At 46.1% G+C, this 284,952-nt stretch overlaps 6 protein-coding genes, 3 long non-coding RNA genes and 1 pseudogene across 24 annotated transcripts; 3 read left to right on the forward strand and 7 right to left on the reverse strand.

The window, feature by feature from the left end:
- Window positions 1–3,685: 3,685 nt before the first annotated feature.
- DAZAP2 (DAZ associated protein 2) lies at window positions 3,686–7,725 on the forward strand. 2 transcript variants are annotated; one of them, XM_042946568.1, is made up of 4 exons: window positions 3,686–3,800; window positions 4,835–4,953; window positions 5,346–5,514; window positions 6,269–7,725. In XM_042946568.1, exons 1-4 carry the CDS (start codon window positions 3,788–3,790, stop codon window positions 6,589–6,591), a joined length of 624 nt encoding a protein of 207 aa, XP_042802502.1. In that variant the 5' UTR covers window positions 3,686–3,787; the 3' UTR covers window positions 6,592–7,725. The 2 variants fall into 2 exon arrangements, with proteins under 2 accessions (XP_042802502.1, XP_042802501.1); XM_042946567.1 differs by having other exon boundaries at window positions 3,693–3,800; window positions 5,346–5,591; window positions 6,269–6,496.
- A 1,402-nt stretch (window positions 7,726–9,127) lies between these two features.
- LOC122225388 (small cell adhesion glycoprotein) lies at window positions 9,128–26,197 on the reverse strand (the record flags this gene model as incomplete). Its single annotated transcript, XM_042948302.1, has 4 exons — window positions 9,128–9,889; window positions 10,612–10,692; window positions 24,931–24,989; window positions 25,899–26,197. Coding segments are annotated over 4 exons (618 nt in total), but the record flags the coding sequence as incomplete, so codon positions are not given.
- A 4,112-nt stretch (window positions 26,198–30,309) lies between these two features.
- BIN2 (bridging integrator 2) lies at window positions 30,310–64,396 on the reverse strand. 3 transcript variants are annotated; one of them, XM_042946570.1, is made up of 13 exons: window positions 64,246–64,396; window positions 56,115–56,195; window positions 46,149–46,203; window positions 45,755–45,849; window positions 44,940–45,035; window positions 43,383–43,490; window positions 42,988–43,073; window positions 41,294–41,369; window positions 39,756–39,838; window positions 35,337–36,054; window positions 33,063–33,143; window positions 31,617–31,688; window positions 30,310–30,809 (listed from the first exon to the last, which is right to left on the reverse strand). In XM_042946570.1, the coding sequence occupies exons 1-13, from the start codon at window positions 64,324–64,326 to the stop codon at window positions 30,786–30,788; spliced, it is 1,656 nt and encodes a 551-aa protein (XP_042802504.1). In that variant the 5' UTR covers window positions 64,327–64,396; the 3' UTR covers window positions 30,310–30,785. The 3 variants fall into 3 exon arrangements, 2 of the variants coding, with proteins under 2 accessions (XP_042802504.1, XP_042802503.1); XM_042946569.1 differs by having other exon boundaries at window positions 35,337–36,057; XR_006204843.1 differs by lacking the exon at window positions 30,310–30,809 and having other exon boundaries at window positions 33,063–33,142; window positions 35,335–36,057.
- A 177-nt stretch (window positions 64,397–64,573) lies between these two features.
- LOC122224559 lies at window positions 64,574–78,676 on the forward strand. 3 transcript variants are annotated; one of them, XR_006204847.1, is made up of 5 exons: window positions 64,574–65,040; window positions 70,814–70,934; window positions 74,912–74,998; window positions 77,820–77,936; window positions 78,365–78,676. It is a non-coding gene; the product is annotated as an uncharacterized LOC122224559 (long non-coding RNA). The 3 variants fall into 3 exon arrangements; XR_006204845.1 differs by having other exon boundaries at window positions 77,820–78,676; XR_006204846.1 differs by having other exon boundaries at window positions 64,574–64,800; window positions 77,820–78,676.
- On the reverse strand, window positions 67,445–86,248 carry CELA1 (chymotrypsin like elastase 1). 3 transcript variants are annotated; one of them, XM_042946571.1, is made up of 9 exons: window positions 86,169–86,248; window positions 84,830–84,972; window positions 84,069–84,151; window positions 82,790–82,890; window positions 81,563–81,688; window positions 80,640–80,776; window positions 79,226–79,371; window positions 68,398–68,547; window positions 67,445–67,602 (listed from the first exon to the last, which is right to left on the reverse strand). In XM_042946571.1, exons 2-9 carry the CDS (start codon window positions 84,867–84,869, stop codon window positions 67,585–67,587), a joined length of 801 nt encoding a protein of 266 aa, XP_042802505.1. In that variant the 5' UTR covers window positions 84,870–84,972; window positions 86,169–86,248; the 3' UTR covers window positions 67,445–67,584. The 3 variants fall into 3 exon arrangements, 2 of the variants coding, with proteins under 2 accessions (XP_042802505.1, XP_042802507.1); XR_006204844.1 differs by lacking the exon at window positions 67,445–67,602 and adding an exon at window positions 68,913–69,030 and having other exon boundaries at window positions 68,470–68,547; XM_042946573.1 differs by lacking the exon at window positions 67,445–67,602 and having other exon boundaries at window positions 68,494–69,030.
- Window positions 86,249–86,262: 14 nt separating this feature from the next.
- Window positions 86,263–88,844, reverse strand: LOC122224560. The gene is made up of 2 exons (XR_006204848.1): window positions 88,285–88,844; window positions 86,263–86,412 (listed from the first exon to the last, which is right to left on the reverse strand). It is a non-coding gene; the product is annotated as an uncharacterized LOC122224560 (long non-coding RNA).
- Window positions 88,845–92,505: 3,661 nt separating this feature from the next.
- On the reverse strand, window positions 92,506–128,507 carry GALNT6 (polypeptide N-acetylgalactosaminyltransferase 6). 7 transcript variants are annotated; one of them, XM_042946574.1, is made up of 12 exons: window positions 128,341–128,491; window positions 120,190–120,312; window positions 114,857–115,450; window positions 113,109–113,281; window positions 102,030–102,179; window positions 100,728–100,962; window positions 98,422–98,539; window positions 96,818–97,018; window positions 96,180–96,311; window positions 95,000–95,101; window positions 93,836–93,988; window positions 92,506–92,812 (listed from the first exon to the last, which is right to left on the reverse strand). In XM_042946574.1, exons 3-12 carry the CDS (start codon window positions 115,345–115,347, stop codon window positions 92,699–92,701), a joined length of 1,869 nt encoding a protein of 622 aa, XP_042802508.1. In that variant the 5' UTR covers window positions 115,348–115,450; window positions 120,190–120,312; window positions 128,341–128,491; the 3' UTR covers window positions 92,506–92,698. The 7 variants fall into 7 exon arrangements, with proteins under 7 accessions (XP_042802508.1, XP_042802511.1, XP_042802510.1 ...); XM_042946577.1 differs by lacking the exon at window positions 128,341–128,491 and adding an exon at window positions 123,881–124,389; XM_042946576.1 differs by lacking the exon at window positions 128,341–128,491 and adding an exon at window positions 123,810–123,890.
- A 4,304-nt stretch (window positions 128,508–132,811) lies between these two features.
- LOC122225389 lies at window positions 132,812–133,587 on the reverse strand (annotated as a pseudogene).
- A 16,500-nt stretch (window positions 133,588–150,087) lies between these two features.
- LOC122223566 lies at window positions 150,088–156,028 on the reverse strand. Its single transcript, XR_006204360.1, has 3 exons — window positions 155,854–156,028; window positions 150,921–151,237; window positions 150,088–150,334 (listed from the first exon to the last, which is right to left on the reverse strand). It is a non-coding gene; the product is annotated as an uncharacterized LOC122223566 (long non-coding RNA).
- Window positions 156,029–156,187: 159 nt separating this feature from the next.
- On the forward strand, window positions 156,188–235,790 carry SLC4A8 (solute carrier family 4 member 8). 3 transcript variants are annotated; one of them, XM_042946582.1, is made up of 25 exons: window positions 156,188–156,359; window positions 170,633–170,714; window positions 181,381–181,527; window positions 182,047–182,182; window positions 183,925–184,085; window positions 187,407–187,595; window positions 188,474–188,565; window positions 189,526–189,683; window positions 190,615–190,702; window positions 191,870–192,016; window positions 192,855–192,955; window positions 199,083–199,257; window positions 199,856–199,989; window positions 201,024–201,269; window positions 205,024–205,129; window positions 205,750–205,911; window positions 208,801–208,914; window positions 211,289–211,450; window positions 212,343–212,594; window positions 216,212–216,280; window positions 217,564–217,737; window positions 220,765–220,902; window positions 226,897–226,988; window positions 229,128–229,235; window positions 230,403–235,790. In XM_042946582.1, the coding sequence occupies exons 1-25, from the start codon at window positions 156,315–156,317 to the stop codon at window positions 230,413–230,415; spliced, it is 3,291 nt and encodes a 1,096-aa protein (XP_042802516.1). In that variant the 5' UTR covers window positions 156,188–156,314; the 3' UTR covers window positions 230,416–235,790. The 3 variants fall into 3 exon arrangements, with proteins under 3 accessions (XP_042802516.1, XP_042802517.1, XP_042802518.1); XM_042946583.1 differs by having other exon boundaries at window positions 229,140–229,235; XM_042946584.1 differs by lacking the exon at window positions 156,188–156,359 and adding an exon at window positions 156,570–156,637.
- The last annotated feature ends 49,162 nt before the right edge of the window (window positions 235,791–284,952 follow it).

A 284,952-nucleotide genomic window follows, 5' to 3' on the forward strand; every position in this document is an offset into this window, starting at 1 on the left:
GGCCTTTGCATAAGCTGTTCCTTTGAGGAATTCCCTTCACTTGCTTAACTTCCACTCACCCTTCAGATTTCATCTCAAACATCACTGCCAGCAGGAAGCCCTACTTGACCCCAGTAGAGGAGATTAGGTACCTAGTCTATGTGCTCTCCTAACACCCCATACTGTCCTTACGTCAGCGCTAGTCACACTGCATTATGATTATCTGTTTACTTCTCTGTCACTCCCATTAGTTAGACTAAGTTCTGGGAAGGTAGGGACGAAGCCTGCTTCTCCACTATTGTGTCCCTAGTGCCTATCACAGGGCCTGGCGCATAATAGGTGCTCCATAAATAGTTGTTAAATTAATTCAAGAAAGGATGTTTGATAAATGACAAAATGAACATTTCATCTTGGTTGGGGGACCCTGGAGAATGAAGAAGACAGAAAGCCTCTTGACTCTTGTACAAGAAAGTAGCCACTTTCTCCTTAAGCCCACCTGCCAGAGAAGCTGTGCTTGTACCCTTCCATTTCTCTTGGTAATCTCATTTGGCTCTGCCCTAGCTTGCTCTATGCCCAGGTCCCAGAGTGGTAAGCAAAATACCTAACATCTTGTAGAAGCAGCACTGACCAATCTGAGGGCAGCTTGCCTTCACTGGAGGTAGGGCCTGGAGGCTTCCTGGGTGTCATAGTTTACCTTTTCATCACTGGACCATGGAGAGATCCTGGGCAGGAGATGGATTCCAGTGGGGGTCAGAGCAGACAGGTGTGCTTGCAGAGACAACTTAGGACAATGGCTGTTTACCATCCAGTAGAAGTATCTGTGTGTGTGTGTTTTAATGTTTATTCATTTTTGAGAGACAGAGTACCAGAGGGGGAGGATCACAGAGAGAGGGAGACACAGAACCCGAAGCAGGCTCTAGGCTCTTAGCTGTCAGCACAGAGTCTGATGCAGGGCTTGAACCCATGATCCATGAAATCATTGTTTGTTTTTGTTTTTTAAAGTAGGCTTCATGCCCAGCACAGAGCCCAAGATGGGGCTTGAACTCATGACCCTGAGACTGAGCTGAGATCAAGAGTCGGACACTTACCTGACTGAGCCACCCAGGCGCCCCAGTGTTTGAGTTTTTAACACTGGTAGGGCCTGACCAAAATGTACAACCTGATTATCAGTTCTTCCCCTCTGTCTTCTCAGGCTTCCCTTTGTTCACGTCCTTCCGTAAAACAGTCTAGAGCTGGAGGTGACACAAGGATTGTGTGACCTTTTTGGCAGATGATAAAACTGAGACTCTTGGGAGGCGATGGAATTTTTTTTTTTTTTTTAATTTTTATTTTTTTTAAATTTTTTTTAACATTTATTTATTTTTGAGACAGAGGGAGACAGAGCATGAACGGGGGAGGGTCAGAGAGAGAGGGAGACACAGAATCTGAAACAGGCTCCGGGCTCTGAGCAGTCAGCACAGAGCCCCACGCGGGGCTCGAACTCACATACCGCGAGATCGTGACCTGAGCCGAAGTCGGATGCTTAACTGACTGAGCCACCCAGGCGCCCCGGGAGGCGATGGAATTTAAAACAATGTAAACAGATTAAACAGTGTAAATAAATTAAAAACGACGTTGGACGGTCACACAAACCTGAGTAGGACTACTGGTTTTGCAGCTGGGTGACTTAGTTCAACTACTTAACCTCTCTGAAATACTGTTTCCTGACCTGCAGCTTTCTTCAGTCTGCTAAAGGCCTTCAATGGATTACACCTGTAAGGTCACCGGTGCAGGATCTGATTAAGAAATAGTAGGGAAGGGCGCCTGGATGGCTCAGTTGGTTAAGTGTCCATCTCTTGGTCTTGGCTCAGGTCATGATCTCTGGTTTCAAGAGTTCGAGGCCCGCGTCAGACTCCAGGCTGGCAGCGTGGAGCCTGCTTGGGATTCTGTCTCTCTTCCTCTTTTTCTGCCCCTCCCCCCACTCATGCCATCTCTTTCTCAAAATAAATGAACTTTTAAAAAATTAAAAATAAGTAAGTCGTGGAGAATAAGTGGGAGCTGAGTAGAAGAGGACTAAAGTCAGCGGGTGACAGTGAGAACAGAACTCGTGTCTTGATTTAGGGACCACCTCTTATACTCTCATTGACATAGACTGCTACAGTCAACACACTTTTAGGGTTTCTGAGAGCCCACAGAGAGAAATAAGGGAAGTTCCCTTTCCTAGGTTCAGTTCTGTATTTTCTGACACCTTGAGCATGAGTAGGGGTTGGGATAGATTAGTGACTTCTCCAGTTTCAGGCTCTGGGGTGGAATCAAGTTAGGATCGGATTTGGAAAAGTTAGGGCACAGAGAAGGTGTGATCTGACCTTCAAGGATTTATTCACTCCTTGACTTCCCAATTACTGATCGCAAACTTCAGCCTAAAAAAAGGTGCAAGGCTCTGGAGATAAAAGTCTACTAAAAAAGGTGTTTTTCAAACTGTGGGTCCTGACTTGTTAATGGGATGGGAAATTGCAACCAGATTTGAAAAAAATAAATAGAATATAAAATACTACAGTGCAGTTGTACATACAAGGATAAGTACGAGGTCAAAAAATTTTGTTGTAAACATGTGTGTGTGCTGAGTCATGATTTAAAGCATGTTATTGTGGATTTGTGGCCAAAAATTTTGCAAGCCCCTGCATAGGAAGGTGAGCTTCAAGAGTGCAAGGGCCTTGTTTTGTTTTAGAACAGTGCCTGGCATTTGTTAAGCGTTTCACAAAGAGGCTGAAGGAGTGAATGTCTAACACTACGCTGCCTTCAAGATTAGAGTCAGACATACAGGAAAAGGTGAATATAGGCTTTTCGATACCAGTCTTAATGTGAGCATTAAAAATGTCTTGCTCAGTTCCATCTCTGTACTTGCACATTGTTGGCATATTTTAAAATGAAAGATGGAAGGAACACCTTAATTGCTGTCCTGAAGGATGGCATCTTTGCTCACCAGGAAAATGAGGTTAGAGGCGAAACACCGATATAGAGAAAATATAGACAAAGCACCATACAGGTCACCTGTAATAAGTGCTGAAGTTAAGGGCAGGGCCACAAGCACTCCTTGGGGACCGCGGGCGTGCCAGTTTTAGTGCTAGCTGCTGTGGGGGACGCGCGGCAGAGCCTGCATGCCCTGCCTTTTAGTAACAAAGAAAGGACACAGAAAGTAAATACTGACAGCCTGTCGGTGGAACAGACAAGGCAGCGAAGACTGGACTGAGAGTCTACCACAGAAAAAGCTAGATGACAGCTGGACTGGCAAAATACATCTTGACCCAGCTGAAGCTTAAGCTGGGTTTCCTAAGAGGGAAACTGCGCGATAAGCCAAGGTTTGGGGAGCACATTTCAGGCTGGTAGAGAAGTAAGTAGCAATCTATGCCCTTTGTGGAAAGGCTGTTAAGGTGACGTGACCTTGAGTTGCGGCGCGTAGGTGGAAAAAAGTTCCGGGGAACAGTTTCATGGTCCTGCCTCCGAGCGCCCAAAAGAGGAAAAAAAAAAAAATCCTGTTTTGAGACAATACCTGTATTTGGTTTTCTTCGCGTCTTGGGACGCGGGTGGGGGTTGGAAGACAAGACACAAGGGGCGGAGCCAACGCGCGCGACGGGCGGGACCACGCGAGCCCTCCCTCTAGCTACTGGAGGCCGGGCAAAGGGGCGGAGTTTCCGGTAGCAGCGGCACTCAGGCGTCGGGTGACGCTAGGCGGACGAGTCGTCACGTGACACGGAAGTGACTACGAACAGGAAGAGGACGAAAAAAATAACCGTCCGCGACGCCGAGCCGAACCGGACCAGCAGCCACCATGAACAGCAAAGGCAAGGACAGGGGGCGGCTGGGGCCGTCGCGGGGAACAGCGCTAGCCTGGAGCGAGCGGGCCCGGACCCCAGGGTCGCCAAACGCCAAGCTTGGGGCGAGCTGAGCCTCGCTCCTGGGCCGGCTGCAGTTCCGGGGGATGCGCCAGAAGCCTTCGTCATCCCCGAACTACGGCTGCTCGCTCCTCCCGGCCCTTTCCCCCTTAAACTCTGTGGCGCAGTTTGGAGCTGCGGGCTCGGGTGGAGGGGTGGGGGGTGGGGGGAAAGGCTTGTCGTGATAGGCATGTGCAGGAGCAAATGGGGAGCTAGAGCAGGGATTTGGGCAGGCCAATGGAGAGCCAGCGGAGGCGGGGCGCCGCGCTCCGGAACCAGAGGCTGGCGCCCGGGCTTAACTAGTGAGGTGCCGGCGCTGGTGGGCGGGCCAGGGGGCCAGAAAGGTCTCTTTCGCCTTTCCCTCCGATGGAGGCCTGGACTTCTCCCGGCTCCTGTGATTGCCCTAGTGTTTATCAGAATACGATCCTTTGTTGTTCCTCAGGACATTTGCCTTCTCTCGGGTCTGAAGGTTCACTTCCACCACTCACTTTATTTGGAAGTCGACCTTGAGTAGGAAATCGATGGGGTAAATAATCGTAGCCACTGTGACTCAACGAGGTCTTGGCCAGTTACAACCAGGCCTATGAAGACCACCTAGAGCAGAGGCAGGATAGACCGTTGGTACATTGGCAGGCACGGGTGCCCAGACCTGCCCTGCATTGTGAAAGAAACTTGGGCCCAGCTAGACTTTCCCTTACACCAGTATGCTAACGGGAAGAGCGCCTTCCTGTCGATTGAGAATCCAGCATCTTCGGGTATAGGCCGGGGAGAGGGTGCAAAGAGAATGCTTATTTTCCTGGTTCCGGAAATCAGGCCCTCCAGAGCAGTCTGTTCCCACATCTCCTGCTTGTTGCCGCTAGGTTAGCTACCCAGTATGCTCTGCCCCATTTTGGTGGTTCTGTGTGATAGGCAACATGCATTTTCCCCCACCCCTTGTCTTCCAGGTCAATATCCGACACAGCCAACCTACCCTGTGCAGCCTCCTGGGAATCCAGTGTACCCTCAGACCTTGCATCTTCCTCAGGCTCCACCCTATACTGATGCCCCGCCTGCCTACTCAGAGGTGCTCCCAGTTTACTCGACTTGAACTGAATACTCTTCGGATCACATTTTCAGCCCTGAGCTAAGCCTGACTTCACATATTTATTTACTCTCCACAAACAGGAGAGAGTGCTGCCATGAATAATCTGAAACCCTGTATACTTCAGCAGTTTCTTTTGGGGTTGAGAATGCATTATCTGATTATATCTTTTGGCACAGGCTGAGGTTAAGAAGATGAGTGTGTGTTCCTTGAGTCTAACATTAGCTATAGCAGGAAGCGATCCAGGAGAATATTGAGTGGCAATGGAAAGGCAGCCTGTGTAACTTAGAGTGTAATCTACCTAAGGAGAATTAAGAGCTCTAAAATTGGAATGTCATGAAGTAACATGTGGCCTTCTCTTCTGCCTCTTGTAGCTCTATCGTCCGAGCTTTGTGCACCCAGGGGCTGCCACAGTCCCCACCATGTCGGCTGCGTTTCCTGGAGCCTCCCTGTATCTTCCCATGGCCCAATCTGTGGCTGTTGGACCTTTAGGTTCCACAATCCCTATGGCTTATTATCCAGTTGGTCCCATCTATCCACCTGGTTCAGCAGTGCTGGTGGAAGGAGGGTACGATGCAGGTGCCAGATTTGGAGCTGGGGCTGCTGCTGGCAACATTCCTGTGAGTATGACCTTATCAGAAAAACTCAGCTCTTGTGTCTTTTAACTTTCTGAAAAGATTACACATTCATCCTTTCGCCACGCCTGGGCAGTAGCTGTGGTATTGGTGTGAGTACTGATATCCAGGAGTCAGGTGTGAGGGGGCAGGAGAACTGTGGCAAGTCAGTAGCATCGGGCACATTCCCTGGGGTCTCAGTTAACCAGATTCCTTTGTTTTCCTGTCTTAGGAGTGCTGTCTGCTGCTCTTTCTGCTTCATTCTGGTACCGGGCTAGTAATACTCCTTATTCATTCCATAAGCATTTACTTTGAATTTGCCATAATCCCTATTAAGTAGCATTTGGAAAGATACTAGAGATTTTAGTTATGTTTCCTGCTTCGCTCCCCCTTGCATAAGAATTAGAGCCCAAATGGCTCTTGCTAGGGCCAGCCACTCAAAACCATATACTAGAAATGAGGTGGGAATGCCTTTGGATGAGTGGTAGGCTCTTTCCTGTTTGCATCTTTGGGTTCACAGAAAATCCAGACCTGCTTTACAATCCAAATTGGTGGCAGAACTAGCTCTAAGATGTGATTGGTCAGCATACTGCCGTCTTCTTAACGGATCCCGTTTTCACCTGTGCCCACTTCCCTCGTCTCAGCTGCCCTATGCCCAGTCAACCTTTGTGTTTTCCTTTCAGCCTCCACCCCCTGGATGCCCTCCCAATGCTGCTCAGCTTGCAGTCATGCAGGGAGCCAATGTCCTCGTAACTCAGCGGAAGGGAAACTTCTTCATGGGTGGCTCAGATGGTGGCTACACCATCTGGTGAAGAACCAAGGCCACCTCTGTGCCGAGAAAGACATCACATACCTTCAGCACTTCTCACAATGTAACTGCTTTAGTCATATTAACCTGAAGTTGCAGTTTAGACACATGTTGTTGGGGTGTCTTTCTGGTGCCCAAACTTTCAGGCACTTTTCAAACTTAATAAGGAACCATGTAATGGTAGCAGTACCTCCTTAAAGCATTTTGAGGTAGGGGAGGCATCCATTCATAAAATGAATGTGGGTGAAGCAGCCCTAAGGATCTTCCTTGAATTCCTCTGGAGTAATACTGTACCATACTGGTCTTTGCTCTTAGTAATAAAACATCAAATTAGGTTTGGAGGGAACTTTGATCTTCCTAAGAATTAAAGTTGCCAAATTATTCTGATTGGTCTTTAATCTCCTTTAAGTCTTTGATTTCTATTACTTGTTATAAATGAAACGCATTAGTTGTCTGCCTTTCCCTTTCCATCCTTTGCCCCACATCCCACCCTCAACCCTAGTTTTCCAGTTCCTTCCCGCCAATCTCCATTGAATCAATGGTGCAGGACAGAAAGCCAGTCAGACTAACTTCCTTCTCTCCTTGCACTTCTCCCCACTTGCCATCTTTTAACTAGTCTTTCACAAGGATCCTCTGAAACCCCTTCTGTGCCCCAAGCACGGACCCCATCACTTCTGTTTTTTTGCGTCTCCTCAGGCAAAAGTGGAGGGTGCCTCTCGGACCCTCCTTGTAGGCTGTCTCTTCATCCGTGAACTAAACCCAAATTTGCTTCGGTGCCAGAAAACCTGAGAGCTGTATTTGAACAAAGGGTATCAATGCAAACTGTACTGTAAACAAGTTTGTTTAAAATGTCGGGGCAGGGAGGGGGCTGCATTTCAAAAGCCTGATGACGTTAGAGCCAAATTAGGGGACGTTTTCCCATCCAAAAATTGGTCACCATTTATCGTCAGAGTATCTGATGTAGGCACTCACGGCTCCCAAGAACTCCTAAGCTGGGTTAATGGGGTCATATTAGGAATCCCTCACTACAAAATGACTTGAGTCCAGTGAAATCTCATTAGGGTTAAGAATATTTCAGGGATCCTTAATATTTTGATTTTTGTTTTCTGAAATTGGATTTTATTTTATTTTATCTTATAATTTCAGTTCATCTAAATTTTGTGTTCTGTACATGTGATGTTTGACTGTACCATTGACTGTTATGGAAGTTCAGCGTTGTATGTCTCTCTCTACACTGTGGTGCACTTAACTTGTGGATTTTTTATACTAAAAATGTAGAATAAAGACTATTTTGAAGATTTGAATAAAGTGATGAAGTTGCATTACACCTCACTTCAAGGATTCTTTACTCAGCTTGTTTTTAGGTTTCTTCTCTATATATCTTATATTCCACCTAAAATTCAAATAGGTACTGTTGTCATTCTGTTGGGTTTTGTTTTGTTTTTTAACGAAGCCTTTGAAATAAATGCAGGAGTGTAAGGCCAAGATTTGACCATTTTCATGAGTCCCGTTCTAGATGTTTTCCTTTTCTTTATTTCCTAAGCTCTTTCAGATTTTTAGAAGCCTGTTATGCCAGAGGTATTCAGAACATAAACTTAAGGGGGCGCCTGGGTGGCTTAGTTAAGCATCCCACTCTTGGTTTTGGCTCAGGTCATGATCTCATGGTTCTGGAGACTGAGCCCCAAGTCAGGAGCCTCGCTGACAGTGAGAAGCCCGCTTGGGATTCTCTCTCCTCACTCCCTCTCTCTCTGTTCCTCCCCTTCTTGCTCGCTTTCAAAACGGGCTTGAGCTCACCTGATGTAGAACTCGAACTCATGAACTATGAGATCATGACCTGAGCCAAAGGCAGATGCTTAATGCCTGAGCCACCCAGGCGCCCCTGAGAAAAATGTTTTAGTATAACAGTTTTTGTTAAGTTCGGGGTAACCTTTCAATTTCACCAAAGTTCTGTGTGGAGAAATACTGAAAGCAGATTATCAAGACGGATTCCTCAACTCCTGGGTCTTAACTGTGGGAGGAACAGAGTTTGGATGATGGAAGCAATACAATTTATAGACTTCAAAGGAGATTTAGCTTAATTCCAACTAAACAGTACCTGGGGAGCCAGGATTCCTACTGAAACACTGTATCTTTTAAACACCTCTAATTTTGGGGACTAAGATCCAAGAAGCTTCTCTGGGCTTGATTCAAAGGACATTGGTGGGTAAAATGGTAGGGAGGTAGTTCCTGGTGCCCTCTCTGTATACATAGAATGGGTCTGGGAAATTCTGGCCCTTTCCAGGATGGAAGGTAAACCAACTCATCACCCCAGGGATGTTTCTAATGACACTCCTCTGGGACAAGCTTCCCACCACCATTTTTGTTTCAATCTTGTGAGATGGTTCTGGAACTTCTGAAACTTCCCTGGGGTTCTTACTGCTTGGGAGAGAACATATGTAAAAGAGTTAAATAAGCAAAAAAAAAAAAAAAAAAGCCTGGGGGTACCTGGGTGGCTGGGTTAAGCGTCAGACTTCGGCTCAGGTCACAATCTCGCAGTTCATGGGTTTAATTAAGTAAGCCCTGCATGGGGCTCTCTGCTGTCAGCACAGAGCCCACTTCGGATCCCCTGTCTCCCTTTGTCTCTGCCCATCCCCACTCTCTCTCTCTCTCTCTCTCTCAAAAATAAATAAACATTAAAAAAAATTAAGTCTGGATAAGTCAAAATATAAAGGTAGTTATTTCTTGCACACGAGAATCGGATTTCTATTATCAATAAACATTTTTAATTGTGAAAAAAATAGTAGCATCAGTGTAAGGTTGTTGGGGAATATGGAAAGGAAGAAGGCTCAGGAGATGGAGCACATTCATCAGGAGGTGAGGTCTCCATAGTCTTTCCCTCCTGGTCTGGCCTTTTACTGTGGTATCCAGCACCTGGCAAGAACTAGTATGGACACTATCTCTGCACAGGCTGTCAACTAGTTGACCAGGTAAGGGATAGGGGAGCAGCCAGCGACTCTTAACTGTCCTTCCCTTCGACCTTGAAAACACTGAAGATGATTGGGCACATACTCATGTTGTCGGGTACAGCTCCAGCTTCTTGGGCAGCCACAGAAACCCGCTATATTAGAAAGGCCTGGCTAACGACATCATGAGCAGTTTCCTCTGTGTCCCTGGTGTCAGTGACGCTGGCATTCATTTGGGCCTGTGTCCTAGAAAGAGCTCAGGTTTGCCTATATCGATCAGTGCTGCTCACTGGTTTCAGATAAAACTTGCGCCTAATAAATTAAATAGCGTGTTAACACCGGAGCCTGGATAAGCTCCTTGGGGCCCGGGAGTCATTAGATGAAATATTCCTCCTTCTCCCTGCCCTTGGCTGAGTCACTCTCCATTTGGAGGATGGCGCTGGGCTCGCCTTCTGCAGGTTCGTAGGTGACGTAGCTGCCTTTGTTCTTGTACAGGTAAAAGAAGATCAAGATCACGACCGAGAGCAGGGTGAGGAAGACCACGGTGATAACAACTTGGAAAGGAGAGGGAAAATGCAGACATGTTTCAGGACTGAGGATGTCTCAGCAATTCATGGGGCCCCCTGAATTCAGCGATTCCCTCACTATTTATAAGCACCCTCACTATTTCTAAGAACCAGCGTTCTAATTAACCGGTGGCCACTTGCAAATCCATATTCCCCAAGTCCAACTTCCATGGTGCATGACCCCCGGAGTACCTTGGTACTTAAGCTAAGGACACAAGGCTTTTGATTTCTGACAAAACAACTCCCTCTCAACCGGTTCCTGATGATTAGGATAGAAACAGGAAGGAGGGAAACAGGAAATACCTTATCCCAAGAGGAAGGCATTTTAAAACCCACAGCCTCCTGCAGGGATTTCTCTGATCCCTCCCATCCTCTTCCTCACCCACTTGACAAACCACACACATCCTCATCTCTCCCCGCATAGTGGAGTGTAGCGCCCGTACGCGCTTACATCTGTTTGTGGCCGCTTCCCACGTTTACCGGCAGTGTCTCTGGCACAGAGCCTCTAAGAGTCTTTTACAGCCTTGCGTGTGTGCGTGTGTAAGATAACCTATGTGCCCAAACGAGCCCATTACTGGATTTGGTCTCCAATCTGTGGTGCTTTCCTGAATAGGGAAAATCCTAGTTCGGCCACTGGGTTCCCCATCTGTGGAGTGAGATAGCCGTGGAATTCAAGAGGTCTCTCGGATTTGGCTCAGGGCGTTTGTTACCTGCTATGAGTGCTGTGCTGGCCTCGGCTTTGGGGGACAGGGCTTCAGTGGCCTGCAGGATTGGGGTGGTCATCGGCTCTTCTGGAAAATTTAGAAAAGTGAAAAGGGAAATGGGGTGAATTCTTCTGTCCTAAAACATTCATCCGTCCTTCAAATTTTACCACCCCACCTCTTCCCTAATAAAGAAGTTATTCAACTCCTGTAGTAAATCCGTATAGAAAAACCTGGAGAATAGAAGAGAAAATAAACTACCATCCAAAGACCATGAACAAGTTGATGGGTTTCTCTCTGCCTAATATAGTGGTTAAGAGTATGGGCTCTAGAGCCTAAATGATGAGGTTCGAATCTGAGCTCTGTCCTTTACTGGCTGTTACCTTCAGAAAATTACCTACCCCCCCCCCCACCCGCCCCCCTGCATGTGTCAGCTTCCTCACCTGCAAAATGGAGATAAAAGTATCTACTTTATAGGCTTGTTGTGACAGGTAGTAAGTAACTCAATAAAGGTAAGCTATTATGGGGCACGTGGGTGGCTTAGTTAAGGGTTCACCTTTGGCTCAGGTCATGATCTCACAGTTCATGAGTTCGAGCCCCGCATTGGGCTCTGTGCTGACAGCTCGGAGCCTGGAGCCTGCTTCGGATTCTGTGTCTCTCTCACTCTCTGCCCCTCCCACACTTGTGCTCTGTCTGTCTGTCTCTCTCAAAAATAAATGAGTGTTAATACATGGTCTTACAAACTCTTTGTAAACGTTATTTTAAAATAATGAAACGAATGCTCCTCTCTTATTAAAACCCTTTCCTACACTTCCAGAGTAGGCCCTGTAATTTAAAAGGTTCCAAAACAAGGCCTCTCCTACCCTAAAATACATCTCCTACCTCCTCCTGCTATTGTTCTATCCGTCCTTTAGAGCCTGAAAGTCCCGCCACTAAGGTCATTACCTAGGGTGGGAACACTCAGAACTACAGGTCTCCAGAAGTCCCTTTTAAGTGTTTATGCGGGCAGTCAGGGAGACGGAGCCCGTTTAGTTCTCGCCCCAGTTAGCATTTTCATGTAGGGATTTGAAGAGGCACCAGGTTCAGTTAACTGCAGGACAGAGGTATCCTGGGGAAAACAGGGGGCATTATTCAATATTCATTCAATAAATAATAGCAGCACTCATTAACTGCCTACCCTTTGCCAGGTACTGTGCCAGGCACACTGGAGATGCAATGGTGAGCAAAATGGTGTCCCTTCCCGGAGCCTACCCTCCACCATGCCACGGTTCACAGTTAATGACTGCGATACATGAAACAAAGGAAATCGCCGGGCACTCGGGAAAGCATGTGACTTGGGCTTGATCTAGTCTTCCAGCAGGCGCAGCCTCCACAGGAAGTAAGATTTGAGGTGGGAGCCGAAGCAGGGGTAGGTGTTTACAGGGGAAGAGGGACAAGAGGTGGGGCACATTCTAGGCAGAGAAAAGAGCCCGGGTCAAAGCTCTGAGACAAGAGCCGGTGCGGCTGGACCACAGGGCAAGAGCGTGACTCCTGTCTAATGCCTGACACCTGCAGGTTTCCATTTAGGGCAAGTGTAATGAAGTCACCAGTGGTGGGCCTGGGAGCCTGGGAGCAGTGTTGAAAGGGGCCAATGGTGGTGAGGGGTCTTGTTTTTACACAGGCCAAGAAGAGGTCTGATGAACCTGGTCTTGCAACAAAGCAGAGGTGAGCCGCCTACAGCACCCCGCCCTCCCCACGCCAGGCCAAACCCTTCTCCACTATTCTCCACTCTTTCTTTAGGAATGGATAGCTCAGCCACTCCATGGCCTTGGGCAAATGGTTACATCCCTCCCATTCACTCAAGTGCTCTAGTGTTGCTGATGGGGGGTGACATTAACCAACTTTGCAGGGTGAGGGTGAAGCCTGAAAGAGCTCGGAAGCGTCACAGAGTGCTTACTACTCAATATATTATTTAAGGTGACTTTGTTTATGTGCTCAGTGATTAAAAGCTGCTCTCGGTTGGAACCCTGCACCGACAAATTACTAGGTGACCCCTTAAGGAAGTTACTAAATCTCTCTGAGCTTCAGTTTCTTGATTTCCAAAATGGGAGCATGGTGGGCAGCTGGTGAGATGGCTCCAGACGATCCTTGCCACCTGGTATTTATACCTTTGTGTAAGCCCCTCTCCCTGTGCGTGGGCTGGACCCAGAGACTTCTAACAAACAGAATACAGCAAAAGCGATGGGATGTCATTTCTGATAGATGCCCTGAACTTACCCTCCTGGTCAGACTCTGACTGCTGCCTCTTAACACGTACACTTTCCTCCCCCAAACGTCCCAGGGCTGGCTGCACTCCTTTGCACTCCACCTTCTAGAATTCTGTACAGATGCTCTTAGTTTTGACTTTCTTTTTCTTTCTTTCTTTCTTTCTTTCTTTTTTCTTTCTCCTTCCTTCCTTCCTTCCTTCCTTCTTCTTCTCTCTCTCTTTCTCTCTTTCTTTTAAGTAGGCTTCACGCCCAGCGTGGAGCCCAATGTGGGGCTTGAACCCATGACCCTGAGATCAAGGCCTGAGCTGAGATCGAGTTGGACCCTTAACTGACTGAGCCACCCAAGCATCCCAGTTTTGCCTTTCCTAAACATGAGAAAACATAAGACATACAAAAATCCCTGAGAAGAACAGTTTATGTACAGAATCTTAAGTATAAAAATTAAGAGGATTCCGTTCAATCCACCAACAGCAATTTACTTTGCACCTCCTGGGTACCTGAGGCAGAGTCATAGATGCTGGGAAAGGTGACAGTGATGAGGTCAACCAGGGACCGGACCATGGAGCTCAATCTCAGTGAGGGTTCAGAGGACAGATACATAGGACTCCCTGGAAAGAGAGTCTGGGGCGGAAGATGATTCCTATTTGGGAAATTCTGCAAATGATCCCGATTATGACAGCTGCTATTTCCTAAGTCCCTGCTTTGTGCTGGGTGCTTTATATACATGCTTATTAATCCTTACAACATCAATCACTTCCAAGTAGGTGTTTTTATTTGCTAATGTGGACCTGGAGGCCCTGGGGGAGTTAAGTGACATGAGTCACGTCACACATGAAGGAACAGTGCATGGAGCCAAGCTCTGAATCCAGGACTACCCGCTCCAAAGCCCGAGCAAGGTATTTACACTAACACTTCCTACTACCCTCCTTTCCTCTTTTTTCGAATAGTGAAGGAGAGGAGGAGATCATAAAAGGTAACCATGAGGCAGCACAAGAAACTTTCCAGAAAGTTCAAGGGTTTAAAAGATACGGATAAAGGCGGAAGAAGAACCAGCTGGCCACAATCAACGACACACTGTGGTGTCACAAAGAGTGCATCCTTAAGGGCAACTGGTAAGCGGGGAGTGAAGTCAGCATGATGTGGGAGCCACATTGCTTCATATGCAACCTCCCTGACTTTAATGTTGGATGTGATCAGAGGCAAGCTGGCTACAACTAAAGGGTACATTTCAGCAACAGACCTTCACAGACAGAAGATTCAACAGAAGTGCCTTCCTTGGATGCCGTTCTTGGTCGGTTTCCATTTACGCAAAGCCATCTGGTGAGGCAGGAAGTACGAATGAAGGAGGTACAAAGAAATTTACCTCTCTATGAAGACAATGGATTAATGAAGAAGGCAGACCCAACATCAGATTTTTACTTCTGATGAAAATGGTCTCTTTTGGAAGTGAAGGCTCTTGGGAATCTACTTCTAAAAGGAGGAAGCACACCTCTCAGGAACAAAGGCTCATCCATTTTGTTGCATGTGTTGGAATTTCCTTCGTTTTAGGGCTGAATAATGGGACACAGGAAATTCTGACACGTGTTACAAAATGGATTCCACTTATAGGAGGTACCTAGAACAGTCAAGTTCATAGGGACGGGAAGTAGAATGGTGGTTGTCAGCAGCTGGGCAGAGGAGGGATGGGGAGTTGTTGTTTAATGGGTACGAGAGTGTCAGTCTGGGAAGACGAGAAATTTCTGGAGATGGATGGTGGTGATGGTTGCACAACAATGTGAATATACTTAATAGACATAATATTGTAAATGTTATGTATAATTTTACGATAGTTTAAAAAACCCTTTTCTTTATACAGTTTACATTCTGAGAAGGGGAAGATGGACAATAAACTAAGTAAGTTAAAGATATACTGTATTAGATGATGATTGGTGCTATGTAGAAAAAAAGAGCAGGAAGGGGGTTGGGGCTTGGCCTGTGGATAGGGGTAGACGGAGAGTCTTCCTGATAAAGTGACTGGAGTAAAGACCTATGGAAGGCGAGGAAGGCAGCCGGGCAGAGATCTGGGCAGAGGGAACAGCAAGTGTGAGGTGGGGGTATCCACAATATTGGAAAGCACTGAGGCTGTAGAACGCTTGGCATGCGTTAAGGCATGGCATGGAGGTCATGGTGGAGGGGGGGGATGCCAGCAAGAGGAGATGGAATTAAAGGGGCTGTATATTTTGGCTTTTTCAGTGACTGAAATGAGAACCTTTAGAGGTTTTTGAGCAGGGACTGGATTTATATCTCAAAGCACTGCTTTTCAGCCTCTGTGGTGCATAAGAATCTCCTGAGGATCTTGTTAAAATGCAGATTCTGATTTGGTGGGTCTGGGGATGGCAGGGGGGTGGGGTGGGGCTGAAATTCCAAAGACCATACTTCTTCTTCTTCTTTTTTAATGTTTATTCCTTTTTGAGAGAAAGTGTTCAAGGGGAGGGGTAGAGAGAGAGAGGGAGACAGTGGATCTGAAGCAGGTTCTGCACTGACAACAGAGAGCCTGACTCCTGGAGGCTCGAATTCATGACATGAACTGAGCTCATGAACACGATTACATGACCTGAGCCAAAGTCTGTCGCTTAACCAACCGAGCCAGCCAGGCGTCCCCAAAGACCACACTTTTGAAACGATGAGACCACCATGTTGTGAAGAAGCCCGATGTAGCCCACAGGAGGATGAGAGGCTCCACGTGGGGAAACTGAGGCGCCCCACGCTCGGCTGACAGCTAGAAGCAGCTGCTAGATGTGTGAGGGAGCCTGTTTTGGACCTTCCAGCCAACTGAAGCTGCGGGAATGGGCACAGACAAAACCAGCAGAAGTGTGCCAGCAGTCCCACAAAATTGTAAGAAATAATAAAATTGTTCTTATTGTAAGCCACTGGTTGTTGAGGTTTGTGATGCAGCAATGGGTAACTGAAACAGAAGCTGATTTTTTTCTTTTTTTTAGAGCCCCAACGTGGGGCTTGAACCCACAACCCTGAGATCAAGGCCTGAGCTGAGATCAAGAGCCGGACCCTTAACCAACTGAATCCCAACCCTGCAGGTGCCCCCAAACAGAAACTGATTTTAAAGGATCCCTTTGCCGTGTGGACAAGGGGCTGTGGGAAGATAGGACAGGGGTAGAAGCAGGATGTTGTACCCTCCCCAAGGCCACAGCTGCATCCACCCAAAAGGGGTGACTTTTTCTACTGGCTTGAAAGCACTGACTGGGTCTAGTGGCAGCCCAGTGAGAAAGTGGTGGGATTCTGGCAAGGGTGACGGCAAGGTTTTGGGACTGAGTAACTGGAGGGCATGGTGTCACCCGAGATGGGAAGCCTGTAGGAGGAACAGATGTGGAAGGGAAGATCAGAATTCAATTCTGGACACGACTGCTTATTAGACATCCAAGTGCAGATGTTAAGACTGGAATTTTGGGAAGAGGTCTGGACTGGAGGTTTAAAAAGTCAGCATATTAAAGCCCATGAGAGTGTGTGAGATCACCAAGGGAACAAGTACCAATATGCAGGCCCAAGGGCTGAGCCCACAAAGGAAAGAGCAAAGGAGACTGAGGAGTAACAGCCAAACAGATCAGGTACTAGCATTACTGGGTTTGACCACGCAGGGCTCACATGTTGTCATGACCCGGACAACACAAGCTGTAGTGAAATCTGGCGTCAAAGGCCCTGGTTTACAGTGGATTCAAGGAAAGAAAAAAGAAAAAAAAAAAAAAAATGGAAGAGGAGGAACTGGGAGCAGAATATAGATAAACTTTTTCCTGTAAATATGAGCAGAGCAATGGGGCTGTAGTGGGAGGGGGATGGGAGTTCAGGGTTTTTGTTTATTTTTTTAAGGATGGGAGAAATGACAGCATGTTTATTTATGGATAGGAATAACTCAGAGAGGGAACAGCTGGTGATACGTGAGGGAGGAGAGTGGCTCCAACCACGTCCTTGACGGGGACGGGACCCAGTGCACAGAGAGACTGGCTGGCTGCAGGAGGAGCAGAGATCTGGCGTCACTGACACGCACGGGGGCAGGCGGCAGGTGCGCGGGGGCGGTGGGAGCCTCTGGCAGTTCTTTCTGAGAAGTTTAATTTGCTCAAGAAAATAGAACGCAAGGTCATCAACTGAGAGTGAGGATGGGGACTGGAGTTTAAGGAGAGTTGAAAGGTGCGGTAGGAGTAAATAGCCTCTTATCACAGAGCATGGGTAAGACTGTTTCTAACATCCTGCGGAGTAGTACAGGCTGGCTCTAAGGTCTAAGTGGAGAAGTGATTGACCATCAAGAAACGAAGTGATGCACATGTAACCACAGGGTCTTCCGCTAGGATCTGACCTCGGTTCTTTCTGAATTGATACTATTATGTCAAACCACGCCGGTTCTAAATTTAAGGTCCCTCTGTAATTCAAAATAAGTCGTAAGATAGGTATAAGAAAGTTCATGTAATTCAAAATATGTCGTAAGATAGGTATAAGAAAGTTCAGAGGCGCCTGGGTGGCGCAGTCGGTTAAGCGTCCGACTTCAGCCAGGTCATGATCTCGCGGTCCGTGAGTTCGAGCCCCGCGTCGGGCTCTGAGCTGATGGCTCGGAGCCTGGAGCCTGTTTCCGATTCTGTGTCTCCCTCTCTCTCTGCCCCTCCCCCGTTCATGCTCTGTCTCTCTCTGTCCCAAAAATAAATAAAAAACGTTGAAAAAAAAATTAAAAAAAAAAGAAAGTTCAATATCATTTTTCCCTTCTGATAGTAACTCTGCCTTTTTTGCTTGCCTTGTAAGACACTGCACGGTAAATCCTTTGCAAGATCTTTAGGATCTTTTTTTGGTGATCTGCTTTACTGGTGCCTTCTACACGAGCTTAGTGTGGAAGGGCTCAGTGCCCTTTGGGTAAAGGCAGACTCCTGCAGGCCCAGGGAAGGTTCCACAAATTTGTGCAAGTCTCCAAGCAAGAAGGGCAACCAGTAAACTGATGAACAGAGAGATTTCAACTGACTGCAGAAATGGGCCAAATTGAACAAGATGAGAATTCGACAAGAGTCCTTGGTCTTAGGTTCAGCAAACCAACTACTCACGAAGAAAGAAGGGGGGCGCCATGGGTTAGCGGTAGCATATATAAAGACTTACAGTGAGATCAGTGGAAAGCAACTGGTACTAGAAGGATATACCCCAAAATGGCAACAAGAGTGATAGCTAGGTGGTGGAATTTTCGATGATTTGTAATTTCTTCTACATGCTTTCCTTTATCTTCTCAATCTCTTACGGTGATAACTACAGTTGATCCTTGAAGAACACAGGTTCCAACTGCATGGATCTACTTCTCAGGAGGATTCCCCCCCCCCCCCCCAAATACAATATAGTACTGTAAATGTATTTTCTCTTCCTCATGATTTTCCTAATAACATTTTCTTTTCTCTAGCTTACTTTACTGTAAGAATACAGTGTATAGTATGCGTAACATACAGAATATATGTTCTGTGTATGTGGGTGTGTATGTGTATATATATATATATATATATATATATATATATACACGTTATATGTATATACAATCGACTGTTATTGGTAAGGCTTTTGGTCAACAGTAGGCTATTAGTAATTAAGTTTGGGGGGGAGTCAAAAGTTATACATGGATTTTTGACTGTGTGGAGGTTGGTGTCCCTAATCCCCATGTTGTTCAAGGGTCACCTGTTCTTTTACAATCTTAAAAAAAGTTAGGGGCGCCTGGGTGGCTCAGTTGGTTAAGCATCCGGCTTCAGCCCAGGTCATGATCTCACAGTTCATGAGTTCGAGCCCCGCACTGGGCTCTCTCTCTGCTGTCAGCAAGAGCCTACTTTGGATCCTCTGTCCCCCTCTGTCTCTCTTCCCCTTCCCTGTTCATGTATTTTTTTTCTCTCTCTCTCAAAAATAAAAAAAATAAATAAAATAAATTTTTTTAACTTGCTGTCATCTTAGGCCCCCGTTAATATAAATACGGTCTCTAATAATGGAGGTAACAACGTGGACCTACTTTGTGCCACTCTTAGACTGCAGAGCTGCATCAGGGTGTGACAATTATGTGGTGAACAGCCAAAATAATGAAAGGCTTGGAAACTATCAGATAAGGAAAGCTTCTAAGACAAAGTCCAGACAGAACACTTAGGGAGAGCCCAGAATTTGGATGCTATCTTCAAATATGCCGACGGATGGCCTGTGCAAGAGGACCACTGGCGGAAACTAATGGGAGAGAGAGGTCTCCCCCACCCCCCCGCTGCCACCGGGCAGGAAGACCAAAACGGGTCACATGCTTCAATGGGGTACTGGAGAGAGAATTTTAGCACAGAATGGGTGGGTGAACTAGCTGACCCTCAGGAACTTTCTCAGCCTTAATTTTGGAATTTAAAAAAAAAATTTTTTTTAATGTTTATTTATTTTTGAAAGAGACAGAGCACAAGCAGGGGAGGGGCAGAGAGAGAGGGAGACACAGAATCCGAAGCAGGCTCCAGGCTCTGAGCTGTCAGCACAGAGCCTGACGCGGGGCTGGAACTCACAAACCTTGAGATCATGACCTGAGCCGAAGTTGGGACACTTAACTGAGCCACCCAGGCGCCCCAATTTTGGAATTTTTATAAAGTGAAAGTGTTCCTTTAGAATTTTCTTCGAAATCAAATTTCTGAACTGGTGAAATCTCAGTGAAGTCTCTAGTTTAGTTATCAGGATTATACCGATGTTAATGTGTTGGTTTTCGCAACGTGCCATGGTCATGTAAGATACTGACATTAGGAAAACCGGCTGAAGAGTACATGGGAACTCTCTGCATTATTTTTGCACCTTTTCTACAAATCTAAATTCCTCCAAAATAAAATGTTTACTTTTTTTTTTTTTTTAAATCGAATTTTGAACTCCACTCCACTAAAGGTCATGGGGTATCCTAGGTGCTAATGAGCTAGGGTCTTCAGGCTTCAAGTGTCACAACTGTAACCTATGGGGGTGCCTGGCTGGCTCAATTGGTAGAGCCTGTGACTCTTAATCTCAGGGTTTTGAGAGACATAGGGAGCAAGCGGGGGAGGAGCAGAGAGAGAGGGAGAGAGAATTCCAAGCAGGCTCTGGCCTATCACTGCAGAGCCCAAAGACGATGTGGGGCTCAAACTCACAAACCTCGCGATCATGACCTGAGCCCAAGTCAAAGAGTCAGAAGCTTAACCGGCTGAGCCACCCAGGTGCCCCTTAACCTCAGGGTTGTGAGTTTAAGCCCCATGTGGGGCATGGAGCCTACATAAAATTAAAAAAACAAAACTGTAGTCTATATTTGCACTTTATACATTATAACATACATTATTTTCTCTCCACCCCACGGTGGTGATGTAAACAGGGTTGGTGTTATCATCATGTACGAGCTCAGCAAACTGCATCAAGCAGCCCAGAGTTACTCGGCAGTTGGCTGAGTTGGGCTTCAAATCTATCTCCTTATTTCAAGGTTCTTTCCACCGCACAGTACCAGCTCTCCAGGTTCTGGAAACATCTCTGCTCTACTCCCAGCTAGCCATTTTGTTTACATGTCCACTGGGTTTGGTTCCCGGAGTTTTACTGCAGAACGGAAAGGGTGTTCACTATAGCACTGTTCGCAAGAGTTGACACATATCTGAATATCTATCGGCAGGGGATGATTAAATAAATTACAGGCCATTCATTCTGGAAACACTATACAGTTGTTAAAAGGAACGTGGTTAGATCTGCTATTACTGACACAGGATATACGGTTAGATGAAAGAAGCAAATTGCTAGGGCAGTAATGTGTAATATGATTACGTGTTTGAAAAAAAGTAAATTAAAATGAAACTATAAACGTACACACACACACACACACACATACACATATGTCTGCGTATACACCGAAAAGGTCTAGAAGTCTACTCCTTAAGTGGCATGTCACAGCTTTTTTTAAAAAAATAATTTTTAAAATTGTTTATTTATTTATTTGGAGAGAGAGAGAGACAGACAGACAGACAGACAGAGCGAGCACCAGCAGGGGAGGGGCAGAGAGGGAGAGGGAGAGAGAGAATCCCAAGCCGACTCTGTGCTGTTGCCGGGATGCGGGGCTCCATCCCACGAACCGTGAGATCACGACCTGAGCTGAAACCAAGAGGTGGACGCTTAACCGACTGAGCCACCCAGGCGTCTTGCATGTAACAGCTTTTTAATGAAAAAATAAACAACAGGGGCACCTGGGTGGCTCAGGCGGTTAAGCGTCTGACTTTGGCTCAGGTCATGATCTCAAGGTTTGTGGGTTCGAGCCCCGCATCGGGCTTTGTGCTGACAGCTCGGAGCCTGGAGCCTGCTTCGGATTCTGTGTCTTCCTCTCTCTCTGCCCCACCCCTGCTTGCACTCTGTCTCTCTGTCTCAAAAATGAATAAACATTAAAAAAAAAAAAATTAAAACAAAAGAAAAAGGAAACAACAACCAAGTAAACTTAAGTTCAGGAAGCCTGGCAAAAAAAGGGGGTAAATGGCTTATAGCTTTCCTACCATCATCTCCTGTTCCTACCCTGCTTCTCTCCTGTCTCCCTGTCCAAATAAAGGAATAATGATGTTACTCTCTTCCTTCCCTTCTCAGACATGGAAGGACTGTAACACCATCTTTCGTTCAGGCGGGAGGCTTAGGGTACAGGACCACAGTAAGATTTGAGGCTCCACCCAAATCCTAACCAACAGCAAATGAACTTCAAGATCTATTTTGCCTATTTACCCTTTTTTGGTTCTTGTTAACCCAGATACCTGTCGGTTTCCTTGTGACCCCTGTTTCCAGGCTAAATCTCTTATCACTGAGGCATCAGATCCTTTGCCACTTCAGTTTGCCAACCTACTTATTTGCTCTAAGCTTGCCCAACAAAGGGCGGCTCCCCCAGTTCTCCTTTCTATGGGAACCCGCCCTGGAAGTCTGCTCCCTTTCTCCTTCCTTCTCTTTCATGTGCCTGGGCCAACGGGGTGGAGTGAGACTCTGAGAGCGATGTACGATGGCAGAAAAACCACAGGCTTTGGAGTAAACCAGACCTGGCACAAAATCCTGCCTCGGCCTTTATTAGGCACATGACCTTGGGAGAATTTAATCTCTGTACATTTCTTCATTGCCCCGAACGTCAGTTTTTGCTTCTCCAAAATGAGAATAAAACCTGTTCACAGGGCTGTGAGTAGGAATAAGCAAGATGAAAAAGGTGGGGGGTCTAATTCAGAGTGAAGACAACCTAGGATGTGGCTGTGTAATTAGGTGGCACAAGAGATGGGCTTAACCTGGCGCAGGGCAGGGGGAGACACAGCCCACAATGCCAGTTTCCACTCCACCCTGCTTTCAATAGGGCGGCTTGTGTGCTGGGCACAGCAGGCACAATGCCTAGGGTCTACAGTACTTTAGGGGCCCATCAAAGTGTTTTCTGAGGATTTTAATTGTAGCGATTTAAATTTCTTTTAAAATCAGAAGAAAAAAATGGAATGTTAGGTCAAGGAAACTGTCATATTGTTATATCAATCAATTATTAATTATAAATATAAAATAATGGTTTCATTATATCAATATTGTGTTCTTCTTTATACCAACACGGTTGTAAAACAATTTTTCAATTAGCAATAATCACACCTTCAATATCATAGTGTTGGCTGTGATACAGCCACTATGCAAGCTTAAAAACTACAATTTTATATAAATGTAAATATATTTTTTAATGGAAGAATGGGCTCACAAAGGCAAAAGTACCAAGGGCCTCTGAAAGCCATAACGTGTCCTCACTTTCAACACTCCCAAAGGATCTCCTTTAGGACATCTTTATAGATTAGGGAAAAGGGATGTGAGGCGGCATAGGTGGGGAGGCGGGGAAGCCACAAGCAAAACTCTCAATTATCCCATCCTTCAAAGTACAAGCCCTCCCCCTGTCTGTGATTTCCCTGTCCCTGTCAAGGAACTTTTGTTTGCTTGAACCCCATGAATGGGGGGCTGTATGATACATCCCAGAATACCACTTCATTCATGTCGCTCATTGGGTCAAGAATACAAATATAAAACTCAACGACAACCACAAAACCAGCCAATTAAAAAACGGCCAAGGACTTGAATCGACATATCTGCAAAGGAGATATGCAAAAAAAAAAAAAAAAGAAGGAAAGAAAAGAAGAGTGCTGTTAAGGATGCAGAGAAATTGGAACCTTTGTGCGTCGATGGTAAACAGTATGGCCGCTCCTCAAAAAATTAAACAGAAACACCACATGATCCAGCAATTTCACTACTGGGAATGTACCCAAAAGAACTGAAAGCAGGTACTCGAGAAGTCATTCATATTCACAGCAGCCTTATTCACAGTAGCCAAAAGGTGAAAGCAATCTATTGATGGGTGAATGGATACACAAAATGATGTATCATATATATATGTATAATGATGTATGCGTGCTATTATTCAGCCTTAAAAGGAGAGAAATTCTGACACATGGTGCAGCATGGATGAACCCTAGACATGTTAAGAGAGTCAGACAGAAAAGGACAAATATTGTATGATTCCACTTACATGAGGTACCTCGTCAAATTTCTACAGATAGAAAGTATATTGCTGGTCATTAGGCGCTGGAGGGCAGGGCAGTGGGGGGTTATTGCCTAATCAATACACAGTTTCAGTGTGGGAAGATGACAAAGTTCTGGAGATGGGCCGTCACGATGATTGCACAACAGTGTGAATGTTAATCAGTATTTAATACCACTGGGCTACCAAAACGTGGTTAAAATTGTAACATGTATAGTATCTGTATTTTACCACAAATTGAAAAAAGGAAAGAAGAGAATTTACCCAGGTCTTAATTCCTCAGTTAGCTGCCCAAGCATCACTTCTTTTCCCTCGGGGAGGTTTATTCTCACGGTCCTCTGCCCTCTCCTCCAGAACACCGTCCAGGACAAATGCAGTCTTGGTGGTTTCGCACAAGGCACGAACCTGATCCGGAACACTCACTGTGCCCTTCTTGCTGTGTACAAACCTCATCAATTCTTTAAGCGTAAGTACTCCATTCCATTCCCCACTCACAAAGCCTTTGCTGACCAATCTGGACTCCTAGCCACTTCTCCCTTTCCTCATCTCTCACTGGACAACGAACATTGTGAATAGTGCGCATCACCAGTTACAGAGGACACTGTCTTAGACTTCCCTGGGGTTGTCACATGTCACATCAGTATAGTAGATAATGTCGGTCCTAATGACGAATGAGGCTGTGTATATGAAAACAAAGGTGTATAGACCAACCAAGGTTTTGTTCCCCACCCCCCCACCCTAAATGAGTACACAACGAAAACACAATCAGTGACTATCTGATGGTTTGTCTGGCTCAGCTTGGTTACGGAACAAAAGGCGGGGAATCGGTTCTCAGAGTGAGGAGAGGTGGATCCCTGCCTGCAAGAAACAATGGGTTTTGATCCTGGACCGTAGCATCAGAGGAATGGAATTAAAAAGCAGGCAGGGGCACCTGGGTGGCTCAGCTGGTTAAGTGTCCGACTTCGGCTCAGGTCATGATCTCACGATCTGTGAGTTTAAGCCCCACATTGGGCTCTGGACTCTGGGCTGACAGCGCAGAGCCTGCTTGTCTCCCTCTCTCTGCTCCTCCCCCTCGCTCTCTCTCAAAAATAAACAAACATTTAAAAAAACAAAACAAAAACAGACAGAATTCCTTTCCAGGAAAATGTGGGTCTCTAACAAGCACTTGTTTGTTACCAACGTTACTGAATGCTTACTAGATATGAGACACTGTTGCTAGGTGTTTTATATGTGGTATCTCATAATAACCTCGCAAGATAGGCACTATTTCCCCCATTTTACAGATGAGAAAACTGGAGCTTTGAGGGTAGATCACTCACTCAAGGTCACAAAGTTTTAAGTGGCAGTGTCGGGGACCAGCCCAGGTCCCCGCGATTTCAGATTCAAACCGCACCAAAGTAACCACTCTGGTTGCCCTCTGGGCCTTCCAGGCCCTTTGGAGGTGAGCACGGAGATCTGGGCTGAGGCCTCAGGGAATTCCAGGCCTGGGCTGGGGGTAGACGAATGTCTCTACCATTAGTATTAGGAAAGGCCTTCACCTACCTCCTGGAGAAGGCGTGGTTAGCAGGCTAGTCATCGCAGCAAGTGGAGAGAGAGCAGATCTGTGGGAAGAGGGACAAAGACGGCATGAGGTGGATGGGCCCCTACCTGGCGCTGGAGAGCCTTTGGAGCCAGGTTTTCGTGGGTCCCTTCCCTCATGGGGCTAGTTCTAAACCCTTCTCTTTGGGTTTCCCTGAGCACATCTTCGGGCTGGAGCTACCAAGAGCAGAGCCGAGATCTCTGGTACTTGGCGGACGCTGCCTTTGAACGTGCCACCCCGAGATCCTTTCACTCGGCCACCAACCACATTTACCTAAGGGATCTCTCCCGGCCTGAGAAAGTTAGGCGAAGGTATGCAAATTAGCAGCGCACCCAGTTTCGCCCGGCCACAGGCACGGGTGCTCTGCGCTTCGCGAGCCTGGCGGCTGCGCCCAGCCGTCCACTAGGGGTCAGGAGAGGGCCGGGAGGGCAGGACGCACCGGCCCCCCCGCGTGGGGGCAGGGTCGGGGCCTGGGGGCGGGGAGCCAGGCACCAGAACGTGGAGGTGAGGGGCCTCAGTCGCCTTCGGGCCCGTCCCCGACCAGCCGCCGTCGGGCCCTGGCCCGCTCTCCTCAGTCGTCCTTTCCCCGTCACGCTGCGCCGTCCGCGCACCCCCTGCCGTACCCCGCCCGCCGGCCACTAACGCCGAGCCCTGCTTGGCCCCGCGCGGACGTCGGGGCTGGCGCGGCGCGGACCCGGCGACTCGGCCTCGGCCCCGCCCCTCCAGCGTTACCGGCACAAGGCTCCCGGGGCAGCCCGCGGCGCGTGAGACCGGCCGTCCGGGGCGGGCGTTTCTGAGCGGCCGCGACGGGAGGCTCCGGCCGCTCTGGGCTGGCGTCGCGCCCGCGGCCGAGGCGACTGCCGTGTGCTCGCGGCCCCCGGGTTCGGCCGGGCCTCCCGCCCTCCCCAGGTGCCCTCCTCCGCGTGCTCACCTTCCCAGTCGGACGGGCTGCCGCGGAAAGGGCCCGGCGCCGCTCCGCGCGTCCTTTTGAACTCTCCGGGGGGCGGGAACGGCGGAGATTCGCCGAGGGCCGCCGAGGGACACCGAGCGGGAGGAAGCCGCGGACCGGGGCGCGGAGCTAGCTGCGGAGGCCGGCCGGGAGTGGGGGTGGGGGGGCCGGCCGACTGGGTGGGACAGGAAAAGAGGAGAGAAACCGCCCTCTGCAGGTTCCCTCTGCCCGCCCGGCCGCCGCTGCTCCCCCGGGAGGAAAGGCTGCTTTTCCTCGTCCGATTGTCACTTTCCTCTCCATCCGGAGCCGCTTCCTCCCTCGTCCCGAGGCTCCAGACGGCGTGGGATCGGAACTGGGATAACTGAGATCTGTCCGCTTTCCCCCGATCGATGGAATTTGAACTCCCAGCAAACGCGGAAAATCACGTTTACTTGCGTTTGCGTATCGTTTACGTAAACAGGTCCGCGTCCAGAAAGCTTGGAGCTTCCCGCGGCCGGGAAGACGGGAGGCTCGGAGGGGGAGGGAAGCGGGGCCCCATCCGGATCTTCCTCCTCTGACATTCTTCCGAGGCTGTGTAGTATAGAGGGTAAGAGCGTCACGGACTTTGGATTCAAACGGTCCCAGCGCCGCGGCTTGTTAGCTGTATGACTTTTGGGCGAGTTACTTAACATCTCTAAAATCTGTTCTCTCATCCCTGAAATGAAGCCATTTCACGGCCACACTTCTAGCACCTGGTAAGAATCTCAACCTGTTAATCAGTGCCACACTTAAGCCATCTTGACTCACTTCTCTGTGGCAGGAAATGTTCTCATATTAATGAAGTCAATGACTAAGGATGTAATAGTATAAACACAGGCTCTGCCATCCGCCCTGCTGTGTGATCTTGGACAAGCGACCTTGGTTTCATTTCTCCATCTAGGGCAGTACCTCTTTCTTGGAGTTACTGGGGGTGGTGGAGGATCGAATGTTAATACACCTAAAGCATTAGAACATTACCTGGCACATAGTAAGTGCTCAATAAATGGTAGCCATTTTTATATTGACTTCCTACTTAGAACTCAAGTGGTTTATTGTGCCTTCCATTCCAGTGATACAGACTTCCTTGCTTCCTTATTCCAGTGAGGAGTTCTCTGGTTTGGAAATCAGTATTTATATACACTGATGGACCGATCTTGTGCATGTTCATTTGGGGAACAAAGACTGACGGAGAAAGTCTCAGAGAATAGAGGCATAGTGTGAGAAAAAAAGCAAAGACACAAATAAGCAAGGGTAGTTGCTTTCATTCCTAAAGATATTATTTGGTTGGTAAAAAACAGAGGGAAAAGAGTAAATTGATGAAATTCATTTTATTTAAATATATCTTTAAAGGCACAGTAGGTATCAGTGAGGCAAAAGAAAGCCCATGTATAGGAAAACTACCAATCCAGCCAAGAAAGACAAAGAAAGTAACATGGAGGCAAGATGTATATAAGTTAGCCAGTGCCTGGATGGCTCAGTCGGTTAAGAACATGACTTCGGCTCAGGTCAGGATCTTATGGCTTGTGAGTTCAAGCCCCATGTCCAGCTCTGTGCTGACAGCTCAGAGCCTGGAGCCTGCCTTGGATTCTGTGTCCCCCTCTCTGCCCCTCCCCCACTAGCGGTCTGTAACCTCAAAAGGTTTGCAGGTACGTGATTTTATCCATGTTGGCACATACCTACCATTCATTTTAAAAGCATAAACATGCAGAAGAAGGAGATCCAATATGCATATGCTCAGCACCTAATTGAGCATAAAACAGCAATACCGTAAGCATCAGGTGTATTCTGTTCTTCGGTATAGCCTATATATCCTGGATGTGTCATGTTTCCAGTGTTCTCTAGGTATCTCACCTAGTCTGTCAATGCTGTCCTTCACATTACTGGAAGGCAGGGACTGTCGGGTGATGTTCTTGCAATTCATTTTATATGGAGATGCATACAGACAGATGACGAATGGAGCCTCATTGGTGGTGAGTGTTCTCTAAGGATTAAATGCTAAACTTCAGAAACTGGAGCAGCCATTCTTTGGTCAATAGACCTCAGGGGCCTCAGGGCAGGGAATAAGAGATACTCATCTCTGCCCAAGGTATTGGCTTCTAGCCCCTTCTTGTGCTGCTGCCAGGACGGCAGTCTTCTCAATCCTAGCCTTTCCCCTGGACAACTTTACCGTTTTGTAAATCAGGGTAAACGATTTGGTTCCTCATCGGGACTATCTTCCCTAAATAAGCAAAATTCTTCGTTAATGCCCAGCATACTGGCCCTTTCCCCTGTCTTCCTGGGACCATATGCAGATGAAGTGTCCATCTCACAATCTAGTAAATATCTGCACGTCAGTAGTGCCTCTGTGGTACCAGTTACTTTGGGTGCTTCCCCCCACCTCCCCCCCCTTAAGACTATAAGTCCCTAGAAGTCCTCTCTGGCACACCCCTTTCCTAGGCAGGAAAGCCTTGCGGAGAAAAGGCATGAATTGGATTTTGCCAGATGAATGTGGGAGGGGCAATTCCAAGCAGGTCATGGAAGGCCTTGGACAGCTAAGGGCCTGTATTCCCAGCGTCACCCCTGCCAGTAGCCCTGGAGTATCGCTCCCGGTTGTGATTCTGAGTGCCGCAGGGATGGGATGCCTTATAGGAGAGGTGTTAACATACAGGCAGTAGGGCTTGTACAGGGCAGCATGCAACCTCTTGTCTGTTTTGGCAGGAGCGACCTTTTGAAGGCTTTCAAATAAGATCAGCAGGATTAGCTCTTAGAAAACTCCTAAATACAAACACTGATTTCCAGCTCCCCAACAGACGTATTTGCTGGAAGGTCCTGCAAGTTCTCGAGCTCCTTGTAGCCCGTGGTTGTAGGCAGAAAGCGTACACTTTGATCAGTTCTGACGCGTGTGGGTACTCATTAAACGATCACAATACCATGGATGTTTCCATCGCTCTAAAAGTGTCCTTGTGCTTCTTTGTCATCCATCTTCATTACCACCGCCCCGTCGTCCCACCACCCCCACTGGTCTCCCTGTCATCGTAGACGCTAACCTGCCTCTCCATCAACTGGGCCAGATTCTTTCTCCAGGCACTCTGAGTCTGGAAAGGACACAGTGACGGAAGGTGGTGGAGGCTGAGTCCTCCCTAAAGGACAGTCCACACATTCCTGCCACAGACACCCATGGGCTGGCTCTTGTCCTTTCCTGTTCTTTCGGTTCTGTGAGCTGCCTGATATCCCTCCAATGTTGTGGTTTTGTTTTTGTTTTTGTTTTGTTTTTGATGTGGAGCTTGAACTCACAAACCATGCGATCATGACCTGAGCCGAAGTCGGATGCTTAGCTGACTGAGCCACCCAGGTGCCGCCCCCTCCAACATGTTCTTTATTGCTCAATTGTGGCCGTTTGTTGTTTGCAACCAGAGAACCCACAGGCGGCAACGGCCTTCCTCCAGGGTCACCATTTCAGAGAATGGCACCCCCAAATCCTTGTCTCTCAAGCCTAACCCAGAGTAATTCCTGAAAAACTTCAGTCATGTGTCCTCCTCTAACCCATTGCTAAATCCTGCCCATTCTGCTCCCTGATCAATATTCTGTCTCTATAAAGTTTTAGCTTCTTCCTCATCATTATTTGTCTAGTACCTAGTACAGTACTTGGTGCAGAGTAGGTACTCAGTAAATGCTTGCTGAATGACTGAATTGTGCCGTTGTCCATAACCCCAGACACAAAAGCAAAGATGTAGGAGTGTGTGTTTTTAGGCTGGCAGGAAGTCGAAGTGAGTTTTTAATGTTTTCACAGAAGTAAACGATAGGACGTGAATCCTGGATTTTGGATTCTAAATTCAATGCCGTTTCCATTATATTATCATATTTTGTCGGGAGTTCCATTTCTTCTTCCATCCTGCTGAGATGCTTTTTTTTTTTTTTTAAGTTTATTTATTTATTTTTGAGAGAGAAAAAGAGCATGCAAGCCAGTGGGGGAGAGGCAGAGACGGGGACAGAGAGAATCCTAAGCAGGCCCCACTGAGCCCAACGTGGGGCTCAAATTCATGAACTATGAGATCACGACCTGAGCCGAAGTCGGATGCTCGACCAACCGAGCCACCCAGGCGCCCTTCAGATGCTTATTTACGCCAAGGACCACATTCTAAACATTAGACACAGCTCTAAAATGCAACCTCTTTCCAAGGGCATTTGCTTATTAACTGAAAGTGAGGGAGGGCATGCAGTAAAGCGTCTGGATTGAGGAAAGGAACCTGTGGCCCCCCTGCAGCATTCTGACTGAGCTGGGGGTCAAGGATGGGACTGACGCTTTCTGAACAAGGGGTACATGCAATACGACCTAAGCGGAGAACAGTGAGCTGGGCTGGAACAACTTTGTGTTAAAATAAGGATCCACACACGGTTCGAATAATACTTTTATTTATTGTCTGCAAATCTGTTCTTCTGGCTCAAGGTCTTGCCAATGAGTGGTGAGTCAAAGATTTGTCCGCTGTCTGAGTACGTGTGGTTATGGGTCTCTGTGCGGACGTGTCTGTGTCTATAGATGCTTTTGCTAATTTATGGTCATTTTCCGCCTACTTTAATTAACATATAAAGTCTTCTTATTCTGACAATGCTAAAGCCTGAGTTAAATACTCCCCGAGTCTAATGGTTTCTTCTCCCAAGCCTGCCTCCCTCCCTCCCCTAAGTCTGCTCCTCAGCCCCCATTAATGCTAGATCTTTAGAGACCATCAGCATTCACACGGGTGAAGAACCTAAAAATGAATGCTAGATCTTAAGTCCCTCTGACCTGTACCCTTGAGCTGAGGAGCTTCTTGGGGAGGTGTGTGCTGCGGGGGGGGGTGGGGGGGGGTGGGGCTCGGCAGTCCCTCTTCAGAGTTAGTCATTTTGCACTGTAGTTACCTGGAGAACAAACAAAGGTGATTGGGTTAGATGCCGACCTGCCCTCTCACCAACCACTCCCGGGGAGGGGGGGGTGGAGGAGCTCAGTTTGCTTCTAGCAAATTGTATTTCTTGTAAGGTACTGAGCTGTACCCAGGGAGGCGATGTAAAACTGGTTGCTGGGATTACTGTAAAGACTGGGTGCAGATACTGTTCGTCGCATCATTTGCCATCTCTTTACGAGGACTCACCGGGGAAACTTCTTTTCATCTTAGTAACAAGAGCTGTTGCTCTCTTGAGGAGTGGGCAGCACGAACTAAATGAGCTGATCATGTTTTCCTCTTCTCCTTGGATGTTAGAAAGTGTTGCAACCACTTTTGTGGTCCACCCTCGGTACTTTTATTTTATAGAATGCTTTTTTGTCTTTCCCTAGTTCATGGCTCCATTTTATGTCATGGTTACTAATATACTTCTGAGTATACTGTGCGTGTGTACGTATTTACCTTTTTGTGTGCCTTTTATATATATCTCAACTCCTTTTTGAAATAAGTTCCCATACAACTAAACACATATTTAGGAGATAAGGCTACGGCGAGAGGTCCAGAGGTTCAAGGTCAAGGGCTAGGAAATGGGCACAGAAACCACAAAGGCCCAGGTTATTCTTGGTTCCTCTGGCTCCCACCTGCCTGACTTTGCCCGGAGGATACTGTTCACTGCTGGCTTCCCCCTGTAGCCCACGGTGAGGTTTCCAGACTGTAACCAAACCTCTGTCCACCCCTACTGCCCAATCTTCCCACTCATCCCATTCTGTGGATCTGGCCTTCTCACCTCTTCTTGAGGCTCGGGTGCCACGATGTCGCTCTCTTCTGGAACTGCGGAGACGTGAAGCTGATCTTGGCTCTACAAAAAGAAGAGTTCTGCTGGTAAAAGGTGGATCCACCTCCCCAGCCTCTCCCCAGCTTAGAAGGGTCTTCTGTGCCCTACACTTTACAAGGGGCAAAGACAACACAAAGGGCAAACGTACAGTGTTGTTTCACTATGGCCTGAGAGCATCGGGGAAGGCTTTACTGTCATGCTCTGCTACAGATCAAGAGACCCAGATTCAAAGGTGAAATGACAGGAAACCGGGTCTTGGGACTCCCGTTGTCTCCCTGATCAGACACTGTGTGATCCGTGTGACATGCATCTGTATATAAATCTATGTGGGAGTCTAGGAGGGTATAAATGTAGGTCTTAAAAACACTACCCACCACTTTTAGACTAACCCTCCTTGAGAACGCACTGCGGCTCTCACGCTGAGATGATCGTCGGCTGTGCCGGTTTGGAAAGGCCAAGTGGTATGATGGTTTCTTTGGGGAAGAGTTCTGGGTTCTGAGATGGGAACCCGAGGCACGGAAAGCCCTGTCCAGGAACTGCTAAGCCAGGGGGAGACCCTGGCATTCTAAGGTTTGGAGTGAATGTATTTTTTTAATTGAAATTTAACCTACACACTATAAAATTCACCCGCTCGAAAAGCAGGACCAACTTCTAACAGTCTGGGACAGCCACTTGGAAGTCTGTGGTTTCTCCTTTCAGGGATCTTTCTTCTTCTTCTTCTTCCCTCCTCCAGTTCCAGGCTGTGAATTACCCCAAAGGTAATACTGCCTCCCAGAAAAGTACTATTCTTTCAGAGAACCTTCATTCTCTCTCAGGCGATTAAGCAAAAATATGCCTCCTTAGCTGAGGACTGAGGAATCCCCCAGGAGAGGCTGGGAGTAAGGAAATACTATAAATCTCAAACATAAGGAGGGGAGGAGCGGGGAGCAGGTTGCGTCCTATATCTCTTTCCCAAGGAGGACAGTGTTACTAGCGCATTCCTCAAAAATAGACAGCATCTCGGCCCCTATAATCGCCCCTCCAATAAGATTACTCCAAAGAGGCAAACCTGTTTTATCCTCCAGAGCCAAAGAGGCATTCTATTGCTGACCCCATACCAAAATCATGTAATATGTTACAGTCACACTTAAATTGATCTTGGACCTTCCGTGCCATTGAATTGCTCTTTGTGGTGCAGACAAGTGAAAAGTGGCTACACTTTACCCGTTCAAAATCCCACGGTTAGCCTGCACTTATTCACTGTCCACAAGTCCTGCCTATTTCTCCCAGTCAGCATAGCTTCCTCACACGAGAAGCCAACAAGGGGCAAGTTCTAGATCTTGCCCCGTTAGGACCTTCAGTGCCTCACGTGGATCAAGACCGAGGGCATAAGGGCGTTGACGACTTAGATGTTAGTACCTCAGGGGAGTCGGCGAAGCCCAGCTTCTTGTTCTCTTCCTTGTCTTCTATCTTCTTTGCCTTGTCAGACTCTGAAAAAACCTGTGGATCAAAGCGGACAATGTATGAGGAAGTCCCACGCCTTCACACCCTGGATGCCACCCTGGATGCTTTGTCTGTTAGCTGGTGCCCACAGTACTGGCATGGTGCCTATGTCCAGATACCAGGAGGCTCTCAAGGTAGCCTGGTCAGCCCTCAGTGAGGCACAGGCAGTCACGGGGTGGTGTGAACCGAGGGGTACCAGGAATCTCAGACTCCCAGATATCCACGTGGCTCATGCCCCGGCCTCCTTCATTGCCCAAATGTTTCCTTTGGCCACTCCGTTTAAAACTGCAATTTAGCCGGGGCGCCTGGGTGGCTCAGTCAGTTGAGCGCCTGACTTCGGCTCACAGCATGATCTCACGGCTCCTGGGTTTGAGCCCCGTGTCGGGTTCTGTTGCTGACAGCCCGGAGCCTGGAGCCTGCTTTGGATTCTGTGTGTCCCTCTCTCTGCTCCTCCCCCACTCATGCTCTGTCTCTCAAAAATAAGTAAACATTAAAAAAAATTTTTTTAAAAAAACCTCCAATTTAGCCTTCGCTCCCTGTGCCTTCCCCTACTTAATTTCTCTCTAGATCTCTTATCAACACTAAATTGTAATTTTACTTATTTATCGTTTCTTGCCTATCTCCCTTATTCTCCCCACCCCCTAGCCACTAGAATGTGAGATGCAGGAAGGCAGAGAATTTTGTGTTTTGCTCACTGTAATATCCCACCTCCTAGAAGAGTGCCTGGCACATAGCAGGGACTCAGTAAGTAATTATGGAATGAATGAATGAATGAATCTCGGTGCCATCTAGTGAGGTGTCTCACCATAATCTTCTCTATAATGCACCTGACTGGTGATCATATATTCTTAGCTTTCAACAGCAAGGGACGGGGGCTATTTCTCAAGGTGGCCTATCCTATTTTGGTTTTTGGAAGTCCCTGTGCTTCCTTCTCCCTATATTTGAAATGGGTTTTCCATATCATTTAAAAAAATTTTTTTTTAACGTTTATTTATTTTTGAGACAGAGAGAGACAGAGCATGAACAGGGGAGGGGCAGAGATAGAGGGAGACACAGAATCTGAAACAGGCTCCAGGCTCCGAGCTGTCAGCACAGAGCCCGATGCGGGGCTCGAACTCACGGACCATGAGATCATGACCTGAGCTGAAGTCGGACGCTTAACCGCCCAAGCCACCCAGGTGCCCCTCCATATCATTTTTTAGCAGAGCTAATCACTGAATGTTTACCTTATATTGATCCAAAATGCACTTGAAAAAAAAATTACACACAGTTCTGCCCTCAGAAATCTCATAGAACAAGTCAAATCTCTCTTTGATATGATGTAGCCTTTCCGTGTAATTTGAATAGAATACAACTTGATTTCCAGATCCTTTGCAGAACTGGTCGCTCTCCACAGGTCTCTGTCTCTATTTTAACACAATCCTTTTCTCATCCATATCCTCACCTTTCAAAAGACAATCCCTTTTGCCTGACCTTCCCCTGTGAGTTCCTTCTTCTACGCCTCTCTCATCACAGAAGATGCACCTTGGAAATTTGCAGATGCCATTTTTCTTACTGTAGTCACAAGTATGATGAACTGGAATGAGACCCTCCTCCCTGTCCCTACTAAAAAATGTAAAGCTCAGGGTGCCAGTTGTAGATTCTTTTTCTTTAAAAAAAATTTTTTTTTAATCTTTATTTATTTTTGAGAGAGAGAGACAGAGTGTGAGAAGGGGAGGAACAGAGAGAGAAGGAGACACAGAATCGGAAGCAGGCTCCAGGCTCTGAGCTGTCAGCACAGAGCCTGACACGGGGCTCGAACCCACAAACTTTGAGATCATGACCTGAGCCGAAGACGGACCCTTAACCGACTGAGCCACCCAGGAGCCCCGTTGTAGATTCTTTACCTTGGGAACTCCCAGAACTTGGGAGCAAAAGAAAGAAATGAATAAGAATCTGTTCATAACAATAATAATAATATGAGAGATAAGCCCTTTGCAGAAGTCAACCACCCTGAGAGTACAGGTCACTAGATTAGTTGCTATGAATCTGTGAAACGATGCCCAGGACCAAAAAGGTGTCCGAGAATATCCTCGAAACTGTAACCCTAATGACAGAAGATCTTATCACCTGGGGCAAGCTGACTGTAGTAAAGGTAATCTACATGGAGGATGTAAAAGGGAATAAAGACTCAACCAGACCCAATCTCACCTCAGAGGACATCAAGGTAGGGGAAGTACAAAGTTCTTCTGGGTTCAGATTGCTGATGTTCTCCTTTTCTCTGGCCTCAGGAGTTCTTACTGGCTTCTCTGGTGGCTGGGGGTCAGGAGAAGCCTCCAAGAGGGCCCTAGGACTGGTGGGCGAGCCCTGTTCAGAGGCTGGAAGGCTGGAGGGGAGGTTCCCCAAGGAGTGCCTGGGGCTGGGAGTGGCTCTGGGCGGAGGCGGCCTATTAGGAGGTGCGGAGGTCCTCTGGACAGGGGCTCTCTTCTTCGGTTGTTCGGACTCTTCACTTGAGGTGCGCGTTCGGAGGACCACTTCTGGGGGAGATGAGGGCTGTTCTGAAGGGAGAAGGGGTCCGCCTGGTGATGGAGATGGGGAGCCAGGGAGCGCTTCCTCTTGGGACTTGCCGTCCTCAATGGTGGGAGAGGGCTGGGCCTGGGTGGGGCCGTTGCAAGCTGGCAGAGGCTCTTCCTCCTCGGAGGAACTAGCTTCAGACTCTTCCACTTCTTCTTCCTGGTCTTTTAAGGGCTCTTTAATCTCAGCATCATCTTCTCGCGGGGCCAGATCAGATGCCAGCTCTTCTTCGCTTGCTGAGATGGAGTCCCCTTCATTCTTCAAAGAAAGCGCGGAGGGACTGGTAGGTGAGGTGAGAGGGCTGGAGACTGCGGATGTTCGAACTGGGGAAGAGATGACTAAAGAGCGTCTGCTGCTGCTAAAAAAGTAAGAGCGTTCAGATTCAGAAGAGCTGAGACCTGGAAGCAACCTAAATACCCCCATGTAAATAATGATGCATGCACATCATAAGAAAATAGAACAAAGCCATCGAAGATATGGGAAAGCTTGGGGACGCCAGGGTGGCTCAGTCGGTTGAGCGTCCGACATCGGCTCAGGTCATGATCTCACGGTTTGTGAGTTCGAGCCCCGCGTCCGGCTCTGTGCTGACAGCTCAGAGCCTGGAGCCTGCTTCGGATTCTGTGTCTCCCTCTCTCTCTGCTCCTCCCCCCGCTCATGCTCTGTCTGTCTGTCTCTCTCTCCTTCAAAAACATTAAAAAAATTTAAGACATGAGAAAGCTTGTATACTTTGCGATAATGCTTCTGTTATATAGTGCAAAAGAGGCTATAACATGTTATATATATCTCACGATCTCAATTACGTAAAAAAATATATAAAGAAAGCAAGACTGGAAAGAAACATAGCAAAATGCTGACAGGATGTTTTCTCTGGGGAAAAGATTCACAGGTGATACACAGTCAATTCTTGTGGACTCTCTATTTGCAAATTCACCTGGTCCCCAAAATTGATTTGTAACTCCAAAATGAACACTCACGATGCTTTCTTTTGCAGCCAGCCACGGACACGACGCGAGCTTTGAAAAGTGGGTGCCTGAAGGGCACTTTCCCAGCCAAGGTCTAACCAGGCAACCCTCTGCCTGGTTTCAGCTCTTACAACCGCAAACATGTCCTTTTTGCCATGTCTCTCACAGTGTGCTTTTTGTTGGTGATTTTGCTGTTAGAATGGCCTCCCAAGTATAGCAGTAAAGTGCTTCGAGCGAGACGACTGTGATGTGCCTCACAGAGGAAAAAATGCCTGTCAGATAAGCTTCCCTCAGGGAGGAGTTTTGGTGTTGTGGGCTAGGAGTCAACAACAAGGTGTCTTTCAACAGAAACACACACAAGAAGACAAGGTTACGTACTGATTGGCTGATGAAAATGCTAGGAGTGGGGTCTTATGGGAACCTAACTCCGTGTCTCCCTTAGGAGTAATGGTTGAGTATTCGCTAATCCAGTGGTCACGGTGACTTTATGGAACACAATGACCATGAATAATGAAAACTGACTCTACGTATTCAGTAGGCCGGACACGGTGCCGAGTGCTTGTATGGCCAACGTCAGCTTGAGTCCTTCTCACCTCAGGGGCCTCCTATGTACTGTCTACAAACTGATTAAGCAACCCACAGATATTTACTCGACAGATACCAATTATGTTGGCACAAGGATGGGAGATGGGAATAGGCAGAGAAAGAGAAAAACTTCGTTCTGGCCTTGTGGGAGTTTCTGATGTGAGATAATAAGCTGAGCGACAGAGGTTATTTCTAACACTGACATTCTAGGGTCAGTAGCTTTAGAGGCCCAGGACATAGCCAGAAAAAAACCACATTTCCCTACGAGGTTCTGGGACATCTTGGTGTCCGTGATAGTAAGTTTCAGACAAATGGACCACTACAGAGAATTCTGTCTCTAAATGCTGAGAAATGGAGAAACAGAATTTTTGGAGCAAAAAGGGAATTCGTCTAGGAAATCTACATTGACCCTTTAGTGATGATTTGTAATCACTAAACAAATTGCTGTAACAGACTGCTAAATGGATAATACAAATAACAAATGTGAGCCTGATGCTTCCTTTAAGTCCCAAGATCAGTTTCACCACCTCCTTTAAAAGTCTACCCTGACCATCCCTGCAATGGCAGATACCTACTTCTCTGGAATTCCTACTGGTCTCATTGAGTACTTATATGTGCAAGCTTATATTGTTCCTTGTCTCCATGGGTACATTTTCTGTCCTTTCAACTTTTGGTAAATCACTTCGGGGAAAGGACAAGTCTCCTATGTCTTTGGGTCTCTAACTCTCAGCAGAAAACCTTGTACGTAGAAGGAATCAAAGGCTTCAGAATGAGAAAGTGATCATATTCTGAGGGACCACTGAACTGCTTATGTTTACCAGCATAAAGAATGTATGAAGGCAATAGACAACACACACACACACACACACACACACACACACACACGAGAAGAAAGTCATAGAATTGAGAAGATATTTGCAATGCATAGCATTAAAGTGTTAATATCCAGAACAAACACAAAAAATACCTCCTATAAATCAATTTGAAAAAAGGGTAAACAGGGGCGCCTGGGTGGCTCAGTTGGTTAAGCATCCGGCTTTCGCTCAGGTCATGATCTCACAGTTTGTGAGTCTGAGTCCCACATTGGGCTTACTGCTATCAGGGCAGAGGCGGCTTCAGGTCCTGTGTCCTGGTCTCTCCGCCCCCTCCCCAGCTCACGCGCTCACTCTCTCTTTCTCAAAAATAAATACACATTAAAAAAATTTTAAGAAAAAGGTAAACAATCCAAGTGAAAAATGTGAAAACAAGGTTAAACTGGAAAGTCACAGAAAGGAACCTTAAACGGCCAGTAACACGAAAAGATGCTCAGGGTAACCAGCGATTGTGGAGTGTGAATTAAATTGCAAAAATTCCACTTCATACCCATTAGTTTAGAAAACTAAATAGGTCTGACAGCGTCATATGTAGCAAGAACATGGAGCACTGGGGGGCTTTTACTACTCCTGGTGAGTTGTAAATTCCAGCAGTCACTTGGGAGAGCCATTTGACAATGACAATCCCTAGCAAGGCTGAAGAAGCCCATGCGCAGACTATGACTCAGCAATCCCCCTCCAAATGTACACCCTAAAGAAACTCTTGGTGATACACACAAAGAGAAATGCAAGCTGTGTCCGCCGTAACATTATTTGTGATAGCAAGAAACTGGAAAACAACCCAGATGTCTATCAGCAGGAGGACAGAAAAATAAATTGTGGACAGCCACACAACAGCATCCATCACAGTCAGGGGAAAGGAAAGACAAGAGCTGGTAACACGTAGCAACAGGATAAACGAATGTCACAAACGGTATGAAGAGAACAGAAAGAAGTTGCAAAAGAACACGTCAAGTATGATTCCAGTTTACAAAGTTTGAAAACATGCAAAATGGTTTGCGTGCGTGTATGTGTATAAGAATAGTAAAAAGACATACATGGGGAAAAGAAATACGAAATTTAAGACAGTGGTCACCTTTGGAGAGGGGGCAGGAAGAGAAAGTGAGTGGGGAAGGGACACCGTGTGCTTCAATGATACATATAATAGCTGATTTCTTAAATCTGGTGGTAACTGTATGGCTATTTATTGTATTATTCTTTTTTTATTGTATTTTTTTATACCTTTAGTGATAGCTGAAATATTTCATACAAAAAAAAAGAATTTATAGGAGGCATAATACAAACAACAAAGTGGGGCGCCTGGGTGGCTCAGTTGGTAAGGGTCTGACTTTCGCTCAGGTCATGATCTCGTGGTTTGTGAGTTTGGGATTCTCTCTCCCTCTCTCTCTGCCCTTCCCTCCCCTCTTCCCCCCGCTCTTTTTCTTGCCTGTGTGTGCACGCGTGCTCTCTTTCTCAAAATAAAACCAAAAAACAAAAAAAAACAAAAAACCAAACCCAAACTCTTTACAAAAAAACAAGTAACAACCAACATCATGCACATGACCGTGAAGGGAAGGCCAGGATCGGGGATGGAAATGGGAGTGCTGCGAGTGTTCACAGGACAAGGGAAGCAGCCAAGAGTCTCAGAAGTTGCTCACCTTGATACTCCCTTCACCACAAAGACCTTGTTGGAATGTTGCTTCTCCAGTTTGCTCATCACCTCGTAGAGACTGTGGTTCAGCTAGAGCCAGCAAGAGAGACGGGTTGCTAGCCAGAGGGAACCTGAGACTGGCATATCCCTTCTCTTCTCCCTTTCAGACAGTTCCCCAGATAAAACCTCCCCACCCTTAACTATAAGACTCCTCCTCATCTCTTTTGCACTAGTGTCTAGGGTCCTGTCCTGCCACCCCTTCTTCCTTGACTTGTCTGTGGCCTAAGTTCTGTCTCTTCCATCAGACTGGCAGCTCCCTCCCTCAAGGCTGGGTCCTTGATGTCTGACGTTTGATTTGAGGTTCTAGCTTCTCTCAGGTAATCCAGGCAATAAAAACCCATTGTAATATTAACGAGGCAAACCATAATTTAGCTCAAGAAACTGCGGACAGGAACATGTGGATGTGTGCACGAATTCAGTTAATGTTGTAATAGCAAAGAGTCTTGGAATCCCAGGACTAGAAAAGACCCCATGGGGTCATGTTGTGTGGCTGCCTGTCACTGCATAGGACTGGCCTTCTCCATTCACGCCCAACTACCTGAGAAACCGACCTGTGTTTAAACACCGCCCTCCTTGCGGCGCCTGGGTGGCTCAGTCGGTTGAGCGTCCGACTTCGGCTCAGTTCATGATCTCACGGTCTGTGGGTTCGAGCCCCACGTCAGGCTCTGTGCTGATGGCTTAGAGCCTGGAGCCTGCTTCCGATCCTGTGTCTCCCTCTCTCTCTGCCCCTCCCCCCGCTCTCACTTTGTCTCACTCTCTCAAAAATAAATAAATGTAAAAAAAATAAAAAAATTAAAAAAAAAACCAAAACACCGCCCTCCTTGCTCCCTAGCAACAGAAGATAAAGATTTCCACAGCCTGGGACTCCTGGCTGGCTCAGTCGGTACAGTATGTGACTCTTGGTCTTGCAGTCGTGAGTTTGAGTTCTGCATGTGGCACAGTGTTTACTTAAAATAAAAAATAAAGGGGCGCCTGGGTGGCTCAGTCCGTTAAGGGGTTCGTGAGTTCGAGCCCCACATTGGGCTCTCTGCTGACAGCCCAGAGCCTGGAGCCTGCTTCCGATTCTATGTCTCCCCCTCTCTCTGCCCTTCCCCTGCTTGTGTGCGCGTGCTCTCTCTCTCTCTCTCTCAAAAATAAATAAACGTTAAAAAAAATAATAAAATAAATGAAAATAAAAGATTTCACAGCTTGGTTCCCCATGTCAGCTATTCCTTCCAAAGGCCTACCTCCTTTATTCATCTGAAGCTCAAGTTTGGCTGCCATTATTCAGTTGTTAATGGAGACGGGGAGGGCCCTCTGAGGCAGGTACAGGTGCTTTAACCCAGTTCAACAATGTCAGTCAAGTGCTATTATCTCCTCATGAGAAAAAGGTAAAAACCCGTGCTGCCAATATCAATATTTAATGAGCTTATGTAAGTTAGGGCTACTTTCACATTTCCTAGGAAGACCCACCTAGCTGTCCACATTCGCCAAGATGTTTCTCACCTTGCTCATCTCCCTGTAGAAGACATCCCTCAGGTTGGAGATGTTCTGGAAGATGGTCACGTAACAGCCAATACGACTATCAGGGGCCAAAAAACAGAAACAAGACCACATGCAGGTGAGCGATGGTAAAGGAAATCTTTGAGATACAAGGGAGGAGCTTAAGCCAACACCAGAGGACACGAAGAGCCCTCAGAGAAAAGCACCCTGCACCCTAGACTCAGGATGTGATCTGGATTTGTCAGGGTGAGGCCAGTAGCACACTGGGCTCTCAGAAGAGTGGGAAGGTCAGGGGAGACACTTATCGGCCCAGCCTGATGCCAAAACATGAGACCTCTAGGTGCGTGAAGCTATCTTGATCCAGGCCCTTTAGGTACTAACGTAGATATGAAAGTACTCTAAAGACTTTTTATTTTTATTTTTATTTATTTATTTATTTATTTTTTTAACGTTTATTTATTTTTGAGACAGAGAGAGACAGAGCATGAACAGGGGAGGGTCAGAGAGAGGGAGACACAGAATCTGAAACAGGCTCCAGGCTCTGAGCTGTCAGCACAGAGCCCGAAGCGGGGCTCGAACTCAAGGACCGCGAGATCATGACCTGAGCTGAAGTCGGCCGCCCAACCGACTGAGCCACCTAGGCGCCCCTCTAAAGACTTTTTAAAGTGCTGTAAAAATATAAGGCCATACCAATATAATTATTATCATAAATAATTATTCTTTCTCATTGTGCAATACCTGGGCTTCGATGAAGCCGAAGGCACATTGGCAGAATTCTACTGTGAATGAATGGGGGAAATTTACATTTAAAGAAACTGTATGAAATTGCAATGCTATTTAAATTAGGAGTCACATTAACTGGTGTCTTAGAATACATGTAGTGATTAAAAAGGCTCCACCCGGGGCGCCTGGGTGGCTCAGTCGGTTAAGCGGCCCACTTCGGCTCAGGTCATGATCTCGCGGTCCGTGAGTTCGAGCCCCACGTCGGGCTCTGTGCTGACAGCTCAGAGCCTGGAGCCTGCTTCACATTCTGTGTCTCCCTCTCTCTCTGCCCCTTCCCTGCTCATGCTCTGTCTCTCTCTGTCTCAAAAATAAAGAAACATTAAAAAAAAAAGGCTCCATCATACAGAGACTGATATTAAGTGGCAATATAAAATACCGACTACAGCTGCCATTACAGCATATCTCATACAATGAAAAGTCGGACACAAAGACAATTTCTACTCAGACGCCTCCTCCCAATGTGGGAGATTTACGTCTACAACATGTTTACCTCCTGTGAAGCAAAGACATCATTAATAGAAATAATCATCCCGTGGCTTAGCGTCTCCATCAAGCCGGATGTTCGTGAGCCAAGCCGGCTTAAGACAGTGCACACCGAGGCACGGAACCATATACTCCTGGCTCGCGTGATGACGACCATCTACTTGCCAATATCGCTCCTGTCCAAGAAGCACCTTGCCTTTAAACTGGAAAAGCTGGCAGGGCAGGCGTGGTTAGCTCCGTACCGCCGGTGAAGTAAGCAGGGTCTGGGGCGATAAGGCAGCTTGCCTAATGTCACCCAGCAAGGTAGTGGCAGGGCTGAGGCTACACATCCCACTCTTGCACCAGAGCTCAGGTGACACGTTTGGGTTGCCAGGTAACCCGGGCCTCCAGCGGCCCGGGGGTCCAGGCCTTTTCTGAAGGTCAATCATTACCTGTGATACAGAGCGGGCAACTCCTCCAGCAGTTCCTGGTTCAGGTCTTCAAACACACTCTGGGCTTTGTTGAACTCTTCCTCTGCCTAGGGGGTGAAACAGACAGGGCCGTTGCCCTCAGTCCCGGGTCTAAGGCTGGAGAGGCTGTGCCTCCTTGATCCTCTGCGGCTTTTCAGGGACTTCCTGGGAACCGAGCCTCTCTTTCCCCAGACCCGTGCCCTCCCAAGCCATGAGTGTTTGACTATCCTGAGAGGATTGGTGTCAGGGAACACAGGATTTCCTTCAGGACACGCTGGATGCTGGATTTATCGTTTCCTAAACCCAGCCTGGCCCAGCGGGAGGGCAGGAAGGTTTTATCAGGGTTGTTTTTTTTTTTTTTTTTTTTTTTTTTTTACCTTGGCAGTCTTGGCCTCATCTTTCTTCTTGGCATTCTGCAACGCCTCCAGGTGGTGTCGGGCACTGTCATAGTCCACAAGTTTCCGACCCCGCTTGGCAATTCTTTCCTAGCCCAGAGGTAGGAGAGAGGCCTCGAGAGTCACTTTTCGGTGGCCAGGATGCAGGTGACAGAGTGTCCAACACAGAGGCACGATGACTGGGTCCTATTATCGCACTGCACTTTCTAACAGTTTTGTGCCCAAGGGATCTCCCCCGCTCTTTGGAAAGAATGGGAATTCTCGGGGGGGAGGGGGCAGAGTAAAGGGAAACCCTACAGAGCATGTGGAAGCCTGCACTAAACATCACTACTTCCTATAAACCCACTAAAATCTGGTTCAGCCTCCAGGTGACATGGCCTTGAGAATCTAACTAAATTCAAAGTCAGGGGTGCTGGGTCTTACTCCCAGTGCTGCCACTTATTAGCCCCGTGATGGAGGGCAAGGCACGTCTCTTTTGGAACATCAGCAGCCTCATCTGCCCCTACGGTGTTATTTGAAAGCTCAAACGCGGACTATAAAGTGCTTTGAAAATCCTGAAGCATAATAAAAATGGTAACTTGTTACGTGCACTGAGAGACCGTCTACTCAGTCTCATCCAAACTACATATTCAATCATGGATTTTATTTAAAAAAAAATTTTTTTTTTAACGTTTTTATTTCTCTTTGAGACAGAGAGAGACAGAGCATGAACAGGGGAGGGTCAGAGAGAGGGAGACACAGAATCTGAAACAGGCTCCAGGCTCTGAGCGGTCGGCACAGAGCCCGACACGGGGCTCGAACTCACAGACCGCGAGATCGTGACCTGAGCCGAAGTCGGCCGCTTAACCGACTGAGCCACCCAGGCGCCCCTCAAACATGGATTTTCAAAGGACTAGTGATGATCTGGCCCAGCTTCCTACTGAACACGTGGAGCTGCAATATCCAAATTAGTAGTTTACCAATTTCTGCTGGAACAGAGAATGGACAATTCCCAACTTCACAGCAGATTTCATTTTTTGAAAGCTTGATGACAGACTGAAGTCAGCACCCCTCTAATTTCTCCCTATTAATCTAAAAGCAGTGCAGCGCCTGAGAGAGTAGATGTTTAATAAATAGGAGTTGAATGAATAAATGAACTCTAACTCTGCTTTCTGGAACAGCTTAGAAGAGGTTGCATCCCTCTTTTACCTAGCAGACTTCCAAGTATCGGATGTAGTTATCATGACTCCTCCAAGTTTCTTCTTGTCTACGATATACAGATGGGCTGGGTTTTTTTTCCACAAGTAAAAGGGATGCCCTGACCTAGATCTAATTCAAAAACAGCTCCAATCTTCTTCACCCAAATCTAATTCTAAACATGCCCTTCACACACCTCTAACCTTCCACCTTAACCTCCCATCTGACCCCAGACTTTTACTCCTCTTTCCTGAGCTTCATTCCCGACTGTGGGCTCAAACTCTATGTAGGACGTTTACCCTGTATGTTCTCTAACTTCCAGGGGCCACCCGTGACCCATCCTTGACTCTGCAAACCGATTACCTTGATCTCGCTGAACTGGGCTACGTAGTTTTCCATGGTTCTCACTGCCTGGTCAGCTAATTTCTCTTCGTAGTCTTCCCAAAGGAGATCATTGTTCTGTGGGGGCAGAGGCAGAGGACAGTGGTGAGGGCCCCACTTCTCAGTAACAACCGCCTACCAGGGGAAAGCCCAAATTCTGCCTGCCACAGACTTCCTTTTTTGGAGCGCTGTATTTATTTATTTATTTTTTTTTTTCAAAAAAAATTTTTTTTAACGTTTATTTATTTTTGAGACAGAGAGAGACAGAGCATGAACGGGGGAGGGTCACAGAGAGAGGGAGACACAGAATCTGAAACAGGTGGAGCGCTGTATTTAGAATATCACGTTGGGTTCCGGTGAAGAAGTCAGGTGAAGGAACAACCCTTCCCCCAAGGGGCTGCCCTATAAGACACTGGACGTACACTCAGGGATTAAGAACAGGAAGAGATGGTCAGAGTTTTGGACTCTAGAGCTTGGAGGACAGGCAAATTTGGGAGCACAAAACTGCATGAAGTTAACTTTCAAAACCAACCACTTGGGTTTTATGGAACGGAAACTTCCGTAAGGTTTTAGGAGGGGGAGAAGGGCAACAACGGAGGAATCCGTAGACTAGGGAAAACTTGTTTTGACTTCCATAGTTACTGCTTTTTGCTACCGCCCGTGACCGAGGCTACATAAATGAACGATGCGGATTGGCTCCTTTGTTTATCCATTTGCTGGGATACAGAAGCAAAGATAAGGCTGAGATGAGGGCAGGAGTTAGTGCCAGAAGAGGTGTTTAGCCCAAACGCTCTTACCCCTACGATGGCCTTCAGCTCGTCGTGACCGTCCCACTCGTTGCTGTAGATCTCCTGCAGGGTTTCTGACACTCTTTTTGAGCTTTCATGCATCACTGAGAGGAGAGAAGTCACGTCTACCATAAAATTTCCCCCAAAGTAGGCTGGTATAATCATACGGGTGGACAGGCAAAATCAGTGGGTCTACTTCAGAAGGACGCAGACCAAGAAGGTTTGGGTTATCCGTGAGGAAAGCGGGACGGGGCTGGGACAGCACGAGTCGCTCTTGCTCTGCCCACAAGCCCCAGGACTCAGGGGCAGGCAAGTAAGTGATCAAATGCCTGAGAATGGTTGTTTTTCTTTCCACGCTCAGACTTCTCAGGAGCTCGAATCCCCTGTGCTACGCAATACCCACCTTTGACGGCGCTAAGGAAGTTCTTCAGGTCTTTGTAGAGCTTCTGGCCTTCTGCCTGAAAGGGAGAAGTGCTTTCAGTGACTGAAGAGATACGTTTGGAAAGACGCCTTAGAGGTCAAAGTTGAAAAGTAGGTTCAAAGCAGACGTCAATCCTGGAATCTGCAAATGTTATAAATGAGCCTCTGTTCTCTTTTCCAAGAAGTTGTAGGTTATCTTTTTGGGGGCTATCTTTAAGTTGGGAGATTGTTCCCATGGCACTGGAAGATTTTCTTTCCTCTGTTTGTTCTCCCATCCAGTGAACAAAAGCCTACGCCCCGGGTTCCTCTGCTGGAAATATGTGTCCTCCGTGACCCTGTGGGTTATACTTTCCTCTCTGGGTTAAGTACATTGCTACCATCTTCTTAAGACAGTAGGTCTTCTCCCTCCTGTGCACCCTGACCATTCCTCTCCTCTCCTGATGTCCTTCTCTGCCTTGCCTCACTTTACCCTTCCCTTCCATCAATCACATGCTTTACACTCTCCTTCAAACAGCCTCATCACTGATTCTCCTCCTGTTCCAACATCAATAGCTTCATCCATAGCTCTATCCATCTACCCAATTCTTTCTTTGTTCCCATGTCTGAATTCTCATTTTTTAAAAATGTTTATTTAAGGGGCACCTGGGTGGCTCAGTCGGTTAAGCGTCCGACTTCAGCTCAGGTCACGATCTCGCGGTCCGTGAGTTCAAGCCCCGCGTCGGGCTCTGGGCTGATGGCTCAGAGCCTGGAGCCTGCTTCGGATTCTGTGTCTCCCTCTCTCTCTGCCCCTCCCCCGTTCATGCTCTGTCTCTCTCTGTCTCAAAAATAAATAAACGTTAAAAAAAAATTTTAAAAAATGTTTATTTAATATTGAGAGAGAGACAGAGACAGAAAGTGTGTGAGTGAGTGGGGGAGGAGTAGAGAGAGAAAGGGGGACAGAGGATCCAAAGGGATCCAAAGTAGGCTCCATACTGACAGCAGAGAGCCTGATGTGGGGCTGGAATTCATGAGCCATGGGATCATGACCTGAGCCGAAGTCGGATGCTTAACTGACTGAGCCACCCAGGCGCCCCTGGATTCTCATTTTTTAAGGCTAGGACTCCCAAGCACAGATTAGGTCTCCTCCCTAGTAAAAAAAAAAAAAAAAAAAAAAAAAGGGAGAAAAGAGAGGAAGGTATCATTTAAGTTTGGAAGTTTTTATCTCAACCCCACAGGTGACCCACTTCTGTTTTAACTCTGACAAATGTTCATTGAGCCTCTGCTTCTTGAATCCAGCAACCAGAAACTCGTGACTTCTTGCTGAGACTGCTTCAATTTAAAATAGCCCTAGGGGCACTTGGGTGGCTCAGTCTGTTAAGCGTCTGACCCTCAATCTCAACTCTGGTCGTGATCTCTCAGTTCGTGAGCTCGAGCCCCGGGTGGAGCTCTACACTGTCGGTGTGGAACCTGCTTGGGAGTCTGTCTCTGCCCTTCCCCCTGCACTGTCTGTCTGTCTGTCTGTCTGTCTCTCTCAAAATAAATAAATAAATTTCAAAAAAAAAGGTTCTATTAGAACTTTTGCCCACTGGTCTTAGGTTGGCCTTCTGTACTCAGAGTAGATCTGCTTTCTCTTGCACATATGTTTGAAGATATCTGTCACATACCCCGCACCAAGTCTTCTCTTTCAAAGGCTTCCTCTGTTGTTCCTCATGGTGTTATTTAAAGCTCCTTCCGACTCTGGCCTCTTTCCTCTGTGTGAACTCCAGTTTCTGGGAGTTGAGCCTAGACCATTGACCTCTTGGAGCCTGACTTCAGGAACGTGGGCTTGGACTGAAAGGTGCAGTCCACTTAAGGGGGTTTCCTGGGGCCAGACCTGTGGGTCAGGACAGTGACCTTCATGCCAGCTCAGGTGAAGGAGTATTTAAGTTGAGATGCATTATTATGAAGTATACCCATAAGCTACTTGTGAACTTGCTCATTTATTTTATTTGTTTGTGGTCATCACTAGATAGGCTATTGAGCATACCAAAAGTATAAACAAATGTATGGGAGGAAAAACTGAATATTCAGAAAAGTCTAACAACTTAAACTTTTTTTTTTTTAATCTGCGGAAATCTTTGCAGGAAGGACGATTACTGTGTACACAGCAGAAAATCTAGGTCAACTCGGGGTCAAAGTAAACTGGACTAATTATTTCATCCATGTTTTTGCCTCCAGCGCTTACTTCTAAGCCAGTCCAAACTTAAAAATTTTTTTTTTTTTTAGCATTTATTCATTTTTTGAGGGACAGAGAGAGAGCATAAGCAGGGGAGGGGCAGAGAGAGGGGGAGACACAGAATCCAAAGCAGGCTCCAGGTTCTGAGCTGTCAGCACAGAGCCCGATGCGGGGCTTGAACTCATGAAACGCGAGATCACGACCGGAGCCCAAGTCGGACGCTTAACTGACTGAGCCACCCAGGCGCCCCAGCCAGTCCAAACCCTTAACCATACTTCAGGTTGAAAGTTCTGGGAGCTGGGATGCCTTTAAGCATCTGACTTCAGCTCAGGTCATGATCTTGCAGTTTGTGAGTTTCAGCCCCACATCGGGCTCTCTGCTGTCAGCACCGAGCCCACTTTGGATCCTATGTCCCCCTCTCTCTCTGCCCCTTCCCTGCTTGTACTCTCTCTCTCTTAAAAGTAAATAAACATTAAAGAAAAGAAAAGAAAAGAAAAGAAGAGAAGAGAAGAGAAGAGAAAGGAAGGGAAGGGAAGGGAAGGGAAAAGAAAAGAAAAGAAAAGAAAAGAAAAGAAAAGAAAAGAAAAGAAAAGAAAAGTCCTTGGAGCTGAATGCCAGGGCTCTAGGGACATGAACACACAGTCTCAAGGGCGTCTAAGACACTGTCAGGGAGGTGGGAAAAGAACCGGCATTGTGCGGTATTTCACAGCAAGTGAGGATCAGGAGAACATCAGAGAAATGACCGGGGCGGGGGGGGGGGGGGGGGGTTCAGATGTTATAGAGAGGTTAGAGTGCAGGAACAACTGGTCACAGTAACTGGACTTGGTAACTGGAGGTCACTGGTAATCTTGAGAAAGTGCTTTCAATAGCATGATGGAGACGGTCAGTCAGCCACCAAAATTCAGAAACACTCAGCATTCATCAGGAAGGATGTTTCACTTCCTTCTTGCTTTTTCATTCATGGGAAAAAAGTTGAAACAGCCTAAGATGTTAAACGTGCATAAAAGCTTTTAAAGATGGAAATGGTAGGTGGGTGTAAGTTTGAGAGTTTTAAAAATGTGACAGCCAAGGTTTGAAAGAGTTTTGAGGATTATACAGATTAACAAGGATTTCAAGTTCCTTTTTGAAAGAAAACAAAACGAACTCAACTTTTTACCTCACCATGAAGATTTGGTCTCCAAAGTACATATTGGAGTAACAAAACCTGTTAAACCATCTTGCGTAATTTATTTAACAAAAAAATTTTTTTAATGTTTATTCATTTTTGAAAGAGAGAGACAGAGCACAAGCAGGGATGGGGCAGAGAGAGAGGGGGGACACAAAATCCAAAGCAGGCTGCAGGCTCTGAGCTGTCAGCACAGAGGCCGACGCGGGGCTCGAACCCACGAACCGCGAGATCATGACCTGAGCCGAAGTCGGACGCTCAATGGACTGAGCCACCCAGGCGCCCCCATCTTGCATAATTTCTACAAATGAAATTCAAATTGTTTTTATCCCATTAGACATTATATGGCCCGACAAATCCGATCAGTAATCAAGGCTACCATGCATGACCATGCACTTGTATGTATGCTGTTCAAAACCAGGGGGTTCTACTGATACCAGAGTCCATAAAATGTGAACGCCTTCTGCCTTCCGTGGCACCTCACAAAAGCCTAACTCCCCTTCTGTGTTTTAGGATCAAGCTTCCAGGTCAAAGTTCTTCCTTTAGGAAGAGTTCTTGCTCTTTCCTTTGAGGAGATGAAGCGTGTGTGTGTGTGTGTGTGTGTGTGTGTGTGTGTGTGTATGGGGGGGAAGTGGGGTAGCGGGACGCCAGTGGGTATCATTTTTTTTTTTAATTTTTTTTTTTAACGTTTATTTATTTTTAAGACAGAGAGAGACAGAGCATGAACGGGGGAGGGTCAGAGAGAGGGAGACACAGAATCTGAAACAGGCCCCAGGCTCTGAGCTGTCAGCACAGAGCCCGACGCTGGGCTCGAACTCATGGACCCGGAGATCATGACCTGAGCCGAAGTCGGCCGCTTAACCGACTGAGCCACCCAGGCGCCCCCAGTGGGTATCATTTTATTTCACTGACCTGTCTGCCCTCCTACCCTGAAATGTCTCTAGGCTGAAGAATCCTAGCCTTCTTCTTCAGGTATGACTTTTACGGTCTTAGGTTCCTCCCCATCTGTGAGTCAAAGACTTGCAAGTTATTCCACTTTTCCGGTTCCAGTTTCCTCATCTATAAATGTCGGGTCAGACCATTTCTAGCCCTAAATCTTATCGTTTTAGCACTTCCGCTCTCTGAATACCTGGCCAAATTCTTGGCATCACCATAAAGAGTCTGACTTGGTCCTTCCAACCCCTATATAAACAGCCCCAGCCCTCAGGTAATGGACCATTCGCTGTGGAAGCTTGTGCTAAACCCTCAGGTAGACAGAGCTGTGTCCTAAGAGACTGCGGTACTGAGGATGGAGAAGAAAGTCCTTGTCCTGGGACTCTCCACTTGCTGGAGAGAAATGGACTCAGAGAAACCCAAACGCTCTGCACAATAGTAAGTAGCCTGAAGGTCCTGGAGTAAGCTCTAGAAATGCTCCATCTAATGGAGGCCCAGAGGGGAGACGAGAAGCTGGATTGTTGGGTTTGATTTTAAAGGCAATGAATTGGAAGCAGCTGTCACTACCAGAAATAAGAGATTAAAATGCTGCTTGGGGAAAACAATTCTTCCTCTATAATATGTTTTGAAGAGGGGGGGGGGGGGAAATGGGGAAGTAAACAAAGCCTTCAAAGAAAACTTACCTATGGAAATTTGATTAGGAACCTGGGCAAGCGGCCTGACCTTGAAATCAGGCTGGGAAGTTTGGGAGTGATATTTATTTATTTATAAACAATTTTTTTACAACATTTATTCACTTTTGAGAGACAGGGAGAGACACAGTGCAAGCGGGAGAGGGGCAGAGAGAGAAGGAGACACAGAATCCGAAGCAGGCTCCAGGCTCCGAGCTGTCAGCACAGAGCCCGATGTGGGGCTGGAACTCACGAACCGTGAGATCATGACCTGACCCGAAGTTGGATGCTCAATGGTCTGAGCCACCCAGGCGCCCCTGGGAATATTTATTTATTGATAAAAAATACACCTACAAGCTGATTGCGGTAAGGGACTGGGTACATGACCAGCTGGTCCAACTTCTGGAACACTTCACTTTCAATCTCCTTGACCTTGTCTTTCCCCCCTCTGTTCGTCTGAGCTATCCGAGGTCCCCGTCTCAGAGCTGACTGTGTTGTTACTGTCTTTTTCCTTAAACGGTGAATGCCTGAGGGCAGGCGTATTGTCTTATTTGTGTTGAAATACCAGGATCTAGCCTGGCATACAGCAGGCTCGCTTGTTAAGTGAACTTTTCAGGCAGGCTCAAATACCAGTCACTACGGGTAAATCATTCTCTCAGGAGAAAAGCTTCCCTTATTCCTAATCGCCCTCCATTTCCTTTCTCAAACAGATCTCCACCCCCTCTTCAAGTGACGTTCAGCTGGTGGGCTCACCCAGGAGATTCTGAGGGGACTGTCTCATCTGATCCTCGTATTCTTCTAGATGGCCCTTCCTTCATCGCTGACCCTTCCTTCCCACACACCTGCCATTGGTAGATCCAGCCTTTAAGGCCGAGAGGAGGAGAAAGGACCGAGCTACAGAAACCTTTCAACGTGGGTGTTGACTTACTGACTCCTGTTCTTTTCATACTGGGGTTAAAAGCTGAAGGGTAACCTTGATTGAGCAGAGGCCCAGGGAGGCCTCCTCGTGCGGTCCAGGGGGAAAAGCACAGGGTTCACGTTTGAATCCTCGCTCTGTAGCCCTTGTGCTTTACCTTGATTAAATCACTTCCCTCTCAGATCCTATTCCCCGCCCTCCGCCCCCCTCCCCCGCAATTCAGACTAAAATCAGTGGTTGCCAAATGCTGTTCTCAGACTGGCTACCACCTCATAATTACTAGAAGCTTAATATACAACATAGACTCTCCAGTTAATGATCAACTATGGCTGTTAGTGTCACATAAAAAAAAAAAGATAAGAACACGTTATGTGCCTCCAGATGAGAGAATATCCCACCTAGAAAAATATCAAGTATTCCTGCCACCCAAACAAACAAAATCTGAATCTCATCAAACCTCTAAATCTATTCATTTATGGAAAATACAAGAGACAGAGGATCATGTTAAACAGTACCATGGGGATTCAGTCAGCCTGCAGGAAACTTCAGGAAAACAACCCGGGGTCAGCAAGTAAACCGCAAAAAGGGAGGGATTAGAAACCTGCAGATGAAGAGATTTAACTTTAAGGGACTTAAACATGTCCACAAGTTGCTGATTTAAACAAATCAGGGGAGGGGCGCCTGGGTGGCTCGGTCGGTTAAGCGGCCGACTTCGGCTGAGGGCCTGATCTCGTGGTCCGTGAGTTCGAGCCCCGCATCAGGCTCTGTGCTGACTGCTCAGAGCCTGGAGCCTGTTTCAGATTCTGTGTCTCCCTCTCTCTCTGCCCCTCCCCTGTTCATGCTCTCTCTCTGTCTCAAAAATAAATAAACGTTAAAAAAAATTTTAAACAAATCAGGGGATTAAAAAAATAGGGGAGTGAACATTGGACATTTTGAATTATGAAATTATTGCTGTTTGTTTTTTAAAGGTATCACTTAATCTTATGTTTTAGTGGGGTGATTAACTTGAAATATCTGAAAAGATATTTGTATTACATTGTTAACTGAAAAGGGCAAGTTATGAAACCATTACAAACAGAATAATCTCACTAATGTGAACCTTATATTTATTTATTCTGGATTTACTTGGCTACCATACACATACATAGCACAGTGACCGTAAAGATATGAAACAACAGTGGTTGTAGCATGGGAGGGTGCAAAATCATGATTTTTTAATTCATGTTTTTCTTGTCCTTTCTGGTTTGTTGTAATGAGTAAACATCTTATAGAAAAATATTTTTAGGCGTGATAATGGCTTTGTGGTTATATTTTAAAAGAGTCCTTATCTTGGGGCACCTCAGTGGCTTAGTCAGTTAAGCCTCTGACTCTTGATTTCAACTTAGATCATGATCTCACTGTTCGTGGGTTTGAGCCCCATGTCGGGCTCTGTGTTAGCAGCATGGAGGCTGCTTGGGATTCTCTGTCTCCTTCTCTCTCCGCCCCTCCCCAGCTCTCTCTCTTTCTAAATAAGTAAATAAACTTAAAAAAAAATTAAAAAAACTGGGGTGCCTGGGTGGTTCAGTTGGCTAAGCATCCAACTCTTGGTTTCGGCTCAGGTCATGATCTCACAGTTTTGTGAGATTGAGCCCCACATCAGGCTCTGCACTGACAGTGAGGAGCTTGCTTGGGATTCTCTCTCTCTCCCTCCCTCTGCCCCTGCCCCTCCCCCTCCCCCACTCACGCTGTCTCTCTCAAAAAAATAAATGAACTTAAAAAAAATTAAATTAAAATAAAAAAATAAAGAGTCCTTATCTTTAGAGATTAATAATGAAATATTTATGGATAAAATGATATGATATGCAGACTGCCCTTCATAGTAATCAAGGATGGGGGAAAGTGGGTGGAGACATAAGTGAGTTGACTAATTATTAAAGCTGGGTGATGGGTACATGTGGATTAATCATACAGGTTTTCCTATCTTTGTGTATATTTGAAATCATCCATTAAAACAAGTTTACTAACTACGGAATCCCAAGCCCTATTACAGGTGACCTTGCATTTAAAAATATTTCCCAAATGATCCTGATATACCATTAACTGCTGAATTAGATTATAGCTAGGGGCACCCGAGTGGCTCAGTTGGTTAAGTGTCTAACTTCGGTTCAGGTCATGATCTCATGGTTCATGAGTTTGAGCCCCCCATCAGGCTCTCAGCCGTTGGGGCAGAGCCCGCTGCAGATCCTCTGTCCCCTTCTCTCTCTGCCTCTACCCCGCTCATGCTCTCTCTCTCAAAAATGAACATAAGACAAAAAATTTCTATAGGATATAGCTAGTGTCCCTTTAATAGCATCATAAAGAATTACTTTCCATATAATTCGATGCACTGATATTGTGCAAGAATGAATTTGGCTGGTCTTTGTCCCAGTCCTGGGAAGTTAACTTCTAAATCCTTGGGAATTCCTGAGTGATGGGAGTGTGTTCATTTTTCATGGTGGGCCTCTTCAATCACGTGTGAGTTTATAATAAACAAATGGCTCAGGATGGTGGCTGGTCAGGCTGGAAAGATGAACCATGTGATTAGAGGGCTGGGGCTTTGAGACAGGTGATATCAGCCTGACCTCCAGCAGAAGGGAGGGAAAAGGGAGCTACGGATTAAATTCAATCATGTGGCCCATGATTCACCATGTAACGAAATCACAACAAAAAACTCTAGACACCTGATGCTTGGGTGAGCCTCCCTACTGGGTAATCCTATATCAACGTGCTGGGAAGGTGACACATCTTGAGAACACAGAAGCTTCTCGTTTGGAATTCTCCTGGACCTCACCTCATGTCCCTCTTCACTTGCCTGGTCCTGATGGGTGTCATTTATAATAAAAGTGTAATTGTAAATAGAGCACTGTCCTGAGTTCTGTGGGTTGTTCTTGTGGATTACAGGAACTGAGTGGCTAGTAGGACCCCCCCAAAATTTGTAGCATTGGTCAGCAGTGTGGGTGTCCTGGGAGCTCTGGAGCCTGCAGCTGGTGTCCGAAGTGAAGCAGTCTTGTTGGGGACAGTGCCCTTAACCTGTGAAATGTGGCCGAACTCTGAGCAGTTAAGTGTTAGGACCACATTACAACTGGGTATTCACGTGAGTCAATAACCCCCTTCTATTACAAAGAGGGGACTGCGATCTCCAGGGCTCATGTAAGAATTAAGTGAGATCACGTGTGTAAAGCACCATGCACAATGCCTGGCACGTGGAGATGGAAAGTGAAATATCTTGAGGCACCTGGGTGGCGGTGGGGGGGTGGTGCTCAGTCGGTTGAGTGTCTGACTTTGGATCACCTCACGATCTCATGATTGGTGAGTTTGAGCCCTGCATCAGGCTCTGCACAGACAGGGCGGAGCCTGCTTGAGATTCCCCTCTCTCTCTCCCTCTCTTCTGCCCCCACCCCATTCGTGCTTACTTTCTCTCAAAATAAATAAATAAACTTAAAAAAAAAAAAAAGTGAAATATCCCATGGAAGCCTACACCTATTGCCCACTTCTCAATGTAAATTTTCTGTAAGAGAATTACCCATAGCAGCCAGTGAAGGTAGAAGGAACTGAGACAATAGGAGGTTTGCTGGTGAGAATGACAGGTGAAAAGATGGACGGATCATTTAGAATTCTGGGCTTCGGCGAGGTAGATGTAGTGGCCAAAGAGGCAACAAGGAAAATCGGGGGCTACTACGATGGGAGAGCCTAGGGTGGGAGAGAGGCACCCTGAGGAAGTGATCAGCCAAAGACTAAAGTGGCAGGGGCTCGTTCCAACTTTGTCCAAGGACCTAGGGATGCCCCTGTACCCCGGGGGAACCACTCAGAGGAAGGAACACTTGTCTGTCTCCCAAAACCCAGGGTCGGTGGGAACAAGAAAGGGAAGCGTCTCTGGTTCCCAGAGAAACAAGAAGCAGCAGGTTACTCTGTGGCCCTTGCCCCCCAACCCCGGGGGGAGGGTGGGGTAGGAGGGATGCCTGTTGGCTTGCCCAAATCTCCTGTTCTTCTGCTACCCGGCCCTCAGGTCTCCCTTCTTCCTCCAAGCTCCCCCTCCCCACCCTCCAGATTACCTGTTGCTGGTGGAAGTTGTTGGCACTTTGTTCAAACCGTTCATCTTTGGTTTCCACAGTCTTCCCCAACTTCTGCAGAACCTGGGAATATAAGTTGGAAAGGTCAGTGAGGTGGAGTCAAGTCCCTCTCATCTGTTGGCCTCCTATGACCCTAGCTTCTCAGAGTCTCAGATGCAATTAAAGGGCTGTACTCGTATCAGCCCAATGGAATTTAAAAAATATAGGGTGCACTGTTGGAAAAAAAATCGTATTTGGTGGTTCTTCTCAAATTGGGGTATGCCTGAGGGTATCTGGCAGTGTGCGAGAGTGTATATACAAAGCCCAGAATAAATATGGCATACATGCCTGGAATGACATTATTATTTACAGTGGGGTTCCGGGGGTGGGCTGGGGTAAAGTATTATATTAAAACAAGGATTAATAAGAATGTAAAATATGCAGCCCTAACGATAAAATATGAGCCTTGAAGGTACTTTTCACTTGAGAGATGGTCTTCCAGCCACAGCCCCAGATTCCTCTAGATAGATGAGGTTAGAGGCAGGCAGGAGACTGTTCTCTTAGGAGAGCCCTTGTGGAAAACGCTGAAGAAGACCGACACAATGCATTTAGAACCCAGCTCGAAATGAATGCTATCTCCTCTCTCCTGGGAGCCAACCACCATATTGGTCTCAGCACTAATATAAAGGACAGGAAAATGAAAAAGATACGGTGCCTCTTCTCACAGGGGACACTCACCTGTACACAAGCAAGAAAGCCCTGCATCTTCCACCTGTAGCCCTCATGTTGGGAGGAGGCACGCTGCCCCCGGGCCGAAGTTAGAATCTCAGAAGTTGCCCTCAACTACTTCTCCCTCACCTCCTTCATCAAATCCCTCAATATGTCCATCTCTGGAAACCGTCCCATGCTTTCTAGTCTCGCGGTCATAACTGTGTTCCGGGCCCTTGCTGTTGCTCTCCTGCATCTGCTTAAAACCTAATGATTCTCCACTTGCCTGCTCAACAAATTTGCATGAAGTGCCCATACGTGTCTCAGTTACTCTTGATCTTGGGGTTGTGAGTCTGTGCCCCACGTTGGCTATAAAAATTATTAAAAAAATTTTTTTTGAACATTTATTTATTTTGGGGAGACAGAGACAGAGCATGAGTGGGGGAGAGGTAGAAAGAGAGAGGGAGACACAGCATTGGAAGCAGGCTTCAGGCTCTGAGCTGTCAGCATGGAGCCCAATGAGGGGCTCAAACCCACGAACTGCGAGATCATGACCTGAGCTGAAGTCAGATGCTTAACTGACTGAGCTACCCAGGCGCCCCTAGAAATTATTTACATACATACATACATACACTTTAAAAAAATTAAAAAAAAAACAATTCATACTCTATATCCTTTATGACACTTAACCGCTTTATCCCATTAATCAAGTTAATCACTCCCTTCTAAGTGTTCGCAACTTCTACACCTTGTATACATTTCTATTACCGTTTTTTAAAAATTTTTTAAACGTTTTTATTTATTTTTGAGGCAGAGAGAGACAGAGCATGAGCAGGGGAGGGGCAGAGAGAGAGGGAGACACAAAATCCAAAGCAGGCTCCAGGCTCTGAGCTGTCAGCACAGAGCCTGACGTGGGGCTTGAACTCATAGTCTGTGAGATCATGACCTGAGCCGAAGTCGGACACTTAACCGACTGAGCCACCCAGGCGCCCCTCTCTTACCATTTTATGATTTAGGTTTATCTAGCTATGTCTCCTTCTAAACTGTAGGCTCCTTGAGAACTGGGTACTTGCCTTACTCATCTAGATTTCTCAGTACCCAGCAAAGAGATACTTAATACTTCTAACAGGAGGGAGAGTGGGACTGACAACGGGAGGGGACCGACCAATGGGCTGGGACTTGAATTAAGATTTTGCTAGACTGGAATAGAGTATAAGGGGGGAGGGTGGAAAGAGGACAAAGTCACAGAAATACCCACCCACATTCACACCGCTTTGTGAGGTGACTCAGCATGGCTGGTTTAGGGTGTGTTATGGGGAGTAGCGGGTAAGGGAGCCAGAAAGGGAAACTGGAGTCTCATCGTGAAGGGCTTTGAATCACGTGCAAGAGTGCCCGGGTCTTGGGGAGTGAGGAAGGCTCTACATAGAGACTTGGGCCCACGTGTCCCCATTCTTTCATTTTTTTTTAGAGTGAGAGAGCACACGCAAGCTGGGGAGAGGGGCAGAGGGCGACAGAGAGAGAATCTTAAAAAGGCTCTGCACTGAGTGCGGCTCCATCCCACCACCCTGGGATCATGACCTGAGCCAAAATCAAAAGTTGGAGGCTCAACTGACTGAGCCACCCAGGTGCCCTGACCTTATGTCCCCATTCTTTTATTTTTTTTTTTTTTAATGTTTATTTATTTTTGTGAGAGCGAGACAGACAGAGCATGAACAGGGGAGGGGCAGAGAGAGAAGGAAACACAGAATTGGAAGCAGGCTCCAGGCTCTGGGCTGTCAGCACAGAGCCCGACGCGGGGCTTGAACTCATGAGCCTTTGAGCCGTGAGATCATGAACTGAGCAGAAGTTGGCCGCTTAACCGACTGAGCCACCCAGGTGCCCCCACCCCGCCATGTGTCCCCATTCTTTTTTTACAATTTTTTATTTTTAAAAATTTACATCCAAATTAGTTAGCATACAGTGCAACAATGATTTCAGGAGTAGATTCCTTAGTGCCCCTTACCCGTTTAGCCCATCCCCCCGCCCACAACCCCTCCAGTAACCCTCAGTTTGTTCTCCATATTTATGAGTCTCTTCTGTTTTGTCCCCCTCCCTGTTTTTATATTATTTTTGTTTCCCTTCCCTTATGTTCATCTGTTTTGTCTCTTGAATTCCTCATATGAGTGAAGTCATATGATTTTTGTCTTTCTCTGACTAATTTCACTTAGCAGAATACCCTCCAGTTCCATCCACATTGTTGCAAATGGCCAGATTTCATTCTTTTTGATTGCCGAGTAATACTCCATTGTATATATATACCACATCTTTATCCATTCATCCATCGATGGGCATTTGGGCTCTTTCCTTCCATACTTTGGCTATTGTCGATAGTGCTGCTATAAACATTGGGGTGCACGTGCACCTTCGAAAGAGCACACCTGTATCCCTTGGATAAATGCCTAGTGGTGCAATTGCTGGGTCGTAGGGTAGTTCTGTTTTTAGTTTTTTGAGGAACCTCCATACTGTTTTCCAGAGTGGCTGCACCAGCTTGCATTCCCACATGTGTCCCCATTCTTAACCCAGTGGTTAGCATCTCTAACTTCTGGAGCTCTCTCTGTAGTGGTTACGATCAAGGGCTCTGGAGTCTGACAGATATACGCCCCATCTTGGCCTTTCGATTTATGGCTCTAAGCCTTTAGGCAAATAAGCCTATCTGTCTCTTGAGCCTCTGTTTACACAACAGCATCTCCTGGAGTTGTCCGGAGAATTAAATGACATACGTTCTCAGTGCTGCCCTTTGGTGAGTGCTCAATACAAATCCATTAGCATTATGTCCAATTGCACTCCCTTCCCTATGAGTGCCTATTTCCTTCTCAGTTCAGCCATATGTTTGTCTGTGTCTCTGACTCCAGCTCATTGAACACCTGACCCTGGGTACACCCGGTCTGCCATTTTCCCTGCACCGCCCCCCCCCCCCCCACCCCAGACAACAGAAAGTTGCAAAACCACCTTGTCTAAGTGGTAATTGCAGCTCTCACTTCCTTCCTGCTACTCCTCCCTTCCTTTGCCTGGAGGGGCTGGGGGGTGTTCTTAGGTGGAAGGGGCCGAAAGGGTAGTCAACCCCCGGCTAGCGTAAATGTGGCATGCCCAATATCCCCAACCCCCAAAAGGCTCAAGGCAAAAAGGCTTAGAAGGGGTGTGAGTATGTGAACTGAACACTCCCACCTTCAACTGTGAAACTGAAAGATGAGTGTGATCGCCCTGAGAGCATAACCAGTGCCCTGGGCCCAAAGTCCTTTGTTGCCATAAGCAACAGGGCTGCGTATCCAGGCACTTACGCCGTGTTGTAGATGTTCTCCCGCAACGAAAGTTCTCTGACGGCAGAGAATGTAGAGTGCTGAACAAACATCTGAAAGAATTAATACATTCTACCTTTGGTTCACTTCCTAATGACAGTGCACCCAATGCCAGTTCTCTAAAGTTCTACACTAAGAATTCTGCGTTTAGAGAGAAAGAAGAGGAACAAGAGAAAAAGCGATTACAAAAAAATTCACTGCAGATGTTTGGTGGCTATAGGTCCCTACTAGGACCCTTCCCCCTAATTATTTATGATATTTTAGTTAACCCTCTCAATTGGGGTCATTTGAATAGGGCCTGGCTATTAGAGATGACATATTTTTGTTAAAATTTTTTTTCTTAGGTGTGATAACAATATTGCAGTTTCTGTGAGAAATCCTCATTTTCGGGACATACGTTAAAGTAGGCTTTTCCTTAGCGTGGTCCTAAATTTACTCTCCCGTCTTTTCTGCCACCGATCCCTGTACTCCAGCTCACCTGCATTTCTCACTATTCTGCCTCAATGGTTTTCCACACTCCCTGCCTGGCTCATGCTGGCATTTCCTCAGCTAGAATGTTCCATTCCCCCCACTTGCCTGAGGAACTACTAATCGGCCATCATTCCTACCTCAAATTCCGCCTCTGCTATAAAACCTCGCTCAATTCTCCTCAGTCTTTCTCTCCTCTGAATTCCCACAGACTGCAGACCTCTCAGGTGACTCATTTCACCAATTTTTTTTTCTTTTTTTAACTACACTGTAAGCTTCTGGCAGGCGAGAGTGCCTCTTATTCATCTCTAAATTCCTTCCTGGGTCCAGCCCAGTATCCCGGGCAAAGGAATTTCTCGGTTAAGTATTGTTGACAGAACCCTCTGGGAGACCGGTTGAGTAAAAGTCAGTAGAGGAAAAGACCAGCAAAGGAGGGGTAACACAATGCCCCTTCCGAGCCATTTGCCACAGAGCAATCGTGGATGGTGAAAGCACTCATCTGAACTGTGAAGACGCATCTTCCTGTAAAGACACAACTCAGTCTCATGTTGCGTCTGGGTGGAGACTGGAAAATAAAACAAGAAGAACGCTTCATCTCCCTCGTGTGTGTCGGTCACTGGACCTTCACGCCTAGATTTTCAGAGGAGGGGGACTGAGCAAAAGGTGTCTCTACTCCCAGCTTTGCTCCTGAGAGAGAGGGTCAGCAGGAAGTGGGCAGGCACAGATGTCACAGTGGTTTATCAGGAGGCTTGTAGAGAGAGCGGGCCTGAGGTTGGGATCCAAAGGCGGGACACCTGGGTTTCAGTGACAGTTCTGCCATTTGCCGATCTCTTTTGAGCCTCGCTTCTTCATTTCTAAAATTGGGATATTAATAACATGCACAAAGGGCGGCAAAGGTGAAATGAGATCCTATCACAAGAGCGTTGGCTCCATAAAGAGAGAGAGATTGTGTCTTTCCTGAAGTCCTCTGCCTCGACCATAATCAGCACTCGATACCTGACACATCTATTTGACACGGTGGTTACTACGTATTACTTAGAAGATTACAGCCAACTGCTTATACAAAAACTACAAATTGTTCCAGGGAGTCCTTTCTTTTGACTGTAACTTTCTCCCTCTCTCTCTTTTTTTTTAAAAAAAAAATTTTTTTTTTAACGTTTATTTATTTTTGAAACAGAGGGAGACAGAGCATGAATGGGGGAAGGTCAGAGAGAGGGAGACACAGAATCTGAAACAGGCTCCAGGCTCTGAGCTGTCAGCACAGAGCCCGACGCGGGGCTTGAACTCACGGACCGTAAGATCATGACCTGAGCCGAAGTCGGCCGCTTAACCGACTGAGCCACCCAGGTGCCCCTCTCTCTCTCTCTCTTGCCTTCAATAACGTGTCAAGACTCAAGGACTCTGGCAGGCTGGGCTGAGCTCCTCCTCACATTCCAGGCCATTCCCAGTCTATCCAGGCAGCAGCCGCTGCCTCTACGGTGCCAACTGTACTGCTCCAAGTTCAATGTCTGCCCGCCCTTGTGTTTATGTCTAGGTTCAGAGCATCCTCCCGTTTTCTGCCTTAACCTGGAAAGGTCCCCAAGGCAGAGGTGAGGTAGCTCCTCTCTCTGCATTCTCAGGGTTCAGACCAGGAAGAACAGGTTACCTGGGTGGCTGGTTCTCCCTTTGGGGAATATTTGCTTCTGAGGTTCAAGGAACCCTCTCCTGTTCTCACTTTGGCATCCCTACCACGTTGAATTTCCAAGTCACTAAGCATCACCACTCTCATTTTTACACGTGCAGAATCTGAAGCCCAGAGCAGGGACGTTACTTATCTAAAGCTCTGGAGTCCATGCTTAGAAAAGGAGAGAAATCCCCAAGGGCATAGTGTTGATGATAGGCTGGATGAGGACAGAAGGTGAAACAGTGAGGTAAAGTCAACTGCTGTGTCTTTTAAAAATAACTATTATCGGGGCGCCTGGGTGGCTCGGTCGGTTGGGCGTCCGGCTTCGGCTCAGGTCATGATCTCACGGTCTGTGGGTTCGAGCCCCACATCGGGCTCTGTGCTGACAGCTCAGAGCCTGGAGCCTGCTTCAGATTCTGTGTCTCCCTCTCTCTCTGCCCCTCCCCCACTTGTGTTCTGTCTTTCTCTCTCTCTCTCAAAAATAAATAAACATTAAAAAAAAATTAAAAAAAAACAACCAAACTATTATCCATGAATTTTTTTGTCTCCTGGATTTTCTTGTTTTTTCCAACCCGTCACGTAGCTGGTAGCTCCTTCTCTTCCACACCACTTCTAACCAGACCTTCCCACAGGCTCTGATCTCTATCAGATTTGTAATGAGACAGCCTTCGAAGAGGCTAAAATCGTGATCAAGGTGAAATCAGAGCAAGGTGAAGTAATGAAGTCGAGCCACACAAAATCTTGCCTTTTCCTCCACTCTTTCATATGACCCCGGCTTCCTCAAAGGCAGAAAAAGGAGATCCATCTATCAGAGTGTTGCTACGTGGAGAGCAGAGGTTCAGGTTAAAAGGGAAGGACATACCCTGGACAGGTGGAAACAAGAATGTCATGGGGCGCCTGGGTGGCTCAGTCAGTTAAGCGTCCAACTTGGGCTCAGGTCATGATCTCGCAGTTTGTGGGTTCAAATCCCCACCTCGGGCTCTGCGTTGTCAGTGCGGAGCCTGCTTTGGATTCTCTGTTTCCTATCTCTGTCCCTTCCCCACTTGCACTCTCTCTCTCAAAAATAAATAAACATTAAAAAAAAAAAAAAAAGGAAGAAACAAGAATGTCACTAAAATGTGTCGAGGAGCGCCTTGGTGGCTGAGTCAGTTCTGCCTCAACTCTTGATTTCAGTTCGGGTCATGATCCCAGAGTCTGGGATGGAGCCCTGCCTCAGGCTCCAGGCTCTGGGCTGGGTGTGGACACCGCTTCAGATTCTCTCTTCTTCCCCCTCTGCCCCTCCCCAGCTCATCTTTTCTCTCTCTCTCAAAATAAATAAATAAATAAAAATAATAATGTGTAGAGAAGTGTTACAGGTGGACAGCCTACCTCAATGTTGACGCTGGAGTAAGGCCACCCAGAGCCAACCAAGGACCCAATCTAAAAAGAGATGCTCCTTCATCATCCTGGACCGTGTACTTTTCAACGCACAGAAAGCAGATACGGGCTACTGCTCACATCAGCTTAAACACTGCCCAGAGGCCAGGCAGGGTTAGGTTACGGTCCCCGCTGGCAGCACAGCTGGTCATTGCTGTCCTCACTTTGGGGAGAATGCCCTCTTGCAACCTTCAATTTCATCGTCTGTGAAAGAGCACCCTGGCTGGATTGCTAGGACAAATCTGCCAACGTTGGTTCCTTTCTCCCACCTTTCCTGGGTCGCCTGAGCGTTACTTAGGGTTCCCGAGGGAGACTGTGGTCTCCTTTGCTTCCCTACCCTTGCCCAAGAACGGGTAGTTTTTTTCTGTTCTCTATCAACTCTTTGTAGTTTAAGGAAAATCCACTCCCATTCCCGTCTGCCTGGGACCTTCTGTTCAGCCCAGGCCCCCCCGGACACCCCCACCACCCCCCACCCCTACCGCACACCGCTCTCTCGCAGAGCCAGGCCGGCCGGAAGGGCAGGTGGTGCGACCCGGCCACATACCTTCTCCTGGGCCCTGCTGAATTTCTTCTGCACCTGCTTGGCGAAGAGGCCGGCGGCGCCACCCGCCTTGCCCTCCGCCATCCTGCCGGCTCCGGGTAGACTGGGCCCAGCGACCTGTGGTTTTCTGGAGGCCCCCAAGGAGGAAGTGCGGTTCCCAGCATGCCTCGCATCCGGCTGTGGCCGTGGCCGCCCCGCCCCACGCCGCTCGAGACCCCCACGGGCTCTCCAAGAGCCCCCCCCACCCCCCCAGCGCCGCCACGATGGCCCTGGGGCCCCCACGCCCACAGCCGCTCAGCTCCCCCCCCCCCCCCCCCCCAGGCCACCGGACACTTCTGGAGCCCAGGTTGGGGGCTGCACCTGTTCAGGAGTAGGCTGGAAACTTGGGCCTGCCCTCAGGCGGCGCTCACTCAAGCCCAGCGTCAGTGCTGCGCAGCCCCGAGGGACGGGCGCGCCAGCCCCAGGGAACCGAGTTTTCTCCTGCGAGCCAGGACACGTTCGCGCCAGAAAGCCGATTCGCCGAAACCCTCAGCACCGGGAAGCCACTGGAACGATGGGGTAGAAAAGATCGCGATCTCCACTTAGCACGGCATTGACCACATCGGGGAAACGTGTTTCACGTCCGCGGGCACGTCTCCTGGGTTGTCGAGTAAAATGCGCTTCTGGTGCCAGGGATTTTCAAGATGGAAAGCCTCTGCGGAGAGGTTGGCAGGAAGCCTAGAACTGGTAGGGATAGAGAAGCGGAAAGGGACAGGACTCCACAGGCGGATTTGAAAGGGAGCAACAACTGAGCCAGAGGTAGAAATGGGGGTCCCTGGGAAAGGAGAGGATCTTACTGGAAAAGGACTGGGGAGGAAAGAATGGAAGCTCATGCTGGGGTGGGGGGGAGGGGGCAGACTTTCTGGCTGGACAGACTAGGGCCTGTACTGGGTGGAGCAGAGTGAAGACAGACCAGGAAAGTGGGGACGAGGCTGCTGAGATTACATCTGTGCCTTCCCGAGGGAGAAGGTTCCCGAAAGGAAGTTACTTCCTGTCTCCCTTGAGGGGATAGCTGGAAATTAGGAACAGTAGGTTTGGAGGAACCATTTACTCACGGATTTTACAGCGGAGGTAACATTCCTCCAGGAAGGGAAGAGGATCAAAATAATTTCCTGAGGAGTGTGGAGAGGGAGGCTTGCTTCGATTGTTTTACAGGCCATTCCCCCAAACAGACATACTGCCCTCAGGGTCAGCTGTGTGCTGGGCATTGCTGGGTGTTGGGAAACCAAGATAAAATTAAAAAAAAAAAAAAAAAAAAAAAATTTTAACATTTGTTCATTTTTTTTTTTAATTTTTTTTTTCAACGTTTTTTATTTATTTTTGGGACAGAGAGAGACAGAGCATGAACGGGGGAGGGGCAGAGAGAGAGGGAGACACAGAATTGGAAACAGGCTCCAGGCTCCGAGCCATCAGCCCAGAGCCTGACGCGGGGCTCGAATTCACGGACCGTGAGATCGTGACCTGGCTGAAGTCGGACGCTTAACCGACTGCGCCACCCAGGCGCCCCCATTTGTTCATTTTTGAGGGGAGGGGGGAGAGGCAGAGAGAGGGAGACACAGAATCCAAAGCAGGGTCCAGGCTCCCAGCTGTCAGCACAGAGCCCCACGCAGGGCTTGAACCCATGAACTGTGAGATCATGACCTGAGCCGAAGTTGGATGCTTAACCGATGGAGCCACTCAAGCGCCCCAAGATACATTTTTAAAAATGCAGTCTCTGACCTCAAGATGCTTGAAGTCTGAAGGTGGAGATGGGCTGGTCATCAGACGATTATAATAGTATGTGCTTAATGCATTTATATAGAGGTGGATACAAAATTGTCAGGTCTACATCATTAGGGTTTATTCTTGATGTTCGTCGCGGGGCTGTTCTAGAAGGGGTGAGAGTACAGAAAATGGAAGGACTTGATGTTGGATGGGAAGAAGAGGGGAGAAGGCCAGAGGATGGCGGTGCTGTGGGAACACTGAGAGAAGATGGTGATGATAACAGGTCTGTCACTAGCAGAAGGAGGGCAACACCGATGTCACTCACAGGACAGGAGTCCACGGCATCCTCAGCCACACAGCCCCCAGCCACTGCTTCCTAAGAAACTCTCTTCCATGCCAGTCTCTTGGGAACTGAAATTGATGATCACCAAATCCTGTGGTTTTAGAGCACGGACGATCTTCAGAAGTTAACTAGAGGAGGAAAGTGAGTCAGAAAAAGCTGGTGACTTGCCCAGAGGTTCCCCGGTTCCTCGGTGTTGGAATTGAGATGGGGACGCAGACGTCCTGACCCAGCTTCTTACAGTGCATGCCTACGCTGTTCCAGAGGCCTTTGCTGACTTTGCAGCCTGCACATTCCAGGACCAGTCTTAGCCGGTTTCTCCTGTTATAATGTTAACTACATATTCCCTCTGGTCTGGTCCTCTGTGATCGCTATGAAAAGCTGCTTCTCAACCTCTTAGCCTTCTTTCGGTTCCCTGTTCGGTCGATTGTAGGCCACTCCAACAGACTGAGCCCCGGCCAGGATGAGGCAGAATTATCAGCTTCCCAGTTCTCTGTGGTTTACAGAACCCTGGATCCGGTGGTCTATTTCAGTCCTGGCCTTGACATGCTGACTCACACTTAGCTGGAGGCCCTGTATTGCGGTCTCTTCTCCCTTTTTGTTCTGCTCAACCCTTTCCTTTCTTCGTTCAGTATCTTCTCCTTTTTTTTCTATTCTCGCCTCCCTAGCCTCCTTTGTAATTTGTCACTTTCTTTGTCTGCTGGCATCTGACCTACTACTGAAGCCTATCCTCCGATCTGTAGTGTATCCTAGCAGTTACCATCGCCCAGAACCGTGGGGCGAGCGCCTGTTCTAGGCACTGGAGGGGGGAACAAAAGAAGGATGAGCCCACAATCTACCTGGGAGAGTCAGGGCACGCTTCGTCACTCAAGAACATTAGAAAACACTCTGTGCCTTTGCATATAGCAAATGTACGTGGGAGAAATACCAGATGGGCAGATTAATGGCTAGGTGGGTCCTAAAAGGATGCAAAAAAGAGTAACGTAAAACCACTCCCACTTGGCGTAGTTTGTGAAATGGCAGTAAACGGAAGATCCAGCACAGAAATGTGAAATCCAACTTGGGTCCTATAACTCCATTTCCTCTAGAGGGCCTAATAGCGAACAAAAAGACTCAGGATGATCATGCGTATTCAGTTTTATTTGCTTTTCTGGATCTGGCTCAATGGCCTCTCAGAATGTTTTTTTTCCTTGATGGCCTCAAGTCCTTTCTTGGGTCTAAGCATCATCTTGGGAAGGCCATGAGATTCAGGAAGACGTTCAGTTGGGAGCAATGACCTGAAGGAAAAGCCAATATGTCCACAGTCAGTAACTTCTGCCTCCCTCCCTTCTGTTTTCTTCAGGGCTCCTGGTTGAGTGTAGCCCGGCCCTGTGTTTCTGAGGGGAGTTGAGGGAGTTGGGGGAGGGGGGGCAGGAGAGGGAGGGTAGGTGTATGGTAGGAAGTAGGTCTCAGCTGTGTCAGGACAATTCAATGTTCTAGGCACATATGTAGCACCTAGTGGCAAGAATAGGCCTTGAAATGGTTGTGAATCAAAGTTCACGCCACGAGACTCCAGAGTGTGTTTGAAGGCTAGAGGGCATAGGTGGGATGATTGTGAAGCTACCACTAGGTCAGTGTAGGTAAAGCCTCATCTAACCTTCAAGCATCATCTAAGGTAGTAAAACCTCTTGCTAAAGGGTAGAGCAGATTCTCATAATGCCCTTAGAAAGAGCTCATGGGAGAAAACGTTAGTGACTCTTCCCTTTCCCAGGTGCACGCAGGACTTTCTGAAGCTGTTTTTCTCTTGGCTTTGACTTAGGACAGCACTGCCCTCTGTCCGGTTGAGGTCTGCTGTTGTCACCACCTTACCCTAAACAGTAAGCACTTGGGTGATGTCGGCTGAGCGGGTATGCAGAGGGGAACTTGGGATGGCAGCATTATTGAGGGGAAATGCATCATGGAGGCAAGGGAAAGGAGTAAACGTATGTGGTAAGGAAGATGATGGCCTCCCTGTCCAATTATTGCTCCCCAGCCCCGCCAGTGTATGGGTCTCCAGGTGACCCTGTTTCAATCTGTCATGTGAGAGGACTTACACTGTTGATCCAGGAGATGTAAGCAGAGACCCGTGTGAAGACTGTGGGCTTCCTGGCGACGTTACAGCCCAGACTGGACACGAAACTGGTCACTCCATGGACAACATACTTGCCATTCACAAGGCAATGGAGAGGGCCCCCAGAATCACCCTGCAGGGAGGAGAAGGAGGGTCCTAAAACTCCATTTTAAAATCTTTGGACCTTTGCTTTTGCTTATACCCCACTTCTGCATGCAAACCCTGTGCAGTTTTAAAGCTCCAATTCAAATCCCTACTTCCTTCATATCCCCACAATCCAGGTGAATCTCATCTTCCTGTCCTTTCTTTTGCTGTACTTAGGTCATGTTCTGCCTTGTATTTTGGTTTCATAATTTGTTTCTACCTGCCACACCTGTCTATGAGCTTTTTGAAACAGCTTTTTGAGACTGTGTCTTACTGACACGTTTCCTCTCCACAGTGCTAGCATAGAACTTTGAATGTCTTAAGCTCAATAGCTTTTATTGACTTAAATCGAACCTGGGAGTGGGGGGAGTAGGGTGTCCTCATGATGTCTTCATCCCCAGCATTTAGACCAGTGGTTCCAATTAGACTTAGCCTTTAGACACAGGGTAAGTAGTCAACACATGAAACTAAACTGGGGTGAAGGGGAGAGAAAATGATACATTGGGTAATGGTTACATGCTCAGGCTTAGAATCAGAGGAACCTGGGTTTACCTGGACACGCTCCTCCTTACTCAGCTCCCAGGATGCCAGTTCTATAATTCCAGACAGAAAATCAAAAGATAGTTCTCTGGAAAATCTGACCAGCACAAGAAGGAAGACCTAAAGATCCTGCCATTAGAGGTCCTCCACTGAAACCACCAGACCTTCACTAGGTCACCCAACAGACCAGTTCAGTGTGGATGAATCCCACCGAAGGCTCACAGCTACTGATCAGCTTTTTATTACCTCACTCTGAAATGAAAGGAGATGGTCAAGGAGTACCACGCATCTGAAGAAAGCCTCTAAGATAAAAATAGAATTCAAAACGAAGAGACAAAGAAATAAACAAAAAATGAAGGGGCAGCCAAGGGTATGCAGGGAGAAGGAAACAAGCAATAAAAACCTGTGATTAGTATTGCATCCATGATGCAAGAACAGCATACTGCAAAACGAAACATTCAGAAAACAAAAAGAGCCTTCGGAAATTATGAGTATGATAGTAGAAATGAAATGTTGGAAGGATTGGAAGATACAGTAGAACAAACAAAATATAGAGAAACTAAGAAAATAAGAGGACCGTCTAAGGAGGTAAATAGGTGAATAACAGAAATTCTAGAAAGAGACTATAAAAAATGGAAGGAAAGAAGTCATCAACAAACAAACATTTTCAGAACCAAAGTTCTGGAGTTTCTAAAATGAGAAAACCCACCAAGGCTCTCTCACGATGAATGCAAATAAACCCATACAAAAACACAAAATACTGGGGTCAGGAGAGGGTAAAATAAGTCACTTAAGAGATTAGTGGGGAAGTGTGGGGCCGAATCAGTGATAAAATGGGCATATATTTTGCCGATTTAAAGACAGTTTTTAACTCCAGGGAAAACAAAGTTCTGCAGGAAATGAAAAGTGATTTTAGAATACAACATGGATAAGAGTTCAGGCCTTAAAACAGAAGGAAATCTTGCCATTTGAAACGATGTGGATGGACCTCGAGGGCAGTGTGTTCAGTGAAAGCAGTCAGAGAAAGGCAGATACAGGATGATCCCTCTTACTGGTGAAATCTAAACACAAAACAAAACAAGCTCATAGGTACAGAGAACAGAGTGGTAGTGGCCAGAAGGGGAGGGGGGAGGAACGGGAAAAAAAAAAACCCAAAACGCTTCCCTTTCTCATGAACTCACTGAAGGATTTGCAGCATCAAAGAAGAAAGAGAAATACAGGAACACAGGACTAGCGACCCACAATAAAGCATATGCGTGCTTGTGTGTGCCAAGCCTGTCTCTGAAAGGATGGAGACAGCCAGGAACAGCCGTTAACTCCATGAAGATATATGTAATCTCACTTATAATGCTGCTTTTGATCACAACACACTCTTCCAAAACGTTCCAACTGTTAAAAAGGAGACAGCAGGCCCAAAATAAAGTCACTTATGCTAAACTCCACCAAGACTTAATACCTAACCTAACGGTAGCTTCAGTTTCTCCCAGAAATGTGACCTTTAACCAGCCAACCTGGAATTTTTAGGTCAACGCTAGGCGGCAATGTGCTGATAGACCCCTTAGGAGGGCCACTTTGCCTAAAACAAGGCATTCTTTGCCACAGCTCAATGAAGCTGCTTTCCGTTCGCTCGAGGAGATGCCATCTGATTCATGAATCATTGAATGAAGCTGCTTTGATCTTTAAATTTACTCAGCTGAATTTTTGTTATTTAACAGATTTGGTGGCAGAGGCCAGAGCAAAGGGCACTTCTGACAGCTTTGGGGACACCAAGAAACAGGCATAAAACTCTGCAAACACTGAGTTTACTGTCTTTCTCACCATTTCCAAGGGCCATGGGTAAGTCCCTTTGTCAATTCCATTAAGAATGAACTCTCATCACATCTTTAATAATGGGCATTTCTGGTCTTTTATCATGTACAGAGAGTTACTGTTTTACAAAAGCTTCCTGCAAATGTGTTTTATCCTCAGAGAAATTCATGGAAAAGAATCTAACGGGTACTCTAGAATACAGGTTCCTGATAACTTTCAGATCAAGCAACTGAACTGGGTGAGAACTTCCAGAACTAGTGGGAAAAATGGATTCAAATAGGACAGATGTTAATTACATGGGCATGAGTGAACTGAGGAGGAGAGGATGATTATCATTTGTATGACTTCTTGTTTAAAACACTACCGGTTGTCTAATGTTTTCTTTTCCAGATTTTAGGAAACCTTTTTATCTTTTCTCTTAAGCTATCAACAATTTGGTAAGATATACATTTGTGACCAAAGGTGAAACATTTACTTGTTTTTTCCCTACCTGATCCCTCCAGAATTCAAAAATTCTCAAGTAGTCTTTTCATGACAATATACAGTTGACCCTTGAACAACATAGGGGTTAGGGACACTGACTGTCCCTCCCTGTGTAGTCAAAAATCCCTGTATAACTTTTTATTCCTCCAAAGTATAACTACTAGTAGCCTACTATTGACCAAAAGCCTTACTGATAAGAGAAACAGTCAATTAACACATATTTTATATGTTAGATGTGTTATATATGGTATTCGTGCAATAAAGTAAGCTAGAGAAAATAAGATGTTATGAAGAAAATCATAAGGAAGAGAAAATACACTTACTGTTGTATATTTATTGAAAAAAGAATCCACATATAATGGACCCACACAGTTCAAGCCCATGTTGTTCCAGGGAAGCTACAGTTAGTTGTTTACATAGGTTCAATGAAAATCTGATCTCCTTGTAACAAGACACAATTAGAAACATTGGTTATATTACCAAAGCTCTGACTGGAATACCATATTTGAGAACATTATGCATAGACTCAGATATGACCAGACACTTTCAAGAAACTAAGATCAACTTGGGGTGCCTGGGTGGCTCAGTTGGTTAGGCATCTGGTTCTTGATCTCGGCTCAGGTCACGATCACACAGTTTGTGGGATCGAGCCCCACATTGGACTCTGCACTGACAGCATGGAGCCTGCTTGGGATTCTCTCTCTCCCTTTCTCTCTGCCCCTCCTCTTTCTCTCTCTCAAAACTAGAAAGAAAGAAAGAAAGAAAGAAAGAAAGAAAGAAAGAAAGAGAAAGAAAGAAAAGAAGGAAGGAAGGAAGAAGGAAAGAAAAGAAAGAAACTAAGGTTGACTTTACAGAGCCAATAAAGCCTCATGGAAAGATTGACCTGGCACTTTGCTTGTAAGATTCCAGCAAAGCAGTCTTAAAAAGAACTTATGTGGTCAGTCACTATTCTTGCTGCACTTATGTAAATAATCAGGCAAAGTTTAATGTAAACAAACTAATTCTTCTGTAAAAAAATGAAGGTAAGTGTAGAGGGAAGAACTTATGTTTACACTATCATCTGTATTAGATTCTAATCCTGTTAATTGTCTCTGAGGTTCTGATATGTACTTATAAACTGGATCCTGAATTCTTCTAGTTTCCTAAAAAAATCTGGCTCTGACTCTTCAAATTAACATTTCCAATGTTCTCTCACCCTTTTGATTTGGAATCAATAAGAACACAGATTGCTCCTGAAAGTCCTTGGAAAGGACTACCCCAGGTCCTCCTCACCACCCAGATGGTAGTCAGACTCCAGGGACTTGGACATGCATCTCACAGCTGAAGAAGGTCCCACCTGACATCGGGTCCTACACAAACACTGGAGATGTTCCAGTCAAAGTGACTAGGAAGAGAAGTAGCTGACATGGAGGTAGACTTGCTTCCTCCCAAGATGCCAGATGAAGACTTCATACTTTAACTGACTAAATATGAAACCCTTTCTTCTTCCCTTTCTTTCCTTCACTCTGGAGCTGGCCTAGAAAAATAATGCCATCATCCATATCTCCTGGGCCATGGCTAAGGGGGATAACCTCTGGAACTTAGAACAACTTTTTTTTTTTTTTAATTTTTTTTTTAAACGTTTTTATTTATTATTTTTGAGACAGAGAGAGACAGAGCGTGAACAGGGGAGGGGCAGAGAGAGAGGGAGACACAGAATCCGAAACAGGCTCCAGGCTCCAAGCAGTCAGCACAGAGCCTGACGCGGGGCTCGAACTCACGGACCGTGAGATCATGACCTGAGCCGAAGTCGGACGCTTAACTGACCAAGCCACCCAGGCGCCCCTCGAACAACTTTTTATTTCAGGCTGAGAGAAGACGTAACTGACCCCTGGCTTGAATGGACAAATGCAACAATCCCTGAGAATGAATCCATTAACAGTGCCATCTTACTGAGAAGTGTTTTGTGCCCTGAGAGGGGTTGTCTTTGTGGTAATTATCACTCCCCTTGGGCCTATGAATGACAAGATAGCTAGCACATAGCCAGGAAATGCCTTTTAGGTTATCCAACTGTGCCCCTAGGCTTTCCACAAATGAACTAAGACACCTCATTGTACAATTGCCCTGGATTTACATCACCGAGTTGGAGAAAGAATTGAGTTAGAAAGGAATCATCGAGTTAGATCATTGAGTTAGAAAGGAATTTTTCATGATTCAGGATTCACTTCCTTTGGCAGGGCTACACTTCCCTGGTTAGGAGTAAAGGTACATGAGCATATGATCAGAAACCTCTCTTTAACTCTTAAAGATATTGTAGAATCTGTTGCCAAGACAATAGCTGCCCAATAAAAATCCTTAGACTCTCTAGCCAAAGTTCTTTTTTTTTTTTTCCTTAGGGAGAGAGAGAGAGAGAGAGGGAGTGAGTCAGGAAGGTCAGAGGGAGGGAGGGAGGGAGAGAGAGAGAGAGAGAGAGAGAGAAAGAGAGAATCTCAAGAGGCTCCACACTCAACACAGAGCAGAGAGCTCAATGCGGGGCTTGATCCCGTGACCCTGGGATCATGACCTGAGCCAAAACCAAGAGTCAGACACTCAACTGATTGAACCACCCAGGTGCCCCATAAGTTATTCTTGATGATAGGATAGTCTTTAATTATCTTTAGCTGAGTGAGGGGATGTCTGTACTGTGGCCAATACCACCTGTTATGCTGGATTAACACTTCTGGAGAAGCTGAAACTCAATTACGTAAGATCACTGAACAAGCCAACGTGGTTTACAAGGGTGACTGCTACAACAGGGTCTTTCTTTGACTGACTTGATTTTGATTGGTTTGGATGTCGGGGACCATGGCTCCAAAGTGCATTCTAAACACTGGGAATTATTCTGCTTATAGTAACCATAATAGTCTCCCCTGTCCATTGTTATTCTGTCAAATGTTTTAAATGCATGTTCACAGCCACTAACCACCAAGAAGATGATCTCCCCAAAACAGGAACATCAGAAAAAGAATGAGGAGAACGAGCAACCTACAGATCGTTGAACCTGAAGTCATGGCCTGTGAATATCACAGAGATTAAGCAAAAAACCATATGACCTGTGAATACCACACAAAGGATCAACAAAATTTCACAAAAAGCTGTGAGAACTACAGGGCAGTTGCTGAGGAGACAGTAGATCCAAAACTGAGTCACTTGTGCTAAACCCCACCAAAACTTAACACCTAATCTAATTGCAGCTTCAGCTTCTTTCAGAAGCGTGACCTTCAGCCAGCCAAACTGGAATTTCCTGGTCAGCTCGAGGAGGTAATCTGCTAAGAGACCCTCTCTGTTCCCCTTGGGAGGACAACCTTGCCTAAAACAAGGCATTCTTTACTAATAATTTCCTTTATTCCAGCTCCCTCTCTGCCTTTAAAAACTTTTCCTTTTCTGCAGCTTGATGGAGCTCCTTTCTATTTGCTAGATGGGGTACTCCCCAATTCCTGAGTCCTTGAATAAAGCCACTTTGATCTTCAAATTTACTCAGTTGAATTTTTGTTATTTAACAGGTACCTCTGTGAAAAAGGAAGAGAGATCCACATCACCCATAATGCCTGAACTGAAAAGTAGGAATACAAGCATTTATTTTTATAGAGGTATGGAGACCCCAAAAGAATCAGCTGACAAGAGTTGAAAGTGGTCCCTTCTGGGGAGGGAGATCTAGAAGAGTGGAAGGAACACAATGATTGTTCTTTTCCATCATTAAACTCATAGTTTTATTTGTCACCTTAAGCAACTTAATACATATAGCCTCGTTAAAAATTGAAGCTTAAAAGGAAAAGACACCAAAAGTTCACATTGGGGATGATTCTTTTAAAAAGGAACTAGCTGTACCACACCCCAACTACTGCTTAGGAAAAGAGGATGTTTTCTTTAGACTACTGCACTCAAAACAAATCAAACAAAACAACCTAAAAATCTTCCACCCAAATTCTAATAGAGGGTTGAGAGTGTTTCTGGGCTAGAGGAATGGAAGGTAATTAAATTACATATAACACTATCATCTTATGTTAATTGACTTGAAAAGAAACACAGGCTCTGGAGAGATGGAAGGTGTGGCTGAGGATCTGAGGGCAGAAGGAAGAGCTGGGAAGGAGCTCGGTGGGAATGAGTGGATCCATTCTGAGGTGAAGAGTTGGGGGACCCAGAAGTCTGAAAACCCAGAAGACACACTCTTGGGAAACTCCAGTGGCAAGGGATCTGGAGACACAATTGCCTCAGAGAATTGTCAGTTTAGAGCGGCTGCAGGAAGAAAAGTACTCTACTTATTCAGACTTTAAGACCCCGAGAGAGCAGAGGGAAAGTCAATTAACTCAGAAAGGTTAAACCTTAAGGTAATAGGGGAAGCTGGCTGGTGAGGACCTGGAAGAGAACTGCTTACCTATCAGTCTCTACCTGCATGTAGGGCTCCCAGGATACAGGACTTCTATGTTTTAACACTAGGAGGGCAAACTGGGATGAGCTGGTCACCTTACTTCCATGGTTCTAGGTGCTCACCAGAAACATTTGGTCCTTTGATCCTACTCTTTCAGTCAGCCTACCATCCTACAGCTGGCTTCTCTTTTTCCACTCAGCTCGGACCTTGCATTTGGTCTGCAGTCTTGTCCCTTAGCTCCAGTAATGCAGGAAAACCCAGCCCTGGATTAACGCATCCCTGCAACTGGGTCTTGAGTAAAATGGAGTGAATCACACGCTCACTTAGTCACTGCGCGGTCTGCAACCTCACTCTATCAGTAACATCTTGGAGGTCAGTCATCGTCCTACTCACTTTAATTAATCCAGACCCATACAACCCTTGTACCTTCATTGTCAGCATCCAACCTGACTCCTATTTCATAAGTAAATAGACAAAATAATGCAAACCCCTGCCATGCTCCAGCCACCCAGCCTGCACACTCTTTCATATCCGCGCACATTTTGGTGTCTCTCTTCCCGTGCTCTTGGTTCCATCGCTCCTCCTCTGGGATCTTGTGCCATCCGTTATTTCCTCTCACTGACTCTACAAGATGCTTTCTTCTCTGCCTATTAACACACTCACTTTTAACATACTATATTCAGCCCCTCCATGACTTGTCATTCTCCTTAAAGCTACCAGACTTTTTTTTTTTTTTTTTTGGTCCCTCTCTTTCCCCCAAGATTCTTGGAAGAGCATTCTCCATTCCTTACTATGTTTCTTGTTGCCTCTTCATTTCTTATCTTCAGTAAAACTTCTGCCCCCTCCAGTCTACTGAAACTGTTCTTGCCAGTTACCAGTGACCCACCAACTGTGCAAGTCGGCACTTCAGTGATCTACTGCGGCTCCTGGATGCACTGTGTCATACTGTGTATGACACGTTAGTATTTCCTGAGATTCTGGAAAACCCTTATCACCTCTCATTCCTCTTAGGTCTTATGGGTTCTTTGTCCTCCACCTACCCCTGCAGCATTCAAGTGTTCATGTTATCATAGTTTTTCCTCAACTCACTGTTCTTTCTTTTCTCATTCTACAACCTTTCCCCTGCAGGATGGGGGTGGCTGGGGTGGGGAGTGGAGCTCATCTGCTGTATCTCTAGCCCAGCTCTCCCCACACTCTCTTCTTCTTTATATCTAATTACTTACTGGTTAATTATACCTGAATGTCCCATTGGGATTTCAGACTCAACTTGTTCAGAATCAAGTTCATCACCTTCTTTCCCAAATCATATAAACCTTCTGTCATTGGAGGCAGCAAACCCCTCCCCTAAATCACTTAAACCGGATGCCTGGAAGTCACTCCAGATCCTCCTTCTTTCTCCCTCCTCTCCACTGCCCTAGTTCAAGCCCTCAAATTTATTGCCTAGATAATTACAATAGTCTCCTAACCTGTCTCTCATCCACCCTTCCCCTCTTCAAAGACACGCTTACCTTGTCATTAGACGATACCTCTAAAAGGCAACTCTGATAATGCTATTCTCCTTTTTATAACTCTTCAATGGTTTCCCAGTGCCCAAGAGATAAAGTTCATGTCCCTAAGCATGTGATGGAGATTCAGGGCAGGCTGCCCCAAAATATACCACTTTGGGACCTTGATTATTTTGAATTAAAGTTACTTAAGCACAGACAATGTAAGAAGGATATTCTAACCCTACTTTGTTTCTCAGAAAGCAGAAAATAAATGTCCCATGTGAAAGGTACCCCCCTGTACCAGGAGGGAAGGAGACATCCTTATGGTTGGATATAGGGAATTCAGGGCTATAGAACAAACCCTCTTACCTCACCTTGTTGGGTCTTAACTAATTTACACCAAACCCAAACTTCTTTGTCTTGCCAATTCTTCACAGATTTATTTTTTCTTTGTCTAAAAGTTCTTTGAGTCTCAAATGTTTATGAGCTCCTGCACATATGAGATTAAATTCGTTTTTCTCCTGCTAATCTGTCCTATGTCAATTTAATTATTAGGTGAGCCAAAGAACCTAGAAGGAAGACGGAAAAATTTTCTTCCCCTGCACATGGCACTTGAAGCCCTAAGTCACGTGGCTCCTGCTTGCCTTCAGTGTCCTCTCCTGACCTTCTCTGGTATGGTAATAGTTTATTTCTAGACCAAGGGTCAGCCAACTTTTTCTATAAAGGGCCAAATAGTAAACATTTTAGATTCTGCAGCCTGTGGAGTCTTTGTTTCAACTATTCAACTCTCTGAAAGCAGCTGCGAATAATATGTAAATAAACAAGTATGGCTGTATTTTTTCCAATTAAATGCTCTTTAATGAACATTAGAATCTTATATTTTTCATGTGTCATGACATTATTTTTGTAAATTTATTCCCAACCATTTAAAAATGTAAAAAGCATTCTATAGAATGGTTGCAGAGAAACAGGCCGTGGATTTGGAGGCTTGTGGGCTCTGACCTCTGCTCCAGCTGTAGGGAAGGCCCTGTAATTCTCTAAGTGTTCTAGATGGTTTCTTGGCCCATGCCCTCATTCATGCTGTTTCTCTCTCTGAACAGCTTTTCCCCTTTATGCCTGGCTTTCTCCCATTTAACCATCAGGACTCACTACAGGCTCCACTCTCTTGGGGGGAAGCAAGTCTTTTCTGACCCCGACAGGTACAGGTAAGTGCCTATCTTTTGGGCTCCTATATCACCCTACGCGTATCTTTATTATGACACTTACCCACGTTGTATTACACGTTCTATCGTATGTCTGCTCCTGCCATTCCTCCACTAAAACACTGTATTTGAGTCATCTTTGTATCCCTAACACTTAGTACAGTGCCTGGCCTCTAATAGGTAATCAAGAACATTTGTTGAACTGCATCAAGAAATCTATAAGATCGTACACTGCTGATTGATTTTGTCTAAATAGAAGAGGATCCCATGTATCATATATATAAATGATTATAACACTATTTTGTGCACTCTCCCCTGCCCCATTCATCCGTATATACTCCTGGAAATACTACTGAGGTAAAGGGTTGGTGGAGAAGGAGGTACAAGGAAAGCCGGGATCGATGGGAACAGAGCTTTTCTTATACACAGTTACGACCACCACCACTCCAGGCTGTAAAAAGTCTAGGTGACAAACAACTTCCAAAGAACGCACACATACACCAACACGCAAATGTTGGGCCACATCCAAGCCTCTGAGGTCAGGGCATTAGGCAAGGTGAATTTCAGCAGATTCCTTGAGTGCCGAGTTCCTGGCACAGACTCATTCTCACTGAGACGCCAGAGTAGCAAGCGGAGTCTGGACAGGGGGTGGGAGCAGGTGTGGAAAAGGGAGTGAGGAAAAGGTTGGGGGTGGGGTTTGGGAGGCCAAGAGGGGAGGGGCCCAGCCTGCGATTCCTGATGCCTCCTGCACGTGTTCACCTGGCATCCAGAGCGAATTCCGTCTCCTCCAGCGCATACCATGGTGCTCTTCACGGTGGAGCCCCAGTAGCTGGAACTGGAGCAGGTGGCGTAGTCCACACTGGGCAGGTAAGCCTGCTGCAAGGCCTGGGCCAGGTGCCCATTGGCTGAACAGGACACACAGCGTTGGAGGTCAGCCCCAAACCCTCTCGGGGGCGGGGGGAGCCTTCCACACCCTCCCAAGCCTTCCCAAGCTCCAGTGAAAGCTGAACTCAGGGCAAGCTCCTTCCAGGGCATGCCACAGATCCTCTCCCCTCCCCACTTTATATGCAAGCTACGGGCCCCTTCCTTCAGGGCTCATCCTTGATCGCTGTTCCCAAGCTCCAAACCACCAACCTCCAATCTCCCTACTGCTGCTTAAAAAAAGGAAAGCACTTTAAAGTCACCGGAATGGTCGTATTTGTCGAGAACTCCCCTGCTTTCGCTTCACACTGTAAACGCCACGAAGCAGAACCGGGACCATACACCCTTCTTTTCATGTCCTAAGAGCTTGCTGCAGCTTTCCTTTATCTGGCTCTTTGGACTTTTCAAAGCCTTTGCACATGAATTACTTCTCTGCATCCTTACAACGATGCTTTCATGTTCTAGAGATCAGGAGGTCGAACCACTATGATATTAAGTGAACTGAGAGCAGCTGCATTAGAAGCATGTCTCTCTCTCTCTCTCTCTCTCTCTCTCTCTCTCTGTCAGCTCCAGGTTTTCCCAGCAGACTGGCTGTTTGTGGCAAGGCCTTGCCTCTCCCCCAGAGCTCAAATACCGCCTCCTGGCTGACAGATGTCTGTGTCAGTCCTAATGTCCCTGCCCTTCTTAACCATCTCTGCTCATAGCCCGTCCTACCTTTCTGTGTTGTCTGGATGGCATTGCCTACCCGAACTCTTCCCGCGATGAGCAGAAGAGAGCTAGCTGAGTTCTCTTTTGCCTTCACTCCTCTGGACCTACGGCTACCTCTGGTTTATTCACCCCAACCCACAGCCCGGCGACTTTGGAGGTAGCGTGATGGTGTAACGACCACCAGAGTGGGAGCCAGATACCCGGGTCCTGGCTCCAGCGAACTAGTTACTAACCAGTCACGTGGTCTTAATTTTCTTGGGCCTCAGTTTCCTCAGGTTATAAAATGAGAGGCTTGTAAAAATACGCCGTGAGGGAAGGTGGCATGTTTTGTTTTGTTTTGTTTCTCAGTTATAAGACTCTATGAATCTCTGACTTGACTGTTCCATGGCCTATTCTTAGCTCGATTTCACGCACCAGTTCTTCGATCTCTGGTTCCTCGTCCCTGACTAGGGCTGCGACCTAGGGCTACAGAAAAATGCTCCCCAGAAGCCCAGCTACCTACTCAAGCCCCGTGTGGTGGATTTTGCCAACGCAGGCGACTTACTCTTGGTCATGCCCCAGCCCGTGATGTAGCAGGGATTGTTGTTGGCCAGGATGGCCCCCGCCGGGGGCAGGACACCCAGCTGCACATAGTTGTTGAGGGTAACTCTCTGGGCCAGGCGCAGCAGGGCAATGTCATAGCTGTGGGAGGAAACGAGCCTGCTCAGGCCTTCCGTCAAGGTCGGCACGCGGGGCGGCCCTCACTAAGCCTTTGTGTGCCCATAGAATTCGAAAGGAACAACTCAGAGAAAGGGGGAGGCTGGTTTGCTCGGCCTCCGACTCAGTCAAACACAGCTGGATTGTAGGATATTACTTGTCGAACAGCAGCACCTGCTGGTGAGGTCTTGGTGTTGTGGTCTAGCTGTGGCCTCTGCGACCTCGGTGGTGGTAGTGGGGCTTACGTCTCTCAGTTATGAATGGGGAATCAGAAAGGAGCCGAGTGCTGTGATCTTGGCCATAGAGAAGAATTCTCAGGGAAGAAAGACCTACCGTGCCGCGTGGGTCTGAAAACTCCGCGGCGATATCCCAGCTCCTTGAACCCGCTCCCCGCCCCCCACGACCCCCAGCACTGACCACCATTTTAACTACCCCCTTTCCCAAAACGTACGGCTCAGTCTGGCATGAGTTTTCTCAGATCAGATTCATTTTAAGACATTTACTTTTGCTGACGGAGTCGATTCCCTAAAATGAATACTAAGCAACAGCAGAAATGGAAACCTTGAACGCTGCAGAGAAGGAGTTTCAGGTGACCCGATCATGCAAACCAGCCTAGATCAAACAAGTCACAAAGGCCTTCCAAAATTCTCAAGCCTCCCAAAAGCTAAATTCTCAGAGGCCTTCCGAATGAACGTGAGGGAAGCCAAGCCCCTGTTGCTGGCCAGTCAGCCCCCTACCTCCAGGCCAAGGCCAGCCCAGCCCTGTCCCTACCCGGCGGCCACGTTACTGCTGTTCCAGTAGCGATGCACCACGATGTTCTGCACACTCACACGCTGCTCGGTGCCATCGTTCTGGCTCAGGTTGTGCTCTCCAGCCACCACACGGAAGGTCATTTTGCTGGAGTGAGACAAGAGCAGGAAGCCCTGAGTGATCCAGGGGGCTCTTTTCCCTCAGAGAAAAGTTGGGAAGCCATCTCACATCTTATCTTTAGAACAAGAACTCATCGTAACTGGCCCAGGCAGAGGGCAGATGAAAAAGCCTGGAAGACGAGGCAGTAACAAGCCCCCTCGTTCTCGAATTTACTAACCTGTGGCGGTGACAAAAACTGCCAGCAACTTCACTGACCCATTTTTAAAGCCCAGCAGCAGAGGCTGAGTATCTCATAGCCTGGGAGAGGTATGGTGAACATAAATGAAATAATGGCTCTCAGCCCACAGAGAGATTTTGAGGGAAGGATAAACCAATAGTTTAAAGCATGATCCCTGGGCCAGCAGCGCCAGCATAACCCGGAAACTTGTGAGAAATGCGGATTATCAGCCTTCAACCTGAACCCACCAAGTCAGAAGCTCTGATTTGTGCCTTCCAGGTGATTCTGATCCATGCTCAAATTTGAGAACAGTTGCTCAAGACACATACGAACAAAAATGATTGCCAGCCAGGCATTGACCGGGCACTGAAATATTTACCTACTTAATCCTCACAATAACTCGGCAAAGTAGGTATTATGACCCCATTTAAAATTTTTTTTTAACGTTTATTTATTTTTGAGACAGAGAGAGACAGAGCATGAACGGGGGAGGGTCAGAGAGAGGGAGACACAGAATCTGAAACAGGCTCCAGGCTCTGAGCTGTCCGCACAGAGCCCGACGCGGGGCTCGAACTCACGGACCGCGAGATCATGACCCGAGCTGAAGTCGGCCGCTTAACCGACTGAGCCACCCAGGCGCCCCGACCCCATTTTAGAAATAAGAGAATGAGAGCTTAGAGAAGCTAAGGAAGTCATCCAAAGGCACAAAGGTAGAAGGCGAAACGGGATGGGAACCTAAGCTTGCCCGATGCCAAAATCTGTACCTTTCATTATAGTCTACTACCTCCCCACAGGCCCCCCAACACCCCCTTAAAGGCTTGTCCTGAGTGCTCAAAGATACATCTTCCTCCAGAAAGGCCAGACTTCTCCCCTTCCAGAAGCTCAGCAAAGCTGGGTTTTGTTTTTCTCACCGGTCCACGCAGTGAGCAGCTGTCATCACCCAGTTCTGTCTGATGAGGGTCCCCCCACAGGTGTGATACCATTTGCCCCCAGAGAGGTACTGGAGGGAAATCTAGAAGGGGAGGAGAGAAAGGAGGGAGAGGTTGGTGTTTCTTAAAAGGCTTTGCCCCAAACTGCATATTACACTTCTTTCCATTCCTTCCATCCTTCCAAACATTCTCCAGCTTTGTGGGCCAGAGATGGCAAATGGGTTTCATTTGACCTGTCAGTTTCTACTGATCGGTCGCTATTGGCTCCTCGGAGTGGCGGTGAGAAGGGGTGTGCCGACGGCCCCGGGATCAGCAGGGAGTGCTCCACTGTTGGGTGATGTTTGCTGTGTACGTGGATGGGGGAGGAAAGGCACACACACAGCGTATTTGACATCCCCACTCGGGGTTGGTGCAAAGGGCCAAGAACCCAGGTCCTTTGACCTGCGTTCCCTCTTGGAAGGAAACGTGGCCATGGAATGGCTCCATCACCTAACCCACAGGCTTAGGTCTCCAGAGCTCCCCCTCCAATGACCTCCAGACATGTCCTGTCCCCCCACTTCAGGGAATACTCAGAACCACCACTGGAATATTCATTTTTATCAGTTCATGTCTTCCTCAGCACCTCGTGTTCCACCATCGCTCTACTTCTGAAAATTCGGGTGCAAACTTCGGTGAACTGAATTGAATTCCAATTGGAGTGATTCCTCTCAAAGTGTGGTTATTCACCAGTTAATTTGCCAGTTTTACGCATTTAGAATTGCTTAACTCAAAGCCTAGCTGCCCTGTGACGAAAGTAGAAACGCTTTAAATAGCCAAATAAGCTACATGGTCTACTTGGGGGGTGGGGGTGGGGGTGGGGGTGGGTGGGGGTGGGTGGGGGTGTGCTTGAATGCAGAGGCACACAGTGCAGAGTGGTGTGTGTGTGTGTGTGTGTGTGTGTGTGTGTGTGTGTCAGGGTATTGGGACGTGGAGCTGTGGGTCTGGCATGCAGTCTTGCTCGTGCCACTGGGAACATAAATGTGGTTTGGGTTTGGGTGCGTGCCTGGGAAAGTAAGTGTGGCTGGTGTTCAGATCCCCTCCCCCAAACCTTTTGTATGCTTCTTCCACCTTAAGCCTGGACCCGTTCAACCTTTTACCTCTAGAATCCAGACAGTTAGAGAACTTGTGGGTAAGGATGTGCACAAACACACATGATGTTGTATACCAGCACACATGCAGCTCTCGTTTTGTTGGAAGTCTGGGGCTGTGAAGGAACACCCACCTGCGAGGGCCAGGAATTCTTCCGGGCCTCAGTCCCTCCAACTACCCGGGCGTTGGTTTCTGGAAAGTCCTGGGTGCTGTGTCCTTTGTGGGGCAGAAGAAAAGTGAGTGATGACTAAGCATGGGGTCAGCTCAGGGTGGGGGGCAGGGTGGCTGTTGTGCTTTGTCTGCGAATTCACAGTTCCTCCCTAGCAAGTGAGGGGCCCAGCTGAGAGTTATGGGAGCCCTTTCGCCAAACAGGGGAGTCCGAGTGGCTTCTGCTTCCCCCCACCCCCAGGTGTCCCCAGAACTCTGGCATGCTACGAAGGACCCATCTCACATCACTGGGCTAGGGCCCCAGAGGCTCCCTGTGGTCTCAGCCTTGCTCGGGGTCATCCTAATGGCCCGAGGTGACCTCTCACCCCTCTACCCACACATACGGTGCTTTGGCAGGATTCTCCAGGGGGCAAGGACGGCAGTGCACATCCCAGCCAGACACCTGCTGAGGATGTCTTCCTGTCGATGAGGGTGGTAAGGAAGCCCAGACCCATGAAAGGGGCTTCTCTGTTTCGTGGCTCAAGGCCCTGCCATCCAGAGGGTCCTGCATGGAGAGTGGCCCTCACTGCTCCTACCCTGGATTCCAGGAGGGTAAAGTTTTTGCTAGACCCACAGGGTGTCCCATCTCACCCTGGGATAGAGAGCAGGCCTGGACTTCAGGATAGCTTTTGGCTCTGCTGTCCAAATCCTCCGCCCTATAGAAGTCAGGCCCGAGGACCCACTTACCATAAAGGACCAGGGTGGCGAGCACCAAGAAGCGTAGCATGTTGCCGGCCGAGCAGACCACTGCCCCCTTGCCATGAACCAAGCCCTCTTTGTACTCCTCTTATCAGCAGCTTTGCTGACCGTCTTGCTGCCAGCTGTCAGGGCTGCAGATGGAAGGCCGGGGAAAATCACAGGTGACGTGGAAATACAAATGAAGAGATGTATTTTCAAGTAAACTAATTTATCTGTTGTTCAAAGGCAGAACAAGGTCAGGTTAGGGCTGACTTAAGCATCTGCATTCAGTGGAAAGGCATCCAGTGAACTCTTTTTTCAGAAAAAAGAGAGGGAACCAGGGCTGGTCTTTCCATCAGGGTGCTCCCTTCACAGTCTGTCACTGCCTTACTGTCCTCAGTGACACTGTAAGTGCAGAGATCCATTCAGTGCACCAGGAGGTGGAGGCAAGGGGTGGGTGTGGAGGAGGGAAGAGTAGTTAGCAAAAAGAAGAGACCACGACCTCCCCCTGCCCAACGAGGAAGGTGGGCTATGCCTCCAGGACAGAGGTGTAAATGCAGGAGGACTAAACCAAGTAGGGATGGTGGAGGGAATTCTGGTGGAAGAAGGTACTAAGAAACGGGTTTGGGGAGACTCAGACAGAAAGCCAACCAGAGAGCTCCCAGAGAAGGAGACCATGAGGTGGGTTAGAAGGGGTAGCCCCAGGATAGGGAGATGGTCTGAGCACTGTGAGCATGGAGGGCAGAGGGAGCAGGTGAGGAACAGGCCTGGCCTGTAGGTGATGAAGGGCCCTGCCTGTCAAAGTCAGGAGAGGAGAAAGGAGGGAGGGGCAGGGCGCCTTGAGGCGGGCAGAGGACTTTGGGTCGGGAGGCCCCAGAGCAGAGGGCCAAGAGCGGGGCTGTGATTTAGGCAGAGAGAAGCCAGGAAGCCTGGAGGGAGGCAGGAGAGTCATCTGGTTCACCTGGGGGTCTTTGTGGCCTAGACACTTTCCAGAATCCAAGGTTCATGCCTGCAGTTGCAAGAGAGGCCTGGAAAAAGCTGTAGGAAGGAGCTCCGTAGGCCATGTCATAGAGTTCGGGGCCATCACATTATGGCGCACCCGGAGGACCCCCTTTCCAGTCTGACTGCCAGGATTCCAATAAAAGCAGATGGGGAAGAGGCTGAGCTGAGCTGAGCTGGGGAACTGGGCCTCTTTGGCCATCCTCTCCCCACCTCCCTAGTTAAGAAGCCAGCTCTAGCTCCAGGATGAGAAGCCCAAGAGGAGGCCTTTAGGGCCACCTAAACATTACCCCTCAATATCACATACTCCAAAGTAAGCCTCTAAGGGCGCCGTCGATGTCACACTCACCTCCGTACCCTTGGCCTAGGGCCACCCAATCTGTGTTTGCATAAAAACCAAAGTCTTCAGGGACGACACTTAAGGCCCTCGCAACCAGCAACCGGTGCCTAGTCTGCATGGCCCAGCCTCATCTCCACTGCTGGTCAGACTCCCATTTTCACCGTTCGGGCCAGACGTAGACAGTAGTTGTGGTTTAAATGTTGAGGCATTGTGTTTCTTCTGACCAAGCAATTCTAATTCTAGGATTGCAATCCTTTTGAAAGAGACACAGGCACAAAAATAAATGTACGAGGACGCGGGTTATGGTAGAGGTTGTCACCAAGTTGTCGCAGGATTGGGAAAAAAAAAACCCCAAGTGTTCATCAGCAGGGAAAGGTGAAAGAAATTAGGTGTAACCAAATGATGGGGCACTCTCCAGCTTTTAAAAAGAATGAGTTAGGGGCGCCTGGGTGGCGCAGTCGGTTAAGCGTCCGACTTCAGCCAGGTCACGATCTCGCGGTCTGTGAGTTCGAGCCCCGCGTCAGGCTCTGGGCTGATGGCTCGGAACCTGGAGCCCGTTTCTGATTCTGTGTCTCCCTCTCTCTCTGCCCCTCCCCCGTTCATGCTCTGTCTCTCTCTGTCCCAAAAATAAATAAAAAACGTTGAAAAAAAAAAATTATAAAAAAAAAAAAGAATGAGTTAGACTTTAATGAACTGACATGAAAAGATGTCCTTGGGATATTAGATGAAGACATCAAATTGCAAATGATATGGTACTGGGTATGTGTGTACTTGTTATTCACAGAAAAAGGGTATGAAAGGGTTTATACCCGGAAGTTGGTACTTCTAGGGAATGAGTCAAGAGGTAGGGAGGCATCGTGAGGATCAATTTCACTTCTTAAACTCATGTTTTTCGGTATCATTTGGCTCCTCTACACCATTACTTTTGTAATTAACAATAAGAATCTCTCCTGGGGTATTTGGCTATTTTGGGCAATGGCGCCAATATTCTTCAAGTAGGAAATAGAGCCCCAGGAGGGACCAGCCATTTAACACTACAGTGAGAGTCTTCGGGAACCAGGGGATAGTAGCACAGCATCAAGGTTTTAAGCAAGATTTAAGCAAGGTGTTAAGGTTTTAGGTGAACTCTGAGAATGATCAGAGGGGTGAATTTTAAGGAACAGTGCAGATACTGGGGTAGGGTGAGGCCAGCCCCAGCTAAGGGGAGGCCACGAAGTCTTGTATCACCCCATCAGTGGCCTCTCCCTCTTCTTGACCACCAATCTCCCCTAGTGCTCCCCTCACTCCCCAATCTGGACCTACTCTCTAGGTGTCGTATGTGCTTTCTTCCTCTCTTCTGCTGCACCTCTCATTCCCTGTGAGTTACTCTTAGCTGACTGCCCCTGGGAGAGATTATACTGCTTTTGCACAGGGGTGAGGAAACTTGGCACTAAACAGGCCACCTTGGTTGGGCATATATCATGATATTGGCTGGAGAGCTGTTGAGTGAAGCCATAAGAGCATGAAGGATATGGGATAAATGGCAAACAATCAACACCTGATAAATGTTTGGATCCTTAATGCAACCAAAGATAAAGCTAGGATTAGAGTTGGGATCTCTGGCTCCCTATGGTTTACCCGAATTAGCATGGCCTTCAAAGTCTTCTCACTTGGGTCCCAACCCACTGTTCTGCAGGCCGACTTATCCCATAGGCACAGCAGGCACAGTGCCTAGGGCCCACAACACTTTTAAGGCCCACAAAGTTTTCATTTCTTTTAAAATCAGAAGAAATAAAACTAATACCATCAGCCTGGATTATATTCATTTTTATACCAATGCGGTTGTGAAACGTAATTAAAAAAAAAAATTTTTTTTATGAAGACAAAAGGGCCTAGGTCCCATGAAAGTCACAATGCGGTCCCCATCCTCTAGCTTCTACCTCCACCACTCCTTCACCCTGATGTCCCCTTGGTTTGTCAGATCCACTTGTACCTTTGTCTCTCTGTGACTCTTCTGAGTCTCGATGGTTGCTTGTGTGGGATCCCACCTAAGGACCCACCCCTGAGGTCAAAGGTCAAATGTCACCATCTTTGTGAGGCCTTCCCTGACTCCCCTAAATGGAAGGAGCCGTTCTTTCCATCTCACCTGGCGCATCTCTGAACATCTCCAAGCTGGTCCTGACTTGCTTGCAGCTGCTTCGCCAGCTCTAGGGTATAAGCTCCGTGGAGGAAAAGCCGCATCTTACACCTGCTCGTGTCCACATGGGCTTGACACACATTATGTAGGCTAGATTAGGGGCCACAGGGATGTCTGGGGACAAGAGACAGTGATGTGACAGAACTTTTCAGAGGTGATGTGTGTGGCTCTACACAGCCTGAGCCAACTGATTCTCCAACAGATCAGCTAAGGGACACTATGGGGGAGGAGGAACCAGTGGTAAGTTTCCTTTACCAATGCCATAAACCCTTTATTTTCCCTGGGACCTCGTGTCCAATTTTTGCCAGCAAGGAGTTTTTACTTTCCCCACCCCTGGCCACATCCTGGCCACATCCTGCCACTCTCCACTCTCCCTCTGGCTAGGCTACCCCCAGAATGTTTCCTCCACAGGGTCCTGAAGGCTCTCAGCAACTTAGACCTCCTGCTGTGGGAGTTGTGCAGGGAGAGGCAGCTGCGGTCCCATGGCACCCTCATGTGGTAATGCCCAAGATGACAGCCTGCTATGGAAAGTCAGAAGCCCTTCTGGAAGGAGTGTGTCTTCCTCTAGGCAGCTGGTCTCTCTAGTTCAGACAAGGTGGCCATGTATGGTGGGGTCCAACTTGCTTGGAGAAGAGCTGACATGCATGCTGGGTCTGCTCGACGTGGAAACTTCATGTGGGTACAGCACTCAAGGCCAGTTAAGCAGTCCTGCTCAATTCTACACACTGTCCCTACTTCCTCAGACTTCCCAGGGCCTCAGGTTGCCAATACCTTGCTGTGTGGCATTGGACAAATTATTTCCCTTATCTGGCCTCGGTTTCACAATATGAAAACGATAAGGCTGGACTATAACGATGGTTTCAAATGGTGCTCACCGACCTTTAGAGGTTCAGGGGCTGCTGGGCATTGCCCTCACCTGCCCTCAACTTCACCCATTGCCACTTGGCTTTTCATCTACAGTATAGATGGGGCACTGGAACAAGGCTTCTAGGACTTAGACCTGAGAATCCCAGGCTCCATGAGCTGGCTTTCAACATGAACATCCCAGGATCCCCAAATATGGCCTCCCTCATGGCTACCTGGCTCCACCGTTCTAGGCTTTACAGAGACCCGCCAGTCAGAAGTGATCAGCGTGGAGGGAAGAGAGAATGGGAAGGCTGATGGCTAGGTGTCTAGCGTTCCTGTGGTGTGGTGGAAGGAGCGCTGGCTCAGCTGGCATTCCAAATCAAGTCTCAGTCTCAGCTCCCGCCATCCACTAGCTGTGGGACTACAGACAAGCCCCTTTATCTCTCCCTGCCTCTACTTTCTTATCTGTAAAATGGGCAAGGTGGCTCCCCTCCTGTCTTTCTCACAGGGTTACTATGCAGATGAAGTAAGCTAAAGGATTCTTGTTAGGGTGCTTTCTGTAAATTACTCAGCTCCAATATTAGCAGGGAGACTGCTGTAGACCTCTGTACTATTTCACTAGTTCTGTGGCTGCTCTACATGACCAGGGACCCAGGACGTGGACTCAGAGGTACTTTTCTTGAACTCAGCATTGCTGCCCTGGGCCCTACCCAGCCTGCCTTCCCTGCTTGGAAGTATGTTTCTAGGACAGAAGGCAAGCTCTAAGCCAAGTATCACAGGTTCTGACTGTTTCTTCCATCAATGTGGAGCAAAGAGAAGGGGCTCTGTGATGTTGCAAGGAATAGGAAGGTCCTGCCTTGATATCCACTGGGTTTACAAATCCATCTTTATACTCGACATGGAAAACCCGAAAGACTCCACCAAAAAACTGCTAGAACTGATACATGAATTCAGCAAAGTCGCAGGGTATAAAATGAACATACAGAAATCGGTTGCATTTTTATACACCGATAATGAAGCAACAGAAATCAAGCAATCGATCCCATTTACAATTGCACCGAAAACCATAACATACCTAGGAATAAACCTAACCAAAGAGGTAAAAGATGTATACACTGAAAACTATCTAAAGCTTATGAAAGAAATTGAAGAAGACACAAAGCAATGGAAAAACATTTCATGCTCATGGACTAGAAGAACAAATATTGTTAAAATGTCGATACTACCCAAAGCAATCTACACATTCAATGCAATCTCTATCAAAAGAACACCAGGATTCTTCACAGAGCTAGGACATACAATCCTAAAATTTGTATGGAACCAGAAAAGACCCCAAATACCCAAAGTAATGTTGAAAACAAAACCAAAGCTGGAGGCATCACAATTCTGGACTTCAAGCTGTATCACAAGGCTGTAATCATCGAGATAGTATGGTCCTGGCACAAAGACAGACACATAGATCAATGGAACAGAATAGAGAACCCAGAAATGGACCCACACATGTATGGCCAACTAATCTTCAACAAAGAAGAACAGCCAATGGAAAAAAGACAGTCTCTTTAGCAAATGGTGTTGGGAAAACTGGACAGTGACATGCAGAAGAATGAATCCGGACCACTGTCTTACACCATACACAAAAATAAATTCAAAAAGGATGCAAGATCTAAATGTAAGACAGGAAACCATCAAAATCCTAGAGGAGAGAACAGGCAACAACCTCTTTGGCCTCGGCCACAGCAACTCCTTACTAGACACGTCTCCTGAGGCAAGGGAAACAAAAGCAAAAATGAACTATGGGACCTCATCAAGATAAAAACGTTCTGTAAAGCGAAGGAAGCAATCAACAAAACTAAAAGGCTACCGATGGAATGGGAGAAGATATTTGCAAATGACATATCGGTTAAAGGGTTAGTATCCAAAATCTACAAAGAACTTACCAAACTCAACACCCAAAAATCAAACAATCCAGTGAAAAAATGGGCAAAAGACATGAACAGACACTTTTCCAAAGAAGACATCCAGATGGCTAACACACACATGAAAAGATGCTCAACATCACTCATCATCAGGGAAATACAAATCAAAACCACAATGAGGTACCACCTCACACCTGTCAGAATGGCTAAAATTAACAACTCAGGAAAAAACAGATGTTGACGAGGGTGCAGAGAAAGGGGATCTCTTGCATTGCTGGTGGGAATGCAAGCTGGTGCAGCCACTCTGGAAAACAGTATGAAAGTTCCTCAAAAAACTAAAAATAGAACTACCCTACAGCCCAGCAATTGCACTACTAGGCATTTATCCATGGGATAAATGTCCATCAACTGACGAATGGATAAAGAAGATGTGGTATATATATATATACACACAATGGACTATTACTCGGCAGTCAAAAAGAATAAAATCTTGCCATTTGCAACAATGTGGATGAAACTAGAAACGTATTATGTTAAGTAAAATAGTAAGTCAGTCAGAGAAAGATAAATATCATATGATTTCACTCATATGTGGAATTTAAGAAACAAAACAGATGAAAATAGGGGAAGGGAAGGAAAAATTAGATAAAAACAGAAAGGGAGACAAACCATAAGAGACTCTTAAATACATAGAACCTGAGGGTTGCTGGAGGGGAGGTGGATGGTGGGGGGATGGGCTAAATGGGTGATGGGCATTAAGGAAGAAACTTGTTGGGGTGCACCTGGCTCAGGTGGTTGGGCATCCAACTTTGGCTCAGGTCGTGATCTCACAGCCGGTGAGTTCGAGCCCTGCATCGGGCTCTGTGCTGACAGCTCAGAGCCGAGAGCCTGCTTTGGATTTTGTGTCTCCCCCTCTTTGCTCCTCCCCTGCTCGCACTCTGTCTCTCTCCTCTCTGTTTCTCAAAAATAAACATTAAAAAAGAGAAAAGGATGGCATTTGTTGGGGTGAGTACTAGGTATTATAGTTTAAGTGATGAAATCATTAAATTCTCCTGAAACCATTATTACACTATATGTTAACTAACTGGGATTTATTTATTTTATTTTATTTTATTTTATTTTATTTTATTTTATTTTATTTTATATTTATTTTATTTTATTTTAATGTTTACTTGTTTTTGAGAGAGAGAGAGATACACAGAGCACAAGCAGAGAGGGGCAGAGAGAGGAGACAGAATCTGAAGCAGGCTCCAAGCTCTGAGCTGTCAACACAGAGACCGATGCAGGGATCGAACTCATGAACTGTGAGATCATGACCTGAGCTGCAGTTGGATGTGGCTAAGCCAACCAGGCACCCATTAACTTGGATTTAAATAAAAATTTTAAAAAATTATACAAAACTTGTGGAAAAAGTGTTTAATCACCAAGAAATGCACATTAAAACAATAATAAAATACCTTATTTTACTTAAAAAAAAAAAAAAAAGAAACCCATCTTTAAGGCCTACTGAGAAGCTGATAATCAGGTTCTCAAACATCAGGTTCCCCAAAGTCCTGTTTCCTGAGAGGCTTGTGGGAACTCCTGTGGGGGTGATGAGGAGCTTAGACGAAGAGCCAGTGCTGGTGGGGGTCACTGGGATTGCAGGAGGCCATGGCTGGCTTTTTGTTCTCAGATGTCAAGCAGGTACCAGATCCTGAGTTCCTGATTAACTGGTCCTAAAAGATGACACAGTAAAGGGTCAGCCTGGGCCTCAGATCTCTAACGGTGCTACTAGGCGGGGAATTTGACAGGGGGCAATAAATAAAAAGCAAGGGAAATGCAGCAAGGCCCAAAGAGGACATTTCCACATTTCTTTCTTTGGATGCCAGATACCCTGACGGGATGCATTCCTGAGTTTCCACCTGTAGCCAGTGTCAATTCCCCACTGCTGGCTTCAGCCTGAGCGGCTGGACTAGAGGAAGGCAGGACCGTGGGGCTAATGCTTTCGAGAACCCCTCCTCTGGACGGCCAGGCTCAGAGCCCTGAGCCGCTGCTACATACCCCCACTTTCTGCCTTTGATCATATTTTGACTCTTCCCTTCCAGGCAGGCCCAAAATTAGGTTCCTTTTCCCCTAAGCCAAGGCCTGAAGATTGGGGTAGGGTGGGGTATGGAGGCTCACTGGCGGTGCTAGTCTGGGACCAGTATTGTAGAGATGACATTCGGTACCCTGAGGCAGTGTGGTGTACTAGAAAGAACCTGTGCTTTTAAGCCAGAAGGATCTTGGTCCGAATCCCAGGCCAGCTATTTACTAGTGATGGGGCTCGGGCCAGTCACAAACTTGCTGAGCTCCAGCTGGCTCATCTAGACACGTGGGGGCACCACCCACTTGGGAAGAGGGTCTGCAAGATTACCCACACCCAGTGTATGTACCGGCACATGGAGGCCAGGCGGGAACCATAAGTGACTTCACCTTCATCTAGTTGGGTTCGGCCTAAAAATACTGGAGCCACGACAGAGATGGCCATGGACCACAACTCCTAACCCCAGCTCTCTATCAGCCGGAACTAAGACTTCACCGGACGCTACCGGGGCCCTGAGGACCATGCCTGTGACCGAGCCCGCTTTCTCCACACTCCCTCCGTCGTTTTGATCCACCACACGGCATCTCAGGCACAAGGTGCAGAAAACGAGGAGGGGGTGGGGGGCAGTCGCGGCCTCAGATTCTAGATTCTGAGCCTCCCGGGGCTGCTGACTCACCTGGGTCAATTCCCACTCCTCATCCTTGGGGACTTGGCTGTTTTGGCCAGTGAAGTGACAGCTCCGCAGGCCCAGAGTGCCGGCACTGGCGTGCAGACACAGCTGCTTCGCGATGTTATGGCGCAGGTCCCTCTGGGTTGTGTACTCAAAGTACTAGGAGTCAAGACAAGGGGAGGCGGAGAGTTTGCCCACTACCTTCCGGGGCCAACCGCCCTAAGATTCCAGCCAGAGATGGCCTTTGAGGGAAGAGAGTGACTGAGTGCCAAGACTGCCGCGATCCCCGCACCACCTTCGGGTCTCTTACCGTATCGAGGCTTTACCGGAATAATCATGGCTTAAGATTTTTTCTTTAAAATCATTAAAAACTGAACTCCATTCTACATGCGATCTGTGAGATCGTGGGCTTGATATGCTAGTTCCTTGGTTTAAAATTAAAAAAAAAAAATGCTCGCCAACGTACCACCTCAAATCATCACGCAGGCCAGCGGTACAGGAAATGGCTTATAATGATTTTGTTTGGATTGCGTATGTTGGCAGCCTGTTCCGTGTCCCTTGCCTTGCTTTGGCTCCGTGTCAGGTGCCTCTTGCTTACCAAACACTGAGGGACTGGGGGTGGGGGAGGACTGAGGACTAGTTATTGCTCAGGGAAGCTCTGGGCACTGGAAAGCACGGGGTACATTCCCAGGATGCCAGGTTATTGTGACATGTCGGTAGATGGTTGTTTTGGGGTCACTGCTGGGTGACAGAATCAGAGCGGTAGCTTCTGGGCAGGGGAGGCTTTGAAGCAGAGTGTGGGGGAGAGCAAGTGCTCAGAAAGTTTCCACAGTTCCTCTCAAACTTCGCTCGGTAGCTGACACCCTCCAGAAAGCCTTCCTGATTGACAATTGTCCCCTCCCACTCCCTCTCTAGCACCTACCACTGATGCCCAGTGCTCCTCAGATGTCCCTGCTTCATCCTTCAGACCTTGTCTGCCTGTATCATATATTCCCCCTCGGACTGGGAGCTTTCTGAGGGCAGGGGTGGTATCTCCTCCTTTCCCTGGATCTCCCCGACCCCAGTCCTCCGGAAAGGATGATTCTGAGTGGAGAAAGGGGTCTGTGAAAAGAGGAGTTGTTCAAGAAGCAGGCTTCTCTGGGGCCTGCCCGGTAAGGTGCGGCTGCGTACCTGGTTGCCACCAAGGCCGTGGCAGGTGTACATGATGAGGGGTTTCCCCCCATGGTTGTTCTCACCCACATCCAGGCACTGATCGACGCCAAGATTCCTGATCTGCAGAATGGTGAGGACAGAGGGGAACGAGGATAACACAGTTAGGAATTTTCTGGTGTGCGGTGTGGGGCTCAACTGGAATAAATTTGCAGGGCTGGATTTCCCCTCTGTGATTTTCCTCCTCTGCTCATCAACCCAGATGCCAGGAGTTCATAGCGAAGTGAGGTGCTTCGCCTAAAGGCTGGGCACAGTCGGGCTGGGCAAGCTCCCAGGCTGCCAGGTCCCTGGAAGAAGCCCCTCAGCACGTGCGAATTTCCTTATGAGCAATGGTTCTCAAAGTGGGATCCCCAGACTGTCAGTGCCACCTGAGGACTTGTTAGAAACAGAAACTCGGGGCGCCTGGGTGGCTCAGTCGGTTAAGCATCTGACTTGGGCTCAGGTCGTGATCTCGCGATTCGTGAGTTCAAGCCCCGCGTCGGGCTCTGTGCTGACAGCTCAGAGCCTGGAGCCTGTTTCAGATTCTGTGTCTCCCTCTCTCTCTCTGACCCTCCCCCATTCATGCTCTGTCTCTCTGTCTCAAAAATAAATAAACGTTAAAAAAAAAAAAAAAAGAAAAGAAACGGAAACTCTCAGGCCCCATACCAGTCCTACTGAATCAGCATTCTGTGTGTGTGTGTGTGTGTGTGTTTGTGTGTGTGTGTGTGTGGGGGGGTGGACAGAGGGAGAGAGAGAGAGAGACTGAGGGAGAGAATCCCAAACAGGCTTCGTGCTCAGCGTGGAGCCCGATGTGGGGCTCGATCCTGCAACCCTGGGATCACAGCATGAGCCAAAATCAAGAGTTGGATGCTCAACTGACTAAGCCACACAGATGTCCCAGCAATCTGTGTTGTAACATGCCTTCCAGGTGATTCTGATGCAGGTGAATGTTTGAGAACCACTGCTTATGGGCTGTTTTCCCCTTGCAAGGTTTGAGCTATCTCTAGAAGCCCCAAAGTGGCCTTCCAGTACTCCTTTGGATAAAGGAGTGTAGAGAATAAAAATCAATTCTTGTTTGCCATCCGTCTGTGGGGTAAGTGGTCTTGGACCACTCCCGGGGCTTCTGTGATGATGGGTGGGCAAGCTGGTTTTTAAGACTTACAGCTCCGTAGAAGGTGGGCTTAAGGTCGGGAACAAACATCTCTGGGTAGATGTTGTGCAGGAACCAGGAAAAGTTGCGACAATGTAGTCGTTCCTTCAGCTGCAGTCGTTCCGAAATGTCACCGAAGGATTTCTGTCAACCGAGCCAGCCCCCAAAGGGTGAGTACCACCAGCCTTGGCCTTCTTGTATGGTTGAAGTAGGCAAGAGTTTCTGGGGCCACTTTCTCCCAGAATGGGTCTCCTGCTCATCCCTGCTCAGATCCTGTTGGGGCTACTGGCTTAGCCCCACATCTAAACCCAAGCTCCCTGTCTTGGCTTTCGGATGCCCACCCATAGCTCCCTTCCTCCTGCATCTCCTGACTTTCCTATCAGTTTTCTCCCAGACCTCAGTACCAAGCCTCTCAGAGCAAAGCCCTTCTTAAAATGCCAAGACTCTCTAGGCGGGACCAACAAAAGCTCCTCCCATTCACTAGCCTTCAAAATCTGGCCTCTCTGGGCTCTAGCTCACAGGGTCTGAGGGGTAAAGGGATGCACCAGATGGTAGCGATGGGTGGGCCTCCACCACTCAGCCCTTGACTATGGTCTGGGATTCTGCACTTCTCTTCACCCAAACACGTCCCGAGCACCATTTCCTCTCACCTCTTGGGCCATCTTTGCTGCCTGCAGATTTCTCCGATAGAAGATCTCCTTGTAGCTATCCATCCAGACCTCAGCCAGGCGCACTTGGTTGCGAGCAATGACACTGATGCCCTTGGGGAAGGTGTGAGGGCTCTTGGTGCGGAACACGTGGCCTACCACAGAGCAGGGGATGATCTCCATTTGGCCCCCACACTGCCACACCTGCCACAAGAGGACACAAGATCGGGCCTTCAGGGGAGTAGTGGGTCACTGTCCCCTCCCCCAAGTAGCTCTGTTCTATTCCCAGGGTACTAGGGTCCCAGGTCTAAGAACTCAGGGCAATGTTGCTCTCTCTCCTAAGGAGGGGGGGGGGGGGGCGGAAAGGACATTGACCAGGATTCTTCCTAGGCCGTGACTATGCAATTCCTAGCTCTAGTGTTAGTTCAACTCCGATTTAAGCAAATGGAGATTTGTGGGGTCCTGAGGGTTGTCAGGGCCCACTTTAGAGAAAGGACAGTCGCCTGACTTTGTGTCTGAATACCTCCTCTAAGCTCTAGGCACTTGGCGTGTTGACCTGGGAATGCTGAGTTTATCCGCTCACCCAGGCGTTACTGAAAACTCAAGCTCCCTCAAACCAAGAGGCTTGTGACCCCATCAGAGCCCTGGCGCATCAATCATAGCAAGGGTAGTCAACTCCCGGGTGCACTGTGGTAGTCGCCCGGACTTCTAGCACATTAGCTGCCTAGGGAAGAGACTGAACAGAGATCTGAGGCTCATGGATGAACCTGCAATCAGAATCTTCTGATGCTGGTGACTGACCTGGCGACCCTTCTCTATGCCAGTGGGCTGGTTTAAGACATCCCTCCCACCCGTGTCCTCTTTTTTTTAGGTTTTAGATTAGTAAGCATGTTGTTATTCGTTTTAGTATAGCAGCGACAGAGCTCCATGCCCACAGTCACAGTCACACAGGCATCAATGATGTGATTAATCTGTGCAGGCACGGCGAGAGGTGACTTCATGAACGAGCTCATCTACTTGCTAATTACCTCTCCCCCGGTGCGGGGATCTGTGTGGATTTCACGGAGAGGAAATTCTTTCTTCCTAACCTAGTCCTGAGTTGCCTTATTCCTGGAATCCCTCAGAGTTCTGGGGTCCACGAGAGTTTGGGCCATCACCTTCAGTAACACAGAGCTTGCTGAGCAGAGGGTAGGAAACTTCCAAGGCTACCAGGGCCTGTGCCCTCTAACCTGGAAAGGGAAACCCGACTTTTCCTGAGAAAGGACAGCGACTGCTGACTGCCCTGTTCCACCTTCATGCTCACACTTTTCCCACAGACCTCACAAAAGATGTCTCCAGTCCCCAGGTGTCCAGGTTCTTTACCACTAGTATCCCTTCTCTCTGAGGAGGTCTGCCCAGTAATTTGGCCCACGTTGTCCAATCTGATTGCCACGGACGGGGGTGGGGGAACCGAGGAAAGGGGACGGACACCAGGACAGGAAACAGCCACCCTTCTAAGTCCACCTCCAGATGTGATATCCCCGTGGCTGCCGCTGCCTGAGAGACAGGGCCTCAGGCTGTTCCCCCGGGACACCGTGGCTCCCCCATGAAGCCCTCTTCACTCTCACCCGGAAGGACATTTCCACGTTCTCCCCTCCCCAGATCTCCATCTGATTATCATAGGTACCGATGTGCTCAAAGTAGGACTTGGAGATGGAGAAGAGGCCGCCAGCAAACGTCGGGGATCTGGGGAGACAGAGGGAGAAGCATCTTTTGGCGGGGACGACGCGTAGAAGCCTGGTGCGGAAAGCTGAGGACCCGGTGTTAGCTAAAGCCCGGCCACTCCCCGCCTCCTTTCTTCCTTCCTGGGATATGCAGCCCCTCTTCCATGGACTCATTCCTTCAGCAAATATTTACAGAGCTCTGTTGTGTTCTCTCCACCTTCTGGGACCAGGTCAAGGAGAGATGTGATTATCATCACTCCTTCTGAAAGGCACTGATGCGTTCGTTCAAGGTAGGATCTATTAAGCACCGGCCACCAGGGCCCAAGTGCACGTTAGTCACGCAGCCTAGAAAGCTCTGTCTGAGAGCTCAGTCTAGAAGCAGATGGCAGAAGCACCATTGTCTGCTTTGGGGCAGCAAAGTTCCTAGAGCACAGTAGTAACTCCGTTATCAGAAGCTGGGTGAAATGGTCTTTGGAAATAGGATTCAAACCACGAATGAACGAATATGACCTGGATGGACCCTCTTCTGTTTCAGAATCCCCGGTCCTTTCTAGGGATTAGAAAGGCGTGCTAGTAGGGCCTAGTCCTTCCGCACCAGAAATTTTAGCTTTCGGGAAAGCTGCCAGCTGCTTTGAACAAAGGAAACCGGTAACAGGTGCTCCTGGAAGCAGAGTAGGAAGTGAGGTGAAATTAAGCTCAATTTGGACTAACGGGAGCATTTGGAGGTTCCAAGGAGCTTCTGGCTTTCAGACAAAGGCAGGGAGGTACAGATCCACTGTAGGGGAAATTGGTAGAAACGTCCCATTTCTAGAATTCAGATACCACGTTGCTCATAAGACAGGCGGGGCCAAGAGTTGAAGGCAGGGTCGGAGCCTGAGGAAGACAAGGGCAGGAGTCTATATATAATCACTAGCTGTTGGCATCTGCACCGTGGCCAGCCTGGCTTGGATAGGGCTTTGCTGTCCTCAGTGGGTGGCTCCATGTGCTACAATCAAGCAGAAAGATCCTAAAACCTTCTCTATCCACCTAGAACCTATCAACATGCTTTATATGCAGCAGGGGCTCAGTCAGTGCTCACTGGACTGATTGGTCAAGGAGCCTGACCTTAGTGTTACCCTATGGATGCTCTTGCCACCCTGAAGTAGGAGTTGGCTCCCAGAGCCACTTTCTGGAAGGACTTGCAATCAGGAGTCATGCTCAGGCAGGCCTTCTGTCACTGCTTCTGACCTCTCCCAGGCATCCTAAGCCATCCCAAGTAAGGCCCAGAAAGCCTCAGAAAGCCCTGGGATTCAGGTGAGCACTTCAGAGCTAACCTACTTCTTCTTGAGGGTCTCCCTCAATTTATTTATTAAAATAAAATAAACTTGTGGTCTCTAGCAACACAACCAGCAATCCGGAGAGGGAAGGACAGGAGGTGAATGAGGGGCAGACCCAGCTGGGCATTAAACAGAGGGTAAACTTTTAAGCATCCACCCTATAGCTCAGGGGTGGGCAAACTATGGCCTATGGGCCAGAGCTGGCCTGGCTTCACAAAGCTCTGGGCAAAGAAAGGTTTCTACATTTTTAAATGGCTGTTAAACGAAAGCAAACGAACAACAACAAAAAAACCCCAAACCAACAGAGAGTAACGTGCAACAGACTGCATGTAGCTGGAAGGTCCTAAACTATACGCTATCTGGCCCTTTACCAAGAAAGCTCAGGGCAACTGTACCCAACTGCAGAACACTTGTCCATTTTCTTTTAATACGTTTTCAGTCTTTTCAAAGGTAGTGACCTACAAGGGCTATTCAACAGTGACCTCTACCCACCATCTCTCAGCACCTCTGCAGGCGCCAGTCACAGCCTTCCATGTGTGAGGAGGAATAAACAGAGGACCTACAGAAAGCCTTCGGTCAGCGCCTGGCACACACTAAGTGGTGAGGAAGAGCAAGCAGCTACGGCGTGAGGCAGCGCGCGGTGTTGCAGTTAGCAGCATGGGCTTTGGGTCAGGCCGGCCCCGATGGCTTTCCTATTCCACCAACTGCTAGCTGCCTAATCTGAGGCTGATTGCTCACCACTAGGAGCCTGTACAACAGCCCGTACCCACCTCAGAGGGGGTGAGGATTAAGGAAAATATGTCAAGTGCTTCCTAGAGTGCCTGATAAATGTGGACGTAAGACGGTCCAGGTCCCCCGGGGCCGGCGTGGGGCTCAGCAGGCCGTGGTCCTTACTTGATGGGGTAGGTCTCATCTTTGCGCCTCTGCTTCTCATGTGCGGGCAGAGCCTCCCAGCCAAAGGTCAGACTCCAGTCAAAGTTGCCACGGCTGTGGACCCTGCCCCTCGGGACGGGCTTGGAGAACTCGAAAGTGTTCAGGTCGATGGTGACGATGTCTGGGCTCACCACCACCGTCTCGTCCTCAGCAATGCGAGCCAGGAGGGGCTCCAGCCAGCCATGGAAGCACTCGCCTGCAAGCCGGGGACCGGAAGACAGCAGTCAGGGTCACACCCAGCCACGCCCAGGCCCCACGCCCGCAGGGAGACTCGGGAGGACAAGAGAACCTTCCACACACTCCCTAGTGTTAGAGAAACGTAGGCAAGCTCCACAGCTATAGGAAGCAGAGAGAGGTCTTCCGAGACCCTCCTCTCCGGCCCCCGCCCCCAACCAAAAGGCGAAGGTAACTCTGAAGAGAAGGATGGAGGGCTGGCGGGGAGTAACATGGTCAACTCAAACGATCCAAAGCACAGGGAAGGCCCCAGATGGGTGACTTCAGGGTTTCTAACTATCCACTGTGTGGATTTCAGAAGGGGGTGTCTCCTGTCCCAGAGGGACCGCACCCCAAGCTCCAGATCCACTTGTGGAATAATAATCCCTTTCACTTGTCTGGCCCTTTGAGATCTTCAGGGAACTGCATAGATTACTTTATTTGGACTTTGGAGTAGTAAATCTGTTGGTGAGTAAGGTCGACATCCTCGTTCCCACTTTACAGATGAGGAAACTGAGGCGGTTAGTGACAGAGTCAGAAGGCAAGCCCAGGTGTCCTGACTCCCAGTCTAGAGCTTTCCCTAATACATATCACCACTTCTAGGGAACAATTTCTTTCCAGACAACGGCGGGGAGGTGTTTGGGTTTGGGGCAATGGGGGGGGGGGACCTTTTTGTCCCCATGTGGCCCTGCGGGAAAGCTCCACACAAACCGCTTCCCAGGGGTGACGGGAGGCCTGAGGGGCTGAGCTCAGAATGAGGTACAGAGCAAGCAAGGGAGGGAGAGAGGAGTCTGGGGCTCCAGAGCACAATGCCAGCAATTGTGGGGTCACCGTTGTTTTAAGGCCATGGGTGCCTGCTGATTAAACATCCTTGGGATTGGGACGAGAAGAGGGCACGAGAAGCCGAAGTGAATCCCAAGCCACCTCCAGTCCCAGAACGGCAGGGGCCTCGGGGATGCCCCGGCCCTGGCTCCTCGGTCCACCAGGGGGCGGGGGAGGGGAGCAGACACTCCCCCACCCCCACCCCCTACCAGGTCCCCCCATACTCACAGTGGGCGTCCAGGAAGGTGAGCACCTCCGCCTGCGCCACGCTGGCGCCCAGCAGTCGGGCAGTGATCAAGCCCTTCCGCTCCTCCTGCCGCACCACCCTCACGATCTGCAGCTTCTTTACGTACTGCTCCAGTTGTTCCTTCAAGTAGTCTGGAAGGGACGGGGGCATCGGTGCCAGCTCACTGCCGTGTGGCAAACCTAACCCCCCTGTGAGCGCCAAGCCGGGCGCTTTCGGGCCCCCAGCAGGCCTGAACCCCTATCGACCTAAGCAATTCCACGGGCGCCGAGGATGGGAGGGGGTGGAAGGAGGAAGTCCCGCGTGTGGCCAAGCAAACCCTGCCACCCCGAGCCCACCGTGCCAGGAGACTGGCCATGCCTGTGCTTGTTGACCTAGGAACCTTCCCTAACCTCCGAGCCGGGGCCTCCGAGCTGTGTTTCTTTGGTCTCAAATCAAGTTTAAACTTCCGACAGAGGCTCCCAGCTGCCCCTTGGTCTCTGCATCCTCTGGGTCAGCCTCTCTGGGAACCGTGATTCCGGTCTCCTTTCCACACCTGGAGGTTGTGGCAGTCATGTCTCAGTATCTAGGACTCCCCGTCTCCCAGGCTCCTCTGAGCGAGCCGACAGGTAGAGCACACATCAATGTTGATTTCTGGCTTGCTGGATCAGCAGCCAGAATCGTACTCGAATCCTCCCTATTACCTCCTCTGCATGGAGCAATCTTTAAGAAGATGAAAAGACACTGAGCCACTTTTCAATCAAATTTAAAAACCAGGTACCAAGGGCCGGCCCTGTGCTGGGCACAACGGTGAGCCTGTTACCCAGGGAAGTGGCGATTACAGGGCAGGTAATCAGTGACCTGCCGGAGGTAGTGCAGGGCTGGGGGGAGCCTGCAGCAGATGCAATCATCCTGGATTTGGGGAGAGGTGGGGAAGGCTCTCTGAAGGGAGGGAGGGACGGCTCTGCTGAGATCTCCAGTTCCTTCTGAGTGCGGGCTTACTTCACAACCCTGTTATCCATTCTGAAATCCTCAGGGCTTTAAAAATAGCTCTATTCTGAAACCTATTCCAGGTCCTCCTTATGTCTTATTAACTGCTATACTGCAGTGGCCTACAGTTTCAGAAGAGGAGGTTGAAGGCAGATGTGACAGATGAGTGTGTCCTTTCTGTTTTGGGCTGTGGGATCAGCCCAGGGCTTAGGCCTTGCTTTACATGCAGTGTTATACAAATTGTGGGGCCCCAAATCAATTTTGGGGGTGTGTGATTGATATCTCTCTCTCTCTCTCACACACACACGCGCGCTATGCCCAAATACCTGAGCGCCTACTATGTGCCAGTCATTGAACTAGGTGCTCGCACGCTGACTTTCTTACTTAATCTTTTCTACGAAGATTAAAATGTTCTGAAATATGGAGTACTGTCCCTGATGTTTATAAGTCAAAATTAGCCTCATTCGGCAGCTTGGGTCTAGCACTCACTCAGCAAACACATGCTAACACACTGCCCAGGTGTCAGACATTATCCAGGGCAAAGTTGGGCCTGGTGCGGCTCTTGCCCTCAAGGGGCTCCTAGACTCATCATCTAACCATAGCCCCAAGGGTCGGCTCTAACAGGAAGGAGGAGGGAGGAACCCCAACCAGGAGCCTCACCTTCTCAGCATGGCTGATGTTTCCCCTTAGAGCTTAACTGCGCTCAGAGGAAGTTCATGGTGGTGGAGATAACCCAAGGACAAAACATCACAGGAAGTGGGTTTTGTGGTAAGAGACTGCAAAGTGCTGAGCTGTGAACCCCACAGGGTGCTGAGCTCTACAAAGCCCTGCGCCCACGCCTTCCTTCCAGTCTCAGGTGGCTAGGCTGGACCTGGGGAGTCTGAGCATCACCCTCAGACCCTTCTAGGGGTGGGAGACAACTCCCCTCCTTCCTGTCATACCCTTGGACCCACTGGACACATGCCCCAGAGATGAGTATAGCAGAGCTGAAGGTGGAGACGCAGCTGAGCCCATCCATACTCTCTTACGTCCCCTAGACGTTATCCTCCTAATTCAGGTTCAAAACCCCACCACCCCAACCCAGCTCCGTTCCTCATGGCTGGAGTCTATGAGACCCCTGTGACCTCTAACACACCTGCCTGACCCAGTCCCATGGTTTGAAATACCATCTCTCTGCAGATGGCTCCTAGGTCTTTTTCTCCTGGCCCTGCCATCTTCACTTGGGTGTCTAACAGAACCACAAACCTAACACGCCCAAAATGAAACTCCAGATTTCCTCCCCTCTCTAGTCTCCCCATGTCAGCATGTGGTAGCGGCATCTCTCCAGCTGCTTTAACCTAGGAGTCATGCTGGACTCTTCCCTCCTCTCACCCACCACAATCAGTGCATCAGCCAGTGCTGCCAGTTCTTTCTCTCCACCCCCACGGTCACCCCAGCAATGATGTCTTAGCTGGTCTCCTGGCCTCTGCTCTACACCACTCTTTCCAGTCATTCTTGACATAACAGCCGCAGTGAGCAGCAGAGTTATCTCTTCAAACTATAAATCAGATCATCGCACTGCTGGGGCTTAAAATTGCACTTAAAGGGGTGCCTGGCTGGCTCAGTTGGTGAAGTGTGCAACTCCTGATCTTGGGGTTGTGAGTTTGAGCCCCATGTTGGGTGTAGTGCTTACTTAAGAAAAAAAAATGCACTTAAAAACAAATCTGAACAGTATGGGGGCTCCTCAAAAAATTAAACACAGAATTACACAAGATCTAGCAAAGGGTGGATGAATCAATAAACAAATGTGGTATATACAAGCAATGAAACATTCAGCCTTTAAAAGGAAGGAAATTCTACCATAATCAATTGAGATTTACCCCAGGGATGCAAGGATGGTTCAATATATGCAAGTCAATCAACAAGATACACCACATTAACAAAAAGATGGTTAAAAATCATACAGTCATCTCAATAGATTCAGAAAAAACACTTGACAACATTTAATGTCTACTCATGATAAAAATTCTCAACATTAAGTCAGTAGAGAGGGAATATACCCCAACACGATAAAGACAATACATGACAAACAGACAGCTGACATTACACTCAATGATGAAAAGCTAAAAGCTTTTCCCCTAAGATCAGGAATAAGACAAGGGCACTCTCACCGCTTTTATTGCACACAGTACTGGGAATCCTAGCTGCGGCAATTAGACAAGAAAAAGAAATACAAGACATCTAGATTGGGAAGGAAGAAATAAATCTGTCACTGTTTGCAGACACGATATTGCATATAGAAAACCCTAAAGACTTCACCAAAAATCTATCAGAACTGATAAGGGAATTCAGTAAAATTGTGGCACACCGAATCAATAAACAGAAATCTGTTCTGTTTCTATACACTGATAATGAAATAGCAGAAAGGAAAATCAAGAAGACAACCCCATTTAACACTGCAACAAAAAGAACAAAATACCCAGGAATAAATTTAACAAAAGAGGTGAAAGACGTGTATTCTGGAAACCATCAGACATTGTTGAAAGAAATCAGAGATGACACAAATAAATGGAAAGATCTACCATGCTTATGGGTTGGAAGAACGAATACTGTTAAAATGTCCCTACTACCCAATGCAATCTTCATTAAAATACCAAAAGCATTTTTTTCACAGAACTAGGACATATAATTCTAAAATCTGCATGGAACCGCAAAAGATCTCAAATAGCCAAACCAATATTGAAAAGAATAACAAAGATAGAGGTACCACAATTCTAGATTTCAAACTATACTGCAAGCGATCGTGTGCAAAGCACAAAAACAGACACATAGATCAATGAAACTGAACACAGAGCCCAGAAATAAACCCATGCTTATATGGTAAATCTGTGACAAAGGAGGCAAAAATATACAGTGCAAATCAAATAGTCTCTTCAATAAATGGTGTTGGGAAAGCTGGACAGCTACATGCAAGAGAATGAAACTGGATCGCTTTCTTACACGGTACACAAAAATAAAATCAAAATGGATTAAAGACCTAAATGTGAGACCTGAAACTATAAAACTCCTAAAAAAAAGACACAGACAGTAATCTTTTGGACATCAACTTTAGCAATATTTTTCTGGATATGTCTCCCCAAGCAAGGGGAACAAAAGCAAAAATAAACAAGTGGGGCTACATGAAACTACAAAGCTTTTGCACAGAGAAGGAAACCATCAACAAAATGAAAAGGCAACCCATCGAAAGGGAGAAGATATTTGCAAATGATATATCCAATAAGGAGCTAATATCCAAAATATATAAAGAACTCCTATACCTCAACACCAAAAAACCAAATAATCTGATTGATTAAAAAGTGGGCAGAGGACCTGAATAGACATTTTTTCCAAAGACAGACGGCCAACAGACATATGAAAAGATACTTAACATCGCTACTCATCAGGGAAATGCAAATCAAAACCACAATGAGATATCACCTCACACCAGTCAAAATGGCTAGTATTAAGAAGACAAGAAGTAAGTGTTGGTGAGGATGTGTAGCAAAGGGAGCCCTTAAACACTGTTGGTGGGAATGTGCACTGGTGTAGCCACTATGGAAAACAGTCTGGAGATTCTTCAAAGAACTAAAAATACAAGTACCAAATAATCCATTAATTCTACTTCTGGGTATTTACTTGAGGAAAACAAAAACACGAATGCACCATTATTTGCGGCATTATTTACAATAGCCAACGTATATATGGAAGAAACCTAAATGTCCACTGAATGATGAACGGAGAAAGATGTGGTATATATACATAATGGAATGTTGCTCAGCCATAAACAATCATGAAATCTTGCCATTCGTGATAACCCAGACGGATCTAGAGGGTATCATGCTAAGTGAAATAAGTCAGTAATAGAATGCTAAGTGAAACACTGTCTAATTTCACTCATGGGGAATCTCAAAATCAAAACAAACAAACAAACAAACAAACAAAACAACAGTAACAAAAAAGAGAAAGACTCATAGACACAGAGAACAAACTAGCGATTGCCAAGGGGAGAGGGGTAGAGGAACAGGTGAATAGGTCAAGAGGATTAAGAGGTATAAACTTTCAGTTATAAAACAAGTCACAGAGATGAAATATAGCATAAGGAATATAGTCAATAATATTGTAATAAATTTGTGTGGTGATAGATCGTAACTATGCTTATTGTGGTGAGCATTTCATAATGTGTATAATTGTCAAATCACTATGTTATAAACCTGAAACTAACAAAATATTCTATGTCAACTACACTACAATTAAAAACTTAACAAGGAAGGAAATACTGACACATGCTTAAACACGGATGAATCCTGAAGACACTATGCTAAGTGGAATAAGCCAGAAACAAAAGAAGAGATAGTGAATAATTTCACTTACGTGAGGTACTTAGAGTAGTCAAATTCATAAAGAAACAAATGTAGAATACTGGTTGACAGCGGTTGGGGGAGGAGGGAATAGGGAGTCACTGTCTCATGGGTACAGAGTTTCAGTTTGGGAAGACGAGGGAGTTCTGGTGATGGACGGTGGTGATGGTTTCACAATAATATGAAGGTATTAAATGCCACTGAATGGAGGGGCTCCTGGGTGGCTCATTCAGTTAAGTGTCTGACTTCAGCTCAGGTCACGATCTCATGGTTCGTGAGTTCGAGCCCTGCGTCGAGCTCTGTGCTGACAGCTCAGAGCCTGGAACCTGCTTTGGATTCTGTGTCTCCCTCTCTCTCTGCCCCTTCCCCACTTGCACTCTGTTCCTCTCTGTCAAAAGCAAATAAACATTAAAAAATATTTTTTAAATGCCATTGAATGGCACACTTAAAAATGGTTAAGATGACAAATTTTATGTTATGCATATTTTACCATACATACACGCATGAAAAATCCAAACACTGACCACTGTTTACAAAGGTCTTGGGATTCAGTTTTGCTCATCTTTTGAGCTCACTTCGTACCGGTGTTCTTTTTGTCTCCTTGCTCACTTCTCTTCAGCCATGCTTGTCGTATTTCTGCCCTATTAACACACCTAGGCTGAAGGCCTTTCGACTGGCTGTTCCCTTTGCACGGGACCAGAGTAGCCTTTCCTGGCTACCTTGACTAAAAGAGCTCTGTGATTATTCACGAGCTCATTATCCTGCATCTTTTCTTTTTTTTTCCCCTCTAATTTCCTCATAGCCCTTATTACCCGAAATTATTTATTTTCTGTCTTTTCCATTAAAAAAGCAAGCTCTAGGGGCGCCTGGGTGGCTCAGTCGGTTGAGCAGCCGACTTCGGCTCAGGTCATGATCTCATGGTCTATGAGTTCGAGTCCCGCGTCGGGCTCTGTGCTGGCAGCTCAGAAGCCTGGAGCCTGTTTCAGATTCTGTGTCTCCCTCTCTCTGACCCTCCCCCGTTCATGCTCTGTCTCTCTCTGTCTCAAAAATAAATAAACGTTAAAAAAAAAATTAAAAAAAAAAAAAAAAGCAAGCTCTAGGGGCACCAGGGTGGCTCAGTCGGTTAAGTGTCTGACTTCAGCTCAAGTCGATCTCATGGTTCGTGGGTTCGAGCCCCACATCAAGCTCTGCACTGACAGCACAGAGCCCACTTTAGATCTTCTGTCTTCCTCTCTCTCTGCACCTCCCTCACTCATGCACACACACGCGCTCTCTCTCTCAAAAAAATAAAATAAAATAAAATAAAATAAAATAAAGGGTGCCTGGGTAGCTAAGTCAGTTAAGCTGTGGACTCTTGGTTTCAGCTGGGGTCGTGATCTTGCGGTTCCTGAGTTCAAGCCCCACGTTGGGCTCTGTGCACATAACACAGAGCTTGCTTCAGATCCTGTCTCCCTCTCTCTGCCCCTCCCCCACTTGTGCTCTCTCCCTCAAAAATAAAATGTTAAAAAAATTAAAAAAAAAGAAAAAGTGAGCTCCAAGAAGATAGAGACCTTGCCAACCTGTTCACTGCTGTACCCCCATGGCCTGGTACAGGGTCTGGTGCCTGGTAGATAACTAAAAAAAATACTTATTAAGCAAATCAGTGAATGCCACCTTTATTTACTGTTTTCTTGTGGGCTGTCCCCCTCTTCCTTGGCTTCTGAAAAATCTAGAAAAGAACAAGAGAAAGCCTTTCTTGTAGGGAGGACTTCCTCACTAATTTTTCCTGTTTTGTTTTTATTCTGTGTTCATGCCTATCTGTGTTTTATTCAGCCTTGAATCTAACTGCAACTGGGAGGTTTTTCTTGATGAATCCATTTGGAAGGATAAAAGGAGAAGTAAACGAGTATGACACCCCATGGGAATATCCTACAATTCAAGGGTCCAGATAGAACATGTGGACACAGGGTCGTACCTTCAAACCTAAATCAAGATTCGCTGTCGGCCGCTTTCCGTTTCCAGGTGTAAGGAGTAGACTGGCAGATGAAATTAACATGTGGAAACAGAATTTCTTTATGGGCAGAAACGGAAGAAAATATGGAAATGGAAACCTTCCCAGAAAATCCAGGACATAGAGTTACTACGAAGTCTTCTTATATTATAAAACAAGGACAGAGGTAGGAGATAAAGGTGATAAAGCAACTTTACCTGTTGAAATACACACCTGAAGTTGTAATTCAACTAAAATCAGAGGCTTTGAATAGTTTCTGACTTGCATTGCTTAGGAGTTTAGGAGGCCACGAGATGACCTGCTACTTCAGTTCTGAGAGGCAAGTGGAAGTGAGGGAACTCTTGGGCTAAACCAAAGTGCTCCCCAAATATCTCCTTCCCTGGGTTTTGCAGTGTATTTCCTGACTTCAGGGCTGCCCTTCACCTGCTTCCCTTCCTACAGCACCCCCTGCTGCCCAACGGCACCTCCTAACTCCTCTCTCCGTGAGCAACTTGCTCACTGAGAGTCCTGTTCACTTCCTGACTCTCTGGGTCCTAAGTGTGTCTGATTTCCTCCCATCCATCTAGCAAATTCCCACAGGATGGAGGTGGAGGTTCTCTCCCCCTCCCCCTCCCCGAGGGGCAGGGCAGGACTTTCAATATAGGGATGCCCGGTTGGGGGCACAGTAGACCCATGGGCCTCGAGGGCCAGTTTCGAGAAGCTTGTAGAGCGTGCCAGACCGGGAGTGGACCTGGCCGCTGACCTGGCCATGCAGGAATGAAATATGTGCCTGGGCTTCAGACTCCAAAGTGGGAAAGAAAAAGTTCCCCAGCCTGGCACCAGGCCTCATCTCCCGCACCCTAGTATCAAATGCCTGTATAGTCATGGCCATAAATCTGCTGCCAAGTGCCTGGGTAGAAGGGCAGGAGAGCATGGACATTGTGTTTCAGCAGAGACACAGCCCTTGTTTGTGCGTGTGTAATGAGAGCCAGTTAATCTGATCAAACGGTCACACACGGGAAATTGTATCCCACAGTGGACTGTGGAGATTTCTGACCACGGATCTGAGTTTCTTCCTCTTCCCCGCTGATCTGAACATTGAAAGTATGTCTAAGAGTCCAAAAGCCCTCAGGGTGGAGTTGTTTATCGTAGGGTCCACAAATTCCCTGGAATCCCCTGCAAAAATGTGGGTGTGTGCACACTGATGTAGCAATTGTACACTATTCTAGGGAGGGGGCATAGTTTTAACAGATTCTCAAAGAGGCCAGGACGTAGAAAAATAAGAATGACTGCCTTAGTTTTTAAGGCAGGTGATTCTGAGATACTGGACCAGGCTCTGAGACAACCAGAGAGAATGGGAGCACGCATCTGGTGGCCGGCGAGGGGCAGGCCCTTTGGAGGAGCCACGGGGGTTACTGCAAAGTCCATCCTACCAGGCATAGGCTGCTGTGCCATTCATTCATTCATTCATTCATTCATTCATTCATTCTTCATCAGAGAGAGCACAGGCAGTAGAGGGACAGAGAATCTTAAGCAGGCTCCGAGCTCCACACCCAGTGCAGAGCCTGGCAAAGGGCTCAATCTCACAACCAGGAGATCATGACCTGAGCCGAAATCAACGGTCAGATGCTCAACCGACTGAGCCACCCGGGCACCCCTGCTGTGCCCTTTAGACACCACTGATGCCAGGCTGGCCTGACGTTACTTGTCTTGCCTGGTCGGAAGGGTTGTCCTTTACGGACGCCCAACATTCTGGGTGGCAAGGTGAAACAGTTTGGAACTGCCACCGCATGTGAGTCAAGCTCAGCAGCTTCTGCGGGATAGGCAGCACAGGGTTGGGGGGAGAAGGGTTTCCTGTTCGAGAGGAAGGGCAGCTGGTCCACCTGCTCTCGCTCCAACCATTCCATTGCTACCGAGTTTCCCTGCAGGAATCTATCGAGATGCCCCTTCCATCTCTACTAAACTCTTTGTTCCTCCCTTCTGGAAGACCGATCTCTAGCTCCTTGTCCACTAGACCCTCCCGTTGCATCCCTGAAATGGGTTCGGTCCTTGCTTTGTAAGTGCTGCTGCCAAGTGTCTGTTCTCCCCGGGGAAATGCGAACACCCTGACTCAGTGGGGCTCACACTCAGTTCCTTCTGCTGCCTTCCCTGGCCCTATTCCAATTTTTGGCATCAGTCCTACTCGAAGGCAGGAAGGAGACTGGGGAAGGTAAGGGGACAGCGGCTCTACTGGAATGGCCCCCGGGCACACACTGGGAAGTGTGGAATCAGTTCCTGCCCTTGAGAAGGGAGTGCGGGCCCTGGAGGCCAAGCTGGGAGAGCCACAAATGGCTGTGTGCCGCAGAAGGAGGAGGAAAAGATAGCCAGTGCCACAGTCCCTGTCCTCTTCTGGCCCATCATCCCACTCTCGGGTGACTCTAAGAACTTCCTCCCCGGAGTTGGGGTCCTCTGCCCCCCTTCCTGACACTTTCCCTCCCCCCAGAACGGCCACCCTTCTAAGACAAGGTCATTCTCCAGCTTAAACACCTTCACTGAGTCCTCTTTTTTTCCTAAATACTTTTAGCATGGCACCAATTTCAATGCAGCATCTTTTATAGTGTCATTTCCTACAACGAACCTAAGCTTCGGCCAAGGCAGACCTCTCAATTTTTCACAAACACACCTATGCCTCTAGAACATTCTGCTACGCCATTCTCTCTTCTAGAAATACCCTTCAGTGCCTCTTCTCTGCCTAGACACTCCTGCCTAAGGGCCCAGCTTCAATCTGGTCTCCGCTGTGGACGGTCCTCGGCATGCCATGCAGAGATAACATCTGGCTAGGTGCTCCCACAGCGCAGCGTTCCCATACAAAGGGTGAACCAAAACTAATGCTTACGGAGCCCTTCCTCGACACTAAGCACTCTTTGGCACACGGATTGCCTCATTTCTTTCCCATCTCTGATTCCTTGCCCAACATGTGAGGGAGTCAGCTGTCTTCATTTTCAGAAGAGGAAACGGAGGTTCGGAGAGGGTAAGTAAGTATCTTGCCCAAGGTCACAGAGCTAGGAAGAGTCAGGGCTAGGATCTGATTTCCTGGGTGTCAGACCCTCAAGTCCATGCTCTTTCATGCGTGTTAAGGCCGTGTTATGGGCCGTATGCCGCCGTGACTGGTGTTATAAGAGGCCATCTGACCTGTGGGGGTTGTTGGGCTTCTCACGGAAAGATCTGTCCCATGTCATTCGCCACTGCAGCCCCTCTGCCTAGGTCAGTGCCGGGCAGTGTATTCAGTGGCTGTCTGCGGAACTGCTTTGAAGGGTGCAAGTTTGGAGAGCAACCTCACCTACCTCTTACCAACTACCGCAAAGAGAGCTTCCGAGGTAGATTCTCCCAAGAGTAGAAGAGGAGTTTAGCAGGTAGGAGACAGCGGGGAAGGCCCATCCCCACCATCTGCCCCGACTTCTCCCCGCATTTCTGACTGGGGGTTGGGCCTGGCAGCTCCAAGGGAGTCTTAGAAGCCAGAACTGCAAAGCTCTTGGAGCTCTTTGGCTGAAGTGGGAATAAAGTCCAGGCTCTAGGAATGTGGTCTACCTGCCCCCTGTCCCCTACCTTCCTGTCCCTCACCTGCCTTCTCCCTGCTCCTGGACTTCATGGTGAGCAGTGACGCCAGGCAACAGGTGGTGAGGGTGTCTGCTCCCTGGAGAGAACCTGCCCTCCTTCCCCGAGGACCAGGGAGGCACTGGCCCCCTCCCCAGGGCCCCCTCCAGCCTTACCGTCGGTGCTGGCATCATCCACCAGTATGATCTCCTTCAGCAGGATGGCGGGGCTGGTGTGCAGGACGCTGTACACGGTTCGCAGCAGCGTGGACCAGGCCTCGTTGTGGAACACAATGATGACGCTGGTGGTGGGCAGTGGAGGGCAGCGGCGGAACTTCTGGTCGACACACCTGGACAGACGGAAGCATACAGATAGAGCTCTCCAGGTCCCCGGGAGTTCCAGGGGCGGGAGGGCTCTGTCCGTAGGTTTCCGTGAGCATCCTCTGCTCTCTGCTGCACTTGGGCATGGCTGTTCCCTGTTCCTGGCTTACTCTGGTTTTCTACCTGCTCTGAGCCTCTGCACAGGTCCTAGCCGACCCACTCCAAAACCTGTGTGCCCCACAGCTGGCTCCGTGCACCAGCCGCGATGCGGAGGGGCTCCCCTGCCCGCCCCCCCCCCCCCGCCCCCCCACCACCCGGCTTCTCTCATCTGCTCTAGGACGTCCCAGGACTGACTTTCTCTTCCTCGGTAATGAGCGTACTGCATAGAGTGTAATCCAATCCAGAGGTCCCAGAGGGGAAGTAATAGAGCGCGAGTTTGACATCCAAGAAAGGCGACTACAATTTCCACACTCAAGGAGAGAATAAGGCTCTTCTCTTTGCAATGTACGGTTCTTCTCTAACCCATTTCCTCGTTAATTACCTGTCATCTGATGCTACTATCACACATGATTTCCTGTGGCCTCTTCTCCGCCTTCATCTACTCCAGCTACGCTGGGCACGTGGCCACACCGCTGCCCTCCTGACATTCCGCCTTGGGTGGGAGTGGGAATGGGTGAATCCTGGATTATCAAGGAATCACGTGGCCTGACGGCCTCTCTTATCCCCCTCTGCGGGTCACAGAGATTTCTCATGGACCCTCCAGAAGAGCCTCCCCAACTTCCTCCACTGGCTGCCCTCATGCCCGACGCCCCTCCCTGCTGAGGAGCTCCCGATAACTCCGAGTGGCTCCACCTTCTAGGACTAGAATAGCTGGTCCAAGTCCAAGGAACCCTAGGTTCACAGCCCGGAGGAACCCTGAACCTGAGGATGGGAGCTGCCACATGAGAAAAGGCCAAAAGGGTGTATAACTCTTGCGTTGGGAAAAAAACAACATCTTTGACTTAAGGGCGGTGTGAACACGGCCACGGCAGCCTCAGTGTGAGGTGGCCGAGCAGGGATCCAAGTGCTGGTTCACTGCCCAGGACTGGAAGTATAAATGGCTTCCTATAAAGGTTGGAATGAATTCATGGCCCCGTGGGCCTTCATGGCAGGAAACCAGGAGGTGCTGGGACAGTCCTGACCATCTGGGCTGCCGTCAGGAAATGTCCTTTTCTCAGCAGCTCAGCGGCAGAGTGCTCCAGGCTCAGGCAGGCCTCAGCAGAGGGCAAGGCCACCGACTCCGCAGCCTGGAACCAGCCCTCCCAGATACCCTTGTGTCAGGCCCTGAGTCCCTCCTTCTGTAACCTGTCACTTTCATAACTGTAACTTCATAATTCATCATTTTACTTGCACAGTATCCCTGGGCCTCCGGCCTGACCACAATACCAACCACCAGCATAAGGGCACTGGCCAGGAAAAGAAGGGAGGGCTTAGAGGAAATCCTTGCCCACATGATAAGATCACCATCAGCTCTTTAACCTGGCATTTGGCCCGTGGCCATGACCATACCAGCCACGCTTTTGGCAGAGCCCTGGCCTCACCCCAGGACTTTGGGTGCTACTTACTCAGGGGGTCGGGTGTCCGGCCCCAGGGCCCTCTGCAGGGAGATCCGGTCACTGGCAAACGCATTGAAACAGTGTTTCTTATAGCCTTCTTCCTTCTCCTGGGTCTCCAGACTGGTCCACTTGTCCTTCTGAAATGCTTTTCCATCTGCCCCAGGGCTATTGGGATCCTGTGGTGGCCGTTCCCAGAAGGGCCTCAGCTCTGCTGGGGTATAGAGCCCAGGTAGGCAGGACCGGTTTATGGAGACCGGTGTCTCCTGGGGCTCTGGGGCCCGGATCTGGAGCTTAGGCATCGAATCTCGAAGGTTGTTCACGGCCCCCAGCATGAGGTCCAGAACATGGTCCTTCTGGCTCACCAAAGACTTCAGCCACGGTTTCTCTGTGGCCTGTTCTGTGCTGCTGACATCCCTGTGCAGGATGAAGAGAAAGAGCACGAAGGCACTGCCCACCATGGCCAGGCGCATGGGCATGTGGCGTCTACGGAGGAGACGCATCCTCGGGGACCGATGGGGACCCCGGCTGGGTCAGCTCTGAATGCCGGGCCCGACCCTGGAAATAGCTTGATCTGTTGCGGTGGCCACACCTTGGGGCCTCAGCCTGAGGAGGGAAGGGATAAGAGAGAGAAATGAGCCAAGGCACAGGTGTGGAAGGGGCTCGAGGTTTGAGGCCAGGCTCTGTTGCTCAATGCTGACAACACCCTGGCCCAGTCACTTCACTTTTCTGTGCCTGACTTTACTCTCTCCATAGAATGAGGAGGCCAGACTCAGTGTCTCTTTCCTGCTCTAAGACTGTGCCATTCATGGGTCTAGGACACCGAGACTCTGCATGAAGAGGTTTAATCGACGTAACCACCTTGGGAAACAATGTGACATTATCAAGCAAAATCGGAAGTACACATCTATGACCCCGCAATTCTACTCCTGGTTTTACATCCCAGATAACCTCCTGCACACGAGCCAGGAGGCACGCGCAGGAAAGCGTCTAGCAGCGTTGCCTCAGATGGCAAAAAGGAGAAACAATCCAAGTGTCCATCCACAGAACGCATAAGTGTGAAATACCCATAGAACAGAGGATTCTATGGCAGTGACACAGGACGAGCTGCTTCCACAAGCAGCTACATGGTGTAATTGGTGAGTCTAGACAGCAGGTTGCAGAAAGATACATACGGTATGAATCCACTTACAGAAAATTCAAACACCTAAAACTAAACAATATACTGTTTATGAATACAAAAATGAACATGTAGCGGGGCGCCTGGGTGGCTCAGTCGGTTAAGTGGCCGACTTTGGCTCAGGTCATGATCTCGTAGTTTGTGAGTTTGAGCCCCACATCAGGCTCTGTGCTGACAGCTCGGAGCCTGGAACCTACTTCCAATTCTGTCTTCCTCTCTTTCACCTTGCCTACTCACACTGTCTCTCTCTCTCTCTCGAAAATAAACATTAAAAAAAAATTTTTTTTAAATGAACATGTGGTAAAGCTATAAAGAAAAATGAGGGGGGAAAAAAACCCTGAAGGAATAACAAAACCAAAATTTCTGGAGACAGAGGAAAATGTATGGGAACAGAGGCGCACAGTGGACTTCAAAGTATTTTTTTTAATTAAAAAAAATCTTTATTTATTTTTGAGAGAGACAGAGTGTGAGCAGGGGAGGAGCAGAAAGGGAGACACAGAATCCAAAACAAGCTCCAGGCTCTTAGCTGTCAGCACAGAGCCAGACGCGGGGCTCAAACTCACCAACCGTGAGATCATGACCTGAGCCAAAGTCGGACGCTCAACCAACTGAGCCACCCAGGCGCCCCACAAAGCATTTTTTCTTAAGTGGATGGTGGCTGCTGGCTGCTGGTAGAACTGTTATTCTTTATACCCTTACATATGTTTTATAAATATTCTTTTCTATCTACTCATATTTAATTTTTTAATGTTAAGTTTTGAGAGAGAGAGAGAGAGAGAAAGTGGGTAGGAGGGTAGGGGAGTAGGGGAGGAGCAGAGAGAGGGGGACAAAGGATCTGAAGAGGGCTCCACGCTGACAGCAGAGAGCCTGATGTGGGACTTGAACTCACGAACCACGAGATCAAGTCCTGAGCCGAAGTAGGATGCGTAACCGACTGAGCCACCCAGGCACACCTATCTACTTATATTTAGTTAAAAACAAACAAACAAACAAACCCAGGGGTGCCTGGGTGGCTCAGCTGGCTAAGCGTCTGACTTTGGCTCAGGTCATGATCTCACGGTTCATGGGTTCGAGCCCCGCGTTGGGCTCTGTGCTGACAGCTCACAGCCTGGAGCCTGCTTCGGATTCTGTGTCTCCCTCTCTCTGCCCCTCCCCCGCTCACGCTCTGTCTCTCTGAAAAATAAATAAACATTAAAAAAAAACAAACAAACCACAAAAAAAGCCCCGAAGGTTCTATAACATCTTCCAGACAGAGTTGGGCTTATGGGTTTACCAGCTTCTGTCCTCAGGCACGTGGTCCCATGGCTCAGAGGATGAGTGTTTGCCAAACTTTCTGTGGAGAACTCTAGATATTGGTGACAGTAGACCTGGGTACAAATTCTGTTCTGCCTCTTCTAGTAATAATAACACCTACCTTCTACGGTTGTTGTAAGGATTAAAGTACCATGTGATAATTCATGGAAAAAGTTTAGCAGTCTCTGCACATAGCAAGTTCTCAAAAAGTGTTAGTTTCTGTTATTAGCATCTTGTGTGACCCTTGGACAAATTCATCTCTCTAAGGCTCAATTTCCTCATCTGTAAAGTGGGAGGTAACTAATACCTAACGCACAGGGTCACCATGAAGATTAAATCAGCGATAATGTAGGTACAGTGCTCGGCAGAGTGCCTGGCACGTACTAAGCCCTCACTAAATGCTATCAATTATTTCTATTATTATAATTAATAAATCCCTGCTCAGCTTCCCAGCAATTATCCTTGAGTACCTGGTCCTTGGCCAAAGCCACACTCATTACCCGTAGCATGTCTTGTTGAAAAGTAATTCCAGTTGAGCTACTTAATGCTGTTATTTAAACACACAAGCTCCTTCCTGCCTGTGGAGAAAAGCCTCGTGTCTGGAGTCACTGGGATCTGTGGAATATGCATCCATCATGATCTCCAGAGGGAGCGGGGCTACACAGGTGGTTTTCTTTTACAATGTCAGATTCGACACCATCAGCAAAAGTCACATAAAACGAAACCTCTTTGAGCAACTGTTTTGTATCAGGAGTTGTCTAGGAGACAGGAGAGGAAATGTGTTAATTCCGCCAGCAGTGATTGAATAGGGCAGGTACTCAGCCAGCCAGATTGGGGATGGCGAGAAGTGGGAGCTGATGCACTGAAATAAGAATATGCGGATTATGACCTGCGGAATGAGGTGGCCCAGGCCACCCACATGGCGTCTGTAGGTAGCTCCCTCAGCATCTGAGGTCCCACTTGGGGGAAGTGAAACCCGTGGGGTTATTCTGATTGAAGGCTGAGTTTCTACACACCCACACAAAGGAAGCAGAGGCACAAGATTTGTTATTACTTACAGGTCCCAGAAGCGAGGGGGCGCAATGAGCCAGAGGGAAGGGCTGTCCTCTGTCTAGGGTCACCAGGAAGCAGGAGACAGACATAGCTAGCTAGCACCTATACTTAAAGGCGACCAGGGCAGAGGTCACTATCTTCTCCCAGGCTTAACTCTAAGTAGTTATTATTTTTTTTAATGTTTATTTTTGGAAGAGAGTGGGAGCAGGGGAGAGGCAGAGAGAAAGGGGGACAGAGGATCCCAACTGGGCTCCACGCTGACAGCAGAGAGCCCGAGGTGGGGCTCGAACCCAGGAACCGTGAGATCATGACCTGAGCTGAAGTCGGATGCTCAATGGACTGAGCCACCCAGGTGCCGCCTAAGTGGTCATTTTAAAAGGTGCCCTGCTAAAAGCAAAGTGGGAACTTTTGGCAGGCATCCTAAAGTCGAGTCCTTATCTAAATGTCCAGGCTGTGGATGTGAGTAGGGTTATCATACTGTAAAATGCCAAGGCAGCAACTCAGAAAAACAAAGCCTTCTTTCTCCAAAGTTGTTTTTCGCATCACTGTGGGGAGGCAGAGATGGGCAAGTCCAGCCTTCAAGGAGCATACAGTCAATTGGGGAAGTCAGATTTTTTTTTAATTGAAGTACAGTTGACCTGGGAAGTCAGATTTTCAATGGAGATCAGCCAATGAGACAGGCATCCTTGGTGCCCAGGGAGAGTGGATGCAGGAAACTCAGCAAGTGGGGGAAGGTGACGTCTGTGAAGAGGTCTCACGGGGGGAGGAGCTTGGGCTGAGCACTGACTCACAAGTAGGAGCTGGCCAGGCCAGGTGAGTACCTTTCAGGCAGAGGGAACAGCACCAACTACGGCCTGGAGGTGGGAGAGAGCATGGCCAAGCAGAAAACTGCCAGTAGTTCGGTATGGTGGGAGCACGAAAATAGCCGAGGATGGGCCTGGAGAGGTGGCTGCAGGTAGGTCCCCATGCCAAGGAGTTTGCCCTTGACCTGAGGTATGGGAACAACAGAAGATTAGCCAGGGCCCAGCATTACAGAAAAACAGTATGACAGCTGGTGGAGGGTATCTAGGAGATTGATCTGATTGGCAGGTGGATGGCCAACAGAGAGGCGTGTCGGTGGCGGTGAGGGTCTGACCCAAGACAGCAGGAGTGTGGATGAGGAGGCAGGACCCGGTGCTAGGAAAACTCCCTTGGGTGATGGGACGGGACAATTTGCTCCAGTTGGGACACAGAGGGGTACAGAGCGGTATGAGAGAATTCCTCTCTCCAAGAGATCTTAAAATCTAGTTGGAGAATAAGAATTGCCAGCACTGGGTCCAGGTAGCACCTGTCCAGGGAAGACATGGGAACAGGAAAAAAAAAAAAAAGGTCTTTCACTGAACACCCTTCTGCACTTTGAACCCTGACTACATTATCTATTCAAAAATTAATAAAATTAAAACTTAATAATAACAGCACAGGCAGTAAGGGCTAAGCTGGGAGACAGATCTCTCTGTGGGCTTGAAGGAGGCTTCAAGGAGGGAATGGGGATTCAGTGCAGACGCAGGTTTCTGCCCTAGAGGTTGAGCCGTGCTGGACCAGCACAAGGGGTTGAGCTAGACACCTCCTCAATTCTGGAACTGCCCCAGCTAAACACAAACAACAGGGCCCGTAAGTGGGGAAGTGTTTGCCATGACAGTGTTGCCCCATCCTGCAGGCTGCATCTTCCCTGATATTTTCTGTGTACCTTCCGACTCCAGCAAGAAAGAGGGCACACAGTTAGGAACAAAGGCTTGGTAGCAGCTTAGTTACCAGCTGCTGCCAAGTGCTCAAGACTCACCTCCTCCAGGAAGGCCTCCCTGACTGATTCACTCAGAATCACCCAGGTCACTCCAACTCCCTCGTCCTGGCATTGCGTCGTGGTCCTTTGCAGTGGGGTTCACCTTTGCTCCTTTTATTTCCCCTGGAGAAAGAGACCTAGGGTTAAATTGAGTACTTCCCAGGCATCTGCTCTCTCTCAATCCAGTCTGCCTGTCTAAGCCTTGCTCTCCGAAGTCTGCAGTTCCTCAAGGTACTAACCACATCCTGAAATGAAACGAGACACCTGTGATTAGCCGTGGCAGGAAGGGACTAGGTCTCTAGCTTGTTTGCTCAGCATGTGGGCAATAGGAAAGAGTCCCTTAGAAGAGACACACAATCGGATGGAAACCAGAAGACTTTGGGATGAAGGATTCCTGGCCTCTGCGTAGGAGATTCCCAGAAGTGTCGTTAGCAGGACTGGGGAGTCAGCCCTCCACCAGCCTGGTGAAGGAGTCGTCCCTATTGTATGTAGTACTTGGTGAAGTTCAGGGCTTCCCAGGATCCTCACCCCAGTGTCTTCTATTGCCCCTCACCTTGAGGCTCCCATGCCTGACCTACAGGACCACTGGGCAAGGGTACCCATAGCCCTCATCCACTCATTCCCCTCCTGCTACTGCTGCACATTCATTCCCAACTCTTTTCCCTCCAGCCACCCTTGGTATTGCCACACATAGAACCATCTTGGTTTCAGTACTGAGATGACGCCGGAAATCCTCTTCTTCCAGGAAGCTTTCCTAGATCGAACAAATGCAACCTGCATCTCTGGCCCCACCAGCCAGAACACGAACTCACCTTCTTTTTTTTTTTTTTTTTTTTTTTTTAATTTTTTTTTTTTTAACGTTTATTTTTTATTTTTGAGACAGAGAGAGACAGAGCATGAACAGGGGAGGGGCAGAGAGAGAGGGAGACACAGAATCTGAAACAGGCTCCAGGCTCTGAGCTGTCAGCACAGAGCCCGACGCGGGGCTCGAACTCACGGACCGTGAGATCGTGACCTGAGCCAAAGTCGGCCGCTTAACCGACTGAGCCACCCAGGCGCCCCAAGAACACGAACTCACCTTCTGTCACTGGTATAAGGGATTTGAGGTTTTACCCATGCGAGTGCCTGTCTAAGCACTGATTACAACCCATCATAGGATTGTGGAATAAATTTCAGGTGTTGCAAATCGGCATGAAAAACATTCTTTAAAAGATCAGAATAAGGTAGAACAAAAAAGAAAGTCTCAAAGTGCCTCATATGCAATAGGGGTGAGTATTGTTTTGTTAAAATTTCATGTCAGTTATTACATATACATACATAGAGTACAGCGAGTGTCTTAGCAGTTTGAAGCTTTAACAACCTCAGAAGGATAACTACTACAAACTTAACATCATTTGAAAATTTTTTACCTGATTTTTATGAATTTTGAATAACACATTTTTATTTTCATGCTGTTCTCCACCCATTGGAGACGATAAACATATCCCGACACAAAGTTAAAATGAAAAATGTGTTACTAAAAATTCATAAAACTTTGGGGCGCCTGGTGGGTGGCTCAGTCAGTTAAGTGTCTGACTTCAGCTCAGGTCATGATCTTGCGGTGAGTTTGGGCCCCACATCGGGCTCTGTGCTGACAGCTCAGAGCCTGGAGCCTGCTTCAGGTTCTGTCTCCCTCTCTCTCTGCCCCTCCCCCACTCACTCTGTCTCTCTCCCTCTCTCAAAAATAAACATTAAAAATTTTTTTTAATTCATAAAACTTAAAGGTTAAGGAGATTTAAATTATTACCTTTTATTTTTTTTTTAACGTTTATTTATTTTTGAGACAGAGAGAGACAGAGCATGAACAGGGGAGGGGCAGAGAGACAGGGAGACACAGAATCTGAAACGGGCTCCAGGCTCTGGGCTGTCAGTACAGAGCCGGACGCGGGGCTCGAACTCACGGACCGTGAGATCATGACCTGAGCCGAAGTCGGACGCTCAACCGACTGAGCCACCCAGGCACCCCTAAATTATTACATTTTAAATGAGGCTTTTTCTAGGGGTGCCTGGGTGGCTCAGTCGCTTAAGCGTCCGACTTTGGCTCAAGTCATGATCTCGCAGTTTGTGAATTCGAGTTCTGCATCGGGCTCTGTGCTGACAGCTCAGAGCCTAGAGCCTGCTTCGGATTCTGTGTCTGCCTTGCTCTCTGCCCCTCCCCCGCTCAAGCTCTGTCTCTCTCTCTCTCTCTCTCACAAATAAATAAACATTTAAAAAATGTTTAAATGATGCTTTCCTGTTAGTTTGTAGAATTCATACCTCTGACGTGATTACAGTGTAAAGGTGAGACTTTGGGGATACGCTGTCACATGGAAGCATGCACTAGGTCTTGTAAAATGTCTTTCTTAGGGGTGCCTGGGTGGCTCAGTTGGTTAAGCGTTGGACCCTTGATTTGGGCTCAGGTCATGATCTCATGGTTTGTGAGTTCGAGCCCCATGACTAACAGTGTGGGGCCTGCTTGGGATTCTCTGTCTCCCCCTCTCTCTGCCCCTTCCCACTTGTGTGTGCGTGCTCTCTCTCTCTCTCAAAATAAATAAATAAACTTAGGGGCACCTGGGTGGCTCAGTCGGTTAAGTGCCCGACTTTGGCTCAGGTCATGATCTCATGGTTCATGGGTTGGAGCCCCGCATCCGGCTCTGTGCTGACAGCTCAGAGCCTGGAGCCTGCTTCGGATTCTGGGTCTTCTCTCTCCCTGCCCCTCCCCCACTTGTGCTCTGTCTCTCTCTCTCTCTCTCAAAAATAAATAAACATTAAAAACTTTTTTTAAATAAACTTAAAAAAAAATGTCTTTCTTATTTTGGCCCAGTCATAGAAGTTTGAAAGCAGGGCTGCAAGATCTGTTCTGTCACACCTTTGTGAACTCCTGGGCCAGACAGGCAGGTTGTTTTCACCTTTGTTCTCACTTGCAAAGCCTAGCACAGGGTTTTTTCTGGAGCAGATGTTCCATAAACTCTTGTTACATGAGATGATGCCTGAGGGGTTAAAGTGAGCTGTTCAAAGCTCCGAGGGAACGCACTGCACTGGCTTCACCAAAAGATATTTTGGATGCGTTTACCACAGCAAGCATGTGAGTTACAGGATATTCTGTGGTCACACATCAGCGTGCTGCTTTGGCTAGGTCTGTCCGCGAGCCCAGCACCCTCATTTTACAGGAGAGGCCAGAGTGGCCAGGTGACTTCTGTAGTATCACACAGCCTGTGGCTCCCGGGGGCCAATGCCAGTCTCCCAGCTCCCAGGCCACTGCTCCGTTCCCACACTCTTACCTCCCGGTTGCAGGTCGCCTGGGGGAACTGGAGATGGTTAAGCTCTTGCGCCCCAGGGGCCAGGCTGTTCCCCCCACCCCCCCAGCCTCCCCACCACCCACTGCTCCGCTCTTACACCGCCCCTCCCCTCCCTGGCACCTGCCCTCCCCCAGATCCTACCTAGGACTACCGACAGATGCTTTAAAGATGCCAAAATTCTAAATCCCAGGCAAAGTCTCAGCTTTTGTGAAAACCAGCGGCAGCCACCCAGAACACGCCCTTGCCGGCCAGGTGGCCTTTTTGTAACAAAGTTTCTTTCTGTTTATCAGCAAAGCTGCTCACCTCCGGGAGACGTGGCAGCCAGGAAGTAGGCAGTCGACACCACCACGGGGATGTTTGCTCAGGTTACTCACCCTACAGCTCAATTACAGGTTCTTCGACAAGTGCCGACTGTTGCCATTCTCTCACCGAGGGCACAGGTGTGTGGAGCTAGACATCACGCTGGGGAGGGGACAGGTCAGGCTACTGGCGAGGGGGAGGGGGACCCGAGAGGCCGTTTGGGGCCAGAGGATTCTTTCTTCGCCAACAGCACTTCTTGCCATCAAACACAGCACGCATTTCACTTCCTCTGTTCTCATGAGTAGCAAATTCTCTCCTCCAACCCGCCCCCCTGACCCTTCAGATTACAGAAGGCTGGGAGGTTTTCACTTTCCCCATAATTACACCTTCAGGACATTTCAGTTGTTCCTGAAGACTCAGGCGGCAGTCCTGTGGCTTATTTTCCCAGAAAGATGCCCCGAAAGTTATTTCTGTAGCTAGTCTATCAAGTTTTTTTCCCCATGGTGTCTAGGTTCGTTTTATGTTTGCATAAAATGTTAAGCCTAAATTACCCAAACACGGATATTCCATTGAAAAACCCACCCCAAACTGGCTCACAAGGTATACCTCGAACGGTGCTCAGCGAATGTTCGCTAATTTACTCCGAGGCTGTAAAAGCCACTGCAAATCAAAATAATACGTGACCGTAGTTGAGCAGCTCACAGGTTTTTCACCGGAGGACCTCCAGGCCTGTCGGGTGGGGGCAGGGATGTGCAACTGTTCTCACACTGAGCCTGGAGACTGCTGGCTCCTTCGAGGGGTGGGGGGAAGGGAGGATGGAAGGGGGGGGAGGGGTGGGGGAGGGGTTAACCAGAAGGGTACTCCCGAGGGCTTGGGCTGGTCCCCAGATTTGAGGAGGGGGTGGTGAGGGGAGAGGGCAGAACGGAGGTTTTTCCTTGTCTCCTCACCGCACGCTTTGCTCCAGGCTGTAGGACTGCAGTCCAGGACCACCTATCCTCACACACACCACACCCTGAACTCAGGGTCTATACCCTGCCCCCTCGGTGGGCCGGCCTTCCCAATTTCCCCAAGGCTGCCAGGAGCATCGAAATCTTTGAAACAGCCCCTGCCCTTGCCCCGCTCCCAGGCAGGTACAAGGGCTTTCAGTGCCTTCTCAACGTCAGGTTCACTCCACGCCCACTCCCCGGTCCTGCTGATTCATTCCCTGCCTCCTGGATCCTCCTCTTCCTCTCTCTCACTCAAAACCGTCTTCGGAGACTGAATCCTTATCTCCCAACATCTGGAGGATAAGCAGAAGCTGCCGGCGGCCTCCTTTGCCTCAGGCCTCTCTCCCTCTCACAATCTGAACAGCTGTATTCTTATTCCTTTAGTGACATTTGATTGTAGCAGAGACAGGGCCTGGGCGGTCAGCTTCCTGCTTGCCACTCACCCTCATTGGCCTACCTTTTCCTCCTCACAGCCTTTTCCTTATATTCTTTTTTTTTTTTTTTAATTAATTTTTAAAAATTTTTAAATTTTTTAATATTTATTTTTGAGAGAGAGAGCACGTGCGTGAGTGGGGGAGGGGCAGAGAGAGAGAGAGACACAGAATCTGAAGCAGGCTCCAGGCTCTGAGCTGTTAGCAGAGACCATGACGTGAGCCCAAGTCGGATGTTTAACCGACTGAGCCACCCAGGTGCCCTTCCCTTATATTCTTGCTCAACAAGCTGTGTTCTATTCTCTTTCAAATTCTTCCTCAGGCTCCCCTCCTCCAAGAAGCCTTCTTAGACTAAGGTGCCTCTTACCGCCCTCAGGATCCTGGTGCATTTGTTTCCAAATTTCACTGCCCAGGCTTCCCCTTGTGGGACTTCCCCACTAGATTTTGTGAGAGAGGGAGAGCCGGTAGGCCTAGACTCAGGTTACCTACATCCTGTTTGCTTTCTCCTTCCCAGTCCTTAAATCTCCTGGGCCTCGGTCTTCTGCCTCCAGAATGGTTTTCCCCGACAAACCCACCGAGCCTTCTAAGCCCCAACCAACCCACCTAAGCCGTCTAAGCCCCACAGCATCCCACAGCCCTGGGGAATTTGGTTGTGCTATTCTACTGCCTTGTTCTGTCTGTCCTTTGTTCTCTCTTATGGGTAGAGCTGAGGGTGAGGATTGGGTTTCTTCCTTCCTTCAAATCTATCTAGGGCTCAGGACCAGGTTGCCAAGGGTGTAGGAGAATAATGTGACCCCACAGGGCTCTCAGGTGCCACAAAAGAGTCTTCTGACGGTCCCTTTTCTCCCCAGACTGAACCCAACCTTGTTCACTGTGCAAGCCTTTGACACAGCACAATTACAGCATTGAGCACAACACAGAGACAGGCACTGCCCTGCACTTGACCCCTCATTTATTCAAACCCTCACTCTCATTCCCATTGAATGAGAACGGACATTTTGGGCTTTCTCAGAGTGGGCCAGAGGGCTGGATGAAGAGCCAAGTTCACCCAAGTCTTTGGCACGGCCATTCATTGGGTCCCTCTGGTGTACGGACACCCTCTCTGATCCTCAGCTTCACTTCCAGGGCTGGCGAGGTCTGCATGAGCCAGAGGAGGCTAAGGGCAATACCACCACCATTTTAATATCACCGCTTACCACGTCAAGTCAAGGGACAGTTATCTTTTCCATTTTACACAGAACGAAACTGAAGCACAGGGAGGTTAAGTAACTTGACCAAGGTCACACAGCAAGGAAGGGGCAGAGGCAGGGTTTGCACTCAGTCCCACATCTCCAAAGCCCACTGTCTTCACCATGACCCCGCACTGCCTCCCACTTGGCTGGTGCTTGGAGCTTCGCCAAAGCACTTTCACATACACCTTCTCATTTGCTCCCCACCCAGGGAGTGTTTATGTGACTTGGCCAGAGTTAGGCAGCTAAATTAGAGACAGAGCTGAGTCAGCCGCCTGGATCCACGATACCTACTGCCTCCCTGCACAGGGAGACCCCTGGTCCTAGGGTTAGCTGCCCCCTCCCATTCCTGACTTCGGTTCTAGGCAATGGTTAACTGGACTAAGACTGTGGTCATATCTCCTGTTCGTTTATCTCCCACCTGAACGTGGGCTAAGACGTTTCTGATCTCAGAGGGCATCCAGCATGCATCTGTGCCTCCCCTTATCAGCCGTGATGTTCCTCCATGCTGCTGTGGGTGGGTGTCTGCTGTCCTGAGCAGTGATTACCAAGGACCAGGCCATCTTGGGCAGCTCAATATCCTTCACGGTTCTACCGGCTCCAGATGAGCTCTTCTGTCTTTGACAGTCCTGTCCTTTCTGTCCTGATACCCCTGAAAGTAGTCTGCTCTTGTTCTTTCCGTGTGTCTAATGGTTGAAGAACAGGAAGGAACTGTTGAGGAACTAGGGAAGTACCTGCAAGGATACTGGCTTCTGCAGGATAATTTGAACCAAAGTCTATTTCAACCCCCTCACCTTAGCTTGTACTATCCATGGCATGAATTTGCCTGTCTCATCCTTTTTACCCTTCCTAGGAGGGGTAGGGGATGAGGCTCCTGTGTTGGAGAGGTGAATGGGGCCTGTGTAGTGCACACACATCTCTGGTAAAATGAGCCCCAGGTTCTTTGGTGTGTCCAGAGTTATTAACCTCACCCAGTGCCTGTGAACTGCATCTGTGGGTCTGGAGGGGCAGCATTAAAACCTTTCCTGGGACCGTAGCGAATAGAGGGGGTCTGTTTTAAGCTTTGCTGGTAAAATGAACCCCCCTTCCTCCATAGGCACAGGACAGCCCCATCCTACCCTCCGCAGAAGTCAGGGTCTGGGGTGACTAGCTTTGGGGGCAAGTAACAAACTGTTCCTCCTTTCAGTTAGCCTGGGGCTTGTCGGAACAAGTGACGGGGAAATAGGGAAGTTGGGGACAGTCACAGTCATGAACACCCATCAGACTCCCTTCCCATAAAAACCACACAGCTCCCACTCCCCAAAGGCCCAAGACTCTAGAGAGAGGACATCTGAGACCCCACCTCTACTCAGGAGCAAGGTGGCGCTGGCAGGAGGATGCCTCTCTGAAAGATTTCCGAGGTGGAGCACGTGGGCTGGCCCACTCTGGGAAGAAGGCGGACGGAAAGAATACGGGGACGTGGATGGGTAAAGGGAAAAGGCTGTAGAACCCCGGAGGGGCTGCTGTGGCTCGTCCCTCTCCCACCCCACCCCTTCACGTCCCAAAGGTCTGAACTTTTCATTCCTCTTTAAGCGAGGCGCGGAGGTGGGGGGGGGGGGGGGGGGGTCGTACCGAGGGAGGAGCTAGAGGCCGCCACCACGGACGAGGACCCGTCTGGCCCAACCCCTTCATTTCACTACTGGGGGTGGCGAGGAGGAAGTGGTGAAGGAGAAGGTCGGCGGAGGAGGGAGGTGGGGAGCAAGGACCTGGCAGAAGCCAGTCCGACTGGGGGAAAGTCCCGAGCAGCGGGAGAGCTCTGAGTTCCAGGCCCGGCGGAGGGGGCGGGGGGTGGGGGGGAGTCGTCTATCGCGAGGGCCTGCGAGGGTCGCCGGCAGCTTCTGCCACTTACCTGGCGCGCGGAGGGAGAGCCGCAGCCGCTCGGCGGTGTGGCTCGCGGGTTTCCCGACGGGACGTCCTGGAGGGCGGGGCCGGGGCGGGCCCTGCACGGCCGCTGGGGCGCGCACTTCCCGCCGCTCCCGGGCTAGGTGCAGGCGGCCACCCGCAGCGCCCGGAGCTCTGCTGCGGGCGGGCGGGAGGCCGGCGGCCTGCTGGGGCGCGCCCCCTGCCCCAGGCTTCCCCCGCCCCCGCCCCGCCGCTGCTAGAAGCTTCTCCAGCTTCTCCTGGTCTCAGCCCACCCAGGGGTACCGTCCCCGCGGCCAGGCTCTCGGCGCCGAGAAAGATCGGAGGGTCCTAGTGGCTCCGAAGACTCCGAAGACGACAGGCATTAAGCCGAACCGCCGGCGGCGCGGAGCAGTGTGCGCAGGGAACCGCAACGTGCGGCGCGCCGGCTCAGAGCGCTCAGCGCCCAGAGGCGGCGGCGCCGGAGCGCCTGAACGCGGCCGGGCGGCGGGAAGCCCCGGGGCTCCGTCCCAGGTTTGCTTCTCATTGGCGGGGTGGTCTCGGGCACATGACTCCTCCCCTCCATCCCCCGACGACTGCAGGTGTTAACTGTGGGCCGCGAACAGCGCTCGGGGCTTCTGACGCCAGCTCTCGAGTCAACCCCAATCCCAGCGAGCGCGAAGGTTATGAGCCAGAATGTACACGGGACGCGGCTGATCCCACAGCTAGAGTGCTGCCCTAAGTGTGGTTTCCGGAGCTGCAGCATCAGCATCCTCCGATAAGTTGTTAGAGACGTAGATTGTTGGGTCCCACCCCAGACCTAAATAATAGGAAACTCTGGGGGATGGGGCCCGGCAACTTGCGCTTTTAAAAGTCCGCCAGGTAATTTTGGTGCATGCTCAACTTTGAGACCCACTGAGCAAGCAGGGGGAGGGCTAGAATTATAATCAATACATTCAGTTCCGAAGCACAGGCTCTGAATCCCCCTGCCTTAGCCTGGGGCTGCCCCAGAATTTCCCTCCAGCTGTACGGTCCTGTGATGTCATCTTTTGGGTCCTTTATCTCAGTAGTAGAGAAGTAACGTGGATGACCACAAATAGCTAGTAATTTGGAAATTTTCTATGGTAGAAACTTGGACCACTAATTCTGGTTTTCTTTTTGTTCGAGTGTTTGTTTATTTTTTTTTAATGTTTATTTATCTTTGAGAATGAGAGAGGGAAAGAGGCAGAGTGTAAGCAAGGGAAGGGCAGAGAGAGAGGGAGACACAGAATCTGAAGCAGGCTCCAGGCTCCAACTGTCCGGACGGAGCCTGATGGGGTGCTCGAACCCACGAACCCCGAGGTCCGGACTTGAGCCGAAGTCCGGTCGCCCAACCAACTGAGCCACCCAGGCGCCCCTTGTCTGAGTGTTTAAATGCATTTGTGTTTCTAAGCCTGTAAGACCTGGGAGCCATCGTGTACACAAGGGGGTAAATCTGAGCATGAAGACTGCTCTCAACAAGAACTGGGAAGGGCAGGGAAGCCCCTTGGGGATCCACAGTGCACCTGAGGGAAGTAATCTTGTTTTCAAATCTGGGACCCCGAGGCACGATTGAGTTATTCAGAAGGAGGCCGGAGGTTTTTGGGTGATGGAGTCTGGAGAGATGAGGCCAGTGGAGGCTGGAGAAGACCTTGCCCAGGAACACGAGATCAAGGGACCATGAAGGATGGACTTCCCCAAAGGAGGCGAAAAGGGAGGCACCCATTCACTCTTGGCATGGTCCCCTCTCTCCTAACTCCAGGCCCTCCCATCCCCAACTCCCTTGCTTTCACATTAGACCCTGGGGTATAAGCTTCTGAAGACAAATCATCTTTCTTTTTTTTTTTTTTTTTTTAATTTTTTTTAACATTTATTTATTTTTGAGACAGAGAGAGACAGAGCATGAACGGGGGAGGGTCAGAGAGAGAGGGAGACACAGAATCTGAAGCAGGCTCCAGGATCTGAGCTGTCAGCACAGAGTCCAATGTGGGGCTCGAACCCACCAACCGTGAGATCATGATCTGAGCCGACTTCGGCCCCTCAACCGACTGAGCCACCCAGGCGCCCCTGAAGACAGATCTTCTACAGAATTTACTTTGATTCTTTACAGACCCTCAGGGCTGGAAGTCCCACCCCTCCAGCGGCTACCATTCTTGTCACTTACCTTATTCGACAGGTGTCTTACTCAGACGAATGGCATCTCCTGTGAAAGACTGTGGGCTGTCGTCCCTCATTTGTGCTTTCTGGGGCTAGACAGTCCTGTACCATCTTACCCTTCGGTCTTTGGGGTTCCTCTAACTCTGCTCTGGGACCCTTGGGGTTGTGTGATCCTGGCCCGGCCCTTGGGCTTTAGTCGGGACTCAACTTGACCTGAGGGTGATAGGCTCGGCTGGACTCACAGCCTCCGTTCTTCCCCCACGTCATGGCAGAGTCACAACCACTAACCCCAACCAGGAGTTCCCGAGAGGGTGGTGTCGGGCTTCTCAAGGAAGCCTCATCAGTCTGCGTCGTGTGCACCGCATTCCAGAAGCAAATTACTCATCCCATTTTACTTCAGCTGACTCAAATTTCAGATATGACTTTGAGTCCTTAGAATAATTAGCTGCCTAATTTGGAGGTGCATGTAGTCTGCAGGATACGTGACCCACCCCCGATGTGTCATACGCTGAGCTATTCTCTCCTAGCTGGAAGGATGGTGTGGAGGTCAGGAAGGTCTGGAGGTGAGCCGTTGCAGAATGGTGACCGTGACCTCAGCTAGCCACTGGTTGCAGCCGCTTAAGAAAACAGTGTTCTTTTTTCTTTTTTAAAAATGCTCATTTATTTATTTTGTGTGTGTGAGAGAGAGAGAGAGAGAGAGAGAACACAAGCAGGGGAGGGGCAGAGAGAGGGGGAGACAGAGAATCCCAAGCCGATTCCACGCTGTCAGCACAGAGTCCAACGCGGGGCTCCCATTCACAACCGTGAGATCATGACCTGAGCCAAAGTCAAGAGTCTGACGCTTAACCAACCGAGCCACCCAGGCGCCCCAAGAAAACAAGTTTTCTTTAATTGAACTTACATAGGCATGTGGTTAAAAATTTTTTTTCAAGCACTATAAAAAGGTATGCGATGCAAGCGACATTTTTTCCCCTCCTTAGACCTTTAGTCCTCTCCAGAAATCACCTCTGCATAGTCATCCACTCTTCCCCATCACTAAGCTCTTCTGTAGAACAGGTCTGAATTCCTTGCTCCTCAAGAAATCCTGTGAATTTCATTATTTTCTCACAGTCTTGTTTTTATTTCTCGGTCATTTTAGATTCTGTTTCTGGGCGTTCTGAGTTTTGCTTTTTACATTATTGTGCTTTGGGGATTCCCCCCAGAAGGCAGGAAATGTGGTGGAGAGCAGATCGGTTGAAGCAAGCGAGACAAGGGCAGCTGACAGGACATCGGCTCTGGCCCTTATCAGGTGTCTTCCTTCCACATGTAGTCCTCGGTGAGGGGGATGCCCACCTCTAGGTGGGGCAGAATGACCGAGACTTGCCCATTAGGGCAGGTGCTGGCTGCACTTTGCAGGCCAGGGTTACAGAGGAAGCTGCCATGACTTTGCCAGGCAGGTAGAAGTGGGGTTAATGATGCCCAACATTGCTGTAAAGCTTGAGCAGATAACTGATGTGAAAGCATGATAATTTGGTTCTTCTGTTACATCTGTTTCTTTATCTTCTCTCCCCATATTCCCCTTCCTCCTTCTCATCTCATTTCCACGCCCCAAAGAGAAACACACAAGGCCAGAAACGTTCTAGGATCCCAGGCAGAGCTGTCCCAAGTTCTGCCACAATCCCTCATGTGGTATAGTTCACTCACCTCTGGGTACCTCAATTTCCTTATCTGTAAAATGGGTACTAGGGTAAGGTGAGTGAGGTATTTGCCTTAGGTGCAAAGTTGAAGGGGACATCAAACCTCAGCTAATCGAGTAATATTTAATATGATATTTTAATACACCCAAATTAGTGCAAAAAACTTATCTTGAACAAAGTATCAACAATGGTTTTTTGAAATGTTAGAAAGTTTCTATTTTTTCTGTTTATTTTAAGAGAGAGAGAGAGAGCGAGTGGGGGAGGGGTAGAGAACGAGAGGGAAAGAGAATCCCAAGCACTGTCAGCGTGGAGCCCAGTGCGGGGCTCAAACTCATGAACCGCGAGATCGTGACCTGAGCCGATGTCAGACACTTAACCGACTGAGCCACCCAGACGCCCCTGGAAATTTTTTGTAATTATGTTTTTTTTTTTTTTAATTTTTAAATGTTTATTTTATTTTTGAAAGAGAGAGAGAGAGACAAAGTGTGAGTGGGGGAGGGACAGAGAGAGAGGGAGGGACGGAATCTGCAGCAGGCTCCGGGCTCTGAGCCATCAGCACAGAGCCCAACACGGCACTCAAATCCACAAACCATGAGATCCTGACCTGAGCGGAAGTCAGGTGCTTAACCGACTGAGCCACCCGGGCGCCCCTAATTATATATTCTTATTAAGCACCAGCTTAATATTGCAGAACACTTCAAATTATCTTTCAACAGCCCATTCTTCCCTCCCTCACCCAAATTCTTTATAATAAAGAGCTCTTGAGGTAAAGACACACTCCCTTGTCTCTGTATAACCCTTTATCAAATAAAGGCCAAGAGCCGTGTACATCCGCCCTCAAATGCTGCCCCCGGCTGTGGAGGCAGCGTCTGCCCAGACTCAAGAGCCTGAAAGACTCTTTGTTTAGGAGCTGTGTCTTTACAAAGCAGGTCCACCACTTGCCGGGTTTATCATCCTGAAGGTCAAAACCTTTCTCGGCGTCTCAGAGCCAGAGTCCAGTCTCTTGCCTTAGCTGCTATACGTGGGCCCTCATCACTTCCCCTTCCCCTTTGTTGACAAGTTTGGCATAAGCTGCATTAAGTGGAAGACCGGGTTTCCAGGCATGGGAAGACTAGAGATTCCCAGGGTGTGCGTTTCTCTCTCACCGTGGCTTTTGGAATCGCATTTTTCGGGTTCCTTGAGACACCAAGATGCTCCAAAATGTAGAGTTCTGTATACCAAGTTTCTGTCAGCCTCATTCTAATCTCACGGTCTCTGAAGAAGACATGGCCTCCAAGCAATAGATGGCTTCGTCCATCATATCTATATCCTTTTGTCTCTCTAGCGGTGGGTTGTTTGAACTGACTTCTGATAGGCAGCAGCGCCACGATTCCAATGAGTTTGGTGCAGGGCTCGCGACAGAAGAGTGATCAGCTGACATCTTGGGGGTGCCCCGAAGTATCAATTTAAAATAAATGATAGTGACCTTCTGGGCCATATAGAAGACTGAGGCAAAAAGAAAAGGTGTACCTCATATACATTTAAAAAGATTTTTTTTTGGATGCCCAGGTGGCTCAATCCGGGAAGCATCTGACTTCAGGTCATGATCTTGAGTTTCATGAGTTCCAGCCCCGCATCAGGCTCCTGCTTGGGAGTCTCTCTCTCTCTCTCTCTCTCTCTCTCTCTTTCTCTCTCCCTCTCTCTCCGCCTCTCCCCCATTTGCATTTTCCCTCTCTCAAAATAAATAAATAAACTTAAAAAAAAAAAACCCAAAACTTTGAAGTCTACAGCATAGAAAATTTGCCTGAGTCTCCAGCCTGCTGGCCTGCCCTGCCAGTTTCTGACTTGCCAGTCCCCACAACTACGTGAGCCAATTCCTTAAAAGAAATCTCTCTCTCTCTCTGTATATCTTGTGTCTCCAGAGAACCTAATATAGTGGTTATGCATGAGGTGAGACTGCGGACATCGGGTGAGTATGGAGAATCCACTGGAAAGTACGGCTGGTCACAGGTTTAGGCCCAGCCTTCTAGGCCTCTGCCCCGTTTATGGCAGAACTGGCTGGCATCTTCTTCCTCTGTGGAACCTGGTTTAAAAAAGTTTTTTTTTTAAACATTTATTTATTTTTGAGAGACAGAGAGAGACAGAGCAGGAGCAGGGGAGGGGCAGAGAGAGAGAGAGAGAGAGAGAGAGAGAGAATTCCAAGCAGGCTCCTTGCTGTCAGTGCAGAGCCCGACCTGGGGCTCAGTCTCATGAACCGTGAGATCATGACCCGAGCCAAAAATCAAGAGTCAGATGCTCAACTGACTTAGCCACCCAGGTGCCCCAATCTCTTGGTATTTTATATTTTGGGTGCTGTTGTAAATATTACCTACTGCAGGAAACGCTTGGTCAGTTTGTCTGCTGTATAACAGAAGCCTCCTTCTATCATTCAATGAGTAATTTTTCCTCTCTTGGAAAATCACATGGGATTGGTGAAGGGTGACTGTGGACTCTTCTGGTTACATCACACAAGGGCTTCTCCTTAAAAGCACTAAATGTTCTATGGAAACCAATCTGACAATAAATTATATTAAAACAAAAAAAGCACTCAAGATGCCCAGGATCTATCTTATGTGGACCTTTGGCAAAAGAGAACTTTAATAATTGCAAAGAATAAAGCATCTAAATGCTCACAAGGTTTTGCTGTGAGAACATTTTCTGCCCCAAGTTAATGATATCTTATTGTTTAATAGCTTTCCTTAAAAAAAAAAAAAAAAAAAAGAGAGAGAGATGCGCATTGAACCTTCTGAGACAGAGGTAATTGGATCTTAGCCTGACAGTCATTTTACCCAGAGGGAAATAATAAAAGGAATAATAAACTGTCCCCCAGGTGACAGCAAAATCTTTGTTAATCTATCCGGAAAAGATAGAAGAGGTTCCTATCTTCTTAAACATTTGAAAAAACAGTAAATTTCATTGGAGAGGGTTGAAATGCTATCTGATATCATCTGAATGTTGTTTAATATTGTTTTAGGTTGAAAATGATTGAGAGGTGATAGAATAACTCAACAGTAGTTTTTTTTAATGTTTATTTATTTATTTTGTGTGTGTGTGTGTGTGTGTGAGAGAGAGAGAGAGAGAGAGAGAGAGAGAGAGAGAGACAAGGAGAGAGGGAGAGAGAGAATCTCAAGCAGGCTCCACGCTGTCGGAAAAGAGCCCGATGTGACCTGAGCCAAAATCAAGAGTCTGATGCTCAACTGACTGAGCCACTCAGGTGCCCCAATTCAACAGTAGTTCTAATGTCCTTTTATTTTTATTTTTTTAAAAATAAAAGGACATGATATATATTTTTTATTATTTTATTTGAGAGAGAGAGAGAGAGAGAATGAATCTCAAGCAGGCTCCACACTCAGTGCAGAGCCCTGGATGCAGGGCTCGATCTCACGATGGTAAGATCATGATCTGAGCCAAAATCAAGAATCCGGCGCTTAACCGACTGAGTCACCTGGGTGCCCCCTAGTGTCTTTTTAATATCCTGAACTTTTAAAAAAGTTTATTATTATTATTATTATTATTATTATTATTATTATTTTTTTTTTTTTTTTTTAGTAATCTTTACACCCAATGTGCAGCTCGAACTTACTACCCTGAGATCAAGAGTCATATGCGCTTCTGACTGAGCCAGCCAGGTGCCCTGCACTTTTTGGCTCACTGCTTATTAATCCTGTGGAATTTTGATTTTCAATAGGTTACACATTCATATGGCACAACAATCAGACATTGAATAGTGAGGTGTGAGTTTCCCTCCTACTCCATTCCTGGTCGCTTAGGTTTGCTCCCCAGAGGCAGCCACCGTTACCAGTTCCTTTTGATTCCTTCCAGAGATGTAGCCCAGAGAGGGAGTCACCTTGATTGTAGCAGTTACCTTAACTAGTAAATTGTTTCACTATATTGTCTGAAATGGTTAAAGTCGTTATTAAAAGAAGTCAGCTTACTGAGCTCTCTTTGTGGCTCTGCTTTTTAACGGATTCTCTGGGGGTTTCTATTAGACAGACATATCAACAGCATATAAGATCGGCAAGGTGGAAACAGTTTTGGAGCGAGAACTGGGTTGAATTCTGGCTCTCCCAGCTACCAGATGTCTGATTTTTAAATCCAGCCTTCATAAAATGTAGCGCTCTCCAAAGGCAGTGTGTAGGTACAAAGTGGTCCTTCCTTCCCAGGTGTGGTAAATGGAGTAGGCAGAGGCCACAGAGGGCCAGGTCCCACCCCTCCACCCCCTTCTGGGTTTGGACCTGTGGATAAATCCGGAGGGCTTTGATCTCAGTGATTTCTAAACACCCCGAGATCAAGAGCGGAGCCTGAAAAGGCAGCCCTAAACTAGAATAACCTTTTCTTTCTCCATGAAAGAGTGGCGGTCATGTTTGCTGAGAGCAGGTGAAAGTAGATTTTATTGTTTAAAATTAAAGATTTACAGAAACTCGTTGAAGAGCTACTGATTATCAGTGAGGCCCTATGAACTCCCCACAGTGGTAAGTGGGTAGAACAGTTGGACACAGTGGGAATGTGCATGCGTTTTCTTAGAGGTGGGACCTATTGCCAGAGAGGGGGTTGGTATTTAGTGGGGAATGGTATAAGAAAAATCCATGCTTAGTGAGGGGGGAAAAAACCCCACATATTCTTACTGGTCCGTGGTGTTTTATCAACTTGAAGGGATGCTCCAGAACATCTCAGGGACTCCTGATCCCTTTAACCACTCCGTGGTAAAAAATGATCTGGGATGTAGATTATCTCATTTACCTACACGACACGATTATTCTTGCAGAACCTCAGAGAGGAACAGGAATGCACTTCTTCATATCTTCTACTAAAGAAGACGGGCCTGAAGAGGTGCCTTGATATATGCGCATTCTGCCAGACTACAGTAAGAGGTGACAGGCGTTTTGCCACAATAAGGGGTGAACTCAAACTTTGAAAAGGTACTGGCTCCACTTATGAATGATCAAGACTTAAAATAGCCTGGGGTTCAGCTGTTCTAAGAGGTTCATGGAAAACTATTCCAGGCTTAACCAAACCCAGTGACTTAGCAGGTACAAAACAAGGATGCCTCAAGCATAGAGGCAGCGGGCCCCCTGCAGGGAGCTGGGGAGGGAGTTTTAGGGCCCTGATGGACTCTGTGACGTTGTTATCCTGTCTTGGCATTTGATATCTTGCTGAACCCACAGGTGCTAAGTTTCAAGGTAAATTAAGTTCTTGGCCCCACTTCCAACATACGCTCGTACCTGCATGGGCGTGTGTGTGTGTGTGTGTGTGTGTGTGTGTGTGTGTCAGTGCATGTGTGCGTGTGTGTGCGTGTGTGTAGGCTTCCTCCCACCAACAAGTTGTTCTCAGACACCTGCTGGGTATCCTACAATTCAAGTCAGTTCTGAAGACAGTGACAGTATCAGATTCGCAGGTTAGTGGTTCCATCTTATAAGACTGCCCCCCTCCTCCACGTCAGAAGCCAGTTGCAAGCCTGTGTTGTTACCTGTGCTTCTGATGGACTGGTTATAAATCAGAGTTCCCAAGACCCCCTTCCTGGCTTTGATTAACTTGCTAGAATGGCTCACAGAACTCAGAAACATTTCACTTGCTAGATTACTTGATTATTGTAAAAGGATATAACTTAGGGATAGCCAGAAGGAAGAGTTGCATAGGGCAAGGGATGTGGGAAGAGGTGTGGAACTTCCAAGCCCTTTCCAGGCACACCACTCTTCCCAAATTGTGTGTTCACCAACCTGGAAGCTCTATGAACCTTGTCCTTCCGGGATTTTATGGAGGCTTCATGATACAGGCAGGGTTGATTAAATCATTGACCATTGGCGAAATGATTCAACCTCCAGCCCATCCCCCCTCCCTGGAGGTCACAAGGTAGGACCAAAAGTTCTAACCCTCTGATCACATGGTTGGCTCCCCTGGCAACTAGCCCCCATCTTTAGGTGCAGTGCAAAAGTCACCTCATTAGCATTACACAAGAGACACCTTTAAGCTCTCAACACTTCCCGAAATGGCAAGGGTTTTAGGAGCTGTGAGCCAGGAACCATGGGTGAAGACCAAATATATCTATTTTTTCTTTCTTTTTTTTTAAAACTTTATTTATTTATTTATTTATTTATTTACTTATTTATTTATTTAGAGAGCATGCTCACGAGTGGGGGAGGGGGGAGAGAGAGAGAGAGAGAGAGGGAGAGAGAGAGAGAGAGAGAGAATTCCAAGCAGGCTCCACACCATCAGCACCGAGCCCAATGTGGGGTTCGAACTCATGAACTGTGAGATCATGACCTGAGCTGAAATCAAGAGTCAGACACTTAACCGACTGAGTCATCTAGGTGCCCCCCCCCCCCCATATATGTTTCTTATCAATCATAATACCTAGAGTGGTCTGGGCAGTTTACCCCTTGGCATTTATTGGTCCCTTGGTGATTAATCTAAGCTCAACCCTGTGGTCCCATTCTCCTTGCCAGGGATGGGCAAAGAAGAGTATCTGCTGGGAAACTCTGAGAAAGCTCTCATTCCTTTTGAAAAAACAGATTCAAGAATAAGCCCCTCAGAAGCCTACCTGAGACTAAAGGCCACACAATGTCAGGGTGGAGCAGAGGGACAACAGAACCGGGGTCCCTGTTGATACTGTTGAGCTGGAGCTGATGCTGTTCACGGGGTCCATCCCTTCCTGGTGTCTCTGATATGAGAGAACCCAGTGGGCTGACTGGATCAAAGGGAAAACTGGGGGCACCAGCCCTAGGACCTCCTCTGTGGGCTAGACCTAGACATCCTCTGTGGGCTTTAAGATTTTGCCTTGAGTCTACGAAAACTAGAATTATCTACAGAACCCATAATGCAACGGGGGAAACAATCCTACTTGGGGAGTCAAAGGACCTCAGAGCCCCAATGGCTCACAAAGTCATGTCTGAATGGGAACTGTAGCCTGCTGCCCGTGTGAGCGGCTTCTCTGAGACCTTGTAGAGGAGTCCATTCTGGAACTGCGGCTCAGGCACTTCTCGCCTTTGGAAGCAGAGAGTTCGAGTCCAGGGAATGATCTAGAGGAGCCAAGTCACTTCACCTGGGTTATCCCATGGCTAGATGCTATGGGAGAGGCACAGCTCAGTATATGGGGCTGGGTGGGGGGGAGGGGCTGATAGAACTACCCCCAATTCAAGGAGACAGAGAGTGACTGCATGAAGTCCCTCAGTTGCTGGTGGTTCTGTAATGTGAGCAAGTTGTTTAACCTCAGAGATGATAAGGGTCTGCTGTGAAATTTAGATGAGATAATATTTACAAATCGCTTACTTGCTCAGAGATGATAAACACTCTGTGTTCAACAACAACAACAACAACAACAACAACAACAACAACAACACAGGCACGCCAGGCCACTCCTCTCTCCCCACCGAACAACAACAACAACAACAACAACAACAACAACAACAACAACACAGGCACGCCAGGCCACTCCTCTCTCCCCACCGAAGGAGAGCCATTGAACTCTACTAAATCTGCTGGGGCCACTCAAGCCTGAGTAGGACAGTCAGTGGAGCCAAGGTGTGGCTTTCTCGGTAGGTGACTATAACTCCACCTGAAAGTTTTATTTACTCATTTTCAGAGGTTCAGTAGGATCCTTGCAGCTCCATGAGCTTGACTGACCCATGAAGTTTGGTCTGGGATTGAGAGTGGGCAAGAATGACCACTTGGATCCTGCTCAAAGTTCTTTCATTTTGGTTTACTCCTAAAGCAGCTGAAAGCAGTGCACAGGAGGGAAATGAGACAAAGGTACATCCAGCTGGGTGGCTGCCACTCCCCATGGCCTCTTGTGTCAATTCCCAGAGAAACACCTCACTCCAGAGTTTGGAGGTGTCAGCAGTCAATGGGGAGCAAGATGTTGGCCAGACCAGACAGCACAGGACTGTGAGTTTGTTACCTTTCTACCTCTGCCACGTCATACCCAGGAACAACAAAGATATCTCATAAAGCAATCATTCTGATACTTGAGCCATGTCGCTCGGGTCTAAGTCCAAGCCTTGAAATTCTTCCTGTATCACCCTTGGTGCAAGCACTCCTTATCTGTACCTATGTTGTATACAGGTGCTTATTAGCCTGGAAGGAGCCTGGTGAATTCTTAAAAGCTGTATGAATTCTGAAAAATTCCCCCTTCCTCTGGGCCTGTGCAGAACTGTGTCAGGACACAAGCTGTACAACCACATGTTGGACAGAGTTCCCATTTCTGTCCAGGGCCTGCCATCGTGGACTCTGTCTCCGGGTAGACAAGGGAAGCGGGCTTCACTCAGGGTGAAGCCTGACTTACGGGCAAACTCTAGGAATCCCACTGCTTAGTCAGTGTTGCTGTTTCCCTAAGAATACACCCAAATCTGATGTCAGGAGCTGCATGGAGCCTGATGACAGCTTTGGAACCCGGGGCTGCCTGCTGAGCACAAAAATGTTAGTCTGTGGAAGTTGACTCCTGACCAAACTCAGGAGAGATTGGGAAGCTTGACTAAGCACAAAGACACACAGGGATTGGGACAGTCAAGTGTAAAGGACCACACCTTCTTTGTCTAGCATATCATCAGGGGACTACCTCCCTTTGATTCTTAGTCCATAAAATTCAAATGAGGCCCAACTCACTCCCCAGCACCAACAGTGAACCTGTGATCCTTTGGCCACAGTGTTTGGGTTAGGGTTAGGCATAGTACCCAAACCAGACTACTCAGAGCCTCCTCTGAGATATTTCCTGAAACCAGCATAAAAAACAAAACAAAACAAAACAAAAAACCCTTCCCTCCTGCCCATACTTCCTACCCTCCACCCACGTGACCACTGTGGAATCATTAGCTGAGAAGAGGATTAAGTTGAGAGCTGCTAAGCTAGCTATCATGGCCGTAGCAGGAGAAGGAGAGTCAGCCTGAACATGAAGCCAATGCTGAGAAAGCAGACAATAAAGGAAAGAGTGAGAGGAAGTGTGTCTGAAGTAATTTATTCCCAGACTTCTCCCTTTTCAACTTTGTTTTCTTTCTTTCTTTCTTTCTTTCTTTCTTTCTTTCTTTCTTTCTTTCTTTCTTTCTCTTCCTTTTTCTCCTTCCCTCCCTCCCTTCCTTTCTTTCTCCATCTCTCCCTCCCACTCTCCCACTCTCCCTTCCTCCCTCCCTCCCTTCCTACTTTTCTTTCTTTCTTTTTAGAGAGAGAAAGCACTCACAGAGGGGCAGAGGGAGAGAGAGAGAATCCTAAACAGGGTCCATGCTCAGCTCAGAGCCCAATGCAGGCTTGATCCCATGACCCTGGAATCATGACCTGAGCTGAAATTGAGAGTTGGATGCTCAACCAACTGAGCCATCCAGGCACCCCTTCAACTTTCTTTTCTTTCCTTTTTCTTCTTTCCTCCTTTCCTTTTCTTTTTTTTTCCTTGTTTTGGTTGAAATTTTTTTGAGTGTGTTTTTGTTACTTGCAACCCAAATAAAGAATCTGACCAATAAATAGTGTGTGCACTGAATTAATGTATTGCTAGGGCGGGGAGCTATGTTCACTTAAAACCAGGCCTGGCAGGGAGGAAGCAAAGAGAAACTCCCAAGAAAAACTTAGAAAATGATGCTTTTGCATCTCTAGGGAGCAGAGATAGGGAGCTGAGTGGTGACTCATAGTGGAGAAGGTGAGGACATATTGGATTGGGAGGGATGGACCATCCATCCTTCTAGGCTTTATCCTATGAGATGCCCTTGAACCAGCCAATCTCCCTGGTAGAACTTGGAGATACATGGGAAGCCAGGAGAACTGGTTGACTTTCCCTTGGGAGGTGAGATGACCCCAAGACTAGAGAGGCAAGAGCCTGGTCAGGTGTCTGGCCTATCTCCAAGCCTCTCAGGGCATGCTGCACCTCAGTCCCTGTTAGTGCTGGCCAACCTAGGGACATCACCATTTCTCTACTTCATTACAACCTTGGGCTCAAGCCTGTTGATGTTCTATGGCCAAATATGTCCCTCATGTTTGCTTTGGAAAGGTTATACCCAAATTCCCCTCTAGAATCTCCTCTGTTGCACGTAAATAGTGCTGCTGTAAACCCCCTGGGTTCATGGGTCTGGTCATTTTCCTGGGGTAAACTTCTAGAAGTGGAACTTGTTGGATCAAAGGCTATGAACATTACCAAGGTTTTTGATTCTTATACCAGCAGAAAATATTATCCATTACTAGAACACAGACATACAGATTTCCACCCTTGTCAACTAGGAGAAGGCTGATGGCCAAATAAGTAATGTAAGAGGTGACCTGTTTTTCAGAAATACAGACTCATGTCACAATGTCTATAATAAATTAAATTAAGACCATAATATGTGCTGTGGATACAGCAGATCACATGGCATTAAACAAATTGGACTGCCTGGTTCCCTGGAGACAAGGGCTAGAAAGCACCGGAGAGAAGTAACGGGGTTCTCAGGGTGCCTCCTTGGAAGTAGGAAGTGTTGCAGACGGCAGCTGCATTTCCTGAGGGTAACTTCAGTGTAAGTGGGGGTAGCACCAGAGGAAGGCAAAGGACATTTCTCTCAGGGAACTCTTTGTTTGATGAGGGAGATCACCAGCTACAAACAAAATGATCTCAGGAGAGAGATTTTGTCCTGGAACAGGCGAGAATGTTCTACCATTCTGTCCACAGTTGGAAAGATTAATGTATTTGACAATGTCTTCAGAATGTGGGAAGAGCTGTAACAGAAGAACGTATGTAGGGGATCCGGGGGTGGCACAAAGGAGGGAGCCATTAACTTCGCCTGTTGGAGAAAGAGGGGCCATGACCTGGTTTGTGAAGAATGAGTAAAAGTTTGCCAGGTGGGTGAGTGGGAGAGACGCAGGTAGAGTGAGGGGCGTATGTGTCACCTGGGTGGCCCTTCCAATTTGGGCTACAAAAAACATGCCCCGGCGAGTCCACAGATTTTAGTGCTCCAGGCACCATATGCAATGATGTCAGATCCCAAAGTACAGTCTGGGGTCCTCTGAGGCCCACTCTCTCCCCAAGACCCTTGGGTTACCAATGTTGAGTAACCACAGGGCCAGTGTGGTGCTGGCCCAGCAGCCTTGCTGCAGCACAGGGCTGGTAGTCAGCCAGGGACTGACTTCCACCAGTCAGTCCTTAGGTGGAAGCTGGGTGAACTGGAGGCATTTGAAAGGACAAAGGCACTGGGGTGATGTCATGCCCTGAGGGTGTGCCTCTCAAGCTTGGGCTCCTTGCTTAGGAAAGCACACTCTTAGCTGAACTGGTCAGCATTCCCTGTTTAAAACCCTCTGTTTTTCCACCAGGAGCTCGGTTTCCTGCCCCGGTGGGGGAGAGTGCACAGCTTCTGATCATAGACATGTGTGTTAATTTCCAGGGCTGCTATGAGACAAAGTACCACAAACGAGGTGACTCCAAACAGAAATGTATTGTCACACAGCCCTGGGGAAATCTGCAGGACCACGCTCCTTCTAAAATCTGTAGTTGGTGGGGGGTTGGTGCCTGCGTGGCTCAGTAGGCTGTGTCCGCCTCTTGACTTCGGCTCAGGTCATGAATCCAGGGTCCTGGGATCAAGCCCTGAGTTGGGCTCTGCGTTGAGCGTGTAGCCTCTCTCTCTCTCTCTCTCTCTCTCTCTCTCTCTCTCTCTCCCTCAGCTCCTCTCCCCTGCTCACATGTGCCCTCACTCTCTAAAATAAAATAAAATAAAATAAAAAATAAAGCTTGTAGGAGAACGCTTCCTTCTTTGTGGTTCCTAGGACTGTAGACACAACCCTCTAATCCTCAGTGTTCACGTGACTGTCTCTCTGTGTCTTCATATGGCTGTCTTTTTATAAGGACACCAGTCATATTGGATCAGGGGCCCACTCTACTGTGATACGACCTCATCTTAAATAATCACACCTGCAGTGACTCTATTTCCAACTAAAATCCCATTCTGAAGGTACTGGGAGTTAGGACTTAAACATATTTGGGGGAGGGTGTGGAGGGCACAATTAAACCCCTGACAGCGTCTCTCAGACACAAGGCAGAGCTTTCCGATGGTAAGGACTGGAGCTCCCTGTGCTCTGAAGTGTCGCTCAGAGGTGGCAGCTCGGGACATGGTGTTCCAAGGCTGTTACAAGATCCAAGGCTGTCCAGCATTGTGGCCACAGGAAGGTGTGGGCCACAGGGAGCTGGGGCTCCCAGAGCCAGACCTCGGTGCTGTGGGTCTGGAGGGAGAGGGTAGAGTTGAATTCCTGTCAAGGGACCCATCGCGGGGCCCTTTCTCAGGTGTTCTTCGAGGAAAGAGGCTCCCAGTGTAAAGCTCATTCTGGAGCATATTCCTTCCAGAACTGGTAAGGAGTGAGGAAGGGATCTCACTAGATACTTGGGTTTTTTTGTTTTGTTTTTGTTTTTCTGAGTTTCCTTGGATGTTTTTCCCTTAAAAGAAATAGAGAGTATTAGTATGGGGTACAGTGCTATGTGCTAGGGAGCACATATCAACCCAGCTTATAAGTTTATTGTGTTCTAAAATTTATAGATGAGTAAAAGGAGAATTAACATCTTTAATAAAATAAAAGTTTTTCCTACCAAACAGGGTGTGCCTTTTGGTTTAGTCAAGACTTTTGTGCCACTCGGCCGTACTTGATTTTTTCCCTATAGTTCTTGCATATTACTTGTTCGCTAAGACCTTTGATCTCTTTGCTTATTACCATAACAAGAATCTTCTCTTGTTCTAATCAGTTGTGCTTTGTGTTAATAGGAAAGCTATTGAGTTTTGTATAATAATCTTGTGCCCAGCCACTTTTCTGAATTGCCTTATTGTCTGTGGCAGTTTTCAGTTGATTCTCGTAGGTTTTCCAGGTTTACGATTACATAGTGTATTCCTTTATGATTTTTTATATGTTTTATGTTTTTCTGTTATTAATGTCCATTGGCTAATCCCTCCTACCCATTAAGTAATGAAGGCGACTGTGATCATCCTTAACTAGTTTCTGACTTTCCTGGGAATACTTGTAGTGTTTTCCTGCTAAGAATAATGTGGCTTTGTTGTTCTGGTTAGAGTCACACATGAATGCATCTGGGCTTGAGTTCATTTATCTTTTTTTTTTAATGTTTATTTTTGAGAGAGAGAGTGTGTTGCATGAGCGGGGGGAGGGGCCCAGAGAGACAGAGAATCCGAGGCAGTCTCCAGGCTCTGAGCTGTCAGCACGAAGCCGATGCAGGGCTTGAACCCATGAGCTGTGAGATCATAACTTGAGCCAAAGTCAGACGCTTAACCGACTGAGCCACCCAGGTGCACCCCCCCCCTTTTTTTTTATGTTTATTTTTGAGAGAGAGAGAGAGACAGAGTGTGAGCAGGGAGGGGCAGAGAGAGAGGGATACACAGAATCTGAAGCAGGCTCCAGCTCTGAACTGTCTTCACAGGGCACGACTTGAGACTCAAGCTCACGAACCATGAGATCATGACCTGAGCCAAATGTGGACACTTAACCGACTGAGCCACCCAGGTGCCCCTCATTCATCTTTTCAGTGGAGAGTATTTGAAACTTTCTTGTCTCTCCCTCTCCCCACTGCCATCCACTGGATTTTCTTTTTCTTCTAACAGTCTTCCTTTTTATAGAGCATTTGCCATTTAATTGATATTTTTACTTACACAGAGTTGAGCAAAATTTCTTCGCATCAAAGAAATAGTCTCATTTACATATTCTTGTTTACTATTTTTTGCATTTATGTTTTCCCCTTTACCTAGCCTTCCCCCATGCTATGATTTGGTTCGCTGATGGGTTTTTTTCCCCCTAAAGAATTAGTTTTGAGGGGCACCTGGCTGGCTCAGTCAGAAGAGCATGTGATTCTTGAACTGGGGGTTATGAGTTTGAGCCCCACGTTGGATGTAGAGATTACTCAAAGGAAAAGAATTAGTCTTGAGTATATATTTTCCCAGATTTATTGAGATATAATTGACATAAAACTTTGTGCAAGTTTCAGGTGTACAACGTGATGATTTGATACATGTATATATTTACAAAATGATTACCACAATAAGGTTAGTAATGCATCCATTACTTCACCTAACTTTGAGGTATATAATACAGTCACCATGCCGTACCTTAGATCCCCAGAACTTATGTATCTTATGACTGGAAGTTTGTGCACTTTGGCCGACACTTCCCCATTTTCCTTACCCTCCAGCCCTTGGCAACCACCATGATACTCTCTTTCTATGAATTTGACATTTTTAGATTCCACATATAAGCGATACTCTACAGTAGTTGTCTTTCTCTGTCTGACTTATTTCACTCAGTGTAATGCCCTCAAGGTCCATTCATATTGTTACAAATGGCAGAATTTCCTTCTCTCTTTTTAATGGTTATATAAGCTAACTAATATTCCAGTGTGTGTGTGTGTGTGTGTGTGTGTGTGTGTGTGTGTGTACATGACATTGTCTTTACCCATTCATCTGTCTATGGATACTTAGATTGTTTCCATGTCTTGGCTATTGTGAATAATGCTGCAATAAACATGGGGATGCAGGTATTTCTTAAACATAGTGATTTCATTTCCACTGGGTATATATCCAGAAATGGGATTGCTGGATTATATGGTAGTTCTATTTCTAATTCTTTCCTTTTGAGGAAATATCATGACTCTTTTCCATAGTGGCTGCACCAAATATATATTCCCACAAACGGTACACAAGAGTCCCCTTTTCTCCACATCTTCACCAACACTTGTTACTTGTCTTTTTGATAATAGCCATTCTAACAGGTGTGAAGTGATAGCTCATTGTGGTTTTGTTTTGCATTTCCCTGTTGGTTAGTGATGTTGAGCATCTTGTCATATTCCTGTCGACCATATGCATGTCTTCTTTGGAAAAAATGTCTGTTTATATCCTTTGCCCATTTTTAATTGGATTTATTTTTTTTTGCCATTGAGTTGCATGGATTCCTTATACCTTTTGGATATTAACCCCTTTACCAGATATATGGTGTGAAAATATTTTTTCCCCTTCCCTTAGATTCTACTTTTAATTTTTTGAGATTTTTCTCCCATTGGCTGCCTTTTCCTTTTGTTGATAATTTGTTTTCATGGGCAGAAGCTTTTAAGTTTAATATAGTCCTACCTATTCATTCTTACTTTTGTTGCTTGTGCTTTTGGTGTCATATCCAAAATAATCATTGCCAAGACCAATGTCAAGGACCTTTTCTCTATGTTTTCTTCTAGGAGTTTTATGGTTTTAGGTCTTACATTGAAGTCTTTAATGCATTTGGAGTTAAGTTTCATGAATGAAGACTTTCATTCTTTTGCATGTGAATATCCAACTTTCCCAACTGCATTTGTTGAAGAGACTATTTTCCCCACTGAGTATTCTTGGCTTTCTTGTCAAACGTTAGTTGACTGAATATGCATGAGTTTATTTCTGGGTTCTTGATTCCGTTCCATTGGTCTATGTGTCTGATTTTATGCCAGTACCATACTGTTTTGATCGCTATAGCTTTGTGGTATAGTTTGAAAAGTTCCCAAATACATTTATAAGCTCTATTGTTTTTCTGTTTTCTCATTTAAGTTTCTAGTTTTATCTTTAGGAAGTCTTTAGTTTTTCTGTGGCTCCTTTTTTAACTTTGTGAGTGGGATGTTTAATTCATTTATTTTCATTTTCACATTTATGTGTTTTACTATTTAAATCAATAAAATATTTTTGTCTCCAGTCTTCTGCAATTTCGGTTTTAATTTCTCTTCTTATGAATTACTTAAGACTTTTTAAAATTCCATTTAGTAGAGTTTAAAAAACTTTGTGTTACCTATTTCAAGTTTAATTACATTATCATAATAGAATGTCTATTAAGCTATAGAATTTATTCAGTTTTCTTTTGGTCTAATAGTCGATTCTGGTGAATTTTCCATAAGCCCTTCAAAAGATGTATTTTTTGTTTTCAAAGTATAGAGTTCAATATATATCAATTAGATCAATCATATCAATTTTGTTACTCAAATGTACGTCTTTATTTTTTTTGTATTGTTCTGTCACAGGCTAAGAGGGGTAAAATAAACTCTTACAATAATAATATGTGTGTTGATTCCTTCTTGTTTTTTCAGTAAACTTTGTTGCTATGTTATTTGGTTGCACAGGAATTTGTTAAATCCTCCTGGTAAAGTAAATCTTTATTGTTATAAAGTGCCTATAATTTTTACCTTAAACCAGTATTAGCAAGGTAGGATCTTGCTTTCCTGCTTTTCATTCCTTCCATTATTCCTTCCCCCCCCCCCCCCGCCTTCCCCCACATCTTTCTTTATTTTGTCTATGTGGTATATTTTTTAATGCTTTAAAAAAATGTTTATTTATTTTGAGAGGTGGGAGGGAGGGGCAGAGAGCGAGAGGAAGACAGAACCCCAAGCAGGCTCCTCACTGTCAGCACAGAGCCCAAAGAAGGGCTCGAACCCACAAACTGTGAGATCACGACCTGAGCCAAAATCAAGAATCGGACTCTTAACTGACTGAGCCACCCAGGTGCCCCTATGTGGCATACTTTTGCCCATCCTTTATCTTTAAAACGTACTGAGTCATCTTGCTTTGGGCGAGACTCTTCTATTTCGGTGGCAATCTGTACTTTTGTCCTTTGGCCAACTCAGGGCAGCGATGTCCTGAAGTAGTGCCCACTGGCCTAGGGATTTGCCTGTTTGATGGAAGCCTTTTTTTGTTTGATTATTTGTGTTTTTGAAAATGTCTTTATTTCACTTTCATCCCCTGCCTTTTTTTGCTATTTCCCGACATTTTTTTTCCCAGGAGAAAATTGTGTTTTGTTTTAAGAGCTAACGGTGTGATTTTAATATTTAAAAAAATTGCAGTATAGTGGATATAAAATATTACATTAGTTTCAGGTGTACAATATATAATTAGATCCAACAATTATATACATTACTTTACAACTTTTAATTATGAAAATTTCAAACATAGTGGGGAGATGAAAAACAAGGACAATGGACATCGGTAAAGCCTCCTCTGGATTCCAGAATTGTTAACATCTTGCCATATTTACTTTATTCCTCTCTCTCTCTCTCTCTAGGCATATCTGTTTCTATATCTATATTGATCTATCATTCATTTTTAAAAGTTTATTTACTGAGAGACAGAGGCAGAGAGAGGAGAATGAGAGAGAAGAGAGAGAATCCTAAGCAGGCTCTCCACTGTCAGCGGGGAGCCCGATATGGGGCTTGAACTCATGAACCGTGAGATCATGACCTGAGCCGAAATCAAGCATTAGACGCTTAACCGACTGAGCCACCCAGGCGCCCCTATATTGGTTTATCATTTAAAAGTAATTTGTATAAAATTTACATACATATATTTTGTAAGTCCCTTCCAACAATTTTTAGGGGACAGGGACCAGAAGTTCTGGAGAGACCCAAACTAATAGGTTAGAATTAAGTTGTGCTGGCATTAGTTCATTTTGCTTATGCCAAACAAAGTTGATTGTTTCTATATCTGTTTTAAGGCTGGATTTTTTTTTTTCTCAGCTCTTCATTGGCTGGCCATCTCATAGCTCTGGGTGTCCTTGGTAAATCTAGCAAACACTCTTTCTTATATTTTATGAGAAAAGACCAGAGAACCTCTGCCTTCTTTAAAGAGGAAGCTGACCTTTTCAATGTGGCACAAGATTAGGGGTAGAAAAAGACATATCAGGGAAATACGTTCAAATTCTGTGTCTGTTCCCTTTTGCCCCAACCCAAATGTCTGAATGGGTCTCTTTTTTATTAACTGAAAAATAAAAGGCCTCAAGGGATGTTACCCTAGGAGTAAGAGTAGCTTGGCTTGAATTTATATCTATGTCAGATAATGCGATTCTAGAGATAAGTAGTTAAGAGTTATTTTGAGAACTTCGTGAGAGTTTGTTCAGTGAGCTAATGAATGGGTATCCCTGGCAAGCTTTCCAAAGTGGAAATGATATGAAACGGTCATCTGCTGGGAAAGGGTAACAGAGGAGGAGCTCTGGGCTTTTGCTATGGGGAGTTCATGTTAATGCTAAAGGAGATTCACATTGTCGCAGTTCAATTGAAACCAATTCAATTTTATGCAGGAAGTGGCTGAGTGAAGTTATATTTCTAGGAAGCCACACAATGAAGTGCAAAGCATTAGTAGTTCTTGACCCAGCTCTGCTATTAACTGGCGTGGGCAAGTCCCTATTCCAGCCACACTTCAGCTTTAGAATCTGTCAAATGTTCTGTGTACATTTACAGATCCAAATAAATAAATAAATAAATAAATAAATAAATAAATAAAACTACCATATTATCCAGCAATCTCATTTCTGGATATATACCCAGTGGAAATGAAATCACTATGTTTAAGAAATACCTGCATCCCCACGTTTATTGTAGCATTATTCACGATAGCCAAGACATGGAAACAACCTGAGTATCCATAGACAGATGAATGGGTGAAGACAATGTCAGACAGATCCGGATAAGGGGATACAAAAAAGTTAAGAGTATATAGAATTCTAGGAGTGTGAGCTGTTGAATGTGCTGCCACCTTAAGGATATCCTAGGCATACTGGCTAAAAGGGAAGGGAAGAACTTCCCTGCTTAGTATAATAACAAGCTCGAGAGGTCTTATTCCCAAGCAGATAAGATGTGGAATGAAACTGCCTGATTTCTAAGCATCTGCGTTTGACTAGAAATGGATAAGCCAGATGTATTTCATTAATACAGATGTGTTTGGATCTGATATCAAGGACTTGGCAAATGGATCTTGGTTAACACCCACTTCTCCTAAATTCCTGAATGCTTGCCCACCTGGATCTGGAAATCTCAAGGCTTCTTTCCTCAAAGGCCTGCTTTTCTCTTGTGGTCTGCTCCCTCCTACCTCTGCCTCTCTGCAAATATCTTACTCGTGATTCCACATGAGGCAGAGTGTTGGTTTTTGCCATCTTATGGGGGTTCCCTCTACTTGGTCTGGAGCAAGGTGTGAATGAGTACAGTCTGGGGAATTTCTGTGGACCACGTTGATGATGACGAATGAAGGGGGAGGGATTTTCCCAGTCAGGAGTCCACTTTCGTGGCGTTTCATTGTTCTTCCCTTATGATGTGTAGTGTTTCAGGCTGGCAGCAGGCTGTGAACAAAGAAATTGTATGCAGTGGTCTCTTCCGATATGCTGTGACTTGGCAAAGGGCTGAAGGCAAAACCATGCACCTGCATGACCTTTTTAGCTAGACAAAGAATCCTCTCTCCCCCCAGCCCCCCAGGAAATGCTCCCAGACCACAGCGCAAACAAGCCCTAATTAAGTCTTTCCTTGGATCCTGATGTCTTTTCCTCTAACCTTTCCTTGGGTTTAGATGTGTAATTAAGAAGAAAGAGTGGGGGAGAACAGAATCAGGTATAAGACACAGCTGGGAATTGGGAGCTACTTAATAGCAAGTGAAGTCTGGAATCTGTTCTGGTGGCTCTTTTGATGGTTTGAACACAGCAAGGGATATGGTAAAATGATGGGAAAATTAAGATGCTTTTGATGAAAAAATTGGTTGCAGTTATGTGACTGAGCAATTTGCTCAGACATTTTGAGTTTCTTGTGTTTTTGCCTTTTTGTTTCTGAATAAAAGAATTTCAATGTTTGTCAGCCAATATTTAAAGATAATATAGGTGCTTGGTGCTTCCCTGGGAAGGCTGTGAACACACCCTTACAATTATATGCAAAATTTGAGGCTTTGTGTAGTTATCTGAAAAGAGAGTCCCATAGATTTTAATCATGTCCCCAGTGGGTTCAAGACCTATTCTCTTCCCCCAAAGTTTAAGAACTACTGGAATTAGGGGCACCTGGATGGCGCAGTCGTTTAAGCGTCCAACTTCCGCTCAGGTCATGATCTTGAGGTTTGTGAGTTCGAGCCCCACGTCGGGCTGTGCGCTGGCAGTGCGGAGTCTTCTTGGGATTCTCTTTCCCTCTCTCTCCGCCCCTCCCTGCTCGTGTGATCTCTCTCTCTCTCTCAAAATAAATAAAGAAAAGCTTGAAAAGAAACCCCGCTGGTATTAGAGAAGGCTCTGGAGACAAAATCTGGAAGGGTAGCCATATTTGGAAGCCATGGAGACATGATGGAGCCTATAAAAGTTGGGGAAGGAAGGAAGCCCCGGACAGACCCATGGGAGGCAGTGAGTGGTTAAGCCTGTGTACCCTGGAATCAGATACACCTGAGCTCAGAGCTTAGCATCCTCTTCACTTATTAACCGTGCTGGCTGTATGATGGGGCAAGTTGTATCTCTAAGCTTCAGTCTTCAGTTTTCTCATCTAGAGAATGGGATGATAGAACCTACCTCGCAGAGTGATTGCAAGGATTGAGGTCATCCATGCAGCAGGCCTCCTTGCTTCCCTGTGGACGTGTGTGTGCACGTGTGTGTGTGTGTCTTTGTCTCTACTCGTACTTTGCTTTTTCCTGTGCATCGTATGCCTCCTTCTGGGCCAAGCACCTGTATAGGCCTCAAGAGGCCCTGCATTCGATCCCACTGTTTTTTCTGCTTTCTTTGGAAAAGTGATCATTGCGACGTGGTGTCCTTGGCTGAATATCCTCGTTCCAGCTCCTCTAGAGACCGCTTGCCGGCCGGGTTGAGAGCTGCATATTTGCACTTTTCCAAGCAGTTTAGGGAGAATTAGAGCCTAGGAACCTAGAGCCTGGAGCGTGGAGCCAAGTGAGCCAGCCTCCTCTGGGAAGGAGAGACCAAAATAGTGCTGCTAGGGGAGAGCCTGTCTTCTGCAGCGCCTCAGATAGTGGCTGCCTCAGGCAGCCTCAGAGGCAGGTTCTGTGGCCCAATTCCTTTTGTAATTTGCACAATAGACCAGAAGATGGGGCTCTTGACCTTGGAGTCAAGGGCCAGAGGCTCTGACTTTTTCCACATTTGAACTGCAAGAAAATAGACCCACCAGAGCTCCCAGGAATGGTCTACCTCCTTAGGCCTCTCCTTACTCTACCCACTCATGCCCACTCCCATGGCTGGGAGCCGTATTTCTGGGGAGTGGGCAATTTGGGGCACATCTTCCCTTTGAACACCGTTCTTGGCCCCTCCTTAATTACCATGTTGCCAGAGTCCTTCCATCTGACCTCCTGCCCCAGGTTTTCCCCTGCAACCCACCTTGCCCCTGTGGTGGATCCCAGCCGTGTTGCGTAGTGGCCAAGAACTCCAGAGTCAGACAGGCTCATCCGTGACTCACGTCCTCAGAGGAGCTCACCCTACCCCCCCTTGCCAATTACCATCTATCACATAGCCTTGCTATTGAGTTCCTAGCAGCCCTCATAATCTGTGATTACTGTTTGTTTACTTGCTTACTGTCTCCCCACTAGATCCTAAGGCTCAAGAGGGCATGACCCTGTTTTCTTATTCTTTCTCTGCCGTGTAACACAGGCCTGAATACACAGGTTCTCGGTAAATGTATTTTGAATTAATAAATGACCAAAGCCCAGCTTCACACCTGCCCGACCTTAAGAAAGCTGCTGAACTTCTCTAAGCCCCAGTTTTCTTACCAGTGAAACGGAGAAATAATGGAGATATTGGAACTATTACATAACACGATGCATGTATACCACAAAGCCTGGGGCCTGGTACACGGAAGCACGTTCCAAAACCTTTAGCAGTGTCTTAGTTGCTATCATATGAGAAAAATAAAGTCTGAATTAATTAGCTAGTTCTCCATAATTTGGCCATAGGTTTTATTTATTATTATTATTATTTATTTATTTTTTAACCACAATTGGTACTTCACTACTACTCTTCTCTATAACTTTTTGCTTTGGCTCAAATCATGGCTACTCTGAATGGGCCACGTACATTCCTGTTATTAAGCCTTTGCCCAGTAGCTAAGATGCTTGCTCTCCTTACCTTGGCTCAATTATTTGCAGATTTAGCTGTAACCCATGTCCTCTGTGTCATGTTCCTGAAGTGTCCCAAGTCATAAAGATCATTTCCTTTTCTGACTGTTTATTACCTTTGTTGTCGACATTACTCCTATCACTCTTATTTTTGTGAAAATTTTTTAACATTTATTTATTTTTGAGAGAGAGAGACAGAGCGTGAGCAGGGGAGGGGCAGAGAGAGAGGGAGGCACAGAATCTGAAACAGGCTCCAGGCTCCGAGCTGCCAGCACGGAGCCCGATGCGGAGCTCGAACTCACAGACTTTGAGATCATGACCTGAGCTGAAGTCAGTTGCTGAACTGACTGAACCACCCAGGCGCCTCACTCCTATCACTCATATTTTATGTCTTATTATCTTGTCATTATGTTCACATGTCTTCTGTTCCCCTGATTAGATTGTAAGTCTTTTGGAGACAGTATTATATTTTAAATTTGTCTGCATCTTTGGTGCCATTTGGGCTTGTAAATAGCAGGCATTCAAAATATTTTCAATTGAATTAAAAGCACGTATATTTGTTAACTACTTTCTGTATGTTTAGCCTTCTTTGAGACTCTGTGGAGTATAGAAGGACATAAAAATAATTACTATCTTCAAAATACTTACAATATTATTGTAAGTTAAAGTCAACATATACTAAAGTACTTAACTAGGGGCACCTGGGTGGCTCAGTCGGTTAAGCGTCCAACTTCAGCTCAGGTCATGATCTCACGGTTGGTGGGTTCGAGCTCTGCATCAGGCTCTGTACTGACAGCTCAGAGCCTGGAGCCGGCTTCAGATTCTGTGTCTCCCCTCTCTCTGTGCCCCTCCCTCACTCACACTCTGTCTCTGTCTCTCTCTCTCAAAAATAAATTAAAAAATAAAGTACTTAACTAACCACAGCATGGTAACTGATAGAAGAAATGTATGGAATGCTATGAGGATTCATAGAAGGGAGAGATGACATCTCTAAGAAGTGTTGGAGAGAGTGGGATAAAGAAAGGTTTCTTGGAAGAGGTGGCCTTTGAGATTGACTTTGAAGGATGGTTAAGATTTTGATGGGCAAAAATGGGCGGGGAGGGGGGTGAATTCCAAATTCAAGACAGGATTAGTGAAGAGATAGAGACTGTGGCAATGAATGCTAAGGCTCAGAAACAGGACCAGGGGCTTATACAGGAGATCAGAAATATGGTTCTGCCCCAGGGACACTGAAGCACAACCTTGTTTCGAATTTCAGGGCCAATGCAAGGTGTGGTGTGCAGGGGTTGAAACTTTAACATGGACCCGACTATGTTCTCCAGATGGAGTTTCTTTCGGGGCTAAGGATTATTTGCAACCTTTTTTTCCCCTCTCTGATAATATGGATTCACCTACAGTCTGATGTTATAGTGCGTGTAAAGCAGGGACTCCTTTCCTCCTCTTGGGGACAGAGGGTTGGTCGGATTATAGCCAGCCTCTTTTCTTTCAAGCCCAAATCAAATTGAATGCATTACTTACGGTTTTCTAACCTTGCCTTAGATCAGTAGTTCTGTTGTTAAATCATAATTTGTCTTACATCATTTCTCGGAAAAGTTGGAAGCGTTTTTGTGGAATTATTTCAACCATCAGCCTGAGCTCAACTCTGTGCTTTTTTCCTTGCCAACCTAAGACCCACGGAGAAGACCTAGGTCGTACGGAGTCTGTGGAGGGGGGTCGGATCACACTGCCTGCCCGCTTCTCTTTAATGCTCTTTCGTCTATCTGGACACTAGTTCAGAGATTGACAAGTAATTTGAGAAGGGCCTTTCCCCTCATCGTCAAGTTACTTCCTTCTTCAATTCCAAGGGATGTTTCCCCAGAATTTAAGAACCCTTACCTAAGGAATAACATCAGAATTAGACAGAAACTTTCTCCGTTTTCAAGGGTCAGGTGCAGCCGCAAACAGAAGCATGAGATTTTCGATTTCTAGCAAGCGGTTGGAAGGACCTTTAAGCCCAGAGGCCCCTGAAGGGAGGGAGGCGGTTTCCAAGGCAACCGGGCCGGGAGCGGTAGCCTCCCTGGGCTCCCTCCCTCCTCCTCCTCCTCGCGGTAGCCCAGGGTACCGCCGGACAGCGTCCTCCCGTGCTCCGCGCGCTGATTGGCCGCACAGGCCGCACGCTGATTGGCTGCGGCGAGGCCTCGCGGGCCGGTGGCAATGGAGGCGGCGGCGGTTGATGGTTGACCGTTGGCTCCGGGGTAGGGGTCGCCGCTCGGGCGATCGGCTCAGAGCCGAGCGGAGCGCGCGGGCTGCTGACGCTCGGCCTGGAGCCCGCGGGCGAGACCTAGCTGGGTTCCGCCATGCCGGCCGGGAGTAACGAGCCGGACGGCGTCCTCAGCTATCAGGTAGGGCCCCGCCTCCCGCCCCTCCCCGGGGCTCAGCCTCCTCATCCTCTGCCCACCCTCCTGCCTCTGCCCCCGAGCCGGGCTCCGCAGGCCACTCCCTGAGGGCGAGGGGAGGCCGGCCCGGGACACCAGGGGGCGCTCCGGGCGTTTGGGGATCGGGCCGGGGCTGCGAGAGGGTGACCTTGGGCCGAACCTGGGAGCCGGCGGATCACTGCCGCATCCCTTGCGAGGCCGGCAGAGGAACCCTGACGGCGGCGGGCGGTGACCTCTGTTCTCGGGTACTCCTTCTTGGGAGAGAGGCTGGCTTCTGGCCTGGCGGTGTCCTGTTGGAACGTGGGAGAAAGGGTGGCCAGGGACCTCGCTCCGGTGGGGCAGGTCTCCTCTTTGTGTTGTTTCTGGAGACTTCTGGTTCCTCAGCGGCTCAGAGAAAGAGCTGGAAAGGCTGGAGGCTGGGGCCAGACCCCATTAGTGTGGCCAGCTTTATGAGTCTCGCCATCTCATTGGGCAGACAGCTGACAACTTCTGGCAAGGGAAGGGGGAATGGGCTGGGGAAGTGTTGAGAGGTCAGGAACAGGTGTTTATTTAAGGGAATGAGGAAACCAGGCTTAAGTAAGCCACAGCTCAACTGTTGGGGTGGCGAATGTAAGGAAAATCATCGGGCTAGGTGTCAGAGACTGCAGGCTCAAATCCTACATCTGCCTTGCGCTGGCTTTGTGACCTTGAGTAAGTCACTTGCCTCCTTGAACCTCAGTATCTCCGTCTAGTAAAATGCGAATGAGAATACCTGCTTTGCTTTCACAGTGTCGTTTTGAGGACTGAATGAGGTGCTATTTGTCAAATGTCTATTGTGTGACAACCAGTAAGAGAGTGGTAGCTCACTGAATTCTCACTCCCCCCTTTCCTGTACCGTCAGGTGGTTGTTACTGCTCTGGAAAGAGAGATTGAAGGGGGGGGCAAGTCTGAAGTGGGGGGCTGTGGCGATGATGATGGGCCTTCTTAGGAAGGATGATAAGTCTTGGAAACAAGTGCCATGTTGATGTCAGGGATGGTTTCTGTAAGGAGGCAGGGGAAACATTCTGAGTTTGTAGCAAAACAGGCATGGACTCTCTCCTCTTCCTGGTACTAGTTTGCCTCTAGATGATCCATGATTCCCTCTTTGCTTGTTCCATCAAAAAAGGAACCACATCTAAGATTTTGGAAAATCTTTCCATATCTGATCCCCCTAAGGCCTAAAAGCGTATTCAATCTATGTGGTGGGGATACAATGATGAGCAAAACTATGCAATGTTCTTGTCCCCTTGGAGCTTCCTGTCTTGGAGGGTGGGGAGAAATAACCATGTTTAAATCAAATAACCACACAAGTGTATTATTATGAACTGTGATAAGTGTTTTCGAAGAAAGAGAGGCAGTCTCTCAGTGTTTCCAGCCTTGGTCTCAGACGAGAGAAGATTTTGCTAAGGAAGAAAATTAGAGATCTAAAGAATAAGTATCAACTGAGGGAAGAGGGAGATCAAAGGACCTTGGAGACAAAGAGAATAGCAGAAGGGGAACACATCTAGTTAGAGGGCCTGAAAGAAGGTCAGCGTGGCTGGAGCCACAGAGCAATGAGGGGAATGGTGTGAGATATACTCTGGGGTCGAAACACAGAGCCATTATAGCCTGTCCTGAGAAAGTTGGTATTTATTTAAGCAGCGAGGGGAAGCCACTGAAGGGGTTTAAGCAGGGAGGGGAAGGAGAGAGCGAGAGCGAGAGCGAGAGAGAGAGAGAGAGAAAGAACGCTCGAGCAAGTGCATAGAGTGAGTGGGGAGGGGTGAGAGAGCAAGCTCCAATGAAATCATGATCAGATTTTCCTGTTGAAAGATTTCTCTGGCTGCAGTGGGGAGAATAGAATAGGCTGGAAAGAGTGTGAGGAGACAGTGTGCTTAACATGCAGAATGTGTACCAGTCGTATTGTCGAGATCATAATAACCCATAAGCTTCTGTTAGTGCTTTGTGAAATTGATAATTCCTGAGTGCTTCTGGGGTCACATAGAAAATAATTATCTCCTTTACATCTAGTTCATGTAACTTTCTTGATCAGTGGGGTGAGGAGACAAAAAGGAATAGAGTAGGAACAGTAGGACCTCATGAAGGCTGGGTCAGGTGATGGGCAAATGGATACTTGAGATATAGGGAGGAAAAGAAAGGAGGACAGGAGGAGGAAAGGAAGTAGGGGTGATTTGGGGGACAAAAAGTCAACCGATTGAAAATTGCCAACGAAGCCTCCTATGTGCCAACTAGGCTGTGGGGGGTGGGGTGGGCGGAATGGACCTTGCAAAGAGAGGGGATTGTGCAACTTGCTGTAAAGAGATTCTAGGCATCACATCTAAATATCACAAGTCTAGGCTGTTTTTTCTGGCTTGGACTATTGCACTAGCCTCCTACACTTCCCTCTGCTTTTTCTCTTGCCCTTCTATAGTCCACTTTCCACATGGCAGCCAGAGAGAGCTTTCAAAAACACAAACCATGCCTGATCCCATTTTGAAACCCTTCAGTGGCTCCCCAGTGCATTTTAGAGTAAAATCCAATCTCCTTATCATGGCCTACCAAACTTTAATGTGCTCAGGGACTTGTCCACCCTTTCTGACTGCCTCTCCCCCATTCTCTCACCATGCACCCCTGCACTGGCTTTCTTTCTGTTTCTTCGATATGGCAAGCTCCTTCATACTTTAGGACTTCTGCTCTTGTTGTTTTCTCTGCCTAGGACATGATTCTATCCAGGGTTTTATGGGACTTAATTCTAATATTACCCCCTCAGAGCGGCTTTCCCTGACCCCCACAGTCACTGTCTTTCATATGATCCTGTTTTATGTTCTTAATAGCACTTATGACTTATCTGACGTGTTCTTGTTTGATTTCTATATTTTCTTTTTTGGAGAGAAGCTTGACGGGGGCAAGGACTAGGAGGAAAATCTTGCCATATAGCACAGTTCCTGGTATAAGATAGGCGCTCAGTTGCATGAGTGAATGAATGCCTTTCCTGTATCCAAAGTCAATGTGCTTCTCCTTCAGGAGCTCGCGGTCTTGGGGTTAGCACAGAACATCAGGTGCCCATGCTTGCTTACACAAAAGCTGTCCCTTGTGTGCGGCTGTGCCTTTACTCAGGTGTTCCAGCTGGGAAATCCTTCCCCTCCTCTTCACCTAGAATATCCCATTTAGCTTTCAGGGTCTGGCTCTTTATCACTCTCAGAATTCATCACTCAGTGTTCTCTGCTCACAGCACCCACCAAGGGCTATTACTGTCTCCAAAGTATGTGCCTTTAATCACTCTGCATTACTGTAGCTTGGTCTTTGACACCTACACCAATGCCTGGCTTGCAGCGAGCACTTAATAACTGTTTGGGAAGATATATGTGGTAAGGTATACAAAGGTTACATTGGAGTGGGAAGAGACTGCACTGAGGGAGGCCAGCTAGGAGGCTGTAATTTAGGATGAGTTAATGAAGGCCTGCCTTTCTGAATTTTGATGGGATCTCTGGAGGTGGTTATCAAAATTTTAGGAGTCAGTGAACTCTTAAAGGGGTGAGGTAGTAAGGGAGGAAGAAGGGCAGGGGCGCCTGAGTGGCTCAGTCAGTTGAGCGTCTGACTTCAGCTCAGGTCATGGTCTCACAGTTTGTGAGTTCGAGCCCCGCGTCGGGCTCTGTGCTGACAGCTCTGAGCCCGGAGCTTGCTTCAGATTCTGTGTCTCCTCCTCTCTCTGTGCCTCCCGTGCTCATGCTCTATATCTGTCTGTCTCTCAATAATAAATAAATGTTAAAAAAAAAAAAAGAGCAGAAAGCTCTAGGGAGAGCCCCTAGTTTGGACTGGAACTGAGGACATCTTGTATCTTGTGAGTCCTCCTGATCAGCACTTTCAGAACTGAGCAGAAAGGAGTACTGGAGGAGAAGGCCGGAGTGGTTGGAACCATCAGCACTCCAGCCAAGTGGTTCTGGGAACTGCAGGGAGGTTCAGGGACGGTGTCAGCGACGGAGCGGGGAGCAAGTGAGTTTGGGTATTCACCAAGGTTTTTATGTGAATCAGGCCTGCTCAGAATGGAAAGCTTTGCAGAAATCTTCAGAATAGTGAGCCCTGGGAAATGGGTGATGATTGGGAAGGGTGGCCGATGAGAAGACAGTCACATTCCGTACCTTATGGTAGACCTGAAAAAACTCCTCTAAGCCAAGAGTTCGTGACAGAGACGGAATGCTAGTGCCCAATGGCTGGCACGTGTCGGAGCCCAGTCAACACCAGCTGAATGTTGTTGAATAAAAACATCAGCCATAGCGGTTTCGCCTCTCACTACATCGCAGTGTACAAATCCATATGGCCCCGCCCCCTCCCGACAGCCGGGAGGTGTTCCTTTCCTATGAGGGAGTGGGGAAAACCGAACATTCTCTGTACCTGGCTTTCCCAGCTCTGCTGGGGAGCTTTGGTAGGGGAGGGGTGGGCGGTCCTGACAAACAGAGAACTGAGGTAGTGTGGGGGACAATGCAGGCTGCAAATTTACTTCCTTCAAAATTTGTGGATAATTGCCTTAGCTCATAGTTTGCCTTGGCAGGGTAGCCGGGGCTCTCAGTCAAGACTGCCCTAGTAGTTAGTAATCATTAGGACACAGAAAGCAACCGTGTTTATTCTGGATCTGCTGCCAGGTTACGGCAACAAATCTTAGATAACGGGGAGATTGTTGTTCCCTGTAAGATAGTAAGTAATAAGTTTACTCTGGTCTTGGTAGTTAGGGAACCCTAATGTGTGTATTAGTTTCTATTGCTGCCATAGCAAATTACCACAAATTTAGTGGCTTAAAACAACACAAATTGATTATCTTTCAGTTCTCTACTTCACAAGTCCAATGCAGCTCTCACTGGGCTAAAATCGAAGTGTTGGCAAGGCTGTGTTTCTTTCTGGAGGCTCTGAGGAAGAATCTGTTTCCTTGATTTCTTCAGCTTTTAAAGGCTACCTTGTTTCCTTGGCTTCTCGTTCCTTTCCTCAACTCCAAGCCGCCAGCATAGGGTGTCTCAAACCCTACTTTTGGTATCACATCTCTTTCTCTGACTCAAGTCTTCTGCCGCCAGTCCCCCCCCCCCCCCCAACTCTTTAGGGATTCTTGTGATTGCATAGAGCCCACCAGATAATCCAGGATAATCTCCTTATTTTAAGTTCATCTGATTAGCAACATTACTTCCGTCAGTAACCTTAACTGGGGGGCCATTATTCTGCCTACCACAATGTACTAACTAGCAATCTTAATACAGAACAGGAGTTACTCTAGGTGGGGCTCAATAAAAGAATCACTTAGAAACCATAGCTACTTTGGAATTTGAGGCCCTAGCAGGTTGCTGAATAGTCAGAATAGGAAGCTCATGGGTATTTAGGAGCTCATGGCCACTGAGAGGAGGTCCGGAACAGCTGCACGAGTCCTTGCGGAACCTTTTTTTTTTTCCCCCCCTCGCTATAGCAGTCTGAATTCAGCGAGGAAGTCAAATTCATGGGCATTTGTGGGCCAGATTCACTGACAGGGTGTCTAAGGGACCAGAATTCAGAGACTTTGCTGGCTGAAGAGAAAGGAAATGAGATGGAGAACTCTTGGAAGTCTGGTCAGTAAAAGGGCAAAGTACAAGTTTGAAGTACAAGGTTCTGGCACACTATGGGTTTAAGGTGGCAATAATGTAGATCTTGAACTGTGGACATGAATGCATGATTGGGTGACTTGAGCTCTCTGAAATGACCGGGTTCTTTGCTTTTGGCAATAATAGCGTGTAATGTTAATTGTAAGAATACAGAGAGGCTTGAGTTTGAGTTCCTCCTATCCCACTTACCTCTTGTGTGATCTTACTTAGCCTTGATTTTAAGACTGTTGTGAGGATGAAGTGGGGCAATATACATATGTAAGGCACAATGCTAGGCGTATAGGAAGTGCTCAATAAATATTTGTTCCTGATACTCCCTGTGTCAACTCAATTTGCTGATCAGAAACCCTGGAAGTCACTTCTGTATTTGCTGTTTTAAAAATGGTTAAATGTGTCAGAACTCAATAATTGCTTGACTCTTTTTTGTTGGGGGTAAGGATGGGAGGGTGGAAGGGTGGAAGGATGTCATACGCCATGTCTGAAAACATCGGATCTTTAGGAAAAAAGATGACAGGGGTCTCTGGAAGTGAAAAGTCTGAGACTGACTGCAGGCATGGAGGGGCAGTTGAGTTGGGCAGGTCCACCACCCCACAGGTCCGGAGTGGCGCTGCAGGGGGCACGAGTCAGGGAGAGGGCTCCAAATGGACTCCACTGCCTGCCACCTTCCCCTTCCCCTGCAGCCTCCGAGGCTGCTTCCAGGAGCTGGAGCCATTATGTAAGACTCAGCCCTGACCCTGCCTTTTAATTTGTCCATTAACTGTAAGTAAGAATCTGGTCTGTTACTCAGGTATGGTTCATTCATTTTTCAAGGCTCATAACAAGATGTGCCTTGAAATTTCAATGTTTTAATGTGTATTTAACCCCCTTAGTTCTTTTTATCTTATCTAGTCCTTGAGGTAGGCACCCAAATCAATTCACATTTACATAGTGGGTCATTGTCAGTGAGCTAGGAGGAAGGACAGAAAAGAGGAGACTTAGAAACATTGCCTTTTCTCTAGTTCACTCTCCTTTCCCTCCTCCCTTCTTTCCTTTTTCTCCCACACTTATATAACGTGGTTCTCATGATTTTAATCTTTTCTGAGTCACAAGCTTCCCTGAGAATCTGGTGAACGTTATGGACCCTCTTAAGAAAAATGTACACTTACACATAATCCTCTGAAGTTCATTCATGGGAACCCTGGAAATCTATGGATAAGAAATCCTCTCTGCCACAAATAATGGTGGTATCAGAGGACATAATAGCCAACTGGTGAGGAATCTGTAACAAGCACAGACCAATGAGACTTGATATTCTTTACTTTTTTTTATGATTTTAAACAAACTTTTAATACACAGTACTTGAAATTTATGGAACATTTCGAGCAGACAACGAAGTAGAAAGACTTGTAAAAGTGACTTGCTATGTACCCATGACCTGGCTTCAGCAATGAACACTCACCTATGTTGTTTCATTATATCCCCACACACTCTCCAAATCCCAGACATCATATTATTTCATCAGTAAAAACTTCAGTATGGGGCGCGTGGGTGGCTCAGTCGGGTAAGTGTCTGACTCTTGGTTTCGACTCAGGTCATGATCTCATGGTTCATGGGATAGAGCCCTGCAACAGGCTCTGTGCTGACAGCATGGAGCCTGCTTGGGATTCTCTCTCTCCCTCTCTCTCTGCCCCTCCCATGTTTGCTCTCTCTCTCAAAATAAATAAGCTTAAAAAAAAACCTTTAGTATGTATCACTAAAGATTAAGGACTTTCTTTTTATGATATCACTACCATGTCACAATATTGTTATTATTTTTTTTAACTAACAGTTAACTCCTTAATACAATCAAATGTCCATGTAGTTGTTTAAATTTATGAGTGCCAGGGGTGCCTGGGTGGCTCGGTCAGTTAAGCATCTGACTTCAGCTCAGGCATGATCTTGCGGTTCGTGGGTTCGAGCCCTGTGTTGGGCTCTGTGCTGACAGCTCAGAGCCTGGAGCCTGCTTCTGATTCTGTGTCTCCCTCTCTCTCTGTCCCTCCCCCACTGCCCCACACTCTTATCTCTGTCTCTCTCTGTCTCTCAAAAATAAATAAACATTAAAAAACAAAAGATAAAAAAAATTAATTTAGGAGTGCCTTTTAATTTTTTAAATAGTTGGTTTACTTGAACCAGGATCCAAATGAGGTCCACACATTCACATTCAAGCCTGACATTTCAAATGCTTTGGCTAATGGTGTTTGACAGTGGCTCTGTTTTCTTTGGCAAGACAAAGAAAGTGGATGAACAATTATTCAGTGAATGTAGGCTGTGGTTAACCAATCTAAATTACGGAAACAAGTCGATTTTTCAACCTGAATATTTCAGGTGATTGACCTTGCTCTCCATATTTTGCTTTTATAGTTCTTAGAGTCATAAAATCAATTATGCCACCCTCCCCTCCTTCCTCTAGATTCCTGCTGTGTTCTATGTAATGCCAGGTATCTGTGGACAGTGCTAAGCATTGTAACCAATTGGTCCCTGTCCTTTGGATATTACAAACCTGCGGGGAAGCCAATACGAAAAATTATTCATATATATGAAGTTTTATGAGAAAATATATGATCATATGATAAAGAGTTCAGAAAACTAGTATTTATTCATCACAATTTTTATTTTATTTATTTATTTATATATTTTTTTAACGTTTATTTATTTTTGAGACAGAGAGAGACAGAGCATGAACGGGGGAGGGTCAGAGAGAGGGAGACACAGAATCTGAAACAGGCTCCAGGCTCCGAGCTGTCAGCACAGAGCCCCACGCGGGGCTTGAACTCACGCACCGCGAGATCACGACCTGAGCCGAAGTTGGCCGCTCAACCGACTGAGCCACCCAGGCGCCCCTCATCACAATTTTTAGATACTTACCACGTACCGGACATTATACTAGCTTCTAGGTACATAGTGGTGGACATAGGGACAGCACCCCCACTTCTGGAACTTACAAGCGTGCAAACTACTTACAGTGGTAAGCTATTGTATTGGGCTCTAAGAATATAAAGATGGCAAGTTGTGGCTGGTACCATCAAGAAATCCGTGATCTAAAAGGTGAGCTAGATAAACAAAGGACAAATCTAAAATAAAGGCAAGTTTATCCACCTAAAAGTTATTCCTTAGAAAGATCTTTACATGAGAGTTTTTAGAGCTTAGATAGAAGTGAAACTGACAAGCCTTGGAAAATTGACCCAAAGTGCCTATGGTGGTGGGGAAGACATTGATGTTAAAGATGTATTAGAAGGTTTTTTTTTTTTAATAATTTTAACTAATTATAAAATGTGAAAAATTAATATTTCTAAGTTAATATATTATTTTACATATCTGTAATCTTTTCAGTTTTATTGGTAAATATTTATGTATCACTCAAAGGTAAGAGTTATTTTTTCAATTAAATTTTTAAAATTATTTTAATTTCCGTATAGTTAGTTTCAGGTGTACAATATAGCAATTCAACACTTCCATAAAAAAAGATAAAAATTCTTTAAAAAATAAGCATAGTATCACCTAAAGAAAAAAATAGCAATTTCTTTACTATCATAAAAGATCTCGTCAATATTCAAATTGGCAATTGTCTCAAAAAATCATTTAAAAAATAGCTAAAAAATTATTTGTTTGTTTGAATCAGGATTCAAATAAAGTCTGCACATTGAGATTGGTTTTTAAACCAATCTCTTTTAAACTACTGGTTTACTTTCTTTCTCTGTCTCTGTCTTTCTCTTCTTGCAATTGTTTGTTTTAAAAAAGGGGTAGGAGGAGGGAGAGGATTTGTTCTATAGCTTTATAATTTTGCTGATTGTATTCTCATGCTGGTGTTTTTCCGTGGAACTCTGTTTCACTGTATTTTCAGTAAATTGGTATTTCGATTTAGAGGCTTGATCAGATTCAGGGACAATTTATTTGTTAAGATTACCTAATGGGTGGTGATATAGTCTCCCATTAGGAGGCATATAATATCTGGTTGTCTCTCCTTGTGATGTTAGTGGCTGTTGAAAATCAATGCAATCCATTAGGGATTGTGAAATGGTGATGTCCTAATTCTAACATTCCTTTTTCATTTATTCTTTTCTATAATAGGAAACTTCTCTCATCTCTTCTATGGTACTACTCTATGGCACAATTTATATAGGAAAGCTAGGATACATTTTTAACAGTTTCGAAAATAATGGGTTGGTTTGTTAGCATTCTTCTCCAATGGTGACCAATTAATTTTTATTTTTTATGTATTTTTTAACGTTTATCCATTTTTGAGACAGAGAGAGACAGAGCATGAGCGGGGAACGGTCAGAGAGAGAGGGAGACACAGAATCTGAAGCAGGCTCCAGGCTCTGAGCTGTCAGCACACAGCCTGACGCGGGGCTCGAACCCATGGACTGCGAGATCATGACCTGAGCCAAAGTCTGACGCTCAACCGACTGAGCCACCCAGGCGCCCCACCAATTAATTTTTAAAGTAACATTGTGAACTCATAGATTTTAACATATCTGATCTATTCAATCTGTTGCAGTTACTACTCTTACTGATGCTCAAAGTATCCTAAAAGGCAAGGGATCTCTTTAAGTTGACTCCCTAGTGGTCTATGAGTGCCTTTTAGTAGACAATGGTATTTTAAGAGACCACAGTCTGGGTGCTAAGGATACTCATTGCTACTGGCTGATCATTTTTTCTAGGGCTTTTGAGTGGACGGAGCTAGAAAATGTAAATTTATAAATTTAAAAACATTTAAAGATAAAAATGTATTCTATATTCTTGTTGACCCATCCAATTCAAAATCAGGACTGAATGGTTTTTACTTAACTTCTGTCCTAAGACTGTATTTCCTTTTACCCCTGCTGAGAATGCCAGTTCTCAATGACATTGAGAGTGACAGAACAAGTTGACATGATCACGAATATGTTTATCTCGCAATGCACAACAGCGTCAGAGTGATAGCACCAACACTCCCACCAACAGATAACTAAACGGTAGTTTAAGATATTCTTAAACTCTTTTTGTCTTAGGGTATATACCACTGAGGATGTTCAGGCAGCTTATTGTATTTTACAGTTACTTGGAATAATATCTCTTGGAATAGTTATGCCATCAATTTGGCATTTGCTTTCATTTGACTTTTCATTTCTGGGAATTGCTTTTAAAATTTTTAGTTGTTTTAAAATTATGTGAGATATTGGGGCACCTGGGTGGCTCAGTCGGTTGAGTGTCAGACTTTGGCTCAGGTCATGATCTTGTGGTTGGCGAGTTCAAGCCCTGCATCTGGCTTGCTGCTGTCAGCCTGTCAATGCAGAGCCTGCTTGGGATCTTCTGTCCCCCTCTCTCTGCCCCTCCCCCATGTGCACGCTCCCAAAAAGTAAATATTAAAAAAATAAAATAAAATTATGTTAAGATATTTACAAAATAAGGTATTTTCAAAGAAGTCTAATTTTCTGTCCTTTTCTCCTCTAACCTATTCCCTCACTCCTCTATGGGTAACTCTTTAAAAATTTTTTTCATGGTGGGGCAGCTGGGTGGCTCTGTTGGTTAAGCATCCAACTTCAGCTCAGGTTATGGTCTCATGGGTTCGTGAGTTCAAGCCCCACATCAGATGAGCTTGTGCCCCACTTCAGGATTCTCTCTCTTTTGCCTTTCTCTGCCCCTCATTGGATTCTCTCTCTCTCCCTCTCTCTCTGCCCCTTGCTCACTCATGCTCTTTCTCTCTCAAAAAATAAAAAAAGAATAAATAAACAACAGGAATTTATTTCCTAAAATTTTTTTCATGACTTATTCTTCCTTTATAGGTTTTTAAGTATAAGCATATGCTTATGTTCTAACACCCTTTCTTTTTTATATGTAATTTTTTTTAAGTAAGCTCTATGCCCAATGTGGGGTTTGAACTCACAACCCTGAGATCAAGAATCTCATGCTCCACTGACTGAGCCATCCCAACAACCTTTCTCTGATAAAAGTTAGCAAACAGCAAACAGTTTTCTCTACGTTGCTTTTTAAACTTAATATTATATCTTGGAGATTATTCCATGATAGTAATAATATGAAATTTTAAATGTCTATAAACTAAATTCATAAGTAAAACACTATAAGTATTGGAAGCAATCCAAGTGTCCATCGATAGATGAATGGATAAAGAAGACATGGTGTACACACACACACACACACACACACACACACAGAGGAATATTACGTAGTCATAAAAAAGAATGAAATCTTGCTGTTTGCAACAACGTGGATAGATCTAGGAAGTATAGTGCTGAGTGAAATACATCAGTCAGAGAAAAGAATACCATATAATCTCATTCATCTGTGGAATTTAAGAAACAAATGAATAAACAAAAAACCCAGACTCTCTCTCTCTCTTTTTTTTAAGTTTATTTATTTTTGAGAGAGAGAGGGTACAAGTGAGTGAGAGGCTGAGAGAAAGGGAAAGAGAGAATCCTATGAGGCGCAGGCAGGGTGGGGTGGGTGGGGTGGGGGGCAGTGAAAAAAATACATATATATGTAGACATTTGACTTTCATCTACTTCCCTAGAAGTTAGTCTATTCAAGTTGTCCTCAAGAACTTTTTTGAATCTTCTTATCGGGGAAATGGATTGCTTTATATTCAGAGTTGCCTCGTTTGAGGACATAGATGATAACTTGAAAAAGTGTTGGAACAGTAAGCTGGAAATTTGTTTTTTTTTTTTTTTAATGTTTATTTATTTTTGAGACAGAGAGAGACAGAGCATGAACGGGGGAGGGTCAGAGAGAGAGGGAGACACAGAATCCGAAGCAGGCTCCAGGCTCTGAGCTGTCAGCACAGAGCCCGATGCGGGGCTCGAACTCACGGACCGTGAGATCATGACCTGAGCCGAAGTCGGATGCTTAACCGACCGAGCCACCCAGGCGCCCCTAGTAAGCTGGAAATTTGAGCAGGATCTGGAAGATGATAAGGATTTGATGGAGAGTTGGGGGGGGGTGGGGGAACGTTAGATGCAGGACATGTGAGCAAAGGCGTGAAAGTGGGAACATGCAGAGTGCCCATGGGATCAGTGAACTTGGCTGGAGCTGCAGGTTTGATCAGAGAAATAGACTGACAGGAAAATCAGTTAAGATTAAAAAAAAAATAGTTCAGGGTCTTGATAAGGTAGGTGCCATTATAGTCATGATTTTAACAAAGAATTATTGAGCACCTACTCTGTGAAAAGTCTGTGTAGGGTGTTGGAGGAACAGTGGTGAGGAAGGCAGACAGGGTTCCTCCCTCAAGGAGCAGAGACATGTCATTACAGAGAAGCGCAGTGTGCAATAAGGGCTTATAAATGGGAGGACCTCACTTAGTTCAGATGAGGGAAGCCTTCCAAGGAAGTGCATTGAGGCTGAGATCTGTGGGATGATGAGTAAGTATTGGCCGCTGGTGGTAGGAGGTGGGGCTAGCAGGGAGAGGATGATAGTTCTAGACCGAGGGAGCAACACTTAAGGAAGAAAGTGAGTCTGGTTCCAGAACTGAAAACATGTCCAGTATGACTGAAAGGGCACGGGAGTGTGGCATAGAGTAGATGAGAGATGAGAGTAGATTTGAGAGCAATCGCACAGGAGGACCTGATAAGAAAAGGAAGCTATCTCCCTGAAGGCATATAATAGGCACTTAATACACGTGGAATGGATAAATAAATGCATTTGAAATTTCAAATGTGGACTAAGAAACAGTCCTGCCATGGGTAAGTGTAAGTAAATGAGCACAGGGTGCTTGTTTTGGAAAGAAGATCAGTTTGGTTTTAGACAACGTGGGTCTTGTGGTCAACATCCCAGTGGTTTGTCAAATACTGAGTCAACAGTCTCAGGCTGTAGTTGAAATTGGAAGACTCAAGTGAGGGAAACCAAAGGTAGAGCGCTCTTGCTTGGGATTTATGGTTAGAGGAAGAAGACAAGCCTTAGAATGAGACAGGGGAGACTTGATCAAAGGAGCAGGATGGAGAATTTCAAGGACAACAGGCTCAAATACTGAAGGGAGATCAAGGAGATCAGTCGACACTAAAAAAAAAAAAAAAAACATGTGGTTGACACCGCTTGCAAAATGCAGACATGCTATGCACTTGCACTTGTGGGGAGGTAGAAAAGGCGTGATATCTGCAGTCACAAGACCAGAGTTCATCCCACCTCTGCCTTTTACCACATTTGTGCCCTTGGGCAATAATTACTTAATCCTCTCTAAGTCTCGGGCTGTTCATTTATAAAATGAGAAAGAGAATGGCTGTCATTAAAAATATTTTTTTTAACTATTTATTTTTGAGAGACAGAGACAGAGCAAGAGCGGAGGAGGGGCAGAGAGAGAGGGAGACACGGAATCTGAAGCAGGCTCCAGGCTCTGAGCTGTCAGCACAGAGCCCGATGTGGGGCTCGAACTCACAAACTGTGAGATCATGACCTGAGCTGAAGTTGGTTACTTAATCGACTGAGCCGCCCAGGCACCCCTGAGAATGGCTGTCATTTTTGCATCTCAAAGTTATTGTGAGGTTCAAATGAAAAACGTATGTAAACCATTGTTTTCTCCCCCAAGGGTTGCAAAAAGGGTCTGGCATACATGTGGTACTTCAGTGGATGTCTGAATGAACGTATGCTTATTACTATGGCTACTTATTTATATTTCAACAGAGACCAGATGAAGAAGCCGTGGTGGATCAGGGTGGGACCAGTACAATTCTTAACATTCACTATGAGAAAGAAGAGTTGGAAGGTAAGAACTGCCGTTTTTTGTGGTGGGGAAAATAAATGAGAGGCAGCCTGGTGTGGGAGGAGAATTTTGCCATCAGGAGATCTGCGTTTGAGCCCGCTGACTCTTTTCTCACTACCTGTCAGACCTGGGGGGAAAACCACTCAATTTCCCTTAGCCTCAGTGTCCTCATCTGTTAAATAAAAGTAGGGATATTAATACAGAGAACAAACTGGTGGTTGCCAGAGGGGAGGTGGGTGGAGTGGGGATGGATGAAATAGATAAAGGGGACTAAGAGGTACAAACTTCCAGTTATAAAATAAGTAAGTCATGGAGATGAAAAGTACAGGGATGTAGTCAATAATATTGTAAGTGACAATTGACAATAAATATTGTAATAATGTTGTTTGGTGACAGATGGTGACTGCGCTTACCATGATGAGCACGGAGTAATGCACAGAATCGCTAAATCGTCATGTTGTGCACCTGTATGTTAACTGTATAATTAACTGTATGTTAATTATAATTCCATTTTAAAAGTAGGGATATTAATACCTTACTAGTAGGTTCTAATAACATGTGAGACAGCACTTTGAGCACTGTTAAGTCCGATAGAAATATTAACAAATGATTTCTTCTTGAGACTGTGAAGGACTCGGGTCAGCTTGTCAATTCCTGGCAATTGCCCACAAATATAAATGTAAACATGTACACAGTTTGTACAAGAAAATAAAATAAGGTAGTTTAAAAAATTCAGCTTGGTTATAAAACCCTGTTTTTGCCCCATCTCCAATGTTTCCCATTCTAATGATACCCATTTCTGCCTGGTGTTTTTATCTAACTAAGACAAGAGAAGACATACACCCCTATTCTCTAATTCACAGCACAGAACTGTATTTAAAAAAACCCAAGTGGGGATGCCTGGGTGGCTCAGTCAAGGAAGTGTCCCGTTCAGTTTTGGCTCAGGTCATGATCTCATGGTTTGCGGGTTCGAGCACTACATCGGGCTTTGTACTGACAATGCAGAGTCTGCTTGGGATTCTCTCTCTGCCTCTCTCTCTGCCCCTCCCCTCCCCCCTCTCTCTCTGAAAATAAACAGGCATTAAAAAAAAGCCCAGTTGAGGGGCGCCTGGGTGGCTCAGGCAGTTAAGCGTAGGGCTCTTGATTTTGGCTCAGGTCACGATCTCACAGTTCATGAGATGGAGCCCCACATCTGACAGCACAGAGCCTGCTTGGGATTCTCTCTCTCCCTCTCTCACTGCCCCTCCCCAGCTCACATGCACGCTGGCTCGAGAACACACACATACTCTCTCTCTCATTCAAAATAAATAAATAAACTTAAAAAAAAAAACCCAACTCAAGTGCAAGGGAAAGGAGAGGGGTTTTTATTGATCTGCTCTGTCTAGTTTACCTTATTAAGGCTCCTTTTTTTTCCTGTCCCACCCCTAGATCCCCGCATGACCATTGGTAGTGCCCTTCCATTTTTCTTTTTCCCATAGGACCTGGTTTCCTGATAAGTGGTGATGTTCGGTTTTATTAGAGAAAGGCTTGTGTCCAGTATAGCTTTAATGAGAACCCACATTTGGCTCAAAAACCTTTGTTAGGTCTCTGCAGCGTCCCCTGCAATGTGGAAGACTATGATACAGCAACTTTCTAATGACTGAGACAGCATGTAAAATGTTCTCTCTGTACTGCTTGTTCCCGTGACTTTTTTTTTTTTTTCATCAAAGTTGTGTAATCCTCAGAGAAAACTTGTCCTCTGGATGGGGAGAGTGAGAGCTGTAGAGGCTGACTCAGCCTCTGGGTTTGTTACCATGAGAACTTATGTGGGTGGCTCCTGGAGGTCAGTGGAGGTTGGACATATCAAGGTCAAGTTTTCTAAGTTATTTTTGACCAGATGGAAGAAGAGCCAATGTGGGTTTCAGCGACCGGGAGAAAGTGGAGAAGGGGAGGGTGTGGAGGTGAGAGGCTGACATGTGTTGAATGGCCCTCATGTGTTAGGCATTTGATGAGGCACTTCGTACCCGTTGTCTTTTTCATCTTCACAGCAGCCCCGGTGGGTAGGTATCATCCCTATTTTACAGGTGGAGAAACTGCTCAGGGTCATTTAGCCTCATGGCGGGTGAGACTGGGCTGGAATACTGCCCTTTCTATTCCAGCACACGGCCTGCGAGGGAGGCCAGCACTCAGCATTAACGCAAGGAAGGACAGTACTCAGCACGAGCCCCCCAGCCTCGACGTCTTGTTCCGTCACATACACATTTTTATATGGTATAAACATCATAGGGAATCTCTCTCGTTGCCTCACCCCTCCCTCAGCCCTGATAATCCTGTTGCCTCTCTACCCTCTCACTGCACCGTGAGAGCGCTGTTGTTCTCCGTTCAGCTGTCTGCGCTCACCAGACCTTTGCCCTCAGCAAGGAGGTAACCGTTGATGAACACTCTTGTCTGCCTGGGAGTAGAATAATAAACATGACCAAATCCTCTTGGATCCTGAGGACCGGGTTCCACTCACAGAGGTCAGCTGAGTAATTGGCAGTGGGAGCATCTTCTCCAGACGATATCATCTATTCCTTATGCACTCACCATTTTGCTCTAAAAGAAAGCTATCTATCATGTCATTTCTAAGGGATAGTGTCTTGGGAAATGGTCCTTTATACATAGAGCTTTTTGAAAACTAGAATCTTATCTTAGCACTTTTTTAAAAAGTTTATTTGTTTTTATTTTGAGAGAGAGAGTGTGCGTGCACGCGGGGGAGGTGCAGGGAGAGAGAGGGAGAGAAGGGATCCCAGGCAGGCTCCGCAGTGCAGAGCCCGACATGGGGCCTGAACTCACGAACTGTGAGACCATGAGCTGAGCTGAAACCAAGAGTTGGACACAGCCAACTGAGCCAGCCGGGTGCCCCGTTAGCACTTTTTAAATCAAACACTGTTGGCAAATGGAGGACAAATGGTGCCCACTTCTCAGGCTCTTGAACAGCTCGGGAGAGGGAGCCGGGGTCTGCTATAAGCTTGCTCATGCTGTAGGCTCTGCCCTGACTGACTGTGACGGAGGCCCTAGGACTCGGGCTGCACTTGAGTGCTGTCATCTCGAAGGCATGAAATAAAGTCAGTCCCACTTTGATAGAAGACAGAAGTAAATTGTGTTCCACTTCAATGTGTATGCCGTGATACAGGCTTCTGTGGCTGCAGATTAATCTCTGGGTCTTCTTTCCCCTTAATTTTCTACCTTCTGCTCCACATCACATAAATCATTCCCTCACCCTTTTTCAGAATTACTTCAGAGATTTAGTCTTGGGATGTCGCTACAGACTTTGGACGTGTGCGTCTTTTGGCGTAAGCTAATTCCATTAGTAGGAGAAGGCACATTAAACCATGACATTGATTCTTTTTATATACGAGAAGAGTCCAAACCAAATATTGGAACGGATTTCCAAAGATAAACTCAATGAAGAGCAGTAGTCGTCCATGATGTGCTCCAGTGGACTGTCCCGCCCCCAGAGGGACACGGAACATTGCTTTAGTTACAGGAATAATGGCTTTTTCCATTTTTCCTGACGGATCATTATTCCTGATTCACTACTAGACTTAAGGATCCTAGAACAGGTTTAGTGTCCTCTAATAAGTTTGTAACAGAGGTAGGAGCCTTTTGATCCTATTTATAAGTTAAAAAAAAAAAAAGGCTTGCATCTGCTTCGCATGTTAGATTCCCCCCTCTGGTTATTGACTTTGAGTCATCCTCTAGCCCAGGGGGTGGAACAGTCTCTGTATGTGCTAATGAGTTCTGCGTGGGCACTGGCCAAACAGTGTGTATGACATGCCCTCTGTGTTGGTAGGCCTGGTCTCCATCCGCAAGGTAGGTCACAGCTGTGACTTCTGTCCTGCTCCACACGATGCAGCACCAGTCCACTGACGGTTACTCTCTGTACGTGTATACATACTTATTTTGGGGTTGTTGGAGGGGAGGTGGGTTAAGTGGGTGACGGGCATTACTCTTGAAGCCAAGACTACACTGTACGTTAACTAACTTGAAAATAAACAAATAAAATAAAAAATAAACACACTAACGTCACACCTTTCCCATAAGTCTTTCAAACGAATACTTGTATTTGCATACAGATAGCCCCCTTTGCACCTGGGTGGCTCAGTCAGTTGAGCATGTGACTTCGGCTCGGGTCATGATCTCGTGGTTCGTGGGTTTGAGCCCTGCATCAGGCTCTGTGCTGACAGCTCAGAGCCTGGAGCCTGCTTCGGATTCTGTGTGTGTGTGTGTGTGTGTGTGTGTGTGTGTCTCAAAAATAAATTTAAACCACCATAAAAAAAAAAGTAGCCCCCAAAGAGTAGATTTAGAAGGTGGAGTCTGGGTGAGTTGGTCGGTAGGTAGCGGGAAGAAGACTGTGGATGGGAAAGCAGTTGAATGGCCAGCAAACTGACCATAGGATTCGTTTAGTGAAGTCACCAGACTGCCAGAGTCCAGTTAAATGGACTAGATTTTATTGACTCTGTGTTCATTTCCTAGTGTCCATTTGTTTGTCTTCACCTCTGCTGATCTCACCCAGAAAATCCAAGCCCCTGTTTCAGAGTCCTCAGCCTAGAAACTGAGGCCTGATTTTCTGACAGCCGCTTGGCCCTTCTTAGCTCTGACCCCTGCTGGGGCTTGTTTTCATTTCCACCTGTCTCTGGCATTTTCAAAAGGTAGGCACTGTGGTTGGTTAGTGTTTGTGAGAACTGATCGGACCAAAACAATTCTTAGAGAAACAAGAGTCTTCCTTCCCTAAGATTTAAGCTTTACCTTCCTACAGAGGCGCCAAAGGCATCTGAAGGGTGTCTTCCCCACTATCCTCAGACTTGCCTAGTGGGAATTTTGGATACCAAGCAAAACCATGCATCACTCGCTCAACATTTACTGAGACTCTGCTGGAGTGCCTTTTTGCAGCAACAAGTAAGAAGAGTGGGAACAAGTGAACCATCTTGGCTTCTCCAAAAATGACCTTGCCTGAGCCTTTCCTAGTTTGGACGTAGAACCTGGACTGGACATGAGAAGTCATTTGATCCGACCTCTTTGTTTTACTTTAATAATGACAGCAAATTCACCGAGAAAATGAGATCTGATAAAACAGGTTCTAACACCTAACCACTGCCCCTCAATTCCTATTTAGAATGTACTTAAAATTACATAATACTAGCAATACACCAACAAAAGCCCCCAGTGGAAGTATTTAGAATGTGCTTAAGGAGAAGTGGGGGTCCTAGCCTGCCCAATAATCCTCTGGGGGAATTACTGGGAAAGGAAGCTAATGGTTGGGATGCCTCTGTTGAAGGACTGAGAGTCACCCCTTGGTGAGGCTTTTCTTCACGCAAGCCAAGCTCGACCTGGACACAGTTTTACAACACGTAGGTCACTATTTTATTTTTTATTCTTGTTAAAAAAATTTTTTTGAAGATTTTATTTTTAAGCACTCTCAACACCCAACATGAGGCTGAAGCTCATGACCCCGCGATTAAGAGTTGCACACTCTACTGATGGAGCCAGCCAGGCAACCCCCTAGGTCACTATTTTAGGGGCTGGTTGAAGTGGTTCTCTAGGATCTAATTATGCTTTTCACTGCCCATGGGTTCTTCATGATCTGTCCCTGCCTGCCTCTCTGACCTTTTCCTCCTCCTCTTCTTTCCTCTTTCCTCTTGCTCTGGCCCTACTGGCCCTACTTTGGCTTTGGAATTTGCACATTCCCACTGTAGAGCCTATGCACTTGATCTTGCCTTGTCCTGGACTGCTCTTCTCATGGCCTCTCCTCATCACTCAGATGTCGCCTGTGATCATCTTAGCTACAATCTCTCTTCTTCATCCTACCGTCTACCCCAAACCCTTCAGCATGTTTTTACTTGGGATAATTATCAATACTTGAAATAATATGTTGTTTTCATGGTGTCTGTCTCCCCTAACTAGAATCTGTGTCTTGAGGACAGGGACCTTGTACTTTTTGCTGTTGTATCCCCAGCCCTTGGGACAGGACCTGGAACAGTTATGTGACTCCAGCCCAGGTCGGTCTCAGCGGTATACTACGGGGAACTAATTAACATACTACAGTGGAACATTATTAGTTAACAGATGGTATTTTGTTGAGATGGCATTCAACTTAGTCATTTTCACATTTTATAGTTTTCACTGACAATGTCAGAGGTTTGGAATCCCACATCTTAGCAGACGACTTCTTCTGGCTCTGTATTTTTATTTCAATAAAGTTACGAGGTGACTACACTATGTTCGGAGATCTGCCTGTCAGAAATGTCCTGAGATGTGCATGAGTCAACACAGGATTGCCCTGAGACAGGATGAGGATGGGAGGTGTGATTCCACTGGATACTAAATATTTTATCCTCCTGCCTCTCAGCATTCAAATAAATCTCTCATAAGCTTTCCCTCCAGTACTGTTCCTTTTTTTCTTGAAGTATAGTTAACATACAGTGTTACATTAGTTTCAGGTACACAATGTAATGATTCAACAGTTCTGTACAGTACTCAGTGCTCATCATGATAGGTGTGCTCCTTAATCTCCATCATCTCCTTCACCTGCACCACCACCTCCCCTTTGGCAAACACTAGTTTGTTCTCTGTATTTAAGAGAGTGTGTGTTTGGTCTCTTTCTTCTTTGTTCGTTTGTTCTGTTTCTTATATTCCGTACAGGAGTGAAATCATATGGTGTTTCCCTTGCTCTGTCTGATTTACTTCACTTAGCGTTATATACCCTTTAGGTCCATCCATGTTGTTGCAAATGGCAACATTTCATTCTTTTTTATGACTGAGGAATATTCCATCGTTTGTATGTAAATCGGTATAGCCACTGTGGAAAACAGTATGGAGGTTTCTTCCCCCCAAAATTAAAAATAGGATTACCGTATGATCCGGTAATTCCACTACTGGGTATTTACCCAAAGAAAATGCAAACACTAATTCAAAAAGATACATGCACCCCTATGCTTATTATAGCATTATTTACAAGAACTAAGATATGGAAGCAATCCAAGTGTCCATCCAGAGATGAATGGATAGAGAAGATGTATATATAATCCTGTTTCTTTTTATTTTTCTTTATCGCTTTGGAATTTGGAAGGCAGGAGAGGTTAAAGAAAAGGAGGGAGACATAGAGAAAGGACTGTTAGAGCTGCACTCAAAGGCATGTTAACTCCACTTGGAAGTGGAGAGCACTTACTGAGGAACCCCTAAAGAAGTTGAGCACAGTCTTAGGAAACCCCATTGCTATGGAAAGAAGATGAAGAGTTGGTAACTCTTTCCATAAAGTTCCCCTATCCAGGAAGTCTTCCTGGATTAAGCTCTACATTCTCAGGTTGGCTTGGACCTTCTCAATCCTCTCATGCTTTGGTGAGTTTTTCTTCTACCCTAAACACATTCACTTTGGTGACACATTCCTTTTGTGGCTCCTTTCAGATTAGAGGCCCTCTTAGGTTAGATTTTGGACTCCTGAGAAGTTATCTTCCCGAGAGAGGCTCTTAAGAGATGTTCCGTTTTCTGTACATTTGTGCAGCAATGGCCATCTGTAAAACACTGTGCTTTGTTATGTGAGGGATTCCAAGAGGAAGAAAGTCTGACCTGGGACCTTGAGAAGCCTGCAGATGAATAGTGGGCGGTATTAATTCTAGTTCAAGGCATAAAATAAGTGCATGAGAGAATGTTAGCCAAGGGCTCTGGGGATTTAGAAGGAGACAGCACATCTGATTGGGGAGATCAGGAATAATAGCAGGAAGGAAGGAAGGTGCGTTTGCTGTGAATCTTGTGGAGGTGAGCCAAGTCCGTGTCTGGAAGGCATTGGCACATTTGTGGAATAGCAGGTTGGTTCAGGTAAAGAACGTGAGATGGTGGCAGGTGTAAGCATCTGAGGCTGTGGAGAGGAGACAGGGTGTCTGGGGTGGATGCAGAAGGGGTACATCTCTAGACCTGCACCCCCCACCTCCAGAATGTTTAAATGAGGTGACCGTGTGTGGGATTTCCACTTGAGTCTCTCTTGAGCTGATCACTCAGTTCTTTTAGAAGCCCCTTCCCTTTCTTTTCCTAGTGAATGCACGATTTGTCCTAGTAAGGAAACGACTAGAAAGGAGACTGGGGCCTGAGGGTCCTGGCTGCACAGAAGTGAGCTGTGATCAGAGCAGTGCTTCAGGAAGACTCATTTGTAGGAATGAATCGATGTGGGAGGCAGGAAAGAGACTCCTGCTGTTGTCAAAGTGGGAGGAGAGAAAGCCTTGACATCCCTAATCTGGAGGATGTAACACTGAGGGGCATGGGGAATAGCTCTGAGGTTTCAGGCCTGGAAAGTGGAGAGAATGGTGATGCCATGAACAGAAACATGGAAGAAATGGGTATGAGCCTGACTTGAAGTGGAGGATCATGGGTTTGCTTTGGGCTGTATTGAATTGCCATAGATAAAGATTTGGGTGTTGTTTGAAGAAGTAAACTTTCAAATCGTGAGAGTAGATGCCAATAGAAAAAGGGAAGGGCCCAAGACCAAAACCTAGGGATTTTTCCTTTGGGGGATTGTGGAAGGGATGGAGAAGCATAGTCAGAGGAGTGCAAATGAGCAAGGGAGGGCAGGGGTACAGGAGCTAAGGGACCCTGGACCATCCAGGAGAGGAAATAGTCTAGGGATTTGGATACCAGGATAGCCTGGCACATGGTGGGCTCTCAAGAAAGGCTTTTGAGAGAGACATAAGATGATAGAGATTTGGTGATTAAGTGGTCCCTAATGAGGACACTTTCAGTGGAAAGTAGCCACATGTAGATGCTATGGAATAAGGAGATGGTGAGGAAAGGGAGCTAGGTGGGTAGACTGCTCCCGACAGTGGTTTGATGGAGAAGGGAAAAGGACAGGTAGAAGCTTAGAGGGTAGCACCATATTGGGAAACTTTCTTTTTAAGATAGGAGAGACTTGGGGTACCTGGCTGGCTCAGTTGGTAGAGCATGCAACTCTTGTTCTGAGGGTCATGAGGTCGAGTCCCACGTCGGGCCTAGAGTTTACTTAAAAAAAAAAAGAGAGAGAGAGACTTGTAATCAAGAGAAAGCTGTGGAAGGGGTAGATAGAAAGGAGAGACTGGGGATAGCTGATGGAGTAGGACTCCGGATGCATGGGAGGCCACGCTCATTAGCCTGGCAAAGAGGAGAAGCTGGGGGAGAAAGCAAGCCAGGCTGAGATGGACAGAGGTCACATGAGACAGCCTAAGTCTTCTTAGTAACATATGAAGTGAGGTCACCTGCTCAGAGGGAGGAAGTGTCAATCAGGCTTGTGGAATTGAGGACAGTGACTGAAGATTGGAATGCTTCTGTAATGGAAGAAGCAGGGGATCAGTCTGGGATCTAGAGTGCCAGTGGCAGTAACTGGGCAGCACTGGGGGGAAGACTAAGGCTCTGCGTGTCAGGGGTGGTAGCATCCCAGGAGCTACTGATTTTGCGCTTCAGGCCTGGCAGGAAAGCAGGGAAAGCCAGTGGAGGTGAGAGAGGCCTAGAAGTCACGAGCAGAAAAAAATATTGCCTATAGAAGGAACAAGTGAGTAGAAAAGGAGGACCTATGCAGGTATGCTGCGGGATCACTTGTTTTCTCACCTTCTTCTCTTTTTGTACAATATTTACTCTCTCTCCCTACAACCCCAGACTCGTGCTTCTTATGATTTGTAACTAGTGTCTCACTTCTATTTGAGCTTGTTTATTCTACAACGAAGGAGAAAAAAAGTAATGGAACCTGGTTCTAGAATGTATTGACATCGTGTTAAGCATTGTACATACATTATCTTATTTACTGCTCATAAAAACCCTCTGAGTTTATTTTTTTTTTTTTAACGTTTATTTATTTTTGAGACAGAGAGAGACAGAGCATGAACGGGGCAGGGGCAGAGAGAGAGGGAGACACAGAACCGGAAGCAGGCTCCAGGCTCTGAGCCATCAGCCCAGAGCCGGATGCGGGGCTCGAACTCACGGACCGTGAGATTGTGACCTGAGCTGAAGTCGGACGCTTAACCGACTGAGCCACCCAGGTGCCCCATAAACCCTCTGAGTTTAAATAATAAGCTTTTAGTATTATTTTTTTAAAAACAGAGAGAGATTAAATAACTTGTTCCAGGTTACATGGTTAGTGAATGATGTCGTCAAGTGTAGGACCCAGGCAGGTTAACTTGGGCATTTAACCACTTTTCTAAACTACCTCCCTTCCAAGACTTGCTGCGGTTGTCAGAGTGACTGTATTGCTTTTTTCCAATTGCTCAAATTGTCATAACAACGACTAGCATCTGTGTTGACCTTTATGGTTTGCAAATCAGGTTCATGCAAGTTACTTCCTTTGATCTTAACACTCCTGTGAGGCTTGCAGCCACTGTAGGGTGAAGGAGTCCGTCAACTCCAAGGTCTCTATACATCTTTAGTCCTGGAAGTCTTTGAAGTTTTGCCACTAGCGTTGTGACCAGGCCAGAGAACTATGATTTTCTTTCTCTCTTAAATATGCTCAATTCCTTTTACTAATGGCATTCTCTGGGGTGCCTGGCTGGCTCAGTCAGAGGAGCGTGAGACTCTTGATCTTGGGATTGTGAGTTTGAGCCCCGTGTAGGGTATAGAGATTACCAAAAATAAATAAATAAAAACCTAAAAAAAAAGAAAAAGGCATTCTTTGCACAGACCTTCTTCTTTGTTCTAGGTCATAGAACTCTGTATGTGGGGGTTCGGATGCCTCTGGGCCGACAGAGCCATCGTCATCACCGAACCCATGGCCAGAAGCACCGGAGACGTGGGCGGGGCAAAGGAGCCAGCCAGGGGGAGGAAGGCCCAGAGGCCCTGGCCCACGGTAACACTCTCGGGACAGAGGGTGGGTGTCCATGGCTGGGACCTCGGTGAGGCTGAGGGAATGTGTGATGGACGTCAAGTAGGTGGTCTTGCTTCTCTAATCCTTTTGTAGAGTTTTCAGAGCTTGCTTCCAAGAAGAAATGCCTCTAAGAATCAAAAATACCTTCCTGAAAAATTCATAGTTCAGGTCCCCCCAAATCAATGACTATATAGATGAAATCATTTGCCGGAAAATTATCCATGTTTTTTGATCAAATTAATCAGATTTCCAGTTTGTTGTGGGTTTTCTTCAAGTGGTCTTAGCTCATAATTTTTCCCTCCCTTCAATTGCTTGCATAGAATAGCATTTTGGGGGTGAGGGGTGGTAGGTGGTAAAGAAATGTTTTTGATCTACATTCAGAATTGTCTTCTCTATGTTCCTGAAGTTATAAGGCCCCCAGATGTGCTAAGTATAGCAGAATGCTATTTCTGCTCTAAGTTGAGGCTGGGAGCAGACCTTTCTCTGTGGTTGATTTTCCAGACACACCATCTCAGCGTGTTCAGTTCATTCTGGGCACTGAGGAAGATGAAGAGCATGTACCTCACGAGCTGTTCACAGAGCTGGATGAGATCTGTATGAAAGAGGGAGAAGATGCTGAATGGAAGGAGACAGCCAGGTAAGGCCCTAAAATAACCTGGGTCAAGATTTGCTTGGGTAGACCAACTTGGACCTTTCAGCAAGTGACAGGTCTGCTTTTCGTTTATTTCTTCATGGGAGAAGTAATGATTGACATGGGGATTAATGTTCCAGAGTCTTCTATGCGAAGTCTTGATGTCGGCCTCTTTGTGATGTCTCTGGTGACGTCTGTACCAATTGACCTTGAGCCTGGGATTGGTGGCAGAAACAACAGAACCTTTAGGGAGTCCTCAAACTTATTTAGGGCCCAGAGTTGTTCCTGGGCTATCTTGATATTATAGGTCTAGCTTAGAAGATGTTTCATGGGACCGCCTTGGTTTGGACCCAGCCCAGAAAATATAGCATAGGTGAAGACTTTTCTGCAGGTGAACCATAGAATTTTAATTCGTTTGGGTTTTAATTTACTGGGAGTTTCAGAATTTTTGAGACAGCCCAACCTCACGGAGACCCCTGGGGTTATAGCTAACCTGACAGTAGGCTTCTGGGGGTAGCTGCAGAGTGACCAGGCTTGCTTGAGGCTCAAACCCCAAAAGAGCCCTCCGATTAACCAGGGCCATGTCTGGGGCTCCTCTGTAATTGACCAGTGAGCCTCACGGACAATACAAAGCCAGCATGCCTGAGCCTCAGGGAAGAAGGCAAATTGGGTAACTAGCAAAGTGTGGCTCTAGCTCTTATTGGAACAGCTCTTCCTGGAACCCTGCTATATCCTTGGACGTTTGCCATGGCTGGAGAGGATTAGACAAGCCAATCAACCTGATACCAAGTGAAAAGGCAATTCGTCTTGTTATTCTGTCTTTGCCAACTTCTAAAGGTCACACAGAGCTTTTTAAAAAGAAAAATATGATCATTTTATTAATATACCGAAATGATACCGATGAGATCTATCTTTTTTTTTTTTAATGTTTATTTTTGAGAGACAGAGAGAGACAGACCACAAGCAGGGGAGGGGCAGAGAGAGAGGGAGACACAGAATCCCAAGCAGGCTCCAGGCCCTGAGCTGTCAGCACAGAGCTCAATGCGGGGTCTCAAACCCACGAACCACAAGATCATGACCTGAGCTGAAGTCGGACACTTAACTGACCGAACCACCCAGGCGCCCTGAGATCTATCTGTTACACAAGTAATATGTGCTCATTATACAAAATTGGAAAATAAAGATAAGCAAAAAGGAGAAGATGAAAATTATGTATAATTTTACTACCCCAGGTATTATGAGGGATACAGCATTTGGTGTCTTATACATGTGTGTTTGTATTTTTAAATCTTTCTTTAAATAGAAATGGGATCAAACTGTACTCAATTTTGCACTGTTTTATAACCTGCTTTTTTTTCACTTACCAATGTACCCTGAACATATAGATTAAATTACAACGTTCAGTATGATTATTCAGATGTCTTTCTTTGTGGCTTACATTAAAAATTCTCTCGTAAGGGGCGCCCGGGTGGCTCAGTTAGTTAAGCGTCTGACTCTTGATTTTAGCTCAGGTCATGATCTTACGGTTCGTGAGTTTGAGCCCCGCATCGGGCTCCACGCTGACAGCTCAGAGCTTGGAGCCTGATTAGGATTCTGTCTCCCTCTCTCTCTTCCCCTCCCCTGCTTGCTCTCTGTCTGTCCCTCTCTCAAAACAAACAAATAAACATTAAAAAAAATTAAAAGAAAATTCTCTTGTGAAAATCCTTCATTTTCTACCTCTGGCATCTAGTTGTTTGTCACGCTTTCAGGTGGCTGAAGTTTGAAGAAGATGTCGAGGATGGGGGAGAGCGCTGGAGCAAGCCTTATGTGGCAACCCTTTCACTGCATAGTCTCTTTGAGCTAAGGAGCTGCCTTATAAATGGAACAGTCCTTCTGGATATGCGTGCAAATAGCATAGAAGAAATTTCAGGTAAGCGTAGGTGAGAGAAAACAGAGGAATGTTTGTTTAAATTAAGAAGTGTGGTGTGGAGGGGCGTCCGGGTGGCTCAGTCAGCTAAGTGTCCAACTTCAGCTCAGGTCATGATCTCGGGGTCCATGAGTTCGAGCCCTGTGTTGGGCTCTGTGCTGACCGCTCAGAGCCTGGAGCCTGCTTCGGATTCTGTGTCTCCCTCTCTCTCTGCCCCTCCCCTGCTCACCCCCTCTCTCTCTTTCTCTTTTAAAAAAACGAATAATCATTAAAAAAAAGAAGTGTGGAGGAAAGAATAAAGTAGCTTTGTGTCATTATGCCAGTCACTGAACCTTCTCGACCTCAATGTCTTTAGCCGTGGGATGGGTTTTTAATTTAATTTTGTTATTTTTTTAAACTTATTTATTTTGAGAGAGAGAGAGTGGGGGGGGGAGGGAAAGAGAGAGAAAGAGAGAGAGAGAGAGAGAGAGAGAGAGAGAGAACAGCAGGCTCTGTGTTGTCAGCGTGGAGCTCAATGCGGAGCTTGATCCCATGACCCTGGGATCCTGACTTACGCCGAAATCAAGAGTTGGGATGCTCAACCGACTGAGCCACCCAGGTGCCCTGTGGGATGGGTTTTAAACTAAGAAACCACTCTACCTATTTCACAGCCTATTTCAAATGACAGGGTGTTCGGTGCCTATTCATTTAGCACACATTTATTTTGTATCTATTTACACTTGGTAATATGCTAGGCACAGGGAAATAAGATATAGTTCCTACTCTCAAGGGACTCACCTTCTAACGGGGGAAATTACCGTGGAACAATTTAAGTAAGTGCAACAACAGAGATATGTCTTGGTAATAATTAGAGGAAGGGGCAACTGGGAGTTGTGCAGAGAAAAAGGTGTTAAGGAAAGATTTGTAAACATGGCAGCTAGGGAAGACATGTAAGAAACTGAGCCACAGTACCCCCATTTTTTCAGCAAGATGTAATGGGAGATGTCTGATGGGGTTTCCTGATGTTGAGTGTTGTTACCATGTTTTAGGAATGGCGTTTGGGAAACACCTGGGTGCATGTGAAGGTTTTTCCCTCAGCTTGGCTCTGTTTGGCTAGACAGTGAAATAAAGTTTTCTTCAAGCTTTTCTGCAAGTGTACCAAGAGATTCTGCCTCTCTGGGATCACTTGGGGAAACAGGGGAGGGGTCAGCACTGATGAGACCCTGTGTCCCCTCTGAAGGCTCTAGGGGAAAGTTATTCCTTGCTTCTTCCAGCTTCTAGTGGCTCAAGGTGTTCCTTCTCAGGAATGCATAACTCCAGTCTGCCTCTGTCTTCGCATGGACTTCTCATTTGTGTCTCTCTTGTGAGAATATTTGTCAATATCATCCACGATGATCTTGAGATCCTTAACTTAGTTACATGCGCAAAGACCCTTTTTACAAATAAGATCACAGTCACAGGTTCTGGGCGATTAGTACATAGAAGTCTCGAGGGGGCCACCATTCAGCTCGTTACAAAAGCTAAGAAGGGAGAGAGTTTCAACTCCTCAGTGTCAAATGCTGCAGAGAGGTCACTAAACATCCACTGAATTTAGCAACTGGAAGGCCATTGATTTTATCAAAAGCAATTTCATTGAGAGAGCCAAATTGCAGGGGACTGAGAAATTTTTGAGAACTTTATTTTGTGATTTAAATTTTATTTTTTTAAGATTTTAAAATTTATTTTTATTATTTTTTACGTTTATTTATTTTTGAGAGAGAGAGAGAAAATGTGCACGTGCATGTGCTCACAAGCATGTGGGGGAGGGGTAGAGAGAGCGGGAGTGGGCAGAGGATCCCAAGTAAGCTCTGTTCTGCCAGAGCAGAGCCTGACAGGGGACTCCAACTCACGAACCGTGAGATCATGACCTGAGCTGAAGTTGGATGCTAACAACCTTAGCCACCCAGGTGCCCCTCTTTTGAAAACTGTAAATGATAGGAGAGAGAGAGAGAGAGTGAGACAGACAGAGTGCCAGAGTTAAAGGAGGGTCTGGGTTGGACATTCTTCTTCTTTTAAATTTTTTTCAAGATGAAGGATCTTGGGACACCTGGCTGGCTCAGTCAGTGGGGCATGTGAACTCTTGAATTCGGGGTTGTGGGTTCAAGTCCCACGTCGGGTGTAGAGATTTCTTAAAAATAAAATCTTAAAAAAAAAAAAAAGATGAAAGATCCTGAAGGATGTTTATAATATGGGAGCAATAAACCCATCAATATAAAGGTTAAATATAGAGAAACCATGGATCTTCAGCTTGAATATTCAAGATAGATTTTCTTCTAGACTTGGATAGTCATGGAAGGAGTTGGGGTTGAGAATAGGTTGAAGTTTTGGGGAGGCTTGGGGATAGGGATGTAGGACTGAAGTGTAATTGCTATAGTTCTTTACATTAGGTACCTGATGTATTCATGTTGGTGATAAGAATAGGTAAACTGTATCAAGTATTTACTGATACAGCACTTTGTATTTATGATCTCATTAATTTTCTGTAACAACTTTTGAGGATGGTTAATAATATTAGCGCCATATTACAGATGAGGAAATTGAGGTACGGAAAGGTTATGTAACTTGCCCAAGATCACACAGAAAGTGATAGAAGTGGGACAGAATGTGGGCCTCTAGAACTCATACTCATTATTGGGATTTTTTAACCCCCCTCAACTGTGCTGGTCTGACAGGTTAAAGGTTGATGGTAATTGCCTGGGGCACTTAGTTAACTGAATCATACACGTCGGTTCCACCTTCAAATTGTCATTTGGAGCGTTCTACAGTTGTCGTTCCTCTTGACGAGTATAGCGATGTTGAAATGTTGGAGGAAGGGAATATAGAGGAACTTTGGCAGATAACAGAACAAAGTGGGTAACGGTGTGGGCTTTTGAGTCAGATAGTCTTGGGATTGAATCCCAGCTCTGCGACTTACTAGATGTGAGATCTTGGGAAATTTTGTAACGTTTGGGCCTCAGTTTTCTGGATCTGTACAAATTATTACAATACCACCTCCTTCTCAGAGGTTTCATTAGGATTTGATTGGATAATCTGTGTAAAGTTCATAGCATAGTTCTGGCACCTATTAAATGCTTGATTGTTTCTAATAATAATGATCTGTTATATGCATAAAGTATAACTTGTCACAGCTGCTGTCGTCAAATAGATCTTTCAGGCCCTGAGGTATGATTGTACCTTATACTTTAATGACCCTCGTGGAACTGTTTCTCCCACTCCTCGCCCCTCACCCCTCATACCACCCAACGCGGGCCTCTTTGAGTTCACTGACTGTCAGTTTGAGTGTTCATGTTAGCACCTGCTTTCCAGACCTGATCCTGGACCAGCAAGAACTGTTCAGTGACCTGAATGACAGCATGAGGGTTAAAGTACGGGAAGCCCTTCTCAAAAAGCATCATCATCAGAATGAAAAAAAGAGAAATAACCTCATTCCCATTGTCCGCTCCTTCGCTGAGGTTGGCAAGAAGCAGTCAGATCCACATTCGATGGATAAAAATGGTAAGATTATTAGGAGTGACTGTCCTTTTATTAATAAGACACTTAGGAACTAGTTGAAGATGCTGAGTTACCAGAGGGTACAGGCTATATTTGTCTAATATGTTTCCATGCTCACTTACACACAATATGGTTTGGTTACAGGCAAGATGGGGGGCTGGGACTGATGACCATCTATCTCTGTGGCACTAGGGATGTTGCCTCAGATTGATTTTAGATTAGGGACACAACATACAGTAGTATAGGCTCTTGAGTCCGACTTCGAGGCTTGAGATTCAGGCTCCACTATTTGCAAAGTGTGTGACCTCGGGCAGCCTCCTAAACCTCTTAAAGTCTCACTTTCTCCTCTGTGAAATAAGGATGATAATAGCATCTGCCCCATCAGTTTAACGTGAGGTTTTGATACGTGATTCTACGTAAATCCCTTAATCAGCTGCGTGACGGGTTGTAGACATTCCATGGATCTCAGCTGCTGTTTGGTTTCCTTTTCTGTGGCCAGGCAATGTCTAATCTCTATGTCTCCCTGTCCCCACATTTACTGAATCACAACGTGCAGGGGATATGCCTGGGAATCTACGTATTTGAAACGTTATCCAAAGGAGTCTCTGATATGCACTCCTGGTTAAGAATTCCTGCTTTAATAGAGGAAGAAAAGAGGACCACAAATATGTTCAGGAAGAAGGTGCGGAAGTAGTAAGACTTCGGCCCTCCCTTTACTAGTCCGTAAGGAGACATGTATGTGTGGGTCTTATCTGCACAGTCTTCTTAGCTCTTCTCCATGGGCCTTGCAGGACAGAGAGCCATAGCCAACGGGTGACGGATGGGGTGTGTCAAAGGGGGGACAGGGCAGAGGCTCAGAGGATTCTGTCTTCTCTGAATAGGTCAAACTGTGTCTCCTCAGTCTGCTCCAACTACGAGTCTTGAAGTAAAAAATGGCGTGAATTGTGAACACAGTCCCGTGGATTTAAGCAAGGTGAGCAGAGACACGGGAGCTTGGCTTGTAGGCCTAAGAGTATTCCTAGTGGAACCGAGAGTCCAATCGCTGGAAGCCGGGTAAGCTTTGGTAGTTCAACACCTTTTGTCTAAGACCAGAACCCTTTCTGCAGAAAAGGAGGCCCCTCTGCCTGGGTCTTCTCCCTTTCACTCCAGCCTGCATGGGGCGGACTCAAGTTTATTCCACCAGGTTCGATGCTAGAACTGAGAGGAGCCCCTGATAAGCCTCCCTGACACAGACCTCCCGGTTTTTCCAAAGTTGTTTTTGGTGCTTACTCTTCAGCAGCCCCTTCTCACCTCCCAGGGTTTTGCGGAAACAATATTTTTGCTCTTGTCTCCTAAAACTACTTTGTGGTCGAGGCTCTTCTTGGGGACTGTGACTTGGGCATCCTAAGATTTCTGCAGTAGCAGTGCCTCGCTGCAGCTTCTGGCTCAAGCCTCGATCTCCCTGCCTCCAGCCTCTCATTGCCCTGGTCTGTCCTCGACACTAGCCAGAACACAGATGGGGTCGCGTCACTTCTCTGCTGGGAAGTCTCCCTGTTTTATTTAGAAAAGCTGAAACCTCTGACAAAGCAGTCAAGTGTTTTAAAATGGAAAAAATTTGACCGAGAGCTTCAAAAACAGTCGGTGAGAAAGCGTGGTGTAATGAAATTCAAATCAGAGGACCTGGATTTAAATTCTCTCTCTTAAAGGCTCCACTGGGCAAGTCAACTTCACCTCTCTGGGTTTCAATCATTTCGTTTTTTTTGTAAATAAAAAATGAGGCTAATAAGACCTATTTTATCCACTTTACAGAGGTATTGCAAAGGTCAAATGAAAGGGTGTGAGCAAACATTTGTTAAATCATGAGACAACAGGTGAATGTAAGGTAAGGGAGGGTAAGGGTTGATGTGTGAGGTGACAGCTCCTAGGTTGTCAGAAGGTTCTTTTGGACTTTCAGGTGGATCTTCATTTCATGAAAAAAATTCCCACTGGGGCCGAGGCCTCAAATGTCCTGGTTGGTGAGGTGGATTCTCTGGACCGCCCCATCGTTGCCTTTGTAAGGCTCTCTCCAGCCGTTCTTCTCTCGGGTCTGACAGAAGTGCCCATCCCAACAAGGTAAAGACAAGGGCAGCAAAACTCAGTGCATCCTGTCTAAAGCACAGATTTGTGTGAGCTCTGGTAGAAGAAACCAGCTAGTGCCAAAATTTGGGATTAACTGGGGAATGCTGTTTAAAATTCAGCAGCGATCTCACTGTGGGTATGTTGGATTAACCTCCACGCAGAAGAATTCTAAGACTTTTAAGGCTATGACTTTTAAGTAACTATAGCCTTGGGAGTGGAGAACTGAAGAGCATCCCAAGGGCGTATCACAGGCTAATCACTTGTTATGGTGGGAAGCCTGAGTCTTACTCTCTCAGTTCCACAGAGCCGTGTTTCAGGGAAATATGTCTGAGCAAAAGTACTGATGTCTCTTTCCACGGTTCTGGCAGGATTTGTATGGTTTGCAAATATGTCTACATTTGTTCAAAAGGCTATTCGTGCACTCTGAAGGTGGTGATTCAGGTGATTCAGAGCCCCATTAATTACAGAGTATTCAGATGTCCAGAACACAATTTCGACTCCTCTACAGGGCTTGATCATGTCAACTTCCTTATCCCTCTCCTCTCCCCATCATTTGCTTATTAGAGCAATGAATGAGATTCAGAAAACCTTGAATTTGCACAACAATGGCATGTTTTAAAAAAAGAATTAAAAAAAAGGAATTTTTTTTTCCTATAGCAAGGAATTGTGTCTATGGAAACCCTAACAATTATAACCACATTATTGAATGGAGTCATACAAATATGTCCAATGCTCAGAGTGGAGCTGTTAGGTCAAGGTCACTTATATTGCTCCATCATTAGTCTGTCTCCTTTTATTGAAGTTACCACAGTGATTTCTGGTTGATAGGAGAGAGAAATGTTTCGTTGTTTGGAGAGGAATAAGATGCCACTTCTTTATGTCTTCTTACATAGTTTATAATTTCATCCTCTGTGTGTGTTGCCAGATTTTTGTTTATCCTGTTGGGTCCAGTAGGGAAAGGTCAGCAGTACCATGAGATTGGCAGATCCATGGCCACCATCATGACAGATGAGGTATGCACCATTCTGCTTTTCGTTCATGCTGTAAATATGTATTGAGTATTTACTCTGTGCTAGACCCTGAGTTATCTGTTGGGGATAAAATAATCACCCTTGCAGTGTCTTCTGGGAAGCAGGTCAGGTCACGTCTCTGAATGCTTTTTGTGGGAAGACCAAACCTTCTGGGGTTATTTCTTCCTATATCATCTCTCCCAAGGATGCAGAGAAATCTTTTTCTGGGAAAATTATCCTTGGCTCTTAGGATGCCTAGAGAGAAAGGTGTTAAGGCTGACAACCTTCTAGAGAGGATGGCTAATTGCATACATAAAAGCTATTTACATAAAGAACCCTCACTCTTATTCCACGTGAGGGTCAGGGGTATGAGCTAGGGTACTGAGATGTGAATGTCCCAAACAACCAGACATTGTGGCTGCCATGGTGCTGAATCCCCACTACATGCCCTAGTGAGGACTGTACTGCTCTTGTAAGCTGCAGGGTTGGGTTTTTAAGGCATATGTGTTAGCAGGCAGAGGGAGATGGGGGTTGTGTTTTGTCATCTGTCTTTTATTGGGAAGCTTATTTCATGGGGGACCTTCATTAGGAATTTCATCCACTTTTTCCAACCATTATGATAGGAAAATTTTCCCATGTATCTTGCCTTTTGTCCCACTCTTTGGGGGGATAACAATTATACAACTTTAGAGTCTCATCTTTTCTTGTACTAGCATACAGATATCTAGTTCTTTTTTGACCCATCTCATCTTTAGTTTCATTTTTTTATGCTTTTATCCTTGCACTTTTTTAAATGCTGAAGTTTTCCACATTGTCATGTCATTCCCCATGACAGAGATAAAAATCATGAGGTTGTATCTGTCCTTCACCACATTCATTGGTGATTGTTGTTGTTGTTTTTAAGTTTATTTATTTATTTTGAGAGCAAGGGCATGAGTTGGGGAGGGGGAGAGGAGAGGGAAAGAGGGAATCCCATGCAGGCTCTGTGCTGTTAGCGTGGAGGCTGATGCAAGGGCTCGAACTCATGAACCATGAGATCATGACCTGAGCCAAAATCAAGAGTTGGACGCTCAACTGCACAACCGACTGAGCCACCCAGGTGCCCTTCATTGGGGATTGTTTTAAGTAAAGTTATTTTCAACTTTCCTAAGGGTTTTTTCTTCTCTGTAGATTTTTCATGATGTGGCGTATAAGGCAAAAGAGCGAGACGATCTCCTGGCGGGGATTGATGAGTTCCTAGACCAGGTTACAGTGCTCCCTCCAGGGGAGTGGGACCCCTCCATTAGAATCGAGCCACCCAAAAATGTCCCTTCCCAGGTAATGTATGCACATTAGCCAATGGTGGCTTAAGTGTCACTTACTGAGTACCCACCATGGACAAAGCAAAGACCATGTGGGTAAATACTAAATAACTCAAGCTATAGCCCTGTTTTGGGCACGTAGAATGAACAGAGCAGTTATAAAAAATGAGTATACAGTAACATAGATTGGCTCAGGTGTGATGCAATCAGTCAGGATTACTCTAGGATAATTTTAAAGCCAGCTTTTGGAGGTTTGATGTGGGATGGGATAGGAGAGGAAAGCACATTTCTTGGGAGTATATTGTGAATGAAGCCATGCGATGAAAAGAGCAAGTTGTGTAGAGAGAACAGGTGGAATCCCGCATACTTTGGGACAGATCAAAGGTGGCCAAGGAGCCCTTGTACACGAGACACCAGGCCTGGTGCTTTACAGATGCGAACTCAGCCCTCCCGGCAACATCCCCACGCAGGTATTTTTATCCTTAATATTACAAATAAATAAAACTATCTTCAATGAAACTATCTTCAGAGTTTTAAGGTGAAGTGAGATTATACAGAGGCAGATTTGAAACTGGAACTTAGGTCCCACCTGATGTCCAGGCCTTCATATTTCTGTCTCTGAGCAATGCAGGGTTAGGAGTTAGGCACTAGTAGAGAGGGCGAGAAATTATATGTTGTTATTGTTTTTCAGGAAAGTCAATAAACTGCCCCAAATCAGTAAATGCCTTTGAAAACTACAAACACATGGGTATTTGGGGGCTGTTTTTGGATGATCTCATTATCACTCCCCGCTGTTAACAGGAAGGACAGGATAGATGGCTGACTTTACTAATTTTGTGTTCCTCTGTTGAAAGGAGAAGCGGAAAATGCCTGGAGTTCCAAATGGAAATGTTTGCCACATAGAACCGGAACCACATGGGGGCCACAGCGGGCCAGAACTTCAGCGCACCGGGCGGTAAGTTCTGAGACGTTTCACAGCTCATGCTGCTTACTGGGCTGAAGTTGTGTAAAGGAATGAGTCATAGTCTTCACTTTCAGCCTTCTTCTCTCTAGTATTTTGGCTGGGAATGACTTTTCAAATGGAACCACTGACTGTAATAAGTATTGTGAATTTATCAGATCTTGTATTTATTCATTCAAGTTTCTCAAACCACTGACCACAGTCTGTCTCACCTCCAGTCCTTTCTACATGTTGTTCCTTCTGATTTGAACACTCGTCCCCTCCCTCATCTCCTGGCTAACTGCTACTTACCTTTTTGTCTCAGCTTAGGGGTCACTTCCTTTGAGAAGCCTTCTAACACTCTCTCTAGATGAGGTTAGGTATTCCTACTGTGTGGTGTCACAACTTTGAGCTTTGTCCCTCACCTGTCTGCCACCTTCCTCCTACCCCTTGGTTTACAGCCCTTCCCATACTTTATTATTATTGCTTCATTTGTTATTATTATTGCTTCAATAGCATTATTGCTATTATTGCTTCCCATACTTTATGATTATTGCTTCATTGTTCATTATTGCTTCATTATTGCTTCATTCCTTCCTGCTAGAATGTTTGCTCCATAAGGGCAGGGTGCCCATTATAATCCTAGCACCCAGCATGGTGCCCTGCACAGAGTGGGCACTGAGTATCTGATGAACAAATGAATGAATACTTTTAGAGTGATCCCTGTTCTGTAGCATGAGTGGACTAAATATAGATAAATATTTAGTGGTTATTTATTTATTTATTTATTTATTTTTAATGTTTATTTTTGAGAGAGAGAGGCAGAGAGAGAGAGAGAGAAAGAGAGAAAGAGAGCATGAGTGGGGAAAGGTAGAGAGAGAGGGAAACACAGAATCCGAAGCAGGTTCCAGGCTCCGAGCTGTCAGCACAGAGCCCGATGTGGGGCTTGAACTCACGAGCCATGAGATCATAACCTGAGCCAAAGTCGGATGCTTAACCGACTGAGCCACCCAGGTGCCCCTTGAGTGATTATTTTAAGTAAAGAAACTCCCTTAGGGTAGGAAAATAAGTAGTATTTTAGGGATGTGGGTGTGTCTCAGTATAGTCCATCTACTCTTCTAGGCCCAGACTCTAAAGACAGATGTCCAAGGAGGAGGTTCTCTATGGAAGTTTAGGGAAGCAGGTTCCCAGACTAACTTTGATTTGCCAGGTAAGAAGGTGGTGAAAGAGGATGGTGTTTTGGGTTGGAGTGACATCTAGGGTTTCCCCAGGTGGTGGGAGATGGTTGAGACCATAGTTCTGGTTCCATAAGTTGTACTTGTTTCTGAGGATCTGCGGGGTGGAGAGTCTCAGGACAGGACTCAGATCATGGAGTGAAGCTTTGTAACGTCCTCTACTTCCTAGCTTTCACCTTAGTTTTTTTCTTCTTTGCTTGAAGTTGCTTTCCTTATTTTTCTATCCTCAGTACCCAGTGGAAACTCAGGGTTTTCTAGAATTGTAGACAGTCATCTATTTTTCTACTCTTAGAAATTCAGGGAGAAGCTAGGAAAGGGGGCTTAGAAGCAGGAGAGATGGCACTTAGCTAGCAGTGTCCAGAATGGGGGTGTGTTTCCTGGCTGGAGGAATGTATTTGAGGGTGGGGAAAGATAATTGGGTTCTGGGGAGTGATCATGGAGGAACAGAATAGCTCTTTGATGGAAGGGATCACTGAAATGAGGGAGCAACCTCCAAGAGTAAATTTAACATTTTCTTTAAAGTTGGGAGAGGTCTGCATTGGGTGGGGAGGCCTGGTATTGAGAAGCAGTTCAAGGGAAGATCTGTCCCTAGAATAGGTTCCAGGATTGAGACGGTCCTAGAGGAGGTGGTGTTTTTTAGGGAAAGGGTCTTGGGTGTTTGATGGTATTTCAGGGTGGTGATATATCTTTTGAATATAAATGGTGTTCACACCCTAGGAGTTAGAGTTTGAAGGTAGTGGAAATGAGGGCAACAGGGTTTCCTCCAAATGATTTGAGATTTCAGGTTTCTTTTGGTGTTAGAGGAGAATAAACTAAAGTCCCAGGCCTTTCGAGGGGGTCATTTAAAAAAAATTTTTTTTTTAACGTTTATTTATTTTTGAGACAGAGAGAGACAGAGCATGAACGGGGAGGGTCAGAGAGAGGGAGACACAGAATCTGAAACAGGCTCCAGGCTCTGAGCTGTCAGCACAGAGCCCGACACGGGGCTCGAACTCATGGACCACGAGATCATGACCTGAGCCGAAGTCGGCCGCTTAACCGACTGAGCCACCCAGGCGCCCCTCGAGGGGGTCATTTATAATCCAGTCCACGTGGGAGTTTGGGAGACCATTAGATTAGATCTCAAGAATTGTTGATTCTCAGAAATGGTGCCTGACATCCCAAAAGAAGATCTCATGTGGCCAGGATCATCACATGCTTACTCACAGTGTCAAAGTACCTTTACTCACAAACTCATCTAGGGTTTGAGGAAGTTCTCCCTTCATGTCTTGTCAGGAAGTTAATGGAGTTGATAAAGCTGAAAGGAAGGGTTATCTAGGTTCAGGGCCTAGGGCTGCTTGGTATGGGAGATACCTCCTCTTCCTGAGTTCCCAAAATTTTCCTCAGAGCCCTTAGTAAAAGACCTCAAGACACATGGCCTTTCTCCTATTATAGCCTTGTAGGTCAGGTGACTTCATGCCTGCATCAGAGATTATGCTTCTGTGCCAACCCTTTTCTCTTTCCAAATCTCAAAGTTTGTAGGGAGTCAAAGCAAACCCTCCCCCATAGATGAACATCCTAGAACTTTCTGGACCCGCCTGGACTACACAGACAAAAAATAGTTCTTCATACCATTAGTTGTGTTTCTCTGAGGTGGAAAACCTGCCTTGTGTGTACAATGTTGCAAGGCCTGGGGCAAAACCTGGAGACTTAGGGGATGTTCTATTTGTTGGACGGGGAGGTATATGAAGATGGGGGCGTGTAGACTCTTAAGGCAGGAAAGGAGGCAAGTTGAAAACAGTCCTGTATTAACCTGAGGCCGGGCTGGAGCACAGTGTGTTGGACCTCCGTGATGCTGATGCATTCCCGTACATAACAAAGACAAAAGTCTGACTAGAGTGTTCCTAGGTCACAAGTGTCACCGCAGGGAAGAGAAGGGTTTTCCAAGAAAGGGCTTTTCCAAGGCATATTTATGTACCTCATTGGGGATGCTGCTTTTGGGAAGGGTTAATGAAAAAAAGAACCAGGAGCTGCTATCTCGATGATTCCCCGCCCCCCCAACACACACACTTCAAACAGGTTTCTTCTAAAGCACACCAGACAAATGGATGGCTGGCCTGTCCTTAAAGCCCTCCAGAGAAGGTCTCCCTAAGTCAGTGCTCCAGAGCCTAGTGACCCTCTACACGGGTAAGTCCTTTCTTGCATCAAGCTGAAATTCGTATCCCTGTGTGCCTCCTACCCCCCAAAAAACTTGAACATCAAAGGTAGTGTTGAAAGGGAAAGGAAGTCTCAAATGTGGAGAGAAGCATCCATGCCTGATCTTGTGGTAGCTGTGCAATTATGGTCTGATTCTATGCATGAGTGAGGGATAAGGCTGACTCCATAAATAGTAGTCAGAAATCATTTTATTAATTTATAGTTACATTATCCATAAGAGCCTCAGATCTTTTCTTTCCCCTTTTAATCACTGTTAGGCATGCAGATGCCCCCCCTTTCTATGGCTTCTTATAAATCCATTTCGCATACATCTTTTGTCTGTGACTCACAGACGTTTCTCCCTGGAGGGGCCTCCTGCATCCAGGGGCTGAGCAATCGTGGCAGCATCTCAGGTTGCCAAGTGGGGTGAGGCTCATTATTACAGAAGGAGAGTCTTCTCCCAGAATAATACCCTTCAGAGGAAGGTCATCGGTGATTAAGAGGTGATATTCACATGGTACTAGTTCTGTCTTGGTAAAGACCCAGAAACACTTGTGTCTTGCCCCAGACCAATCAAAACTGCCTATCAGGTCCTATTTGCACAGAGGAGAAAGCAAGGCGTAGTGACACTTTATTACAAACTGGAGCCTTGGTTCCAAACTCTGAGGTGGAACTCTCACACTCTAGGTTAGACCCTATAGATAGCTCCTTACCTAAGCTAGGTTTGCCAGATAGACTAAAAACAAAACGAGCTTTGCCTCTCTTCTCTAAGCCAAGAACCAGATTGTGATGTTACCGCTATAAACTGACAACGGTGAATCCCAACTATACCCACCCAAACCAGAGGAAAAGAACAAATAGGTAGAATAGAACAGTGTCCGCCCTGTGTCTACGAACACACTCATTGCACCTGGCTAGGGAGAGAAAGCATTCAAATGGAAAGAGAGAGCTGCCTGGGCCTTTCCCCCTAGCGTACAGGCCCCAGGTCGCATGGTTCTCCTCCAGGCTCCCAGGCAGAGAGATGGAAAGAGCTGGCCAAGCCTCCTTTCATGAAAGAGTAGCTCATTTTTTGTTTTTGGCTTATTATAGAAAGTTTCAAACACATAAGAAGAGAGAACAGTATAATGAACCCCCATGTGCCCATCAACGGTGATTAACATTTTGCCAGTCATGTTTTGTCTATTTCTCCCCACGTAATTGTTTTATTTTTATGTTTTCTAGATTATTTTAAACCAAATCACTGGTATCATGTCATTTTACCTGTAACTACTTCAGTATGTATCTCTGTTTGATAAGGACATTTTAAAAAACAACGGTCATGCCATTATGAAATCTAACAAAATTAACAATAATTCTTTAAATTGTCTAATGCTCAGTTCACATTTAACTTTTTGTGATTGTCTTAGCCACATCTTTTTAGAGGTTTTTTTTTCTTCACATAGCATCCAGTCAGGGATTGCATTTGGTTATTATGATCCCATTCTGTACTAGCTCTCCTTCCTTTTTCTCTATGCCATTGGTTTGTAGAAGAGACCAGGTGATCTGTCCTGTAATGCTGAGTGGCATTTTTTGTGACTCCCCTATCAACTTTCACTCCGGTGCAAAGACCTCACTCTAGAAAAAGTGACCCAGTTTGAGAACACTCTTTCTTGGTGTGGGATATCTTGCTCTTGATCTGTCTCATCCTTGGGAACTGGAGAGGGGTCCAGAAGTCCTGCCACCACGTCCTGTGGACTCTACTTCCTGATTCAGCCCTTGAGTCCTTCCACTTCTCCTCCTCCCAATCCCCTGCCTCCAGTCTTGCCCCGCGTTCCATTCATTACACCCCCTCCAGAGTGATCCTTCCAGAATGCACGTTTAATTATGTTGTTCTCCTGTTTACAATCCTTCGGTGACTTGACATGCCATCAGGATAAAGTTCTAATTCCTTAAAACAGTTTGCAAAGCGCTCTGTGACTTGGCTTCTCCAGCTTCACCGTTCCTGTCTGCTGGTATTTGCCCCTCACACTGTCTTATCGAGCTGTGTCTGCGTTAGCACTTGGACCCCGCCATGCACTCTCACCTCCAGGTGTCACCCACGCTAGCCCCTCTGCCCCATCTGGCTAGCTCCTGATCGGTTCTCTGAGTCCCCGTTGAAATCTCCCTCCTGTTCTATGCTGCCGTGGCACCCTCACAGCACTGCCTATCGCCTGTGCTAGAGAAGGGCTGCGTTGTCTTGTTCCCTGCTGCATCTCCGGTCCCTGGCACAATATCTGCTAGTACTTGTCGACCACATGAACGAATTCTTATGCTAATTTCTCAACAGTAAGGTGGGTAGCTGTTCAGCGTAGGGAAGTGCATGTGATGGGGCTCTTTGGCTAGAATACATATATAATAAAACTAACGATTTTAATACCTTGAATGGATTTTGCACATTTCCTCCGAACAGCTCAGAATTTGCGATTTGAAGCGATTACTTAATTTCACGTTAATTTTTTTTGGAACTCTTTATTGAATGGGCAATATGCACTCCCAAAGCAATTCTCTTTATGCTCGGGATAATCATTCACATTCATGCCCTTGTTTGCAAATGGAATGTGTGCTGACCCCAGAGAGATTTCTTGTACTGGGGCTCACATCGAAGCCAAAGCATGTCTACAGAGCACATTTGAAGTGGCTTTCAAATGTGCGCTGTTCAAATACTTCCGTGGAAGAGGGACCGCGTTAGAGGCCTGTTTGCCATGTTTCCACAGGCTGTTTGGGGGCTTGGTGTTGGACATCAAGCGGAAGGCCCCCTGGTACTGGAGCGACTACCGGGATGCACTCAGTTTACAGTGTTTGGCCTCCTTTCTGTTCCTGTACTGTGCCTGCATGTCACCTGTCATCACCTTTGGGGGATTGCTCGGAGAAGCCACTGAGGGACGCATAGTAAGGACTTTTTACCACTTCTCTTGGCCCCAACAGGAGTTAAAACATTGTGCTGGCAGGGAAGTCTGCTGAGAGGAAAATCCCCCGGGCTAGGGCTGAGGAGATTGGATTCTTTCTACTGAATACTGCAGTCTTCTGATTTCATACCAAGCAACAACCTAGTTTTCCCTTTAGAACCGACTCTCGTCTGCTTGCACATCAATGTCACTAGTTGACTGCCCGGTTGAATTGCCTGGTGCTCAAAAGGGTGGAAAATGATAGATCAATGTCATTTGAAATTTAATGTGATTCTGAATGACGGCTCATCATACAAATGGTATCACTGTGCTTTCTGTGTATATTTAAGTACTGAATTGAGTCACTGAAGAACAGGACTTAGTTAAGGAATCCTATGTGGTTGGATTTGGGCACCTGGATTATCAAGACGGTATCCTTTACAGGAGTATTAGACCGTGTGTATACTTCACTCTTGCTAAAATGAAATACAAGCAAAAGGCTTGTCAGGGCACACACGAGAGCTAAGTCAGGAATGTGCATAAGCCCACGCTACTGGTTACAGATGGGCTATGGACTCTGATGATTTTTTTTCCCCCCTCAGAGTGCAATTGAATCCTTGTTTGGAGCCTCCATGACTGGGATTGCCTATTCCTTGTTTGCGGGACAGGCTCTCACCATCCTGGGAAGTACTGGGCCAGTGCTTGTATTTGAAAAGATTTTGTTCAAATTCTGCAAGTAAGACATTTGGTTTTCTGAAAACTCTAACTGGATGTGTTATTGTGCCGTTAGGGTTGAATGCCAGGATCCTGGGCGAACATAATCAGGCAAATATTACTCTGGATTGTAAAAACCTAATGAAAGAACATCATTTGGTCTGTTGTCCTGCCCCCAGGTAGTACTGTATCTAAAATAGTAGATCTCCTAATCTTAAAGAGCTTTATTAATGTCCCTCAGCCATGATTGAAGTCTTGACTTTTTATCTTTTTTTAAAATTTATTTATTTAAATTCAAGTTAGTTAACACACAGTGTAGTACTGGAGTTTTCTTTCTCTAGCTAAGTCAAATTCCTTCATTTTCATTTCAAATCAGGTTTTTAAAAGTTTATTTATTTATTTTGAGAGAGAGAGAGAGAGAGCGCGCACACAGAGGGGACAGAGAGAGGGAGGGAGGGAGAGAGAATCCCAAGAATGCTTCCCACCATCAGCACAGAGCCCATGTGGGGTTCAAACTCATGAACCGTGGGATCATGACCCAAGCCGAAGTTGGGCGCTCAACCGACTGAGCCACCCAGGTGCCCCTTTCAAGTCAATTTTTAATTTGGCCCAAGACACCCCCTTCATATTGTGGGGTAGGGGCTGATGGTAGGGGCTTAGCAGTGCCTCCTTTCCCTATCAAATTTTTTCTTCATTTTGGATTGGACGTAGGAGCATGTGGAACATGGGCCAGCCCCTTTTTCCTAACTGTAAGAATAAGATCTGAATCAAGTTGGGCAGTAATGGCAGAAATGCGTGTGGCCGATTCCTTCCTTCTCCACTTTCCGTGTCCTTGCTGTCGCAGATACTACCTGTGGGGCAAATACTACCCGTGGAGCAAATCTTTGGTCACAGCTGTCCCTGGGCAGCATTTAGGAGTAAAGTACAGTCAGAATTAGGGGTAAACTGGGTTGCGGTACTGGAATGGATGAGATGAGATGAATTAACCACATTTCTGACCCTTTGTCTTGTAATTCACCCATCCATGCTTTTTGATGAACTTTGGTTTTGTTTCAGAGATTACGCTCTTTCGTACCTCTCCCTGCGAGCCTGTATCGGACTGTGGACTGCCTTCCTGTGTATTGTCCTTGTGGCAACTGATGCCAGTTCCCTTGTCTGTTACATTACCCGCTTCACTGAAGAGGCATTTGCCTCCCTGATTTGCATTATTTTCATCTATGAAGCAATAGAAAAGCTCATTCACCTGGCAGAGACCTACCCCATCCACATGCACAGCCAGCTGGACCACCTTAGCCTGTATTAGTAAGTATGCTTTATGCTTGTCTTTTTTTTTTTTTTTTTAATGTTTATTTATTTTTGAGACAGAGAGAGACAGAGCATGAACGGGGGAGGGGCAGAGAGAGAGGGAGACACAGAATGGGAAGCAGGCTCCAGGCTCTGAGCCATCAGCCCAGGGCCTGACGCGGGGCTGGAACTCACTGGACCGTGAGATCGTGACCTGAGCTGAAGTCAGACGCTTAACCGACTGAGCCACCCAGGGCCCCCCCCCTTTTTTTTTTTTTTAAATTGAGCAGTGGGCCTGGGTTTACTGGCTGATGCAGTGTACCTGGCAGTACTTGCGCCTTTTCTTAAGGAAGTGTCTTGGCCCTCTGGGAAATAAGGCTTAGATAGGGATGTGGAGACCCCAGGGGGCCTGCCAGAGAACAGCCAGAAGTGATGACCTCTGTCATCACTTAGTCAGGATGGACTAAGAACAAAACTCAGAGGGGACATGAAGAATGCTTTCCAGAGCACGGGCTTTTGGTTCCAGGCACGAGACGAAAGTAGGCTGCAAAGGTAGCAGGGAGAATTCAAGTGAGTTATTGGGAGGACCTTCTTTTTACAAGGATTTGTGAGTCCCTGAAGCATGTTATCAAGATCGTCTGAATGTATGTACAGGCTCCTCTTAGGAATCGTTAGGTAGAGATATACTAACAATTCTTTGCAGATCCACAGGTCTCTTACTCTGTTTCCTAAGGATCTAATAATCTATTTACTTACATAGATTTCTTTTTTTTTTCAATATATGAAGTTTATTGTCAAATTGGTTTCCATACAACACCCAGTGCTCATCCCAAAAGGTGCCCTCCTCAATACCCATCACCCACCCTCCCCTCCCTCCCACCCCCCATCAACCCTCAGTTTGTTCTCAGTTTTTAATAGTCTCTTATGCTTTGGCTCTCTCCCACTCTAACCTCCTTTTTTTTTTTCTTCCCCTCCCCCATGGGTTTCTGTTAAGTTTCTCAGGATCCACATACTTTGGTTTCTCTTCAGATCGTATAAATCTTTCACCTTTTACTTACATAGATTTCAACGCAAGAGACTCTTTTCTTCCCATGCCTGATACAGTTTGGATCAGGGGGAGAAGAAACATGGTATTTCGCCATGTCGTCAACCATCCAGGAGAGTCTGGTCCTAGAAACACTTCTTCTCTGGAATAGTATTCTCCAAATTATGACTAAAGATCCTCAACCTTTAGCTCCGTACATCAAATTCCTTGCCTTCTGGCTGTACATTTCTGACGTGGAGGGCCTGGTTGTAAAGCGAACAATTTCAACCCGAAACTGTCTGAGCAGAGAGCACACTGTATGGAGGGGTCTGCCAACTAGTCACGGATACATTTTCGTAGGTTCTGCATATTCATTTATTCCCCTTTTTAAGGTCAGAATTCATAAAAAACTTTTGTTAGAATTTTGAAACTATTTTATTACAAAATAACAACCATTAGAGGAATATAATCTTTGAAGCCTAGTGGATTGCTGATTGGCATTGGAGTAAGGTTCATTCTTCGACCTTTTTCTCAATCATTCATTTATTTGTTTAACAAACATTTGTTGAACACTTACTATATGCCGGGCATGGTTTTAGGCCCTGGAGACAGCAGTGAACATGGCAGACAAAGGATCTGCCCTCAGAGACCTAGTGGGGGAAGATTGACAAAAGTGACCAGCCTTGGACTGAGTAGACTTTGGATCTGGACACTGTAATTCTGTGTTAATACAGCTCAAGGTGGGATTTTTCTTAGTTGCATTCTACCGTTGGAGCTGTGAAGCTAGAACTCTCCAGCTCTTTAAATCATTTTATGTTAGTATGTGGAACTGATTTTTTTAAAAATATATTTTATTGTCAAATTGGCTTCCATACAACACCCGGTGCTCATCCCAACAAGTGCCCTCCTCAATGCCCATCACCCATCTTCCCATCTCCCCCACCCCCCATCCACCCTTGGTTCTCTGTATTTAAGAGTCTCTTGTGGTTTGCCTCCCTCCCTCTCTGTTTGTAACTATTTTTTTTTCCTCTTCCCTTCCCCCATGGTCTTCTGTTAGGTTTCTCAAGATCCACATATGAGTGAAGATATATGATACCTGTCCTCTGACTGACTTATTTCACTCAGCATAATACGTTCCAAGTATGTGGAACTGATTTTTTAAGAGCAGTTTTAGGTTCACAGCAAAGTTGAGCAGAGGATACAGAGTTTCCATCCACCCCCTGCTCCCACACATGTGCAGTCTCCCCCAGTATCAACATCCCGTACACCAGAGTGCTAAGTTTGTTGCAAACAATGAATTTACATGGAGACATCATTATCACCCAAAGCCTATAGTTTACATTAGGGTTCACTCTTGGTGTTGTACATTCTATGAGTTTTGATTGATCTATAAATAATATATCCACTATTATAGTATCATACAGAATAGTTCACTGCCTTAAAGATCTGTGCTCTGAGGGCACCTGGGGGGGCTCATTCGGTTAAGCCTCCTACTCTTGGTTTCAGCTCAGGTCATGATCTCACAGTTCATGAAATGGAGCCCCGCACTGGGCTCCACACTGAGAGTGTGGAGCCTGCTTAGGATTCTTTCTCTCTCCCTCTCTCTCTGCACCTCCCCTGCTCATGCTCTCTCTCTCTCTCTCTCTCTCTCTCTCTCTCTCTCTCTGTCTCTCTCTCTCTCAAAAAAAAATATTTGGTGCTCTGCCTACCCATCCCTCGGTACCACTCCAAACCCTGACAAGCATTGATCTTTTTACTGTTGTCATCATTTTGCCTTTTCGGCAATGTCATATAGTTGTAATCCTGCAGTATGTAGGCTTTTCTGATTGGCTTTGTGTACTTAGTGTTATTGCCTTAAAGGTCTTTAATGCCTTTTAATGGCTTGATAGTTCTTTTTAGTGCTGAATAATAGTCCATTGTGTAGTTATAGATATAGTGCATCCATTCACCTACTGGAGGACATCTTCATTGCTTCCAAGTTTGGGATTGATTTTGTAGACCTAAATGTAGGACTTTATGGCTTTCCCTATTACGTTTTATTTTGTTGATTTCCTCCTATTACAATCTACTGAGATCTTTTTGTATTTTAATTCTGTTGTACTATATCCTTAGAAGGTATGCTCATTAAATCCACAGAGGATGCAAAGTTAGTGGCAATGGCTATGTTCATTGTGGGACTGGGAGGCTGCATGTTGGCCAGAGGGACAAATCTGATCTGGTCTGGTTAGGTACAAGAGGAGTCCATGGTGGTGGGATATTACCAGGAATAATGCAGTGTCGGGACAAGCTTGCATCACAATTCCAGGAGCCTCTGATATTGAGAGCATATTGAGAATCTGGCAGGGTATAGAGAGCAGGAGATATCCAGGCTCGGAGAAGACTGTTGAGAGCCAAATGGGGTAGCAGGTCCTCCTTGCTTTATAGATTGAATTTCACGGGAAGGGCCTAAGCGAAAGAAACTAAGCAAGGAGACTACCAAGAACCATTCTGTGCCAAGCTTGGTGGTCGGCACAATTTAATTCAAGACCCATGTGCCGATTTGTGTCTGTGTTTATAATGGCTGACTGAAAAATAAGGATGTGGTTGGGCTTACCCATGGGCCTCAAGCAACAGGACCAATCTCAGGGACCTGAGATGGGCAAAGGAGAAACGAGGCAGGCTCTGACAGGGGCTTTAGTCCAGTCATGGCTAAAACTAATCAAATACTTGGCTGCTTTCCTCAGGAATCCTTTTTTCTTGTTCCCTCAGCTGCAGGTGTACTCTCCCAGAAAATCCAAACAACCATACCCTGCAGTACTGGAAGGACCACAATATTGTGACAACAGAAGTCCACTGGGCCAACCTGACTGTTAGCGTAAGTCTGGGAGTTGTATTGTACCATTGTGACTGCCAAGTTTAAGTGTGGTAGCCCTTCAGCGTGGTCTAGCGTTTTCAAAAATAAAGGTTGTTTGTTTGTTTGTTTGTTTATTTATTTATTTATTTATTTATTTATTTAAACTATTCTTGCTGACCCTTTTCCCCAGCAAAAGTTCCCTTGTACATAAAGGGAAAAGAAGATTGCCTTTCTCTTCTCTCCCACGTACACCCTACCCAGGGTCCCTGCACTAGGGATATGTGGGGATGAAACCAGGCAGGGCGGGGGCACACCCAGGTTTCTGAGGCTGGCAGAACATTCCGATTTGGAAGTCCTCTGTAAGATAAACAGTACAAATTGCCAGAGCCCTCCCAGAGCTTCATGCTTGCTTGGGACCATCCTGGTTTCATTTTCCAAGCGTCTAAGAACTCTAAGTAGTCACCGTACTCAGAAGGGGCCTGTGCAAGCGAGAGCGCCACAAGCACACGGGTCAATGGACACTGCCGGCAGCCTGCGCTCCCCAGCAACCGTGGGATGACAGGGAGGGGTGGGCTCAGAAGGCCAGAGCTATTTATTCCCTCGTGCCTGCCTTTCATCACCCAGAATGCTTGTTCCCACAGGAGTGCCAGGAGATGCACGGAGAGTTCACGGGATCTGCGTGCGGCCATCATGGACCCTATACTCCTGATGTGCTCTTTTGGTCCTGCATTCTCTTCTTCACCACCTTCATCCTCTCGAGCACCTTAAAGACATTTAAGACAAGTCGCTATTTCCCAACCAGAGTAGGTAGCACCCTCATACATTTCTTCCGCGTTAGAATTCTAATATAACAGAGTCTATTCTCAGCTTCCATGCCGCTTGCTGAGTAGAGTGGCAGGTGGCAAGTTCCAGATGTCCCGGCAAGCCCCACTGTGGCATTCTCTTCTAGTGTCTGGCAGCCTTTCGTAAACATGTGGTATGGGCTGAGGGGTTAATACTCAGGATTTTTTTGATTAAAAGTGTCGGGCGATGGGTGCCTTGCTGGCTCATTCAGTAGAGCACACAACTCTTGATCTTGGGCTCGTAAGTTCGAGCCCCACATTGGTGGGTAGAGATTGCTTTAAAAAAAGAAAAAAGTGTCAGGGGAGTTTAAGGTGGTTCTGCAAAGGCTCTTAACCCTCAATTTCCGGAGTGCTGTGAAGTGTCCTTTCCAGGATGCTGGGAGATGGAGTATGCAATAACTGGAGCTGGCTGCTAAATATAGTAAAGCGGGATGATCGCTTTGGATACATAGGGGACCCCAAAGTCTCTTCCCAGGGATGTCTCTTGTGGCAGTTTGTGAAATCACCAGACACATTGACTGCAGCAGCCAGAATACTCCTGACTTGGTTTGCTTGACTCTTTGAAGCCTCAGTAATCTGATACAAATGGTGCTGTTTGATCATGACCAGTTTTAGTAGAGCGGAATCAGAGGCTGGGTGTAGAACGGCGAAAAGGGGCCACTTTTGCTTTGAAAAGGAGTTCAAAGCATGAGAAATGGTGGGTTTTCTGGAAGTGAGGGTTCGGTCAGGTACATTTGCAGGGCAGAAAGTCCGAATGGGTGGGGAGCTCAGTTGATTAGCTGTCTATGGTACACTCATGCAGGAAAAACACATTCTTAGACTTCCGGGATGCTACATGGTAGTTAAGGGAAACACATATTGAATTAGTTCTGGGTCATTGTTTCTGATGTGGACAAATAGTTAATAAGGGCAGTTCTCTACTAGCTACTTGCTGAGGCCTGGGTTAAGTGCTATCAGGGATATAGAAGTTTAAAACACGGTCTCTGCCATCATATAGGAAGGAGAAACATACGAAATGTACAGGTCCATATGATACAGTGTAAAGGGTTGGGCGCCAACCTGGGATGCAAGGGGTCATAGGAGTTCAGAGGAGAGAAGGGCCACTGGGCCCCAGGATGGTCAGATGGACCAAGATGGCTCATGATGGTGGGGGCAGGTACAGGTTCAGAGAATTGTGTAACATTCAGAAGAGAACTGACAAAACCAGGGCCAGGAAGCTGCAAACCTCAGGTTTCAAAGGAAAGCAAAGTCAGGTTAAGATATATTTTGGCTAAGATATATTTTGCTCTGTCTCTGTTGGAAGTTCAGATTAAGGCAGACACTGGGCGTTTTAGAGGCATTGTATTTTATTAAAGCTGAACTAAACTATAACGTCCTCCTAGGCACAAAATGGTGATGAGTGCTATGGAGAAATTTTTTTCAAATTTATTTTTAAATTTACATCCAAGTTAGTTAGCATAGAGTGCAACAATGATTTCAGGAGTAGATTCCTTAATGCCCCTTGCCCATATAGCCCATCCCCCCTCCCACAACCCCTCCAGTAACCATCTGTTCTCCAAATTTAAGAGTCTTTTATGTTTTGTCCCCCTCCCTGTTTTTATATTAGTTTTGCTTCCTTCCCTTATGTTCATCTGTTTTGCTATGGAGAAAATTAAGCAGAAAAGGAGCATAGGCGGTGCTGGAGTAGAGAATGGTGACCAATTGCAAGTAGGGTCATCAGAGAAGATCTCATAGGGAAGGTGATCTTTGTATGAACATAGGGAGGTAAGGGAGCTACCCAAGAAGTTACTTGAAGAAAAAGCATTCTAGACAAGAGGGATAAGCAAGTACAAAGACCCTAAGGTGGGATGTTTAAGAAACAATAGAGTTGGGGGGGGGTGCCTGGGTGGCTCAGTCGGTTGAGCGTCCGACTTCGGCTCAGGTCATGATCTCGCAGTTTGTGAGTTCGAGCCCCGCATCGGGCTCTGTGCTGACAGCTCAGAGCCTGGAGCCTGCTTCCCATTCTGTGTCTCCCTCTCTCTCTGCCCCTCCTCCGCTCATGCTCTGTCTCTGTCTCTCTCTCTCTGTCAAAAATAAACATTTAAAAAATTTTTTTTAAAAAAAGAAAAGAAAATACACAACGGAGTGGTCTGTATGGCTGGAGCAGAGTGAACGAGTGGGAGAGCGTTAGAAGCTGGGCTTCTAATGATTTCAATGTGTGGGCCTCATAGGCCGAGGCCTTTTGGGTTTTTATCTCAGTGAAATAAGGAACCATTTCAGGGTTTTTGTGGATTGACATAATCCAACTTGTATAGTCAGTCCAATGGCTTTAAAGGGGGGCTGAAGCAAGTGTCTGCTGTACTTAAGAGAGACAAGAGCTGATGGTGACCTTGGTCTGGGTAGGAACAGTGGAGGTGGTGAGAAGTGCTCAGATCCGGGATTTGTTCTGGAGGTAGAGCCAACAGGGCTTGGATGCAGGTAGATGAGGTGTCGGGCATGAGGGAGAAGAGTCGATGCTGTCACCAAGGCCCTTGGCTGGTACAAATGGACCTTAACTGGCCCCAGAAAATCTTATTCCAAGTTCTCAGAACTATTGCCCAGACCTGGGCACAAATGCTCCAAATAGAGCTCTTCCCAGTCAGGGTGGTTACATTAGAGTTTGCCAAATGGTTCATTCTCCCTCATCATATCCACCCTTTGGGAGTATTAACTTGGGCATATTAACATATTCCTGTTGTTTACATGTGGTTGTATTAATTCAATTATAACATTAAAGCATTCTTCTGAGGACTTTTAAACCTTTACAATGCAAAATTCTCTTCTACTGCATTGAGCCTAATAAAACACTTTTCCAATCCTTTCTCATGCCAGGTACGCTCCATGGTGAGTGACTTTGCTGTTTTCCTCACTATCTTCACAATGGTGATTATTGATTTTTTGATTGGAATCCCATCACCAAAACTTCAAGTTCCCAGTGTGTTCAAGGTAAACAGCTTTCAGGGTACTTGGTGCCCTCATGTGGTTTCCTAGAATCTGGTCCCAAGTGAATTTCAAAGGCCTTTCCATATCCTAATCCTGCGTCTGCAGTCCCTGAAATCTAAACTTTGTCCCTCATGCCTTACCTTTCAGAAGAGCAAACTCTTAAGGCTTGGCTGAGTTCCAGCCACAAAACTCCAAGAACAGAACATCTAAGGTGGTTTAATGAATGAAAAGTTAAGATTTACAATAGTGGAATGTGCATGTTTACTTAAATACATACCTCATACAGTGGAAATGTGGGTCCTTGGAACAAGTCTGATTAATAGCACTTTCCTTGAGCTTCAGCTGTGCATGGGCACTGGGAAGGGGTAAGAAGTTAAATTAGGGTTGACCCCTCTCCTTCAGGATCTTGCCTTGTGAAGAGGTGAGCCGGCCTGGGGGCTTCACCTACGGTCTAATGCTCCTACCAGAGTAACCAGGACAGCTCTTCAACCCTATTTCATCGTTTCTTTATATAACTCTCTACAATCTACAATATTTTGCTGAAAATGTATACATAAAAGAAATAAAACAAATGATCTGTATGTGGGGACTCCAGATCTGGTTCAGTGCAGCGGCACCGAGTAACAGAGAAGATGGGAAGGCTGAGCTGGGTTCCATAGAGCCCCACAGACCAGAGGGGAGGGAAAGCCTAGGCATACTCAGTGACTGGAGAAGAATCATAAGATGAGAAGAACAGGAGAGGCTGGGGAAGAGAAAGAAGACAGGAAGAAAGGTAGTCCTTGACTTGTAAACATCCCTGTACCCTGTGCCTTTGTCTTCCCTTTCTCCCTCCCTCCCTCCCTGAAATAGGCCCGGTTAAAAATATCTCTTTCCATATTGCCTGAAGATTTTTTATTTTATTTCGTTAAATGCACTGAAATGCCATCAGCTAGAAATTTGTGGATTGAAAAACACCCTTCTTAAAAATATAATTCTTCTGAGAATATGTCATTCTCACCTTTGTGTGAATGAGCGCAATTAGCTTTCTTTCTAATACCTAGCTGAGGTCAGCCCTCCAGGAGGAATGGATTTTGTGTAAAAATAAGTAATTTGAGAACCTTAAGCAGTCCTTGGAAAGGTTCCCTGATGGGTAGGCTTAGATAGTCAGAAAGTGCTGAATTTCTGGGACATCTGGGAAGAAGGCCCCGGGAGGTAGGGGAGAGATGGGAAGGAAAAATGGGAGAATGTCAAAGACAATGCTGCTTGTTGGCAGGCCTTGCTTTCAGGAAGCAGAGGAGAAATTTTCTTCCTTCTTTCCTTCCCTGTTATACCACATGGCCCCCAGTGATGAAAACCCAGTCTGAAGGCTAGTACTATTACTAATGTGTTAATGTCAGTCAGAGTTTAGTAAATTTTTGTGTTGGCCTAAGAACTTAACTGTCACATAGAACATTGTTACTAAGGAGACATAGATCCTATAAACTTTCAGAACTTAGCCCATTCATGATTTGGGATCTGGTGACATTGTTGAAGAGTCTTTGAATCCTAGAGTCACGACCAATGGGGAACCAAGTACTTTGGATGCAACAGTCTTTGCTTTGTTCATTGAATTTGGTTCAATTCTGAGCCAGTTTGTATGCCCAGCCTTTCATCTTCCATTACTACTTGCCAAACAAGGGGAACTTTTCTTCCCCAGAGTACCTGGGGGAGTTTGAGGATGTCAAAAGTACCCTAAGAGAGTTTAGGTATGTCATGAACACCCAAATAAGGTTTATGAACAGTAGTGGTCTTATAGGAGCATTGGAGAGGGTCCTAGATTAAATAAGCCCCAAGTTCAGTAGTCTTGGGCTCCTCTCTCAAATCTCTAGTACCTGGGCTCCTGTTTTACTGCTGATGGGAGAAGGCCCCTGGGCCAACGCAATCTAAGCCCACGAGATTCCATGCAACTGGCTGTACTTTGCCTTTATTTGTGCTGTAGACATGCATTATATGGCTTCTGGAGGGGAGCAACGAGGAGGATATTCTAAATTATTTATATTTGCTTTAATTATAATTGTGTTAAATTCTTTTTTGGCAATAGACTTGTTATTTTACTTGGGCTAATGTTAAGTTAAAGGTGGTGGCGGGTTTGGAGAGTAGGGGCAGGAAGTGAAATATTAATGAGTGTTTCACAGGAAGTTGATAATTGAGGATTGACTCAAAGAGGATTTGGAACAAGGTCATAGATTTCCTAAGAAGTTGCTACTAAGGAGTTACTTTCTTGACTTTTTGTTGTTGTTGTTGTTAGGATTCTCATTTAGGAGTAAAAACAATGTGGATATTGTGATTCAGTTTAATCTCTTTTGCCCTAATGACTATAGTTAAAGTACAAAACAAAACTTTATTTTTTCCCCTTTAGCCAACAAGAGATGATCGAGGGTGGATTATTAGTCCCATTGGCCCCAATCCCTGGTGGACTGTGATAGCTGCAATTATCCCAGCTCTTCTCTGTACTATCTTAATATTCATGGACCAGCAGATCACAGCTGTCATCATTAACAGGAAGGAACACAAGCTCAAGGTAACAAAAAGTTCTGACCTCGAGGACGAATGGTAGCCAGTTACTTTTTTTTTTTTTTTTTTTTAGGGTAAGCCCCTTTAGACAAGGAACTATAGAACCTGGATAAAAGCAGTCATAGAAGGAGCTCATAAAATGTTTCCAGAGGTTTCTGATTCCTCAATTAGTGACAAAGATTGGTTTGGAGTGAAACCAGAGTAGAGCATGATGAAATGGTGTGAAAGGAGCTTGGACTCTGTTAGTTTCCTCTCAAACCTGTGCGGAAGGTGGGTGGGCACAGTTCCTTGTGGTCCCTATACAGGCTTGTCTTTCTGAGGTTCAGGTCAGGGCTTGGGCCACTGTTTCCGAGAGTCAAGTATTCTCCCATTGGTGTCCGTTACTGGAGTTTCCAGACTGAACCTTGAGTCCAAGGATTCCAAGGAGGTAGGTTTGAGTCCAGCACATTTATCGGTGAGAGGCTTCATGCCTTCATCTCTGTTCTTTCCTTACTTAGAGTAGGCAAATCCATATTTGGCAAGGATCTGGGGGTGTTTGTGTGGAGCCATTTACCTCCAACTCCTATATTGTATACCACTAGAATGGTCAAGGTGTGCCTTGGCCTCTTGTTACTCTGCCAAGAAAGGATGAATCTTTGAATGCATGAGACTCAGGGTGAAATCTGGGGGCACTTGAATGAAAAATGGATATGGCATGTATACGACAGGGTAAGGTTTCTCTTTTTCTTCTCTGTTCCCTCCAAACCAGGAGGGGCTGGAAGACTCATCTGGGATCTCTGGACCCCTTCTTCCTTACCCATACACTCCCTCCTGCTTTGGGCCTGAGGCTCTTAGCTCACTGTTCTGTGCCCCACTACAGCCAGCCCATTGGTGGTGACAGAGACTCTGTTTCCCCACAGAAAGGCTGTGGCTACCACTTGGACCTGCTGATGGTGGCCATCATGCTGGGTGTCTGCTCCATCATGGGCTTGCCCTGGTTTGTGGCGGCAACTGTCCTGTCCATCACACATGTGAACAGCCTCAAACTAGAATCTGAGTGCTCTGCTCCTGGAGAACAACCCAAGTTCTTGGGCATCCGAGAACAAAGAGTGACGGGCCTTATGATCTTTGTGCTGATGGGCTGCTCAGTCTTCATGACGGCCATATTAAAGGTAATTATTCATTCACTCGTTAGATAGATATTGACTGCCTGATTTGTGTCAGGAATTCTGGGAATACAGTGATAGTCAAACAGATACATGTACAAATATCTGTCCTGAAAGAGCTAACTCTAGCAGAGTAAAGCAGATAAGATGTAGTTAAGGAAGTTAGTTAAGAGGGGCACCTGGGTGGCTCAGTTAAGCATCCAACTTTGGCTCAGGTCATGATCTCACGGTTGGTGGGTTCGAGCCCCACATTGGACTCTGTGCTGACAGCTCAGATCCTGGAGCCTGCTTCGGATTCTGTGTCTCCCTCTCTCTCTGCCCCACCCCCACTCATGCTCTGTTTCTCTCTGTCTCAAAAATAAATAAACATTAAAAAAAATAAAAAAAAAAAAGGAATTTAGTTAAGAACACAAAAATGAGGGGCGCCTGGCCGGCTCAGTCAGTGGAGGGTGTGACTCTTGATCTTGGGGTGGTGGGTTCGAGCCCCATGTTGGGTGTAGAGATTACTTAAAAATAAAATCTTTAAAAAAAAAAAGAGGAGGGGGAGGATAAGAAAAGAAAGAAAACAAACATAGTAATTATAGAATATGATAAATGATTAATGGAAATATTTGGTGCTCTCTGGTGCTATAGAGAATTAAGGGAGTGCTGTTTTAGTCCGTGTGGTCGGAGAAGGCCTCTCTGCAGAGATAGTATTTAAGATGAGATGGAACTGGTCATGCCATGGATGGTGGGAGATGGCATAGGGGAAGGGAGAGAAGCAGTCTAGGCAGGCCCTGAGATGGGAAGAAGTGATATGTATACTAAGAAATATCAGGGCCGGGGCGCCTGGGTGACTCAGTCAGTTAAGCGTCCGACTTCAGCTCAGGTCATGATCTCGTGGTCCGTGAGTTCGAGCCCCACATCGGACTCTGTCTGACAGCTCAGAGCCTAGAGTCTGCTTCCGATTCTATGTCTCCCTCTCTCTCTGCCCCTCCCCTGCTCATGCTCTGTCTCTCTCTGTCTCAAAAATAAATAAAAACATTAAAAAAATTAAAAAAAAGAAATATCAGGGCCATGTGGCTCAAGGCAGGAACACAATGAGATGAGAGTGAAGACTAGGTGGGGACAGATCATGCAGGGCCTTGTTGAGTCTGGTAAAGGTAACCTTTGAAGAGTTTTAGCAGGCAAGGGACATGATCTATTTAGTATTTTTATTTATTACTTTTTTTTCTTTTTAAAAAACATTTATTATTATTTATTTTGAGCATGCGTGCAAGCCGGGGAGGGGCAGAGAGAGAGGGAGAAAGAGAATCCCAAGCAGGTTCCACATTGTCAGTGCGGACCCCGATGTGGCACTCAGTCCCATGAACTGTGAGATCATGACCTGAGCCGAAATCAAGAGTTGGACACCCAACCGATTTAGCCACCCAGGCACCCCCCTCCCCCATTTAGTATTTTTAAAAGATCACTCTGGCGATGTCTAGAGAATAAGTTTTTAGGGTTGGGAAAAATAGAAACAGAGAGACTAGTGAGGCTATATTATAGGTGGGAGATGATGGTGACCTGGCTAAAGAAGGTGGTAGTAGGGATGGATAAAAGGCACATCTTCTGTGTATCTTGGAGGCAGATCCAAGGATCTTGCTGGTTGACTGGATGTGGAATGGAGTGTGGAAAATGGAAAGATCAAAATGCCTTCCAGGTTTTGGACTTGACCATCTGGATGGAGAGTAGTGATATTTAAGATGGAGAAGACTGCCTGAAGGAGGAAATGATTTTGTGAGAGGTGGTGGGGCTATGGACAGATTTTGGGTGAGATATCCAGGAAGCAACTGAGTGAAAAAGCTAGAGGGAGGCTCTGGATTAAAAATATAAATGTGGAAGTCAACAGCAGTTAGTGGTATTGAAAGCCATGAGTGTAGATCAGATCGCTCAGGGAGCAGGGTAGATGTAAAACAGAAGTAGGACCAGAAAGAAGAGCAGAGTCTAAGGAGCTCCAACATTTAGAAGTTGGGTAGAGGAGGAGACGGCAACAGAGACTCAGAAGGAGCTGCCAGAAAGGTAGAAGGGAAACCAGGAGGGCGTGGTGTCAGGGAAGCCAAACCAGGGGAATTTTTCCAGAAGGAGGGGTTGGTTAGAAACTGTCTAGAAAGATGAAGACTAAACCAAGCCATTGGATTTGGCAATGAGGAGGCCTAACATGACTTGACAAGAGCAGATTCAGTGGAGTGATAGGGCAGAGGCTGAATTACAGGGGAGTGAAGAGTAAATAGGAGGTGAAAAGTAAAGACAGCGTGGGCAGACAACTCTTTCAAGAGATTTTTCTGTGAAGTGGAATGGAAAATAGGCAGTGGCTGGTGTGAGGTGTGGGGTTAAAAGAGGATTTTTTGAAAGATGGGAGACACCTCAAACATGAGAAAAAAATATTTAGTTTTGTGGGTGGAAGGCTTGTGTCTGGGAAAAATGGGGTGAAAAGGAAAGTTCTGTGGCTGTAACACCAAACCCCAAACATTCTGGAGCACTTACTTGGCTCCCTTGCCTCCTTTCCCCTTCTTTTTTGGTGAATCTTCAACCACCCCAGCCTGCACTGCAAGTGCTATTTAGGGGTGACAACTGAGAGAAATGGGAAAGGATTTGGAACCATCTTCCTGGCTCCTTACTTTCCACCCAATCTCGCCACCTCTCCTCATACCCCCTGCCCCCTTCTACTCTCTGTCCCCAGCCCAGCCCCTGCTCCCACCTCTGGTCTGCCTGCCATCTGGAGGAGCCCAAAGATTGCCGCTCCTCCAGGAAGGTAACCACGAAGCCATGGGAGTAGGCATTGCCTAGCCTTCCTAGAACTGGCTCAGAAGGATTCTTTCAGAAAACCATTCAATAGTTCCGACAAGCAAGGTTAGCACCAAACTGAGATGTCTACTCACTGTACAGTTGAAACAGCGTAAAATCCAATGGGACTTTCTAGTTCTGAGAAGAATTATGTTTGAGAATGTTCTTTAGCCTCAGAATAAAAGCAAGTCAAGTTTAGTCTTCAGCTATGAGACTTCCCTTGCCTTAATTCCATAGGCCTCATTTCCCTACCTCCTAGAGTTGCCTTGAAGATTACCTAGATTGCTAGGTGTGATAAGATAGGTGCGTATATATATTCAAGTGCAATATAATAATGTTGCTGTTTCTCCCCAAATCATTCTCCCTCTGATACCTCCCCATTTCTACCCTCAAGTCTCTGGTTAGCAAAAAGGAAACTTTTTAGTCCATGTTAAAATACACCAAATCCCTGAGATGATTGCTTGTGTGATTAGAAAAAATTTGAAAGGTATCGGTTCTGTACAAGAGGGATGTGTGTGTGTCTGCCCATCCCCATGGAGGAAAAAGAACCTGACGGATAAAATGTGAGGCCTAGGATTTAACTAGGGCTGGATTACACATATGGGTAATCATTTCATTTCAGAACAAAATAATTTTTATCATTGTCAGCTTCTGGTTTTGCTTCTACTTCTAAATCATGCAAAGGCAGCAGAAACTAATGCAATGTTTACGTGGTGATTTTGTGACTTTGTTTCCTTGGAGATTTAAAAATTTATGTAGTCTTGAGTGCATTATGGTACCAAATTTAATTTCTGGTCTTTCTGCCCTTTTGTCTTCAGTTTATCCCAATGCCAGTACTCTATGGAGTTTTCCTCTACATGGGAGTTTCTTCTCTACAAGGAATTCAGGTACGGCATGCTTCTGCCAGGGCAGTGTTTTTGCACTGGGAGCTCATCTGTCCTGACCAGGGAGGGAGAGCTCTCCCAGAAAAGCACAAATCCATTCTTGAGAAACTATTTCCTAGTCTTACTGGAATTTTAGATATTTCTTTGGACATTCGCTAAGTCATTTGGACAGTCAAGTTGGCATGATGATGGTACAGAGACTTATAGGATGACCTGGCTTGATTTCAGGGTACCCGTCATCCATTAATTATTCAACAGACAATTATTGGGCATGTATTATTAACTGCTAGGTGCTTTGTCAGATGCTAGTAACTTAGATCTGAAAGGCTTGTCAAGAGCCAAACTGGCTTCCACACATGGACCACACTAGTGTTAGCGCTAGGCTACAGTGTGAGAGAGGGAGCTCAACTGGGGGTCTGCTGGTGAAGAGATTGGCAGTAGTGGGGGCTGCTCCAGGTAAGCAGACATTACTTCCTGCCCTACTCTGCCTTTTCCCATCCATCAACTCATTCCTCTGAGTCCTCTGCATGGAAAATCAGGACTGGGCACCGATCATTTGGGTACCCCAGATGATATGATAACTTAGTTTCTTCTTCTATTGGTGGCTGGTTCCTCTTTGTTTTTATGGAATATCCAGTGGTCACTCTTACCCCCTGAGTTTTAATGTGACCTTCGGCAGGTTATTCAATCCCTTTAGCTCTCTGTTTTCCTATTGCTAATATAACGCTGGTCATATATTCTATCTCCAGAATGTTATAAAGTTTTATTTTATTTTCTTACTATAAATAATCAATGAAAAGCTCCAGACTCCTCAAAGAACAAGTAGGAGATTTGGTTTTGATACTAAGCAGAAATATGGAACTGGCTTATTTTGTATTCAGCACTCCCTGAGAAAGATCTCTCAGGAGCCAGTGTGGGATAGAAGAAAGACATTTTCTGATTCTAGAATTAGAAAGGATGGATTTAGGGGTGCCTGGCTGGCTTAGTAGGTAAAACACGTGACTCTCGATCACAGGGTTGTGAGTTCAAGCCCCAGATTGGGTGTAGAGATTACTTTAAAAAAAAAATCTTAAAAAACAAAAAAGATGGATTTAAATTTTGATTCTGTCATTTACCAACCCTTAGCCAAATTACCTGTCCTCTCTGAGAATCAGTTTCCATTCTGTCCAGTGGAAACTGTATTACCTACCTTTCAGAGCAGGTGATATAAGAGACGAGAATGGGCCTGACAAGGCTTCTGACCCAGAGAAACCTCCTGAAAATACATGCCGGTTCCCTCCTTTCAGTTCTTTGACCGTCTGAAGCTCTTTGGGATGCCTGCAAAGCACCAGCCAGATTTTATCTATCTTCGGCACGTGCCCCTGCGCAAAGTGCACCTCTTCACCCTCATTCAGCTGACCTGCCTTGTCCTACTCTGGGTCATCAAGGCCTCTCCGGCTGCCATTGTCTTCCCAATGATGGTGAGTGAGTTTTAAAAAAATTATTATTATTTATTTTTTAAAATAGTGGTGAAACCCACACCACATAAAATTTACCATCTTAACCATTTTCAAGCGTATAGTTCAGTGGCATTAGGTACTTACATTGCTGTGCAACCGTTGCCACTATACGTTTTCAGAACATTCTTATCTGGCACAACTGAAACTCTGTGCCTATTGAACGATGACTCCCCATTCCCCTCCCCCTAGTCCCCAGCAACCACCATTTTGTTTTCTGTCTCTATGACTCTGACTACTGTAGGTACCTCGTATGGGTGGAACCATAAAGCATTTGTGTTTTTGTAGCTGGCTTATTTCACTTAGCATAATGCCTCCAGGGGGCTCATCCATGTTGTAACATGCGTCGGATTTCTCTTTGAAAGGCTGACTGATATTCCTCTATGTGTACCTATGTATATATACGTATTTATATATGTATATATGTGTATATGTATATGCCACATTTTGTTTATCTGTTTGTTCATTGATAGACTCTTGGATTGCTCCCGATTTTTGGCAATTGGGAATAATGCTCCTGTAAACGTGAATTGTACAAATATCTGTGTTCCCACTTTCAGTTCTTTGAGGTATATACCTAAAAGTGGACTGCTGGATCATATGGTAATTCCATTTTTACTTGTTTGAGGGACAGTCGCATCATTTTATATTCCTGTCAGCAGTACACAGGGTTCCAATTTGCCAATGTTTGTTTTCTGTTTGAGGGGTTTTTGTTTGGTTTGTTTGTTCATTCGGTTGTTGTTGTTGTCGTTGTTGTTGTTTGATAACAGCCATCCTAACCGGTGTGAAGTGCTATCTCATTGTGGTTTTGATCTGCATTTCCTAGTGGGGCTGAGCATCTTTTCATGTGCTTATTGATTCTTTGTATATTTTCTTTGGAGAACTATCTTTTCAAGTCCTTTGCCCATTTTTAATTTTTATTTTTTAATGTTTTTATTTATTTTTGAGAGAGAGACAGACAGTCAGAGAGACAGTGCATGAGCAGGGGAGGGACAGAGAGAGAGGGAGACACAGAATCCGAAGCAGGCTCCAGGCTCTGAGTTGTCAGCACAGAGCCCGATGCGGGGCGTGAACTCGTGAACCACCAAGATCATGACCCGAGCTGAAGTCAGACTCTCAACCAACTGAGCCACCCAGGCGCCCCCTTTTGCCCATTTTTAAATCAGATTTTTTGTTGTTGTTGAGTTTTAGGAGTTCTCTGTATATTCTGGATATGAATCCCTTATTAATGGTGAGTTTTTTGTTTGTCTTTTGCAGGAGCAGTATTATTTGGGGACTTTGAGGTGTGAATACATGTGTGTAGCAGGTTGCCATGTTTACTTTCAAGTCTGTCAGCCTGCCTTCCTCCCTCCCTTCCTTCCTTCTTCCTTTTTTCCTTCCTTCCTTCCTTCCTTCCTTCCTTCCTCTCTCTCTCTCTCTTTCTCTCTGTCTTCTCTCTCATGAATCTGACATGGAGAGGATTCTTCATGTTTATAATAATTTGCATATTATAGTTCCAGTTTAGAATTTATTACAGTCAGAAGTGTCTAAAGTGGTGGAAATGCACTGTTTTAAGCCACTGGAAGAGAGGAAGAGGTTGGTCCATCACTGATAAGTGACTAGGACATCTGTACCTTCTTTCGAACTGAGGCAGAGGCTTTGGAAAAGGGACCAGGGAACCTGAACTGTGTATGGTGTAACAGGTGATAGGCTGCTTCCTGCCACTGGGATGGTGATGAAATTCTTGCCACCTGACCAGCACACTGTCTCATCTTCTCCTCCTGTTGCCTCCTCTCTCTGGCTCACCCTGTGTCACAGGAACGCTGAGAATTGTGGGCTGTTTGAAAACTACCCAAAGGGTGGGCCTCTAGAGAGAAAAGTCAATGAGGCTAATGTTTGGTATTTGTTTAGGGACTTTTGAGCTCTGTCTTACTGGGAGAATATTCAAAGGTGAAGAAACTAGGGTCAGGGAATTCTTTTTCTCTAATCTTCTGCATATATACCTCCTGATGGGTTTCTCAATTTTGTCAGAGTACACATAGGTTTCTGCATTTAAGTGTTATATTCAGGGGTTGACCATTTGGTTAAAGAAACAGCAAATTCCTGACAACTTCTTGGGAGGGATACCATCAATTTTGGATTTGTTGAGGAAATAGTTATGGAAATGAGGGAGAAATATGATTGAAGGTAGTAAGCCTGATTTGCCTCATTCCTTCCCTAAGCCACCAGATGTAGCTAGTGAGCACCTGTCAATCCAGGCAGGTCATTCTGGGTTATTATGAATTCCCCTTTGGCAAAAATGGCCTTTTATGGGGGAAAAAAAGTGGAACAGCAGTTGATACACCCTGTCCTGTAAAATTGAGGAAATTAGCTGTCAGATATTAGAGGCAAGTCACTTTCTATTCCCTGAGCCTCAGTATCCTCATTTATAAAATGAGTGTCAGGCCAGACCAGAGGGCGGAGACAAAAAACACTAGTGATTCATGATGCAGGCATAAAGCAAGGAGTTTGCCCAGAAATGTATAGGCAGAGGATCAGAGGGAATTGAGATGATCCTTCAAGGTCCCTTCATCCCATGGTGAGGCATGCTTGGGCTGGGTGCAGCTGGCCTCACCATAGCTGTGCTCCCGCAAAGGCTTTCCAGCCCACTGCTGCCCAGCAACCCTTCCTGCTCATCCCATGACAGGGAAGGGCAACTCTTAGGGCCATCTGAGGATGAAGGGTTTCTCTTTTCAAGGAGGGAATTAAGTTGGTTGCTTTCTAAGTTGTAGGGTTGTTATGATGATAGTTTAATAAAATATTGTATATAAAACACGAAGGTGACTATTTAGTATCTGGTACAAAGAAGGCACTCAATAACAGGCAATTATTATTATTATTATTATTATTATTATTATTATTATTAGTTTGATTTTCCTTGACATGTCCTAGTGTGCTGTGAAGATAAGACTTTGCTTTTAACTCTGGGAAGAAAATGAGCTCTTTTCATCCCCTGTCTTTATTTTTCTTCAGGTTTTGGCATTGGTCTTTGTCAGGAAAGTCATGGATCTCTGTTTCTCTAAACGAGAGCTGAGCTGGTTAGATGATCTCATGCCTGAAAGTAAAAAGAAGAAGCTGGACGATGCCAAAAAGAAGGCCAAGGAGGAAGAGGTCGTAGTTCTTGGACCAACTGTACACTTGGGGGCAGCTTCAAATTACAGAACATAGGAAGGGCCACATGAGAAGTCAGCATGTCTAGAATCCCAGGGGTTATATTTAGGAGTTAGGAAGATTACTCCAAAGATGTTTTTAGCCGAGAATGGAGCAAGGATTCTTGTCCCTATCTGTCCTTTATTTTTAGACACGATAACCCGTTGTGTTTCCCTTTGTCTACAGTCTACTCACCAGGTTCATGCTTACAATATGAACATAGAGTCTGTTCTTATTATCAGATCTAAGGGTTCGTGTTCTCCTAAAAGGCCTAATTTGACAACTATACAAAACCTATTATCTGTCATGTACCTAATGGCAGATGGTATTGTGGTTGGCACCATGCAAAGACAACTTGCATAGGACTTTCTGTCCTTCCTCATTTCCCTCAGCGCTTGGCATCTGCTGTCCATACAATGGACCCTCAATCAATGGCCTGTACGTGCCAAGAATGGATGTGTAGCAAAACGAAAATCCCAGACCAAGAAATGAATGAGCCGGAAAGTGTTTCCAAATACAGTTAGTGCCTGAAATAGGGTCCTTTGAAATGCATTTTAAATGACATTTTTTCTAATATCTTGAATTTTTGAAATCTTGTATTATTTTTTCCAGCTTTATTGAGATATGATAAACACATAGCCCTGTGTACGTTTAAGGTATATAGCATAACGACTTGATATAGCTATATATTGTGAAATGATCACCACAGTAGGGTTCGCTAACACATCTGTCACCTCACATAGTCACATTTTTTGTGTGTGTGGTGAGAACTTTTAAAATTTACTCTCTCGGCAATTTTCAAATACACAATACAGCCTTGTTAACTATAGTCACCATGCTGTACGTTACATCCCCAGAACTTACTCGTCCTATGACTGAAAGTTTGTCCCCTTCACCCACCTTCACCCTTTTCCCCCACCCCAGCAACAACCAGTCTGTTCTCTGTCTCTATGACTTCAGTTTTGTTTTTGTTTTGTTTTGTTTTTTAGATTTCACATGTAAGTGAGATCATATAGTATGTGTCTTTCTCTGACTTATTTTACTTAGCATGATACCCTCAAGTTTCATTCATGTTGTTGCAAATGGCAGGAGTTCCTTCTTTTTTTATGGCTGAATGATATTCAATTGTATATATATACCTTTTCTTTGTCCATTCATCCACTGATGGACACTTAAGTTGTTTCCATGCCTTGGCTATTATGAATCATGCTGCAGTGAACATGGGCTGCAGATATCTCTTCAGGATAGTAATTTCATTTCCACTGGATGTATACCCACAAGTGGGATTGCTGGATCATATGGTAATTCTATTTTTAATTTTTTGAAGAACGTTTATAGTGGCTGCACCAATTTACATTGCCACCAACAGTGCATAAGAGATCCCTTTTTTCCATGTCCTCACCAGCACTTATCTCTCGTCTTTGTGATAATAGCCATTCTGGCAGGTGTAGGGTGATACCACATTGTGGTTTTGATTTAAATTTCACTAATTATTAATGATGTTGAGTACCTTTTCATGTGCTTTCTGGCCATTTGTATATCTTCTTTGGAAAAATGTCTATTTAGGTCCTTTGCCTATTTTTAAATTGGGTTATTATTATTATTGCTATTGAGTTGTATGTATTCCTTATATATTTTGGATATTAATTCCTTACCAGGAGTTAACTCCTTACCATCTATGGTATTAACTCCTTACCATCTATGGTTTACAAATATTTCCTCCCATTCCATAGGTTGCCTTTTCATTTTATCAACTATTTCTTTTGCTGCACAGAAGCTTTTAATTTGATGTCATTCCACTTATTTATTTTTGCTTTTGTTGCTCGTACTTTTGGTGTCCTATCCACAAAATCATTGCCAAGAACAATGTCAGAGTCTTTTCCCTATCTTTTCCCTATCTTCAAGGAGTTTTACTGCTTCAGGTTTTACATTTAAGTGTTTAATAACATTTTGAGTTGATTTTTGTGAATGGTGTAGCTTATGAATATCCAGTTTTCCCAGCAACATTTATTAAAGAGACTGTCCTTTCTCCACCAAAGGCTCTTGGCTCCCTTGTTGAATATTAGTTGACTGCATATGCATGGGTTTATTTCTGGACACTTAATTCTGTTACATTGTTCTATGTGTTTTCTATTATTAAATTTTTTTAATGTTTTTATTTATTTTTGAGACAGAGAGAAACAGAGCATGAGCAGGGGAGAGGCAGAGAAAGAGAGGGAGACACAGAATCTGAAGCAGGCTCCAGGCTCCGAGCTGTCAGCACAGAGCCTGATGCGGGGCTCGAACTCATGGAGTGTGAGATCATGACCTGAGCCGAAGTCGGACACTCAACCGACTGAGCCACCCAGGCGCCCTGTGTTTTCTATTATTAAATAAGCTTTAACAATTCGATGCACAAAAGCAATGGAGGAAAACTTTAAAGATTGCTGAAAATCACTACACAAAATGTTTGGCCGTCAAGCATCCCAGAACTCTATAAACAAAATTTAAAAATTACACACTCACACACACACAGGCTTATCTTGTTTTATTATGCTTCACTTTATTGCATTTCATAAATATTGTGTTTTGTACAAATTGGAGGTTTGTGGAAACCCTGCATCAAGTGAATCCATCAGCATCATTGTCCCAACAACATTTGCTCACTCTGTGTCTCTGTCTCATACTTTGGCAGCTCTTGCAGTATTTGAAACTTTTTCATTATTATTATATTTTTATGGTGATATGTGAGTAGTATTTATGATTCACTGAAGGCTTAGATGGTGGTTAGCATTTTCTAACGATAAGGTATTTTTTCATTAAGGCATGTACGTTGTTTTTAGACCTCATGTCTTTTAGACACTTAATAAATTATAGTATAGCACAAACGTAACTTTTACATGCAGTGGGAAGCAAAAAATTGCTTTGCTTTGCTTTATAGTGGTAGTCTGGAACCAAACCTACAATATCCCTGAGGTATGCTTGTACATACATACGTATGTACATACATACATTTATTTCCTGATTTATATAAAATTTTAAGTAGTGATATGTTTTTTTAAATTTTTTTAAACTTTATTTTTTATTTTTTAAAATTTACATCCAAATTAGTTAGCATATAGTGCAACAATGATTTCAGGAGTAGATTCCTTAGTGCCCCTTACCCATTTAGCCCATCCCCCCTCCCACAACCCCTCCTATAACCCTCAGTTTGTTCTCCATATTTATGAGTCTCTTCTGTTTTGCCCCCTCCCTGTTTTTGTTATTTTTGTTTCCCTTCCCTTATGTTCATCTGTTTTGTCTCTTAAAGTCCTCATATGAGTGAAGTCATATGATTTTTGTTTTTCTCTGACTAATTTCACTTAGCATAATACCCTCCAGTTCCATCCATGTAGTTGCAAATGGCAAGATTTTATTCTTTTTGATTGCCGAGTAATACTCCATTGTGCATATATATATATATATATATATATATATATATACACACACACACACCACATTTTATTTATCCATTCATCCCTTGATGGACATTTGGGCTCTTTCCATACTTTGGCTATTGTTGATAGTGCTGCTATAAACATGGGGGTGCATGTGTCCCTTCGAAACAGCACACCTGTATCCCTTGGATAAATGCCTAGTAGTGCAATTGCTGGGTCGTAGGGTAGTTCTATTTTTAGCTTTTTGAGGAACCTCCATACTGTTTTCCAGAGTGGCTGCACCAGCTTGCATTCCCATACTTTTTTTTTTAACATTTATTTATTTATTAAAAAAAAATTTTTTTTTAACGTTTATTTATTTTTGAGACAGAGAGAGACAGAGCATGAACGGGGAAGGGGCAGAGAGAGAGGGAGACACAGAATCGGAAGCAGGCTCCAGGCTCTGAGCCGTCAGCCCAGAGCCCGACGCGGGGCTCGAACTCACGGACCGCGAGATCGTGACCTGAGCCGAAGTCGGACGCTTAACCGACTGAGCCACCCAAGCGCCCCTAACATTTATTTTTTTGAGAGACAGAGACAGAGCATGAGTGGCGGAGGGGCAGAGAGAGAGGGAGTCACGGATTCCAAAGCAGGCTCTAGGCTCTGAGCTGTCAGCACAGAGCCCAACACAGGGCTCGAGATCATGACCTGAGCCAAAGGCAGATTCTTAGCCAACTGAGCCACCCAGGTGCCCCAGTAGTGATATGTTTTAAGAAGAAAGTAAGGGGTGAGGGAGTTACTCTATTTAGGGTGATCAGGGAGGACTCTAAGGACACATCCTAGCTGAAATCTGAATAAAGTGAGGGCAAGTCGTGAGACTATCTGGGAGTAGGAACATTCTAGGCCAGGGGCATGGCAAATGCCAAGGTTTTGAAGCAAGAATGAGCTCAGTGTGCTTAAGGAATACAAGAAAGCCAGGGAGTCTGTAAGGGAGAGAGGTAGCAGGACACTAGTTAGAAGTCTGTGACAATAGCTCAAGCAAGAGGTGAAGGTGCCCTACGTTAGGGGAGAAGTGGTGAAGTGGCTGGTTTGGGACTTATTTGGAAGACAGAGTTGACAGGCTTTGCTAATGGATAGTAAGCATGAGAGCAATCAAGGACAACTCTTAGATTTTTGGCATGAACAGTTGGTTGAGCGGTCATGCTACTTATGAAGCAGGTTTGGGAGAAAAACCAAGGCATCTCTTTGGGATGTTAAGTTTGAAGTGGCTGGTAAACATTGTACTCCATATTTTTCCAAAGTTTCTGAAGTAAACATGTATTTTTTTAAATTATTTTTTCACATTTAATGTTTACTCATTTTTGAGAGACAGAGAGAGACAGAGCATGAGTGGGGAAAGGGCAGAGAGAGAGAAAAGGAGAGACAGAATCTGAAGCAGGCTCCAGGCTCCGAGCTGTCAGCTCAGAGCTGACACAAGGCTCGAACTCACAAACTGGGAAATCACGACCCGAGCCGAAGTTGGACGCTTAACCAACTGAGCCACCCAGGCGCCCCAATATGTATTTGTTAATACATGTTTTACTTTATAAAGTTATTTTGAAAATGAAATGAAAGAAAAATAATGAAGACTTCACCCCAAAATTGCACATCAGCATCCAATATTTATGTTCATTTCTTTATGTTCTCTTTACGTCCTCAACATAGTTTTAATGTAACTGTAATAATTGTTTATTTGTGTGGGGGAGGTATTTTTTTCTGATTTTTTCTTCTCATCTTGATTTCATGACACTTTCATGTTTCTATGTGTCTATATAATAGATAATCATATTTATTGTTTTAATGGCTGCATAATATTCTATAGTGTTTTCTCATAATTAATTTAAACTTTCTTCCCTTGTGAAAATTTACAGTTGTTTTAGGATATATTATTAAATATACTACTTCAAACATCTTTGTATGTATTTTTTTCTCTGTAATTATTTTCTTTAAATTAGTGGGATTCTTTTTTAAGACAACATTTTGTTATAGAACATTCAAATAAATGCAAAAGTAGAAAGAACAGTCAGTATTCATATTTCCCAATTGCCTTATTATTTTTTTTAATAATCTGTTTGACTCAGGATTCAAATAAGGCCTAAATATTGCAGCAGTTGATATGTTCCTCAAATTTCTTTAAGGGTCCCTTTCTATCTTTTTTTCTTTTTGTTGAAGAAACTAGGCCTCTGACCTGTAGGATTTCCCATCATTTGGATTTTACTACCTATGTCCCTTGGTGTCATTTAACATGTTCTTCTGTTCCCTATGTTTCTAGTAAATTGGTAGTTGGATCTAGAGGCTTATTCAAATTCATTTTCTTTCTTCTTTTAAAAAACACTATTCCCCAGGTACAAATATCTGGTTGTCTTTTTTTTGTGATGAGTCAGATCTATGAAAGAACATAATTACACTCTTTCATAATAAACGTGAGAGAAATTAGGTAGAAATTATGGTAAGAGAAAAATGGGTGGTGTAGACTCATGGTTTTCCTTGGTCTCAGATATAATGTCGTCTTCTCTTGCAGGAGGCTGAGAAGATGTTAGAAATGGGGGGAGACAAGTTCCCCTTAGAGAGCAGGAAGTTACTAAGTAGTCCTGGAAAGAACAACAGTTTCAGGTAAAACTCCCCAAAATCCACAAGGAGTTGACTGTTTTTTTGGTTGTTCTAGAAATAATCTGGCTTTGTGGTGGGGGTGGTCACAAATGCGATCACTGGTATAAAGAGCTAACGTTCAGCCTCTCCATTCCAACCTGGGAAAACACCTTTTCCTTCCATGCTTTACTGAGCACCTGCTAGACGCCAGGTACCACCCCAGATGCTGGGAAAGGAGAACAGAGGTAAGGGAGCCCACATACTGAGCGTCTTCTCTGTGCTAGGACTGTGCTGGAAGCTTTACTTATGTATTCTCATTTGATCTTTGCAGCAGCTCTCTGATAAAAGCCTCATTACCCACCTTTGTCCAATGAGGAAACTGAGGCTTGGATGGCTTTAGGTAATTTCCCCAAGGTCACAATGCTGCTAAGTAGAAAGCTTAAGAGACAAACCCTAGTCTTTGTATTCATCAGATCAGTGCTCCCTCTGCCTTTCTCTGCCATTTTCCGGAGATGAATAGGATATGGCCTTTGTTTCCAGAGAGTCCTCAGCCTGTGGAATTCCCATGCTTGGGCAAGCCTTTGTTGAGGGGCAGAGGCAGCCCCTTCAGTTTGACTCATGGCATCTGTGGTCCTAGGAGCCAAGGGGGAACCAAACTGGGGTCCCCCAAATTCCTTAATTTCTGCCAAGGCTCTTAGCTGCCTTCTCTAGCTAAGCTATTGCTCACCACGGGACACGGGACACTAAATTGGTCCGTTAGTGGTTTTATTCCCGGCATTTTGTTTCCACTGTGGAAGAGGTACACATAAGCTGAAAGAAGCCCAGAGGCTGAGAGGGGGCAGAAAAGGAAGAGAGAAGGGATCTGGGTCATCTAGATCCTGGATAATTTATTGCCAAATCATTGAATCCATTGTGGTTTATACTGAGGGGAAGATGGGGAAAGTCACGTCGTTGGGATTTTTTTTTTTTCAATTTTGACTTATTTACTTTTGGCAAATAAAAAAATATATTTAAGGTGCACGACATGGTGTTTTGATATCTGGACACATTGTGAAATGGTTACTGTCATCAAAGTAATAACATATTCATTACCTCTTACAGTTATCATTCCTTATTTTGTGGTGAGAACACTTGACATCTACTTTCTTAGCAGATTTCAAGTATACAGTACATTACTATCAACTATGGTCACCATGCTGTATACAGGTCTTTAAAAATTATTCACCTTATAACTGCAAATTTATACCCTTTGATCACTATCTCCCCTTCCACCCCACCTGCCCAGCCTCTGGTAACCACCAGTCCACTGTCTGTTCCTAGGAGTTTGATTTAAAAAAAAAATTTTTTTTTAATGTTTATTTATTTTTGAGAGAGAGAGACAGACAGGCAGAGTGTGAGCAGAGGACAAGTAGAAAGAGAGAGAGAAGGACACACAGAATCCGAAGCAGGCTCCAGGCTCTGAGCTGTCAGCACAGAGCCCGACATGGGGCTCGAACTCAGGAGCTATGAGATCATGACCTGAGCTGAAGTCGGATGCCGAACCAACTGAGGCACCCAGGCGCCCCATCTTTTGGCCCTTTAAAAAGAGACTGGCTTGTAGAAAATTTCCTAGTACTCTGGGCTTCTAGGAGACCAAGGACTCGATTCAAGGCCTTGATTGTCCTCTTACTGACATTTGACCTTGGGTGATCACTTAGTTCTGAGAGCTTTGGTTTCTGTACCTTCAAAATGAGGATGTTAATCATCTCTGATTGATAGTGAAGATATTGTAACGAGTGCTTTGTTAACTACAAATGGCAAGCATTTGGCCATGTAAGTGAGAAAACCAACGAAGACTGCTTAGCACCATGCCTGGCACACAGCGAGCCTAGCACACAGCGAGCGTTCAGTAGGGGGTAGCTCCTGAGGCTCCTGTTGACATCATAGCACTGTCAGGGCAGGATGGCTGTGGCACGGCTGCCTGCCACATGGCACAGCAGCCCAGCCCTCAGCACCACCTCGTAGGCCACCTTGCCTCTCTACATTCCAACCACCTGGCTCCTGGTGCTGCTGAGAACTGTTAGCTGAGCCCCCTCAGACCTACTCTTTCCTGCCTGGTGGGGTGTGATCACTATAGACCGAGATATGTATTTTATTTGTGTGTCCTATGTTTATTGTCCTAAGCATTGATTTCAGATGTGACCCCTCTGAGATTAATATATCTGATGAAATGCCTAAAACTACGGTCTGGAAAGCTCTCAGTATGAACTCTGGAAATACAAAGGAGAAGAGGTAAAGAGAACTATAGTTGCTGATTTTTATTTATTTTGTGCTTTTAAAAATAGCAATCATGTTGAAAGTAAAATATATCTAAGTTGTAAAATTAAATTTGTCTAAAAAAATATCCCTTCCGGGACTGGTGCCTAACCCCAGGTGAATTGCTATATGCCTCAGAAAAGGAAAAAAATGTTTTTTTAACTATTTGCACAGATGTGCTGTTTTGAGCTGCCCATTTACACAGCCAGCCCCCAAACCAAGGAGTATGTGGATGTGTACATTGCCTTTCTCTAGTCACCTGAATCCTCTTTCCAAAAGTTCCCATTTCAAAATCTCTCTGGTTACCGGAACCACACAAACTGGAAAATGGCCAGAATGTCCAGAGAGTGTCGATCATGCCAATACAGACTCCACCTATTTCAGTCATTCCATAATGAGAACTGTTGCCAAGGAAAGATTTGAAATATTAAACTATAAACAGGTTTCCGATTTTGGAAATGAAAATTCTGTGTATCATTTGCCAATAGCATAGATCAAGTTTAATCAGGTTGCTGAAGAAAATGCAAGGACTTGAGGCATCTTTGCCTGCACCGAGCGAGGGTGGCTATGTACCCAAACTACTTGAATAATTTAGTCCAAACACCATTTTAAGAAGTCAGCCTTTAATTAAAGGCAAAATCTTAGGTCTTATTAAAGGCAACTTTTCTAGTTAAAAAAAAAAAGCAGTAGGCCAGGAATTAGGGGGCCTGGTCTAACTATTTATTTCCGTGTGTAACCCGGTAGGCTACTGTTTCTGGCACTCAGTTTACTGAGCGGTAAAATGGGGATAATAATAACTAACTGCCTCACTCATAAGAATGCTCTGAGGAGGAGCTGAAGTACTTTGAAAAGTCACAGCCACCAGTGGGTGGTAGTGGGAGGTTATTCCTTCATCGAATGGGTTAAAATAAATCTGTGCTGAATGTGAGTGAAATATAGAATCTTGTTTCCTTCAGAGGAAAATCCAGGCAGCTGTCGAAATGTATAACGCACATGGTTATTTTTAGTTGAGAACTAGTCTACTTGTAAATGAACTTAAAATATAGCCAGATCCAAATTGTGGTGACATCTTCAAAGTGTTGTGTTAAAAGCAGGAATGAATCATGTGTTCCCTTTTTGTCTAATTGTAACACTTTTATTCAGTCTCTTCAACTAAAAGTCTTTGCTGGGAAGGAAGATTTGGGCCGTGAGGTGCCTCAGGGAAGTTCTGGTTACAGAGAAGATGTGAGTCTCTCAGAGAAGAAGCAAGACCGAGTCTGGCCCTGCCCGTGGTCATGTCAAAGCCATGCCGAAGCATTCAGTTACCCGTGCTGTGCACTGGAGGGCACCCAGCTATCCCCATACCAGCAGCCAGTCACCAGATGTGGACGTGAAGCAGAAGACCACCTCCTGTTGGTACTTCTTCCTTTCTCTTTCTCTTCAGAATTGCCACCAGTGAAGACCCAGCTTCCCATTTTCCAGACATTTTCTCTGAAACTCTCTGCTGGTGAACAGAGCCATATGGATCCATGCTGCCGCTGAGGGTTCCTTCGATGAGTTCCCTCTTCCTAAAGGATGGGATGGGGGAGTAGGAGGAGAGCAGAGAGAAAAGGGAAGGCTCTCCCGCCCTGTAGAATCTGCAGGCTCCCAGGCAGCCCTGGGCCTGGGTTTGATGCCTACTCTGGGGGATGCTGGTCAGACCCAGAGGCTGTCAGGAGGGTCTGCCGTTAGGACGGTCGGCAACCTGGGCATCGGCAGGGGCCCACCACCACAGCCAGAAGATGCCTCTGCCTCCGAAGCATCTTTATCGCTCCCTAGCAGCAGCCTGTGTGACTCGGTGAGAGCCTTGGATGATGAAAGGGCCATGAGGGACACCGGAGTTGTTTAGCTCAGACAGGAAGAAGGTCGGGGGAAATAGATAATGATAAGCGAGGATGAGCAGCTTCTCTTGGTTTCGCTAAGGATAGACCAAGAGAACGAGCTTCGATTGCTACAGAAGGAGTTGGTTTAGACACCAGGAAGGACTTCCTAGCCTGAAGAGTTGTCGTGGCGTCTGCTTTCTAGACACCTGCGAAAGGTTTGATGATAGTTGTTTGTGAGCAGAAAGAGAGATAAGGTGTTTTTACTGGCCACGTTGTGGAAACATCCATGTCTTGCCGCTGTCTCTTGAGGACGCATTCTGATTCCACTCCTGGAGAGATCCAAGTGCTTACGTAATGTCTCCCTAGCTGCCTTAGTAGCGAACCGTCATCAACTCAATGGACCAAAACCACCTTCAGCCATGTGGTTTCTTCATCATCATGAATTTCTTTCGGTTGACAGATGTATGACTCTCAGATGTAAAAGACCACACTGGGAAATGAACTGTAAGTGGTGAGATTAATTTTGGTATTTGGTTGAAAACTATATTTATAGTTTCTCTCTTCTTTTCTCTGTTGCAATGAATATCAAGGGTTTGGACTCCAGTGTGTATATCTTCCCTTCCTTTGTGCACAGAATGTGACTAGTAAGCGTGTCGGTACCCAGGGAATTCGATCCTATCAGTTTTCCATCCTGGAAGACCTTTGTACAGTGGGATGTTCTTTCAGGTTCCTCTCCTTTCGTAGGTGAAGAGTTGGCTACAAAACTTCATTGAATGTTGCATTCCTTAGCCTCTTAAAACATATCAGTGTATTCTGGCCTTGCTCCTTGGAGTAAGACTCCTTACGCCTTTGAAATTGAAGGAATCCCGCATTTCTTGACCAGTTCCACATCTCCTAGGACCACACCTGTTTTAATACACAGATGGTTTTCAAAATATTTAACAACTGGTACAGGATGGACACCAACCACTCAGAACGGATGCCTGCTGTAAGCAAGCAGTGTGCAAGGCGGTGCCAGTGCCTCGTGACCAAACATCATGCTACTTGCGGACATTAAAGTGATATCCCATTGAACTGTGGGTATTGCTCCTGGTTTGTCTAATTTCCGCTCACAAGGCTGTTTTATGCAGAGCCTTGGCTTCCCTTTATATAGTGCAGACAGGAACAGGCATGCATCTTCGAACTATACGGGCATTAAAATCTTGGCGAACCAAAGCTTCACATTTGATCACTTTAGGAGAAATGTAATAATTGTACCCATTTACCTACCTAGTGTAGAAAAATCAAAAGGCAACCTGTCAATGGGGAAAGCTTTCCTGCTGGCTGACTTTCCCTGCCTCTCTCCGGCAGCTTCCTTGAGCTTGCCTCCTCCTTTGGCTTCCTCGTCCCCTGAGAACGCTCCCACTTTCTTCCTGCATCTTGTCCCTCCCATCTTTTCCTGCCACCTCTGTGTAGGAAGGTTGGTGGCTGCTTCTCCCGTCCCCCTAGTCTCAGCACAGCTGGAAGGAATGTGATAGGGAAGAGCCCATCGTACAACAAATGAGGTGGCAATATCACTCAGAAAAATCTCTCTCCTATTTCATCGATGTCTCACGATGCCTTCCTTGTGTAGGCTCTCGAGAGCAGAAACCTGTCTTTATTAACTCTGTGCAGTGCAGTTACTGGACCATGTGTGTACTTTCAGGCCTCCCTGAGCCACATCCTCCCAGGTTACTGCGCCGTAGGAACGTTAGTTACTCTGGAAGCCTGTGCCAATCCTTTTAGGCCATTACATCTTTCTCAGATAACAGCCAGCCTCATTCCTGCTACATCTCAGTGGTAGACACCATTCCCCCCTACTCTCATTGTCTCCCTTTTCCCAACCCCCACCCAACCCTCAACCCCGGTCCTACCTGCATGCTTCCTTGCTCAGGTCTGTGGCCGGTGGCTATGGTGGCACAGTCAGTTTGGGCAGTGTTGGGGACAGGAAACTGGGAGTGGAGGTGAAGCAGCAGCAGCGTGTATGTGTGTGTGTGTGTGTGCGTGTGCATGTGTGTTCATCGACAAATACGAGTGTGTCCATGAGGTGTCACTGCTGCTATTAAATAGTTTTGTGTACCTAAGCTGGGAGGGGGACATCAAAAAAACATGATCATTCCCCCCTCTAGGGGTTCTCTTCTCAGACTTCTCTGATAGAATAGCTTGAGGGCAAATATAGGCAGATTAGTCTATAGGAAAAGATGTTTAAACTCAACGTTAAGTAGAAACTGACAGTTTCTACTTGGGCCAGAGAAGCAGTCCACCTCTTTCATGACAAGGGAGATTTCAGGAACGGTTTGAGCGTTTGCAGGCTGGTGCCTGATGGGCTGGTGGTGTCAAAGTAGGAAGGGAGGGAAGCCAGGGATTGAAGAAACTGATGGTAAGTGAAATCTTGGTTCTAATGGTAAGAACTGGTGTTGCTGAGTGGTTGGGTTACTTCCTAGCTCATGACCTTTAAGGGAAGGGCTGGTCTAGAGAGAAGGTAAAGCCCAGCAATCTAGTATGAACTTGCCAAATACGTTTGGTTGCATAAAATGCAGGCTAGCTCTTTGTGGCTACATAAGATTTCCAGCTTCTGATGACGGGCTTCTCGGAAGATCTGGTGTTTACACATACAGCTCCTGTCCCCATCTCCTTAGTCATATAAATTTGCCTTTGGGATAGAGGGGCAGGGAACCATTTATTCCAAAAGATGGTGTGAATAGTTGCTATTTCTCTTTGTCTGGGATGTGATTGGCTTTTAAATTAGTCACAAATCTTTGGTAAAAATCTGGTAAATGCTAAGTCTCAGGCTTGGTTGACATCTCAGGCTGTGAGAACTGTGACCTTCAAGAAGTCTCTGTGCTTTCTGGGCATCCAAACAAGACAGTTCCCGAGACTACTTTATTTTCTACCCACTTCGCTCTCCAGACTTCCCTCTTAGCAGAGGAACCAATGGTTCTCCCTGCGTCTTCTCTATGAACTTTAATGTCTGTGTTCTGAGCCTCTAGGTTTTCCTGAAGCAGGGGAGAAGGTAGGGACCCTGGCTTTCCTTTCAACTGGCATCAGAAGTCCCATCCAGTGTGTCCTCTCTGCTGCTGCTTCAGCCTCTACATTTCTTCTTCTACAGGAGCGTTAGCACCGCCTCCTAGGACTGTTCAGCGGTCTTTGCTGGCTTGTCACTGCGTTTCCCTCGGACGTCTCAGGTTTCCAAGCCACATCCTGGCAGGACATTCAGGAACCTGGCACTGAATGTTCTCAGCCTTCTTGATTTTCTTTTGGTTGTGGCTGTCAGGCCTCCGTGATGTAGAAATCCTTCCTGCGGGCTCTGACTGGCCAAATGAGACATCATCCAAGTTCCGCCCCTTTTACTGACTCAGCTTCCTTGGCTTCCTCACTTCCTCGAGCAGCCTTTCTTCTCCTTTCTGCCTCGGTCTTTCAACTCCTCCTTGGATGGCAGTCAGAGGTCCTAAAACCCACCACCAGTTGGGGGTGGTGAGAGAGGTGAGGATGTTGGGCAGAAAGGGGACTTTCTGTTTTCCTTGCTTGGGGTGAGGGGCTACAGATTCTCAAGCCCTCACACTCATCCATATTTTAATAGAAACAGAAAAAGATATCCCCAAATCAAATCGGAGTGGTTTTTCAACCAAATCTACTCTTTTTGATTCTTGGTGCCCTTGTTCTCTTACACGAATTATAGAGAATGGGCAGCTGACTCCGTTAACATTTCTTTGCTAGAAAGGAGGCTAATTTTCATAACCAGAAGAGATGTGAAGGAACTGTATCAGTGCGTGAAGCATGAAAAGAGGGAAGGAGTGTTATGTGAGTCTCTTCAATAGGAAAATTCAGAAAGTGGAATGATTCATCCATAGGCAAAATTCCTCTAGGACGTTCTGTGCTCAAAGGGAACGGAATGGTTTCTGATCCTTCTGAAAAGGAATGGCATTTTTCTTACACCTAACCCACTTTCAGCATTGGAGAGTACAGAAGGCTTTCTTCGAGCTGATGGCGTTAATATTTCCTGAGAGAGAGAGAGAGAGAAAAGCTACCCACGGCATGTCTCCAAGCCCGGCAGGAAGTAGCTTGGGCTTCTCTAGCAGGTTTGCAATGGACCCCAACGTGCAGGTTTTCGTACATGCGATCGTGCTGGAAGCAGAAGTACCAAACTGAATGTGCAATGACTCCTTCTGCAAAAGAGGCCAGAATCCTCTTCCCCACTCCTTTCTCCCATATTCCCTCCTCCAAGATGCTGAGCCTCCCTCATGTTGATCTCTGTCTGTCTGATTGGTTAGATACGGCTGCCCTAAGCGAATGGTGTCAGGTGGAGAGCAGAGCACGCTTCCCGCGGAAGGGGACAACTCGAGGTGCTGGTACATTTCTCTTGTTTTCTATGTTCTTCTTTCTAGTAGGTCTCGTGTAGAGATAGAGATATTTTTGTTTTAGAGATTCCAAAGTATATATTTTTAGTGTAAGAAATGGACCCTCTCCACCCTCCATGGTGTAAATAGAACCGAGAACAAATGTGTTGTTGTGATAATCCCATAGCAATCTGTGGTAGGAATAGGACCCTCTCCCTTGCCACCAGGTCTCACGGTGTGTGTCTGTGAACCAGGGGAGGTGATTGTGACACCTCTGCCTGCCCAGACCTTCCTGTGCTCAGTGGGTGAAAAATAAAGTCTGTGTAAACTGTTCACACCTGTGGTATTTTTTGAGCCCGAACCAAGGGGCTGAACCAATGCCGGCCAGTTTCAGAAGGTGGGAAAGAGTGAAGGGGGGTCATGAAGGTGGTGGAGAGAGGAGGGAGGGGTGTCTGCTGGGCGTGCGTTAAGCAGGGCACATGCACCTCCTTGGGGTCGACGCCGCGCAGTCCTTGGGGCAGAGCCACGGAGGGAGGCTCTTAGGGCCCTTTCCCTGGGGACTGCCTAGACTTATGTTTGGGGTGGGGGACAGGAGAGCAGGAAAAGATAGCCCACCTTGGAGATACAACCGGGCTGACAAGAGCGACTGCTAATATTTAAGGACTCTACTGCCTAGAAATCCAGATTTTAGGAGCGCTTGGCTGGCTCAGTTGGGAGAGCATGTGACTCTTGATCTCGGGGCCATGAGTGTGAGCCCCATATTGGGTGTGGAGATTACTTTAAAAAAAAAAAAAAGAAGTTACTCCTCCCTTAAAAAAAAATAAAAGAAATCAAGATTTTAACAATCGCTATCACTTGGAGTGTTCTGGGTTTGGGGGGGAGGGGGGGTGCCCCATTTATCTTCTTCTCAAATCCAACCGTTGGAAGGTTGGAGAAAAGGGGAAGAGGGAGGCAATGGCGTAAGAACAGAGAGACCAGCGAGTGGGTGAAAGGCAAGGGTGTGGGGAGAGCCAGTCAGCAAGCACCATGGAGTTCCTAGAAAGACACCACGTGAGGGCACCCTGAGCACAGAGCGCAGTGTGAATATTAAGGAGAATAAGGCCAAGTTGGACGATGGACCTAGAACTCACTAGCTCTGGGGGCTTTTGCTGTCTTTTGGCTATTCGAAAACATACTGACGGTGTACACACTATGTCATTTTGTCTCGGAGATCCATGCTGAAATTGCATCGAGTAATGGGCAGCGGATGGGAAGGCTGCTCGTGCAGGACCTGGGGCCGGCTCTGATGCGGGCTTGGGAGGGGTTGGGGGGGAGCATTTAGCCTTCTCGTGTCCCAAGGACTAGCCTCAGGCTTGGGAAGGGTTCCATTAAGTAATACGTGAAAAGTGCTTGGAATGGCACGCGGCCCATGGTAAGCACATAGTTAAGTAACAAGAAATCTGGAGGGAGGCGGTGCCTGGTGGTAAATGCGGCAGCAATCACATCAGGACTCTGGTCGTGTTCTCTGCACTTCTCTCGGCTCTCCCCTCATCGTCATCACGGGATGGCTCCAGAATTTCCAGGCATCACATCAGCCAAACGCAGCAAGAGAGAAGGGCATTTCTCCAGCTTCTCTCTCTTTCAAAGGGGAAAATTTTCCCCAGAGCCCCCCACCATGTCATTGGTCGGCACTGAGCCACCTGCCATCTCTCAGATGGGAAAAGGGACGGGATTCCCTTGTGTAGCTTGGACCACTGAGGCTGTATTCTCTGGGGTTGGGCTCATCTTCCCTGACCGTGCTGGTGCTCCAGTACCTGTACAGAATTAGGGTTCTGCTTGCGGGGAATAAGGCAGAGGCTAGACGTGATTTAATATCCCAAAGCGTCTGCTGCAGAAGGCAGGAGTGCCCGAAGCAGGGGCCTCCCGCAGAGCAGCCGGAACCTCACTGAAGGTCAGTGGCTCTCCACCTGACTTGACCTGAGATTCATCTGAGGAGATTTTGAACCTATGGTGCCTGGTTCCCACTCTACACCAGTTAAATGGAACCTCTGGGTATGAGTGCAGGCACTCATACCTGTTAGATTCTCTCCAGACGATTCTGACACACAAGGCAGGGTTGAACATCATGCTTCGCCTTGGCCCGACTCGGCTCTTGGCGTCTGTTTCACTTCCGGCCAGCTGATTTCTCAGCCTTCACTGTGTAAATGCTCGTCCACACTAGCTCCTCGGCAACATTAGTGTCTCTTTGACCCACCACAGCCTTGACCACCTCCACGTTCTTTCACCTTCACTGGGTCTGTGTCTCCAAATCAGACTCCCAGGTTTGAGGATGTGATGGGTCCCTCAGCAGGTCACCTTGGAGGTCCCGACCAGACCGTTGGGACTGGGGCCACTCCTGGGCCAACTAGCTGAGAGTGAAATTCAAGCAGTAAAAACTATGGCAGTCAAGGGGTGTTCCTTCAGCAGAGGCTGTTGTCGCTTGTCATTTCTTCTTGGAAGGAGACAAGGGCCAGGGAAGCACAGCAATTGACGCGTCTGGTTATCTTTGTGATGCCCAAAGGCTGATCCCCAGGTCACAGACCTGACCACAGACTCACCCCTTTTACCTCTTGGTTGTGTCCAGGAACACACAGGCACACGCCTGCAAGAAAAAGGTGCAGGTTAGGTGCACTGCTCCCTTCTTCCGCCGTTGCCCCACACGTCCCTGATGGAGCACACTTGCCTGCATCTCACCTGTCCGGTGCTCGCTAGTGGAGGGGAGCACGGAGCTTCTGTCGGGAGGCAAAGTGGGTGTGACTGAGGCTCTCAGCAAGCAGCAGTGAATATAACAGGTAAACCAGGCACAGGCCTGCCTGAGTTCAAGTCCCAGCTCTGCCTTGACAGCTGTGCGACCTTGCATAACTTGCTTTCATCTGTGCCTCCCGTTTCGACACTGCACAGTGGAAGGGCTAGGACCACCACCGTCTAGGGCCAGGGGGAAGGCTAAATGGATCACCAAGCATGGTGGGGCCGGCCTTGCGTGCCCTCCGTGCCCCCTCTAGCGGCAGCCTGCTTGCCACCCCGGTCCTCGGCTCTGTGGCTGGGTGGTAAAATGGGGCGCTAGAGCCAAAGGTAAGGAGTCACAGCACTGCAACCTTTGTCTGGGCTGTTTGTGGGTATTAACTCCGAGGAAGGAAGAGGCGTCACTTGGGCTTCTTGGCCAAAGCCATGTTCTCCAGCTCAGCTTCCACCCGAGACTTTCATGTGGGGTTTTGGGGTGCTTGCCCAGTAAGATTATCAGTCTTTGTTTGGGTGTATGCTTCCTAGGTCCAGGGGGAGAGGCAGGGTGACCCAAGCCCCTAAGGGTAATGGCCATGTCTCCATTATTACCATGGTCCCCAATGCCCCGCCCCACTCTCAGAAATTACAGAATGAATTACAATCACCTGATTTCCTTCATGGCCACAATGGGTAAGGAGTAAATGCCCAGGCCTTGACCATCCAGGCAGAATAGTAAGTTTTCTAGTAACTTCAGGCTATGTGATTCCAGGGCCGATTTTGAGTCCTGTTGCCCTCAGTTTCCATTCCGCCAGCTGCATGAGGTTCCTGTCCATGGGGTCTGCATCTAAAACACACACCTGCATGTACACAGAAAATAATTAAGAAGACTTACCGAAAATAAAAGCATTAGAGAAATACGAAATAAGAGAACATAACAGTTTTATCGCTTGTGAATGGCTGAAGTTGAGGAAACGAGCCCAGTGTTCCAGAAATTACCTAAGATATGGCCAGGTATGCAACAATTTGTTTGAATGAATGACCAAGGGCAGTGACAACCAGTCCTGAGCAATCCTGAGAAAGTTTTCTCAAGAAGAACTTTAGGATGCACTGGTAAGATGCAAAGAACTTGAACTGATCAACTATTTGGGGAACCCGAGTGAATAGTCGATGGTGGTCGAATGTTCTCATCGTAAGTCACTGCATCCCTCTCCCAAAGTTTGGTGGAGAGATGTCCAAAGCAATGCCCTTGAGAGGAACAGATGGAGAAAATGAGGAAGACATTCAGGGAGCCCTGGCAGCTGGTTTATGTCATCATCGCCCTGTGAAGGGTGTGTGGGAATAAGGGTTCTCAGAGGACCTCCAATTGGACTCCTATCAAAAATAAGACGGCTTATGTCAAGCACAGTGGTGAGGACCATGGGTTCTGTGGGGTGTGCGAGGGCATCCCTTCGGAGCCTTGGAAATCAGGCCTCCAAAGATGAGACCGTCTTGGAGGAGGGGAAAAAAAGAGGGTGTGGACCAGGTCCCAGAGGCAGGAGTACTGATGGAATGTTCTGAGGCCAGTGAATTTGAGTGGTTTGCTTGCAGTCAAAGGTGTTGTGTAAGGAAGTAATTCTACATAAGTTTGGAGACGGAGGAAAGAAGACCTTGAATGCCAGGATAAGAAGGAGTGAGGAGTTCCTATAGGCTCCAAGCCATGGTCAAAAGGGAAATGTACGTTTGCTCTGGTGGTGGCATCGAGGAAGCACCGGAAGAGGGAAATCCGGAATGGGTGGCCAGGCACGGTGTGGGGCCGGGGCAGTGGTGACGAAGAGGGAGGGCAGACAAGAAAGATGAACTGAAGGAACAAAAATGAGTGTGGGGGAAACACAGGTGGCACGAATCTCTCTCTAATGTCACACATCTGCGAGAAAGGAGAACTGATTTGACGGAGCTTCAGAGGACAACAGCCGGGACAACCTCTCATCTCTGCAAAGGCAGATTTGGGCTCAGTGTTAGGCACTCGGGCGAAAGCTGTCCGAGAAGGGAATTCGCTGCCCCGGGAGCCTGTGGGCACCCAGCGCTGGAGGTGCCCCTGGGGTGCGCAGGGAGGCCATCTGCCGAGAGAGCGCAGGTGTGGGAGGGCCCGTGACTCTGCAGCAGGGACGGGGTGGGAGCTGCAGACAGACGACGTTACCTGCGAGGAGGATGAGCCACGGGAGGGTGGTGATGAAGGAGTGGGTGGGGAACAGATGTCTGAGTCGAGTAGACGGAGCGAGCGGTGCGGGGAAGAGAGTGAGTGGGATGAGGTTGTCTGCTTCTGAGGCCGAGTGTGAGGATGGGGCCTCTGCACTGAGTCCCCAGTGCTCTGGGGCTGGGTCTTTGGGCTGTGTGGGTCCCAGGTTACATGGCTCTAGGTTAAAAAAAATGCAGGGCTCCAGAAGGACACGAGAGGGCATTTTCCTGGCTGTCCCTTGCCCCCCACCTCCTATCATAGGACTTCCAGGCCCTCTTGTTAAAAGACCCCAGGGCCAACTCATGTCTGCTCATGATCTTGGTGACCTCAACGACCACCTCTCCATCTGGGCCTTGGTTCCGGCTCTCGGTGCCATGCCCTGTGCCGAGTGAGACCCTACCGCCACCCCTGCCTCTGTCACCCACCGCGGACATGCTGTACCGGGCCAACACCGCACGTGCCGATGGCAGTGCTGAGCTGTTCTTCCCGGTCCAGGGAAAGGAGGCTTTCCTCCCAGCGTCAAGGCCCCGTCTGCCATTGGATTCCCAAAGCTGGTTAGTTGCCCTGGTTCATCAGGTGTGTCAAAGGAAGAGCGTTCTCTACAAGGTGGCAATTGCCTGGGGGCCCATGTCCCCTTTCTTCAAAGGGGTGGAACATGCTGACCTCTACTACTAATGCCCTACCCTGGTCCAACCAGTGGTGTCCAATGTCAAGGTCATGCGGGCAGTGGAGGCTGTGAGTGGGGCTTGCTCCCAGAAGGAGGTATGGGGAGAGCTGGCCTCATTGCTCATGGAGCATCCCCAATATAAAAAAATTACCATACCCTGAGGGCTTAGCGTGTGTCAAATGCTGGGCCAAGTGCTTTAAATTTATAATTCACTTAACTCTCACAACAACACTTTGAGGTAAGTATTGTTATTCCTTTTTTACAGGTGTGGAAACTGAGGTTAAGAAAGTGAAGTGATTTGCCTGATGATGGCCAGTCCGTAGATGGCAGAGCTAGGATTCAGACCTAGATCTTTCTGAGTCCAAAACGCATCCATGCTCAAAAAACACATCATTGTTCACTGTTCTGACCACACTGGTTCAGCCTTGTCCAGTCTGGGGCCAAATGACCACTTTTTTGAGGGCCGAGTAATTTGGTTTGGCCGACTTGCTTACTGAGCCAACAAATAATGAGGGTGCCGCCCCCAGTGCTTAGGACACAGTGGTGAACAAACTGGTGGAGGTTCCCAGTCTAGAAAGGGGGTGACGTAAGTGAACACATTACATTGAGGAGGAGGCTGATCTCACCAACACGATGAGCAGTTTGGAAAACTTCTGGAAGGGACCTCGGTCTCCTGGTCGTTACATGGCCCTGGGGAAGGGGAGGTCAGGAGATGGGGTTCTGGTCCTGACTCTGCTCTTCACTAACTTCAGTTTCCTTCTCCATCTCCAGTTTCTTCATCAGTATAATCGCGGGGTCACATTTAGATAGTTTCTTAACTCTCTTCTGAGATCGATGTCCCCTGAGTCCAGAATGGGGGCAGGGATTGATCAGCAGGGTGAACCCTGGACTTTGGGTGTGGTGAACCGGGAGCCACAAGGGCGGGGCAAACCCGGAACCACAGGGCGGGGCAAACCCGGAAGACCGGACAGCAACGAGGCTGGGGAATCGACCAGGGACATCTAGGAGGGTCCAAGCAGGCTGAGTCTGGAATCCAAGAGGCAAATCTTGAGGTAGTGGCACCAGGAGAAAGGAGTCCCTTGCAGGACCTAGACCCCCAGGGACCCTCTCAGGGGCAGCCTTGTGCCCATGTTTATATGTGGACCCTGCCATTATTGACATTGATGAAAGTCCAAACCCGGGGGTGGGGGGGGGTTGTGGTCTCTGATATCCTGCCTGGAGGAGGCAACACAGATCCATTCAGATCATCACTAGGTCATACACTCAGCTTTGTACACCCTTTAATGAGTTATTGGAAAAATCTAACCAGAGGGAAGCTGCAATATGTTCCTGGAGTGATAGCCGCACTCTCAGACAACCCTGTGACCTTGCAGATCAGTCCCTGGGACTGGAGTCCTCATGCCGCCGGCAACAGTGTGACCGGGAAGGGTGGAAATGCACCCCCGCGCAGGAAGGAGTGACCTGTCTAACCCTCTAGATCAGGCCTCCGCCATCTATATGACAAATACATCTCACTGCTGGTTATCTTACCAGCTTCTCTGCAGACTTGATGGAAGCTGATCATTCTGCATTCCGTCCTTCCCGTCCTCTGCTCCCCACTGATCCCCACTGATTTCTTCGCATCCCCCTCTCCCCTCGCACAGGACAAACATACCAAGGGATGTCATGTCTCAGAGAACCCCGTGGGGCCTGTCCTCTCCGTCCCCCAGCTCCAGGTCTCACCTGGTTCCTGCTCACGTTGACCCTCACGGTACAGGTGCAGCAAGGCCCTCTCCTGCCCCCAGCATCTCTCCCATCTACCTACTCCTGTCACCCTCACCAGAGAATCAGAACCAGATGAGGTAGATGGATGCTGTTGGGCTATACACGGTTTCAAATAAAACATACCTTTTGTGGAGCGCTGGATAGTAGGTATAATTATTCCTATTTTATAGATAAAGAAACCAAGGCTCAGAGATGCTTAGGAATTTTCCCAAGGTCACACAGCTATTAGGTGGCAGATATGACTCCGAAGCACTTTCCACTTCCTATTTCATTAATTCATCTCCCAGAACCTCTGAGGGAGGCTTAAGTATTTTAAACTGACGCCTTTTATCCAAATATGAAATTGTTTTGTAATACTAAACATGCTTTTTCCTACTCTGTATTCTGCCCCCTGACTGCCCCCCAGGGAGGTGGTGCATCTTCACAGGAAGACATTCTTACCCCAGCTCCTGAGGGCCATGAGCTACCTTAGAGTGACAGGATTCCATCTGGGGAGATGCCAACATTCCCCTAGACGCAGCCAGAAGCGTGAATCCGGAAAGAAAGGTTTCTGCCAGTGCCTTAGAATGGGAACCGCAGTTTTCTCTGAGCTGGAATCAGTCAAAGCGCAAAAGAACAGGCCTTCGGGATCCCATGGCAGGAACAGCAGCCGGTCCCTCCTTTCTCCTTCGCTTGGACCAGCTGGGTCAGAAAGAGCCCAGGTTCCCCCGAAAGCACCTCTTCTCCCATTCGGTTTGTCTCGAACAGGAGGGGACTGACAGGACCCGGCCTCTTTCTTCACAGCAGTCTTTTTGCATATGGCATCTGATTCGATCCTGGAAACTGCCCGAGAGCAATTATTCTTATTTCCTTTTTAGAGATAAGAACATTCAGGGCTCCAGGGCCAGTTAGTGCTGTCCTTGCGTCCCTTGCTGCCTCCTGTCTAGGTCGGTACATGTCACACCCTTTCTTTTCAAAGTGGACATTTACCTACAGTTTGTTTCCTGGGGCAGATTTTAAAATTTTATCATAGAAGTCAGTTATAGACCTGTATTGTCCAATATGCTGTCCACTAGCCTTGTGTGACTATTTCAACATAATTAAAATTAGAGATTTAAAAATTCACTTCCTCGGTCACACCAGCCACATTTCAAGTGCTCTGCAGCCACAGGCAGCTAACGGCTCATGTATTGGACAACACAGAGGAGAATATTCCCATCGTTGCAGAAAGTTCTATTTGACAGTGCTAGTTAGTACCAAATACTTAGAAGATACAGAAAATGATAAAGCCATGTAGGAGTATAAACGTACTCATTTTCCATTGCGGTGTAACGAGTTACTACAACCTTAGTGACTTATATAACAGGCTTCCTATCTCACACTTTCCGTGGGTCGGGAGTCTGGCCACAGCTTGGCTGGTCCTTGGCTCAGGGCCCCTCACGGGCTGTAATCAAAGTGTCAGCCAAGGTTTCTGTCTCGTCTGAGGCTCAGTCCTTCTTCCAAGATCATTCAAGTCATTGAGAAAATTGAGTCTCTTGCAGCTGTGGACTGTGGCCCTCAGCTCCTAGAGGCTACTCAGCACCACGGGCCCTTTGCACCATGATGGAGTGCTCCTTCAAGGCCAGCAGGGGAGCTTCTGGTACCTCTAGACCTGCTCTTAAAGGGCTCGCCCGATTAGTTCAGGCCCCCCCAGGACACCCTCCCTTCTGATCAACTTAGAGCCAAGTGATGAACCAATTTTGATTAGGTCTGAGAGAGGTCCTGACCTTTGCCATACAATGTAACATCAGGATGGAGTGACGTCACATCACCTTGGCTGTAGTCTCTTGGCCAGGAGCACTTGTTTCTAGTCTTACGGGTTCCACCCACCCTCAAGGAGAGGGGATTGTACAAAAGGTGTGGAGACCAGGGGGCAGGGATCACAGGGGCCAACTGATAATTCTGCTCACTACCACCAAATATAATAGTACGAAGAGACAAGTAGTGTGAAATAGTATGAAAAGACGCAAGTCAATAGATCTGTAATTCTGCCATTGACGAGAACCCTTGCTAGCATTCCGTTAGATTGCCGGCCCGTCCCTTCTGAGCCTATTTCTTTTCTACTACTAAAATCATGCTGTATGTACAATTTGAATCTGTTGTTGTTGTTGTTTTACCATTATCAGGCCATGAGAAAGTCATTGCAAACATCATTAATGACGGGATAACATCCTACCAAGGGATATATTATGATTTCGGTAACCAATTCCCTCTTGTCGGACGTATATGTTGTTAATCGTTTGCCTGATCTTATCAACACTGTGACAAACATCTCTGTGCATAGTTTTTTTTTTTCTACATGTCACAGTATATGTAGAATAGAATTGACAATGGAAATTATTAGCGTAAAGAGTATAGCGATTTGTAAGACTCTTGATACACCTGACGGCTTTCTCCAGAATGCCAACTGCTCTTCCCCCAGCAGGGGGTGCGCATGCCCACTGCATAAGTCATAGTTTGGGACTTCTTGGGTTTGGTCGCGTTGAGATGGTTGAGCCTCCCTGAGCAGGACCACAGGGTCTCCAGGTTAACGTCCCACCTCCTCTAAACCAGGGAGGGGTAGCCCAGATTCTTCATCAGCCTCCACAATTTGAACAGAACCTTTCGCGAACGACACAACTCTTCCCTCGTCTGGAGAACCTGAGAGCTGTCTCCATTTTACCTGCTGTTTGAGCACAGCACAGGTGCACTTTTCAAGAGAAAGAGGAAGTTCAAGAAATGTTTTGAAATGTAGAAGATCTGTGCTCAGACTCTGGGGGATTTTTCAGGGACCCCCCCTCCCCACATAAATACTGGTTTATTAGAGAACAACTTCCCCCTTCTCTGCTGAGATTCACATGATGGCGAGGAGAGGATATTTTCTGTTGCAGGACCGAGCATGTTCAGCGAATAGGGAAAACTCTTCTATTTTTGAATTCAAATTCACAATGCTTCCGACAGCAGACGCGTGGGGTTTCCACACCAACAATTCTAACTGCCTGCAGTTAGTGCAGATACCACAGGTTCAGGGCTCTGTCCCCCAGGACTGTCCCCCACACACTTCAGAAGCCAATTGCAAGCAGTGGGTCCCCAGATTGCTCACAACTTCTGTCCAACTTGGCTACAAGCCAGAGGTTCCCATGACCTCCTCTTTTAGGTTTGATGATTCACTAGAGTGGCCCCTAGAACCCAGGGAAGCAGTTTACTTATATTGCCAATTTATTTCAAAGGATATTTTATTTTATTTATTTGTGTGTGTGTGTGTGTGTGTGTGTGTGTGTTTTATTTAAGGACATTTTTATTTATTTTATTTTATTTTATTTTATCTTTGTTTTTGTTTTATTTTGTTTTTAAATGAATGAATGAATGAATTTTTAAGTTTACATCCAAGTTAGTTGGATGCATACAGTGCAACAATATTTTCCAGTGATTCATCCCCTATGTCTAACACCCAGTGCTCATCCCAGCAAGTGTCCTCCTTAATGCCCTTTACCCACTTAGCCATCCCCCCTCCCACAACCCCTCCAGCAACCCTCAGTTTGTGCTCTATATTTAAGAGTCTCTTCTGTTTTGTCCCCTCCCTGTTTTTATATTATTTTTGCTTCCCTTCCCTTATGTTCATCTGTTTTGTCTCTTAAATTCCTCATATGAGTGAAGTCATATGATATTTGTCTTTCTCTAATTTCGCTTAGCATAATACCTTCTAGTTCCATCCAAGTAGTTGCAAATGGCAAGATTTCATTATTTTTGATTGCCGAGTAATTCTCCATTGTATATATATACCACATCTTCTTTATTCATCCATCGATGGACATTTGGGCTCTTTCCATACTTTGGCTATTGTTGCTAGTGCTGCTATAAACATGGGGGTGCATGTGCCCCTTTGAAACAGCACACTTGTATGCCTTGGATAAACACCTCGTAGTGCAATTGCTGGGTCGTAGGGTAGTTTTAGTTTTAATTTTTTGAGGAACCTCCATACTGATTTCCAGAGTGGCTGCACCCACCAACAGCGCCAACATCTGTTTCCAGAGTGGTTGTGTTCCCACCAACAACACCAACTTCTGTTGTTGCCTGAGTTGTTAATGTTAGCCATTCTGACAGGTGTGAGGTGGTATCTCATTGTGGTTTTGATTTGTATCTCCCCGATGATGAGTGATGTGGGGCACTTTTTCATGTGCTGGTTGGCCATCTGGATATCTTCTTTGGAGAAGCATCTATTCATGTCTCTTGCCTGTGTCTTCACTGGATTATTTGTTTTTTTTGGGTGTTGAGTTTGATAAGTTCTTTATAGATTTTGCATACTAACTCTTTATCTGATAGGTCATTTGCAAATATCTTCTCTCATTCCACTGGTTGCCTTTTAGTTTTGCTGATTGTTTCTTCCACTTTGCAGAAGCTTTTTATCTTGGTGAGGTCCCAGTAGTCAAAGGATATTTTAAAGGATACAAATGAACAGCCATGTCAAGAGATATATAGGGCGGGGTATGGAAGGGTCTTGAGAACAAGAGCTTCTGTACTCATGGACTTGAGGTGTGCCACCCTCCCACAACCTAGAAGCTGTACTTTTGGGATTTTTATATAGAGACTTCATCATTCAACCATGATTAATTATTAACCCAATTTCTAGCCCCACTCACCTTTCTAGAGGATGGGGAGGGGGGTGAGGCTGAAATTTCCAAGCTTCTAATCACGGCTCAGTCTTCCTGGTAACCAGCCCCCATCTAGGAGCCATCCAGGACCCACGCAGAGTCACCTCATTAGAAACAACCATCCAGGAAATTCCAATGGATTCAGGAGATCTGTGTCAAATGCCTTCTACCACTAAGAAAATGATAAGGGTTTTAAGAACTCTTTGCCAAGAACTGGGAGCAGAAACCAATATATATTTTTTCTATTGTTTCATACTCAGGATTGCCCTTTGTGCTCCGGTCACGCGGGAAAGGGGCCAAGGCAAGGTCTCGAGCATTAGCAAGCCTTCTCCCTGCTTGCTGGGCCCAAACTCCTCTCCCCATCTGGCTGTTACTCTAGCCCTTCATCCACGTTCTGCCCCTGACTAGCTGTGTGACCCTGGCTAAGACACTTCCCTACTTTCCATATCAGTTTCCTTCTCTGGAAAGAGAAGATGCTGAGTTTCGGTGAGTTTAAGGTCACCTCCGTCCCTATCGCTTTATAATACATTTGAAATTACTCTGCCACAACACAATGTACATATTATGCATTTATAGTTTATTTTGTGGCACATAAATATCACGCATTGCCATTCAGAGATGGAATGGATCTGTGCGTTTAGTCCACAAGCATTTATTGGGTGTGAGCAGGATTGATGCTAAGCTGAGAGATATGGAAATGATGTAGGGGCACCTGGGTGGCTCAGTCGGCTGAGTGTCTGACTTCAGCCCAGGTCATGATCCCGTACTTTTTGGGTTCGAGTCCCGCGTCGGGCTCTGTGCTGACAGCTCAGAGCCTGGAGCCTGCTTCAGATTCTGCGTCTCCCTCTCTTTATGCCCCTCTCCCATTCTGCCTCTCTAGCTCCCAAAAATACATAAACATTAAAAAAAAATTATTGAAAAGAAATGGTGTAGAGTAAGAGAATCTGAGATGCTGGCTTTGTGGGACTTTGGTCCCAGGGAGGGTGGGCTGGGGGGTACAGAAAGTAATAACATGATCTAGTAACCTGGCTCCCTTATTCTTGAGTCCCGGCAGCCATGGGCCCCCAGCATTAGGCTGGAGCCCTACACCTTCCTCATTCCTACTAGTTCTGGGATGTGTTCCCGAGGTCTTTCTTTCATGGTAGAACCCATCCAGAGCACCACTCAGATGGCCGCCAGACTCTGAAAACCACCGCAGCCCAGATTCCCCAGCTGAGTCTGCCTCGCCCCTCGGGATGGAATGCTTGGGGTGGACGGGTTTGCCAATCCCCCTTTACAGGGTCTGCTGGTCTCTCCCGGGGAGGAGAGTGGAGACAGGGTTGCCACTCTGTATTCATGTGCCCTGAGAGGTGCCCAGCTGTAAGGGAGAATGGGAGCTGGGACCAAGCTCACGCTCCAGTCACCAAGCTGACACACGCTGTGCCCTAACACGGCCGTGTTTGGGTGGAAGAAAGAACACTTTTTTCAAAACTGCACAGACACCCTCTGGGCTGACGGTGGCTCTGGGTTTCCCAAGCTCCTGCAGTTCCTGTCACTTGTCACCGCCTTGGCCCATCATCCCTTGGCACGTCTTAGAGTTCCTCCCCTCTTCTCACCCACCGACATGTAACTCTGGGACCTTGTGACCTGCCCTTGAATCCCCGTTTCCATCAATACTGCCCTACCCTCAGACTCCAGACTGATTCTGTCCCTGGCTCATCAATTACCTGAGCTGAGAATCAGTGTATCTGGGGAAAGCCTGGTTTCTGTGCAAGCCAAGTGCCGGAAGCATCAGTAGGAAAGTTCAATAATATAGGGAAGCATGTTCCCCAAAGAAAGGGGTTTCCTAAGGACATAAGCAAAGGGGCTGGTTAGGGAGAGGCCGAGGAGGACATGAGCATCGATATTCCCTGGATGTCCTCTCTCTCAGAAGGCAGCCTTGCTCCAAGCAAATCCCCAGGGCCTCAGACAAGCCGGAGGTGGTCCCTCAGGATCTGCAGCAGCAGGTTCCAAGGGCACAGCTGACCATATAGGGGAGCTTTCTCGCCCACACCTTTATTATCTTTATTCTATGGTCCTCTCTTTTCTCTGCCTCCTTTTGGAATAGGTTGTTGTCTCACAAGAATCCTGCACCTGTCCAAGCCCCCACACTGGTCTGTAAGGAGACTAGACTATAAAAGTCTTCAAGACAGGGCCCAGACCTATGGTGTTCATCTCTGCATTTCCAGGAGAGCACGCAAAAGATGCTCATTAACCCTTCGTTAAATAAACACATGGCCCGGGGTGCCTGGGCGGCTCAGTCGGTTAAGGTCTGACTCTTGATTTCAGTTCAGGTCACGATCTCATGGTTCATAAGATCAAGCCCCATATAGGGCTCTGCACTGACAGCACGGAGCCCGCTTGGGATTCTCTCTCCCTGCCCCTCCCCTGCTCACGCTCTCTCTCTCTCTCTCTCTCAAAAATAAACATTAAAAAAAAAAAATGAACACATGGCCCAACTCCAGGCAGCATTAACCTGCAATTATATGCTAATGGGGTACAAGGACATTTAAAGAGACGACAGATCCACACCAAATAGTTTAATTACAGAACAGGCTCAGCTGGGTCCACGGCAAGGATCTGCTTCCTGGTGTCTGTGTGGAAAAGGGTCAACCCGGCAGGCCCGGGGCTCAAACCGCACGCCTTCTGGAGGAAGGCTCGTCTTCCGGACTGTCCTTGATCAGCTCCTGGAGATGACGTTTGAGCCCTTAGAATACCCTGCTTGATAGGAGATTTTTTCCCCATGCTTGAGGCCTTGGGTCATAATTCGTCAGCCTGACCAGTTTATGCCAACAAAGTCACTATGGTAATGCCCATTTTGTACGCATGAGGCCCAGGACCATGGGTATCAGTCTGACCTCTAGCAGGGCAGGGAGCTAGAAACCGAGTAGCTCAAATCAGTCTCGCACGCGTTGTATCGCCTGTAAAACCCTGGCGACTCCCAGTAAAACCCTGGACCACAAGGCTTGGCTGTGCTTCTCTAGCTGGCAGTGCTTTGCACCGGTGCTCGCACGTAGTTTCCGGCAGCATGAAGGGCACCCTCGTGCGACTCTACTGGGAGGGGACCCCTGGGAAGTTGAGCCTCATTTCTACCCGACTGCACCCCACACCCTTGTTCTCTTCGCTGACTTTAATCTGTAGCCTTCTGCTTTGATGAACCACAGCTGTGAATCTGGGAGTTTTTCTGAGTCCCGCTGAGTCTTCCCAGAGAACCTTTGAGCGTGACGGTGGTCTTGGGGACCCCCAGCACGAGGTCTGGGACGAAAGAAGCGGAAGAATCTGCCTTCGGCGGCGCCGATGCCTCCTCACAGAAACACTTCATTCATTCATGCAACAAACGTTTCTTGAACACCTACGGTGCGTGGATGTCCCGTTCCAGGCCTGGAGAACACCAGTGAAACAGAGACCTCTGCCCTCACGGAGCTAGGGTTCTTGTGGGAGCAGGGGGAGAGGCTACAGGCAATAAAGAGTAAATAAGATAATAAATGCTCAGGTGGCTCAGGCGGTTAGGCACCCACCTCTTGATTTCGGCTCAGGTGGTCATCCCGTGGTTTGTGTGTTCGAGCCCAGCTTGGAGCCTGCTTGGGATTCTCTCTCTCTCCCTTTTTCTCTGCCCCTCCTCTGCTCACTCATGTGCACTCTCTCTCTCTCTCAAAAAAAAAAAAAAAAAAGTCAAGCAGATACAGGGGCTCAGGGGTACTGGGGCGAAGGCGGAGCCCATTGGGAAGGCAGGCGTGGCTTGACGGAGATGTGGGAGCTGGATGTGTGGGTGGCTGCTAAGCCAGGTCTCTGCAGGACAAGCCCCGCCCCTCCAGCGCTTCTCATTACTTAACGAGCGCCATAATCCCTGCGGGAGCTGGCGAACAAACCAGACGCCCGAACCCCTTTTGTGTGCGTGGAGGGGGAAGGAGGATTCGTATTTTTCACAAGCACTGCCGGTGAGCCTGGCACTGGAGGTCTGTGAACTGCAGGTGAAGACACAGCCCGGCAGGCCGCCCGAAGGTGGCTAAGACAAGCCCCTGCCCTTGAAGAACTTCCTCTTCAGTCAAACAGAGTGGTATCGGGGCGCCTGGGTGGCTCAGTCGGTTAAGCGTCCGACTTCAAATCAGGTCACAATCTCGCGGTCCGGGAGTTCTAGCCCCGTGTCGGGCTCTGGGCTGATGGCTCAGAGCCTGGAGCCTGTTTCCGATTCTGTGTCTCCCTCTCTCTCTGACCCTCCCCCGTGCATGCTCTGTCTCAAAAATAAATAAACGTTAAAAAAACAAAACAAAACAAAAAAAAACAACAGAGTGGTATCTGGGGGCACCTGGTTGGTTCGGTCGGTGCAGCATCCAACTCTTGGTCTTGGCTCAGGTCACGATCTCAAGGTTGTGAGTTCGAGGCCCTCACGGGGCTCACTGCTGACGATGCGGCTCCTGCTTGGATTCTCTCCCTCTCTTCCCCTTCCATCCCCCCTCTCAAAATAAATCCATAAATTTAACGGAAACTATTAAAAGAAGAAAAAAAAGAGGGGTATCTGAAAAAGCATAATGCCTTTTAGAGCATCTCTCGGCCATTTAATACCTCCGCGGGGCTTTCTGAGTTGACAGTTGCTGGGAGTAGAGAACTCTGCGGGGACACACCTGGGAAGCCAAGGTAGGAGGGATTGCGGCACAGTGATGAGCACTGCCATGAAAACGTAGGTTCCCAAGGCCAACAAAGGAGGCCCCGAAACACCGGAAACGTCTCCTCCAGGGAGGCAAGAGGGCTCTGAATCCTCCTAGGCTTTCTCAGAGGTGGCCCTGCCTGAAGGGACAGCGCCTCTGGCCACTGAGACTGGATAAATAGAAGGGGCCTTGGAGAAAGTGGCAAACGCTGGTGGTACAGCCCCGGGTCCCCTCACAGCTCCTCCACCCGCTCTGTGTCCCTCCCTCAGCATCAGTGCTCACCCCTGAAGGCTCCTGGCAGCTCCTGACTTCAGAGGACAAAACACAGGCAGGTTCTGGAGCTGCTTCACCCCAAGGCACCAAGATCTGCAAGTCCCTTGGAGTTCACATCCCCCCCGGGCAGTCGTGCCAGTGACCCCTGGTGCAGGACTACGACAAGAAAGAATGGTCTCTGTGCCCCCGGCTGGGACAAACTCTGCTACAACGTCTTCTCCAGGGCTCCCCACGGGATCAGGCCGAGGCTAGGACTTCCCCTGGAATCGAACACTGGCTTCTCCGTCCCTGTTCTGCTTTCCCGCATCGGAGTGGGAATATTTCTTAGTAAACCACTTGCGTGTGAAGCTTTGTCTCGTCTTTGTCTCATTCAAGCACAAAAGCAGTCTGTGCCCTGGCTCACAGCTCTTAGGAGATGGGACAAAATGAGGGGTGAGGTGGAAAAACGGAACCTCTTCCCGTGGCAGCCCAGAGAAGCATTCCTCCCCGCTTCCCCAGCCTGGACCGCCAAACCTGCCTTGCCTGGTTTCTCTAGAAAGGACATTGCTAGTGCTTCAGGAAGCACCAGGCTTCAAACTGCCGTCAACTACGGGAAACTGAAATGCAAACTCAGTATCAATTCCAGGCAAAACCAAGGATGTACATCTGGAGCCCAGAGTTGGGGCAAATAACTTCAAAACTCACACAGAGAGGATTTACCTTTGTTAGCAAGCCTAGAAAGCGGTCAGACTGTTCAGGGGCGAGGAGACCAACAGGAGAACTTGTCTAAACAAGCAGACTCTCTGTCCTATCTTTGCTCAGCCCGCCCTCTGCTGGAGTGACTCATGAACAGCGGCTAGTCGGGAGGGACAGAGCCAAAAGCAGGTTCCAGAATTCTACTCAAATCCCACCCATCCTTCAGGGTCCAACTTAAACGTCACCTCCCGGGGAAGCCTCCCCTGATTCTTGCTGCTGGAAACGAGTTCTTTGTTCTGTGAGCCATTAGCCACTTGGGGCATTAGCACATTAGCAGAGCCCAGAGCTCAGAGCCAGGATGTAATGGGAAAGGTTTTTAGATGGCAAAGAGAGGTGAGAAAAGAAAAGGGGTAAGGAATAAAGGAGGAACGGGTTGAGCATGGGTCATTTCTGACGACAGTGCCTGGATAAGGCTGGGGAGAGGTTGGGGCATTGGAGGGAAGCAGAAAGGTATCAGGACTCATTTACCCTGAGTTAGAGGTTCCAGAAAGGTGTGGGACAATTCTCAGACAGGCCATTGCATCTTATAGGACCCAAAATGAAATTATTGGCTTAAAATGTAAAAAGAAAACAGTACAACAGAATTAATAAATAACTGTCAGTTAAAGATAACATTGTGACAACTTCATTAATCGCTAAATTTAGCATTTTAAATATTCATTCTATTTGAAAAAGAATTAGTAGGTTAGACTTTCTCACTTCCTGAGTAGAATTCCCAAGTAGAAACAATGACTCCTAAGAAATTGTAGCCAATTGCAAATTAAATATTACTCATAGCCAAATAATTTCCAAAGCAAACTCATAAAAACTCCTTGCAAATTTCCAGGGCAAAATTACATTTGTTGTAGGATATGAGCACATTTTAATATATTCAACATAGTAAATGTAGGAGTCCCTGGAGCTTACAAAAATTTTAAATGGCCCTGTCAAAGATCAATTTCCTTTGTCCCCTCAATTCCCCCCTCGATGACATCACAGGCTTTACCTGCCACAGACAAGCTGCTTCCTTCTCTGAAATGCAAACTTATCTTCTCGTCCACCTGCACGGGCCCATCCCTTACAATTAACTGAGTCATTAAATGCTTGGAATAGCTAACTGGAAAGTCGTCCTGTTCTCAAGTGTAATTCATTTCTTGTGTATATTTCCTGAGCCTCCCATGCATTTACAAACAAAAACTGAATACATATTCTCTACCTTCCCCTTCGACAGAGCTCCTAATTTCTCGCACTACCACGTTCCTTGCCCTTTCTACTTAACAGTTGAATCCCCTTTTTATTTTTGTAATGTTTATTTATTTTTGAGGGAGAGAGAGAGAGAAAGAGAGCGTGTGAGCGGGGGAGAGGCAGAAAGAGACGGGGACAGAGGATCTGAGGTGGGCTCTGTGCTGACAGCAGAGAGCCCAATGTGGGGCTCGAACTCACAAACTGCAAGAGCATGACCTGAGCCAAAGTCGGACGCTCAACGGACTGAGCCACCCAGGTGCCCCCCTGAATCCCCTTTTTAAAACCCGTAACTGTGAGGAGACTACCAGTAGCTTCCCCCACCCCCACCCCCAAATGGTCAGAAGGGGAAGAAACTTACAGCCCTTCAAAAGGCAGAAGCAGTTTGTGTCTAGTTAGCAAACACTGAGCTACAGAATGTAGTGAAAAGGATGCCTGGGTGACTCAGTCGGTTGGGCAACTGCCTCTTGATTTCGGCTCAGATCACGATCCCAGGGTTGTGGGGATCAAGCCCCGTATCGGAATCCATGCTGAGTGTGGATCCTACTTGGGATTCTCTCTCTCTCTTTCTCTCTCTCTCTCTCTCTCTCCCTCCCTCTGTGCCTCCCCTGGTCTCTCTCTTTCAAATAAAAGGGGGGTAGGGAAACAAGTCATGTTACAGACACAACTTAGACTCCCGGATGCAGAGAATGCCAATGTCAGAGTGTATGAAATGAGTGAGCCCTAGAGAAGCCTGATGGCCAGAGTCCTATTTTTCCATTTGCAAGAGAAATGGTGATGAGCATCTCTCTCCTCTCCCTCCGTTGTCTTCCTCCTCCTTTCTTCCCTGTCTTGTTCCTGGTACAGATAAAAATGATTGCCAAGAAGTCTGGAGGAATAGCCACCTAGAAGCAAAGGGAGGTCAGTTATTCAACAAAAGCTGAGCACACACTGGGTAGGGGGTGAGGCCTGGTCGTAGCAGAGCTGCGGAGAACTCGACACTAATCAAGAGATCAGAGAAGCTGGGCTTGAGTCCTTAGTTAAGGGAGGAAAGGAAGAGAATCCAAGGTTTGGTCGTGTTTTCTCTACTTGCATCTGAAAACCTACAGAATGCAACACAGTGATTTTTCTTCAGGGGCGGCCGTGTATCATCAGGCAGGAGGGCCCAGCAGTGCGTGAGTCCCTGTTCCACGGCACTGACTTTGTCAGGGAGAAAGACCACACACAAATGCATGGCAATTATGTGACATAATATCAGGTTGTGATCAGTACTTTAAGGACACAGAAAGCAGGGGGAGGGGCAGAGACCATCAGGATGATGGGGGGAGATGTGACTTTAGACAGGGTACCCAGGGAGAGCCTTTGGGGGTAGGGTGGCATTTGGGCAGAGATCCACAGAAAGCAAGGGACTGAACTGTTCTAGTATGTGCATAATGAGCCTGCCGAGTAGTGATAGCACTTTGCTGCGAGGTGGGCCGGGAGGGGGACGAGGTTGGGGAACTGGTCACGTCAGCAGAGGCCCGGGCTCAGTAGTGCAGTGAGACCAATATGTGAAAAAATGAAGTGGAATCCAACAGGCAAGGAAACATCAGAGTGCATTGTGCGTGGTACAATAAGGATTGTTCTGGGAAATATTTGTTTCAAATATATACGTGTACATATATTAAGTCATAACATAAATAGTTTGTCCTTTTTAAAAAAATTTTAAGGTTTGTTTATTTATTTTGAGAGAGAGAGAGTAGGGGAGGGGCAGAGAGAGGGAGAGAGAGAGAGAATCCCAAGCAGGCTCTGCACTGTGATGCAGGGCTCGAACTCATGAACTGTGAGATCATGACCTGACGTGAAATCAAGAGTCAGACCCTTAACCTACTGTGCCACCCAGGTGCCCCATAAACAGTATCTCCTATACTAGGTGTCCCAGTGAAGAAAGTATGAAGGCCACTGATGTGAAGTTGCTTAATCTGGACTGGGATCATCTTTACACACACACACACACACACACACACACACACACGGTAATGTGTATAACATCCATATACAGTTGGCCCTTGAACAACATGGTTAGGAGTGCCAACCCCTATCTATGTATAACTTTTGAATCCCCCCCCAAACCGAACTACTAATAACCTGTTGACCAGAAACCTTACCGATAACATAAAGAGTCGGTTAACACATATTTATACGTCGTACATATGACATGCTGCATTCTTACCATAAAGTAAGCTAGAAAAAACAAAATATTAAGAAAATCACAAGGAATAGGAAATACATTTATAGCATGTACTGTATTTATCAAAATAAGTTTGTTTATAGGGGTGCCTGGGTGGCTCAGTCGGTTAAGCGGCCGACTTCGGCTCGGGTCATGATCTCACGGTCTGTGAGTTCGAGCCCCGCATCGGGCTCTGTGCTGACAGCTCGGAGCCTGGAGCCTGCTTCGGATTCTGGGTCTCCCTCTCTCTCTCTGCCCCTCCCCTGCTCATGCCCTGTCTCTCTCTGTCTCAAAAATAAATAAAAAACATTTAAAAAAAAAGTTTGCTTATAAGTACACCGGCACAGTTCAAACCCGTTTTGTTCAAGGGTGAGTTGTACACATACAGTGATAAACTTCTTGTTTTGGAATAATTTTAGGTTTATAGAAAAGGTATAAAGATAAAATAGAGACAGTTCCCATATGCCTCTCACCTAGTTTCCCGTAATGTTAACATCTTCTATTACCGTGGTATATTCGTTAAAACTGGATACTAACATCGGTACGTTACTACCAACTAAGTCTCCGTTTGGATTTCAGTCATTTTTGCAGTTTTTCATATTCAGGATCCGATCCAGGATGATGCATTGCATCGGGTCATCGTGTCTCCTTAGCATCTCTGGTCTGTGATGGTTCCGGGCTTTCCTTGGTTTTCATGCCCTTGACAATTTTAAGCAGTATTGGTAAAAGGTGTTTTGTAGACTGTCCCTCAATCTACAAACCCTCCAGCGGTTTTTTCTCATGATCAGAGTGGTTTTCTCACGATCAGAGTGTTGTTATGAGTTTTTTGTTGTTATGTTTCCTTTTTTGTTTTTTTTTGTTTTTTTGTTTTTTTTTTTTTTTCAACGTTTTTTATTTATTTTTGGGACAGAGAGAGACAGAGCATGAACGGGGGAGGGGCAGAGAGAGAGGGAGACACAGAATCGGAAACAGGCTCCAGGCTCCGAGCCATCAGCCCAGAGCCTGACGCGGGGCTCGAACTCACAGACCGCGAGATCGTGACCTGGCTGAAGTCGGACGCTTAACCGACTGCGCCACCCAGGCGCCCCCCTTTTTTGTTTTTAACTAGGCTTCACATCCACCGCAGAGCCCAGCAGGGGGCTTGAACTGAGATCAAGACCTGAACTGAGATCAAGAGTCAGCTGCTTAACTGACTGAGCCACCCAGGTGCCCTGTTGTTTTAAGTTTTTAGGAAGAATCCCACAGAGGTCAAGTGCCCTCCTTATCGTATCCTCTTGGGGGGTATTTATTTTGTTGCTCAGACGGTTCCAGCTTTGGCCATTGGGGGATTTTTCAGGTTGGTTCCTGGGTGTCTTTGACATCCTTTTTAAAAATATACTTGTTTGTTTTAGGGACAGCGGAAGCTGGGGAAGGGCAGAGAGAGAAGGGGACAGAGGACCCAAAGCAGGCTCTGTACTGACAGCAGAGAACCCGATATGGAGCTCGAACTCATGAACTCTGAGATCATGACCTGAGCCGGAGTCTGATGCTCAATGGACTGAGCCACCCAGGTGCCCCCCACCCCACCGCGCCTTTTTTTTTTCTTTCTTTTTTTCTTCTTCTTCTTTTTTTTAGCACTTCCTTACTTTCTTGCACTACAATATAATATCTTTATATTTTTAAAGTCCTGCTCTGCAGTGTACCACTTTGTTGTTTTTCCCCAGCAAAAAAAAAAAAAAAAAAAAAAAGCCTATTTGTATCATTACGTTAGACATGAGCTGTAAAGGGGGACGTGAGGAGGTGGAGACTCTCGCTGTCCCCCAATATCCATTCTCCCTTCCTCCAGAATTACAGAGGTCACCCAAGTAAACCTACCTCTGCTAGACTTTTGCAGCCAGATGTACCTGTTGACCGTCCTGGCCAGTGATTTGCACGAGAAGTGATGTAAGCCACTCTCAAACTCTCGCCCTTAAAAGGATGGAACAGGAGTGAGCTCCCTGGGTCCCCCTCCTCCTTCCTGCTGGCCGACAGATGGCGAGGCCCACGGCAGCCAGCTCCTAGTAGCTGCAGCAGCAAGAACCCGGACCCGGGTCAGGGAATGGCTTTCCAGCAGCTGAGCTGAGGGAGTCCCCCAACCTGTTCTCTGTTTCTAGGAGTCTTTCTTACACGGCACCAGCACAACAAAGCAGACCACCCGAAGTCGGACGCTTAACCCACTGAGCCACCCAGGCGCCCCAATACCTTGGGCAGGGGTCCTTCTGGTGGTAACTTCGAGCCAGGCGCCAGGTGAAAGGGGGCGGATGCTACCCTGCCAAGGAGTTAAGGACCCCACAGCGGAACAGTACAAAAGAGTCAATGTTGTCGGTCGTCTCTGGGCCTCAAGAAGCATACCCATCCCAGGGGTGCCTGGTGGCTCAGACCCTTCTCTTCACCGGGACCAACAGCCCTCACTCCTTCTGTTGTGTTTCAGTTATGTGATGGGAACTCCCTCCTGTCTCTTCTCTTGACCTTCTCTTTCAAGAAATAAAATCCCAGGTGCCCCACAACCAGAAAAACAAAGCCAACTTGCGCTTCATCCCTGTTCCCTGTCCACTGTTTATCTCTCTGCTGACGCTTCTATCGTTGGTATCATAGTGTTTGGGGGTGCTACTTTCTTACCCCTCTTGTGGTGGATTAAAAATGACCACAGGCCCTTGGCTGCTTTTCCCACCAAGAATTGGAGTCTGTTTCTCCACCCCTTGAATCTGGGCTGGCCTTTTGATTTGGTTTGGCCGATAGAACATGGCAGAGGCGATGACTTCTAAGCCAGGCTCAAGAGACTTAGCAGCTGTCACTGTGGTCTTCTTGGGACTCTGCCCTGAGGCCATCGTGCTGAGAGGAAGTCCAGGGTAGGAGAGCTGGGGAGGGAGAGAGAGGCCCAGCTCTGACATTCCAACCGTCTCCGCGGAGGCCCCAGCCAGCATGCAGCTGCATGAGTGGGGCCCTGAAACACCAACATAGAAACTGCCCTTGAAACTCACAGAATGATAAATAATAAACCGTTGGTGTTTTAAGCTACTAAGTTTTGGGTAGTTTATTGTCTAGTACATAACCGATACATTGACAGAAGAAGTCCTTTTATTGAGTGCTTTTGCTCTCCACTCACCCAGAGGTTTTCTTCCCTTGCAATAGTAGAATATTTATCTACCGCCCTTCTGTCCCTAGGTGTCCCCAGCGCAGGGCCCCCAGCCGTAGGGGGAAAGAGCCCAGCCTTCTTGTTGTGCAACTAGCTATGCCGCTGCTAAGAATGCATGCCCAGCATGGGGATGAGCAGCCCAAGCCAGGAAACTAGACCCCTTTTCCAAATGACAGTTGTCAAAGAAAAACCGGATGTCTGACACTGACATCGAAGAATAGCGTGTTCTTCAGTGGCTGGTATCCCACTGTCTGATATTGGGAGGAATTTAGCAAGCCAAAGGGAGACACGATGGCAGATGGAAGAGGCCAAGTGGTGGCCTCTCTGTGGAGTCAAGAGAGTAACGGAATAACTTCCGTTTCCAAGATGTTTTTTTTTTTTTAATTTTTATTTTAGAGAGAGAGAGAGGGGGGTATGCAACCAGGGGAGAGAGGCAGAGGGAGAGAGAGAGAGAGAGAGAGAGGGAGAGAGACAGAGGGAGAGAGAGAGAGAGAGAAAGAAAGAAGGGGAGAGAGAGAGAGAGAGGGAGGGAGAGAGAATCACAAGCAGGGTCCTCACTCCGCATGGAGCCCAATGCGGGGCTCATCCCATAACCCTGGGATCATGACCTGAACCAAAATCAAGAGCTGGGTGTTCAACCAACTGAGCCACCCAGGAGCCCCTCCAAGAAGTTTTTTTGTTTTTGTTTTTGTTTTTAATATTTTTGGGGGGGTCTTTGGATTTCCAGGTAAAGAGACATTAACAGAGATATGGAAATCAATTCATTCTAACAAACAATTCTGAGCCCCTATTAAGTGCCACAGCACATGCATTAGGGATGAAGCAATAAACACCACCAGCCCTCAAGGAGGTCAGTTCAGATCCAGAAGGCTGGCCTGCAGTGGCAATGAATAGCAAGATATCTGCAGCAGCTGCGATATGACCTGTGGCTTCCATCAGGTACTGCTAATTCTACTGGAATTTGTTGCCTACATTTATATTTAATGATGCTGCTGGGGCGCCTGGGCGATTCAGTCGGTTAGGCCTCCAACTTCGACTCAGGTCACGATCTCGCGGTCCGTGAGTTCGAGCCCCGTGTCGGGCTCTGTGCCAACAGCTCGGAGCCTGGAGCCTGCTTCGGGTTCTGTGTCTCCCTCTCTCTGCCTCCCCATCCCCCGCTTGTGCTCTGTCTCTGTCTCTCTCTGTCTCTCTCTCAAAAGTAAATAAACCTTAAAAACTGAAAACAAAAAGACTGCTAATTTTCAGGTAGTAATCAGTGAAAGATTTTTTTCCCATTCAAATACCTAGGCCCTGGATTGAGACTCCCCGGTGTCCAGCCCAGCAACTAAAGAGAAAGCAAGACAGTTGTTTCCATATTGTCGAGGTCCAGGCGCTTAACCCTTCGCCACACAAGCAGAAAGGGTCAGCCTCGCTGGGGGGAGCCCAAGCCCCAGCAGTCCCCAGCCCTCCTGGGGTGGCTCGAGGAGGGACTGTCAGGCACTCAAGCCATGCTTGCCTCCGCATCCCCTCAAGGAGCCCACACCAATCTTTGTGACGAGCCCCTGGCTGGCCCCCAATTTCTGCACCTCTGTGTCACTTGGGTTTGCGGTGGCCTTGGCTTGCCATGGTACCTTATTTTTTGAGGCCTGAAAAAACATTTATCTGAAACAATTTCAAACTCACATTAAAGTTGTAAGGATATAGGAAACTCAGAATACGCTGTATTCCTGTTCACCAACTTTTACCAGTGTGTGTATTTGTTTTCTCATTCTCTTTATCCATAGATATTTTTATATTATAGGCATCTGTGTATGCATATGTACATGTATTGTATACACACGTAGTATTTTCTAAACAATTTTTGAAAGGGGGTTGCATACATCATGCTCCTTTCCTCCTAAGTACTTCACAGTATATTTCCTAAATATGGATGTGCTCTTCTGTTTGCACATTACAGTGATCAAATTGAAGAAATTTAATGTCGACATATTACTTTGATTCATCCGTAATACACATTCCAATTTCTACAACGAATTCAATAATGTTGTTCTTAGCAATTTTTTTCCCTGTGCAGGATCCAATCCAAGAATCAATAATACACTCTGTTGTCCTGCCTTCTTGGTCACCTTGATTCTGGAACAGTCCCTCAGTCTGTCTTTGTCTTTCTAGTCATTCATACTTTTGAAGACAAAAGATACAGACCAGATATTCCATAGAGTGTCCTTCACTTTGGGTTTCTGCAATATTTCCTCATGACTAGATGTAGGTTATGCATATTTGGCTAGAATCGTACGTAGATAGTCTTGTTAGGAAAATCACGTCTAAAAGTTTGTGAAATTCATCTGCCCCTTATTGATGATATGAATTGTGACCCCTTACTTCATGTGTTGTCCAGTGTCTCCAGTGTGTTTTGATGATTTTTTTCTCTTGTGATTAATAAGTAACATGGAGATAGCTATTCTGAGACTATTTAAATAAATACTCAGTTGTTCCTCCAACCCGTCTGCACTTGACTTCATAGGCATTGGCGAAGCTTGCCTGAATCCATTGTTACTATCGTGGTTGCAAGATGGTTACTTTTAAAACTTCATTCCTTCCATATTGATTAGTATTTTTTTTTTAACGTTTTATGTCAATTCCAGTTAGTTAACATGGAGTATTAGTTTCAGGTGTACAATACAGTGCATCACCCTGTGTTCATTACGACCAGTGCACTCCTTAATTTCCTTCACCTAGTTCACCCAGCCCCGAACGACCTCCCCTCTGGTAACCTTCAGTGTGCTCTCTATAGTTAAGAGTCTCCATATTTATTAGTCAGGATTTATTTATCTGCTTATCTGAGTTTTTAAAATCATTATGGACTCATGGATTCTTATTTTATTCAATGGAATATAATACACAACTCTCCTTGAGTATTTTGATGCTTAAAATTTTGACGTCCCAGATTTTGCCAGTGGAAGCCGCAAAAAGCTGATTCCTGTCTTTTTCACACATCTCCATAATATTTTTTTTAAGTTTATTTATTTTTGAGAGAAAGAGAGACAGAGAGAGAGCGAATGAGGGAAGGGCAGAGAGCAAAGGAGACACAGAATCTGAAGCAGGCTCCAGGATCTGAGCTGTCACCAGAGCCCGACGTGGGGCCCGAACTCACAAACCGCAAGATCATGACGTGAGCCAAAGCTGGACGCCCAACTGACTGAGCCACCCAGGCACCCCTTCATCCATAATATTTTTAAAGCACTTCCTTACTTTCTGGCATAACAAGGCATTCCAGGCTCATCTTGTACTTTTCCTGCTCTAGCTCTGGACTTAGCAATTTCTCCAAGGACCCCTGATTCACTAAAGAAGATATACTATTAACCAAGAAGCACATAAAAGGATGTTCAACAACATTAATCATCAAGAAATGTGTATTAACATGTAGTTGAAGGATAAAAAAAAAAAGAAATTGGTATTAAAACCACAATGATAAACCACTGCACACTCATTAGAATGGCTAAATATAAAAGAATGACAATAAAAAGCGTTGACAAAGATGTGGATGACCAAAACGCCCGTTCATCTGCTGCTACAATCACTCCGGGAAACAAATTGACAATTTTCAAATAAAGTTACACTTATAAAGTTTTATATTTCCCATGTGACCTAGAAATTCTATCTCCACGTGTTAACCTAAGAAGAACGAAAATGTATGTCCACGTAAAGCCCTGGCATGAATGTTCAGAGCCACTTTGTTCATAAAAGTAAGAAATTAGAAACAAGGCAAATGTCCATTAACAGGTGACTGGATTAATGCATTGTGGTGTAGCCATACAAGGGACTGTTACCTTGCAGCAAATAGAAAGAAACTACCGATCCAGGCAACAACAAATGACCTCAAAAACATCATGTTGAGCCAAAGAAGAACAAGAGTATATAGTATACGATTTCATTTGTATGAAACTCTAAAGGAGATAACTCGAATCTTTGGAGATAAAAAGCAGGTAAGTGGCTGCTTGAAGCTGGTGGCATGTTGTGGGGCTTAGCTGGGAAGGAGAATCATAAGGAAATGGGGATAATAGAAAAGTTCTATATTTTGATTTGGGGGCTGGGGTGTTTACGAGGGTGCATGCATTTATCAAAACTCCTCAAACTGTATACTAAAAATGGATTTATTGTATTGTACATAAATTACGTTTCAGTAAAGTTGATGGGAAAAAAAAACTATATAAAAAGTATGTTCAGAGAAGTGTCACTTCTTTCCCTCTTTCACTGAGTCTTGGGCTGGAGCTAACTTGTTCTTGCTTGGGAGCGATGATTCGGTGAATCTCTGTAGGAAGTTTGAAATTGACCACAACAAGAGGATTTACACCGATGAAACTGGCAAATGTATAAACCAGGGCTTTTGTTTTTATTTATTTATGCATTTATTTATTTGCAGAGAACTGATTTACCAGCGCACCACTGTCTCTATCTTACTGACTCTCCAACCTCATAGATAACTCATGGCGTTGGTTTCTGGTTTTGTCTACCGGTGTCTTTCTATGAAAATCAACAGACACATGTTTGTTTTCTTTTTTAAAATTTTTTAATGTTTATTATTTATTTTTGAGAGAGAGGCAGACAGAGCACGAGCGAGAGAGGGGCAGCTCTGAGCTGTCAGCACAGAGCCCGATGTGGGGCTCCAACCCACGAACCGCGAGATCATGACCTGATCCGAAGTCGGACGCTTAACCGACTGAGCCACCCAGGTGCCCGACGTGTTTGTTTTCTTATTTCCTTTCTTTCTTACATAAAATGTAGCATACTATATAAGCTTTTTTTTGCAATTTGCTTTTTCTCACTTAACAATATGTCCAGGAAATCACTCCAATTCCGTTCACAGAGCTTGTTTTCCTTCTTTTTTCAGCTGCATACAACGTCACTGGGTGACTGGACTATACTTTACTCAGCCAGTCTCCTACTGTGGGACATACAGGTGGTTTCCAGTATTTTGCAGCTGCACGTAAGGCTCTGATAAATAACCCGGGCCTGCAAAGTTCTGCGTTGTTGGAGGTGTCTTTTGAAATTAAATTTCTAGAAGTGGGATTGCTGGGTCAAAAGGCACATGTTAGACATTGCCAAACTCCTCTCCATAGCGTTATACTTCATATTTTAACCAGCAGCGTATGAGAGCGTCTGTATCCCCGCATACCTTGCCAACCATGTATGTCGTTAAGCTTCTGAATTTTTGCTAAATTCGAAGGATGAGGAATGGTGTCTCAGTGTATCTTCAATTTGCATTTCTATTATAATGAGCAAAGTTGAACTTCTTTTCATGTCAAAGGGTAGGGTGCACACTCTTGCCCCCATCCTACAAAACCTTTCTTGTCTGACCAAGCCTGAGGCTTTTGTTTCAAGCCACTGAGAGGGAATACGATCGGCCCACCTCTCTGTGAATTTGCACCCAGTTGTCATCAGCTGTCTCTTCCTAGGTCTCTTCCTCTGTCCTATGACAGGGGCTTGATGGTTGAGGGAATTCTCAGAAGGGAGTGTGGATTGAGCAGTCACTACAAGCATGAAAGATGCTGAGTGACGATCAGTACTGAAAATCTGTGCTGGAGCCCCAATGCCCGTTTCCGATAAGACTGCTACTCACAATTCCTTCATTCAATTGATATTTTTTTTAAGTACTACCATGTGTAAAGTACTGATCTAGGCACCACAGAAAACACCATTTTTTTCATTAAAAATACATTAGGGGGGGCGCCTGGGTGGCTCAGTCAGTTAAGCGTCCGACTTCGGCTCAGGTCATGATCTCGTGGTTCGTGAGTTCGAGTCCCACGTCGGGCTCTGTGCTAACAGCTCAGAGCCTAGAGCCTGCTTCAGATTTTGTGTCTCCCTCTCTCTCTGTACCTCCCCTGCTCATGCTCTGTCTCTCTCAAAAATAAATAAACATCAAAAAAAAAATTAAATATATTATGGAACATTGCAAATGTAAACAAAAATAGAGAAAACATATAATGAAACTCCATGGACCCATCACCCAACTACAACTATCAACCCATTTCCAGTTTTGTTTTCACCTGTATACCACGTGTTCCCCTCCCCATAGCTTTACATTATTCCATGTGCAAATAGTTCAGTGCAAATTTTCAAAAGATAAGGACTCCTAACTATAAAAACATAACTACATTACCCTTATCACACCTTAAAAATTAATGATAATTGCTTACTAGCAAATATTCACTTAGTTCAGGCTTGCATGTTTGTTTTTACAAGTTTGTTCAAATCAAGATCCAAATAATTTCCATACACTGTAATTGATAGGTCTCTCAGGTTTCTTTTAATCCAAAACTTCTCCCCTTTCTCACCCCTGACCACTGACTCCTCTCTTCCTTTCCACTTATATGTTGAGGAAACAAGGTCATTTAGGCTGTGGAGTTTCCCACATTCAAGATTTTGCTGATTGCATGCCTATGGTAGTATTTAAAATATACCTCCATCTCTTGTATTTCTTTTAAACTCAGATTTTTCTTTATTTATTTTTGCAAGACTCTTTCAGACAGACAGAAAATGTCTGGTTGTTTCTCCTTTTGAGATGTCAGCAGCCATGTTCAACCCATTATTAGTTCTTTAGGGAATGCAAGATGGTGATATTTTAATTCTACCATTCCTTCTTTCTTAGCTGGAATATTTCTACAAAGAGAGGCTTCTCATTAGCTATTTGATTATCTGTACTTATGATTTCCATAGGAAAGGCAGGATGAATGCTTGAACCCAGTTTTCAACCCAAGAATCGGTTCTTAGTATGAGAAATGCAAACTGAATCTGCCATGGATCCTGCCTTCATGGAGCTTCCCTTCTAGTAGGGGCATAAGACATGTGGACAGAGTGATAAGAGAAGCCAAGGAGCACAAAAGGCCCTGAGCATACCCAGAAGGCCATGGTCCTTAAAAGGCAAAGCAAGTTGGGCTTCAGTCCTTCTGGACGCTGGGCTTCAGAGGAACCTTGTAAAGGTGGTGGAATTTCAGCTGAGCCTTGAAGGATGGAGGGGGCGGGGTAAGGAAGCACCAGGAAGAACCCAACATCAATTCTGCCATTCTTCTTTGCCAGGGCTCACGTCTTTCAGAAATAAGATAATTTTATTTTTCCTCGCAGTTCCATGTGGCCATAAGACAAAGTTCTGGTCTATGGCTGTTATTAGAAGAAGTAATCTGAACAATTCCCAGGTTGTACCCTTAAAAAAGGGGGCAGACCTTTTCCGTCCCCTTCCTCCATCCTGCTGCTCACAAAGTAGGTGATGTGGTGCGCCATCTTGGAACAAGAGGTCCAGGAGGCACCATATGGATGGCTGAGTGACAAGACAGAAGGAACCGGCTGGATCCTGGATATATTCCTATGAGCCACGATACCAGCCCTGGACTGCTGTCCAACTGACAAGAACAGGAATAAACCTCTTCCCCTGATGGAGCAGCTGTGGATGGAAGCGCCTTCTGGGGTCTCCCTTGGAACACGTGGTATCCGCTGGCACTGGGAAATAGTGGGGAAGAGAATCCAATTCAAAGAATGTAGGGACTGGAAAAAGTGTAAGGCCAGGGAAATGTTTTCAGTAGTTTACACATTGAGGAAGAAGAGAAGAGAGCCACCAAAATCATCTCCCAAAGTCTGTAAAAGGTGGGGTTAGCTGGCATTTTTGAAAAGCATAGACTCTCCCTCTTTCCCTGCAGTTTACTCAATGTGAGAGTCAAGCAAAATGTGCTTGTTACATTAATGACTGGAAGGCCTTTAAATTCTCTAATATTTTCTGCATAGCTTCCCAAATTATTTTGTAGAAGCTTTAGCATTCACAATGTAGGAGCATTTAGTATTCACATTCAGACTTGAAATTCACTTGGCTTTGGGGTTTGTGTAGGGTAGGAAGTAAGGACAAAGTTTCAATTGTTTTAGAAACCATCTTTCTCCTTTTGCTCTACAGGGATAACTGTGTCACAAATCAAAGGTATCTGGTAATTCTTACTGAAACAGAACCTGCAAATACCCTCTGATCCAGTAAATCTGCTCTAGATATACAGCGAATAGACATGCATTCGTCTGTATGTATGAAAGGACAGATTTGAGAATGTTTACAACAGCACTATTCTAAATAGCCCAGTAGACCACCCTATTGCATTAAAATCATCAAACTTGCTGAGAGACTAGAATTTCCTGATTCCAACCTCTAAATAGAAAGGATCATTATATAAGTGACAGAGATGCTAATTATCGCTACAATGGCAATCGTATTACAATATTGGAATTAAACATGGAATTAAATTAACATGTTGTACACCTTAAATTTGCACAATGGTACGTGTCCAATATGTTTCCATTTCTTTAAAGGTTTAAAAAAAAAAACAACAACCCAAACCAGAACAGCCCTAAAATGAAAACAGCCTACATGTCTATCAGCAGTAGGATGAGGGAATCATGGTATATTCATGCAATAAAATAGCACTCAGCCATGAAAACAAGTGAGCTAAACTATATACAATAACTGCTAAATCTCACAGAGATGTTGAAGGAAAGAAGCCAAAAGTAAAATAATAGAAACTATCTCAATTCTGTTTATATAAAGTTTAAAAATAGGCAAAACGTATCTGTGCTCTCAGGTTCCCTCTGCGGAGGGAAGTAGATAGAGTTAGTAACAGGGGTGGATACTGAGAAGGGTTTCTGAGGTGCTATTAATGTCCTATTTCTTTCTTTCTTTTTTTTTTAAGTTTATTTATTCATTTTGAGAGAGAGAGAGAGTGCAAGCGGGGAAGAGGAGCAGAGGGAGAGACAGGGAGAAAATATTTTTTTTTTTTTTTTTGAGAGAGAGAGAAGGCACAAGTGATCGAAGGGCAGAGAGAGAGAGAGAGAGAGAGAGAGAGAGAGAGAGAAGTGGCGCTTACCCAGGGCTCACCCAGGGTGTTTTACCCCAAGTTGGGCTCGTGCTCACCCGATGTGGGACTCGACTCACTAACTGTGAGATCATGACCTGAGCCCACGTCAGATGCTTAACAACAGAGTCATCCAGGCGCCCCTAATGTCCTACTTCTTAATCTGGGCAGTGTTTGCTGATAACGCATTGAGCTGCACGTTTCTAATATTTGCAATTTTTAAATCTGTATTATACATCAATCTAAAGTTATTTTATGCAAGGAGTTGGCCAGCATGTTACCGGAAGTAAGGCTGAAGAGAGGTGGCTGGAGCTAGGACAAACCACGTGGCCTGCTCTGGTTGCAGAGTAGCTGTTGGCATTTCTGCAGTGAAGCACGGAAACACACAAGATGTTTGATATACGTGCGAAGCAATGTTTGCTATAAAATGATAGCTAGAAGCAGGGTGCCTGGCTGGCTGAGTTGGTGGGGCACGCGACTCTTGACCTTGGGGTGGTGAGTTCAAGTCCCACACTGGGTGTAGACATTACCTAAAAATAAAATCTTCTGGGGTGCCTAGGTGGCTCAGTCGGTAAGGCATCCGAATTCGGCTCAGGTCATGATCTCACGGCTCATGTGGGGCTCCATGCTGGTAGTGCAGAGCCTTCTTGGGATTCTCTCTGTCCTCTCTCTCTCTGCCCCCCACCTCTGTCCACACTCTCTCTCAAAACAAATAAACTTCAAAAATCAAATAAAAATTAAATATATTTTTAAAAAATGATGGATGGGTGAGGAAAATGAAGCTAGTAGTCAGATTTCAGCAAATCTCCAACACCACTGACTATAAATGTACCATCATTTTAATAAACCACTTATAAGGGGAAAGTGTTGCTAATTAAATATGAAACCATGCCTTAACAATGGTCCTGGGTGACACATGAAATGGTCCTATCAGCTTCTCATTGCTTTGAGATTTCTTTGGTTTATTCCATGGGATTTGACAGTTTTCTTACCTTCGGTTGCCTTGTTTGGCTTATGGTATTATGATAGACATTGCTTATGCACATATTTCAGATACAAAATTGAGCACAACCTCATCTAGTTGTGGGTCTGTCTCTTCTTTTCTTAAGTCCGGTAAAACTCTTGGTTGGTCCTTACAAGATAATTTTTTTAAGAGTTTTTTTTTTAAAGTTTATTTATTTTTGAGAGAGAGAGGGTGGGGGGCAGGTGCAGAGAGAGAGAGGGAGACACAGAATCTTAAGCAGGTTCCAGGCTCTGAGCTGTCAGCACAGAGCCGGACACAGGACTTCAACTCATGAACTGCGAGATCATGACCTGAGTGGAAGTCGGATGCTTAACCCACTGAGTCACCCAGGCGCCCCAGTCCTTACAATAGAATTTAGATTTGGGCCATTCCTCCAGGGTGGAGTTTTTACTTTATTACCACCAATCTGCCCCCACTGCTTTGTTTCTCTGCCTTCCTGTTACTATAATAATCTTTTGTTTCAATGGGCAATCTTTTAAAAGATATTTTAAACATCAATTAGACTCATCCGCAGTGATGCCAATGGAATAGCTATGGCCAAGTTCACACATGTGAAGACAGTGACACAGCTGCTGCCTGGCCGACAGTGACTATAAGAGGCTTCTCGATTTCAGAGATGTTAAAATGTGAAAAAATGTGCATCTTAGAATTGATGAATCAGTGTGTTGAAGGGAAAGGCAAAGTCAGAAAATTACTATTTACAGAGTGAGAGGAAGTCTTACATACTTGCATAATTTGGGCTGAAAATAAGCAGTGATGTATTTCAAGGATCTAGAAGAAAATCAGGGAAGAGGTCAAAAGAAAATAACAGAGTTTGCCTAAAATAAATATACTATGCTTGATAGAGGCTGGTCTTCATTAACTTGACATGGAGAAGCGTGGCTGGTCTCCCTCTCCCCTTGGGAGACAAGGTAGTGTGATAAATTAAAGCAAAGGGGTGTTAGTAAATGTTTACCAACTGTCTCTCTGGAAAAAATGGGCACATGTATGTGTTTATTATAAATTTTGCTGATATAAAGGATGTATAGCGCACAGTTCACAAATTATATTAAATCTATAGGACTCTGTTATAAAGTACCATATCGCCAATTAGCCAACTGACTCCCACAGAACACTTTTCTGGATTTCTCCCTCTTTCTGTATCCAGAGCCAACCTGCGGTTTCAAGTGACAAAGGAGCACAGCTCTGACAAGAACATTGGTTGATATTTTTGTTTACGTTAATGAATAAGGGCAAAGTGAAGCAGCAAAGACGTTTGTTGGAACCTCGCTCACCCGTCAGCGACAGAAGTGACTTCTTTGGTGAACCAGGTAACGGCCTTCTAATGCTGAAAGAATCCTTCCTCGACGTGTTTGTGTTGTGGAAAATGCAACAGCTCTCTGGTGTAGTCCACGTGATTAACACGTCCCACTACCTGCTTAAGTCTGGACAATTGACACAATGTTAAATTAAGCCCTGATTTGTACTTCGTGCCAGATGCTGAGTTGCAAACGCTCCCGTTGTGGCCAGTTTCAGGCTGTCAGTGTGATCTTACCAACGTGGAGATGGGAAGAGGTGGGCAGCAGCATTTCCACCCTACCCATGTGAGAGTTGTAAATAACCTTAAAGACACAGCCACTAGTAAAAGGTAGCGATCGTAATTGGGAAGGGATGAATTTTGAGTATTGATTACCTTGATCTAAATATAATGTATTTAGTTATAAGTGTGCATCATTTAATTTTGTTCAAGTTTATTTGATTTATTTTGAGAGCGAGACTGAGAGAGAGAGAGAGAGAGAGAGAGAGCGCACGTGAGCAAGGGAGGGCAGAGAGAGAAGGAGAGAGCAAATCCCAAGCAGGCTCTGCACGGTCAGTTCTGCCCCACAAACCGTGAAATCCCGACCTGAGCCGCAATCAGGAGTCGGATGCTTAGCCACCCAGGTGCCCCCCATTTAATTTTTAATAATGACCGTGTTTAACAAGCTCCCAAATTTCCTGAAATTTTAACTATCAGCTCTTGCAAGCCTCTGTGAGTCAGCTCCGGCACACCTCTGCTTTCGAGTCAGACGACTTCGGGTTTTTATTTCACTTTATCAGTTCCTTGTTCTCCAGCCACGGACGATGTGCTTGGCCCCTCCAAGCCCAGTTATTTCTCTATAGGACTAACGATACCCACATCACAGAGTTGAGTTGTTGAGGATGGCACAAGATCAAGTTTGTGAAGTGCCAAAGTCAACACCGAGTAGGAGCACAGTATTAACTCTTTTCTCTTCCTTTGCTTTTTCTCTGGTCTGATGCATCTGCTGATTAAAACGATCTTCCTGAAACAGAGAGGTTGCTATGGCCTCCTTCAGACTGACCCTGCCATTAAGCATAAACTGCAATTTGCTATCAAAGCCCACATCTCACCAATCTCAGTTTTTCATTACTCCCCAGGAGCTTGTCTGTGCCCCAACCGCAAATCTGTTGACATCTCCCCCATAGTCCTTGTGGATCCCATCTCCACACGTCTGTTCCCCGCATTTCTTCCCGCTGAGATCCATGTACCACTGCATCACCACCCTCCTCCCCCATCAAAGCACACCCCCATGAGACTTCCTTTGTTAGCCCCAGCTGCTAATAACGTCTAACCTGTACTGAGCGCAGGGCATACGCCAGGAATCGTGCAGAGTGCTTTATGGTCACTAGTTCGATTTAAAGATGAAGAAACAGAGGCACAGTGAGAGTGAATAATTTGCCCAAAGTCATACAACTAGTATACGGTAGAGCTGGGATTGCAACTCAGGGGGTCTGACTCCAGAACTTGGGCTCTTAGATATCATGTACCACATAACTGCCTGAATAATTGCTTTTTTTTTTTTTTTGAGAGAGAGAGCGAGAGAGAGTGGGGGAGGTGCAGAGAGAGGGGGACAGAAGATCTGAAGTGGGCTCTGTGCTGACAGCGGAGAGCCCGAAGCGGGACTCGAACTCACAAACTGTGAAATCATGACCTGAGCGGAAGTTGGACGCTTAACCGACTGAGCCATACAGGCACCCCCTAAATAATTGCCTTTTAAGATAAATTACCTCTGTTTGTTTCATGTTATGTATCATGTATAATGTTACATATCATGTTCTTTGCCTTTTCCATGTCTAGGTTTCTACGCTTTATCATAGTACCATCTTCTTGAAGGCAAAGGTATTCATTTACCAAATATTTACAAAGTGCTCTCCCCATATATCAGGCGTTGGGGACATAGGACCAGTCCTTGGTTAAAGAAATGACAAAACATCCATATAGTAGAATACTATGCGGTTATAACAAAGAATGAGAGGCTCTTCATGTAGGGACGTGGGAAGATTTCCAAGATATATTACTAAGTGAATAAAAGCGACATACAGAACACTGTTCACTATGCCACCTTTTGTGTAAAATATGACGAGGGGTTAATAACTTTCCTGCGTGTTTTTACCTGCTAAAATAAAAGACGTAGCCTTTGCGATTTTCTTTTAAGATTTTATTTTTAGGGATTTCTACACCCAATGTGGGGTTCGAGCCCACAACCCCGAGATCAGGATTCGCATGCTCCACCGACTGAGTCAGCCAGGCACCCCAAAGATTCAGCCTTTGTCATTATGAAGTTCACAGTGTATACAATGTACTATTATAACACTGTAACTGGTGAACAATCGAATCTTGATCTTCAAAAAATATATATTTTGAAGTCCTCACAAATCCCTAAAATAACGACGACCATCATGGCGGCGAGGGCTAGCTGTTTATTAAAGTCTCACGAGGGGCACCTGCGTGGCTCAGTCGGTGGCATGTCTGACTCCGGCTCAGGTCGAGATCTCGCGGTCCATGAGTTCGAGCCCCACGTCGGGCTCCGTGCCCATCGCTGGAAGCCTGTTTCGGATTCTGCGTCTGACGCTCTGTCTGACCCTCTCCCGTCCGTTGTCTGTGTCAAAAAAATAAATAAAGATTAAAAAAAAATTAAAAAAAAAAGTCTCACGATCTCCTCCCACAATGTGGAGCTGTTGTTCTAAAGTGGCTTCTGGCAAAGGATTATATGTTCCAACCTTCCTCGCATGTGGGACCATACGATTAAATTCTGGCCTGTGGAACATAGGCCCAGGTGATGTGACCACTCCTAGGCCTGGCCGTGAAAACTTCGTGTGGGATCTGCAGGCTGAATAGTGACATCCAGGAAGTTCTTGAATGACTATGTGGGACAGACCTGCTTTATTCCCCTTCCTGGCCATCAGCCGCTGGGCTGCACATGAGAAATGAAAGTCTATTGTGTGTAGCCAGTGAGATGATAGTGTTGATCCATTATTGCAATTTCTAGCACCTTCATCGATACACCATTCTAGTATAGAGGTTTCCGCTCACAAAGTAACTGAACGTTTTGAATGACTCTTTCAGATTCTCACTCATTTATCTTATCTGATGAGCCTTTTTACCTGATACTGACGGCAGGATCACCCAAATCACAGAGCTACACCAACGGCATGTGTGACAGCTCACTTTTTAAGTAATCCAATATTTCCATTTTATTGCCAGAACTATATTTTCTTAGACCTTTCAGCCTCTGTCTCTGGTGTGTTAACAGCTGCCGTCTTTCCTCATCTTTTTCTACTTTTTCTAATTTTATTTTATTGTGAGATGCATCATACATACAGCAGAGGGCATAAAACAGAGGTTTTTTTTTTATTTAAAAAAATTTTTTTAAACGTTTATTTATTTTTGAGACAGAGAGAGACAGAGCATGAACAGGGGAGGGGCAGAGAGAGAGGGAGACACAGAATCTGAAACAGGCTCCAGGCTCTGAGCAGTCAGCACAGAGCCCGACGCGGGGCTCAAACTCACGGACTGCGAAATCATGACCTGAGCTGAAGTCGGACGCTTAACCGACTGAGGCACCCAGGCGCCCCATAGAGTTTTTAAGAAAAATTAGGAAATGAAGACCTGGAAAGTGCCACTCAAGTCGAGAAACAGAACACTGCCGTCCAGTCGTCCTTTTCCAAAAACAATTTCCTTCCTTCCCCCACAGACGAAGCCATTATGCTCATCTTGGTGATAATGCATCTATTGCGTTTCCTTAGAGTTTTACCACCTGTGTCTGATCCCTAAACGCTGCGATGCAGTTGATCTGTTTTTGAACTTTGTCTAAAGGGAGTAATCGTCTCCATGCACTTTGCATCTTGCTTCTGTGTCCAACATGATGTTTCCTACGGAGCTGGTCGGTTCATGTTCATTGCTGTAGAGCAGTCCTGCCTGTCACCTCTAGAGGAATGACATTTGACTATTGTAAGCATTGCTTTTGTGAACATTCTTATCGACGTGTCCCGTGGCAGATGAGCATGTGTTTCTCTAAGGGAGACACCTGAAAGTAAACTTGCTAGGACACGGAATAGCCCATCTTCAATCTGACTGGATAACGCCATGCTGCTTGGTTATCCTGATGGCGCCCTGATGGTTTGAATCTTGACTTCAGGAGTTCTTAATCCTAGACCGCTGTCAGTGTCTGTGTTTCAAATATTTTTCATCCCCAACACTTTATCTTTTCAGTTTCTTTATGAAATCTTTTGGAATAGACACTCTTAATCTGATCAGGTCTGGATTTACCTTTTCCTTTGTAGGTAGTGATTTTTGTGTCTTGCTTAAGAAATCCTTCTTTTAAACTTTGACGTCATGAGGTTTTCTTCCACCCCCCCTCCCCAGTTTTATATTCAAAGCTTTTATAGTTCTGGCTTTCACATTTAGATCTTTATTTCAACTAGAAGTAGAGGTCTTAACTTTATTATTTTCCATGTGGTTACTCAATTGTTCCCCCACCATTTATTGAAAAGTCTGTCATTTCCCCATTCAACTGCAATGTCTCCTGTGATCATACATCTAGGTTTCATGTATGGGAGGTCTGTTTCTGGGATTTCTTTTTTATATGTTTATTTATTTAGTTTTTGAGAGAGGAAGACAAAGAGAGAGAGAGAGAGAGAGAGATCAGGGGAGGGGCAGAGAGAAAGAGAGAGAGAGAATCCCAAGCAGGCTCCATGCTGTCAGTGCAGAGCTGGACACAGGGCTAGAACTCATGAACGTGAGATCATGACCTGAGCTGAAATCAAAAGTCAGATGCAGATGCTTAACTGACTGAGCCACCCAGGCGCCCCAAGATTGTATTATTTTTAAGTAATCTCTACACCCAGCATGGGGCATAGACTTACAACCCTGAGATCAAGAGTCTCACGCTCCACAGACTGAGCCACCTAGGCACCCCTGTTACTGGGATTTCTATTCTGTTCCACCTATTTGTCCAACTCTGTGCCAATACCATTTGTTTTTTCACATTTCAGTTTTCTTTTCGTCATTCATTCAACACTTTTATTTTGAGTATCTGACAGATACTGTTCTAGATACTGAGGATGAAGTAGTGAAGAGAGTAGACAAAATTCCTGCCCTTCACCCCCCCAGAGTTCATGTTCTGGTGGGAGAGTCAGATGATAAGCAGATAAATCAGTGAATTACACAGTATGTTAGATAACGCTGCATGTTAACGAGAAAAATAAAACAGGCAAGGGCAATCGGAAGTGTTCGGGGTGGGGCTGAAAGTTTGGATAGGATGGCCAGGGAAGGGGTCCTTGGGAAGGACACGGTTAAGTTCATATCTAAAAGGAATAAGGGAGCACCCTGTGGCTCTCTGGAGGAAGAGCGTTCCAGGCAGAAGGATCAACAAGTGCAATTTATGTGGTGCGCCTGGTGTGTTTGAGCGATGGGAGAGACCAGTGCGTGCAGCATGAGTGAAGCCACAGGCCGATGGAGTCAGAGAGCTAGCAGGGGCCAATCGTGGGGGGCCTTGTAATTCACAGATTGTGTCTTTCACTGCTACTAGAGGGTTTTGAGTGGGATAACTGGATCTAATTTCTATTTAAAATGATCCTTCTAGGGGCGCCTGGGTGGCTCCGTCGGTGGAGTGTCTGACTTCAGCTCAGGTCATGATCTCGCAGTCTGTGAGTTCGAGCCCCGTGTGGAGCTCTGTGCTGACAGCTGGGAACCTGGAGCCTGCTTCCCATTCTGTGTCTCCCTCTCCCTCTGCCCCTCCCCCACTCATGCTCTGTCTCTCTCTCTCTCTCTCAAAAATAAATAAACATTAATAAAATAAAATAAAATAAAATAAAATAAAATAAAATAAAAGGATCCTTCTAGATGCTGAGTTAAAGAAAGACTGAAGGGGGCCAAGGTAGAAACAGGGAGGTCAGCTAGGAATCTTTTGAAACAAGTCAAGACAAAGAGAATGGCGATTTGGACCTGAGGTAGATGTGGTTGTCTACGGCCATACCACCCTGAAGGCGCCCGATCTCGTCTCATCTTGGATGTGGTGAGAGAAGGTAGACTCTGGATTTGCCGATAGGTCAGATGTGGGGGTTGAGAGAAAGACAGTCGTCAAGGGTGACTCTGGAGTTTCTTCTTGGGGACATTTAAAAGCAATAAACTTTTTATTATTTGGTGAGCATTACTATACATAGAATGCTGACAAAGAGAGGAGAGAACTTCAATATGACGTAGGCACTGGGCCAGACTCATCCGCCACCACCTCTGTCAATGACAACCAAAGCAGATTTCTTGGAGGAGGCTGAACCCAAGCTAGTATTTTGAAAGACACGTGAGAATTTGCCAGATGAACCCCGGGCATTGCAAATACAAACATGGAATGAGTAAAGGTCTAGAAGAGTGAAATGGCACAGGGCCGACATGTCTAAACTTTCTCAGTTCACTGCACCCTCAATGTTCTGGTGACTTTTTCATGGCATTGGGCAAAAGTAATGCCTAACAGTTCCATTATTGACTAACTAGGTCCAAGTAACTTAATAAAATAAATATTTATGTCCTAACAACTAAGTAGCTGCTGGAAAAAATAATACATATAAGTTGAAAGAAAATAATCTTTTTATTCTACTCTTAAGTTATCACAATGACCTACTAATGACGTCACTGTGGGACATTGGGATGTGTGCATCTGTTGCGCACAGTTTCTCGGATGTTGGAATCCGACTGGACACCGGCACCATAATTTCCTCCTCCACGCTGATTTTCACATGGTGTTTGCTTTTTGTTATAGCACCTCTTGAAAACCCAGCTTTGCAAAGAGATAATCTCGCAAGGGAAGCTTGTCATCTAACGTTGAAATTGTCAATTACCTCAGTTACTAGTTTGTGCGGTGTCTGATGGATGTTAATTATTGGTGCATTTTCCTCAAAAAAGTTAAAATATCTCCCAACGCCCTGGTGAGTTAAGTGTCCTGGGGTGCCTTGGTACACAGTTCAGAAGCTGCAGGCAGTGGACATTTGGGGGAACTAAAAGCATCTCAGCACTGCTAGGAGATGACATGTTTGTGCAGCGGGGGGAGGGGGGGGGTTGGGGGGGGGTGGAGAGTAAGAGGAAATGAAGCTAAGCTACTAGGCAGCAAGTAACTTATGCAAGGGATTGTCTGTCACATTACACTTTATCCAGGCCCAGTGGAGTGCCAGGAATGTATCCTCTTAATCTCTGGAAATGCACATTATAACTGAGCAGATAGACTGCTCATGTAAATTATGTCTGCAATACACTGTGATTATTTGTCTAACAAAAATAATACTAAATGATTGGTTGTGACTTGGGAGGAAGTTAGAGAAAGCGTCATAAAGCACAGAACGTGTATGGTTGTATTAGTCAGCTACTGCTGCATTCATGCTGCATAACAAACCACTCCGAAAGTAAGTGTTCCTCACTCACAGGTCTGTAGGTTGACCACATCTCAGTCAGGGTGGGCTGGATTCCAGGCTTGAGGCTGCAGGGGGTTTAGTTCTGCTCCATGTGTTTCTACATTAGCCCTGGACTGGAGACTGCTTGGGGACATTCTCTTCTCAGGGTAGATCTTGGTGCAAGAGACCAAACAAAATGGTGTACAGGCACACGTAAAGCCTCTGCTCAGCTTGTGTTGTGCTAACTTTCTATTGAACTAAGCGACTCACATAGCTCAATCCAAAGTTACTGAGGCGGGGAAATAAACTCTGTTTACTCCAGGACATTGCAAGGTTATATGGCTGGGAGGGGGAAGCAAAAAAACCTTTTTTACTTAAGTTTTAATTTTAATTCTAGAATAGTTAACATACAGTGTTATATTAGTTTCAGGTGTACAATATAGTGATTGAACAATTCTATACATTACTCAGTGCTCATCATGGTAAATGTACTTTTAACCCCTGTTCCCCTATTTCACCCATTCCCCCTGCCCCCCGCCCCTCTGGTAACCATCAGTTTGTTCTCTATGTTTAAGACTCTGTTTCTTGGGATGCCTGGGTGGTTCAGTTGGTTGGGCATCCGACCTCAGCTCAGGTCATGATCTCGCGGCTCATGATTTTGAGCCCTGCATTGGACTCGTGGCTGTCAGGGTGGAACCTCTCTCTCTGCCCCTCCCTGCTCACGGTCTCTCCCTCAAAAATAAATTAAGAACATCAAAAAATACTCTGTTTCTTGGTTTGTTTCTCTTTTTTTTTCTTTGCTCATTTATTTTGTTTCTTAAAGTCTGCATATGAGTGACATCATATGGCATTTGTCTTTCTCTGACTTAACTGCACTTAGCATTATACCCTGTAGCTCCATCCATGTTGTTGTAAATGGCAAAATTTCATTCTTTTTATGGCTAAATGATATTCCATTGTGTATGTGTATACATACCACATCTTCTTTGTCCATTCATCTATCAATGGACACGGGCTGCTCCCTAATTTGGCTATTGTACATAATGCTGCGATAGACATAGGGATGCTTGTGTCCCCTCTGAACACGTTTTTGTATTTTTTTGGTAATCACCCAGTAGTGTGATTACTGGATCGTAGGTAGTTCTATTTTTAAATTTTCGAGCAACCTCCATATTGCTGTCCACAGTGGTTGCACCAGTTTACACTGAGGGAAGCAAAATTAATAACACTCTGCTAACAATACCCCTGTCACTGTAGTAATGGCAAGAAATGATTCGGACAATGTCAGTGGGAAGGAGGATATAAAGTCAAAAGCATTAAGGAGCAAGAGCTCCCAGGACTTAGGGTCCATTAGAAATGAGGCAAATAAAGAGGTTTTTTTTTTTTTTTAACGTTTATTTATTTTTGAGACAGAGAGAGACAAAGCATGAACGGGGGAGGGTCAGAGAGAGAGGGAGACACAGAATCTGAGACAGGCTCCAGGCTCTGAGCAGTCAGCACAGAGCCTGACGCGGGGCTCGAACTCATACCTCGAGATCGTGACCTGAGCCGAAGTCGGACGCTTAACCGACTGAGCCACCCAGGCGCCCCAATAAAGAGGTTTTCTATCTTGAGCATGTGTATAATAAACTATGAGTTACAGAGTGGTTAGAAGGAGCTAGGTACCATTCTAAGTGTTTATGTGCACTAACAGAATCTTGTCATAACAACCCTGTGGGATAGGAGTTTTCATTGTCTCCATTTAACAGATAAAGAAACCAACACATGGTAGTTACATAGCTTGATGATGTTTAGATTTGAATCCCTGACATCTGGCCCCACAGTCCACGGAGCTGACCACTATGACTACTGACTCTCAACCATGCCCTTCAAAGAGTGGACTTACTGCACAGGATGCATAGCAGTACCATAAGTGGGGTCCAGATGCTGACCTTGAAGCATGAGGGATGCTCCTGTAGATAGTGTGTGACCAAACTCATTGGTAAATTATTTGCAAAGCCATAGTAAAAAGCAGGATAAGCCAAAAGTAAGATAAACCCAAAGTAGGATAGTCCGAAAGTCCACAGGCTAACACATGAGGCACATTGTTGCCAGGGATGTCGCACCGGCTGCAGTGAAAAGGAAGAATGAGTGATATCTTCCATATTGCCAATATTTCTGCAGGGCTTGCCACTGTGGGAGGAGATTAGGAGTAATCTCAGAGATAAAATCTTCAGACTGGAGTCTGCTGGCATCGCAGCAAGCTAAGGAATTAAATCCTGTTTCCACTGAAGGGAGCAGTAAATTTAGAGGAAGCAGTAATGTCTGGAATGAGAGATAGAAGATGAAGTAAATTATTATTGGGTCAAAGGGTAAAAAGAAGAAGTGGGACAGAACATCCCAAAGTACTTCTGCTGGATTTCCATCAGGGAACTCGGGACGACCTCCAAAGGTGGTGGCGCCGCCGATGGGGATAGAAGCGGAGGGTGATAGGCTCTGAGAGGGGAAGGGGCATCGTCACACTTCACAATTTAAACATCTGTGTACACCAGACATTCTTAACCTGGGGTTCAAGGATGGGCTTCACAATAGAATGTAAAATTGTGCGTGAGTATATGTCCATAAGTGTGCATGGGTCTGCGAATTTATCTGGGAGGAACGACCTATAGCTCTCATCAGATTTGCAAGGAGTCCTTGACCCTAAACACATCCGGAACAACTGATCTTACAGCATCTCCTTGAACTAACACCTCGGCTCCTTTCCTCGGGGGCGGTCTGTGTTGTTGCTGATCAGCTCTGTGAGAACATTCTTCCTCGTTGTGAGCTGGCATCTGTCTCCTAGGAATTCCCTTGGTTTTGCCCTCTGGAGCAACACTGGGTAAGTCTAATCCCTTTTTCATCTTTCTAAATGGAAACTCATTTCTCAGCATATTGAGCTCTTTCCTGATATGAGCTTAGTTGTTAAAGGAAATCCTTGACATTTTTGATGACTTCCAAGATTCTCATGGAGTCAGCAAATATTCTCATATTTTGAAAAGTTTGTAAGATTACCTACCTGAAGCTTAAAAGTTACAGATTCTATTACTTGATCTCCATGTGATCCCAAAGGCTGAATTTCCACGTTTGTTAACACATTGGAGAAAGGATAGAGAACTCTGTAACAACCAGAGGTTTGTAAAATGCAAAATATAAACTATTTACAAAAGCATCTATTATGAGAAAAGGGTTTCTTTATGTTATGGGATGGGATTTTTGAAAAATCGGTGACCTCAAACTTCTTTTTCAAATGTATTTACACATTGGCTTTCTTATACATTATGCTACATAAAGCTTTAGTAATTCCAATTTTAATCATTTTTTTTGTGAATTTCTCTTTCTTTTCTCAGCTTGATTTAGCTACCATATTGGAAACTGGCGTTCCATCTCTGCATGTAGTATGAGGCCTGCTGCAGTTAAAACCAACTTCTAGGGGTGCCTCGCTGGTTCGGTCGGAAGAGAGTGTGACTCTTGGTTTCGGGGTTGTGAGTTTGAGTCCCGTGTTGGGTGTAGAGATTACTTAAATGAACTTAAAACAAACAAACAAAGAAAAACAACTTCTGGTTCAATTACCTGGAGCCCCCTAAGCAGGCAATCACCAAATGTCTGCTGATGTAAGAGGGGAAGAAACAAAAGGTCATTCTTTAAGTGAGTATGTATTGAAAACCTCCTGTGTACAAAGGATGCAAAGTTCAAGTAGCCTGAGAACTTACAGTTTAATTTAGAACCCAAGTGAAGGTAAACACTTAAATTCACATATTGACAAAATAGCACAACAAAGAATTACCGCTAAGAAGTCAGCAATATAGATAAAATGGAATGACAAAATATATTCTAATTAATCAAAACAAGGCAGAAAAGAGAAGAAACAACTAATGGGAAACAGCACAATGTGAGATTTAACCTCAACCATATTAATACACACATGAACTGTAAATGGTCTAACCACCTCAACTGAAGACCAGAGATGTGGAATGCCTTGGTGGCTCAATCACTTGAGCATCCGACTCTTGATTTTGGCTCAGGTCATGATCCCAGGGTTGTGGGATCAAGCCTTATGTTGGGCTCCAAGCTCACTGTGGAGCCTGGTTAAGATTCTCTCTCTCTCCCACTCCCCCTCTCCCCCATTTACACACACTCTCTCTAAAATAACAATTAAAAAAAAAAGATATATGGGAAATTCACAAATATTTGAAAACTAAAGAATACACTAAAAATAATCCATGAGGCAAAGAAGAAATCAAATGGGGAAATTAGAAAACTTCTTATCTGAATTATAGTGAAAATCCAACATATCAGAATTTGTGGGATACAGCTAAAGCAGTGCTTAGAGACAAATTTATTGCAATAAATGCCTATTTTAGAAAAGAAGCAGGACTCAAATGAATGACCTCAGCTTCCACTTGAGAAACTAGGGAAAAAAGAGCAAATGAAACTCAAAGTAAGAAGAGTAAAGGAAATAATAAAGATCAGAGTGGAAAGCAGTGAAATAGAACACACACACACACAAATCAGTAGAGGGGCGCCTGGGTTGCTCAGTCAGTTAAACGTCTGACTCTTGATTTCGGCTCAGGTCATAATCTCACAGTTCATGAGTTCAAGCCCCGCCTTGGGCTCCTCGTTGACAGCACAGAGCCTGCTTGTCTCTCCCCGCCCCCCTCTCTTTCTGTCCCTCCTCTCTCTCTCTTTCTCTCTCTCAAAATAAATAAATAAACTTTAAAAAATTAGTAGGGAAAAACCAATGTAACCAAAAAGTGCTTCTTTGAGAAGACCAATAAACTTACAGCCAGACTAATCAGGAAAAGAGGGAGAGAGAGAGGGAGAGGGGGAGAGAGAGAGAGAGAGAGAGAGAGAGAGAGAGAGAGAGAGAAAGAGAGTGAGAGAAGACACAAATTCCTAATCTCAGGAATCAGAGAGTTAGCATTAAAGATTCTGTAGATAGTAAAATAATAATATGGAAATATTATGAACAACCTTATGCCCATATATTCAACAGTTTATATGAAATAGAAATTCCTTGAAACATAATCAAAGTTCATTCAACGGAAAAAAAATCGGAATAGCTCTACATCTATTAAAGAAATTAAATTTGTAGTTTAAAACTTTCCCTGGGGGTACCTGGCTGGCTCAGTCAGTAGAGCATGTGACTTGATCTTGGTGTTGTGAGTTCCAGTCCCACAGTGGGCATGGAGCTTACTTTAAAAAAAAAAAATTTGTTTTTAATAAATAAAAAAATAAAAACTTTCCCTCAGAGAAAACTTCAGGCCCAGATTATTTCACTGAGCAATTCTGCCAAACATTTAAGGAAGAAATAATATGAATTCTACACAAACTCTTCCAGAAAAATTGAGGAAGAGAGAATATTTCCTAACCCTTTCTAGGAGGTCCACATTACTCTAGCAGGTCCGCATTTCTAGGAGGTCCGCACACCAGAACTAGACAAGGAATTACAAGAAAACCATAGACCAATACTTAGTGAACATGGATGCAGTAATTTTTAACAAAGTGTTAGCAAGTCAAATCCAGTAATTCATAAAAAGTATAATTCTCCACAATCAATACATTATTCTAGGTTGGTTTAACATGTGAAAATCAACGGATGTAATATACCATATTAACGGACTAAAAAGAAAAGCCACATGCAGAGAAAAGATTGCAAAGTTCAATATCCATTCTGATAAAAACTCTCAGGAGAGTAAGAATAGACAAGACCTTCCTCAACATGATAAAGGGCATCTAGGAAAAACCTACAGCTAGCATCATACCTAATGATGAAAGATCGAATGTTTTCCCCCCTAAGATGAGGAAAAACAAAGATGTTTGCTCTTACCACTTCTATTCAACACTGTACTAGAGGTCCTAGCCAGTGCAACAAGGCAAGAAAAAGGAACAAAAGGCATTAATATTGGAAAGGAAGAAACAAAACTGTGTTTATTTGCAGATGACATGATTGTCTTTGTAGAAAATGTTGCAGAATCCACAAAAAAAAATCTACTAGAGCTAACAAGTGAATTTAGCAAAGTTGCAGCACATACGATTAATATACAAAAATTAATTGTACTTCTATATACTACTAAGGAACAATCAGAAATTGAAAATTAAAATACTATTCAATAGCATAAAAATATTAATATTTAGGAGTAAATCTCAGAAAAGTGGGCAAGACTCATATTTTAAAAACTACACAACACTGTTGAGAGTAATTAAAGAGAGCTGAAATAACTTGAGTGATATACTGTGTGTTATTGTTATGATGTCAGTTCTCCCCAAATTGATCTATAGATTCAATGCAATCTTGATCAAAATCCCAGGGGGCTTTTTTGCAGAATTTGATAAGCTAATTCTTAAATTCGTATGGAAATGCAAAGGATCTGAAATAGCAAAATCAATATGAAAAAAAACAAAAGCAAAATCAGAGGGCTTACACTATCTGACTTCAAGATTTATTATAAAGTCAAAGTAATCAAGACAGTGTGGCATTAGTGTTAAGATAGACACATAGATCAACAAAACAGAATAGAGAGTACAGAAATAGACCCTCAACATAGCTGAACGATTTGTTTTTTAACAAGGGTGCAAGTGTAATCAGATAGTGTAAGAACAGCTAGATATCCATGTAAAAAAAAAAAAA

The sequence above is a fragment of the Panthera leo genome, chromosome B4, assembly GCF_018350215.1.
Source record: "Panthera leo isolate Ple1 chromosome B4, P.leo_Ple1_pat1.1, whole genome shotgun sequence".
NCBI lineage: Eukaryota > Metazoa > Chordata > Mammalia > Carnivora > Felidae > Panthera > Panthera leo.

What these genes read in the sequence shown, in the direction of transcription:
- BIN2 (XM_042946569.1), bottom strand. Translation starts at nt 64,326, where the DNA reads ATGGCGGAGGGCAAGGCGGGTGGCGCCGCCGGCCTCTTCGCCAAGCAG. An exon ending in CTTCCTTAGCGCCGTCAAAG is followed by an intron (nt 45,850 to 46,148) that starts GTGGGTATTGCG and finishes CTCTCCTCTCAG; the next exon opens with TGATGCATGAAAGCTCAAAA. An exon ending in CCCAGTTCAGCGAGATCAAG is followed by an intron (nt 43,491 to 44,939) that starts GTAATCGGTTTG and finishes CCTCTGGGCTAG; the next exon opens with GAAAGAATTGCCAAGCGGGG.
- SLC4A8 (XM_042946582.1), top strand. Translation starts at nt 156,315, where the DNA reads ATGCCGGCCGGGAGTAACGAGCCGGACGGCGTCCTCAGCTATCAG. An exon ending in TGAGAAAGAAGAGTTGGAAG is followed by an intron (nt 170,715 to 181,380) that starts GTAAGAACTGCC and finishes TCTTTGTTCTAG; the next exon opens with GTCATAGAACTCTGTATGTG. An exon ending in GGAAAGAACAACAGTTTCAG is followed by an intron (nt 226,989 to 229,127) that starts GTAAAACTCCCC and finishes TATTGTCCTAAG; the next exon opens with CATTGATTTCAGATGTGACC.
- CELA1 (XM_042946571.1), bottom strand. Translation starts at nt 84,869, where the DNA reads ATGCTACGCTTCTTGGTGCTCGCCACCCTGGTCCTTTATG. An exon ending in AGAATTCCTGGCCCTCGCAG is followed by an intron (nt 82,891 to 84,068) that starts GTGGGTGTTCCT and finishes CTCCCCTTCTAG; the next exon opens with ATTTCCCTCCAGTACCTCTC. An exon ending in AGCAGTAACGTGGCCGCCGG is followed by an intron (nt 80,777 to 81,562) that starts GTAGGGACAGGG and finishes TTCCTCCCACAG; the next exon opens with CTATGACATTGCCCTGCTGC.
- GALNT6 (XM_042946574.1), bottom strand. Translation starts at nt 115,347, where the DNA reads ATGCGTCTCCTCCGTAGACGCCACATGCCCATGCGCCTGGCCATGGTG. An exon ending in GATGAGACCTACCCCATCAA is followed by an intron (nt 98,540 to 100,727) that starts GTAAGGACCACG and finishes CTGTCTCCCCAG; the next exon opens with ATCCCCGACGTTTGCTGGCG. An exon ending in AGGAGTGGGAATTGACCCAG is followed by an intron (nt 92,813 to 93,835) that starts GTGAGTCAGCAG and finishes GTCATCTTTTAG; the next exon opens with GACCAGTTAATCAGGAACTC.
- DAZAP2 (XM_042946568.1), top strand. An exon ending in CCCCGCCTGCCTACTCAGAG is followed by an intron (nt 4,954 to 5,345) that starts GTGCTCCCAGTT and finishes TGCCTCTTGTAG; the next exon opens with CTCTATCGTCCGAGCTTTGT. An exon ending in TGGTCCCATCTATCCACCTG is followed by an intron (nt 5,515 to 6,268) that starts GTTCAGCAGTGC and finishes TTTTCCTTTCAG; the next exon opens with CCTCCACCCCCTGGATGCCC.